Raw genomic sequence first — 288,358 nt, forward strand, 5'->3', positions numbered from 1 at the left:
GGACACAAGAGCCTGGGAGTAGCAGTGCCCTTCAGAGCACTAGTCCTATTTCCAGTGCATCCCCTACTACCATCACTAGGGAAACAAATCCTGTGCAGATGTAGCCATACAATTGTTCCTGCAGGTGCTACAGTCACATCTATTGAAGACAAAGAAAGAAAGTCCCTGACACCGAAGTCCTTGGCATTGTCAAAGGCTTCAACATCAGAAACTAGTATGATTTTTATCAGGGAAAACAACTAAATCAAAACAAGTTTGTTTAGTCCACCCCTGGACTAGATCAAAGAGAGGCATCTCCATTTAAGGACTTGCAGAGAAAACCTTCCATGTGTGCTGTCTCCCACACTAGAATGTGAGCTCCTTGAGAGGAAGAACTGTCTTACTTTGTTATTTGTAACCCCAGAACTTAGCACAGTGATTTGCACACAGTAAAGACTTAATAAATGCTTCATTTATTCATTCATTCTTCCTTCTATTCCCTTATTCACAACATTCCCTTACCTAGAATGACCTTTCTAGTACTGCTTACTTAGCTAAAGACTAGCTTTCCTTCAAGGATAAGCTTGCCTATGTGATTTTTTTTAACCACTCCAGCCCACAGTGAGTTCTCTGTCCTCTGAGATGCTATAGCACTAAGAATAAATCTGTTGCTGTTCAGTAGTTTCAGTCATGCCTGACTCTTCATGACCCCATTTGGGGTTTTCTTGGCAGAGATACTGGAGTGGTTTGCCATTTCCTTTTCCAACTCATTTTGCAGATGAGGAAACTGAGGCAAACAGGGCGAAGTGACTTGCCCAAGGTCATATAGCTAATAATTGTCTGGGGCTGGATTTGAACTTAGGTCCTCCTGACTCCAGGACCAACACTCTATCCACTGTGTCACCTAGCTGCCCCCAAGAATAAACAACATGCATCATAGCATGTGAGAGCTAGAAGAAACCTTAAAGATCATTTAGTCCAAATCCTCTTATGCCACAGATGAGGAAATTGAAGCCCCGAGAAATGAAATAACCTAAGATCATCGGAAAAAAAAGTCCTAATAGGTTAAAAAATGAGGGCTGGAAGAGACTGTAGACAAATCTAGACAAACCCCCTCAGGTGAGGGTAACTCCTTATCTGTCCTAGTTAACCACTGGGGAACTGAGGGTTCAGGTAAACGAATGCTTTATTAAGCAGAGCTACAAGTGAATGAGTGCTGTCTTCCTTGCCCTTCTTTCTGTTAGTTACCCCCAGACAAAAGGAGCCGCTGTGGAACTTCTGTTGGGTCTAAGAATTCCCAAGCCCAGTACTAGGGCTTATCCAGAAGAGCCTAACCTGGGTTTCAAGTCAATGCCACTGGAGGTAGTTAACTGAAGCTTCCCTGAGTCTAAGTCACAGCAGCCTGGAATGTACCCTCTTCTCCCACACCACTCCTATACCACTACAGATGAAGGAAATGAGGCCCAGAGAGGGCAGACTTACCCAAGGTTGCACAGGTAGTGAGGAATAGAAATGTTATTTGGATACAGGTTCCCAAAACCCAAATCCAACACACAGTAATAACTATCACTTACACGGAACTTGAAGGTTTGTGCTTTACATGTAATCTCATTTGATCCTCCTGTGAAGTAGGTATTATTATTATTTCTATTTTTCAGATGAGGAAACTGAGGCAAAGAGAGGTCAAGTGACTTACCCAGGGATATACCTATTAATTGCCTCAGCAGGATTTGAACAAATGTTTTCTTGACTTTAACTCCAACTCTAGTCACTGCACTGCAAAGCTGAACCATGAAGTGGAAAAGTCAGAACTTGAAATCAATTCTCCTCACTGCCATTTATTTACGATATATTCTCTTTCACTGTTCCAGTTGCTTCGTATGTGTTCATCGCATTCATCCAGCTAAGCTGTGAATGCCTCAAATACAGGAACAATAGCCTTTCCTTCTCTTATGTTCACATGGTGGAGAGCCAACAAGTTCTTGTCAATCAATGAGTTCATTCTCTACCAGGTACCATCTGGACTATCAATAGAGAATCTGCAGACCCTCGACAGGCACTCCATCCCCTACCATTTCTAGATCCAGGAGATTGATGCTATATTTCCAGTGGCCAAACCCGATCCTCCTCCTCACCTTTGTCCAGAAAGTGCCAGGCTGCTACAATGGATGAGGCAGATACTTTTCAGGTGCTACTTTATTGACTTTAAATACATCAATATCTATTTTATGTCTTTTGTTATGGTTATGATGGTTGTTAATAACAATAACTCCTCATTTCTGTTCACCTTTGAGTTTTACAAAGAATTTTCCCCACAACAATTCTGTGGGGTAGGGAGCATAAATGTTTTTGTTCCCCATTTGACAGAGGAGGAAAAAGAGGTCTACAGAAGGGAAGTGAATTGTTCAAGGTCACACAGCTAATAGGCATCCTCCTTTCATTCTAAATGCTTCCCTCCAAAATATACAATGTTGTGTTTGTAGTATTTTGCTCATGGAAGGAACTTTTCCCCAGTCAAATAAAACTAATTAGACAGCTGGAATTGTGATAATCATCCTTATACTATCCCCCTAGTTAAGTGATTGATCCCAAGCCAAATGGCTAGACCATAGAGAGCTTTCAATATATTTGAGATTGATACCTGTGACTTGAGGCAGATCACAGGTCTTAGAGCTGGAAGGGTCCCTAGAGCATCCCTGGGGCAAATTCCACTCATCTGGAAAGTGAGAAAACAGGCCTGGAAAGTGTATGCAGCTAGGTGGAGAAGTGGGTAGAATGCTGGGCCTGGCTGTCAGGAAGAGCTGAGTTCATTTCATTAGCTGTGTGACTCTAGGCAAGCCATTTAAGCCCTGTCCACCTCAGCTTCTTCATTATAAATCAGAGCCACCTGCCTTCCAGGGTTGTTGTGAAATTCAGATCAGAAAATATTTTGAGTCACTTGGCAGTATGCCTGGCACTACTATAGTGCTTCCTTGATAAATATGTTTCCTTCCTTCCTATGTGGCAGAACTGAGATACAAACCCAGGTCCTCTGACTCTAAATCCAGTGTTCTTTTCGTAACACCATGATACCTTTTTGTCTCCCTTATAATTTGAGTAACAATAATTTGAGGTGGCTCCTATAAGCTCCCACCTTCCCTGAATTGCAGTATGTTTTCCTCTACAACTAAGTGGCATCAAGACTGATGTCACCCTCTGATCTCATCAGGAAACATAAAGGCAGGCCTAAAACCTAGATGTCCACTGGGTCATTGAAAGCTATCCATCCCAGATGGAGTGTTCTGGGTTACTAATATGCAAATAGGAAAGGAAATCACACTTTTCAAGAAATGTTTGGAACTAAATTCCTCTGGCCATGCCTAAATCTGGCTTGAACTCTGCAACCTAACTTTCTTGAGCAAGATTTCCATTTTTTTTTTTACCAAGGGGAGGAAGGGGAAATTATTTGGTTCCAAAGTTTCCATGTATTAGATGTAGCCATTGCTCTTGTTGGGAACTGTACTAAACTTAGCATGAAACACAACCATGTTTATCTGTCATAAACTAGGTGCCACTTTCAAACACCTTGACCACCTCTTCATCACAATCTGTAGGCATCTGTCAAAATGTACTATATCTTATAAATATGTATAACACCAGTTCTCATATTTTGTGCTAGGAGAGAGTATCAATGCTACAATTAATTAGTCTAATTTGCATTACAGACTATACATAATTAATTTGTTCATTAAAAGCTTTCAACATTTCTTTGCAGAAAGTGCAAAAGATCATTGATGAGGTTTGAAGAAGCAATTAGTAATAAAATATGTCAATGCAAGAACTGTAAAATGGTAGCCCAACTTCCTGGTACAGCTCTAAGCAAGGAGGAACATAGCACTGGGGGGACTTTTGTTTTTCTCCTACCTTTTCCAAATTGGTCTTTTAATTTCAAGAAATTTCTTTTTCTTTTCTTCTTAGTCTGAATCTATAGGAACAGTATCAATATTTGCATAGTGGAAATACTAGTAGATTTGGAGTCCTAAGATGTGGCTCTGAATCCTGACTGTTCCGCTAACTGGTTGTATGACCTTGGCCAAGTCACACCCCTGTGGGCTTCAGTTTCCTCAATTGTAAAATGAGAGTTGTAGACTAGACGTTCTTTGAGATTCTTTCTAGCCATATGACCTCAAGACTACTTGTTCTATGACCTGAGATAAGTCATTTCTCTGGAACTTGATTTCTTCCTCTGCCAACTGGGGGCTTAGACTTGGATGATCTCTGAGGTCTCTTCCAGCTCTGGATCCTATCATCCTCTAAATTGCTTATGGAAGGGCTTTGACTGATCAGAACTTCTGGTCAATCTCACCAACCAAGGTAGGTCAACATGGCTTCCTTGTAGGAAGAGCCCCAGTGGAAGAGGCTCGTCACCACATTGATGAACCAGTCCAGATGAAATTCATAATGGGAATTTTAAAATGGAAGGCTACATCTACATGTTGGTGGTACTGCTGCTACAGAAGGCTCCACATTTGTCCAGAAACCTCCCGTCTTCCATTTGGTAGATTGCTCTTTTAGGGGAATTTGACTTGATCTTCGAAAGAAGAGCCATTTCACTAAGAATATGCCTTAACTTCCTTGCCCTTACTGCCTGATTCTCTCTTCCCCTTGCCCTGGTTTAATCTGAAGTTAGAAACCAGAGCAATGGCATGGAGCAATGGCAGTAAATGTTTGTTGAATGGAATTGAAAACTGCCTACTTTATATATGACTCTATGCAAGATCCCAGGGGGAAATGCAAATAATTATTTTAGCTCATACAATTTAGAAGTTGGGTTCTAAATTTTTCCCTGGTGGATGGGCACCACACTGAACAATTTATCATATATAAAGGGTGAGTACTATCATAGTGCCATAAGAAATTATGAAAGGGACAGAGGGAAACTTGTATGAAATGATGCAGAGTGCAAAATCAGAAGAGAAATTTATAGAATTACAACACTGTAAAGACATAGAATTCTGACCAATGCAATGACCAACCAAAATTCCAGAGGACAGATGGTGAATCCTGCTACTTACCTCCTGACAGAGAGGTGATAGACTTAGGGGGGCAGAAAAAGAAATATATCTATATATCTATATCTATATATATATATATACATATATATATGTATATATATATCTATATATCTATATCTATATTAGGACAGAGCCAATGTGGGTATTTGCTTTGCTTGATTACATATATTTGTTACAAGTGTTTTGTTTTCAATAGGTAGGGGAGGTTTAAGGAAGAGAAAATAGATTTTTCTTAATTAAAAAAAGACATTTTAAAAAGAAAGTTAGTCTTATTTTCTCATTTTACAGATAAAGAAACATAGATCCAAAGAGGTTGACCAAATTTTCATAAGTGGCAGTGTCAGGATTTTAATGCAGGACCTCTGACTTGAAAACCATGACTTTTTCCACTGTGCTATACTGATTCTTGCATAGAAGATCTGCTAAGTGGTATAATACATAGATTGCTGGTCCTGGAATCAGGAAGACTCATCTCCCTGAATTCTAATATGACCTCAGACACATACTAGGCTGTGGGAGTCTGGCCAAGTCATTTAACCCAGTTTGCCTGAGTTTTCTCATCTGTAAAATGAGCTGGAGAAGGAAATGGCAAACCACTCAAGTATCTTTGCCCAGAAAACCCCAAATGGGGTCACAAAGAGTCAGACATGACTAAACAACAACAAAAAGTTTACAAAACAATTTCCTCACAATAATCCTGCAAGGTAGGTTGTTCAGGTGGTATCTTCCCCCATTTTACAGACTATGAAACTGAGGCTTAGAAGGATTAAACAATTTCTCTACAGTCACACAGCTAAGAAATATTAGAGCTGGAACTCAAACCTGGGCATCAAATAGTGGGGAGAAAATACCCGTTCAATGATAAGGAAGATACAATCCTTGCCCTTAGGAAACTTGCACTCTAGCAGGCAGAAAAAGCATGTGTACAAAGACTGAAAATAACTCCAAAAGACTCATGATGGAAAAAAATGATTCACATCCAGAGAAAGATTTATGGAGTCTGAATGCAAATCAAAGCAAACTATTGGCTCTCTTTTTGTTTGTTTGTTTGTTTTTGTTTTCTGTTTTATTTCTTCTTTCTTGTGGTTCATTCCATTGGTTATAGTTCTTCTTTATAACTTGACTATTGTGAAAATATGATTAGTGTGAAGGTATATGTAGAATCTATATTGGATTACATGCCATCTTGGGGGAGGGAGGGAAGGAGAAGGAGGGGTAGAAAATTTGAAACTCAAAAACTTGAGGATCTGAACGTTGTAAACTAAAACTAAATTAATTAATTTAAAAAAAAAGAAAAAAGAAAATAAAGTCATGCATGATGACCAGAAAAAAAAGACTGAATATAAAAAATGCAAAGAAGAGTCTAAAGTGCAATGAGAAATAGGAGAAAAAGATTATATGCTGCCCAGTACATCAGTGAAGGCTTCACAGAGAAGGTGGTATCTGACCTTTCTTCATTGACTAAAACAGTGTGGAGGGAAATACAGTGGAATACTGCTGGTAAGATAGGTTGTAGCCAGATCCATGGAAGTATTAAAAAATCAATACTTTATCCAGTAGGAAAAGGTGAGTCACTGAAGGTTTTTGAGAAGAGGAGGGGCACAATCCACAGGGAATATTAAAAAGATGAGAGAACAGTGGTGCTAAGGGAATGACCAAAAGCAAGGAGACCAGTTAAGAGGCTATTATGAAGGACAGTTCAAGGTGACAGAGATCTGTGCTAGGCAGGTGGAAGTTTGAGGGATGATGAGGGGGAAGATGCAAGACATATTTTGGAGCTAGAATTGATAAGATTTGCCAATTGACTCTTTTCTCCTCCTTGACCTTGTATTCCCCACACTGAAAGATGACTAAGGTTTTAAGCATGGGTGTTTTGGTGCCATCAACAGATAGAGGGAAGTTTGAGGGAAGATCAGCTTTAGGAATGAAGATGAGCTCATTCTCTATTTGACATGATGAAAGGACATTTCATGTGAAGGTATCAGGCAGGCTGTTGAAAATTCAGGACTAGACCTAAGGGGAGAGACTGGAGGTAGAGATATGGATTTGGGAATCATCTACATAGGGGTGATAATTAAAGATATGGGAAGGGATGACCTATTTCTCCTTTTCTCTTCTCTCCCTCCCCTTCCCACCTCTTTTCATCCCTTCCCCCCTCCTTTCCTCTTCTTTCTTCTCTGCTTCTCCACTTTTCCCCTTGTGGATCCCTGGAGAATACTTATATTTAAGGGAAGTCAACAAAAAAGTAAGAGGAGTGGTCAGAGAAGTGGAAAGAAGAATATGAAAGCCTTATGTAACAGAGGGTCAAGAAGAAGAAAGTTAACAGTATCAAATGCTGCAGCAAAAAGATAAAAATGGAGTGGTTGAAGATGCACTGATTGAAGGAATAATCTCACAGAAGAAATAGAAGGGGTGGGATTATTATAGGTTCTTTTCACAGAAGAACAGAGGGAAGGATGAGAGAATAAATAGAAACATAAATTTCAAAGAATGGTAAGAGGGGAGCAGAAGTAACTAATAATGGATCTTCTCAGGAAAAAAAGGAAGTGGGATGATCTAATGAGAGTATCACTAGTATGGAGAGGGAGAAGGGATTAAACCTGGCAGTTTGAGGAAAAAGTAGAGGGTTTAAAATAGCCACTAAGGGAATATGATAGGGATACAATCATAGATCAATAAAAGAATTGCTATACAGCCATGAGAGCCCAATTGAGGTTACATATCATAAATCTATAGTTGAGCTAATCATCAGTTTGACCACTTAGGAGTAAGAGCAGAGAAGGTGGACATTGGGACCTGCCAAGTGTTAAGAGTTTTCATGGGCAGGAATGGCAGAAGATCAAGTGAAAAGAGATTCATGGATGAAGGGAAAAGTGATATTGAAATACCTAACTTAGTCATCATTGGGTAGGAAAAGAAGTGAGTCCAAAACTTGGGGAAACATCTGATAAGAATAGAAAAGAATATAGGGACTGAAGGTCACAATGAGAGGAAAAAACCAGGTTTGGGAAGAATGAGGAGATGGAAGAACTTGGACAGGGAACTGGGACGGTTGTATCTTAGCCCTACTCTCTTTTAAAAAAAAATTACTCCAAATCTGGCCTCAGACACTTGACACATTTACTAGCTGTGTGACCTTGGGCAAGTCACTTAACCCCAATTGCCCTGCCTTCCCCCCTCCAAAAAAAATTACTCCAGCTCTAAAATCTAAATTCTGAAACTCTTCAAAGTATGAGAGGGGAGAAGTTTGAGAGGAATGAAGATGGAAGTCATAGGAGTGAAGATTTTAAAAAACAGAAGAGTCAAATTCTTTCAAGGTATGTCTGGAGAGATTATAATGCCAAAGTCATTAGGATTGGGAGAGTACAATATATGTCTTTGGATAACAGCGATAAGGACTAGCACAGAATGGTATAACAGTGTTAAAGGGGGGATATGATGATTGGGATTGTTCACTCACTCCTATTTGCCTTTCACCCTACTACTGAGATTTTTGCCCAGATGTCCGCTTTGTAAATGCTCCTTCTCTACCCTTGGATGTATCATGCAAGCATCTGCAATTCTCTTTATCTTTCTGTTAGCTATAAATCCCCAGCCAGAGTTAGTGCTTCGGCAAAACACTTTAGTGTTAGAACATTCTATACTTCATTAAAAATATTTTTCCTGAATTGCTTCCTTTCAACTGTATTCTCAATATAGCACATCCTAACAAGCAAAATGCTAGTGATTACTACTATTTATAAGGACAAAGTAAACATTTCAAGCAAAGAAAGCAAACTTCATCTCCTACTTGTATGCAGAGGGAAATTCTTCATTCTTCCATGAAGGAGCTCGGGTGGAAGAGTAGGAGGAGATTACAACAATTACAACAACAATCTGTAGTAAGGGGGGCAGGGGAGTTGGGGAGCAGAGAGTCCACAGTATAGCATTTGTTCCAATACATCTCATGCCCAATCAACCCAAACAGACTTGCTCCCAGGGCTCTAGCCTATTTCTCTATGGTGGGCATCTCTTCCTATGCTTCCAATCTTTCAGCCGTTCATGGCTTTCCCCCCATTCATCCAACTTCATGCTTCTCTGCTCAGCTGGACAAGAAGACCCGAGTTCCTCTTTAAGTTTCCCCAACTCAATGAACTGAGTAGTAAAAAGTCACCTCCAGTTATGGACTACTATTCTTTATCTTCTTGTTTTCTTTTTGATTCATTCAAAGGACCAATTTGTACCTCATAAAGAGATCACCTGCATCTTTTGCACCATTTGCCATTAATTTAACACAATGTGGTTAGCCCTTTTTCTGGGATTAGGTCTTGAGTGGATCAATCGCGCAACCAACAAGGAGATAAGATTTTTTAAATGTGTAAACACAATTGGCTATACCCTGTGATCCCCTTTTCAGGAGTGAACTGCCTTTTTAATTGGGTGAAGAAGAAAACAGTATGATTGGCTAACCAAACAAGCTAACCATGTACCTGGGGCTCTAAAGAGAAAGAGAACTTTTAGAAGTTGCTTGGTTAAGCAGTGGACCAATCCAGTAGCCAAGGACCAGGTTTGGCCCCTGAAAGTGAAAGGCTCTTAGAGGAACCTGGGGAGCAGTAGAGAGGAGGCAATTGGAGATGTGGAACTGGAACCTTATGGAGAGATTAGGGTTGTGGATTTGGAAGTTATCTACACAGAAGGGATAAGTGAAACCAGAGGACTAAATGAGCTTAGCTCTTAAAGGAATGAAGAGAGAGAAGAAAAAGTTAGAGGACAGAATCTTAGGGGACATCTTCACTTACTGGGTGGGAAGGGGATAATATACTAACAGAATAGCCTGACAAGAGGTCAGATAGGTCAGAGAACCAAGAAAATGTGATTTCATGAAATTCAAGGGAAGGAAAAACTTTTGAGAGAAGGAGGCAGTCACGAATATCAAATGTTGCAGGATCATGGAGGATGAGGCCTAAGCAAAGCCATTTTGCTTTTATATTCCTACCACATAGCACAGGGCCAGGAACAGAGTAGCTACAATACTCATTTACTTAAAAATCTGAGTTACATTGAACAGAATGAAAATCCTACTCCTAAACAGACCCTGTGAAGATTTCCAACTAAGTTTTCACAGTTCAAGACACGGTCTAGTCATAAGGGCCTCATGTTTGTCTCTCAGAAACTTCAGTCACCAGCTCTGATGCAGACGGTGGTGAGACAGCAAGAACTTTTCTGATGATGCACTTTTATGTCCAAAGGAAACCCATGAGAGTGAGAGAGGGGGCAGAAGAGGAGGCTAACCACTCATCAACTTCTCCAGAGTCCCTTTCAAAGTAAGAATAAAGTTACGTTCAGAACAAATGGAATGAGGGAGATAACAGAGACCAGGATTTCATAAATCGGTGGGGTGGGGGGTGGTTGTGACCCTTGAGAAAGGTCTTTGGGAATCCCATAGGTCTGGATTATCCCACATGAAAGAGTTGCTTTCTGATGTGGTAGAGGACAGGTGTGTATATACAGTATTGGGGTCACACCTTTCACCAAAAAACGTTAATGTTTGACTGACAGCTTTAGTAGAAACCTTTCATTTTCCTTGTAACTAATAATGATGAGATTAAAGCCCCACTGTTCAAAGGAGAGAAAACTTCCACGGTGAGACTGTATATGTGACTGGCATTCCATCCAGCTTTAAAAACTCTTCTTAAATAGCTGGTTTGAAAACGGTTAGCCAGAGATATCACCTGAGCATCCAGTGCACATCAGCTGTCCTCCATGAAAGTCAGAATGATGGGTTCTCCACAATAACCTATCTCTTGCTTCCATACCTTTAGCCAAATAGTCCCCCTATCTGGAAGGTATTATTTGTTCATTTCCACCTCTCAAAATACTTCCCTGAAGGATCAGCAGAGATGCCACCTCCTCCAGGAAGCCTTTCCTGATTCCCTGCCCTTTCCCCACCGCCAGTTATTAGAGCCCTCTCCTATAATTAATGACTTTGTACTGACTTATCTGTGTATTTGTTGCATCATACAACCCTCCAACCCCAATACTTAATCTCTTTCAGCCTCTGTTTCCTCAACTATAAAATGGGTGTAATAGAAGCATCTTCCTCAGAGGATTATAGTGAAGATCAAATGAACCGAACGATACAAAATGCTTTGCAAAGCTTCAAATGTTTTATAAATACTACTTATTAAACTAAAACAAATTTAATAGAGATCCAATCAGACGTCAATGACCCTTTCTCCTCTGGATCTTATTTTATCATAGGATCATTGATTTAAAGCCAAAAAGGATTTTAGAGGCAATTGAGTCCAACCCTCTTCTTTTACAGTTGAGGAAACTGAGGCACAGAGACAGTAAGTGACTTGCCCAAGATTACACAGCTGGGGATCTGAACCCAGGTCTTCCTGCCTCTAAGTTAGATGCTAGCTATTAATCCACATAAGGAGATCCCCTTCCTATAGAACTTCCACTCCTACCCAGCATATAGAACAACCTAAAAAAAAAAAATCATGGAATCATAGGATCCTAGAGCTGAAAGGCACCTTAAACATATATTAGTTTAACCCTGTCATTTACAAATGGGAAATATGAGGCCTGAGAAGTCATAGGATCATAGATTAGGGCTGGATGGGACTTTACAAGTCAAGTCCAACCTCCCATTTCACTGATGAGAAAACCGAGGGACAAGGCAGTTGGTTGCTTTGTCTGGGGTCACCCAGCTAGTGTCAGGTGAGATATGGTCCAAGTCTTCCTGACTCCATGACCAATACTCTGTGCATCCCTCTGAGTTTCCTCAGAGGGGAAAAGACTTGCCTAAGGTCACACAAAGAGTTAGTTTACCAAAAGTATTAGTCAGTGACCTATCCACAGAAATGTAGTCTGAACTTTTATGTGCTGTATATCCGCATATCATTCACTAATCCCCAGATCTGTGATTTATTTTGCAGCTTGAAATTTTTTACGTCTGAGTCAATGGTCTTGATAAGATGTTATGGTCAAAGAGACTAATCACCTTAAAGCCAGCCCTTCTGTTATTCCTATCTGAGCTTAGCTAGGTTGAATTCACATATAACATAGTCTTTGGGAGCCCAGGTATACTTCCACACCACAATGAGGCACCAGAAGACTTTAGCAATGAGTTTTGTTTTGTTTTTGGAAGCAATGAGGGTTAAGTGACTTCCCAAGATCAAGTGTCTGAGGTGGTATTTGAACTCAGGTCCTCCTGATTTCAGGGCCAGTGCTCTATCCACTGCACCACCTAGCTGCCCCTTAGTAATGAGCAAGCCTATTTTTAATGCAAGCTAATAAATAGAAGTTAGAAAAGAGATCCATACGTTTGATATGTAGATGGTCCACACAACAACACTAAAGTTCAAAACAGCCAAATAGGGTGAGGGAGTGAAGGTTGGAGCATGTTGTAATTATCTGTGTTTGTGTCTTGGACCCTACTAGACTACAGACTACATGAAGTCAGAGCCTATCTCATCTCACCTATACATCCTCCAGAATTTAGTGTAGTACTCTGCACACAGTAGGCACTTACTAAATATTCAGTGAGTGAATGAATAAAAGGTGTACGTAAGTACTTCAAGTGTTAAAGTTGTTTTTCACTCTCACAATGATATAAACCCACCTATAGAGTCATAGACAATGAAATAATTTTGTTTCTGTGTAAAAGAGTAAGGATTTGGAAAGTGGTTGGAGAAAGGGAGATGCAGAAGGACTGGGAGATTTCCAAATCTTTATCTATCTATCTATCTATCTATCTATCTATCTATCTATCTATCTATCTGTCTGTCTGTCCATCCATCCATCCATTCATCCATCCATCCATCTAGCTAGCTACCTGGCTATCTAGCTATCTGTCTCTGTCTATCTATCTATCTATCTATCCATCCATCCATCCATCCATCCATCTAGCTAGCTACCTGGCTCCTGGCTATCTAATTTTCTGTCTGTCTGTGTCTATCTTTCTATGTATCTATCTGTCTGTCTGTCTGTCTCTGTCTAGCTATCTGCCTGTCTATCTAGCCATCTGTCTGTTTATCTGTCTATCTATCTATCTATCTATCTATTGAAGAGAAGCTTCCCAGCAGCACAAAGCAGGCTAAACAAACCAGGCTAAACAACTTATAGGAAAACAAACCAAAACACCACAATGAAAGGCAGAGAAAGTGGGGATGAGGGGGAGCCTGGGTCTGGCCAAAGTCTATAGCTCACATGAAAACTGAAACCATTTTCACCCACTTCCCAACAATCCCTAAATATAACAACCAGTGACAAACCACATCAGATTCCACAGTCCTGCAGTTTCATTGAGAAAAAAGAATGCCTCAGACATTTATTATTTGGCATGAAAAGCCCTACAGAGACCCATGAGTAGACATACCCTTTATCTGTCTGAAGCTTTATTGTTCCATCTTCACAATGAAGCAGCCAGAAAAACCACCTTTGTCTGTCTTTGTGTGATGAAAGCAAAGATCTCCCCAAATACAAGGTCTTTTTTGGACTAAATAGAATTGAGCAAGTGAGTCAGCTTAGAGTTTGGGGTGGCTCTTGGAAGGAGAGCTCAAGAAATATTTTCACTCTTGGTAACCTACTACAGACTTTCAAGAAAGAAACATTCCTGGGATATAAAAGGGTGGGATTGAATGAAATCAGGGATTCTTAATCATTTTTTGTGTCATAGGCCCCTTTGGTCATCTAGTGAAACCTATGGACCTCTTTTCAGAATAATGTTTTGTTTTATTGATAATTGAAGGAAATGCTAAGTTTCCGCTAAAGAATAATAAAAATAAAAATGTATGTTTTTCACACCCAATTTCATGAACCCAAGTTAAGAACCTCTAGACCAAATTATTTCTAAAGTCCCTTAATAATCATAACAATAGCTAGCATTTATATAGCACCTACTCACTGTGCTAAGAGCTGTACAATTATTTTCTCATTTTGTCCTCACAACAACTCTAGAAAGGAGATACAATTATTTCTCCCTTCATATAGCTGAGGAAATTGAGGCAAATGGAAGTTAAATGACCTGCCCAAGGCCACACAGATATCAGTATCCAAAGCCAGATTTTAGCTCAGTTCTTTCTGACTCTATGTCCAGCACTCTAATTAGTGTGCCACCTAGCTCCCTTCTACCTCTGACATTCTAGTAGTCAGCTCATTTCAACAAATATGTATTAGCAGATACTAAATCCTAGAATTTCTTCATAAGCTTTGGAAAACCTAGTTAAATGAAACCACAACTGTTTGTTCTTCTTTCAATTTAAGAAAAAAAATCACTGTGTCTAAAGAAAAGCAATTGGGAGAATTAATCTATCAGCACACACACACACACACACACACACACACACACACACACACACACACACACACACCCCACAGCCCAAGTTTATATAAATACTACCAAAACCCTCATTACAGAAAGATAGTTTCAAATAGGTGGAGAGATATGAAAGAGAATATAAAAAGCTCATGGTTGGGCCATGTCAACATAATAAAAATGCAATATTACCCAAATTAATTAATTTACAAATTTAATGCTATGCTCATGAAAACAAGGGACTAATTTATAGAACTATATAAAGTTCATTTGGAAGAAAAAGTATGAAAAAGAGGACATAGCATTTTAAGAAAGGCATCAAAACTATTTGCAATTGGTTAAGAATCAAAAAAGTAGATCACTGGATGTATTAGATAAGAAAGAAATAGGAAATATAAGAATGGTAGCCTGATATTTCATAAACCTAAGCACATAAATCACCGGGAGAAGAATTCCTATTTTAATAAGAATTGCTGGGAAAATTGGAATGCAGTTTGACAAAAATTAAGTTTAGAATAACATCTTGCACCATATATTGCAATAAACTCAAGGTGTATTTGCAAGCTAAACAAAAAGGTCATTTCATTTTTTAAATGAAAGAATAAAAGAAGCGACTTTCACAAAATATGGCTAGGGAGAATTCTTAGCCAAACAAGAGAGAGAGGAAATCATAAAAGACAATATAAATGATTCCACTTCCATAAAATGTAAAAGGTTTTGAACAAGTTAAAAAAATGAAGGCAGAATAAAAAGAAATTATAGGGTGAGAAAAATATTTACATCAAATACTACTGGTAAAAGTTGGACATATAAGTTATATGCAAAATTGACAGAATATAGATAAGTGGTCAAAAGATATGAGCAACTTCCAAAAGAATTTCATGGAACATATTTTCTAAATCAAAAAGAGTAAGAAGAAATGCAAATTAAAACAATGCTGATGCTTTGCCTCATACTGAACAAACTAGAAAAGATGGAAAAATGGGAGTAGTCAGTGTTGGAGGAGCTTTGGGAAGGAAGGCACAATAATACGCTGTTCGCGGAATTGTGAAAGTATTGACAATTCTGGATAACAATTTTGAATTATGCCAGAAAAGCGACTAAATTGTCCATACTCTTTGACCCCAGGATCCACTTTTGGGCACATACCCTAAGGATATCAAAGATAAAAAAAGTCCCATACGTACTAAAATATTTTTGACTGCACTCTTTATGGCAACAAAGAACTAGAAAGAAAGTGAGTTTCCACTGATTAGAGCAGTGCTTCTTCAGCTGTGGGTCTGGACCCCATAGGGGGTCACAAAAAATTTGGCAACAATAAAAGATTTCTGAACATGCAACGACCAAAACTTACTTCAAAATCAAAGGCATAGTGAATCCCGGGGTGTTTCTGGCAGTGCTGGCCTGTGTTCATCGGGCAGCTTCACTGTAGCCTTGATTCTGAACACAAAGCATGGACACTTTGCACACAGCGCCAAAGAAAGCTGCTGAAACGGGAAAAGGAGTCGCTTGTGGGAAAAAGTTTAACAAGTCCTGGACTAGGAAATGGCCAAAAAAGTAAAATTATGATATTTGAGTGTGATAGAATATAGTGTGCAGTAAGAAATGATGAATATGAGGAATTTGATGATTCATGGGAAGATTTATAGCCACTGATACAGAGTGAAATAAATGAAATAACAAGAATATTCTATACAACGAGTATAAAAATGTGAATTCAAAGATTGTTAAAGGGAAGCCAAACTCTGAGTAACTGAAAAATCAATGGATGTCCCAGGGAATAGGGAAAAGAATATATGTTCTCAGGCCTTGCCAGCTTTGACATTTTATGTTCTAAGAAACATTTCATGGGTTTTTTTTTAATATTCTCTTTCAGCTCTAATATTCTGTGCTCTAAATTTCAAGATAATTTTCAACTCTAGAATTCTCCATAATCTGAACCCCTTCCAGCCCAAAACTTCATGTCCGAAGGTCCCCATCAGCTCTGCTGTTGTGTGTTTTGTGATAGATAACCCTCTCAGAAATAGCAGGTGGGGCTCCTTCCACATACTGCAACTCCACAGTGAACAGTATTAAATATGAACAAAGTCCCCACTTTTATCTCTAGGTTTTTCTTCTCTCTTTCTTGTACCTGCTTCCTGGAACAAGGTATAAATGTTGAAGTTCTCCAAAAAGTCAGAAGTAGTCCACTTCTGGACTTGTCACTTAATGAGTCTGGACAAGAGGGACAGAGAGAAACGTCTTCATTCAGCAGCCTGTGTTGTCCCAAGTGCACGAGTTTCTGGCTAAAGCCCGTGTTCGTACAGAACTGTGCCAGTCTCAGGACATTCCACTTAACGACAAATTTTTTCTCCTCTCCAGGCTTCAATATAACCACCTGGAAAATGTGGGGGCTGGATTAGATCATCCCTGACATTCCCCTTCAGCAATAGATGCTATAAACCTATGTTCTACAACATAGAACTACAGATAGTGGAATACTGTAAAAACAGTTAGCCTCTAAGCTTAGCGATCATCAGTAAGGGAGAAGGTGACAGACACAAAATCAAAGGACCTGACTTCTGTAGTCTGGGCTCTGCCTCCAGTTCTCCCTGTAACTTTGAATGAGTCTTGGAGCCTCAGTTACCTTATCTGTAAAAAGAGGAGGTAGGAGTAAATTTCAATGGCGCTTACCAGCTCTCTAATTCTCCCCATTTCCTGGTGCTCAGATTCCCAGCTAGGGGAACTTCAGGATGGGAGCAGTGGGGGAGAGAGAAAGATGATTTCTTTGATTATTCCTTCCCAATGTCATGTTTGAAATAATGAAATATTTTTAATCTTGTCCTGTGTACCACCAGACTTCTTTCTTAATAGGTTCCAATTAAAATCCTTTTTAAATTACATTGATGTTAAAGACTTCTCCATCTTCAGATGATTTTTCCCCCTCTCAGCTCCGACCCTCTCAAAATTGCTTTGCAGTCCCCTTTCCTATTAAAAAATGGAAAATTGCACAATTCATTTAATTAGTCAAATTTGAATTGTATGTGACTACCACAGCCCAATGGTTGAATTTCACACACCATTTGAAAAGATATGGCAGAATGTCCTCATTGATTTGCTCCAACACTTGGATAGTACTATTCAATTACAAAAGGGATTATTGGGCTTTCTGTGGGAAGAGTTTCTTCCAGGATGCTATTAATGTTTATTGATTTTTGCTTAAATGTATTCAAGATGTGTACATTTTTGTAAACCTAATGTGCTGGTGTTTAAACAGAAATATTTCATTAAATGGTATCTCTTTTTAAATGAAATTTGCAAAATGGTTATTAATGGTGGGAAAAGCATTTGGACTAGTTTTTATATGAAGGGGTCTATGGACCGTGCCCTTACTGAATAAAGAAGCCAGCTCGTGAGCGAGAATCCTGCAGTCCAACTCGACAAGTATTTCATAGGCTTTAAGGACGGAAGATTCAGTCCTAGCAAAAGAACCCCTCATTTTACAGTTAGGGAAACTGAGGCTTAAGAGGTTAAGTGACTTTCTAAAGTCACAGAAGGAGCAAGCAATAGCTAGGATTTGAACTCAGGATTTACTTGTGGTTCCTTATAAGGACATTCTACCTCCCTCCTCTTTGCCTTTGCATAGGCTGACCCTCAGGCCTGGAAACTTTTCCCTCCCCATCTCTGCTTCTAGGAGCTCCTGTCTCCCTTCAAGGCTCAGCTCAAGCACCATGTCTTACCAGGAGCCTTTCCTGATTTCCCCAGGTGTTAGTACCACATCGCACCCTAAATTACATGGTATTTGTTTAAGAGAAACTGGCACCTGTGCAGAGAGCCTCTGACAGCTCCTCTCCCACTGTGTGTGTACCAGTCCCCGTTACACTACCACTCTTCATTATATTGATTTTACTTATATTTTGTATTCACTGATCTGGGGATATACTTTTTTCCCTTAGTCAATATTTATTAAGCACTTACTTTGTTTGAGGAACTGTGCTAAGTGCTGGGAACAAATACAAATAAAAAGAAGACAGTCCCTATCCTCATGGAGCTTATAGCTAACTGCGAAGACAAGACACAGAAGAAATTGAAAAGGGGTTGGGGGAGAGGAGGAAGAAGGCACTGAGGGACATGATGGAAAAGTCCAGAGGGGTGAAGCCTGGTGAGAAATAAGAGATGGCTGGCCTGGGCACCCTCCTTAAATGGGGGTTTCTGGAAGGACTCCTCCACCCTCCCAATTGGAGGAAAGGTCCCCAAGGGCAGAGAGGGTACTTCCCAGGTATGAATTTGTGAGTTCCAGAGCCTAAGAGATCTTCCAAGATGAAGAGGTTCCTGGGGCACGATGGCGAAGTCCGGAGTGCAGCCTGGTCACACAGCTAACGTCTGAGGCAGAATTTGAACTCAGTACTTCCTGACCTCACTTAGGTCCTGCATTCTATCAAACGTATAACCTAGGTAAGGTCCCTTCCAGGTCCAAATTTTACGATCCTTTGATCCAACTTGGATTTGTTAGATACAAGATTAGAAATATAGGCAATATACTTTATTTTCTTTATCCTTCACCTCTCTGCAGCATTTGTTAATGGAGACCACTTCACTCAGAGATACTTCTTCCTCTCTAGGTTTTCATGACAATGTTCTCTCTTGGTTCTTTTCCTACCTGTCTCTCCTCTCCTTCTGAATCTCCTTTGCTCCTTTATCATCCACGTCCTGTCCCCTAACAGTAGGAGTTTACCAAGTTCTATCCTGGATCCTCTTCTCCTACCACATTCTTCCTTGAAGACTTCATTGACTTCCACTGGTTTGTTGTTATCTCTCTATAGATGATGAATCACAGATCTAGTTTTTCAGCCCTGCTCTCACTCCTGAGCTCCAATACCACATTATCAACTGCTTATTGGACATTTCAATTTGAACGTACTGGAGACAACTCAAATACAATTATTTCCAACCAGAATGCATTATCATTCCCCTTTATTCTTGTTGAGGACACCACCATTTTTCTGGTCTCCTTTCATAACCTCATCATTATCTTTCACTCTTCACTCTCCCTCATCCGACACCCAATCAATTACTGTATCTTGCCATTTCTACCTTCTCTCTACTTCCACAGTGCCTGCTTTAGTTCTGACCCAATAACCTCTCATGTGGACTACTGCTCTGGCTTCCTACATGGTCTCCCAGCCTCAGATCTCTCCCCGCTCCAATCCATCCTCTACAAAACTTCCAGAGAATTTCTGTAAAGGCAGATCTCACCATAGCATTCCCCTACTTAGTAAACTCCAGTGGTTCTCCAGTGTCCCACTGATAAAATATAACTACCTCCATTTGGCTCTTAAAACCCTTCACAACCTGGCCTCAATCTATCTTTCTAACTGTGTTATACTTGTTTCACTTTCTCATACTCTAAGGTTTTTCTATTTCTACAAATAACAATAATTGTTAGCATTTGTACAGCACTTTAAGGTTTTCAAAGGACTTTAAATGTCATTTTCTGTAATTCTCCCAACAATGCTGTGAGGTGGATGCTATTATTATCCCATGTTACTGGTGAGGAAACTGAGGCAAACAGAAATTTGCCTAAGATGACCCAGCCAGGGAGTGTTTTCAAACATACTACTTTATCTCTCACCTCTTTGCCTTTGCACTGGTCACACCCTATACCTGGGACACATCCTTTCCTCACCTTTGCTCTCAGAATACATAATTTCCCTCATGATGCCTTTATTGATCCTGCTACCCTCCCTAACCCTGCCTTTAATTCATTTTGTGAGAGGCATCCTCACAGCTAGGAAGATGGGTTCTAATCTTGTCTCTGTAACTTTGGGCAAGTCACTTAAACTCTCAGTACTCTAGGTAACTCTCTAAGACTCCAAGTTCCAGAAAAAATGTCAACATCAATTGGTAGAGGGAGTTTCCACAGGTTTCTACCCCTGTTTTTATTCTTTCTATCGTTTTGTAGCACTGTCTTGCCCACTCCTACTGCAGGAATCGACAAAGAGATCAGAATGCTGAAGGTACATACGCCTGCTGGTTCATGAACAAATTATCCAGTATTCTCCTCCTAGACCCCTCTTCTCTCTGGAGAGTTTTGCCCTAATCTTGGGACTGGTGACTTTGACTTTGATTCTCAAAAGCTCAGCCTTCCCTCCCATTCTTTGGACTTGTGGAAGGGAGAAAGGGAAAAGGCAAGAGAGCTGGAAAAGGTGCCATCACCATTGAGAGGCCAGCCCTAGGACCCCTAATGCTAAGGCAGAGTGAACAAATCGAGTGTAAATAGATCCTACACTGCTGATAACCCTTCTAGCTGCAGACCAAGGTCAGTGAGCCTTCCATTCCCCACCTCCCCATTCCCTTTCTCCAGAGGGCAAGTTTTTTCTTCAGGACCTAATGTTTTCCTGGGGTGTGAGAAGCATTATTTGCTGTCTTAAAATCTAGTTACACTTCGTTAAAAATGTTACTTTGTTTCCTTAAATTCTCAAATGTGATGAAGCTGTTGATCAGCAAATTGCTAAATTATGTGTGCTGTTGTGTGCGTGCAGCTCTGAGTGGGAATTGTCCAGGAATGGAGAGAAATAGATTAAAACTGCTGCATTTCTGAGGGAGATTTCTGGCTGGGGGCTCAGAGCTGAAAATAGTTAGTGATTCATTTTTATAATTTTGCAAGGGAGAGTGAAGGCATTCATTAGTACTTCTCTGAACAAATGAGTAAGTAGCACTGACCGGATGGCTACTGGCTGGACTCTCATTAAGGCAGGGTTTGGTTTGAAAGGAAAACCACCATTAAAGAGGGAAGACATCTGAGGGAGAGGCTAGAGGGAAAATCATTCCCTTATGACAGGAATAGCCAAGGCCTCATAAAGGTGAGGAAGAAAAAAGAATGAGTGACAAGTGCCCTGCCTGCCTATTCAGCAGTTCAACAGAGAGCCATCCACACTGCCATATTTATATATTTACATAGATTCTCCCCTCCAATAGAATGTAAATTCCTTGAGAGCAGGATTTGTTTCATTGCTTAAGGTTTGTATGTCCAGCACCTAGCACAGTGCCTGGCAGATGGTAAACACACAATAAATGCTTATTGAGTAATTAATCAATTGATTGATAAAGCATTAGAGGTATTCAGAGGAGATCCTTGTGGCTGAAGTAGTGTATGAAATCTTCATGGAAAAGTTGTTGTTTGAAAGATGGGTAGGATTTGGAGAGAAAAGGGCTTGACCATATCCTTGATGTGCCTATAGAAGTGACTTGCTCATGTTCCATGGTCTCATTCTTCTTCCTTTTCCTTACTGTTCCCCAGGGCAACCACTTGTTTTGGTCTCTCCCTCTGATCTTTTTTTTTGGCAAGGCAATTGGGGTTAAGTAACTTGCCCAAGGTCACACAGCTAGTACACATGTCAAGTGTCTGAGACTGAATTTGTAACATAGTTTTTATTATATCATAAGCTCCATGAGTCCAGAAAAGGAATGCATCTTACTAAACCTTGTGTCCTCAGCATTTCTCAGAGAGCTCTACACAGAGTTAATAGACATTTACAAATCAATGAACATAGCCTTAGAGAGAAGCCTCTCGAACTCTCAGTACCCATATCCTCTGCTTCTCTTCAGCCTATGACTAGGTCACTTGAAAATTCCTAAATCGTCTTCTTCCTTAGTAGTTGCCATCCCCACTTACCACTGTCTTTCCAAAGAATTTCTCAAGCTCATCTCCTAGTATCCTGTCAAACTCTCCATGGCAAGTGGAGTAGCAAAAGCTATGAATCCTGGAGCATGCCAAATGAGAAACATGATCACTTCCCTCACTGAACCATACTCCAAAATGGAAGTACGTCTTAGAATAGTTCAGACTCCCTCCATCTCTTTTTTTATACGAATCTGATCTATTTCTTTGTTAAAATGCTCTGACATCATTCTGTAGGTCCTTTCAACTAAACAAAAGACCCTGCTCTCAAGCAATTTGATCTATATTTTGGTCAGTTTGAGAAAATGCACTTCAAAAAACAGAATTTTGAAACAAACTGTTGAAAGGCCTTTTGGGTATCCCAGACTCTGCACATGAATTTAGAATCTAATTTTGTTAGGAACCCAAAGACAAGAGATTCTCACAGAATCTATGAGTTTGGAAGGGACCTCAGAGGCTGTCTAATCCAACTTATAAGTGAACTAGGATGCTATCTGTAATATTCCCTACAAGTGGTTGTCTAATAATCTTCACTCAGAAAAACTCTAGAAAAAATAAATAACTCTACTGAGTTGGCATTGTCTCCTGAAACAATCTATTCCACTTTTAGCCAGCTCTAATTGTTAGAAAGTCATTATTTTTATCAAACCTAAGCCTTCTTCTTTATAAGTTTTGTCCATAACTCCTAATTCTGCCCTCTGGAGCCAAGAAGAAACTGTCTGACTCCTCTTCCATATTACAACATTTCAAATACTTGAAGGGGATTTCATTTTACCACTGGGTCTTCTTTTCTCCAAATTAAACAGCTCTGGTTCCTTCAAATGATCTTTATACAGCATAAACAGATGCTTTACCACCCTACTTGCCATACTCTGGATGCTTTCCAATTTGTAGACATCCTTCTTGTACGGGAAGTTGCTTGAAAGAGCCCCTGATGAGTTTTTCCAATAAACTTGATGAGATTCAAGAAGTTATTCTTTATTTTCAAGCATTTGAGCTGCATCTCCCCGTGGAGTGTGGGCATGCCCAGTACTACTTTGCAAAGAGAAGAAAGAGCACTACCAAATGGTTTTTAGGGACTGGGGCTGTTTCAAAGACAGGGACACAGAAGAAGAGATTCTTATTGGAGGAGCTGCTCCTCTTCACGGTCTATTAAAACAAGTTGATAGGTCAGCTCTCCCTTCCTCTCCTCTCCTCTCCCCTCCCATCCCTCTTTCTTTTCCTCCCCCCTCCTTTCCCCTCCCCTCTCCTTCCCTCTCCTCTCCTCCCTCCTCTCTCTCTCTCTCTCTCTCTCTCTCTCTCTCTCTCTCTCTCTCTCTCCTCTCTCTCTGTCTCTTTCTCTCTGTCTCTCTTTCTGTCTCTCCTTTTGCCCTCCCCCTATCATTCACACACACTCTCTTTGTGTCTTCCTGATTCTTACTTTACATTTTCCTTTGTACTTTTCTTCTTTTTTTAATAATTTTTTTAGTTTTAGTTTTAGTTTACAACATTCAGCTCCTCAAGTTTTTGAGTTTCAAATTTTCTCACCCTCCCTTTCCTCCCTCCTCCCCCGCTCAAGACAGCATGCAATCTGACATAGGTTCTACATATACTTTCACACTAAACATATTTTTATAATAGGTTGTAAAGAAGATTTATAACCAATGGAATGAACTACAAGAAAGAAGAAACAAAACAGAAACGAAAACAAAACAAAAAAAAAAGGAGCAAATAGTTTGCTTCAATCTGCATTCAGACTCCATAATTCTTTCTCTGGATGTGCATAGCTTTTTCCATTGTGAGTCTTCCAGAATTGTCTTTGAATCTCACATTGCTGAGAAGAGCCAAGTCTATCAAAGTTAGTCATAGCACAATGTGACTGTAACTGTGTACAGTGTTCTCTTGGTTCTGCTCCCCTCACTCAACATCAGTCCTCATAGGTTTTTCCAGGTTTTTCTGAAGTCTGCCTGTTCATTATTTCTTACAGCACAATGGTATTCCATGACATTCATGCACCACAACTTGTTCAGTGATTCCCCAATTGATGGGCATCCCCTCAATTTCCAATTCTTTGCCACCAGAAAAAAAAAGCTGCTGTAAACATTTTTATACATGTGTGTCCTTTCCCCAGTTTTACTATCTCTTTGGGATACAGTCCTAGAAGTGGTATTGCTGGGTCAAAGGGTATGTACATTTTTATAGCCCTTTGGGCATAGCTCTAAATTGCTCCCCAGAATGGCTGGATCAGTTCACAACTCTACCAACAGTGTAACAGTGTTCCAATTTTCCCACATCCTCTCCAGCATTTGTCATTTTCCTGTTTTGCCATGTTAGCCAATCTGACAGGAGAGACGTGGTACCTAAGAGTTGTTTTGATTTGCATTTCTCTAATCAATAGTGATTTAGAGCATTTTTTCATATGACTATAGATATCTTTAATTTCTTCCTCTGACAACTGCCTGTCATATCCTTTGACCATTTCTCAATTGGAGAATAACATATTCCTATAAATTTGGCTCAGTTCACTGTATATTTTAGATGTGAGGCCTTTATCAGACACACTGGTTGTAAAGATTTTCTCCCAATTTTCTGCTTCCCTCTTAATCTTGATTGCATTGGTTTTGTTTTTACAGAAACTTTTCAATTTAATGTAAATCAAAATTATCCATTTTGCATTTCATAATACTCTCTATCTCTTGTTTGGTCATAAATTCTTCCCTTCCCCATAAATCTGACAAGTAAACTATTCCTTGCTCTCTCAGATTGTTTATAGTATCAGCCTTTATATCTAAATTGTGGATCCATTTTGACTTTATTTTGGTATATGGTGTGAGATATTGGTCTATGCCCAGTTTCTGACATACTATTTTCCAGTTTTCCTGGAAAACTGTTTTGTTTTGTCAAACAATGAGTTTTTATCTCAGAAGCTGGAGTCTTTTGATTCATCAAACAAATGGTGTCTTGTGTACCTAACCTATTCCACTGACCTACCACTCTATTTCTTAGCCATGTACTTTTCTTCTTGAATGAAGCAAATTGAAGTAGGGTTGTAGATCTTTCTCTATCATCATCTTTCCCCCACCCATCCAAAGGAGCAGAAATACAAGATAAGCTGAGTCACATGTACCCAAGCCCATGTAACCTGAAAAGAAAGTTCTTAGATTTTTTTAGTGTCTGACTAACCATCTCTGCCTCATTCCTAGATATGAGATGATAACAGATCAGGAGGTAATAGCAGACCAGCAACAAGTATTATGTAGAAGCACATGATAGAGGCAGATATGTGCCCCTATTTATCTCTGGCATCAATTCCCCGTCAATCATTTCTCTTTTTCCTTTCTAGTCTGAAGATCATTCTCCTTGCCAGAGAAATCAAGCATGATATAACACTGGAACAACTCTGCTTTCTCTGTGCTATACATTATCATACCATCCAGTACAAGCTGTAATCTTCCTCTTTTTTCATATATAGAAAGATATACTATCTTAGTATTCCATAGTAGCCTTCTAAGGCACCTTACAGGCCTGTGCCACATTTTGGCACTTTCTCTCCTTTATCAGCCCTTGCTTTCATTTTTTGTACATGACTTTTAGAAACCAAAGCTGGTTAAAGAGTTCTCTGTGTATCCACACCGTTAGACCATTCCTCCTCTTCTTCCTGATCAAAATTGTTTTTCTTTCTGTCTTGAGAATTTCATTGTTGAGAAGCTCCCATGCCACCTGGACTGCCTTTCTCTGCAAAATTTTAATTCATGCGACCCTATCTAACTTTTCAGTCAGTCTTTTGAATTCTGCTCTCCAAAATTTAAAGTACACGCCAACTTTCCTCTTCTTACCCCCATCAAAGACAAACTGTGCCTCCATCAACCAACTGGGCATGTTGTGGTTGATGGCCAAAACAAAAGACTATAAAGATCATAGCAGGCATTCATGAGTCCTACAATTTGCAAAAGGATGAAATTAAGATAAACCAGAAAAAGGCAGGAATGTTGGGATAAAAAATCTCTTTGCTCGGTAAGTCAGCCAGAGCCTATCACGCTTTGGATTCAATCCAGTATGATGCAAGTCAAAAAATAATTATTAAGGGCCTACTGTATAGTAGATGCTGGGACTGTGGGAGAAAATTTCCGTGTAGACGGGACTGATTAAACCAAAAAGGATCTATCTTATAGTTGGGCGTTTTTTGTTTTAAGAGGAATTGAGGGAGGTTTCTTGGCACAGATCTTCCCCCCTCTACCAGCATCTTTTTTACATTACTCCAGCACAAAATCTGAACCGAGTGGCTTCTTTTCTCAGGCTATTAAGAATGTATTCTTAAAGTTAGTCTGGTTCCAAAACCAATTCTCTTATTTAGTAAGTTCATGAGAAAAGACTTGGAGTCTATCACTCAAGTTTCTCAGACTGTCTGCAGGCTGTGCATACCAACACGAGGCAGGTATATCCTTAGTCCCATCAGGAGATCTTGCCCCCAGCAGATGTACAGTTGTGAAGTACCTGCCTACCTTCTTAGTGGTTTCACATTTCTTAATAATAAAGCGTCATAACTCGTCTTTTTATAGAGCTTTAGAGTTCACAAAGTGAGGAAGAAAAGACTTACTCCCTATGCAACCATGGGCAAGTTATTTCTCTCTTTCTCTCTCTCTCGGATTATTTCCTTGCCTGTAAAATGAAGTAAAATTACATATTTTTGCTTCAGTTTGTTTTTAAAATGTAAATTGACATCTTCTGTTTTTATGTCACTTTAATTTCCAAATATATTTCTCCCCTCTCCTCAGAAAGCCATTCTTTGGGGTGGGGTGAGGTGAGGAACATAAGCATCTGCTATATGGTAAAGACTCTGCCAAGCACTTTACAAGTATCATCTCATTTGGTTTTCACAGCAATCCTTTGAGGTAGGGGCTGTTGTTATCCCCATTTTACAGTTGAGGAAATTGAGGCAGTTGACTTGCCCGGGGTCACACAGCTAGTAAGAATCTGAAGTCACATTTGAACTCAGATCTTCCTGACTCTAGGACCAGTGTTTTATGTACTGCACCCCATATAACACAAAACAAACAAACAAATAATAATAAAGAAAGAGGGTTAAAAGTAGTTCAGCAAAACTAACCAACAGATCAGTCTGACAGTATATGTAATGTTTCACAGCCATAGTCCCCCACCTCTGCCAAAAAAAGAGGGTGATACATTTCTCATCTCTTCTATTATATTCTATAATATATTAACATATATTCTATATATTGTAACTGTGAAGCATTCAGTTTTGAACTTTTTCTTTCCCTTTAAATTATTGTCATCCCTGTATGTGGTGCCTTGTGGGTATGTTTATTTCATTCTGCATCAATTCATCTAAGTCTTCTCATACTTCTCTGAGTACTTCATGTTGATTGTCTCTATTCCGTTTGATTGATGCATCGCAATTTGTGTAGCTATCCTCCAATTAATAGGCTTATACTTTATTTAAGAGCTAGATTACTTCTACAATCCCTTTCAAATCTATAATCATAAGATCCTAAAACCTTAAGTATCATTATTCTCATTTTACCAATGAGAAGACTGAGGCTGAAAGTGGTGACTCATTTTGCCCAAAGTCATACAGCTTCTGAAGTGTGAGAATCAGAACACAAACCTAGTCCTCTCATTGCAAGTTCAGGGTTTTCTATACAAAACCATTTATGTTATTGTTTTTGTTTGTTTGTTTCAGTAGCTTTAAATCAAATTTTGACTCAAGAAACATTAATTAACAGCAACCCTTCTGTTAAGGTAGCATCTAACAAGATAAGACTGAGATATCCACTGATTTATAGCTAATAAGGTATAGAAGGTTTTTTTCCAAATACGATTAACTCTTAATTATTGTTATTAATGGAAGGGAGCATTTGCATGGATAATTGAGAACAAAAAAAATCCAGAAGTATTTTCTATTTGTCTTTGTTTGGCAAAATATATATATAATGTAAGTATCCCCATTTACATTCCTAATCGTGCTTGTCTTTGGCTCATGTTTAAATTAGTTAGTATTACCTAGGAGCAGCTAGGTGGTACAGTGGATAGAGTGCCAGGCCTGAAGTCAGGAAGACTTATCTTCCAGAGTTCAAATCTGGCCTTAGATACTTACTAGCTGTGCGACTGTGTGCAAGCCACTTAACCCTGTTTGCCTCAGTTTCCTTATCTATAAAATGAGATGGAGAAGAAAATAGCAAAACATTCCAGTGTCTTTGCTCAGAAAACCCCAAATGGGGTCACATGAAGAGTTGGATACGACTAAATGACTCAACAGCAACAAAACCTCAGAAAAACTGATACTGGGTAAGGAGGGCAATTCCTGAGTGAATCAAAGTGAAACAAAACAAAAATAACTCTATTAAATAGAGGTTGGTGTGGAGAGAAAAAGGAGCTCTAACTTTTCTCAGGAATGTGGCCAAAAGGATTTATTCACAGTATGAGAAATATTCCTTGTCTCTTCATGCCCACCATGGTTTCTCCTGTTATGCCAGGGGATTCTTTGGGCTCTTCCTGCCCAGTCACTCAGATAAGAGGTTTGAAAGGAGCTGAGAAGGGAAGCTTTCTGGTCAAAGATTGGGGGGAAGCAGGGGCCAGTGCTTTACTGAACAGGGTGAGAATGGAATGTGGATGGTCAAACATTGAAAGAGCATAGAATTAAGAGCTGGAAGGGCCCTTAGAGATGTTCTGGTCCAACTCTGCCACTTTGCAGCTGAGGAAACAGTCCCAGAGACAGGAGCTGATTTTCCATTACCCCTTACACCTTTTAGAATGTAAGCTCTTTGGAGCCTTGTTCCATACAATTTTTGTTTATGCATCCCTAGTTTCTAATACAGTCCCTCAAATAGAGTAAGCACTTTTAATAAATGCTTGTGGGTTGACTCAGTGATCCAAGAAGACTGATGACACAGAAGTGTCCTTGAATGGAGCTGAGAAAACAATTGTGCAAACTTGGGGTCAGATGCATGAGGAGAATTTTAGAAAAGGGCCAGGCAGGTTGTGGTATGAATTAGAAAGAGCACCCAGAATTATAGTCTTTGCCCTGGTGGCTAGTCTCCCCCAGATGTGGATGTTCTCTAGCTCAAGAAAGCAGTGGGCTTTTCTTTTATTCTCAAAGAGGCAGTTGGGGCCTCATAGATGATCCAGGAGTCAGGAAACTTCAGTGTGTATCGCAGTTCTAAACCTTGTAAAGCAGATGACCATGGGGCAAATGACTTCACTTCTCTGATCTTGTCCCTTTATCTGTAAAATTGTAAGAATGCTTGTGCTGTCTGTTTGGTAGGATTGTTGGGAAGAAGGCACTGCAGACAAGTGGGCAGAGTGCAAGACTTGGTGTCAAGAAGGCCTCAGACGCTTGCTAGCTGTGTGAACCTGGCCAAGTCACTTAATCTCTGTCAGCCTCAGTTTCCTCATCCGGAAAAAATGAGGATAATAATAGCCCCTACCTCACGGGAGTTGTTGTGAGGATCAAATGAGATATTTGTGAAGTTCTTCACAAACTTTAAAGCATGAAACAAATGCTGGCTACAATTACTGTTGTGCTTCTTCTTATTAATTTTGTTATGTATAATAAACCTGGAACCAAAATCTTCTGCGCTTGGTACAATCAGCATTGTATTAAGCTCCTAAAAGCACACACTTACTCAGCGCACTAAAGCCAATCTTCTGTGAATTGCTGTTCTACTTTTTAAGCTGCCTAGAGCTAAGGAGTTTGTTGTTGTTGTTTTAGTTTGTCAAGGAGAATCACTAAGACAACCCCAAACTCAACATCTGTCTGACCCTCTCCATGCCTTAGAGGTACTTGTAATACGGAGGCAGTGGGCAGTCAGTCAGTCACATGCGGAATTTCTTCAGTGGCCAGTGGCCACCAGACATGATCCCCAGTGACAGCACAGCCTGGAGGTAGTTTATTGCTATTTTAACTATGAACTAAATGAGCCGCTTGTGGTTAGAGCCAGTGTAAAATATTCATCTTTCCTAAGAGTCTGTCTCATCTTAAAGTTTAGGTTGGGGTAAGGGCAAGGAAGCAGCGAGGTTATTGGTCACCCATGGAGAGCCCAGTAATGCAGGTATACCCCATTCAACAAATCCTCTACACGTAAAGTTTTTTTTTTTTTGGAGTCCCCTTTTGATGTGACAAGAAGAGAAAAGAGGAAGGACCAGAAAAGATAAAACTAAAGTCCAAAGGGAAGCTGCTGCTTCATTGCTACGACTAGAAATTCTGGGTCCCCTTACTTTTGTTACTCTCTGTTTACCTTAACAATTAAAAAAAAAACCAGGGATATGCATAATGGGCATTGGTTGTGGCATGTTACCAATAAATGCTTTTGTGGGAGAAGGAGCACAAAAGAAATCAACCAAGACATGTAAGCCTGGAAAAGATGGGCTTCTCCCACAGTAAAAGTGAGAGAGAGCAGATGCTGCCCCTGCACCCTCAAATGTAGTAGAAACAGAGGGAGGCTTCCAGCCCATTGTGTGGAGCCTTTAGGAAGGATTTGTACAAAGACAGTGGAGAAAATCACTGAGGACGATGACACAGTGCAGACAGTTACAATTTGCAGGGGTAGCAGGAGCTCCACCGATGATGCACTAAGGACCCTAGAAGGAGGACAAAGCTGATAGATTGCATTTGCCCACAAAGTGTTTTACTCCCATTACCCGACTAGGGTATGTGGCCTTAGGGCAGCTCCTTTCAGCTCCGTGGTCCTCAGTTTCTTCATCTGTAAAAGTGAGATGGTTGGACCAAATAACCCTTGAGGTCCTTTCCAGCTCTATCGATTGACTTTTTGTTGGAAAGAACGAGGATCACCATTTGACAGAGGAGGAAATTGAGTCTCAGAAAAGTTCAATGATTTGCTCCAGATCAAAAGACAAGCAAAGGGCTGGACCTTCTCATTCCAAGACTAGGTTCCCTTTTCCCAAAATGCCATGCTGCCTCTTATGAGCACTCATCCTTGGGGGTGTTATTTAAATCTCTCCATTTAAAAATTTTTGTTTTCAAAATTGATGCAGATTATGAGTCTCTAGCAAATATCTTGGCTTGAATTAGCAGAACCTCTCTATAGGGAAAAACTACCCTTCCAGACCTGCTTTTGGGTGAGTCCATGAAGATCTTGTTATCTTCTGGCTCCCCCCTCCCCAACCCTTATGCCACTTCTCCACCCCCACCCCACCCCCATCTCCCAAAGGCTGTTTGGGAACCTACGAACTGCCTGCATCTTTTTAGCAGGCTCCTCTACGGCAGGGATAGCAAATCCCCGGCACTCTGCATCTGAGGCTTCCAAGGTAAATGATCTTACTTTGTGAAAGGAGTGATCTCTCAGAGAGGTCCAGGGAATTATCTAACAGTGTAAGTGATCTGAAGAGTATCTTTAACTCACTCTGAGTTAGTCCACGGGGGTTTAGAGAAATGGCTAAGAGACAGGAGAATAGCAGTCAGAGACCAGTGGCTGCTTTTAATCACAAGGGCCCCTTGCTAAGATGGTCCCAGCAGGTACACATGCTTCCTGCTGCTGCCCAATTAGAGCTCCACAATGTCCCAGGGAGGGGCCTGAGACACTGGCTCAGCACGGGCTTGTTAGAATACTTAGTCCTGCCCTCTCTCTCTTTCTCTGTCTCTCTCTCTCTGGTCATTCAGAGCACAAGCCCTTTCTTAAGACTAATCCAGCCCACTGCAGAGGGCATTGGAGAGAATTCTAGCTGAATGAGGGAAAGTGGGGGAAGCCTGGATCTGACGGAATAGAGATGGATGCTAAGGCCGGGAACAAAATAGGTCACCCGGAAGATTCACATGTGTCCTGAACAACTGGTCTCAAAGTAGCCAGGAAATAAGTTGTTAGGTGCAAGAAAGTGTCAGGCCCCCAAGGCAGATGTTGTCTAGTTCAGAGTGCAAAGGTCCCCTTTTCTTTAAGGGGAGGCAGCAAGGGACAGAGGAAACAGTCCCTGGGTTCAAATCCCTCCTCGGATGCTTATGACCTTTGTGAGTTTAGGCAAGTCACTGAGAGCTTAAAAGGACAGCATGGTTCTTCTGAACATCTGGGCCTTAGACACCTCTATTGTAAAATGAAGGAATTAAACTAGATGGCCTGTGAGGTTCCTTCCATATCCACACGTATGATTCATCATTTAACTTCGTAAGATTCTAGAGCTGGAGGGAACCTCAGAGACTCTGATCCAAAGCTCCCTCAATTGAAAGGCAGTGTGGTGTGCTGGAAAAAGCACTGACTTTGGAGTCAGGAGACCTGGTTCAAATTTGACTTCTGTCCCTCTCACTCTGTGTGACCTTGAACAAGTCACTTCTCTGGGCCTCGGTTTCCTCATCTGTACAATGAGGCACTCACCACTCTGGCCTATTTGCCTGCTCTGGCACTTTTCCTCTTCTTTCAGCCCCCAACTCCAGTCACAAGCAGTGATAACTCATTTTCCCCCCTAAACATTTGTCCCACTGTTAGAAGCATTTCTGTCCACCTTGAACCCAGGATACCAAAGTGTTTCCAGGGCAGCTGATGATCCCGATGCAAAAGCTAAGTAGGTTAGGGAGTCCAGGGGAATAATAGGAGAGCCTGACAATATGAGTGGCAGAGTTCTGAAGCATTACATTAACAATGTGTTTTGCCAAAATACTCATAAGATGGGAACAATAGAGGGCCTAAATAAAGGGGGGAAGAGGGAGACAGAATTCACAAGCAACAAGGAGTAGAAAAAAACTTCTTAATAATCCAAAAATTGTATTTTGGATTTTAACAAAGAATTGTGTTTGCATTTAGTTACCCACGTCCCAATGGGAGAACTTTTCTTTGCCTCTGATTCAAGTGTCATCTGAATTGGCTTTGTATAGAGACTAAGAGCCAGGCAATCCAGATGTTTAACATCAGGAAGACAAAATAGCTCAATGGATTAATTTTTTTGCTATTTGACCAGTTAATTTTCCCTGGCAAGGCAGGCAGTCAACTGACAATTTCATTTGACATAAAATCTTGCAAAATATTTGACAAAATATCTCACATTTAGATAGTACTTTAAGGCTAACAAAACATTTTTCTCGTAACAAACCGTGAGGTGGGTAGTGTGAGTATCATTATGCCCATCTTACACGTGAGAAAACTGAGGTTCTCCAAGTTTAAGTGATTTTTACATGATCACACAGCTTGTGTCTGAGGGTAGGTTTGTACCAGTGTCTTTTGACTTCAAATTCTATATTCTATCCAACCATTCCATATTGTATCACACCCTGATTTTTCATTAGCTTGAGTCACCTGGATGTTTTTTGGCTTTTGGAGACCTCACCAATGATGCTTTTAAATTGTAGATTCTATAACTACAAGCCGTAAGAACCATTGCCTGAGAAGCAGTGTGAAGTAGTGGATAGTATGTTGGACATAGGGTCCAGGGAACACATTTTCTTCTTCTTATACTCATGACATCTTAGTGATCCTGAACCCCTGGCGGCCAATATACAAAGTTCTTTCTCCATCTTCATCTTGCCTCTCCCTCAGACATATCCATCCCAACCTTAACTCTATTATCATGAATATCCCCCCCAATATCCTAAAACAGTCTGCCTCTTCTACTGTGCCCTCTAAAATGCCTGCTCCATAATTAGCAAACTTCCTTTTATCTTAAACATTTTCTTCTCAGCCCTTATTGCAACATGGTGCTCTCTGGATAATAGCCAGGCATACCCCAATTATTCATCACTTACTACGTGCCAAGCATGGTGCTAAGTACCTGAAACATAAACACAAGTAAAAAGAAAGTCTCTGCATACAAGGAGCTTACATTCTAAAGGAGGAAGACAACACATAAAAGGACGCTGAAGGTGGGGAAGGGAAGAGACAAAAGTAGCTTGGAGAGGGGAGGCCTGGTGGAGGATGTCTGGAGCTGGCCTGGATGTCCTCCTTAGATGGAGGTTCTGGGAGGAACTGTTCAACCCGAAGGAGAGGCCCGATGGCATAAGGGACTCCCAGTGTGTGAACTCCAGAGCTAGAGCTAGGCAATTTCCCTCAATACCCTTTCTAGTACTGACTACATTTTCTCTCATTTCTCCTGCTCACTGGTTATGGTGAGGGAGTGGGAATACTCTTTGCCATTTTCAGACTCTTCTTTGGCCACCTTCACTGAGCAATTTTTCCTCTTTTGATGATGTCACTATCCAAACTTATCATAAAATCCAGACCCAGGGCGTTTTATCTATTGATTCCTAGGACATTCTCCTTCCTTTCTCAATACGTTCAGTGCCTAGCTTACAGTCTTTCTCTTCTCCCCATGTCTAGCCCTCATTCTAGGGAACTTCAGCATATTTACTGATACCTTTTCAAATACCTTAACTTTTCAGTTCCTCTGTCTATTCAGTTGCCATGATCTATTCTTCTTCTCCACCTCGGTTACACACAGAGATGGGCATGCCCTTGATCCTACCATTAACCATATGTATTCTCCTTCTATGTTCACCCTGAAATTCCTTTATTTGGTCCAAATTCCATCATTTCCTCTGCCTTACACCCCCTAATTCTATTTTTCACTTTCACCCTTTACCATGACCAAATTCCTCTATTCCTTAGTTCTTTCCTAGGTACTGGTCACACCTTCCTCCCTTCACTATCTCAACACTTCGGTGAAACAATTCAACTGCACATTATATTCTCTAGGCCCTTTTCTTATTGATCATCATGTTGACAAGACCAAACTTGGATTACCCACACCATCCACCTCCTTCATGCCTATTAATGTGCTACTGTGGAACTGAGCTGGAGGAAATCATGAAACTACAATGACTGGATCCACTATAAATTTATGTTATCAAATCTCAACTGGGCCCTTGCTGCCGCTAGCTAAATATTTTATTCCTCCAGAATTGATTCACCATCACACTCTCCATAATAGCTCTTCTAAACCTTCTCTTCTCTCTTCAAGCCTCCCATGACACCTCTTTCTCCCATCCTGTCAGCTGAAGACCCCACCTTAAAATTAACTGAAAACAATTGAGACTGCCAGGAGCTCCCCCTTCCCTTCTCTTCCTCACTTTATACCATTCAAACGTCATCCTTCACTATCTCCCCCTTTACTCCAGGTCTCAGATGAAGAGGCGACCTTTCTCTTGACCAAGGCCAACTCCTCTTACGTACATCCTTGATCCCATCTTCTCCTGACTTCTCAAGCAAACTGTCTCCACTATCATTCCCCACTTTCTCTCTTATCTTTCATCTGTCCCTATTTACTAGTTCCTTCCCTGTTTCCTACACACCTGTCCATATCTCCCCTTTAAAAAAAACCTTTTACAAGAAGTCTTTCCCCTCTTTTCTCTGAGACTGTGCCCAATTTGTCCAGTCTATATTTTGTTTGCACGTAGTTGTACATGGTCTACCTCATTACACTATGAAGCCCTTGATAGTAGCGACTGTTTTTTGTTTCTCTGTAACCAGTGCTTAGCACAATGCCTGATAAATGACTAACTGACTGACTGACTCCCTTGATCTGATGACCATCCCTGCTACCTGTTGTCCTACATTTCTCCTCCCCTTCTCAGCTCAGTTCTTTGAGAAAGCCAAATATAATTGGTACCTTCACTTTATTTTCTCTCACTTCTAAACCCTCTGCCACCTGGCTTCCAACATCATCATTTAAATGAAACTGCTTTCTTCAAAGTTACCAGTGATCTCTTAATTGCTAAATGTAAAGGCCTTTTCTCAATGCTGATTTTCTTTGGCCTCTTTTCAGCATCCGCACCATCAATTGACCTCCTTTTGGATATTCTCTAGTCTCTAAGTTTTGTGTCCAACTCTTTCCTCATTCTCTACGGATCTGATTGATCTCTCATTCTTAGCTTTCTTTGCTAGTTCTTTATCCATGTCTTGTCTTCTAATTGTGGGTGACCCTCATAGCTGTCCTGGGTCCTCTTATCATTTCTCTTCATTTTATCTCACTTTGTGATCTCCACCTGCCATGGATTCAAATATCATCTTCACACAGATGACTCCCAGATTGATATAGCCAATCCTAGCTTCTCTCCTGAGTATAACCACCCATCTTCCACTGCCTCTTATATATCTCCAACTAGATGAGACATAGGTATGGCTAACTCAACACATCCCAAGCAGAATTCATCATATTCCTCCCTTCTAAACTTCCCTATTACTGTTAAGGGTACCACCATCTTCCAAATCACCCAGGCTAACAACCACAGACTCAGTGACTCCTTACTCTTAACTCACTCATACATCTAATCCTTTAACAAATCTTGTCATTTCTACTTTTACCTCATATCTTGTACACATCCCCCTTTCACAACTCATATAGGCACAACCCTAGTTCAAGTCCATGTCACCTCTTACCTAGATTATTTCAATACCCTTCTCTCAAAAAAATGTTTTATTGCTATCTTTGCTTTTATCTGACCTAAATTTTCCCATGTCTCCCTCCCCCTTCCTCCTTGCAAAGAGCCATCCCTATAACAAAGATTTTTTTTCAATATCTTTCTTCTAATCCATCTTCTGTTAGAATATTAGAAAGCATTAGAAAAATGCTTTGTTTCCTTTCCCTCCATATGACCATGCCACTGCTCAATGAGCTTTGATGTCTCATTATCTCCAGGACCAAATATAAAGTCCTCTCTTTGGCATTTAAAGCTCTTCATAATCTGGCATTTTCCTGCCTTTCCCTCATTCTTAAAAAAAAGTATCGATGTCATTTTTTCACCATAATTTCCCCCAGTATTCCTCCCTTCCCCTCCCAAAGGGCCATCCCATGTAGCAAATGATAGTTTTATATGACAAAAATGAGAGGAGGGGGGAAAATCGGCAAAATCAATCTTTACTTGAAAAAGTTTGAAAATATGTACAATGTACCACCAACCTCTACAAAGGGGTGAGGTGGGGGTATCTTCACATATGTTTTCTTTGGAGCCATGGCTCTTCTTTATAATTTTGCAAATTCACTGTTGAATGTTTTTGGTGGTTATGCTTTTTGTCTTCATTGTTGTAGTTACTGTATTTATTGTTTTCTTGGCTCTGCTTACTTCACTGTGCATCACTTCATGTTGCTCTTTCTATGCTTCCCTGGATTCATCACACACGTCATTTCTTACAGCACAGCAATATTCCATCCCATGCATGCCTGCAATTGGTCTATCACAAAAACTGCTGCTATCAAAATTTTGTTATATTAAGGGACTTTCTTTTCAATTACTCCCTTGGACTATAAGTCTAGTAGTGGAATCTTTGGCTCAAAGGATATGGACTGTTTTTGTCCCTTTATTTGCACAATTCCAAATTGCCTTCCAAAATGATTATACCAATTTACAATTCCACCAACGATGCACCAGTGTACCTATCTTTCCACAATCTCTCCAACATTAACTATTCTTACCTTTCGTCATCTTTGTCAGTTTATGGGATGGAAGATAAAACCTCTAGGTTTTGTTGATTTGCATTTCTTTTTATTATTAGTGATTTGGAGCATTTTCATAGAATTGTTAATAGCTTGCAATTCTTCTTTTGAGAACTGTTTTTTTTCATATTTTTTTAGCACTTCCCTACTTGAGAATATAATTTTTATATCTCATTCCCACTTATACACTCTATGATCCAGGTGCACTGACTTACCAACAGTTCCTTAAACACACTGCTTTATCTCCTATCTGCCTGCCTTTGCACTGGCTGACCCTCATACTTGGGATGAGCTACATAATCGCTTCCACTTCTTAGATTCCCTGTCTTCTTCGTCCAGATCTTGTCTTCTGCAGTATGCCTTTCTTGACTCCCTTCCCCCAGTAACTAATGCCTTCTGCGTTCAGATTACCTCTGTACATACCTTCAATGTACCTAGCTATTTACATGGTGCATTCTCTATTACAATAAATCCTCCTTGAGAACAGGGATGTGTAGTTGTTGGGGGTTTTTTACTTTTCATTATATTCCCAGTGTTTATCACAACACCTGGCATGTAGTAAGCCCTTAATAAATACTTGCTGACTGATTGATAGAGTGCTGCTATAAAGACAAAACCCATCCTCAAGGAGTTATCTTCTACTAGGACAAATCTTCAAACCAGGCTTGACTCTTATGAAAGAGGTTTGTGGTCAAATTAGAGTTTATCCATTCTGAAAGAGTCTTGCAATCCAAAAGTGTTTTATCAAATTCCTCAAACCTTCTATGCTGAGAAACTCCAGGAAAAGCTGGGCAGGAAAAGATAGAGCAGCCAGAGATCTGTGAAACATATTTGGGGTGTCCAAGGTGTTCCTAGAGAAAAGAAGTCATGACATGTTGGAAAAATCTGCTTCTACCCTAAGTGAATCACACCATAGACTGATCTTAGAAACATTAGTCTCTGGAGCGTTTCCACCAATGAAACCAACTTGGAAACACCCCTGGTACTGTGGCCTGCTAGGGACTGAACTTTCTCAGATCCAGGTAGAGCTTATGCCTTGCTTGTGCTTCTGGGAGCCTTCCCTTTGCACCACAGGCATAAGGGAGCTTAAGCAATAGGATTTGCCTTGGACTATCCATTTCCTTCCAGATAAAACACGGGGATTAACTAATGTGCTCTCTAGGAGAAAGTGCCAATGGAAATCTGAGGGGGCGTCATCTCTCTAGGGAAGAAGTATTGGTGCGATAAGTGGAAAAAAAGGCGTTTCCTCCTCCATCCTTTTGATGGCAGAAGCAGTATAATGGCTGTAGTTGGCAATGTTAAGGGATCTTGCCAACCTTCCCCCGCAACACACACACACACACACACACACACACACACACACACACACACACACCCTGTTGATAGGGAGAGAGGAGGGAGGGCAAAGCAGCTGGGACAGCAGCCAAGAAGCCTCAGAGGGACAAGGATTGCAGCCATATAGTAAGTAGGTTGTTTCCCACTTTTCTTTGCCTCCTTGGTAATCCCCTTTACCTACAGCATAGCTTTTTAAAGGTCTAAATTGAGCAAGCCAAGCATCACTTTCCTCAGTTTCCCTTTCTATAAAATGGGGGTGGGTGAGAGGGAGGATTGGACTCCATCAGTGGTTCTTCATCGGTACTCTATGAACTTTTTTTTTTTACATTTTGATAACTGTATTTCAATATAATTTGTTTCTTTTGTAAGCCTCTGTATTTCATTTTATGAATTTAAAAGCATTATTCTGAGAAGGGGTCCTTAGGGTTAGCCAGATGCCCAAAGAAATCCAAGACAGGGAAAAAAAAGCACTTTTGAGCCCCTGGTACAGATGATCTCTAAAGCTCTTTTGAGTTCTGGGTCTAAGATACTTGAGAATCATCATTTGCATATCATTCATATGATAATTGATGCTCATTCTTATCTTTTCATTAAAGCAGATCTGCTAAGAGTCTATTGAGTTGAATTGAGTTTACCAGGCAACACTTTGTTCACCATTGTTACTGTTTGTACTTGAAGGTAATAAAGCTACATTTAAAAATCTATATCGTTAATGATTCAGACTTGTCCCTAAGAAGCCTGGCCGTCCCCTACAATTAGTCCAAATTAGGGAGGTCTGGCTGTACCTATACACCAATATTCTTTATACAAACCCTTTTGTATCCTTTACTTAGCATTCCCATCCACCTCCACCCTGCCAGTGACCAGCCATACTTCTTTGTGTCCCAATTAAATCAGCCTTCAATGAGCTCCCATGTAGAATCAGATAGATATTTTCTTGTAGGAAAAAAAAACAAAACAAAATGAAATGAGTAGGCCTGAGAAGGAAGAAAATACTTTGAAAAGGAAATGTGATGTTAGCTTAGGTCTCCAAGGGTTTGGACACTTCCTGGTCTTCATCTATACCAATTATTCACATTTTCTGCCTTATAATCAATCTTTAATCCAATCTGAAATGTAAATTTGGCCTACATTTGAAAATATACAAGTTGTGGGGTTCCCCCCAAGATATCTCCATTTCTCTTAGAGCCTCACCTCTCCTGTTCCAGTGATAATCCCCAGGGTTCCTTTAAAAAGCTAATCCATTCACTTTAATTACATTTTCAGCTCAAGCTATTGTCCTTCTATAGCTCCTAAGAATGTTTCCAGCCATAAAAAACCATTATCTGCCACAATTATAGATAACCACAGCATGGCCTGGGGGCATACGTGTGAGGCAAAGGATGGCACCACAATTCAGGCCAGGATTTATTACTTTGGGATAGAAGGCTGGGGAGAGAGATTGTCAACCTGATCACAAGGTCTCCCACAGGGTCCCACACAACCAATTCAGACACACCAGCCCATACAGTTACTCTTTTGGAAAGTAGGGTTTGTTATAAGTTATTTATTTAGCTAAAAGTGAAAAGAGAGCCATAATCAACGAGGAAGCTACTCTTAACCAGCTTTGGAATTCCTACCATTTAAGTCACTAGTACTTGCTTCTCTATTGGGAAATAAATAATAGCCCTGCTCCAGACACCATGTTCAACCCTGAGCTGTATCTTCTTTCTCCTGTTTCCTTGGTTCTATGTCCACAGTCCAATGACTCAGCCAGAAATGTTGCTGAATCCTCTTTAAGTCAGGGTCCCAGTGGATACTCTTCACCTACTTTTGGTGTTCCAACCAACCAATCAATCAATCCACAATCCTTGCCTGCGAGGAATTTAATTTCTATCAGCATAGATGATTTAGTCAAAGGGTTGCACTTGAGGACCTAGAGGGCCACATGTGACCTCAAAGCTGCAGGTTCCACACCTCTGGCATAGACAATAATGTATATATGTAAGCAGCAAGTACTATTATGGAGACAAGATTTGACTGGTCACTTAGTCTTTTTGTATTCCCTCTTTTTCTTTCAAGACTATCAGGCTTTTTTCCTGAGTGGTCCAACAATAAATATCACCTCTTCTGCCCCTTGTTCAGAAGCAGTAGATTATTTTAAGGGACCTTAAGTCTAAGATTCAAAGATTCCTGACTCTAGCTACAGCAATAGCTTTTTCTTTAACCTAAGGGACAATTAGTCCCAATATCTGCCTTTCTCATATTCTCTCTCTCTCTCTCTCTCTCTCTCTCTCTCTCTCTCTCTCTCTCTCTCTCTCTCTCTCTCTCTCCCCTAGTTTAGGAACTTATAAATAAAAGTTATTAATTAATAAAAACCATCACTAAAAGATCATCTCATCACCTGACTTACGGAGTCTCTTGATACATTATGGTTTTGGATGGAGATGTAAATCTCAGACTTAATTAAATTCTGTACATTTTCAGGTAGTCACTGGTATATTCCATTTTCTATTTGACCTTCCCCAGTCCGAAATAAATATACAGATATACAGCAAGTAGTTATAATCAATCAGACTTTTTATGAAAAAGTTGGGAAATAGAAATGGAAGGAAGGAAGGAAGGAAGGAAGGAAGGAAGGAAGGAAGAAATGAAGGAAGGAAGGAAACAAGCATTTATTAAGTGCCTATTATGTGCCAGGCCCTGTGCTAAGCATTTTGTAAATATTAGAAATAGCAAAAATGAGCAAATACACACCAAATCATATAGAAGCTCTTGCTATCTTCAGGAACTGAGGAAAAGACAGTTGGGAAAGTAAGAAATATTATAGCTGTTTTTCAGCTCTTAAAGGGGAGAAATACAACCTTAGGCAGCTTTGGCCCAAATTCTTTATTCCATTTTCTGGAAGCTTGGTCCCTGAAATGGGCTTCCTGCACTTAGTCCCTAGGCCTGGACTTACACTGCAACAAACTTATAGGGAACCAGTGATCATCGAGCTACTGTTGGGCCCACTCTAAGATGCCTCTGCTTCTTTCTCTCTTCTCCAGCATACTGGTTAAAAACTCTCTCTATGAGTGAAGTCCTTTCCCCTCCTTCTCCCCCCACTAACCCCTTTCCCAAAATTCCAGAGAGTCTCCATTTTTCTCAGGGCAGGTAGAATACTGTCTTTCTAGGGCTATAAATCCCAGCATTTTCAACTAGATTTCTCTTTTCCTTTATCCATGGGGAGAGAGTCCCAAATACAATTATGTAGGTATATACTAAATAAATATAAAGTGATTTTGTCAGGAAGAAGACTAAAAGCTGGATGAATGAGGAGAGGCTTCATATAGCAGGCAATACTTGAACTCAGTTTTAAAGAAAACCAGAAATTCTAAGAGATGAAGGTGAAGAGAAAAGGTGTATTTTTCAAGCGTGGGTGCTACCCAGTGCAATGACAGGCAGTGGGAAGCCACTGGATGTTATTGAGTGAAAGTCAGACCTACAATTTAGGGCAATCACTTTGGTCAAGGCGATGAGGCTTGAACTACAGTTCCTACACTCATAGACTCTACCGTATGAGTAGAGAGAAGTGGAAGGATACGGAAATTGCTATGGAGGCAGAAATAACAAGATTTGGTAACTGAATTTATACGTAAGGTGAAGGAGAACAAGGAATTAAAGATAACATCAAGGTTTAAAGATGTGGTACCTTCACCAGGATAATACAACTTCCAACACTTGGAGGTGACCTTGGTTTCTCAAAGGCTATGCCGGTTGAGCTCAAGCTCTTGTAGCTTTTGCCATGTTGGAAAGGCTTCAAGTGTGTCTCAGAAGTGCTCTGAAGAAGACTATGTTCTCAGGACCAACCCAGCTAATCATGGAGAGACATATCACCAGCAGGTTGGCCAACTAGTGACAAGGTTTTTTGGCCACGACAACACATGGAATAAGAAAAATGAAACAAAATATGGTCTTTGGGCCTCTGAGATGTCTTTCTACTTCTGCAGTGACAGTGGCAGAGTGGCAGATAAGTGGGGAGAGGGTGCTAAGAATTACATGGTGTTTAGACCTTAATACATTTTCCATTTGACTATTGCTGCTCTAATTGTGAGATCCTTGTCCAGCTGCCAATGACTGGACTTATTGCTGGAGGAACTGAATCAGATAAGTATTGATATTTTTGCTGTAAATGAAACCAGAAGACGGAAGATGTGTAGCAATTTAAGAGGCTGGCTCATAAATATTCCTTGAATAGTCAAATAAAGGAGTCTTCAGACTGCATTTTATCATATATCTAAGATGGGGGGTCCCTGGATCTCCCAAGGAGTCCGTGGATAGATTTTAGGGGGTCTGTAAACTTGGATGGGAAAAAAGACATTTATTTTCACTGATTACTACCTGAAATTTAACATTTCATTCAATTACCTAAAAAACATTATCATGAGGAAAACATAGGCTTCAAAAAGGGATCCACAACACAAGAAAGTTAACTTTTTGTCTAAAGGCACCAACAAAGATTATTTCAATAAATATTTGGTCCTCATGTATGGCAGTATTATTGATAGGGACAGGGGTAGGGACTAGGGCTGTGATGTCAATGGTATAGGGAATGCTCAGGTGAGGAAACTATCTCCTTTAATGATAAATATTTGTAAAAAGACTAACATGATACGAACTGGCAGTTTTCAGAGGGAGAAATCAAAGTTATCAATAACTATATAAAAATTGTTCTAAATCACTAGTAATTAGAGAAATTCAAATTAATACAAGCCTGAGGCACCATTTCACAACCATCATATTGTCTAAGATGACATAAAAGGAAAATGAGAAATACTGGAAAAGATGTGGGAAAATAGGCTTACACTATGATGGAGCTGTGAACTACTCCAATCATTCTGGGAAGCAATTTGAAACTATGCTCAAAGAGCTATAACCTATAAAAACTATATCCTTTGACCCAGCAAAATAGCTACCAGGTCTATATCCCCAAAGAAATAAAAGAGGAAAGGGACTCATATGTACAGAAATATTGATAGTAGCTCTTTTTGTGGTGGCAAAGAATTGGAAACTGAAGGAGCATCCATCAATGGCTGAATATGTTATATAGCATATGAATGTGATGAAATATAGGAAATGATGAACTTGATGGCTTCGGAAAAACTTGGAAGACCTATATAAACTGACGCAAAGTGAAATGAGTGAACTAAAAGAACAATTTATACAATAACAACAATATTGTAAAGAGAATCAACTTTGAAAGAATTCTGAACAGCATAGTGACCCACCACAGTTCCAAAAGACTCAAGATGAAACATGCTGACCTCCTCCAGGTAGAGAACTAATGGACTTAGAGTAGAAATGGAGACATATTTTTGTTTCTTTCTTTTTCTTTTTGAACACAACTAATACAGAAATTTATTTTGTGTGAGTTTTCATATTTCATAGGTTTATTTTTCTTGCCTTCTCAATGGATGGGAGAGGGAGAAGGAAAGAATTTAGAACTAAAAAAAAAAAAGAATAAAAGAATCTCTGTGCTTTAAAAAAAAAGGATCAACATGAAAATAGTTATAGCTTACATACCAACATTGGTTGCTAAGTATAAAGTGATAGAGAAATTTTATAACGAACTTGTTATGACCCTGAAAATTAAATCAACACACACTTTGATCTTTGGTGATTTCAAGGCCAAGAAGGGAAAAGGTAAATGTGGGAAGAAATCTGTCAGAAAATATAGTTCAAGAGAAAGAAATAAGAGCCCAAAGATGTGTTGATTGTGCAGATGCCTCATGCCTCAATATCATGTGCACTTCCTTCAGGAAAAGAAATGGTAAGTGCTGGTCATGGGGAGCACCAAATAACATCCATTTCATTCCAAGAATGAAACTAAAAACGATAGTGGAACGTATAGGGAAAAGACTCATAATTCATGCAGGAATTATCCCTGAGTCAGCTGTTTGTGCACAGTCAGATCACTGACTCATCAGAACAGAGATAACACTATGTAAAAACATAAAGAATAACAATGAGAAAAAGATATGGCATGCGATGGAGGATTTTTATTGAATATTCATATTTCATATAAGGAGAGAATTTTTTAATTGAAAAAGATGTGGCATACAATTAAAATAATTTAATCTTGAATTATTTAAATTTTGTTGAAAGTCAAAATGGGAAATAGACAATGAAAATGGAAACACTCACTGTGATAATTTCATTCACAAGTTTAACCAACTTAGATTAGGTATAATTATATGTGAGTGCCTTTCCTCTGTTGATTATTTCCAATTTATCCTTTGTGTGTATGTATGAAATATGTGAATATTGTATAATATAATATAAATCTTGTTTGTCCACAGTTGACTAAATGTTGTCTCCTCCCATTAGCCTGAACTCCCTTGGAGCAGAGATTTACTTTTCCTTTCTTTGCATTTCAGTGCTTAGCACAATCCTTGACACATAGAATATGTGTAATAAATATTTATTGACTGACTGACCAACTGCCATGACAAGGAAATTAAAATAGCCCCCCAAAATGTCTTCTGTCTTTTATTCAGCAAGCAAACATCTAACTTATTCACCAAACAGATATGGCTACAAAGGCAATATTGGGATAGAATATAAACTTATCTGTAAAAATCTTATGAAGAAGGGTGATTATGAGGAGTGTCATCGCACAAAGCAGAGAGAAGAATGGAAGCCAAAACCAGGTTAAAGAAAGTTTTGCAAGATAGCCAACTAAGCAAAAGCCATCCCAAGGGCATTAAAGGATGATCGTGGAAAGAGGAAGAAAAATGTTTGCAGAAATCATTTCAAGAACCCCACCACCACCACCCAGCCCCATCAAAGAGAATGGAACTATCACACTTGACCTCTAATGCCAGAGTTCCTGAGTTGCTTCCAGAAAAGGTGGAATCAACACTAAAGTGAACAAAGATGGGAAAAAACAGCTAGACTGAATCAAGCATGTAGAGTGGAAATCCATGCCAGAAATGAAACAAGGAGGGACCAATAGACAGGGTCTCTGAAGAAGGGGGAAATGTCACAGATGTGGAAAAAGTCTTGGATCTTTTTTAATCACCACCCCCCCTCCATGATGGAAAATGCTATCTACATCCAGAGAAAGAATTATGGAGTCTGAAAGCAGATAGAAGTATACTATTTGCTCTCTTTTTTTTGTTTTTCTTTGTTTCTTTTTTCTTGTAGTCCATTCCATTGGTTATAATTCTTCTTTGCAACATGACTAATGTGAAAATATGTTTACTGTGAATGCATATGTAAAGCTTATATCAGATTGCATCAAACTCCAAAGCTCGTGGAACTGAATATTGTAAATTAAAAATAAATTAATTAATTTTAAAAGAAACCAAGCACACACACACACACACACACACACACATCACACATCACACATACACTCCCAACAAGGTGTCTGAGAGAATGTAATAACTACCAAAAAATAAGGCTACTTTTCTATACAAAATCTTTATGAGAGCCTACACATGAATTGAAAAAATCTTCAATGAGGGTGTTAGTAGTGAACTAGCAGGTTTTTTCTAGCTATGTTAAACAATGAACCACATCTTTACAATCTCATAATTAATTGGAAGATGTAGAAAATACAAGATCCTATTATACTTATTGTCTTGATTATGAAAAGGCCTTTGAACAAAAGTCTTGCAGGTTTTTTTATGGCAAAATGCATCCTCTCCATATATCAAGATTCTTTGGAAGATATAACAACAGAAATAAACAGTTCAATGATCATGTGTTGATAAACACCAGGCAAAGCATAAAAACAAGGAGACACCAAAGATATTCACCATTGTGTTGGAGGAGATCCAGCACAGAGTCCAGGTTAAGGAGGGATTCCCTCTGGATGGTGAAGTCCTTCAGATACACCTATTTGCTGATAATATGGTACGATCACATCAAGCCCAAATATATTGTAGACCCTTGTGTATCAGATCTGTAATCACTCATGGTTTGGACTGTCCATCCACACAGAAAAGACCAACTGGCTGAAGAATGTGTGTTGTCCAGATTTCACCATGTGTTTGGATGGACACTATACTGAGCATGTCTAACATTATGTATGTATAGGACAGATGATACAAATGGATAATGAGCTGGGCCCAGAGTTGAAAAGGAAGAGAGTGAACTGCATTGCTTTCAAGAAATCCTATCATTCTTTTGCTGACCTCAAACACCCATGAAAGCAAAAACTCCTATTTTCAATACTAACATTTCATCAGTATTGTTACAAGGCAATGAGATGTGGAACACCACCACCTCCATCAAATAAAAGATGATTATCACAGAAGGGGCGATGAAGGGGGAAGTGTGGCAGGGTGCATGGCGAGTGTGAACAGGCTGCAGCATATAACCAATGAGGAGCTCTGAAGAACAGAAATAAAGGATGTCATTAAGAAATTGTATGACAGGGAAGAGAAGATGGGCTGGTAATGTGACAAGAGTGAGGGACGACAGATGGATGATAGCCAGACTACTCCAGCATTATTCTCACAAAGTTGGGGGAAAGTGAGCAAGGCCTCCAGCACATTGGGTGGAATTCTATGACAGACTTTTAGGAGGACACAGACTTAAGTGTTACACAGGAAAAGGAAGGAATTAATGGGCCAAAATCACTTGAAGGAACTCCTGAATTGAGATCATAGATCCATTTAAGTATATTTTATGTGTTCTTATATCTGTACATGGCTTCTGCTAATAGACTACAAGCTCCTTAAGGGTAGAGAATGCTTTGTTTTTGTCTAATTCTTCAGCATCTAACATAGTACCTGGCCCATAGGAGATGCTTCATCAATGCATATCGACTGATGATACGTGATTGATTTATGATTGAACACAAGCTGGGCAAATTCCAGAGACCAAGAAAATAGGATGTTTCCAGAGAAAATGGGTCATTATTGGTTTATAACTATTCATGAACCACTCCCTTTCTCCCCTCCAACCCACCAAAAGCATAGAGGAAACATTGTGAAAAAGTTTTATTTCCTTTTATGGTAGTTTTTGTTGCTCAGATAGATCCAACTCTATATGAGCCCATGGACTTTGTCCATGGGGTTTTCCTGGTAGAGATACTAGAGTAGTTTATTATTTTCTTCTCCAACATGTCCCCATTTTTCAGATGAGAAATTGGGGTTAAGTGACTTGCCCAGGGTCATACTAGTAAGTTGTAAGGCCCAATTTGAACTCAGATCTTCCTAACTCCAAATCCAGTGCTCTAGCCACTGGTATCAGCTAGCTGCTGTGCTTTAAAGTATTACTACCCTAAATAAAGTCAATCAAATCTATAAGCATTTATTAAGCTGCTCTTCCTTTTACTTATTGCTAGGCGTTAAAGACAGACATAACAAAGGCACTGCTCTGGAAGTTGCTTATAATTAAATGAAGGGAAGAAAATGTATACAAATAGTGTAAGGGAGAATGAGATAAGTGCAAACAATAGGTCCAGGGAAAATGATATGTAAAATTTGCAGAGAGAGGCATCACTTTTGAAAAGTGGATTTGAGGTGGGTAGTTGAAGGGCAGATGTGGGAAGGAGGCCCTTTTCTTGAAGGGTGACTGTGAGCGGTGAATTATTTTCTTGTGAAAAAAAGATTGAAATGCAATAAAAACTGGGCTTTGAAATGCAATAGGAAATGGTGCTCTGATTTGGAGTCAGATGGCCTGGCTTTGAATCCCCACTTCCTCACTTTACTACTTTTGGGACCCTGGCTTGGGTCAGCTGATTAACCTTTCTGAGCTTCAGGTTTCTCATCTATAAAATGAGGGTATATTGGACCAGATAAGCTGGTGGGTGTCTTCTAGTTGTAAATCTATTACCCTATGATGTAGAATATTTGATATTTACCAGGACCCAAGATGGTCTGCTTAGAAAAGAGGATAAGCTATAAAGAGAAATAATCCTTAAGGAACCCAAATTTAGGGCTGAGACCACTACCACTGATGGTCTTATCAAAGAGAAAAGAATGCTGACTTTTCCATGATGCAAACACTGGAAAACAGCCAGTCTCTTCAACTATTAGCTTGTTGTGGGCAGAGACTGCCTTGAGAAAATTGTATTTGTGACCTCAGAACCTCACACAGCGCCTGGCACACAGTAGGCACTTAATATGTATTTGTTGATTGATTAATTCCCTCACTCCCACCACCCCAGCCTGTCTCACATGGGTGGGGTTTTGGAAGGGAATCTTATTTTGTAGGAACTTGTCATAGAAGTTGAAGGAGGGGAGGGGGGGCCAGTAATAACTTGCCTTGCTTTGAAAAGTGAGCTATTCAGTCTCTCTTAGTCATGGCTCCTGGTATGAAAAGACTACAGCTTCTAGGAGGAGAAGGGAATCCTGGGAGAGATATTGCCTTCCAAACTGGCCTTTGGGCTTTGCTTCTCTTCTCTGTTCATCCATAGATATTACATACAAACTTTGTACTGGCGGAGAACGTGAAGGAGCAACGAGGTTTGAGGGGGAAATGTTTCAAACTTTTGTGTAGCCCTATAGAACCTACAGGTCCAAGGTATCATAAAGACTACACACTGTTCTTTCCTTTGTCTCTATTTATTGGCATGATTCCATCTCCATTTTTGTCCTCCAAACGCACTCTCTATTTGCTATCAAATGAAGGAAGGTTGATTGGGGGCCAGAGGATCATCCATTAACCACCTTAAACTGCTGAAGATATTTGAATCCCAGTCCCCATACACATACTCTCCCTACCCTCACTTTGCTCATGTCATCCCTCAGGTATTAGCCAGTGACCCAGGTACCCAAAACAAAAACAAGGAAAATGAGTATTACGTATGTAACTGAATAATTGGAAGGTATAAACACTTCTAGCGAAGTTTTTTGCTTTTGCCCTCCTTGGGGCAGAGGAAGCAAAATCATTGTTAATTGAACTCTTTAGGAGCTCTGCTTAGACCAAGGGCTCTTAATCTTTTATGTGTAATAGACCCTTTTTGGCAGTCTGGGGAAACCTATGGATCCCTTTTCAGAACAACATTTTAAATGTATAAATAAAATATGTAGGATTACAAAGAAGACAAATTATATTGAAATAAAGATTTTATTTTTCTCCATCCAACTCAGAGAACTCCCTGACATCTGTGCAAATCTGTCACTCCAAGTTTGACACCCTGTAATTTCATTAAGTGAACTGGGAAGATTCAATTGACCAGGAGTCAGCTGATCACTCATATACACACATACACTTCCCCTAGTTAGATATTTGCTGACCCAGTGAATGAAACTGGAGTGCTACTTTGAGTACATTTGTTCACATTCGCAATTCTGGAAAATTCTCAGATGACTTGGAGAGGTTCAGTCATCACCCTTTGAAGGGCCTCCCCAAGGCCATGTAATGAGGAATCTCAACAAAGTCCATGTGATTGATTCTTAAACAATCAAAAGTTAACAGTCTTTGCTGAAGGACCAAAGCTATGGTAGCTGGGGGCCAGGAGATGACTCACCCCAAATATGTAGTTACACCAATGGAGTTAGGCATCTCACAAAATGACTTCAGGTTACTTACCTCCTGCCTGCCTTTCCCAGCTACATACAGGAGAGGAAACTGAGGCTCAAAGATGACAGACACCTTGCTCAGGGTCACAAAAGTTAGTGACCTTAAAAATCATATTGTCCAACCACCCTGTTTTACAAACTAGGTGAGCCTAAGTTCTCTTTCAGTTTTAAATTTTAGGATACTATACTATCCTACTATTAGTTGACATTTTCGTAGCACCTAAAAGTTTTTCAAAGTTCTTTACATTCATCATTTCATATGAATACCATGATAACCCTATTTGGTAGATACTACAAAATCTACCTTTTATAGAAATTTAAAGTGATCTCCCCAGAATTAGCCACATAACTAGTAATATTAATAATAGCTAATGTTAATATAGTGCTTACTGTACACCAGGCACTGTGCTAAGTACTTTATAATTATTATCTCACATGATCCTCACAACAATCCTGGGAAGTAGGTGCTTTTATTATCCTTATTTTACAGATGAGAAATGGAGGCAGACAGAGGTTAAGTGACTTGCCCAGGGTCACGTGGCTAATAAGTGTCTGAGGCCAAATTTGAACTCAGGTATTCCTGACTCCTGGCTCAGAGCTCTATCCACTACATTGTCTAGCTATCCCTGAGAGTAGTAGGATTTGAATCTAGGTCCCCTGGTCCAGCATTCTATCTATAGAAACCAAGGGAAATATTTAAATATTAAAAACCAACAGGTGTATAAGGGAGGTACTTGCCTTTAAGGAAGTTAGGAAATTTAGACTTTAGTTTCTATGCTGGGGAAGGTAATATCATATCCATCTATCATTTGTACATATTCCTTTGTATGGATCTCCATACACAAATAGAGATATAAATATTTCTAAAGAAAGTGATTCTGTCTTTGTTTTGTATACTCCATCCATCGGAAGAATAGATGGGTTGGCCATGGGCTTCCACCCAGGTACTGCAGACGGGTGGTGTAACAACTTCAGCAACCTAATATGATATAAGTAGGGATTGTTTCATTCATTATATTTGTTCCCCAAGAGACTAGTACAATGTCTGGCATGTAGAAGGCCCTCAAAAAATACTCGTTGATTGATGTACCAATTAATCAATTCATCTATTCATTCATTTACTCATTATCCTCCCCTGTAGCCAAGACCTCTGCTTTTCCTTTCCAGACACTGCATGTAGCTGTTGCCCTTCTCTACTTCTGAGTCAATAGCTGATGCCCCTGCCCCTGGAACAGCCTGTTTTGTACAGTGAGCAAGAGAAACGAGGGAGACATCCTTTCCTCATTTAAAAAAAACAAACACCAAATTTTCTTCATTTTTAAAAAATCAAACACCTAACACCAATTAGGAACTGATCCTGGACTGTGTATTTTATTTAGTTTAAGAAAGAAAATGAGAGAGAGAGATCCAAAGAATTCAATCCTGGAAGAAAGAGGGGAGAGCCAGCTCAATGTTAGCAACTTTATGATTAGGACTAAGAATAATTGCTGATATTGTGCTGAATTCCCCAAATCATGAAATGAATACTACAGGCCATCTTTGGTGAGTTCCATGGTCACTCAAAGAAACTGGCTTAACAATTTACATAGGAAAAACCAAGTGTGTGACAAATGCTTCTGCCAATTACAAAACACAGTTGGGTGGTTAGCTTATTTGGATGGTGCATACTGGATAAGCACTAAAGATGAACAATAGGTTGGGTCCAGAACTCAATAGGAGATTCAACTTGTTTGAATTTGTAAAAGCTTACAGTACTTTGAAAGATTCAAAGCCTGCTGTTGCAAAAGCTCATCCTTTTAGTAACTTTCACCAAATCTTCTACTAGGAGTGCCATATGACTGCCAATTATAGAACACCACAGCCTCAGAAGACACAAAATTGCTGGTGGATGATAAAGTGGATGGCAAGAAAATTTTTAATATATAACTACTTTAAAGTGCTGCAGATTTTGTATATGAGAAATTTGATTTTTAGAAAAGTGAAGAAAAAGAGCTTTCATGTAAAAAGAAATTAGGTCAACTTGTATAATGTGTGTATTTTCCGTTTAGTGTGCGAATATTTTGATTGAAAAGGGAGAAGAAACTTTGTGCATTAAAAACATTGATTAAATTTAAGTGTGAAGAAGCAGTTTTTATGTAGGGTATAAGAAGAAACAAACTTCTAGGAGGACTTACTAGAGAACTGAGAAGGTCTGTTTGAGGACGGAGAAATAACTGAGCTTGCAGGGCATTGTGGACCCTCAGCCCATTTGCATGTGATTATTTTTAACATTTGAGAGCTTAAAAATCACGAAGCAATAAAACAAAAAAAATTGTCTGGAGACTTATAGAATATAGATAAGTAAGGATTGTTGTTTAATAGCCAATATAAAAGTAGATTTATTGAGTTTTATCTCACAATTGAAAGATGAGCAATAGACACCAGGAGACTCTGATTTGAGTCATTGAACATATTAAAGAGGATAGAGTGATGGGCCTGGAGTCAGGAAGACTCATCTTCATGAGTTCAAATCCAGCATCATACACTTACTAGCTGTGTGACACTGGGCAAGTCACTTAACCCTGTTTGTTTCAGTTTCCTCATCTGTAAAATGAACTGGAGAAGTAAATGGCAAACTACTCCAATATCTCTGCCAAGAAAATCCCAAATGGAATCACGAAGAGTCCGACATGATTGAAATTGACTGAACAAAAGCAGAATAGTGGAAGAACCCATTTGAGAGAGTTGGGAAGACAGCAGGTTAAAATTACAACAGGAGACTCATCTGATAGAATGGCTTTAGCTGATAGATTAGTAGTTGCTGATCAATAGGACAACAGTTGAAGCTCATTGGAAGAGAACTGAAGAGAGCATTATTGTATCTATAGGTTGAGAGAAGTTCTATCTCTCAGACATGCTTGCTGCTCTCTACTGCCACCTCTGAAATGATGAGGAGAAATATAAAGGCACAAGATAGGCTCTATATCTGCTTTCTGTCATTAGAGCCTTTAAGGTGATTAGACAATGTAGCATCTAATTGAGTGAAGATTTTGTTAGGTTTCTCTGCATTGCCCAGAGAGCCAACCTAAGGAGTTCTGCTGTCAGATTTTTTAAAAAAAAAAATTTATTTTATTTTTCATTTCTGAAATAAAACAAGCATTTCCATAACGCAATGTAATAAAAAAGATGATTGCATATAAAATTGCAAATGATGTAAAATGTTATGTACAATTTGCTATTCCTTTTAACAACGCAATAAAGTTATCCTGTAAATTTCTTTTTTTTTCTTTTTTCCCTCTCCCCACCCCACCCTAGAGATGGCTACCATTAGACACAAATAAGTATGTCTATATAAAATTATTCTATACCTACTTCTATTTATCATTTTTTTTCTAAGTGCAGACAGGGTCTTGTTGAGTAGGAAGCTAGCTGGGTTTGTCTGTATTGTCCAGAGAGTCAATCTGAGGAGCCTTATAATTCTCTGGTTTAAGGGAACTGCTTGTCATTACAACCGTATAACATTTTCTCTCTCTCTCTCTCTCTCTCTCTCTCTCTCTCTCTCTCTCTCTCTCTCTCTCTCTCTCTCACACACACACACACACACACACACACACACACACTATATATATATATACATATATATCTTACATAGTAAAGCTTTATCTTGGATTTATTGGGGTATTCTTTATTCTCTACAGGGATGCACTGGAAACATTCTTCATCTGGAATTTATCAAGTACTCTAATGTCACAAGGATCCCTAGAGGAAATAAAAAATAATTTTTAAAAGTTTTCCATTATGTTTTCCTTTTAAGTCAGTGCATTTTCTATTATATAATTTTGATTATTTGAATATTGATGTATTGGTATCAATCAATTTAGCATATATATTATTGAGTACAGAGACAAATATGAGTAAATAAGTTGTAATATGTCTAGGGTAAGGGTATTTAGCAATGTAATTAGAGACACAGAGAGGACTGAATTAAGGAAATACCACCTGACTTAAAAAAAGATATTGAGAATATTTCAAAATATTCTGTTAAAATATAGGACATTTTGAAATATTAACTAAGAGATGTGATCTGTTTTCTATAAATGAGTAAAGTACTGTAGACCCTTTCAGAATTCCATGAGAAGTGTCAGTTTCAGTGAGAGATTAGAGTTTGATTACCAGATTTTTCATAGAGGGTGAGAGGATACTAATTAGCATTAAAATGATGTTAGTAGGGTATCTGGAGATAAATATTACAATTGACTTAGGAGAATAAACCATTTGAAACACTAAAATCAGCTACAGATATTAAAGGGCTTCCCTACATCATAGAGTACAGTATGTCACACTGCAATGGAACTATAAATATAGGCTTCTCAGGGAAGGGCCATGTCCCCCTGGAGAGGTGGGAGTGGGGAACATGGGATGTTTGGGTTAGAAACACGACTTAAACTTTACAGCAGTGCCAGATAACTGAAATGGAAGGAAAAAAAGGGAGCAGGGCAGATTGTTAGAAAGTCTTAAAGATACAGCATTTGAAATCAAGCAAAATATAAATCCAACTGCTCAGATCACCAGCAAGAATGCTTTGCAGAGATGAGAGGGAAAATTTGATGTTAGTCAGACACCTGGGCAAATATATGTTAATTTCATTCAACGTACTATCCAGCAAAAAGGTGAAAGACTCCTTGAACAGATAACTCATACAGACTGCCAAATTCCAATACATAAAACCTGAAGATACAGATACAATCAGATTGGAGCAAGTGTATCAAAACATAGTATACCTCCAAGAGCTAAAGATATATCCAGTTTACAATTTATAAATTTATAATATAATTAATTATAAAGAAAAACTGAACATTTTGATGTATTGTTCAAAAAATAGTAAATATAAGTAGTAAAAATGTTGATGGTAAATCTATGTATTTTCCCCAACCTCAAACAAAAAGTGACTAAACTTGTGAAAAGTCAATTCATTCTAACTTTCAACCCATGTGTATTATGGAAATGAAAGAGTTGCATGAGTAGAATGCTGTTAGGACTTCAAAGATGGAGGGAAAAGTCCCATATATATTTACAGCAGCACTTCTTGTAGTAGCAGGGAACTAGAAAGAAAGTACATGCCCATTAACTGGGGAATGATTGAAGAAACTGTGATGTAGGAATATAAGCAGATTATTGTGCCCCAAGAAATGATGAATATGCTTGATTATTAGATGGCTTTTTAGGAAGGAGAAAGTAGGGTAGGAATATATGTAGAAATGAAGGTGATGTAAAAACAAATACATATATTCAAATTTTCTTAAACGATGAATAGGAAGAATTCAGGGACACTTGGGAAGACTTGTATGAATTGATACAGAGTGAAATAAGTAGAAACAGGAGACTATTTATATGATGATTACAATACTATAAAAGAAAACAATAATGGGAGACTTCAGAACTCCAATGAACAAAGTGACTGATCTTGTGACTTCGCAGAACTAATAGTCACAGATACCTCCTGCCTCTCAGCAGAGAGGTGATGGATCATAGATGTGGAATGAGGCATACATTTTCAGATATGGTCAATATGTTAACTGATTTTACTTGACTCTATTTATTTTTTATGGGGGTGGACTCTGTTGATAGGGGAGTGAGGGGGAAGAGACCTCACTGGGATATAGTAATGATGAAGGAAGGAAGGAAGGAAGGAAGGAAGGAAGGAAGGAAGGAAGGAAGGAAGGAAGGAAGGAAGGAAAGGAACAGTAATAAGAAAAAGACTTTAAAATTTTATGAGTGGGGGTAAAAGGCATTATCAAGGATTTGTATGACTATGAAAGGAGAGGGGCCAGTCATGGAGCAGGAGTGAGAGGTAACAGATGGACAACTAAGGTACTTCATCTGTACCCATGAGATATTAAAAGAACCAGAGGAAAACCTCCCACATATTATGTAGCTAGCTCCACTATAAAGGACTTACGAAAAGCTATGGACAAGAATCACCCATTATAAGAAGGTTTGGACAGGCTTCTCTCTGCACTGTTGAGGGGAGCACTCACATCAGCAAGATGTCAGAATCCCAGAAGCATTAAAATAGTCCTAGTAGTACCTTTTGTTTGTATAGAATTACAAAATCTCAGATCATAAATGCAATCTTAGAGCTCATCTGGATCAATATTCCACTCCATGTGTGTTTGAACGCTTTCAGGAACAGGGAGCTCACTTCCTCACAAGGCTGCTTAGTCCATCTTTGTGCAACTCAAAAAATTAGAAAAAAAAATCTCTTCTTATTTTAAATATGAGTCTGTTTCCCAAGCATCCACTGATTCTAGCTCTGCTTTGCAGACTGGCATTTGGAAAAGTGTTGAGAACTGTTTAATGACAGTAATTATTGTCTTCGAATATCTGAAGGGCTAAATCTTCTCTTTATAGACTAATCATCCCCATATCTTTCAGCTGCTCCTCATATAACATGGTTTTCAGACCTGCCTCACCATCCTGCTTACTAGTGGAAAGAGCACTGGCTCTAGAGTCAAAGGATCTAAATTCAAATCTTTCCTATATTTCCTCTCTCTGTAACCTTGCATAAGTCACTTAGCTCCCTGTGGGTGTTTTGTTTCCTCAATAATAGAAGGATGGGGTAGGACTGGATGGCTTTTGAAGTCCTTTTCACATCTAGGTTGATGATCCTATACAATGTTATTCTGGACACACTCCTGTTTTTCCCATTATGCTCTAAGAAGGTTAAGCCATATGTGAAGTCTTATGTTCCAGAGGACATGTATTAAAGAAACATTCAATCATTTAGCAGATGTTAAATGCCTATTATATGCCAAGCACTACACCAGGAATTGGGGATATAAAGACAGAAATGAAACAATGTCAACCCTCAAGGAGCTTCTGTTCAATTAGGGGACACAATACGTAGACATGTGAGTATATACAAGGTTAATTTTAGAGGGATGCTCAGCTGGGACTGAAGGTGGGAGAGAGAGGGGATCAAGGGGATAGCACTCCTTCCTCATCTTTACCTCATACAATTACTCTCTTCCTACAAAGAGAAGCACAAGCACTACTTTCCACATGGAGCCTTTCCTGATCCTCTTAACCACTAGTGCCCTCCCAAACTACATTATATTTCATCTCTTTGTATTTATTCTTTATATACTTATTTATGGACTTGTCTTCCTCCTCAGAATTGAAGTTCCTCATGAGTAGAGATTATTTCATCCTTTGCCTTTATATCCCCAATATTGCCTGGCATATAGTTGGCACTGGTGAATGATTGTTTGATTGATATGGGGTGATGTTGGCTAGGATATGGACAGTAGTGAGTACAGAGTCCAGCTACAGGCTCTAGAATTCACAAGCCTGGCCCAGGGGGTCAACTTTGAATTAAATACCATTCCTGTAAAGACATTACTTTGTAAATCTACACTCATTCTTTTTTCTGCCCCTTCATTCTCTTGGTTGGAAAACAACCGGTTATTCGGGAAATGCACTTTGCCTGTAGGAGCCGGTCTAGATGTCCTGGCATTCCCATAATCCTTAACATTGGGACTTCCCTGTGGTAGGAGGAAATTGGAAGAAATCTACTTATTTTCCTGCTTATATTAGCCCCTGGGGGATGTTGACATGTTGAAAAAAAGTGTTTTCCATTATGAAAGTGTCCTTTTAACCATTGCCACATTCCCAAGCAACATCCAGTCAACTTTTCCGTGTTACTGGTTGGCAGCTCACAATAGCTTGTTGCCGGTAACCAAGAATAAATAGCTTAAGTGCACACACACACACACACACACACACACATACACACACACAAACTTGTCTTAAACAGCCTCCAAAAATGTACGGGATTTTCAAACAACCCATGGGAAGATGAGTATTGTTTTATGATTCTCTTTAAACAAAGCTCATAAATCAATTTTATCTGAGAGCATTAAGAAAAGGCAAAGCTTAATTGGACCTGGCACCCTCCCTACTAAGCAGTACTCATCACAATTTAGATCAGAGAGCTTGTCTGGGTGGGTCCAAGGCACCCACTTCTTTTTAGTTGCTAAATCCATTTTTACAACTCAGTGTGTCTCTCAATCTGGGAAGCAGGGCAGGAGTTGGCTGAGCTTGTACAAACTTCAGACCAGGAGCAAAAAGAAGGGTGGGGAAAACAAAACAGCTATTAGAGAAACTTCTACGCCCCCAAACTTCTACACCTCCAAAACCAGCACTCCCCAAAAGGAGGTATGTGATTTTTAAGGTACAAGAAATCTACGAAACCTTTATTTTCTTCTTTAAAATTATGTCCATATCATCATCTTTCTCCTTTTCAGAGGCATTAAGTTCTAAAAACCCCTAAACTGTAGCTTTTCAAGAAAATAAACTAGCTAGATAATTCAGCTAAGGAATTTATGAAAAAAGTTTTATTTGATCAGTGAGATGAAATGTCTTTGAATACCGAGATTTTTGGAGACAAGTTCAAGTGATGAAAACTTTCACAGTTCTTCAAAAATAGCCAGTGTTTCCTTGCTGTAAATACAATTTTACCTGTATGAAGTGAGTTACTATCATTTCTGAATTGCCAGAGGATTAACCCAAATTTCAGTATTTTATCACAGCTTAAGGTTTCAGTTGGTTGTTCCCCCCCCCCCGGGGATTTATTATCTATTTATTAAATATATTAGTTTGCTTAAAGTTTTAGTTGGTAGACTCCCCTTCTCTCTTCCAAAACTATCTGCTGCTTATTCATTGTATTGGCATTAATATTTTCGTGATTGGCAATGTCATTGTATTGTAGTCAGTTTAACATATTTTTTAAGAAATTAAGGATGTAGGTTTTTAGAGAGTGTTCTAGCTAAGTGAATTGTATTAATTCCAGTCTTAAAATCAGTGCTTTTCATATATATATGTGCAAGTAAACATACAGGCTATATATCTAATTTGAAATACGAATTACTGTTAACTTTTTAAAACCAGGAAATGTTATGCTATAAGATAGATTCTAACAGAAAATAATGTTTTTGATAATCATGTTGTTGAGAGGTTTACAGATCTCTTAAAAGGTGGTTCCTCATTTATGAAAATTACAACTTTAGAAAAACAAAAACTTAAGGTGAAGAAAAATCTTTGACTTAATTGTCCCTTTGTTGGAAATATAGAATGACAGAGGTTGTCAAAAAGAAAAATCAATCCAAAAATTTTCATAGCAGCACTATCTGTAATTTCTTTTTAAATAGCAACAACCTAATATCTAACAAGAATGGACTGGTTAAATAAGTTGTAGCACATTAATCAGCGAGACATTATAATACTGTTGAGACTGACAAGTATGAGGAATACAGAGAAATTTGGGGGAAAATTTTTATGAAATAATACACAGTGAAAAAAAAACCCAGAACCAGGAAAATGGAGCCCATCCTAAATATGATTCTGTGTAAAAGAAAAAAAAAAGAATACAAATAAAATATAAGTGAAGAAACTCGGTGAGGTTTTAAGGTAGGTGTTCTTAACCTAGACTCTATGCACCCTAAAAATTTTTTTATAACCATTTCAATATAATTGGTTTCCTTTTTAATGCTTCATATTTTATTTTTGTATATTTAAAAACATTGTTCTGAGAATGGGTCAATAGGCTTCACCAGATTGCCACAGGGATTCATGACTCAAAAAAGGTTAAAAACCCCCTATTTAGAGGGAGTGATTAGAAAATCATTATGATATTTTATGGGTTAAAATTAATCAATTTAAATATAAGTAGTCCCTAAGTAAGTTAAGTTGGTTGTACTGGTGATCTATGTTAAGCTTTTAATAAAGGGTTTCATTTTTTAAAAGGGAGAAAAACATTGAAATATTTGAAACTTAGACATCATTTTGGAAAGCTGGGTAAGTGAATGTTTTTGCTCTTCTTTCTCAAGTAAACCTGAAATCTCTTCCATAGGACTCTGAGTTAAGATACAGTGCTTTGGTGTGTTCATGGGACCTGATTTTAGCAAAACTAAATCAGATTTTTAAATTTACTCAAGTTTCTGTTCAGGAAAAAAAAAATTTTGCTCTTTACAACTCCTTTCTAAAATAGCAAAACCAGCAAATGTTGAGTGGGGATATTTCAAAAGTCTTCTGGAAACACCATAGTCAAGCATTTACCATATTTCTGCTGAACTGAAAATTCACCTCCAACTCTCAAATGCAGAGGTTCTTTAACCTACTGTCTGAAAACCTTTTTAAAAATTTTTAATAACTGTATTTCGATAAAATTGGTTTACTTTGTAATCCTATGCACTTTATTTTATGGATTTAAAAGCATTATTCTGAGAAGGGCTCCATAGGCTGCACCAGATTGTTAAAGGGGTCCATAACACAGTGATCAGAAACTCTTTTCCATAAAAAATATTGTACTTCAGTCTTGATTTGCATTTGAGACTTGGAAAAACACCCACCCCAGACCTGATAGTCTTTTTCATTTATGTCAGAATGGCTACTAGGCTTGTCTCAAGGCTCTGAATTATTGTTTGTAAGTAAACCTGGGGAAGGGATAAAGCGATAAGGGGTCAGCTGCAGATCATCCCAAGAGAGGTCAGCTAGGTCAGAGTTTTGACAGTTTCAGGTTTCACCATGAGGGGGCAGATCCTTGTTAACATCATGGTTTCTTGCCATTTTATTGTGGCCCCATGTAGAACATGACTTAGGGCCTTATGGATCTCCTTGTGTGTGAGGATGCTTCCTACAAGATTCAAGATTTATTTATAATAATTATCTTAACTTGGTTTTGAGCGATCATTCCATCTCCACTTTCCTCCTAATATTTTATGAACAAGGTAGGGCTGTTCTTATCAAGACTGTGACCCACCAAACTGTGCTTTTGTACAGGAGTATTTAACCTTTCCTGCATCATGGATCCCTCTGGCAGTCTGGTGAAACCTATATAGTCCTTATCAGAATGTTTTAAAATGTAACTGGGTAGCACAATGGATATGGCACTGGATCTGGAGTCAGGAAGACCTGAATTCAAAAATGGCCTCAGACACTTATCAGCTATATGACCCTGTGTGACTCAGTTTCTTAACTGTAAAGTGGGAGCAATAATATCACCATTCCTCCTTAGGGTTGTTATGAAGACCAAATAAGCCAATAATTGTAAAGTAGTATGCAAATGCTAGCTATTACTATTAAATGAATAAAATAAAATACCTAGGATTGCAAAGGAAACAAATTATGTTGAGACTTTTTCTTCTAAACAAAATTCACAGATCCCAGGTTAAAAAAAAAATCCCTATTTTAGGGCAGGGTAGCTGGGATAGGGAATGCCTGGGAGGAAAGGTTGTTGTTCAACTCCACATCACAGGACACTCTGAAAATAAACAAATGCAACCCTTTTCTCTCAGAGAGAAAAAACAAATCCCATGGAGTCATTTAGCGGGAGGGTGGTTGGGTAATTTAAGTCCTATTAAATAATGAATCTGGGTCAGTGGTAATTTATAGATTATATTCATTAACTGGATAAAAATAATCACCAATTCAACAATGAGTCATCACCACAGTAACAAGGTACAGCTTAGCAAAGGTTGGGGTGTCAGGGCACATCTCATTTAGAAATTGGCAAAAAAAATATAGAAATAAAAATGTATTTTGCCCCAATCAAAATTATTCACCCCCCCTTAAGTTTTGAGTCATTAAGGAGAAATTTAATCCATATGTTTCTGATTCATTTATATTTAAACCATCAAAACATTGTTTAGTAAGAAGTATTTGATGGAGGAGGAGGAGGAAGAGAAGGAGAAGGAGAAGAAGAAGAAGAAGAAGAAGAAGAAGAAGAAGAAGAAGAAGAAGAAGAAGAAGAAGAAGAAGAAGAAGAAGAAGAAGAAGAAGAAGATGAAGAAGAAGAAGAAGAAGAAGAAGAAGAAGAAGAAGAAGAAGAGAAAGAAAGAAAGAAAGAAAGAAAGAAAGAAGAGAAGAGAAGAGAAGAGAAGAGAAGAGAAGAGAAGAGAAGAGAAGAGAAGAAGAAGGAAGAGGAAGAGGAGAAAAAGGAAGAAGGGGGAGGAGAGAGAGAGAGAGAGAGAGAGAGAGAGAGAGAGAGAGAGAGGGAGGGAGGGAGGGAGGGAGGGAGAGAGAGGCTTTTTTCTTTGAACGAGGAAGTGCTGCCTTTTGCCAGAGTGCAGAGTGAAATGTATCTGGGAGCCAGAATGGCTCCAGTTACAGTGAATGATCCTGTCAGTCATTGGTGGCCTCCTACTGCCTTCGCTTTGCTCTCTTTCAGGTAGCAACAGTTCCAGCACCTTCTCTCAGATCTCAGGTGACATATGCCTCCAAATCCTGAGACCTATGTGCTTAGCATATTATTCCACAGCACAAAATTATGCCCCCATTCCACAGAGATTTGACTAGAGCATCGTACTGCCTCAACAACCATCCCAGGCTGAGCTTTGGACTGTAACCATCTCCCTAGGGATCCCTCTCAAATCTTCGATCAATCTGTCAAGTTCATTACTGAACATCTGAGTGGGCAGAGCAAAGAGGAAACTGACCCTACCATCAAGGAGCTTACAATCAAATGTGCTATTGAGGGAGGCAGAGACTGGGAAAAGACCTAAGAAAGCTATTGTAGAAATACAGAAAACAGATTCACAAATGATTCTGAATGAATAAGGGAAGGTTTATTGAATAATGGGAGTTTAGAAAACTCAGCTGCCTGGGTTTCTGGGCATTTGGAAAGAGTTTTTACAACTGGAAAGATTTTCTTTTGATATAAAGGATGGGAAAATCTATTTAAGTCTGAATGGATAGGGGCTTTAAGTTTTAGAAGTGAGAATTAAGGTCTCAGGGCCCCTCAAATTTAGCAACTGGTAAGAGCAAAGGTCAATGTTGCCCTGTAGATATTGGCTGGAACCCTGGCAGAAACTTCAATTACCCGATCTGAGGATAGCCTTCCCAACTCCAAGGAGCCGCACTCACCAGTGACTTTGCCATGACAATTCATTGTTCTGACAGTATCATGGAAAACCAGTTGACAGTCTCATGTAACCAAAGGGACACTTTGCTCTGCTGACGAGAACAGAGTTTGCGTTTTTGACCCAAATCCAGGTCATCTTGATATAAGCTAGAGAATAGAAACAAAACCAACCCCAGAAGCAGCTGGTGAGTAAGATACAGGGTAGCTTCTTCCTTTGTCAATCTCTGCCTCATGGACAGGAATTATTTTCAGGTTTCTTGCGGTGGTATAGTTCATTGCACATCCGTGTTTGTTAAAATTAGATCATATCAACAGCCATATTCCTAAGGACTTTGCCATCCTAGGACTGAAGTGACACAGAGTGAAAAAAAAGTAGATCCAAGAGAACAGGACAGTATACACAGCGACTTCAGTGATCTTAACACAAAAAAGCCATTGAACCACGATGAACTGTAGTCTTGAATCATCAATAAAGAAATACAGCTCTTTCTCTTGAGGCAGCTAGGTGGCGCAGTGGATAGAGAGCTGAAGTTAGAGTGAGGAAGACTTGAGTTCAAATTTGACCTTAGACACTCACTGTGTGACCCTGGGACAAGTCCCTTAATAGCTGCCTGCCTCAGTTTCCTCATATGTAAAATGGAGATAATAATTGCACTGATTTCCCAGGATTGTTGTGAGGATCAAATGTTTGGGAGGGGCAAAAAGAAACCTAAAAGTGCTATAAAGAGGGGGGGCAACTATTGATTTCTGATGTAACATACATTGCTAGAAGCAGTTGCTGTTAGTTTGCTTAAATTATTTTGGTTGTTTGTACAAGAAACGTTTGCTTATTTGGGGGAGGGGGTCTTAGAAATAATTTGGAGGGGAGGTCTTAGAAATGATTCTAGAGCCAAGATGGACCTTTGGAATAATCAAGTTCCTCCCTGTCATTCTCCAAGGGAGGAGGCAGCATAGCATGGCTTGAATCAGAAGACCCAGACTCAGTCCTCACTTCCAACACTTCCTGCCTGTGTGACCTTGGGTAAGTTATTTAACCTCCCTGGACCTCAGTTTCCTCATCTGCAAAATGAAAGGGTTGGATGAGGTAGTCTATAAGGTTTCCACCAATTCTAAATCTAAAATCCTGAGGTTGAAGGAGGGAAAGTGATTAAGTCAAGTCCACACCCATGGTTATTAAAAAAAGTTGGGACCAAAAGCCAAGTGTCCTGAACTCCTAAGTTAGGCCTTTCTACTTAGGCTGCACTGAGTCTCTTAGTCTCAGAACAGAAAGTAATGCAGCCTTAGGGAACATCATTTTCCTTCTTATTTTGAGATCAAGGTAATTTGGGAAGGGAAATTAATTAACATCAAAGAGGAACTGTATACTCTCCTACCTACAACAAGTGTGATGGCAACTTAGTTATGGTAGGCAGGGAAAAAAATGGCCCCAGTTGTAAAATATTAATATTTGTGCTATAGTTCCATATTAGATAGGTAAAGGTCTCAACCATCATCATCTTTCCAACTCTCTACTCCCTGTTTCTTCCACAGATTTGATAATGGCCTGGCTGTGGCACTTGTTGAGCACTTCTTCTTTCAAACTCCTTCAGCTCTAGAAGCATAATCAAATCAACTCTGCCATTGTTCCTGGATGGACTGTGTCAATCTACACATTCCATTCAGAATCCCAGTAACTTTCAGGACCAAAATGCCCCTCCCTGGTAACCATTCTCCAATTGATGTTGTCTGCCCCATTAAAATGTAAGGTCTTTGAGGATAGAGACTGTCTTTTTTATTTGTATCCTCATCTTTTAGGAGAGTGCCCTGCAAATAATGAGGAATTAAAAAAATCCTTTTTCATTCAATTGACACACGGAAATCATTAAATGTGGTTTTATCTCAGTCAACTCAACTAAAATTACACAGGAGGGTATCAGAAAGTTCTTGAGAATGTCAGCAGTGGTCTACCAGACAGTAAGTTATCCTTGGACCCAAGAAGGACTGAGTTTACATCCTCTCTCTGACCCTTACTAGGTATGTGAATCTGAGCAAGTCATTTAACCTCTTTGAGTTTCAGTTTCTTTGTCTATAGAGTAGGGGTAATCATAATCAGATCTGTAGTACCTATGGGTTATTGTGAGGTTTATATAAAATTATTTAAATAAAATAACTTATGCAAAGCTCTGCTTTTGCAACCTATAAAATGAAACATAAATGTCCGTTATTATGTTTACCTTTAACCTTAACACTTCTCTAAGTACTAACCTATAGTGACTTCTTCCTACCAACTTTGAGAAGCTTTTATTATCTTTATTTGGCACTTACTTTACAGTATCTCTGCCATTATTGCTTTGTATCAATATGAAATCTTTCTGTGAATTAATCTCATCTCCTCTACTGGACTATAAGCTTCTTGACTTGCAGGGACTGCATTTCTTATTTATCATTGTATACCCCAGAGAACCTTAGCATACAGCCTTATACATAGTAAAAAAAAATTTGCATCAGATAAATTAATCCTATTCAATAAACATTTATTAAGCTCCTGCAGTATGCAGGACCCTTTGTTAGCCTCCCTGGGACAGATTCAAAGAGTAGCAAGATACTGTTTTTGTCTGCCCCTCATTTTGCAGTTAAGGAAACTGAGGCCCAGAGAAATAAAATGTCTTGTCCAAGGTCATATAAGTAGTAACAAGTAGAATTTGAACCCAAGTCCTTTGATTCTGCATATCTTGGCTCTCATTAGATTTCTTTTTTGTTTCTGTTTTATTCAAACACCAAACAAAATTAGCATATATATGAAGCAGAATGGAAAAAAATGATTGCACATGAAACTGCAAATCTCTATTACATATAGCTTGCTTTTCCTTTTAAATATAAAATAAATTCAACATGTAACTTTCAAAACTGTGTGTTTTTCTGTGCTTCCTTCTGTTCTTTTCTGTGCATTTTAAGAAATGTTTCAATGCCCCCCTTTTCTTTCTCTTTCTTTCTGTAGATGTATCATTTTGGCTCTGGGAAAGTAAGCCCAGAGCTACTTGCTACATTTATAATACATAAAGTGTAGTCAAGTTTAGAAAAATCCACATCGGCTTTACGTAGGTCTCATTCTACACCTTGGAACTATTATCTCTTTGTCAGGGGTCAAGGATTATGCTTCCTCATCCAACCTTCTGGAGTCATTGGTCATTACATTTAACACATTTCTTAAGACTTTCAAAGTTGCTTTTCTTTACAATGTTGTCATTCCTGTATAAGTTGTTCTCCTGGTTCTGCTTATTTCATTCTGTATCAGTTCATACAAGTCTTCCCAGGTTTCTCTGAAGCTATCCCTTTTGTCATTTCTTATGGTGCAATAGTATTCCATCATATTCACATATCAAAATTTGCTTAGTTATTCCCCACTTTGGCTTCCAGTTCTTTTCCGTAACAAAAAGAGCTTTTGTAAATATTCTTGTTCTTATAGATCTTTCTCCTCTCTCTTAAATCTCTTTTGCATAGAGGCCTAGTAGTAACAATTTTGGGTCAAAAAGGAGGGGCAATTTAATGACTTTGGGTACATAGTTACAAAGTGCTTTCCAGAACAACTAGACCAATTCAAGACTCCTGCATGAACAAGTGCATTAGTGTGCCTCTTTACCTGTAGCCCCTCCAGCATTTTTCATTTTCCTTTTTTGTTGTCTTTGCCAATTCACTGGTTGTGAGGTGGAACCTAAAATTTCCTTAGATTGTGCCTAATTATTAGTAATCCTTCATTAGATTTTAAATTCCTTATAGGAAGGTTTATGTCTAGAATGTCTTTGTATCCCCAGTACCAAATGCAAGGACTTGTAGGTAACAGGTTCTTAATTATTTTCATTTCTAGGGGCCCAGACCAGTCATACTTTGGTGGGGGGAGAAAAAGGTCATTTGGCCCTGGAACCTATATGATCACTGACCCATGTTTCTAGCTATCTTCTCACATCTAGGCACTCAGAAAATAGTATTTCGACAGTGTATCTCTGCAGAGGAGCTGTTCTCCAGGCTTGCAAATCAGCATTGGGGAGCAAAAAAGGAACATGCTCCCTTCAGGGTCCCCCACTGAACACTGGAAGAGTATCTTCCTATAGGGATACTCCCTCTGTTATATATGTATTTCACAGGAAGGATAAATCATCTCTTCCAACATAATTTCTATGCCCACTCAGATATGAAAGTGCTGGACCCAGAAGCTATAACCAGGCTTTCAGCCCTCTGGAAATAGGTCATAGCTAATTTTCCAAGTCACTTGATTTTGAGCTCTTCGTCCAATGCCAAAGAGAGCTATCCATGCATGGGTGCACGCACATGCACGCACGCACACACACACACACACACACACACACACACACACACAGGCAAGGGTCATTGAGTTCACTGATGTAGTATACACCTTGCAGTGTGGCTCCGCTCTTTGAAAGTATGCATTTCCCCCCATCAGTGGCTATTTTCATGTCATGCTGGATTGATGAATGTGAGTATAGTGCCCTAAAAACATATGCTCCAAAGTTTATTATGGCCCTAACTATGGGCTGGGTATCTGGACTGTTTAAGTGTCAAATGGCAACAACATGTTCTCTATACAACACAGACTTCAAGGGAGGCTGGGGGCAGCTAGTGCGTTGTGTTGGTGTATACATCTGTGAGAAGGGACCACCCATCATGCAGGGTGAGCTTGAGACCTACAGTAACAGGGCACTGCATTCTGTAGCTACACACTGGGCCAATTTGTCTCCAAATCACATTACTCGCAAGCTAATAAAAGGATATATAAAGCATTGCCATAAAGCTGCGGTACCTTCTTACAGGAAGGCTACAGCACCCTCCCAACGTAGCTGAGATGGTGGAGGCTGGTTCTTTCTGAATTAGCCTCCACTGGGAAATACACGTTTCATTTTTCAGTACTCTTTCTTGGGGTTATCGAATAATTTTTCAGCTTAGTTTTTTAATAATGAAGAACTAACAATACCATGTGAAGGGGTGTGAAATATATATCTCTGTGATCTTAAGCAAGCTGCACACCCCCTTCCTGGGCCTCAGTTTTCTCATCTGTAAGATGAGTCTGTTATTCTACATTATCTCTAATATCTCTTCCATCTCTAAGTCCTATGATCCCAAATACCTGGGAATTGATCAACAAACATTTATTAAGTGTCTACTAAATGCTAGGCACTCTGCTAAGAGCTAGAGATACAGACAAAAGTAAATTAACCCCTAGCCCCGAGAAGATCACAGTCTAACGGGGAAAACATACATTTAAACTTTTATATGAGAACTTACTAAACTTTTTCTGGACCAGATGTATGATTTCATCAGTGTGAGGAACGCCTAATGAGGATTTTCCCTGACCAGTGAAAATCAGCACCATGCATGAATTAAAAGGAGCTCTGTTCCCAAGGGAACAAAATTTTACCCTATCATGCTACACACTCATACTCCTAGACTTCCTTTTGATTTTCTCCATCTTCAAAAGAACCTCTGACAAAATTTTGCTATTGTTGCTCAGTCTTATCTGACTCTTTGTGACTCTGTTTGAGGTTTTCTTAGCAAAGATACTAGAGTGGTTTACCATTTCCTTCTCCAGCTCATTTTACAGACGAGAAAACTGAGGCAAACAGGGTTAAGTGACCTGCCTAGGGTCACACAACTAGTAAATGTTTGAGGCTGGATTTGAACTGAAGACTTCCTGACTCCAGGCCTGGCACTCTATCCACTGTACCACCTAGCTTCCAAAACTACATTTTAATAAGTGATTTAGTCCAGCTTATAGTTACAGAATGAAGGGCATAATTTGATTCAACTCGGTGAACATTTGTTAAGCACCTACTATGTGCAGAGTGGCTCATAGAGCACATAGAGCAGTGTTCTGGGCCCAAGAGAGATAGGATCCCTGACCCTATGGAAGCCATGATCTACTGATAGGGAGAAAACACACAGACAACTATAAAAGGCAACATTAATGATAAAAGCATCAGAAAGGTATGACTAAAGGGCTATGGGAAGGCCATTACTATACCATAGGGTGAGGGAAGACCCCATGGAAGAGATGTCTTTTTAGCTGGACTTTCAAGGATTAGCAGGAAAGCAGACAGGCCAAGAGAGAGAAAGAGGGAATTCAAGATTTAGGAAATAGCAATGAAGCAGAGGCATAGAATGAATGAAAAATGAATAAAATAAAATAATTTATTAAACTCAGAGGATGGCAACTAAAGAGCTTTAAAGGACCTCAGAGATCATCACATTCAATCTCTTCCTTTTACTGATGAGGAAACCAAGGCTAAAAAATTTCCAGGACTTGCCCAGGGTCACACAGCTAGTTAGTACCTGAGACAGGATTAGTGACTAGGTGTCCCTGATGCCACGTCCAGGGCTCTATCCACTGTGCTGCACTCCCTGTATTAGGGTTCTAAGTCGTGCTCATTACGTGCCCAGGGCTTGTTTATAACCGGGGATATAAATACAAAAGATGAGACCTTCATTTCTAGAAGATGTTTGGCATCATTAAAGAAACTTTGCAGTTTCTCAAGACAATGAAGACCACTTTCCGTCCCATTCTGGCCCTACTGTCCATTTGTATGTCTATCTGTCTTTCTCTGTCTCTGTCTCTCTGTTTTTTCCTCTCTTTGTCTTTCTGTCTCTATCTCTTTCACTGATGGACAAGCTCTGTAGATTGTCCACTGAATAGCACTTCAGATCTGGAGAATAGACTATCTTTATCCACTTGGGTTTTCTTCTGTGGATGGTCAGACTAAAATTCATATGAGTGCTTTCAGCTTCCTCCAAGGGGATTCTCCACGATTTCAGGGATTAATGCAACTAGTATGATGTCATCCATAAACAAGAACATCTGGAGAACCTCAGCCTCCTAGGGAATCGCTCTTCAATTTGGATTCTGTGCTGGATCTTGTCTAGTGTTTCCCAATTCCTGACAGAAATTAATCTTCAGGGTTTAGGAATGACAAGCCTCAACTTTCAAAATTGTTATTCTGTATTTTTATGATGTTTTACACATTTTAAATGAATTATCATAAAAATGAAGTTAATTTTTCTGTAATAGTTATATTAAAAGTTTCAGACATTTTTCTGTAGAAAAAGAAATAATAAACGCATGGTTTATTATTATTATGAACCAGTATATTCTGACAATTATTTAAAATACCTGGCAGTAAGCTGAATGATTTCTTTTATCTTTTATAACTATATCCACTATTGTTCGTACTCTTTACTTATTATTATGGATATTTAAGCATTTTGTTTAATAAATAAGAAATGTTTAGTGGTATTTACAAAGAGCCATAGCCTAGAGTAAATATTCAAACACTAGAAAATTCCAGTGAATATTATTGGGCATTATTCAAATAACATAACATTCACATTTCCTTTCAATGTTAATAGGACTACACAGAATCACCTTTTGAAATTGCAGATTTAAGGACTTATTTTGCTTGCAAAATTTGCTATTTCTTGGAACACCACTTGTAGGATTTGTGCGAAGTGTACTATGCATACAATAAATCAGCAGCCTTGGGGGTCTTGTCCTGGCCCCCCCTCCACTCCCCCCACTCCTGTCGTAATCCTAGTGGTTGGAGATGGATCTTACTTATTTCTTCATTCTAAATTACCTATGAAGCCTTCTTCATCGACTGATTATTGTGTCTCGTTCCCCAGTGCTAGTCCAGGCATCAAAAGAGGAGATGTTTCTAAAGAGACTAGGCACTTATTAACACCTTCACTAGTGACCCCTGCCCTCCGGATTACTGTAATGGGAGCCGCACATCTCCCAAGAAAGTGATAAACCCTAAGCAGTTAGTAAAAGGATCTCTGCCTGCTCTGCAGGGCAAGTTTCACGACAAATAAGGAGAGTATTTACCAAACATGCTTGAGAAATTTATAGAGTGACAGAAAATACAGTGAAAATTGTTCGGTTGCTGCATAGGAAATTTATAGGGTGTCCTGAGGTGGAGAAGGGTTAGTAATCATGAGAGAAGACACATTGCAAACATAAGCTTTTAGAAAATAATTACATTGCTGTCTTTATCAACATTGTTGCCAGCATATCAGGCAACATACTGTAAAACTGATTGTAATTCATTATCCTGATTGAGAAAAATGCCTCCTTCTTTTTCTCTGATCATTTATTTCTCTCTTTTTTTGGAGGGAGGAAGGCAGAGCAATTGGGGTTAAGTGACTTGCCCAAGGTCACACAACTAAGAAGTGTGTCAAGTGTCAGAGGTTGAATTTGAACTCAAGTCCTCCTGACTCCAGGGCCAGTGCTCTACTCACTGCACCACCTAGCTGCCCATGATCATTTATTTCTTACAAGAGCAGTGTAATGGAGTTGGTATCAGCAGTCCTGGGTTCTAGTCTCCATTCTGTCACTTACTGGGTGGGGCCCTGGACAAGTCATAGGATGCAGAGCTGGAAAGGAGCTTAAAGGTTAAATTAGATAATCTCACACTTTCATTTTGCAGAAAGAGGAAAGGAGGCCCTAAAAGGTATGGTAATTTGCTCAAAGCCACATAATAAGTAGAAGTCCTGAGATTATGATGCAGGAGAGGCAGGTCCTCTGATTCCAAATCAGATGTTCTTTCTACTGTGCTGGGCTGCTTCTTGTGAAAACTTTCTGAGTCTCAGTTTCTTCATTTGTAAAACTGGGGTAATATTTTTCCTGTCTTTGTTATAGAGTTGTTGTGAGGAAGGGGCTTTGTAAACCTTGAAGCGTTATAAAAATGGTGCTTATCACCAGCCTCTTCTCCTCCTCCTCATTATTAATGAAATAGATATATTGCTGTGAGGAATGAGAAACGTAAAACTTCAGTGTATTTGAAAGCTCTTATCTTAGTTTTCTTGGTTTTAAAAGACCTCAGTCTAACCAAACAACTAGAGCCTAAAGATAGTGATTTGCTTTCACAATATTGCAAGGAAAGGTAGTAAATCCTTGTAATTAATATAGGATTATATTCATTAGGATTATATAAATCTATTACGTTAATCATCTCCTCATTCTTCTTCATCCCACATAGCCAATCAGTTGCCAAACATATCGTCTCTCATATCTATCCCCTTCTATCTTCCCACGCAGCCACCACCCTAGCACAGCCTCTCATCACTTCTTCCCACCTATAGTTGCTTCCTTATTGGCCTCTCATTCTCTTCTCTCTCCAGTCTATATTCCAGAGTTGCTTGCAGAGTCTTCCTAAAGACACTGGTCTCACTCCCATGCTCAAAAAGATTCATACTTCTTCTAGGATAAAATATAGACCCCTAGTTTTTGGCATATAAAGTCCTTCCTAATCTGGCCTTCCTTTTCAGATTCATTCACATTATTCCACTTCGCGCACTTCGTGTTGAAGTGAAACTGTCCTGTTTGCTGCTCACCAAGCTTGGAAATTCATCTCCTGCATCCAGGCCTTTACATAGGTCACCCACCTACTCCACCCCCATCTCCTCACCTTTGCCTTTTATAATCCCTGGTTCCTTCAAAGTTCTCTTTCTGTACTGCCCCAGAAGAAAACGATTTCTGTTCCTCTTTGTCATTTCTCTCCCTCCTCAATTTACGATGCATTTACATACATGTTTAGGAGTTGTCCTGCGCCCTGCCCCCCCAAAAAGAACATAAAACCCAAGGACTATTTTTTTTAAATATTCAGAAGCTCTTTAGCAGAATGCCTTGTACATAGTAGGCTCTTTACAAATACTTGGTGAATTGAATTGGATTATAGGCTTTATAACTGAAAGGCACCTTAACTCTCATCTCCTCTACCTCCTTCAAAACTGAGGCCCAGAGACTTGCTTGAGGTCACACATTTTGTAGGTAGGTAAGCCCAGGATCTGAACTCAGGCTGACTGAAAAATCATCACTTTCTTCTATACCATGCTGATTCCTGTGCCCCACCCACCCAAGTCCAAACTTGACTAGAAAATATTTTCCTTTCAAAAGAACAGAGAAGAAAGACAACAGGACTGGACAGCCTGCTATACAGTGTAATGATCATTGAAGTCTCAGTTGGGAAACCTGGTTTCCAGTCCGGGTTCTCCTGGTAACTTGCTGTGTGAAGTCGAACAAGCTACATCCTCCTCTCTAGGGTTCAGTTACCTTTCTATAAAATTCTAGCTTTGGCTTCTGTGACTAGATAATCTCCATGGGCCCCTCCAGCTCTAAATCCTATGATGTAGGCAGAACAAGTTGGTTGCAGCTGCGTAATAAATATTAAATCATTACAGCTAATCTTCCATAATTCAGCACCTGTGGTGAAATTATTTTAGTGTATCACCTGGGCTGTTTGTTGTTTGATTTATGACCTAGAATTTGAAATATACGTCCTGTTCTAGAGACAATCTTTTTATTATTGCTGTTATTATTTGGCTATTGGCTCCTTGGTATTAAGAAGGATTCTCTATAAAGGGTGTTTGAACTGTTTCTCTTGGCGGTGGCTTATCCACCACAATGAGTGCTCTCCTGATTTGGGGCATGTGAGGGAAGCAGTTTATGAAGCAGCCTTGCTCACTCTTACAAGGCCTTATCAATCCCTTGAAGAAAAGTAGCAAAGAAACTCGAATGTACCACTGAAGTTGACTGGGAGATATGAGCCACAAAAGAAAATGTGTCTAGCTCCTCATTGCCACTGAACAGACTCCTCAGTCCCTATGCAACCTTGCGATGTTTCTCTTCTGCATGTCAACATGGCTTAATCCATAATATAGAGGCATATAATTATGTAGTTCAGATTTTTAGTCTTTGTCCAAGCAAGAATATTTTTCTGTTGAGAATCCTCTCTGTAGTTTTGGCCCCAGCAAATGGCTCCCTTTCTGCCTCCCTTTTTATTTCTCAGCTGCCTGAGCAGAGGAAAGGAACACCTGCAGTCCTAATTACAGCTGAGAGCATTAAGGTAGGACACTGTCTAGTTCCTGGAGCCGCTTTCCTCCCCTTCTCCCCCCTCCCTCCACAATCAACTTTCATAGTAGCAGAAGGAAAGGCAGCTCTCCTGCCAGCCATCCGGTACATCCATAAATTATCAGGAATAGGAGTAAAAATGCCTGGATGTCATTTTGTTGAGAGCTTAACTCCCCACACCCACGCCCCCATCTCAACCCATCCCAAGAGGTGGAACTGGGCTTTGTAGTATACCCTTCATCCGAATGCCAAATGGTTACAAAGGTGGTTTCTCAACAGAAACTCCAAACCAGGAGAACTTGTGCCTTTGTTTTCTCTTTCCTCAAGACGTTTCCTTCTAAACCTATTACAGTCAGGACTCATTTCCAATGAAATGTCTCTGAAGGAAATTACAGGCCAAGTCACTCCAAAGCATTCCCCTACAAAGGCTTTATTGAATTCTAATTAAAGCATCCCTTTTTCCACATGTTCTCCACCTTTCTGGGGGGGTATTTCAACTCATAGACTCATAGAACACTAAACTGGAAAGACTCAGACTGTCAGAGGATTTTGGAACCAAAAGGGAACTCAGCAGTCCATTGGCCACCATTTTACAGATGACAAAGCTGAGGTCCAGAGAAAGGAAATAGCCCAACAGGGCCTCACAGGTAGTAAGTTTGTACAGCTCCAGAGAACCTGGCTGGCATAGGTGAGCCTATGAGACTTGTTTTTGAAAAACTGCCCCTGTTTTGCACTTTGGGATTATGCTTATTTCTTGCCTACCTCATATTCCTGGAATTATTTCTTCCTGTTTTTACACAACTCAAGAATTCCCCCCTCCCACCTCCCCATTCAGTCTTAATTAGGTAGAACCAGATTTCCCTGATGCAATTGGGTAGGCCTTGAAGCTTGCCAATTATTGGTCACATGGCAGCACTTGAACCCCATCAGGCCATTTTCCCTTCACAGGCAGGACTAACATGGAATCTTTCATTTGGAAGGCAAATAGATTACTGCAGTGAAGGGGTAGCCAAGGTCATAGTGTTGGAGTACTTCAGAGGAAGGAAGAAGGGTGATCTTTCGAATGAAGGAGCAGACGTGTAATAAAATTAAATTTTAAGTATGAAAATCTGCTTGTCCTCAAGCTGCTATCTTGCTTCCATCACACTGCAGCCTCAGCCTTGAAGTACTTCCACTATTTGGTGCCTTCACTTCTACTCATGTGCTGCTGAACAAAGCTGGAGAAAAATGACAAATCATGCTGAGTGGATCCACTACAAATTCATGTTACATAATCTCAACTGGGCCCTCACTGCTGCAAGGGAATCTTTTTACACCTCTCTAATTAACTCACTATCCCACTCACCACAGTGACTTTTCCAAACTTTTTCATTCCCCCTCAAATCTCCAACGGCTCCCTCTAGCCCACCCTCTTCGCTGAGAATCTTACCTTATATTTCATTGAAAAAAAAATGAGGCCATCCTCAAAGAGCTCCTTCTTCTCTGCTTCTCCTCTCATATCATCCAGATGCTTTCTGCCACTATCTCTTCCATCATCCCTCTCTCACATGAAGATGCGAGGTGGCCTCTCTCCTTGTCAAGGCAAACCCCTCTACATTCACAAGTGATTGCATTCCCACCTTCTCCAGCACATTGTCCCTTCTATCACTCCCACCTTCTCACTTATCTTCAACTTCTCTTTGTCTACTGGCTACTTTCCTACTGCCTACAAAATTGCCCATGTCTTGCCATCCTCAAAAACCCTCTCTGGCTTGATGCATCCATCCCTACCAGTTATTGTCCCATATATTTGCTCCTTTTTGTGGCTAAACTCCTTGAGAAGGCTGTCTATAATTGATACCTCCACTTCTTTTCATTCTCTTTTTAACCTTCTGCTGTCTTACTTCTGATCTTATCATTCAACCCAAACTGGTGTTTTACAATGATATTTTACTTGCCAAATCTAATGGATTTTTTTCAATCCTCAACCTTCTTGAATTGTCTGTAACCTTAAACACTGAAACCCTTCTCTTAAAACCCTTTTTTTCCAAGTCTCCATGACAATCTTCTTTCCTAGTTCTCCTTCTACTTATCTGACTGCTCCTCCCCAGTCTCTTTTGCTGGATCTCCATCCTAATCATGCCCACTAATGGTAGATATCCCCTAGGACTTGGTCCTAGGCTCTTTTCTCATCTCCCTTTATACTATGTCACTTTGTGATCTCATCAGCTCCCATGGATTCAATCATCATCTCTATTCTGATACTTCTTAGATCTACTCTAACCTCTAAACTCACATCTCCAACTACCTATTAGACATCTCAGACTGGATGTCCCATAGACATCTTAAACTTGGCACATCCAAAACTGAATTCATTTCCCCACAAATCCTCCCCCATTCTGAACTTCCTTCTTGCTGTCAAGAATACCATCCATCCTCCCAGTCACCCAGGCTTGAAAGGTCGGTGTCATCCTCAGTCTCTCTCACCTCCCATAGCTAATCTGTTGCCAAGGCTTGTCAATTTTACCTTAGCGACATCTCTCAAATCTCCTCTCCTCTGGCATCGTCACCATCCCAGTGCAGACCCTTATCATTTGAGACTTGAGGTTGGAAATGCATGGAAAATCCCACTTCTTCTTTCTCTGAAGTATTTCATAATGAGTACTTTTTTTCACTGTTCTTCATTTTTACTTGTCTTGCATTGTCCTGTATTTATCACAGTTTCTGTTGAACAGTTTTTTAAAAATTATTTGGGAACACCATGACCTCTGCCATCCCCTCACTATGATAATTTGTTTGCCTTCCAAATAAAAGGTTTCATGTTAGTTCTTTCTTTGTATCTTCAGCTTGGCCCATGGTAGGACACTTAATAAATGCTTATTGAATAAGTGACCGGAATTATGAAGTAAAAACCTTCTTTCTTTCTCCTTCCTTCAATGAATGGGAAATATTCAACAAACACGGTTCTTGACAACAAGGTGAAAGACACTACTGGAAACGGGGAATTCAGCACAAGCTTATTTTGGGGAGATGTCCCAGAAATTTCCCTTGTCCCACAGACTGATCTATATCCTTAGAGAGAATGTCAGGATGAAACTTCCCAAACAAGACATGGAGCTGAAAAGGAAGGAGTTGAAGAAGATTGTCCTCACAGGAGACATTAACTGAACTGTGACATCCCAGTCAGCAGGAAGTATGCCAAGCAGACTTCAAGACACTCCAGGCTTTGCCCATAGTGCTCATAGTGCTCCTCTTTGGGGAATAACAAAATCACCCATGCTGGTATATCTTCACCAGAGTCTACACTCTCTACACCAGCCCAGACCCAACAATAACTCAAATAGTGATACACATACACACATTGCTACCATTGGGCCTTTTCTTAGTAGGATCTGATTGGTAGAAAATTTGTGTTTAATCAAATTGTTTAACGAACTTTTTGGCTCATTTCAGGCAGGGTTGTCAGTTCAGAGTGGTTCCAAGTCATCTCCTAACTGCAAAATGCTCAAATGACATCTGTGCTTCAATGGGATCTGGAGACCCAGGGATGACTGCTTGGCTCATATAGTACTTCCTCTACAATATATTTTGCCTAATAAACTGCTTGAACTCTTAGTAGCGAGTATGACTCAACTCTCATACCACAGCATCAGATAGACTAGTTCAAAGTGGCAAAACCAGGAATTGAACCTAGATCTTCCAACTCCAGATCAACAGTGCCCTTTCCACCATGTTACAGGATCATTTGAGGTCACTCAACCTAAACTCCTCATCGTAGACATTAGGAGACTGATTCCCACAGAGTTACTTGCCTCATGTCACAATAGTGACAAAGTCATCCTAAAACCCAGACTCCATAATTCTAATTCAGTGTTCTTCCCAAGACAACACCTCTCCCTTCAGGGCTGCTAGGTTCCTAGCAGAATCAGTTTCTTTGGCCAGCGAGTTTCCTTTCTTGTTATCTTGGTCCAAAATGCTCATCATTTATAATTATCAAAATATAAACTTATCCACTACTCTGTGAAATTCTATGATTCACATTTAATTTTAATTTAATATGACTCATATTTTCCATGGAATTTTCCTTGGTAGGAGCCAACAGTGGTGCCTCTTTCCCCTGAATTCCTATAGCATTTCTGTCCACACATGAGTATTGGATGAGGGGTGACTAATTTTGACTCCCAGTTTTGTTACTTCCTTCCTGTGTGACCTTGGTCAAATCACTTTATCTCTCTCATCCTCAGTTTCCTCATTTGTAAAATGAGGGTATTGCTCTAAGCTTTCTCTGAACTCAGAGAATCTATGTTCTAGGGTCCCAGGACCCAAGTCTAACATCCTGGGATTCTAGTATTCATTTATCATGTGTGAGTCCCAGTGCTTAGCATAGTACCTGGTACTTAGTCGGTGCTTAGTAAATGTTTATTGACTATTATTATTGTTTGACCACTGTAGATGCCTATTTCTTGTCTCCTCATATCAATTATAATCTCTCTGAAAGCAAGCAGCATCTCATATATTCCCTCTGTATCCCCTTTAGTGCCTAGAACAGTGCTATTTTGAAAGGCAATCTGGAGGATGGCCAGAAAACACTGGAATTGGAGTCAGATGATTTCCTGTGTCACCTAGCTCTGATGATCCTTTGTTGTATCACCTCGGACAGATCACATCACCTTTTGTGTGAAAAATGTCTCTAATGATACCTGTATTACCTACTTAATGGGGTTATTATGAGGAATACTCCAGTATGCTCATGGATCTGTAATCTCACTGTTGGGGGTACTCCCTTCAGTGCTGCAAGTCAGAACACATCCATCAATGCCTGCCCATCCCCTGAGAATCTCATCCAGCTCTCATAAGCTTGCCACAGAGTTACCTAGCTCTTTACATGCTGGGTGCCTTCTGACACCACCTGGACACTAATGGAACATATTGGGAGAAAGGTGCTTCTAAATTTGAACTATACATGAAATAAACAACAGACAGTAGGTTAGTTGCTTATTGACTGAATTAATGAAGCAATGAATGAATTACTGAGGAATTTTACAAGGGGCATGAAAGTCATCTTCATATGGGGTCGTGTCAGTGGGTTGAAGGCATCTTATAGTTTAGAACATGTTGTTGCTTCTACTGTTGCTGCTGCTGCTACCACCATTACCACCATCACCATCACCATCACCATCACCATCACCATCACCATCACCATCACCATCACCATTACCACTACTACTATAACAACTTCTTCTTCTTCTCCTTCTTCTTCTTCTTCTTCTTCTTCTTCTTCTTCTTCTTCTTCTTCTTCTTCTTCTTCTTCTTCTTCTTCTTCTTCTTCTTCTTCTTCTTCTTCTTCTTCTTCTCCTTCCTCTTCTCCTTCCTCTTCTTCTTTTCCTTCCTCTTCTTCTTTTCCTTCCTCTTCTTCTTGTTCTTCTTCTTCTTCTCCTCCTCCTCCTCCTTCTCTTCCTCCTCCTCCTTCTCCTTCTTCCTCTTCTCCTTCCTCTTCTTCTTGTTCTTGTTCTTCCTCTTCTTCCCCTCCTCCTCCTCCTCCTCCTCTTCTTCTCCTTCTCCTCCTCTTCCTCCTCCTCCTCCTTCTTCTTCCTCTTCTCCTCCTCCTTCTCCTCCTCCTCCTCTTCCTCCTCCTTCTTCTTCTCTTCCTCCTCCTGCTCTTCCTCCTCCTCCTCTTCCTCCTCCTCCTACTTCTATTACTATTACTACTACTACTACTACTTACCACTTACTACGAACTGCTACTCCTAGCTAACATTTCTATAGTGCCTACTTTAGATCAGGCACTGTGCTGAGTGCTTTGTACCAACATTGCATTGGATCATCCCAACAAGCCTACGGGGTAGATGCTATTATTATTCCCATTTCACAGTTGAAGAAACTGAAAGCAAATAAAGGTTAAGTGACTTGTCCAGGGTCTCATAGCTAGTAAGTGTCTGAGACCAGATTCGAATTCAGATCTTCCTGACTCCAGGCCCAGTGCTCTATTCATTGGGCCACCTAGCTGTCTAAACCATAGGTTTAAGTGGTAAAAGTGCTCCTTCGCTTCACCACCTTAGGCTAAGAAATGTCTCCACATGCAGAAGGAGGGACGGTTCCGTGGAAGATTGTATGTACGCTGCCCAAGCTACAATAAATGTCTCCTTTTCAATTTTATCAGCCTTCAGACCTCTAAGGTGACAGCCTCTATTGTCCTTTCTTGTCCACCTAGTCACTAATACCTGCCCAAGCTTTCCCCTATGGTCCCACTGGGGCCAAAGAACAAAATTCCTCTTCAGAACTAAGGAATTCTCTTATCTGAAAATATCTTACCCTTGACCTCTAAAGGAAGCAAGGACCTCACTTTCTATTAACATAGGTTTATTTGGCTTCTTCATGCAGGGACCTTCATGCAGGTCCCTAATAATAGTGAAGTCATTTATAGAGCTTTATGGTCTACAAAGGGCCTTTGCACACCACGCTTTGCATGCTGTGCCTTTGTACCTGCTGTACCACTGTGCCTGGAATGCACTTGCTCTTCATTGCCTCCTCCTGGAATCCTTAGCTTCCTTCAAGGCTCAGCACAAGTGGAGCATCCTGCCTAATAGGACCTTCCTGGTCCCTCTTAGTCGCTAGTGTTCTTACTTAAAAAAAAAACCCAGACAAATAACAACAACCAATTTGAATTTACTTCCTATACATTTTATTTATTTATTTTTGTAGCCTTACCTCAGTAAAATGTAAGTTTCCTTTGTATTATGACCCTAGAACAGCAGCTGGCCCATAGTAGGTAACTAATAAATGCTTGTTGAATGAATGAATGATTGGATTTGATTCTTGTTATAATCCTGTGAAATCAGTATTGCCATATTATTTGTCTGCTACCTATAAAGTCACTTAACTGCCAACTGCCTCAGTTTCCTCAACTGCAAAATGAGGATAATAATGACATCTACCTTTCAGAGTTGTTGTATTAATATTTGTAAGGTGCTTAGCACACTGCCTAGCACAAAGTAGGCACTTAATGAATGTTGTTTCTTTCCTTTCTTCCTATGAAGTGGGGGCATTTTACAGATGAGAAAACCAAGACACAGAGCGGCTAAATGATTTTGACCAAGGTCACACAGCAAGTAAGCATCAGAGCCAGGATTTGAACCCGTGTCATTTGCCTTTAGATCCATGACTCTTCCCGTTACACATCGAATTGCCTCATAAGTGTCAGGATGCTGGTTGCATACAGGGCAGGAATCAGTACTGCAATTCTCTTGCCAAGGCCCTCAGGATGGAACTGAATCCAATGAAGCAGTTCAAAGTATTCGTTCTTGAATCGTGATGAACAGAATCCTAATATCCCAGATTTGGAAGGCACTTCATTTGATCATTTAATCTACCTCGTGCTTGATAAAGACCTGCTTCCTCATTGTTAACCTCATGCCTTCCTGCTTCAAGTTCAGCCCATTTCATGTGTTGAGTAGGTTGGCTTTTTTGGCGGAGGGGGGGGGGGGGGGAGTGGGGCTCCATTTTGTTTATATCATGTAAATCAATGCTGGTGATTGACCAAGCATGATTGAAGGACAGTGAATAACTTCACCTAATCTATTTCAACCTACAACTGAGCAATCTGCCCTTCCTTTAAATCCATTCAATTTCATCAAATGATATCTAATTTATAAATTTAATAATTAAATTCAATTTTTAAGTAATATGCAAAGCACCATATCAAGCCTTGAAGATAAAAAGATGCACTCAAAGAGCTTATTACAGCTTACAAGAGGTGAAGAATCGTGACAAAATGTACAAAGGTAAATATTATTAAAAACCTGTTTCATCTCATATACCTCACATTTTTATAGCACATCACAGTTCTAAAGTGATTTATAATACTGTAAGGGTGGGGAATAATTGATTTAATCAATCACACAATAATCCCTCACCATTTATAGCAATTAACAAAGATGCTATGCTGACACCTAAACCAGATAAAACCACTTTTACTGAATCAGTCAGGCAATAACACTAGATGTTAAAAGTCTTTGATGAATTTAGAAGACCTTGAAAGCCATTGGATTGCACAGGAAATACATTTTGATTAGCAGGAGACACTAGGCAGGGGTGTGCTGTTAAATGTTTAACAACCACTTTTAGGGGGCAAATGTGGGCACGGCATATTTTTCAGTTTAATCTGCACTATTCACATTTTCTCCATCACTTTCTTAAGTCAAGACAATCAACAAAACCATAAATCAAGCCCTGATTTGTAGTGTTTGCTGATTTCTGAGGTGTAAATGCTCAGACTTAAAATTTAACAATTGGCCAGGGCAGGAGCTGGCTCCAATCTCAACCTGTGGGGTCTGTATAAAACTAGCAAGCTGGTTCGTCACTGGGAATTTGAGTATCTAAAAGCAAAGAAGAGAGAACTGGCCCAGCCAAACCTCTGAAAGGAAATTACTTGGGAGGGAGGAAATTAATGTCCTTCCCCTACCTTGAGCAGAGGAAGACCTTGTAAACTTTGGAGGGTCAAAGGATTTTAGAATTCCCATTAGCAGCAGGTTAGGTACACAAGACGCAGTAGTCACCAACTATAGCAATCTTCTCTTTGATAAACCCAAAGAATCCAGCTTCTGGGCTAAGAATTCACTATCTCACAAAAACTGCTGGTAAAATTGGGAAATGGTATGGCAGAAATTGGGCATAGACCAATATCTTACACCATATACCAAAATAAAGTCAAAATTTCATGATTTAGGAATAAAGGCTGATACTATAAGTAGTCTGGGAGAGCAAGGAATAGTCAGATTTATGGGGAAGGGAAGAATTTATGACCAAACAAGAGATACAGAGTGTTATGAAATGCAAAATGGATAATTTTGATTATGTTAAATTGAAAAGTTTTTGTATAAACAAAGCCAATGCGACCAAGATTAGGAGGGAAGCAGAAAATTGAGAGAAAATCTTTACAACCAGTGTCTCTGATAAAGGCCTCATATCTAAAATATACAGGGAACTGAGCCAAATTTATAGGAATACAAGTCATTCTCCAATTGAGAAATGGTCAAAGGATATGACAGGCAGTTTTCAGAGGAAGAAATTAAAGATATCTATAGTCATATGAAAAAATGCTCTAAATCACTATTGATTAGAGAAATATAAATCAAAACAACTCTTAAGGTACCATATCTCTTCTGTCAGATTGGCTAAAATGACAAAACAGGAAAATGGTAAATGCTGGAGAGGATGTGGGAAAATTGGAACACTGTTACATTGTTGGTGGAGTTGTGAACTGATCTAGCCATTCTGGAGAACAATTTAGAACTATGCCCAAAGGGCTATAAAAATGTGGATAAGTGTGCAAAAAATGTCCCTTTGACCCAGCAAGACCACTTCTAGGGCTATATCCCAAAGAGATTATACAAGTGGGAAAGGACAAAAATATTTATAGCAGCTGTTCTGTGGTTGCAAAGAATTGGAAATCAAGGGGATGCCCATCAATCGGGGAATGGCTAAACAAATTGTGGTATATGAATGTAATGGAATACTATTGTGCTATAAGAAATGAGGAGCAGACAGACTTCATTATAACCCGGAATGACATATACGAACTGATGCTGAGTGAGGGGAGCAGAACCAGGAGATCATTACACATGATTGCAGACACACAGTATCTGTAATGGCTAACTTTGATAGACTTGACTTCTCTCATCAACACAAGGTTCAAAGACAGCTCCAAAAGACTCATGATGGAAAAAGCTGTGCACCTCCAGAGAAAGAATTACAGAATCTGAATGCAGATTGAGGCAAACTATTTGCCCTCTTTTTTTTTCCTTCTTTTTTGGTTTTGTTTCTCCTTTCTCGTGATTCATTCCATTGATTATAATTCTTCTTTGCAACTGGACTATTATGTAAACAAGTTCAATGTGAAGGTATGTGTAGAACCTATATTGGATTACACGCTGTCTTGGGGGGCTGGGAGAGGAGTGGGAAGGAGAGAATATTTGGAACCCAAAAACTTGTGGAACTGAGTGTTGTAAACTAAAAATAAAAAATAAAGTTATTAAAATAAAAAAATTAATTGGCAGCAGTGTCTATATCAGGACAAACTATGGACACTGAGGAAAGTCAGTTTGTGATTCTGTAAGGAGCCCAGGCAGAAAAACCACGACTTACCTAAAGGGAAATTCATGAATATCCCTTGAAGGAGAGAAAAGGACTTCCAGGGGGAGAAAAAGGGCAGTTTAGTGACACAGTAGTGCTGGGTCTGGAGTCAGGAAGACTCATCATCCTGAGTTCAAACCTGGCCTCAGATATTCAGCAGCTGTGTGACCCTGAGCAAATCACTTAATCCTGTTTGCCTCAGTTTCCTCATCTGTAAAATGAGCTGGAGAAGGAAATGGCAAACCATTGCAGGATCTTTGCCAAGAAAACTCCAGATGGGGTCATGAAGAGTCAGAACTTAAATGACAGTACCCTATAAGAGAAATAATACTAGTATTTCACAAACACTTCAACAATTCAAAAAAATATTTATTAAGCACTTACTACTTATATAAAGCACAAGAATCACTACCCTATTTTATGATTGAGAAAGCTAAGGCTCAGTGAAGCCTTGACCAAAGTGGCATGGCTAGTAAGTGGCAGAGCTGAGACTTGAACCCAGGTCTCCTGGTGAGAAATTCAGGTTTCTAGGATGATTGTGTTTCCCAAATCCAGAGAGAAGAGAAGATATGATAATGCTCTTTCTGGTATAGGCTTCTAGGTTCCAGGAGACAGCTACAGATTGTCACTGGAGATTTGTACATGTTTCCCTTCAACTTTGAGCTACTCAGGATAATCATTCAATCCAATTAAATGATTCAACAAGGGGCAGCTAGGTGGCACAGTGAGTAGAGCACTGGCCCTGGAGTCAGGAGGACCTGAGTTCAAATCCAGCCTCAGACACTTGACACACTAGCTGTGTGACCTTGGGCAAGTCACTTAACCCCAATTGCCCATCCTTCCCCCCTGCAAAAAAAAACAAAAAACAAAAAATGATTCAACAAATAAGTGCTTATTTTGCCTCCTAAATGCATGACGTGGTGTTATGGGATGATAAACAATAACAATTCCTGCCCTTAAGAAGTTTATATTCTACTAGATGGGGGAGGGAGTTAATATATTATACAGATAAGCAGTGGATGAGGAATGATGGGTGCAATGGAAAGACCTAAGACTCTAAATATATTTATTAAGAGTTATCTACTACCACCACGACTGCTTCTGCTGCTGCTGCTGCTGCTTCCACTTAACATTTTTATAGCACTTTGCAAATTTGCAAAGCACTTTACAAATATTATTGCACTTTGTTTTCACAACAATCCTGGACGACAGGTGTTATCATGACCCCCATTTTGCAGATGAGGAAACTGAGGCACATAGAAGCTATGTGATTTGTCCAGGGTCACGCAGCTAGTTAATGTCTGAGGCTCGATTTGAACTCGGGTCTTTCTGACTCAAGGTACAGTGCTCTAACCACCGAGCCACCTAGCCTTCTACATGAAAAGCACCATGCTAGGCAATGTAGAGACAAAAATGAAATCTGTACGTTTCTTGAGGGCAGGCTCTCTGTCTTATAATGCCTACATTTTATATGAAATGTGTAAATGTTTTTGTTCCAGAATGCTCTTACATCTACGATCTCATTGAAGCCTCATAACAACCTAGGGCTGTAGGCAAAACAGCTGTTTCTTACCCTCAGCACTTTGATAGATGTGTGAGCTTATGACTGCCAGGTGGTCCCTCCTTGATAAGGTTCATCACCCCTCCTGTCCTCATCCCATGTGATTTGTGCCCACAGTTTCCCATTAAATCCTCCATAGACTACCTTCCCAATGCTGGAGGTCTCCTACCTGTTGTTTTAGCATTTGGAAGAACCAGCATACTGCCCGAGCTGCCCATCTGTTAACTCTCATTGTTACTACATGGCCAGATGTTGCTACCCTTGTCTTTAGACAAAGAAACAGCCCCAAAGAGGTTAAATAAGTTATGAAAGACCAAAGAACTAAATGCTAGTTTCTAGTTCTGTCTTAACCACTGCCTCCCAGTCTCATGTTTCTTCTGTTAGACAGTGACTTCCCTCAGGTCTGGCGGAAACCATTGCTAGAAAGATTGTGTTACCGTGGAAAGGCCTCAGATTTGGTGCCCAATGATTGTTCAGATCTCTGCCTGCTGACTTTAGGAAAGTCACACTCTCTTTTGGCTTTGGTTCCCTCTCCTGTAAAATGAAAGGTTTGAACGACACGGTCTCTGAGGTCTCTCCTAGCTCTAAATGCTGTCATGTTTGTGAGTGCATGGAGCAGCTGGTTAGCCCAAGGAATGAAGCATCAGTGATATGAGCCTTTTTTCTTTTCCCTCCACTCATCATTACAAGAAAAAAAAATCTGTATACTATCCTGTTAACTCTGAAGACCCTTCCCTCCAAAAGCCACATAACTGATGTCTCAGGGTCTATGAGGTCCTCAGGGAGGACTAGCACCTCTGGTGGGAGGGCTTGCCCAGCCCTTTTCAGTGCTGCTCATCCACCTTGGGTGTCCACCTGCCATTCAGCTCTCACCTGGGGCTCCAAGAAGCTGTAGCATACACAGTGGCCACGCCCTGGTAAAACTGTCTTGGCAGACAGGCTAAACCAGGTTAAGGGTAACCTGCAAGCCTCAAATCTGTAGGTGAATTAGGGGGATGTCCAGCATGTGAAGCATATGAAGACTCCCCCCAGCAGAATGGGCAGATGAGAACAATTTGTTCCAAGGGCCATGAAAGAGGCTGAAGAAGGGGCTATGGAATGCTTAGAACTTGGTCAGACATCAAAGATGCCCAAGTCATCCACTGCAATCTGGGCCATCGCCAGTTCTCTTGACTTTTGTCCTGCCATTGGACTTCAATGACTCAGGTAGAGAGAGTAAGGCTTATGACCTTGCACAACTCTGCCTCACTTAAATCCAATTCAAAGGCAAGTTGAGACATCACCCCATAATGTCACTGGTCCTCTTTAAGAATGAAGGAGGAACGACAGCAACAACTGATGTCGCTGAGCTGCGCCAAACAATATTGTATTACAATGAGACTCCTCCACTTGTGGATGTAATCACTGACATTTATGTAGCTTTAAGGTCTTTAAACCCCTGTGAATTCATAACCTTATTTTCTCCAATTTACAGATGAGGAAATTGAGGCTCAGAAAGGTTATGTGACTTGCTTGTAGCCATACAACTAGTAAGTATCAGGGGTAGGATTTAAACTCTGGGTTTTCCTGGCCCTGAGCCCAGCAATCCATCTACTACCCCCCTCCCATGTTGTCACTAAATAAATAAAATAAAAATGTTTGCAATATTCAAAAGAGGAATGAGATATGTTGACTTATGTGTTTGAGATTCCAGTGAGTTGTCAAATCACGCCTGGATTGGATGTGAGTGGACGTTGGTGTCTGTCTATACGTAGATAAGTAGGAACTGGGACTGTTTAACCCCAAGTAAAGAAGGCTTAGGTATGATTTTTAATAATAGACTTCATACCAATAAAGCGTATGGTAGTGATGATCACCCGTTCTTCCGAGGACAGATTGAGAGAGTGCTCTCTGACAGAATGGGATAGCAAACACTGAAATATGATACTAAGGGAAACTTGGTGATCAATTTTCCTTGAGGACTTTTAAAATCTGGACAGATTGTTCTCTGTCTAGGAAAATAATAGCAGTACTAATAATGGCGCACATTTATACAGTGCTTTGAGGTTGGCAAAGCACTTCGCCTATATTATCTCATGTTGGACATTGGATGAGTCGCTTGTATAGAATGGGTTAAATGACCTCTTGCTGTCCTTCAGCCCAAATAATCTCGCTCTGAATACTAAAACTATGTTGACAGAAATGGAAACTGGGATTTCTCCCCTGCAAATGAGAGAGAGTTTGCAGTCAATGTTAAGGCCCCTTCCAGGCTTATAAGGCCCTTCTGTACTTCTGATGCAATGCTGTAAACCTGCGACAAGGCACTATGACCCTTTACACACAATTGGAGAGATCTCAAGGCAGTTAGATTGAAGGAACTCTCAGGGTAACAGAGTACTTACATATAAACCCCTGGGGCTAATCTCACATCCCAGAGAGCTGACACCTAAGAGTGTTTCACTAGCAGCTAAAGCAGGTGCTCCTTAAGGCAGCAAATAAAAAAACTGGAGGTAATTTACAGAATTATACACTGTGCTCTTTCCCAACTTGTCTTCCCCTTTCTTACAAAACAGCTGGCAAACAAGAGTAGCACCAGCCAAAGTACTGTCTTTAATGCCCAAACTCTCTGCCTCTAACAACCTGCACACAGAGAAAGAGAGAGAAAACATTTGGGAAGGACTTACTGGGCCCCAAGCACCGTGTACAGAGCAGCAAAGGGAGGAGGTACGGGCTGATGGGTCAAGGTGTGGAGTCGCCAGATTTCTGCTGGAGGAAGTCATTCCAGGGAGGAGAAGGCCATGATGCCCAGCTGTGGTGTGGAGCCAAAGGCAGATCCTGTTTCTGATGTAGGAAGGCTCCAAAACCTCACCTAGCCATTCGGTTTCCTTTAAACACAGTCCTGGCTCCTTGCTGTCTTTTGTCTGCCAAGTTTCTTTGGTTTAGAAAGGGAGAGGGGCTCTGGGAAACAGTTAAGTGCCAAAATTCCCTCTTTCCTTCCCTCCCCACAGTTTGGATTGCACAACGAGCCTGGAGTTCTGTCCCGCAATTGCTCGCCTACCTAAAGGGTCACCTTGAGAATAGTCTCTCCCAGTTTCTACTCACTTCATCTTGTTTCCCTGCTGTATCCCCAAAGTCTCTGATATAGCCTTAATTTCACTTCTCAGTTTAGGGCTGGGGTGAGGAGTGCTACAATCAAAGCAGAGGCCAGTATGATATAGTGAAAAGTACACTAGCTCTGGGTTTGAATCTTGCTTCTGACTCTCCTAGTATGATTTGGGGCAAGTCACAGTTTTCCTGGGTTTCAGTTTCCTCATTTGGAAAATGAGGGTGTTGGACAAATGGCTGTTGATGTTCCTTCTATTTCTATATCTATGATTCTATGACCTCAGAAATAATCAGAGGTGAGGTATATATAATATGTATATGTACCCCATATAATATATATATATACCTAATAATATAATACAATAAAGTGAGGTATCATGTTCATGTCACTTGTTCCCATCACAACCTGGCTTTCTACTGCTACTTCATGGAATCCAATCTCCTCTAGCTATTTTCAAGGCCTAAATTCTGCCAACAATTCCAGCTTTTTAGATCACTTTTCCCTAATATGCATTCTTTAATTATGATCGGTTCTTCTCCTCATGTCAGCATATTTTTAAGCCCACCTCCATGCATTTGCTCTTACTCTCTTCCACACAAGGAATCCCCTTCTCATGCCTTCCCACATATCTGTATCCTAAACATCCCTCAGGTCTAGTCTGAGGATACCAAGCTACAGGGTAGTGTAGCATGTAGGTAATACTGAAGAATTTGAAGGTAGAAAGAACCTAGGTCCAAATCCTGGTGCTTCCCATCTGTAAAATGGGGATTGTACTAGTACCTACCTCCCAGGGCTGTTACAAGTATAAAATCACATGAATATTTGTAAAGTACTTAGTGAACCTTAAAGCACTATGTATGCTAGTTATCATTATATTATCTGTGTTACTTCAGGGTCTGAAAACATTAATCACTATTTCAAAAGCTAAATCCCTTTCCACATATTATTTAGTTCTTACAGCGGCCTTGTGAGGTAGGTACAATTATTACCCCTGTTTTACGGAAGGTGAAGTAGGGTCATAGATGAAGAGCCAGAAGGGACCTCAGAAGACCATAAGACCAGAAGACCTCCATAAGGAAACTGAGGCCCAAAAAGTTAAGTGACTTGCTCAAGGTCACAAAGGTAGTAATCATCAAAGGCAGAATTTAACTCAGCCCTTCTTAATGCCAAGTCCAGTACTCTAGCCACTATACTTCAGAGCTTCTTAGGCAAATCAGTCTCATTAGGCTTCGTCTGTGATATGAAGGAATGGAACTAGATGATCTCAAAAAACCTTTCCAGCTCTGATTTTTATTATCCCAAAGGGCTAGGCATAGAGTTGTCACTCAACACATACAATTGATGGGTGGTCCCCTAGGATACCGAATTGTATGTTTTAAGTGGGTGTTATTAGTGAGAATTCAGTTCATCCAAGAAGAATCAGTCAAATGTATAGGTAATAACCCAATGAATTCTTCCTTACCTGGAAGAGAGGGTGAGAAAAAGTTTCAAATAAATATTTGCCCTGAATTACCACAAGCTAGAGTTGCTGTTACAAATCTTCCCTTGCCCTTGGCTTGGCTCATCTTAGCTGGGCTCACTACCCTCTTTATTTATTATTTTGTGGCTGCTGGAGCCAGTAGTGGATTCATTTCTTGCCTCCCCCATACCCAAATGATCAATACAGATAAAACTCAAACAAGTTGCCTAACAGATAAACACCCCCCCCAACCTATAATCATGCCTCTAACAATCATTCTGCCATCTTTTTGGCTGGTTGGCACAGTCTCCTTGGCAAGCCTGCTGCTACACTGTGGGAGATGGTATCTTGGCATCTGGTACTTATTCTCCAGTCTTACCTGATCCTGTTCAGATGCTTTTCTTATTTACGTATTTTCTCCTGGCTCCTGAACACACTGAATCATGGCCCTATTGCACAGACCTTGGAAATGGGCTACCTGTAGGAACAAGGCAAAAGTTGCATTGGGAAGGAACCCTGGCAAAGAACTGGACCATCATTTTTGAATCAGGAAAGGGTAACCCCTGTCTCTCATTGCTTCTCAGCTTCTTGGAACCAACCCAAAGCAAAGAAGGTCATATATCTTCACATGGTAGGGCTGGAGCCACCTACGTGGAACTCAGCTCCATCAGCCCTTGGATTAATAATTCATACTCTGGTCAGCATAATGACCAACCATAATTCCAGAGGATTAAAGATAAAATGAGGCAGCTAGGTGGTACAGTGGGTAGAGGGCCAGTCCTAGAGTCAGGAAGACTCTTCTTCCTGAGTTCAAATCTGGCCTCAGTCACTTACTGTGCCCATGTGACCATGGGCAAGTTACTTAATTCTGTTTGCTTCAGTTTCCTTATCTGTAAAATGAGCTAGAGAAGGAAATGGCAAACTGCTCTAGTATCTTTGCTAAGAAAACCCCAAATGGGGTCATGAAGAGTCAGGCATGACTGAACAATAACATCTGTCATCTATTTCATTTTGTTCCCTATAAGGCAATGACACTCTGACTTATGACACTCTGACTTCTTTTGGGGTACCACGTACTTTGCTGCACAAAGTCTTATCCAAGTTGGCAGTGTTGAAGATACAAACTCTTGGGTACCATTTGCTCCTGTTCAAGCCCGTGATGCTTCACTGTTGCCACCCACAAGAGCCTTCAGCTGTTTCTTGCTGCTACTGGCCATGGTGCTCCCTAAGGAGATAATGACACCAACATGAGATGCTTAACATTGATTAACCAGAGGGGCGACTCAGAGCTTCATAGATGGACAGTTTGAAAGAAATATTAGAGCTCCTCTCGTCCAATCCTTTCATTTAACAGGTGAGGAACCTGAGAGCCATAAAGATAAATGGCTCAGCCAGCATCAACAGGAAGCAAGTAAAAGAGCTGAGAAGAACTGCTTTGTCACTCATTAGCCTCCTGAATGACCTTGGGTACATCACCTGATCTCTCAGAGGCTGCAATACCTCCTACACCCAAGCTTGTCTCTGAAGCCCTTTCCTATGCCCAAGCCTTCCTTACTCCCCGAGCCCAAACTGACTTCCCCCAGCATGTCTTTGATCTTTCTACAGCATTGATGATAAACTTATTAACTACCCGCTGTGTGCAGAGGATTGTGGTAGGCCAGGGAAGAGAGCCAATTGAAATGCATTCAATAAACATTCCAAAAGTGCTCACTTTTCTTTCCCAGGATCTAGGCTAGGTGCAGAGGGTACAGCTACAAGAAGAACAGTCCCTCCCCTCAAGAAGCTTACATTCTTTTGGGGGAGGTGGTGTGTGGAGATAAAATATAGGAGCAGATGAGTCTATGCATGATGATTTAAGAAAGAGGGAACAAGCACCAACAATTGGGATGGGAGGGGAAGAATCAGGAAAATTCCTGGAGAAAATGGCCCATTATCTCCAGGGAACTAGAGATTCTCAGAGGCAGCAGTGAGTTGGATGGACACTTTTGGTGTGTAAGGGCACAGGGGTGGAAGATGGAATAAAGTGTTTGTAGAACTCCAGTTGGATCCTTAGGGCTAGAGCAGAGAATGTGTAAATGGGCAATGAGCCTGGAGAGGCAGGCTGCAGTCAGATTTGGAAAGGCCTTCAATGTCAGGTTCAGGGCTTTTTATTTTATCCTAATAGCAATAGAGAATTATTGAAGTTTCCAAAGCAGGGGAATAACATGATACAAACTATGGTTCCTTTTTCTCATAGTGATCACAGTCTAGAAGGCAGCCAATCAATAAATATCAAATATTTTCTACGTGCCATTCACTGTGTTAAGCATTGAGGATACAAAGAAAAAAAAAAGGGAAAGATCATCTCTGCCCTTGAGGAGCTCACAATTTTAATCAGGAGACAATATGCAAGCAACTATGTATAAACATTCTGGTTAAATTAGAAATAATCAACAGAGGGGAGGCATAGAACAGGGGTGAGGAATCTGCAGCTGCACTTGAAGACCTAGAAGGTCACGTGTGGCTTCAAGGCCAAAGATCCCCATCCCCTGCACTAGAATTCAGCAGGATTGGGAAAGCTTCCTATAAAAGGCAATACTTAAAGGGAGCCAGGGAAGCCAGGGGACAGAGACATTCCAGTGAAAATATCCAGAGCAGGGAGATGTCCAGTTTGAGGAACCACAAAGAATCCATTGTCAGTAGATCACAGAGCTAGAGGAAGGGCTTTGAACATCAGAGGATTTTACATTTCATCCCAGAAGTGATAGGGAGCCACTGGAGTACAGAAAGGGAAGAAGATACAACTACAAATAACCATAATGAACAATATGATGTGAAAAGTGCATTGGAGAGGTTCAGAATATGTAGGAGAACAATAAAAGACCATGTAGAATGAAGTCCCAGGCTATGGTACTAGATCAGAAGCCTCAGGAGGCAGGGTCACACATCTCATCTAAACTTTGGATCTCTCCCAGTGTTCTGCACACAGAAGCAGCTAAATAAAAGTTTGTTGATTGACTAGGGGACTGTGGCACAGGAGAAAGGGCATTAGATTGGAGTAAGAGATCCTAGGTTCTAATTCGGGCTCTCCTACCTCTCTGTGAGACCTTGGACAAGTAACTTAACTACTCTGGACCTTAGCTGCCTCACTTACAAAATAATGGGGCTGGACTTTCTGACCTCTCTTCCAGCTCAAAATCTGTGATCCTATGTGATAATCCTGTGAGTGACTGATATAGACTGTCTACATTCTCTAATTAGCCTCTAAGATCCTTGAGGGCAGAGACCATCATGCCTCCCATCTCTAGTGCCCACTCATGGTATAGCTTAGCACAGAACTGGGTGGAGATTAATGATCAGTAGGATATTAGTTCATTGAGGCAGGCACTTTCTCCATGACTGTTTCTTTTGTTTTTGTATCCCCCCTAAGGAATAGTTTAATCTGTCAGATTTACGGAGGAGGGAAGAATTTATGACCAAACAAGAGATAGAGAGCATTACGAAATGTTTTTGTATCCCCAGCCACAAGGCATAATGGACAGGAGGTTGGAAGAATCAGGAAGACCTGGATTCAAATTCTGCCTCTAACACATCCTGGCTGGTCAGTCAGGTCACTTAACCCCTCAGTGATCCAAAGAACTCTAAAACAAAAAATTGGAGGATAGGTGTTAATCCATACTTGGTAGATGGAAATTCCATACTGGGGACTCCCTATACTAATGAAATCCCTCAACTCATTAAAAAAAATCCCCAATACCTCCAAATTGGGCAGCTGGGTGGCACAGTGGATAGAGTGTTGGCCCTGGAGTCAGGAAGACCTGAGTTCAAATCCAGCCTCAGACACTTATAAGCTGTGTGACCCTGGACAAGTCACTTAACCCCGTTTGCTTCAGTTTCTTCAACTGTAAAATAACCTAGAGAAGGAAATGGTGAACCACTCCAGTATCTTTGCCCAGAAAATCCCAAATGGGGTCATGTAGAGCTGGACATGGCTTAACAACAATACCCTTAGAAGGATGGGTTCTTAATGAATGCTTGCTGGGTTCAGCTGAATTCAGTAAATACTTACAGATTAATTGATTGACAAGAAGATTACACATGGAGTCCTTATACACGTATGACAGGAATCAGGGAATACTAGAACTGAAAGAAACCTTAGTGATCAATTAATCCATCCCCCTCGTTTTACAGATGAAGAAACTGAGGCCCAGAAAAGGACCTTCCTAAAATACTGAGAGTAATTACCATCAGTACAAAGATCACTCAGACATTCTCCAGGTTACTAGCATGTAAAAAGTCAACAAGTCAAGAGGCATTTATTAAGCTCTTAATATGTGCCAGGCAGTGTGTTAAATGCTGGTATAATGCTCAATCACACGTGATAAACACACACACACATCAGAAGGCTTCTTACACTGCAAAAAATCCAAGCAGATGAGTAGTCTCAGCATTGTAACAGCATGTGAATAATGATCAGGCTGCAGAAAGACAGTCCCCCTCTCTGCTTCCCCTCCCTGCATGATCCCTACTTCCACCCCACTCCCATCCCTGCACTCTTGCCTACTAGGGAAAGTAACACTACCAAGTCAGGCTCCTTTGCAATCAGTAACAGGGAACATCTTATTAATATGATCCTAAGGAGTGACCTTTTTTTTTTTTTTTAAAGAAAGAATGGGATAATTGAGACCTAAGAAGAAAATGGGCCCCTAGCACCATCTGGGCTGGATTCTGACTTAGAATCTCTATTCCTAGACTTCCAGTCCACATTTTCCATTTGTCTAAAAGGGACTGACTTTCCTCCAGGAGAGAAAGGCCAGCATCTTAGAGACTGGGGTCACAGCCTTGGGAGAAGAATCCTCTTAGGGGGCATCTAGGTGGTACGGTGGATAGAACACCAGCCCTGGAGTCAGGGGGACCTGTTACACTTACTAGCTGTGTGACTCCGGGCAAGTCACTTAACCCTGATTGCCTCCCACAAACAAACAAACAAAAAAATCCTCTTCATTTAGCCAAAGAGCCTTAAAGCTGAATAGAAAGCTCAGAATATGTGAACTAGTGACAAAAAAGTAGGTTGCCAATCACCCTTTTTCTAACAAAGTACTTTTCTGTGATCCTCAATGCTACATCAACAAATACATACCGACATATATCATAACAGCTAACATTTGTATAGTGCTTTAAGGCTATCTCATTTGATCATCATAACAAACCTAACAACCCTGGGAACTAGGTGCTATTATTATCCCATGTTACAGATCAGAAAACTGAGGCAACTCGAAGTGAAGTGACTTATTTAGCATCTATTTAGTGTCTGAAGCAGGATTCAAACTCAGTTCTTCCTGACTCCAAGTCTATTCACTACGCTGGCTTGTTGCCTCTATACATACACAAACCCACATGTATTTGTGCATATGCATACATATGTAAATATTTAGAGAGAAAGAGTAAGAGAGACAAAGAACAAGAAAGAGGAAGAGACAGAGTGAGAGAAAAGGAGAGACAAACAGCAATCTTTCATGTACACACAGGTCTGAGTATTTCCTTTGTATGTGCATGGTCCACAGTCTAGCATCCTAAAGTCAGTTCTTTGGATAGAAGATACTATGTGGTCCAGTGGATCAAAGGTCAGCCTTTGACCAGGCAATTCTCAAATATTGTCTTAGTTGCAAGCTTATAACCACAGAAAAGGTAATATGTATTTACTTCCCAGGCCTTAATAGACAAAAATAATGACCAAAAAATGCCATAGACTTTTGATCCTCTTTCTTCCATGTTTTTAAGGTAGGTATACCAGAGGTTTCACAAGCAAATTGCATTTACCTTTTAAGAAAACCTAACATCAAATCTGACTTGCAATGTCTCACCTTCGATTCTAGGGCCCTTTCATTGGGATTAGACTATGAGTTTGTTTAATTCCCATTAAAACGATAAATCCTCTTTGGAAACCATTTCTAATTCTGTTGCTTAGGTTTGTTCTAATTAGCACCGAATAACAAAAGTATAACAGTAGCACCTATTCTCCCAACTTCTCTAACAGCCTGTCAGAGAAAGCACAGTGTGAATAACAGCTCAGTTTATAAGAGGCTTTGTCATTTTTCCATTTAGAATGAAACACACACAGGCTGATACAAGGCCCTGTTGATGTGACTCCAGGAGAATGGGCTACGGCCCAACGCACTGAAGGGAACAAATGGCGAGGCCACTGCTTCTGGATCCCTGCTCCACAGTTTGGCCATGTAAACAAGCCCTGGCCGGCCCAGGGGACCAGAGTGCTCTGTCTGCCACTGACATGGCTTTGGATGTATATAAAAGATGCAAAATCTCTTCAAACTCTAAATCCTCACTGAGCACCTGAGTCATTCTACAAAGGCAGGGAGGTACCCTGCTTGGCTCTTCCACAAGTCAAGGGCAGCCTTCCTTAAAGACTAGAAGGGCAACCTGCAGTTTTCATCACTTGATCCCAATTTTGGAACTGTACCCCAGACTAGCTTTTCCTGTTTATTCTTAATTAATTGATAGAATGAAATAAAGCCGGTATTGGATGGAACCTCAGAATGTAAAATGCTAGAGCCAGACAGAACTCTGTATAATACTGAATGCCAAAGTTGGAAGAGCCCTAGGAAATAGAATATTGGAACTGGAAGGAGTTTTAGAATAGAGAACACACAATGTCAGACCTGGAAAGAATTTTAGACCACAGAATGTCAAAGCTGAAAGGAATCATAGAACCTAGAATGTTAAAGCTAAACAGGACCTTAGGATATATCCTCAATCAATCAGTCAACATTTATTAAGCAACTACTGTATGCCAGGCACTTAAGCACTGGGGATAGAAAAAGAGGCAAAAGACGGTTCCTGCCCTCAAGAAGCTTAGAGGGAGACAACATGCAAACAAATGTATACCAAGCAAACTACGTGCAGGAAAAATAGGAAATAATTAAAAGAGGGAACACACTGGATTTAATAGGGGTTACAGAAGGTTTCCTATAGAAGACAGGGTTTGGTGGAAAGGGAGAAAGAACAAGAAGAGGGTTGACATAACTTGTCAGAGCTAGAAAGGACCTTAAAACATAGAATGTCAGATTTAGAAAGGACCTTAGGACATAGAGCGTCTGAGCTGGAAGGGACTTAGAAATTCAACCTCCTCTTTTTATAGAGGAAGAAACTGAGAAGAAGAGCAGCTTTACCCTGTTAAGGATCAGAGTCCAGACAAGAGACCATTGTTTTGTTTTTCACTATACCATGTCATTTTGATATATGTATACACACTGTACCTTACAATCTAGTTAGGAAGATAAGAGGGATCCATAAGGGAAACACCAGAGAATATTTTTGAGGCCAATCTACTCCAGCATGGTTTCACCAAAGTCAATGCTTGGATAGATGAATGAATGAATGAGTAACTGTTAGTCACACAGTAGGTGCTAAATAAAATGATAGAACCATTGCCACTGACGAATCAGCCCTTCACTATGCCAACAGAGGAGACCTGTTCCTTCATGTACACATGCGAAACAACCAGAGATCAAGTGGAAGCAAGTGTTCTAGTGATACAGAGGAGCCAGAGTATAGTACTATGCACACCCAGAGTCTGCATTCATTAAAGCTCTTTGAATGAATGAGTCCAGGGCAAAAACTATTAAACACATTATGAATAGGACTTTCATTTTCCTTCCTTTGAATTATTCACATTCCAACTTGAGAATGTTAATAGGAGGTTAATGAGAGCCTTTTAACTGGGCTTTGGTATCCACACCCAATCCAACTGAGATAAAGATGGTTTTAGCTGATATTCTCCCTCCCTGATTATACCTTTAAAAAGAGAGAGAGAGAGAGAGAGAGAGAGAGAGAGAGAGATACAATTTTATATTTGTTGTGAAAATCACCAAGAGACCGACTCAGAAAATGAATCACCCGTTCGTGTCCCAGCCTCTCCCATTCGCCTTCCCTGCAATCCCCCTTGAGCAGAATCAATAGAATGTGTTCCACCTTGTCTAAAGAAGCAGGATGTCATGTTGGCAGGGCAACGGGATGGGCATCCTACCCAACCCACCTCCAAAAAAGAAGCTTAAAGGATAGCTTTGCTGTTCTTAAAAAAAAAAAAAAAAGCCAGGGTCAATGGTTTACTCCCAAGGTCTGGAGAAATATTTATCTTGTCTTCCATCAGTCAGACTGATTTTGCACCCTATTTCACAACGCACAAAAGCTTGGTGTTGCAATTGGGTATGTGACATCATGGATTATGGCTATAATGTTCAAAACATACAGATCTATCCCTGGTATGCTAACAGTACTTTTATTAGATTTTTGTGGGGGGAGAAGAAGAAGAGGAGGGGAGGACACGGATTGGTTTTGTGTGTGCATTGAATAGATGTAGCTTTCGTCTTTGAAGTTTAAGACCAGTTGTAAATTCCTTGAAGTCCGTCCTATTTCCTTTTATATTAGCATGTTAACAAGCTTTGGAAGACTGACAGACGTTACAGGAAGGCACAGCTGGGTGCTCCCCGAGTCTGGGGCCTAATTCAAACCAGAACATGAAGCCTTCCTGAACTCTGCGGCTTGTCTGGTGTTTACAGACTCGGCAGGAAGAGCCCATCGCCACAGTGATGAAGCCATAATGTCCTCATCAAATACGGATGCTTTCTGTCCTACGAAGGCAACAGTTGGGATTAATTAAGAAAGGAAATGCCACAATACTCTAAATTACCTCTCTAGTTGAAACCTTTGCACCAGATGAAGTTCAACAATAAAAATGGGGAACCATATTCATATATATGTATATGAATATATACATGTATATACACACACATGCACTGAGAACACACACATACACACACACACACACACACACACACACACACACACACACACACTGAAAATTAAGGCCTTTCTCAGAGGCAGTCGCTGAAGGTCCTGCCCTTCCATGTAAGTACATTTAACTACTTAGCAGTCAACGGTACTGGCTTCCCATTCCTCGGGTCAGAAATACACTACATTTTAAACCCAACTGACAATAAAAAGTCTTCTAGTATAAGCAAAACTATCCGTCCTAAGCATTAAACAGACCCCCTGTGCAGCCAAATGTAATAGTTGAGTCTAATTCACCTAAGGAAAATTGTGGAATAACATATATTATGTGGAGATTCTATATCTCATAAACCACAGGCTGGGTCTGAGGGAATGAACCCAAACAGTGCTTTTCCCTTTCTTATGGGGTGGTATGTACTGAAGCGCTGTCACTGAAGATGTCTCAACATTCCCTGCACACTCGATTTTCTTATCCCTCTTTACCTATTCATATCCAGCAGAAGATTGGAGGTGGTTGCGATCTTGGTGAAAAGAGGATGGAAAGACAGCTAGTGTTTATTTGGTGGGGGTGGAGAGGCTAGGGATTGGGAATAAATGAAATTGGACCAATGGGAAGGTTAGGTGAAAAAACCTTCCTCTTCCCAAACTCTGCCCCACCTATTCCCAATCAATTCACTGGAGTGTCACCAACTGAAAAGATTGCCATAGAACAAAAATTCCCCTATCAGATCTACTTTACATTCTTAGAGCCTCTGCTGAATGGTGACATAAGCTAATTAGCAAGTCCCCAAGAGAAAACTATGGAATGATAGAATGTCTGAATTAGAAGGACCCTTAGAACATGGAGTATCAGTGTTAAGAGGGACCCCAGATCATAAATATAGGAGCAGTGGGTGGCTCAGTGGCTAGAGCACCTGCCTGGAGTCACGAAGAACTGAGTTCAAATCTAGTCTCAGACACTAGCTGTGTGAACCCGGGCAAATCACTTAACCCTGTTTGCCTCAGTTTCCTTATCTGTAAAATGAGTTGAAGAAGGAAATGGCAAACCACTCCAGTATCTTTGCCAAGAAAATCCCAACTGGGGTCACAAATTGTCAGACATAACTGAAACTACTCAACAACAGCCTTTGATGGGATTTTAGAAGCCATCCAACCTAACCCTCTTATATTACTGATGGAATCCAGAGAAGACCAGCAACCCAAAAGAGACAAAAGGTCATGATAAACCATCATTTAGTGCTTTTTTTGGTGGTTACAATTTCTAGGCAGAGAATTAGCAGCAATATTACAGAAGCTAAAAATTCATTTCTTTGGAAATCACAGTGCCATTCCCACTTAGATTTATTGTCAAGAGAGAGTTAATACAGCTTTTGTGTCTAAAGGAAAGCTGTTTTGAAAAGTCATATTTTAAACCATATTTACCAGCTGACTACGAGTTCATTACTTGGTCTCACGAATTAGCATGAGTCAAACTATATTACTTCAAAGAAGCCTCTGTGTTACATCTAGGGGTTGGATTCCTACCTAACTCCTTCCTTGCCAATGGGGGATATTGATTTTGCCCTCACCGGACAGCCTTGAGCACTAACTCTTCAATCCGACTAACAAATTCAGTTTTGCTCTTTCATAGCCTTTCTGACACTAAGTAACATTTGATGAACATACCACAAATCAGAGAGGACTTTGGGGCAACTGGTTTGGTTTTTATTTTGATGAAATTTCAATAAAAAATAGAATGTAAACACTGATGACTAATGTATACCTTAAAGGCTGTCCAACCTCAGCCAACCATATGTTGGCTTTTCATGCCCACTTAGAATTTGTGATTGTTACCAAGATTCCATGTGCACCTGGTTATGTGACCAAAATATTCTGCCAGAAATGTAAACAATGCCAGTTGGGATTCAACCTCATTTAAACCATATTGTTAAACAGGACCAGTGTATGTTGGTGAAGCTGGTGTATTGAAAGCATCCCAGATGAACAGCTTGCTATTTTTCTGTCCAAAATGCGAGTTCTCTATGCCTAAAGAAGTTCCTGCATTAAAGTGGAAGGAATGTTGACTTTGGACTCATGTTTGAATCCTGCTTGAAACTAGCTGTGTGAATAAGGCCAAGTCATTTCATCTTTTGAGCCTCAGTTTCCTAATCTATGAAATGGGGGTCATATTTACACTATTTGCCACACAGGGTTGTTGTGAAGAAAACGCTTTGTAAACCTCAACAGGCTACAGAAGCATGAGCTTCTACCATCACTATAACAAACAAAGAAGTTAGACCTGATCAGAACTCGAAAGGCTATTAGAATATAGAATGTCATAGCTGAGCACTCTAGAATGCAGAATGTTGGAGCTGGTAGGGAACATGGAACATAGAATAAATGCAGAATGTCAGCATCAGATGAAACCTTAGACCCCATCTAGTCTAATCTACTCTAAATTGTATTGTATTATGTTTCGCATGATATGAATACAGCTTCCACGAAAATGTTTTAATTCTAGTAATATTTTACTTTTTAAAATATTAAGTGTGGAAATTATGTGTGAATTGAAATTACTTGTTTGGGGTTTTTTTGTATCAAAGCAGACTTTATCGCCTCTGTTTCTCTCTAACATTTATCCCTACCTACTCCCAGGCCTTTATAACCACCATTTATGAACCCCCATCAATATGTTTCAAATCCTAAGATTTTCCTGTGGCCAAATTCATCTGAGAAATGCTTGAAGAGATGACTTTTTAGATCTGGAAGAGACCTATGATTCTCACATTTGGGAGTTCTAGTGTTTTAATACTATATGACGGTGTGAGATAATTCCATCAACGATAGTCAGATACGGACGTTGCAGAAATGATGGCATGTTTTTTTTCGTCTCCATAGATTTGGAGAGAACACTGGTTTTTTACAGTGTTACTTAACAAAACTACATACAACACGGGCTTAACAAGGGTATAGTTGGCCAAACTGAGAATAAGACAGGTTTAGCCAAATCTACCGTAAGACAAGGATCTAAATCATCTATTTTAATGTTGTATGTCAACAGATTATTGCTAAAACTCAGGTTGAAGAAGAAAGGGGCAGGATGATGAAGATCTCTTTAGTTGGTGATAGAAATGCTTTAGAACTTTTGACTAAAAGAAGTCATTTGGCTTAAGTCTATCTGGCATTCAAGGCCCTTCATAAACAGACAGCTGTCTCCCTTTCTAATCTTATCTTTTCACTAATTCCCTCTATGTTCATTATTACTCCTCACTGTGATCCAACCAAACTAGACCTTTACTAATCTCCTGGATGATAGACTGCTGTCTCCTACTTCCCTGTCTTTGTACTTGCAAAGTACACGAAAGGCTTAGGGCCTTTGCCTGACCTTCCTTCCCTGCCCTTCGTCCCCTGCTGAATTCTTACCTGAATTTTAAAGCTTAACTCAAGGGCCAGCTCCTGTCTTCCTAGTCAACAACAATCTTTCTCTTTGGACCTCACAAAGCACCTTGCTTTGCTCCTCCCTGACAAATGTACTTTTTAATATGGATCCTAGGCATCTCTGTTTGTGTCTTATTGCTCTACTGGACCATAGGCCACATGAGGGGAGGGATTGTATTTACTATGTGTATGACCTTGGTCAAATTATTTAGTTTCCCTAGGCTTCTGTTTCCTCAAGTACTGAATGAGGGAGCTGGTCCAGATATTCTCTGAGATGTCCTTCTCAATCAACAATCTTATGAGCTCAATTTTGTATTCCCAGCACCTAGTATGGGCGCTCTACGCATGCTTTTGTTGTTTAGTCTTTTCAGTTATGTCCCCCATCATGGCCCCATTTGGGGTTTTCTTGGCAAAGACACTGGACTGGTTTGCCGTTTCCTTCTCCAGCTCATTTTAACAGATGAGGAAACTGAGGCAAACAGCATGAAGTAATTTGTCCAGGGTCATACAGCTAAGTAAGTGTCTCAGGCTGGGTTTGAAACAAGGTCTTCCTGACTCTAGGCCCTGAACACTATCCATTTTGCCATCTAGCTGCGCTTCTACACACAAACAGTAAGCAATAAAAAATGTTTCACGAATGAATGGATGCATCTAAAGTATATATCAAGCTTTCTCCTTTTCTGTAGTAGGAGAGAAAGCAGGACTGGACCTGAGAATTCATTGGTGGAAGGAAATTTTTCATGTGGAAACTCCTCCCAATGAAGGGTAGTACCTAGTCTGTAGCTTAAGAGTCTTGTGTGTGGCACTGGGACATTAAGAGATTTACCTCGAGACACAGAGCCCATATATGTCAGGGTAAAGATTTGAACCCTGGTCTTACCCAGCTCCAAAGCCACTTTGCTATCCCTCATGCCACCCTTCCCCTTCACAAGCTTCTGCTTTTAAAAGGCACTTGCTATGCGTGAGATGGATGATAGTCACATTGACTTTAGTTCCTTCATCCTTATTCACTCACTTTCAGTCAGCTTTGAAACCTCGTCCAGGCCCCAAACATTCAATCTGAGAGGTCTTTCTGACCGCCAAGCTCTAATGAACTGGGCTGACAAGGTCTTCCACGTGCACGGCCAGCATTCATTTTCTAAACTTATACAAAGCACACAGGAAGCAGCCCTTTTCAAAATGAAAGAGTTGACAGTTATTTACATAATGAATATGTGCCAAACTATATCCACTTTTAAATGTTTATATCTGCCAGACAGCTAGCCAACAGCTACAGCATACAACTCCAGAGACGCAGAGACCAAATAACCCTGTGACTCTATTTCTCAATACACATCTTTCCCTTTGAATGGTACCTAGACATGCAGCTGAAAAAATAATTCCACCATTTCTCATTGAAGCTGATTTGCTTCTTACGCTGCTTCCCATTAGTCTCATCTGCCTTGTCCAATTCCAGATACACACTCGTCAGGGACAAGAGCAAGGCACCCACACAGAATGGAGCTGTGTGCCCTTAGTATTTCTATCTTTAGTGACTTCTCCCTGGGGCATTTATCCAGTAGACTTTCCATCCCCAATGAAGACAGAGAACAGACCTAGCATTCCTATCCAAACTGGACTATTTATGATTCCTCAATTTTGCCTTGCCAGTTCTCATCTCTGAGCCTTTGTATATCCCATCCCCCATGCCTGGAATGGTCTCCAACCTCCCTCCCCCAATCTCTGCATTTTCTTAAGAGTTCTAGCTCAGATGCCACCTTCTCCAGACGTCAGCCTTCCCTGACACTCCCCCAGCTAAAAATGACCCTTTCCTCCTTTAACCTGCTATAACAGTCCCTTTTAAATTATCCTGTGCACTTATATTGCAACTTTAATAATAATACATAATAATCACTAGCACTTATAGGTGTGCCAGCTAGGTGATGCACTGGATAGGGCACTGGGCCTGTAGTCAAGAGGACCAAGATTCAAATCCAGCCTCAGACACTTACTAGCTGTGTGACCCTGGGCAAGTCACTTTGCCCTGTTTGCCTCAGTTTCCTCATCTGTAAAATGAGCTGGGGAAGGAAATGGCAAACCACTCTAGTATCTCTGCCAAGAAAACCCCCTTACAGGATCCCAATGAGTCAGACATGACTGAAAGGACTGGACAACAATAACAGCAAAAGCGTTTATATAGCACGCTGAGGTTTAAAGTGCCTGTTACACACATCATCTCATCTGATCCTCATAACAACCTCCATTATTACCTCCATTTTACAGATGAGAAAACTGAGGCTAAAAGAGGTTAAGGGACAGAGCCAGCCAGTGTCTGAAGCAGGATTTGAACTCAGGTCTTCCTGCCTCCAAGCCCACTGCACCATCTAGCTTCCTAGTGATCTGCATATGTGTCCTCATGGATGGACACAGCCAAACGTACTATCCCCTAGAGGCTAAGCTTCTTGTGATGAGCCTCCCTGCCCTTACCTAGACTGGTCCTAGCAGACACATAGACCTGTGTACTCAGCCCGTAACTGAAGTCCTTCCTGCCTGCCATGACCTGTGAGAGTCTGAACTGTGTTGGGGGTGGGCTTTGAGGTCTGTGGACCACGTCCAGGTCTCAAGAGGCCTTGGAAGAGGACTTTTGTGACTCGTATAGGATGAGATGGATAAGAGGGGCTGAAAGCTGATGGACGGAGCGTCTACACTGATGTAATGACAGACCCATCCAAGTTTGCTCGTTTTATCCCACATTCACCCACAGGAAGTGGCCCCCGGCTCTTAAGGAACAGCTGGCCTCAATATAGGAGGCAGGCCTGGCGCTGGGGATCTGAAAATGACCTGCATTAATAATAAATGCATGTGACCTGAATTGTAGATGCTGGAAAGGCCACGACGAGTGTGATGTGGTCCACTCTTATCCACAGGTTCATCAATCTAGAGCTGCAAGGGACCTCAGAGGCCCTCTGGTTCAGCTCCCTCATTTTACAGAGGAGGCAACTGCGGTCCAAAGAGGGTAAGTGACTTTCCCAAGGTCACAAGAGGAGTTGTGAATAGCAGTGGAATCGTACGATTCCTTACAGGTCTAGTGCTAGATAGCACTTTGGAAGTCTTCTAGTTCAACCTCTTATTTTACAGAAAAGGAGACTGAGGCCCAAGGAGGTTAAGTGAACTGAAGTGTGAATTAAACTTATAGTCCAAATCACAGTGTTCTTTTCAATTTCTTCCCTAGTAGGAGACAAAGTGGTTCCATGAAAAGGGCATTGGATCTGGAGTCAAAGGAGCCAGACTCTGATCCCAGCTCTGCCACTTTCCACTGGATGACCTTGGGAAAGTAACTTAACCTCTATGGGCCTTATTTTCTTCATCTCCAAAATGACATGATTAGATTAGATGGCTTCTATGAACCCTTGCATCTCTAAATCTGGGATCCTATAGCTTTCTGTTTTGTTTAATGATAAATATTTCTTCCCACCATGTTTTCTTCCTTCTTTTCTTTCTTCTTTCCTTCCCCCTCTCTTCCTTCCTTCCTTTTTTCTTCTTCCCTTTCTTTCTTCCTTCCTTCCTTCCATTCTTTCTTTCTGTCTTCCTTCCTCCCTCTTCTTTCCTCTTCCTTCCTTTTCTTTCTTTCTTTCTTTCTCTTCCTTCCTTCCTTTTCTTTCTTTCTTCCCTTCTCTTCCTTCCTTCCTTTTTTTTCTTTCTATACTTGTCCAACAAGCTGAAGATACAAATACAAAGGACAGAGCCAATGTTATTTTTTTTCCCACCATACCACACTGACCCTCGGTATAAGGAGGAAGTTGATGATGATAAATACTATTTCCTGACCATTTTGTTAACCCATAGTTTCTTCCACAGAGAGATTCATAAGACTAAACTGGAGCCAAGCATTTTGTGAGTTCTTAGAGAATCAGCATCATGAGCAACACAGGCATCTTACCCAAATGTCTTCCTTCAGTTCCTGAAACAGGCTGTTGTCCTGGGGATGCTGTTGTTGTAGCATGGAGCCAATTGTACTTAGGGGTCATGTTGGCTTTGTGTTTTATGAAGTCATTTATCTGAAGGTAACATTTTATGCCACTCACTTTTAGGAGCCCTGGTTTCAGAGCTTCAAGTGGGGCTCAGGCCTCAGACTGAGGAGTTCCTTACTGGTCTGTTCCCAGTTTCCCTTATCCATGTGCTCTTTTAAAGACAATAACCGGTACAGGAATAACAAATGACCTATGAATAATTTAATGAAAGTAGTCCCTCCAATTCACATTTGCCCCAACTGTCATAACCCATGTTCATAATGCCAGTTCCCTCATTGAGTGGGCTTGTTAATTATGTATAGCATCCTGACATGCAAACACCCAATTTAGCCCTAAGACATCAGCAATTAGTTAATTAATCTCAATACAAATGATCTGAACCCCTCCAAAAGACCCTGTACAGCCACTAGCAAGTGGAAGAGAATTTTTCTACCAAGAAGCTGAATAATCTTGGAACAGAAATGAGGTGTAGCCAGAAAACAAAATGGATACTGTGCAACAAAGATCCCACTGTATTAAGACATGGGCGCTCAGCGGAGGCAATTGGAGATCATTCCATTTGGCCAAAGACTGAATTGAGGTCAAGCTGGCCTAAATAAAACACCTGCTGCCTCTCAGTTGACTGGGACTCAAACAATATGAAAAGGAAAGGGAAGAGAAATCATATGGAGGAGTTAAGTGAGTCATCTGGGCCCTGGGGTTGATTGGTACTAATGGACATTGACCACATTTTACTCTGGACTGTGTAGGAACCATTTGCTTCCATTGCTTGTTGGCCAATGTGCATCAATCTTGAAAAAGCAACGCAACATCCAGTCCTTCTTAGTTTTGTTCTGCTTTTCTTTAGAGTCCAAGAGATCCAAGTGCCAGTCCCACAAGGTTACACCCATCTTGTTTCCTGCCTTTAGGGAGGAAGCATAAATTTAAGAACCTAGTTATTCCAAAAGCCCATCTCCAAGTCCCCTAACCTGACTTGGTAGAATTAAAAGGTCTGGTTTGAAGTCTAATATTAGGCAAAAATTGGACAGATGAGTATAAATAGGATTGATCAACATCAAATTTAACCTACAGATTAGAATATAGGCAGTGTCAGTATTCACTTGGGCTCCTTGTCTGGAGGGTTACACTATATATTACTAAATTCACGTGCTCACTTGTCTGGCAGCCAGAAAAATGTTTTCATCTAAATATGTAACAGTATGATTAGACCACATTTAGGATTATTGGCTAAAAAAGTGTTTTCAGTTTTAAAAAAATTTACAACCATTCCTTGAAAATATCAAAAGTGCCACAATTTGTCCCCAGCTCTCTTCCCAAATTTCAAAATGGGGATTTTTCCCCTAAAGTTTCAGACATGGTCCACTAAGATTTCCAGTTTGCCACAGATATGTTGGACAAGTGATGAGGCTCTGCTGAAGGCTTCTGGAGCTCTCCAAATGTACCAATCATAACTCCTCTTCCATCCCTCCATCTCTCATTTCAAGTCTTCACATCAATTCTAGTGCAGCAGCAAGCAGGAACTGCATTTGGAATCAGAGGACTTGGGTTTGAGCCTAGGCTATGCTATTTGTTGTGTGACTGGGAGACCCTTTTGGTTTCCTCATGCATAAAATGAGAAAGTCAGATTAGAAGATAACTGTGATCCCTTCCAGCTCGAAATTCACAATTTCATTATTGGATTCCAACAGTATAAAACAGAGAAGAGTGTGGGGAGAGAGGTGTTAAGATTGTCATGAAAGACTTCATGGAAGAAGTACTAAGAGACCCTGGATGAGTACTCAGCCACAGTGTCACGTGCTCATTAAACATCACTTAACCTTCTCCATACTGTGTATGACATAGGTCATGTTTCCTGGTTGGATAGATCTTTTTGGGATATTCCAAGGATGCTTTTCCCACAAAAATAACTTCAACCTCAATATCCAGCTTATTAGCATTTTACTGATGGAGCAACTTATCTGTGATCAAAAAGTGCCCACAACAAAAGTCCATGGGCTTGTGCCATGTATACGCTAAAGTACTTTGGGTTATTTCCCCTCCACATAGAGGCCCTAAAGCCTGATAAGCTCAAGGTTTTGGAGCTCATCTACATGTCAAGGTCCAGGTCAGCCAGCAGGCACAGTATTGATCAGCTCTGCCACACACAAAGTACAACCCTCAATGAAATGTGGATTCCAGTTTGAGACAAAGAGTTGTTTCCTTCCTAGATTCAACTCCATTACCGCTAGAGAAGCTACCCAATTCCTGGATGCTTATCTTCTGTCTAAGAAAAATGTGGCTCAGAGAAGAGGTAAAGGACCTTACCTCCTTCCTCCTCTTTAGTAAAGGGCAATTTGCAAAAATTCTCACTGACCTCAGTGGAGACTGTCTCTCCAGCCCTGAAGAGAAACACGTGAAATCATAGACCATTAGAGCTGGAAGGGAACACAAAAATGAAATAATCCAACCCTCTCATTGAAAATTCAGACCCAGAGAAATAAAGTGACTTGTCCACATCCATACAGTAGTACCAGTGGCAAAGTTTGGACTATAACCCGTTCTCTTAACTCCCTATCTACCACTCTTTATGCCCTATCGGACTGTCTCTTTGTACCTCCAATAACAGAGAACACAGTGATGGGCACATAGGATCGTGGATTTAGAGCTGGAAGATGGGCTAGAGGTCATCTGGTTCAGCCTCTACATTTTCCAGAGCCATCAACAGTGGGATGCTGGTAAATGTTTAACAACTAGCTTAGGTGGGTGGTTGGGTTGGGGTTTGGAAGAGCTGTGTCCACACTACACTTTTCAATTTAATTTATGTTATCAACATTTTTGCCATGTCTTAGGCCTAATTAATCAACACAATAATAAATCGAACCCTGATTTGTAATGTTTGCTGATTTCCTAGATGTTAATACCACACTGAACGTTGAGGATCTGCTTGAGGAGGTGGCTCCAGCATACCCTTCATGGCAGAAGGCTAGTGGTTTGCCCAAAGCCACACAGGAAATAAATGACAAAAAAGGAAACTTTAACCAAGGACTTCTGACTCTAAATCTAGGGTGCTTTCCAGTGAACAATGCTATAGGAATGAATATGCTAGATAGCAATAGTTCTTCTAGAAAAGATATAGCCATAGACCTTATAGTCTAACTAAAACAGTTCTTTTATCTTTTATCATTTATTTAACCCCAAACTTGACCCCCAAAGAATCAAGTCAACACACACATCTTCTGCACTTGAGCCCAAATGTCTCATTCTCTCACACCCAAGGCCTGTGAAAACTCAGCTTTCCCTAAGGCATTCTAAATGAAAAGAAAAAAAAAACATCTGCCACCCCATTCCCACACCCCCCCAAACTTACTGCAAGCTTTTTATCCAACAGCCACCAGCAGTCAGAACCCTATGGTCGCTTGCAACATTGGCCACCTCCAAAGTCCTCTGGGAATCTTTGCTCTGGGAACTCCACCCTCCACTGTCTCTGAAGTGGCTTTCCTTCTCTCAGCCCTGCTCACCACTCACACTTGCCTCAGTGGCACAGAAGCAGGCTCCAGGCACAAGGAAACCCTCCCCTAGACACCAGCCTGCCGTCCCTGTCGCAAAACCCATCACTCGAAAGGCCCTGGCACTGGAACACAAAAGCAACAAATCATTTCCAGTCACACAATTTCATGCTCAAAGTTCTTTTGCCACCCTCAGAGTCTCTGGATTCATAAAAGAGGATATTCTCTGGGAAGACAAAACAAAGTTGAGCATTTCTGGTTAGTTCCAGTAAGCACTGTGAAAAGCCCCAGCCCTCATTTTGACAACTAAATTTCCTTTGTGAGCAGCTGCCTTTTCTGTTTCTTTTTTTTTTAAGTGAGTTTCTCTTGCTGGGAGCAGGGAATGAAAACAATAAGGGAAAACGAGGCTTGTGTTGGGGTGGGGAGGAAGGAAGGCAGCTTGACTCCCATGTCCTGTAAGATTCTCTTTGTCTTCTAAGCGGAGATGCTGGAAGAGTGGGTGGGAATGACAAGAGGGGATGTTGAGTTAGAAAACCTAGCCTTAATTAATGGCAGCAGATTAAACCTTTGTGCTTCTAAAGTGTCTGTACCTTGGTCAGTTTTCCATCTGACAGTTGCAGGGCATTGCCTATTTTAAGGAGGAATTCCATTTAAAGGAATTCTGTTGGACTGAGAGATGGGAACTCTGGTTCCCATTTCCATACCTGTCAGTGCTTTTTTCTTCTGGGCTAGATATTTCTGATCAGTCTAGGACCCTGAACAAATCTCTTCTGTACTCCAGGCCTCAATTTCCTAAATTTTCAAATGAGAAAGTTGGGCAAAGTTCCATTCCAATCCATTCCATTCAACAAACATTTATTACATTCTTTCTCTATCACCAGCAAAATGTAAACTCCTCTTGGTCAGAGATGGTCTCAAACTTTGTGGATGTTTGTTTTGGGTCTCTGAATCCCCAATTCCTTAGCACAATGTCTGACATAGAGTAAGTACTTATTAATTTCCTGTTAAATTAAACTGAATCAAAGGTACTGTTATGCACTAAGAATAAAAAGGTGAAAATATGACAGTCTAACTTTTAGTCAAGCAGAAGGACAAGATATACATAAATCACAATTTACTAATTTGCATTATAAGCAACCAGGACGATGAAGGATCTCATGTCCAACCATATGAGGGCCTTTGGTGGAACTGGAGATAATTTAGTTTAAAGGAAGAGATTTGAGGGGAAGAAGAGGGAGAAGGACTATGAAAGTTCTCTTAAGTATTTGTCATCATTTATAATAGGGATCAATTTTGCTTGGCTCCAGAATGCAAAACAAGAAGTAATGGATAGAAGTTGTAAAGAAGGACATTTACGTTGGATATAAGGAAAAAAAATTCTAACCATCAGAACTATGCAAAAGTGGAGGGGTTTGCTTTGGGAGGTAGTAGGTTCCCTTCACAGGAGGTCTTCAAGCAAAGGCTGAATAACCACTAATCTGATATGTTGTAGAGAGAATTCTTTTTCAGGTATGGAATGAACTAGATGGCTATGAGGTTCCTTCCAACTCACTAAGTCTGTGATTCTGTAAAGGACGTCTAAGGAAAGATACAGGACTGAGAAATTTAAAAAGGAAAATATGTACCAGTTCCACCTGCTAAGGGAGTGGGTTGGGAATCAGGGAAGATATCACAAAGAACCTGGGGCAGCTAGGTGGCATAAAGGATAGAGGGCTGGGCCTGGAGTCAGGAGGACCTGAATTCAAATCCAGCCTCAGATACTTACTAGCTACATGGCCCTGGGTAAGTCACTTAACGCTGTTTGCCTCAATTTCCTCATCTGTAAAAGGAGCTGGAGAAGGAAAGGACAAACCACTCTAGCATCTTTGCCAAGAGACTCCAAATGGGGTCACTAAGAGTGTGAAACAACAAAGGAACAAAAATCACAAGGAACTACACCTTGAAAGTATAATCGGGCCTCGAAAAGGATTTCCGTAGTTGGAGATCAGTGGGAAGAGACCAGCCTAAGCCTTGGATCATTGAACACTGAGAGGAAAGATAGGGTAGTTGATAAAGCATTAGATTTGCATCCAGGAGGACCTGAATTCATATACCACCTCAAATACTAGTTGTGTGACTCTGGGCAAGTTATTTAACTATTTCTTACCTACATAATAAGGGAGCTGGGCTCTTTGGTCTTGAAGATCCCTTCCAACTATAAATCTATGATTCCATGTTCCTTTGTGCACAAATACACAGAGGCATGATAAAGCAGGGTAAGATTTGAGAAGAATAATTTAAAATGACTAGAGCATAAAATACAGGAATTATTATAAGAACCAGAAAGGTAGATTGTAGTCAAACTATGAAGGGCAAGGAATTGAATGCTGGACTCAAGAGTATGTATTTTATTTGGGGAGCCATGGCAATGGGGAGCCATAGAATGTTTTTGAGGACAGGAGTGACCTCATCAGAACCATGCATTAGGAAGATTACTCTGACAGTGCTGTGAAGGGTGGATTAAAGGAAGAAAAGACCAGAGGTAGGAAAATCAGTAGGGAGGTTATTTTGTAATAGTACAGGAGAGAAGTACTAAGAGCTATAGCAGTCATGAAGATTTAAGAGGAATGAAATAATTACTGGCCAGCAGTTGGGCTAATCAGTTCCCAGGAGGTGCAACTGAAAGTACACAACTGCAAGTATACAACTGCTCGTTTGCAATTAGGTGTTCCAGTTCACAAATTAGCACCTCTTTGTGAAGGAGCTATAACCAACGGACCTTAATAAAAATACAATAAAACCTCAATTAGCCAAGATCCAACCAACTAAAAATCTCAACTGAAATGGTTTGTATCCTCTTCTTAGTCTGTTTAAAAACAGTGAAGTCTACCATTTACCCCTTTTTCCTTTATACACACACACACACACACACACACACACGCACGCACGCACGCACGCACGCACACACGCACCTAACATGACTGCATAGTCTAGCATCAGTTTTTCATTGTGTGGAACCAAGGGTAGAGAAGGAAGCTATGGGGGCAGTTACAGTGAATATGTACTTTGTTTTAGACAGAATGTTAGATTTGCAGTCAGAAAGAGCCAGGATTAAAACCCTGCCTCCGATACCTTTAGTCATGTGATCATCTGCAAAGTTCTTCAACCTCCCTGACCCTCAAGTCTCCTCATCAAAAAATTAAGGATGGTGATATTGGTGGTGTTCATCTCAGGAGTGTTGTGAGGCTCCAGTGAGATAATGCATGGAAAGCATTTTGAAAACTTTAACACATCAGCAAAATGTCAGTGATCACTTTTACTATGATGATTACTACAGAACAAGGACTCTGAGGACCCTTCCAGGCACAAGGTCACCAGTTGTCAAACTCACTGTACCTACTAAGGCGTTCTGGAATGAATACATTCAACAGCCTGGACTCAAACAAGAAAGGTATCGAGGATTAATCAGAAGCACTAATGACCTAGAACCCCTCCATCTTTGGGCATTCATTCCAGTTAGTTGAAGTTTACTTATAAATGGATTAAGTAATGCACTGATTTTGTGTGGCCTTACACCAACCAGGAGGAACCCAGCGGTCAACACACTATGGTAACAGTCCAGAAGCAAGGCTTGGTTGGGCTGGCCACAAAGACTCCGGGAGTTCTATTTCTTCCCAGCTTGGGAAAAGGAGAAGCTAATGCAAGATCAAGACTGGATGGCAGTGTTTCCCTCTATACAATGGGAGTTTTGAAGATCTCTCCAGAGGAGACAAGAAGAGAAGAACAGAGAGATGGTGGGGCTTGACACGTGGGGTTTCCCACAGTGATGCTGTGGTACTAGGAGCAATGTCATCTGTAGCTCCCTCCTTCTAATCTAAGCCTTCTTGGAAGATGAAGACAAATGATCTGTAAATGGACAAGTGGAGACATATAAGGCTGTGGGGTTTTCTAAATTTGTTTATTTTTGTTTTGTTTTTATCTTCATGCTTGCTCAGGCATCTGGGTTGCTGAGAGAAAAAAAAAGACAAGAGCAACCAGCAGTCTTTTACTTCTGCCTCTTGCCTTACTTCAAATGGGTGGGAGTTTCTAATAATTTCTAGTAGTCTGTTAAAGACTTCATTTGATGGGTCTAATGTTATTTCTTATAAATGTCTGTGGTTGACCCTGTCCTTAAGCTTCCTAGTGTCCCTTTCTTCAAGTCAAGAGGGTGCAGAACAATTCAGAGGACTGACCTTTCATAGCACAGGGATAGGAGGTCAACCTACCCCAGCCCATTGGAAGAGAATTTCTATTCTTTAATTGGGAGCATGATTGAGAATTATTTCATAGCTACACTTTCTTTTTAAATTAAATTTATGCTATTTTTAATTTATGAAATAAAGTAAGCATTTCCATAACATAGTAGAATAAAAAAAAAGATGATTGCACATTAAAGTGAAAATCTATTAAATACAACTTGCTATTCCTTTTAAATATATAATAAAGTTATGTAACTTTTTTTTCTCCCTTCCCCCTTCCCCCACTTTCAAAGGCAGAATCACTACAGACTTGGGCCATTTTTAAAAATCTGCCTCATTACGCATAAGCTTTGTGACTCTTCAGCAAAATCCTTTTTCTCCAGTGTCTCAGTTTCTCATCTGTAAAGTAGGTATAAAAATCCTTGCACTACCTACCGCACAAGAAGAGTTTTGTAAACCTTAAGCATTATATGCATGCGTTGTCATTATTTTATTGTAATTCCCCTCTCTATTTACAGTATACACACTCATATGTCATCTTACATATACATCATATAGAAACCTGTAGAACTGGTTCCAGTTACCACACTCTGCCTTTTTCAGGTGAGGTATTACCCAAATCATACACAAAGTTTTAGATATTCCCAAACTGCTCCTGGCCACAAAAGCCCATCTTTTTAACATAAATATGCTCCTGATAATACTATAGAGATGCAAATCATGGAACACCATAATCTCAAAACTTGCAGGTTAACCCAGACAGTAAGGGAAAGATACAAGGTGATCAAGGCTTCACTGAGAAAGTGAGTCTTAAGCTGGGCCCAAGAAGAATGAGTAGACTTTGGCTTGTTGTAGAAGTGACGGAGGATATTCCAGGTTGAAGTTTGTTATCAACAATGATTAAGTTTAAAGAGAGGGGGTAAAAGACATCACTTAGTACATATATGAGTGGAAAAGGAGATGGGCCCTTAGTACAGTCAGGACAGTTCAAAAGCTGCAGAGTTATTGAGGCAATATTAAAAGAAACAAGAAGGGCCTTCAGCTTGGTGGGTGAGTTCTCTAGGGTTGAGATCTAGGAAAAGTCCTGGATGCTGAGGATGAAAAAGCAAGGAGGGGTTACAATATACGAGGGCAATTGTCCCTATCTCCCAATCGTCTCCCTCTCCCCATATACTGTTGAGACCAGGCTTTCCAAGAAGGTTAAAATGAAGAAGCATGGTGCCCAGGATAGGACTCCTCCCATATTCCACCTGAAGTTGGCCCAGTCTGGCTGGGTGAATAACCTAGCCCAAACAGAGCTGGGCTACACGGGCTGCCGTCACATCTCATTGGCACCCAACACACTTGTCTGCCGGGACCCTGTCATCTCTCATCCTCATCAAACATTTCCCTAGAATAGCCTGCATTTCTGCCCTTCCTACCATGGAGTTTTCTTCTCCCAGGGCTCTCTGGCTTCTTTCTTTCCTCTATCCTTTTGGTCTCCTTATCTTACTGATTTTCTACCTTTCTTCCTTTTACTACCAAGCATCTTGAATCTAGCTTTCCATTTTTATAAGATAATAAATATGATAGATTGTAGATTTAGAGTCAGATGGAATCTCAAAGGCCATACAGTACAATCTCCTCATTTGAAAAATTTGCAATAAATAAATTTGATAATTTTGATATATTTGAAATTGCATCTCAGGGAAATTGAATGACATGGCCAAGGTTACACAGGTAGTGAGTGACAGAGCTAAGATTAAAATCCACATCCTCTGACCTCAGAACTACTCTCTAATGGGGGACACAGGGAGTCTAGCAAATTAGGGAGTTCCCCTGATCAACTCTATTATACTCTCCTCATTAAATATTTGCTGTTCCCAGGAAATCAGCTGGGGTGCTTTGGGCATGTATCTACTTCCCTGATTCTGAATAATCTCCTGGGGGGCCTGAGGAGGCTCAAGCATGGTCCATTTTAATGTTTCCCCCGGTACCTTACACTAAAGAATCCCAAGCAGTCTATTCCACATAGTTCTTAAAGACAAAACCTAAATTAGCAGTCTTTAGGAAGGGCTCAGAAGTACTCTAGCTAGCAGCCTAGAGATTATGATCATATGCAAATACAAAGTTTTACAAATCCAATAAGCAAATAACATTTAACATAAGTCCTCATAGACTACTACCGCTTGGACTTAGAAGAGCTTGTCTTGAGCCTATCCCAACCTAAAACAATTAAGAAAGAATGAAATTTAACAATCAAAATTAAACAAACAGTGGTTAATGAAAAAAAAAAATAAAGAGAGGGAAAGGAACAAATGAGTTTCCACTCTCAGAAGGAAATTCTAGTCTCAAATGAACTACCAAATCATATGAGCTTCTCTCAAATGGGATGGGCAGCCAGGGGTTGACAGATCTCCTCTTCACCATCAGGAGAGAACTACCCTGGATTAAAATTCCTCCAGTGAACCCCTTCAGCACATAAAATAACCCATGACTTTTCCCAGTAGATCCCTTCAAATCCAAATTGGAGCACAGAAAAAACCTCTCTGGGGGTACCTAAAACACATTGGACACTCCATTTCTTACCCAGAAGATTCCTGTAAAAACAGGGTATTCCAAATGAAGATCTGAACTCACCAAATAATAAGACAAGTTGGCTAGCTCAAAAGAAATGGGATTCACTCAGATGAGACCCAAATTACATGACTGCCCAAAAGGCATTAAGCATTTAGAGCTGATTGCAATCGATACTGTCAATTCTAGAAAAGCCCCTACCTTGCCACAATATGGCTGAGGGGCCACCAGTCTTGCCAGATTATAGGAGTTTCCCAGATTGTTTTATATACCTCTTACTCATCTGTAGGTATATATTAAAGACCTACTATGTTTTCACTCCTGTCCAGGCACCCTATAGGGCCACCTACAACTAACTGTAAATGGACTTGCTCCTGGCAGGCCCCATGTGATTCCACCTCATCTTCATCTCTTATCCCTGGCTTCAAGTCTCAGCTAAAATCCCACCTTCTACAAGACCCCTTTCTGGATACCCCTTAATGCTTGTGACTACCCTCTGTTGATTATCCTGCATATACACTTATCCTGTATACATCTTGTCTGTAGACAGGTATTTGTATGTTGTCTCCCCCATTAGAATGAGCTACTTGAGGGCAGGAACTGCCTTTTGTCTTTCTTTGTATTCCTAGTACTTGCTAGTACTTGGTACATAATAATTACTAGTTGACTGACTGACATCATTCCCCATGCCTTTAAAGCACTCTGCCCTGCATTCCCCTTTTCTCCACACCTCTACTTGGTGAAATCTTCTTCCTTCTAAGTCAATGACATTTTCCCTACACTTCCCCTCCTAAAAAACAGATCAACATCTCATGAGAGAACATTTATCCATTGCATTTATTGCATTGGTATTTGCATAATGGCTCCCTCTACACCCCATCATTCTGTAAAGTACTTGAGAGTAGCCTTTGTGTGATATCTATCTTTGTTTCCCCAAACTCAGGTTCTTTCACATAGTAATTTCTTAATAAATGTTTTACTCACAGACTTGAATTTGTTCAAGATCCCTACAAATGAAGAGAAATCCCTCCCCCTCTTGTTCTTCTGTTTTCTATTCTCACTCTAAGACAACTAGACAGCAAAGTAGATTGAGCATTGAGCCTGGAGTCTGGAAGATCTGAGTTCAGATCTAGCCTTAGACACCAGCAATGTGAAAAATGAGAATAAATAGGACAACACTGGCCACCCCCACACCCACCCCCGTTGTTGTAAAGATCAAATGAAACAATATTTTTAAAGCACAGAGCACAGTGCCTGGCACATAGTGGGTGCTTCATTAAATGCTCATTTCCTTCCATCCAAACCCATACCCAAATTCTGCAGCAGCCCCAAAGGAATGAAGAATCAGGAGGCCAATGAAAAAAGAGACAGGAAACAAGAGATCTTTCATCACTTATCAGAATGAGGATTTTCTTGTCCTAGAGGGGTGATAATCCCCAATGGAGATGTGGAGAAACAGAAGGCTTTACCTAGTGCCCAAGGGGCTGTCCAGTACACAGCTGTCCCCAGCAGAGAAGGACTGGGGGCAGAGATCTGCAATGGCACATTGATCTGAATGGCACTCACACTTCAAACCCTGTGATGATATCTACAAGTGGGAACACATCCTGCCTTATTAGTCCAATGTACTTCTTGACTTCAGTCACTGTGCTCCAACAGCCCTCCTCCTCTGACACTTTTCTTTTCAGAGGTGTAGAGAGGGCTAAATGGAGGTGGAGGAGAGGGATGGTACAGAGACACAGTGCTCAATGCTAAGGTGGTAGTGTTATAAGAAGGATTTTTTTTTAATCTTGAGCACACACTAGAGTGACACCTACCAGCAATAAACACCAAACAAGTTATTCCAGAGGCAAGAGTTTGTGAAATGAGAAGATAAGTATCTCCAAGGAACAAACAAATGTTAATCTTACTCATAGGAGAACTTAATTCCCTCCCCCTTTCCTTCTCCAATTGAATGAAGGTGTAGATTCTGAGACAGAGACTCATTCAGGAAACTCCCCACAATATGAAGCCGGGAGTGGGGAGGGTAGAAGTGAGGGAGTAGGAAGGAAGCAGGGAGGGGAGGAGGACAAAAGGAAGTAGAAAGATAGGGGAGAGAGATGATGGGTGGATGGATGAATGGAAAGGGGGGAAGAGGGAAGGACAAAAAGGAGTGGAAATGAGGGACTGGTGGGGAAAGAGAGAGAGAGAGAGAGAGAGAGGAGGAGGAGGAGGAGGAGGAGGAGGAGGAGGAGGAAGAAAAGGGAGAAGACAGACAGGCAGGGAAAGATAAGGGAAAGAGGGAAGGAGGAAAGGAAGGAGAAGAAAAACAGAGAGAGAGGAGTGATGGAAGGGAGAGAGAGAGATGGATGAAGAAAAGAGAGGAGGAAGAGGAGTGGGAAGGGGGAGGGAAGGAAAAAGAGAGGAGGAGGGGAAGGAAAGAAGAGGGGGAGAAAGTAAAAAGAGGAAGTAGTTGTAGGAGAGAATGGTGAAAAAAAGGAAGAGGAGGAGGGAAAACGGTAGCAGAAACGGAGATGAAAGAGAGGAAGAAAACAACTGGAGGGGGAAGAGAGGTAAGGAAAAGAGAAGATATTAACCCTCGATGGCACACATACACTTCCCTCCCCCCAACTCCCCCCTCTTCACACACACACACACACACACACACACACACACACACACACACACACACACACACACACATACTTCACGAAGGGCCAGGACAGAAGCCACAGTCCTAGGTGCTAAAAAACAGCTGGGCCACAGTCCCCTCAGAAATCCACCTGCACACCGCCTCTCTCCCAACGCCCTCCCACCCCAAAAGTGCCAGGAGAAGGCTGGGTTGGGGAATTAGCCTATTTGGGAACAATGAAGGCCCGATTGCAAGGAACTTTGGATAAAACCCTATGGGGCATCACGTGACAAATAGTTTTCACAGTGAAGGTGAATCTCTTGGCGAGTAGCTGAAGACTGATTAAGAAAGCTAAAGCCATCCAACCAGCTAATTCTCTTCAACTTTGACACATATGTGCAGATGCACAGGACTGCTCTCCTTATCAGGCTGGCAGTGACACCGCATTTAATTGAAAGTAACCTCTGTTGGATGACCATATGAAAACCTTTGCTAAATTTCGCCAGAGAGAAAAAAGGTCAATCAAAAAGATGCATCGCTATTAGATTCTCACAGAGAAAGTACACTTAAGACCTGTAAACTAGATACCACCTGCCTGGGCTGGGCTCACAGTGTGTCTGAGTGGACTGCATGTATCCTAGAATCATAGATGCTCGTTCCCATTGCCCTTCTGGCCTCTACTGTTAGACTTCCAATAAGGGAGAACCCATCACTGAAGGCAGTCTAGTCCGGCTCTCTCCACATTAACATTTGGTTTTGTTCGATATGTAACCTGTTCAAATTCTAATTAATGTTTTTTCCCTAAAAAAAAAATGATAAGGAATATCATCTTCAGAGAAGTGAGGTCAATTGAGCAAAGTCACATGGGTAGTAAGTGGTAGAAGAAGGATTTGAACTCAGGCCCTTTGACTCCAAATCCAAGATTCTTTCTTCCGTACCATGTTACCTTGGCTGATGCTCATCCTCAAAATATCCCTTAAATTGTATTAGTTTGTCACAGTTTGTTTCCCCAAAACTGTAATGGAATTTTAGGAACCCACTAAGTCCTGAGCTCCTTAATGGCTAGGACATTTATCATATGATCATAGATCAGAAGTTAGAAGAAACCTTAAAGATGATCAAATACAAGCCCTTCATTTTACAGATGGAGAAACTGAGGCTCAGAAAGATGAAGGGACTTTCCCAGAGAGTAAGTTTGGAGGTAGGATTTGGACTGAGGAAACCTCCCCAAGCTGGCCATCCCAATGTCCATCTTGCCTTTGCTGTTAGACTTCCAGTGAGGGAGAACCCATTACCGCTTGAATCAGCCCATTACAGTTTTGAATAGCTCTATTAAGTAATTCCTCCTTATAGTCTCTCTTACACCTTCCATCATTCCTAGTACTGAAATCCAGGGTCAAACCACACAATTAAGTGTCAGAAGCCAGATTCTAACCCAGGCCTCATTGATTGTCGGTTTGAGGAACAGCTATGACAAATTTTAGACACTCTCTTCCCCATGCACAGATCTAGTTTGCTGATCTCAATATATAATTTCCATGGAATCCAAAAAGTGAAAGTGATGGAATCAGAAATTTAAACTTGGAAAGAACTTTGGAGATTCATCTGCTCCAACCTCTCATTTTACAGATAAGGAAGTGAGTCCTAAGTTGCACAGTTAAGCGACTGAGCTAGAAAATGGATTGCAATCCAGTGACTACAAATTCAGGGCTCTTTAGTGAGTTTCTGTGGTCACAGCAAATAATCTATTACATTTGTCGGACTGCTCTACTTTAGAATGATCTTATTTCATTCTCAAAACAACTGCATGAGGGCAGCAGGTATTCATAGCCATTCTTATTCACATTCTAATCTGTTCATGATGTTTGCCGGTCCATTGGGATACTGTCTGTTAAGAAAGTATTGGTATGATGGGAAGAGAACTGAACTTTGAGTGAGATCATTCATTCAATTCATCCATTCATTTGTTAAGTGTCTAATATATACCAGAGAAGGGGGCAGATAGATGGCACAATGGATAGAGTACTGAGTTTGGAGTCAAGAATACACAGCTTCCTGAATTCAAATCTGCCTCAGACACTTACTAGCTGTGTGACCTTGGGCAAGTGACTTAACCCTGTTTGCATCAGTTTCCTCATCCATAAATGATCTGGAGAAGGAAATGGCAAAGCACTCCAGTATCTTTACCGAGAAAACCCCAAATGGGGTCAGGAAGAGTCAGATACAACTGAATAACATATACCAAATAAGCTGAACTTAGAAGGGACCTAAGGATTCTAGGAGGCAGAGGTAAGGAGGGAGGAAGAAGCAAATTCTAAGTATGAGGGACAGCCTGCGCAAACATATGGTGGTGGGAGATGTATATGGTGGAAAAAGTCAGTAGCTCAGTTTGGCTGGAACATAAGAGTACATGAGAGAAACTGTTAAAGGAATTAACAAAGTAGATTTTCTCAATGGGGAGCAAGTCTAAACAACCTATACTGCACTGCTAGTCAACATCCCCAAGAAAAGGATGGCTTTTCTTATCTTTCATATTCAGATCAAAGTAGAGCAGAGAATCTTTTAACAATTAAAGCCTCCTTTAAGTACAGGGCCACATATGTTTTCTTGTTGCTTTAATCGGAAAAATCACTGAATTACCTTTATAGCTAACAGAACCTTCTGAGAAAATGCTAGTCCCTGGGGATATTTAGTCACCCCAAAACAAGCTAGGAAGTAATTGTTCAGGGCTGAAACCTTGAAATGGGGGAAGGGAGATAGTTCCAGGAAGAGGAATCTTCATTCACAGGCTCAATTCAGGTTATCTAGGGATGGAATATACACTGAGGGATGAAAGATGTAGTCTCTCAAGAATCAGAAATAGAAATTCCTGGGGATGAGGATAAAGAAATAACACCTGCTCCTTTAGTTTGATTCCTGGACTAAATAGTAAAGAGGCAAAACCAGAGAATTGGAAAAAGGGGAAAGGCTGGGTGTCACTCACTCACTGGTAATCCTGCCAAAGGCTACTTGAACCCCATTCATTCTTTTATAAACCTGGAGGAGAGCTGAATTAACCCACAAGCATTTATTAAACCCTTCAGGCACTGTACTAAGCATTAGAAATACAAAAATTAAAACAAAACTAAAAAAAGGGTAAAAAAAAATAGTCCCTGCCTTCAAGAAGCTTACATTCTAGTAGGAGAGACAACATGTACATAAATAAGTATATAAAAGACATATGCAAATAGATGGAAGATAACCTTAGGGGGTACATCATTAGCAACTGAGGGGCACTGGGTAAGACTAACTACTGAAGGAAGCCTGGGATTCTTAAATGCAAAGGTGAGGAGAAGAAGAATTCCAGATTGGTATAAAAACAGCATGACCAGAAAGTAGACCATCATGACACGACCATCAATTGTAGAAGACAGTAATACGTAAGAAGTATGAAAGGTAAGAAGGAGATAAATTGTGACAAGATTCAAATGCCAAACAGGAGTTTACATTTTAAAACCTTTTTAAATTCCTTTGCAATGTGGCCCAACCTATCCTTCCAGCCTCATTGGTCATATTGTCCCTCCTACGTGCTATGATCCAGCCAAACTGACTTTCTCTCTGTTCTTCACCCAGGACACTACATTTCTTGTCTCTGTGCTTTGCAATGGCTGATGTCCATCATACCTGCCATCCATCATGCCTAGAATATACTTCCTTATGTCTATCTCATAGAGTTCCTCCGTTTCATTAAAATACAGCTCAGGCATCATCTTCTACATGAATTCCTTCCTGATTCCTGCCCCCCACCCACAACTACTAGTGCTCTCCTTCCCAAACTACCTTGTGTTTAACTATTTCATGTGTGTGTATATTTGTGCATATTTATTACTTGATATTCACAATGTCAATATTTTTAACAAATACTTGTAGTCTCCCCCATTCGAATGTTAGCCTCTTGCAAGTAGGGTTTTTTTTTCATTCTTTGTGTTTGTATCTCCAGGGCCTAGGACAGTGCCTGGCACACAATAGCCACTTAACACTTGTTGATGGATTGAATGATTGCTTTTCTAGACCTAGAGAATGACCGGAGTTAATGAAGTAGTGACAGTGGTGGTAGAGAGACCGTCTCTCCTTCTATCTTTGTGTGCTTCCATTCAAATCTACAGCAGTTGTATATTAAGTCTCATACGATGTTGTGTTTCAGGTCTGGGAGAGATAGAATGAGTTCTTCTTACCTCCGAGGAGTTTATAGCCTAAGAGGAGAGAGAAGGGATTCATTTATAGAACCTCATATATTTCTGACGTCATATTCCACTTTATTTCTTTTTGAGATCAGATGGGGTAAAAATTGCCTCCACCTAAGAAGTCATAGAGGAAGTGACTTTTGAGCTGTGTCTTGCAGGGTGGGTAAGATATCAGCAGGTGGAAATGGAGGTGGTGGGGTGGTATTTTAGATAAAAAAAAAAGTAAACTTTAGTCTGTTGTTGTTGGGTCATCCAACTCTTTGTGACCATATTTGGGGTTTTCTTGGCAAAGATACTGGAGTAGCTTTCTTCTCCATCTCAATATACAGATGAGGAAATTGAGGCAAAAGGATTAAGTCACTTGCCCAAGGTCACACAGCTGGTAAGGGTCTGAGGTCAGATTTGAACACACCAGGCATTCTGTCCACACTGCACCACTTTAGCTGCCCTGCACACCTTAGTCTATTAAGTCCGAAAGGGTGGAATCCCTATATACATTGTCTGGGGGAGGGCAGTGGTACATGCACTAGAAATGTGAGCTATCATGCTCTAATCTTATCCAGCAAAAGCCTAAAAAGCAAAATAAAGTGTAAAGAGTACTGAATTTGGAGCCTGGGTCCCCGGATTCGAATCAAGTCATTTAACCTCCCCTGGTCTTGGTTTCCTCATTCATAAAATAAGAAAGTTGGACATGGTGTCATGTGACTTTCAAGGACCTTCCCAACTCGAAATTTCCCATTTTATGAGCTGTTTCTTTCACTACCCTCTGCCTGCCACACAGAAGCAGCAAGCCCAGTAAGACATTCAGAAAGGGATTTCTGGCTACCAACCATTTTCCAAAACTCAAAACTTCCCTCACCCCTCACTCAGTAACGAGCTGTACCATTAAACTCCACTTTGAACTTAAATGTTTCCAATGCATACAAATATTCACCTTTCTGCATTTGCTCTGTTCGAATGGGTGTGTGAATGGACCTGTTCTCCCACTGCTACCTGACTGCGGAGTGAAAGGGACAATTGTTACCCCAAAGAGAGGGTAGGAAAACAACCCTTTGTGAGGCAGAGACGTGTAGACCTTCAGGAATTTTAAATTCTAAAGAGGGCTGGGGGTGGGGGTGGGTTTGGCTTTAGCTGCATTCATTTCAAGGGCCCAGTTCAAGTTTTTACATATGGATTTGAATGCTGGTTACCTTGGAGTAGAGTTGAGCTATGCAGAAAGGTGATTCTTTGGGTAGTTGGTTTTTTAATTGTTATTAATTAATTCATCCATATTTAACCATTTGAAATGCCTAGGTAAATGAGTCTTCACTGGAACCTGATAGGAGAGAAATATGGTAAATATGGTATTGTTTAGATTTCCTAAAGAATCCACAAGCTGAGTCCTTTTTCTCTCTCTCTCCCCTCCCTTCTCCCACTTTTTCCTTCTGTTTTTTTTTTTCCCTTATCTGTATATTCAATGATTGCTGGCAATACCTGTTAGGATTTGAAAGTTCAAAAGGACCATGGAAATCATCTGGTCCAACCCCTTTATTTTAACAGAGGAAACAAAGCAGCGTGGCTGTGGCCACAGCAGGAGAGCTGGGATTCAAACCTGGGTCCTCTAACCCCAAATCACTGGTTCTTTCCTTCGCACCTATTTTGCTCCACATAATTAATGGGTGACATTCATATAGCAGTTGACATGCATTAATCCACTTGTTCTTCATAGTAGTGTTGTCATATAGGTGCTGCAAATATTATCCCAGCTTTACAGATGAAGAAACTGAGGCTGACGGAGATTAAATGACTTGCCCAGGGTCATACAACTGGAAAGAAACAATGGGTTTAAATCAGGTTTCTACAAACTCTGAGTTCAGAGTTCTTTCCAGGACTCTTTGCTGCCTCTGCATTACTCCATGATCCCATCAAAGGGATGAACAGACCACATAAGCAGCGCGATATAAGGAAAGAACACTGGATTTGAAGTCAAATGATCTGGGCTTGCAAGCTCTTCTACTTACCCGCTGTGTAAGTTTAACTCATTATTTCTTGGTTCCCTCATTTGAAAAAAAAAAGGTCCTAGAACAAATCACCTGCTAAGGTCCCTTCCAGCTCTAAATCAAACCCATGCCTCTGAGTAAGCAACGGCTTGCCTTGAGAACAAATGACTGAGGTATATGGCCTATCCATCCCCGTTTGATTTGAAGAACCAAACTCTTGAGCAGACCAATGGGAAGGAAATCTAGCAAAGTTTTTGATGAGACGCCAGGTAGAAGTGTATCATAAGTGTATTTCATAAATCTATCAATTTCTGCTGGAAATACAAGCATAGACGTGGTCATTTAAAAAATATTAACCCCAACCTATAGATGCCTAATAAATGTCAGAAGTAGAATTCTAACTTAGGTCTTCCTTACTCTAAGACCACCATTCTTTTCCCTATACCATGAATATGATATTCCTGCCATGCTCCCATGGAATAACAATTGATCAATCAACACATTTTCATTGACACCTACTGTGTGTTCTGTATAAATATTTGTTTCTATTTATTCTAATCATTTATGTATCATACCTACTCACTTGGGGGTGTGTGGAATATTCAGAAAGGACTAGCACCTCTGGTGTGAGGGCTTGCCAAGCCCTTTTCAGGGCTGCTCATCCACCTTTGGTGTCACCTGTCACTCAACAGTCACCTGGGGCTCCAAGAAGCTGTAACATGTGCACACCCTAGTAAAACCATCTCAGCAGATGGGCTAAATCAAGTTGAGGGTAACCAACAGGCCTCAAACCCATTGGTCAGTTGGAGGATGTCTACCCCAAGCATGTGATGACTTCCTCTGGCTGAATAGGCAGATGAGAACAATTTGTTCCAAGGGTCATGAAGGCGGCTAAAGCTTCCATCAAAAAAAAAAAAAGCTGAATAGATAAGAACAATAGCTGACTTTATATAATGTTTAATGTTTGAAAATTACCTTACACACAGTATCTCATTTGAACCTAACAACTCTGTGAGATAGTTACTACAGGAATTTTTTTTTTTGGTCTAGAGATGTGATTTTATTCCCTGACTGTGAAAAAATGTAAATATTTATTTAGTAGCCACTATATTAAAACACTGCCTTGGCCTTGGGGAAGGAGCATAGTTATTGCTCTTATCTATTCATCTCATTCTTACTTGTTTTGATGGAGTTACACATAGAAATGATCCTGTGGAAAACTGTGACACTGCTGTTACTCTTTCATATTCAGTGATCTATAGACCATTGCACAAGTAGATAAAATATAACTCCTTATTGTAACTGAATAAAAGTAATGGGATAGAAACTTATTTTCTGTAAACTCACCAAAATTATCTTTGGGATGATTTTTTTAGCAGACAGAATATGGCATGATATGTATCTGATCCTTCTCCCTCATGATTTTGTTGTTTTTGTTTGTTTGTTTGGGCTTCTGTCTCTAAAGGCTTTATCATCTACAGAAATGACAGGACCAGAATATAAGATACAGCATTAGGCAGAGTTGATCTTGAAAGACTGTCAGAAATTAGTATTCCTTTTTCATAAACAAATCCGCATGAGTCAACCATTTTTCAATGATTCTTCATTGACATATGTATGCATTTTTGTCTGCATGTTGTCTCTTCCAAATTAGACTGTAAGCTCCTTGACCTTTTTGCCTCATTTTATAACCCCAGCACTTGCACAGTGCCTGACACATTGGTGGTATTTAATAAATATTGATTGATTGGCATAGAGTTGGGTGAATTCATGGGATCATTGCCAGTGGGAGCCTTTTTAATTCCTCTCTTGGATGATTTTAGCTTCTTCATGTCATTATCATCGTCTCATTTTTTTCCTAATCATTTTCTCATCCTGTCCCCGAGATTCAGACAGAAATGACGCTAGGACAAGTCTACTATTCTTTTATATGTATTTTTTGCAGACTATCATACAGGTGGATAAAATAATTAATTTTTGTAGCTAAATAAAGGTATCAGGATATAATCTTTTCTTCTATGGGCTTACTACACACATACAACTTCAGAAGCAGAAAGGACAGCAGCTCCAATGTGTATTTCATCCTGTTACTACTACTACTACCTAAAGTATGATAAATATAGACGGTTCAGCCATTTCAGTCTCTTCGTGACCCCCTTTGGGGTTTTCTTAGCAAAGATACTGGAGTGGTTTGCCATTTCCTTCTCCAGTTCATTTTACAGATGAGGAAACAGTGGCAAACAGGATTAAGTGACTTGCCCCAAAGTGTCTGAGGCTGGATTTGGACTCACAAAGAAGAGTATTCCTGGTTCCAGGCCAGGTGCTCTAACCACTGCACCACCAAATTTAGAGTACCTACTCCAAATGGTCACAGGGATTATTTGTACCCGACCTGTGGAAGAGCATTCCTAGCTCATATTGGTCTGATCAGCCATAGTCCAACACATTGAAACTTGACTCTAGCACAGTGATATCATTTTGGTCCTCTTTGAGAACAAAGGACAACAACCAACCAACCAACCGAATATAGATGGATTCCTGAACCAAATTCAACAGCTTTGGGGTTGTCTGTAGGTTGACAGAATGGCGTAGTGGATGGACAAATGAAGTGGCAAACAGAAGATCTAGACGGCTCCACTCACTAGTTGTCTGACCTTAAGCTTAACTGCTCTGATCTTCACTTTCCTCATCTATTCAATGGAGCTAACATACCTATGCTGCCCATCTCAGAGTTGTTGTGGGGCTCAAAGGAAATAATAAAGCAAGTGATTTTCTTTTTTAATCTTAAAGAACTACCACATGTGAATTTCCATTCCCTTCCAAAAATAAGGGTTAAAGAGGCTCACCCAAGTCAATAAATAATCTCTAAGGTCCCTTCTATCTCTGAGATTCTATGACTTATATAACAATGTCTTATATGTGCTTTCTCCTTTGATTTCTTCAGGGTGGGGAATCTAAAAGATGTTCAGGAGAGAATACCGAGTCTCCCTCTCTTAGGGGATATAAGGAGGTGCTGTGGCCAAAAATATTCATCCCCTTAATAGCCAACTTTCTACAGAGAAGCTTCTCAGCTAGACTTTTCTTGAGACAACAGTCATAGCAGGTGTGGGTCTGACCATGTCACCTTCCTACTCAATAAACTCCAATGGCTCCTTATTACCCCCAACACAAAATATAAAATTTTTTGGTTGGCTTTTAAACCCTTCAAAATCTGCTGCCTTCTTATTTTTGCCCATATACTTTGTGATCCTGGGATAGTGGCATAGTTTCTGTTCTTCATACATAACATTCCATATCTCTCTCTGTCTGTCTCTCTCTGTCTCTGTCTTTCTCTGTCTCTGTCTCTCTGTCTCTTCTTTATTTTTTTTCCGGGGGTTGGCAGGGGAGGGGAACAACCGGGATTAAGTGACTTGCCCAAGCTCACATAGCTGGGAAGTGTCTGAGGCTGCTTTTGAACTCAGGTCTTCCTGACTCCAGGGCCGGTGCTCTATCCACAGTGGTACCTACACCACCCCCCTCCCCATCTCTCAATTCCATGGTTTTTTTTCACTGGTTATCTCCCATGTCTAGAATGTTCTCCCTCCTTACCCTTCACTTCCTGACTTACCTGCCTTCCTGTGAAACAGTTCAAATCCCTCCTCTGCAAGAAGCAGTCCTCACCGCTAGGGGGAAACTAGGCAGCACAGTGAGTAAAGTGCTAGGCCCAGAGTCAGGAAGACCTGAGTTCAAATCCAGCCTCAGACGTTTACTAGCTGTGTAACCTTGGGCAAGTCATTTAACCCTGTTTGCCTCAGTTTCCTCAACTATAAAATGGGGATAAAACAGCACCTACCTCTCAAGGTTGTTGTGAGAATCAAATGAGAAAATATTTGTAAAGTGCCTAGCAAAGTGCCTGGCCCATAGGATATATATAAATATACATATATAAATGCTTATTCCCTTTCCCCTACCTGACTGAGAAGGTCTTCCCTCTGAGGGTACTTACCATTTACACTAAATATATCTTGTATATGCAATTTTTTGTATGTTGTCTCCCCTATCATAATGTGAACTGCTTAAAGGCGGGGGCCATATTTTTGCTTTTCTTTGTATCTCCAAGCACTTAGCATCATGCCAGACAAACAGTAAGAACTTAATAAATGTTTTGTTGACTTACAACACCTGTCAATGGATTTATATGACAAGCCATTCCACAGCCTTTGAGAATACAGGATCATCTTCATGCTGTAACGATGAATCAAGGGGAGACTTTTAGTAAAGGAAAAAACCAGATAATAATGGCCTTGGTTTGAAGAGTTTCAATAATTGGGTAGGCCAAAGCTGTAACTAACTAGGACAGAGACATCTAGATGCTAAAATTTAAAGATCATTAATAGCATTCGATCCTAAAGAAAAATTACTTAAGATAGGAACCTAGCATATGCCACCATCTTCCAATCCCCTTGCCCAGACCCTAGGTAAGTGTCTCCTTAAACAATTCACCTGGGGCAGCTAGGTGGTTCAGTGAGTAGAGCATCGGCCCTGGAGTCACTCGAACCTGAGTTCAAATCCAGCCTCAGACACTTTGACACTAGCTGTGTGACCTTGGGCAAGTCACTTAACCCCAATTGCCCTGCCTCCCCCTTTCCCCCCCAAAAAAAATCTAAAAGAGAGAAAAAAACAAGTAAACAATTCATCTTTCCTTTCACCATCCTAGGGTCTCTGACAAAGGAGTCCTGAGGTTTTCCTTCATCCAGTTGAATTTCCTTTAAAAATGATTCGAGGTTGTGTTTCATGATGAATCAGTCACCAAAATTTCTATTTAAGGTTCTAGGCTAAGCTTTGCTAGCTAACTTTCCATCCAGAATTCATTTATCATGACAATCAATTAACATGCAAGTATTAAGCGACTACTATGTCTCAGACACTAAAGATACAAATAAAAAAGTAAAACAGTTCCTGCCCTCAAGAAATTTACATTCTATCGGAGGAAATAATGTATGTACATAGTATATACAAGTATATGGACAAAAGCAAGACATATTCATATGTAATATGTGTATTACTTAAATACACAAAAGGGATACAAGATAATTTGAGGGGATAAGCAAGGAAGGAGATTTAAAAAGGCTTCCTAGATAAGGCAGCACTGGAGTCTTGACAGACACTAGGATGATAAAAGGATGCTTTGATAAACTGTCCTTTTTAGTCTTCCACTAATCCAATTACATAACCTTATCAGACTCCCTTGTGTTCTATTTCTTTTCTATGGTCCAGTTAGTGCCCCCCAAAAAACCAATAGGCTGAATTGTCTCCTTGGGTTAGGCATTCACTCTCTTCTACTGTGCTGGAACACTAACGTGGTTTGAAGGCTGTGACAGTAGAGTTTCTCACTTCACTGAACAGGTAGATGGATAGCTTTTGATTTCTTTTCTCCTTCATTGTCAGATAGGACTTGTCAGTGCTCAACTAGAAAAGCTGCCCAAAAGATCATCAGCTTCGAGTCAGGTGTTGTCAGAGCAAAGGACCAGGTAGTCTAGGCTGAACTCCCAAGCAGGAGTGGGGGGGAGGGAGGTATGACAGGATTCTGTGAATACAAATGGACTGGCAAGTGGACATCAAAGTTAGGAGGCAGGACCAAAGGGTGGCCAGAGGACTAATGGGTGGGAGTTACAAGGAACTGGATTTTATGCTGTAGGAAACTTAGTTTTAAATCTTGGCTCTTCTATTTAGCATTCCTGTGACCTTGGGCCAATCATTCAACCTTTCTAGGTCCTAATTTCCTGATGTGTAAAATGAGGAGGAGGGTCAAACTAGATGCTTTCTAAGGTTCTCCCAAGTTCTAAATCCCATGAAAACAACCTAGTTATCTGAAAACAGCAGTCTCAATAGATAGTGAGCTCTTTATCCCTGGAAGTATTCATGAAAAAGCTAGATTACCATCTTTCAAGGATGTAGTAGTGGGCCTTCCCACATGACATAGGAGGCTGGACTAAATGATTTCTGAGGTCAGTTATCTCTGAACTCTCTCACCCAAATGTATGGTATCATAGAATCTCAATTTGTGAGTAAGATAGGTTACCGCTCAATTAATTCCTCCTTCTCTGTTTGCCACAGAAAAAAGAAAAAAAGACAGAAATCCCAAAGGAGGGTTCATTTCTATTATCTATTTGGGCAGAGCTTCCTCTCTTGTCAAACAAATCCCAGTGTACATTTCAGTCTAAAAATCACATTTAAATGTTTGATTCATTGTCATTACCAAAAGCAGAGGGGAAAAAAACCTTCCTACTGATGGATACTCTGATGTGTTATTCAGAAAATGTCTTCATGCCATTCACCCTGCATTACTATCAAAATTCCTCTCCCCATCTCGTGCACTTTTGGAAGGTAAAACAAATAAAATGCCAGTGAACTAAAAAAAGGACTTGTTCGTAGCTGGGATTATAGAGTCTAGTTAGTTGGGAGAGCTGCTGAATGATTAGTGTTCTTCAGGTTGTCTGTTGATTTTAGCTCCAGATTTTTTTTTTTTAGTAAACATCATTACATGACAATGTACGTTTTCATTTCTTTCCGTAGAAATGAAAGATGGTTGCTGCCAAAAAGGTGAGTGGAGACATTTTTTCCCCTCTTACCAGCAACAGGCTGAGGAACAAACCCCAACTATCACCCAGGGAAGGATGCTTCTGTTCCAATGGTCAGTCATTTGCAGGACAAAATGATCAGGCAATGAAATATGCATGCAGGTATTAGTCACCAGACTACATGATTCAACTCTGAAACTTCCAGCCCTGGGCAAAAGAGATTTCTTTAGGGGCTTTTCCATGGGCCAGTTTTCAGTTCAGTAAACCTTGACAGCCAAACGGAAATTTTCCATGCTTCTCCGTAAAAGGTCAGCAAAACATTTGGCATTATTAAAATTCCACAAAAGGCAGCTGAGCAGAAAATCAGTGAGGAAAGCAAATGTTTGGTTTTTTTTCCTGCATTCACTGTGAGAGGACAGTAAATTAAGACAAAAAAAAAAGGGAAAGATGATATTTTGGCTGGGCAAATTCTGCATATCCCCACCCACTAACCCTGAGAAATGCTGTTGGCCTGAGCAATCAGGACTGGTATGGGTAAGTAGGTTTCTGTAAGAAATTGATTTGGGGGCAGCCAGGTGGTATGGTGAGTAAAGCAACCTGCCCTGGAATCAGGAGGACTTGAGTTCAAATCCAGCCTCAGACACTTGACACACTTCCTAGCTGTGTGACCTTGGGCAAGTCACTTAACCCCAATTGCCCTGCCTTCCCCCCTCCAAAAAAAATTGATTGGGTGTCACCTCTTAACCAGTACCTAGCTCATGCCCTGGACCAGTGTTCAAACCATTTCTGATTGACCAAATAATGTCTCCTCTTTGAATCTCAGTTTCTTATCCACAAAACAAGAATCGAGGACTAGATCAAGTCTGAGGGGCCTGCAAGCTCTAATTCTACGATGTTGTAATCCTAAAATCCTATCAATTGAACCAGAAATGCCAAGCAGAAAAAGGTAGTGAGTCAGACCTGAATTCAAGCGTCAACTCTACTTTACTAGTCTTGGAGATAAGGGCAAATCACTTTACCTCTTTGAGTCTCAACCAACTTGCTTGTCAAATGGGAATAATAGGACCTTCCCTGCCTTTCTCATAGGATTGTTGCAAGGACCCAATGGGGGAATGCGATCACTCTTTGTTGGCGTTTTTTGAAAAAAAAAGAAAGAGTCACAAAATGAAAAGGTGACAGCCTGGCCATGTTTGCTCTGGTTAGATCCGACTTCAGGATTGTATTCAGCTGTGGGAACCACATTTCGGAAGGGATATTGTCAAGGAACAAGTAAGATAACTTGGATAGAGAAGCTACTTGAAACTGCCTTTCAGCTTGGTGCAGCAGAGAGAATTCTAGATTATTAGTCATGGAACCTGGGTTTGAATTCTGTTTCTGGGCTTACTACCACTATGATCTTGAAAAAGCGGTTTAGCCCTATTAGGTCTCAGTTTCCACGTCTTTAGAATGTTGGACTTGCCTACACGATGGCCAAAGTCCTTTCCAACTCTGAGATTCTATGATCCATTTAGCCATTCAGGAAACACTTAACAAGTACCTCCTCTATGTTAGACTATTATGTTAGAATTCCAGTTAGAATACTAAAGAAACAAGAAGGTTAATTTCTTCTATTAAATGAGGGGATTGTTCTAGAATCAGGGGTGTGACTTCAGGGTCCCACAGGTTCCCAGATCAAAGGTGTCAAACATGCTTCCAAAGTGCAGACCTGAGCCAGATTAAAATGTAATTGGGAAAATTTGGCAAAATAAATAAAAATACAATAAAACATAGATTATGTTCATTCGTGGTTTTCTAAATCAGTATGCAGCCAGCTGGGATCTGTTTCTACCTGACCTTGACACCACTAGTTTAGGTGATCTCTGGCTTCCCTTCTAGCTCTGACTTCTATGGTCCTCTTAGAAGCCCATGATCCCAGAGTTTAAGGTGAGTAGGGATAAAGGAAGTTGTATCATTGTAGACCCTCTAAAAGGAAATAGGAAAGCATTCAGTTTTAGAATCTAAGAGAATCCTAAAATTTCAGAAGTGGAAGGGATCTAGAGGTCAGCTAGCCTAATCCCCACATATTATTGAGTCAGAGAGCAAGGCCCCCAAAAAGATTCGCCCAAGGCCACAAGGGTAGTGAGTAGCAAGCTGGGATTCAAGCATCTTGATTCCCTGTATAATGTTCTTTGATGATACCTGGTTGCCCTGATTAGGCAATGGAATCCTCAGTAGCCTCAGGCATCTCCTCTTCTAGTAAAACCCAGTCTTTCTGCATCTTCTTGGGAGGAGGGAAGAGGGAAAGGAGAGGAAAAAGGAATAAGCATTTGTATAGCACCAGGCTCTGTGCTAAGTGCTTTATGAATATCTCATTTTATCTTACCAGACTGGTGTCCCATTCTTCCAGTCCCAGGCTATCAGGTAAATAAAGCCATATTATTAGTGGGTGTCAATGGATTGGTGTGTCTTATTTCTCTTTTTTTTGCACTTAAAAAGTCTTTAAACAGCCCTTTACTCAAAGGAAGGATTATCTAATGGCACAAAGGATGGAAAGGGTGGCTCCTTATGCGTGGCAATTTAACAAGCCCTCATCTTCTGGGGCATCTGAAATATGGACTATCAAAGCTGCGCCAAATGCACAGGTGAATGGGGAGAAGTGTAGGGGAAAAAAAGTTCTTTTAAGATACATGTTTCTATAACACATATATGTGGGTATATACAGGATGTCCCTTAGTGCAGTATGCACTAAGACATTTGAGACATCCTGTATATTTATGTGTGATAGAGTCATCATTTGATAGAGTGCTGGGCATGTGGAGCTTGGAAGACCTGGGTCAAATCCTATCTCTGAGTCTTACTAGCTCTTTGACCTTGAGCAAGTCACTGGGCTTCTCTGTGCCTCAGGAAGCTCCCTCGTGTTTCTCTACTAAGTCATCCTCCAAATTAGCTGGAGGTCTCACCCGGAATCACAGATTGCTTCTCTATTTTGAAAATTCAGTGATAAATTTAGTGATCTTTATATAGGCATTGAAATCAACAAATTGACAATAAAGCCATACATAAAACCATAAACATTAAACAACAAATAGTTTGCTAAAAGCATACATATGTTTTTTATATAAACTTAACTAAATAGTGGCTAGCTTGCTGTTGCAACTAATAGAGTGCCTGGAATCAGAAAGAGTCATCTCTGAGTTCCAATCTGGCCTCAAATACTTACTAGTTGTGTGACCCCGGGCAAGTCACTTAGCCCTATTTGCCTCAGTTTCCTCATCTGTAAAATGAGCTGGAGAAGGAAATGGCAAAACACCTCCAGTGTCTTTGCCAAATAAAACCAAAAAACAAAAACCCAAAGGGTCATAAAGAATCAGAGATAACTGAAAAAAGACTGTATTACATGGATATACCACAATTTTCTCAGCTCTTCCCTAAGTCTTTGGCTATATAAGAGCGGCAGGACACTTTGAGCCTGTGATCCTACCAAGGACCAGGAACAGAACCAGGCACAGGCTTATTTCAAAGGGCGGCATCTTGGACATGACTCTTCATCCCACCTTTCTCCCTTTACAAAGTTAACTACCTATAGGAAAGCAAGTAACTCTCTCATGGCCCAATTCCAGAGAGTTTTGTCTTGCTAGAGGAGCATGCACACCGGATCTGAGCAACTGCTATGGAGAGGCTATTGTCAAGCTATTAAATGCTTGAAAAGGAGAGAATTAAGGAAAGGTTTATGCTTATGTTCCCCATGGTGTTTCTAATCACACTGTAAAAGTCTCTAGCTCGAAGTTTAGTTAGAGTTCCCAAGAAAATATCACAGAACATCTAGATAATTTCATCCTTCAGCCTAAAAGGTCCCATTGCTGGCAAGGATGGGATCTCATTCACGGGACTGAAAATATAAGGAATTGAACAAATGCTGACAGAGAGGCTCCAATGAGAACCTGGGGAAGATTATTGGGCCACTGCCTAAAATTAGAGGAGGGGAGAGAAAAGGTGGAGGCAGCTAGGCAGTGCAGTGGTTAGAGAGATGGACCTGGAGTCAGAAGACTCATCTTCAAATCCGGCCTCAGACATTTACTAGCTGAGTGACCCTAGCAAAGTCACTTAACCTTGTTTGCCTCCATTTTCTCATCTGTAAAATGATCTGGAGAAGAAAATGGCAAACCACTTCAGTATTTCTGCCAAGAAAATCCCTTATGGGGTCATGAAGCGTCTGATACAACTAAAACAATTCAACATTAATAATAACAAAAGAGGAAATCTTGTCTGTCCAAGCCACCTCCTGCTATCCTAGAACTTGCTCTGCATTCTGAATGCTCTTCCTGGTGTTTTCCTATTTGAAAAGGCTGACTTCTTTAGTTGGAACCACATCTCATTCTTTCCTCTCTCCCTGAAAATTTTAATTAGGGGAGCAAGGGGAAGACTTTCAATTTATTTTGTTAATCAATGAATTATTCTGGTTCTGTCAGCAACTACCTATGTGACTGGGCAAGTCCATCCCCTTCTCCTCCCTCTCAATTGCCTCATTTTTAAAGTGAGCAGACTGGGCTAGATGACCTCTTAAGATCCTTCTAGTTCTGTCATTCTATATTTATGTTCTAAATCCCCATAAGTTCTAACATTCTATGTTCTATGGTACCTTTCACTTTGGCCCATGGTCTAAGGCCTCTTCCAGTATTGACATTTGATAATCTATAGTCTATGGTTTGAAGCTCTGACATCCCACAGTCTACATTTTAAGGTCCCTTCTACCTTTAATATTTTGCATACTATGTTCTAAGGTCCTTCCATCTCTCAGAGTCTATAGTTCTGGTTCTATGGTCTGTTTCCACATGTAAGTTTTATGACCCTTAAAAGGATGAATTTGTATCTTTACATCAGGAATGATACCTGACACAGAGTAGAAATACAAAAAAAATAAGTAATTAATTTAGTTTTCCAGGTAGATTCCTCTGCTGGAAAGAATGATTTCCCACTGATAACTGATTATCCAGTTGGCTTCTGAGTAGTATGGTACAATAGAAAGATCCCTGATGCTGGAGTCAAAAGTTCTGTCTTCGAATCTCACTCCTGATACTGCCTGTGTGGCTTTAGACAGGCCACTTAACTTTCTTGGTCCTCAGTTTCCTCATCTGCAAAATGCAGAGGTTGAACTAGACAGCCTCTGAAGTACTTTTCAGCTCTACATCTATGATCCTATCTAGGATCCTCTAGATCCTTTGTCAATCTATGATTAAAAGGAGTTGTGAATGGGCCTGAACAAGAGGTTTGCTAGAGCCAGCCACTGATGAGATCTAATTATTAAATTTTCGGTGTGAATATTTACACCTCCAAAATCAGCAAATGCTACAATCAGGGCATGGTCTTTTTAAAAAAAATTCATCTAGACTTAAGAAAATAATGGAAAAAAATATGAATAGTGCAGCTTAAATTTAAAAGTGGGCAGCTAAGTGGCACAGTAGATAGAGTGCTAGGCCTGAAGTTAGGAGGACCTGAGCTCAAATGCAGCCTCAGACATTTACTAGCTGTATGACCCTGGCCAAGTCATGGAACTCTGTTTGGCTCAATTTCCTCATCTGTAAAATGAGCTGGAGAAGGAAATGGCAAAACTACTCTAGTATCTTTGCCAAGAAAACCTCAAAATGGCATCATGAAGAGTCAGACATGACTAAAAACCATTGACAACAACAAAAAACTTTAAAGTGTATCATGAGGACGTCTCTTTTTTTCTGGTTGTTAAACGTTTACCAACACTGACCTGATAACTTTCTGGATAAAATGCTCATCAAGGTTCAATCAAATTGCTAAGAGCCAAGATACTGTCTCCTTTCATGTTTGATGATAGTCCCATTATGGGCCCTCGAATTGAAAGAGGTCATGATCGTGCTTCCTATTTCATAGGTTTCATCGGATCCAAGCTGGAAAGGAATTTTAGAGATCATCCAATCCAATTCTCTGATTTTATTGATGGACTAAGGTCCAGAGAGAAATAGTTACTTGCCAATTATCCCAAATCTAGTAAGTAGCAGGGCTGGGAATTGATCTCAGATCCTCAAATTCTGAATGCAGAGCTTTTTTTCACCACATCACAATGCCTGGTTATTGGGCAGAGGAAAAGGAAGGACAGAGAGGGCAAGCGTAGAAGGTCGTGCAGAAAATGTATAGTGGGATTCAAACCTGAAACTGTGGAAGACTTGGCACCTTGTATAGTCTGGAGTGGAAGGAGGAGAAAGGGAGGGGAGTTCTACGTCTCATTCTTAACTCACTTTGGTCCTTCAGGGTCCCAGGATAGGTACAGGCAGTGACTAATGGCCCTAAGAATTGTGCCTAGATGTTGGCAACTGCCACTCCAGATCTGTGGAGATACTAGAAAAGAGACAGAATCTCTGCTACTCTTGGATAATTTGAAATTTTTCTAGGTATTTTTTCTTTTTTTTCTTGCAAAAGAAGAACTTGAATTTCAGTATATGATCATTTTGCTTTGTCACCAGCACCTGACAAGCTTCCCCACATTTAGCCTAGGAGTCAGCCTGTTCTACCCATTCAGACCAATGAGCCAAGAATGGAAAAAAAAAAGATGCAGAAAAGGAAAGGCCCAAACCTAGTCAAATAGCGAAAGCAGACTGGGAAGAAGTAATCATATTCTAATTGACTATTCTCTAATGGAATCAATTAATTCGCAGCCACAAAAAGCATCAGCTAATTTGTGGTTAATGGTGTTTAAAAGATAAACAACATATATTAAATCTATTGATTCTAATCCCCCTTTCTATTCTGTCAGTGGTGACTGCTCTGGACTCATATTATGTCCATTTTGTAAAACACCACATGAAAAAGATGAGGCAAGTATACTTCAGATAATTAAAAATATGTTGGTAACAGAAGCAGAGACTTGCATGAGTGAGATTAATGTCCAGGTAAATGAAACATACAATAATCTTAAAGCATCTAATTCAATCCTTACCTAAAACATGAATCCACCTCATGATATCCCTAACAAATAGTCAACTAGATTCTAGTTAAATATCTGTACTATTAGAAAATTCACTAACCTATCTCCAAGCCCAGAAGGAGACTCACTCTATTTTGGGGTGGCTCTAATTGCTAATGTGGCAAATGGATTATCTAGGTAACACACCAACCCAATGGCCCTTGGAGTACTTTGATATATAATCATAACTGACCCTAGCTTGCATGTAATTTTTAAAAATTGTTCTTCATCTTTCTATCTCTAGATTTAAGTACAGGAGTAGGATATATAGCATCAAAGTCAGCTAGCACACTGATGGTAAATTCTTCAACTTGAAAAGGCTACAAGCCAAGACCAAAGTGGAGGGAGTGTTGGTGCATGACTTTCTGTTTGCAGATGATTGTGCATTCAATGCAGACTCTGAAACTGAGATGCAACAAAGTATGAATTGATTCTCTGCTACTTGTGCTAATTTTGGCCTAACAATTAATAGCAAGAAAACACCAGTGCTCACACCCTGCCATACGTGGAACTATTGGTTACAGCAAATGGAGAAGTTTTGGATGCTGTGGATAAGTTTGCTTACCTTGGTGATATTCTTTCTAGGGATGTACACATTGATAATGAGGTTGATATACATATTATGAGAGCTAGTTCAGTGTTTGGGAGGCTCCGAAAGAAAGTGTGGGAGAGAAAAGGTATTAGATTGACTGCCAAACTGAAGGTTTACAGAGCTCTTTGTTGTATGCCTGTGAAATCTGGACAGTCTACTGGCGCCATGATAGGAAACTGAATTACTTCCATTTGAATTGTCTTAGGAAGATTCTGAAAAATAGCTGGCAGGATAAGGTACCAGACACTGAGGTCCTTTCTCTGACTAAACTTCCAAGGATTCAAAGTCTATTGAAGAGAACGCGATTACAGTGGACTGGCCACATTGTTCAAATGCCAAATGTATGCTTGCCTAAAAGACTATTTTATGGAGAACTGCACAGGGCAAGCATTCACATGGTGGTCAGAAGAAGCGATATGAGGACACTCTCAAGGTTTTTCTTAAGAACTTTGGAATTGATTATGTGACCTGGGAGACACTGGCACAGAACTGCCCAGCATGGCATTCCCATATCAGAGAAGATGCTGTGCTCTATGAGCAAAGTAGAATTAAAGTATCTTGAAAGACATGTGAGATGCAGATTTAGAGAATCCACTCCAAATGTTCACCTAGGCTATTTGTGCCCAACTTGTGGTACAGCATTCTGAGCTTCAGATGCATAGTAACTTGTCTCTAACATAGTGACATCATTTTGGTCCTTTTTAAGAACTAAGGATAACAACTACAACCATGGGAGTAGAATATAAAAGACCCCTAACAAATGTTTATTGAATGTGACTTGAATTTAGTTTACTGCCTTAGTCAAACTTTAACTGTACACATTAGGTTCATTATATCTATTCCTTTCCTTGTCCCTCACTCCTGCCCTGAATACTGTGCCCACTCCTCTCTGCCGGTTGAAATCCACCCATCATTTAGGGCTCAATCAATTAACAACCATTTGTCAAGGCTTACTATGTGCTAAGCTCTGGGCTGAGTGCTGGGGATACAATGAAGGAAAAAAATAGTCCCTACCCTCAAAGAGATTGCATTCTAAGGGGAGAGGTAACATGTAAATACATTGGTAAATAAGAAGATACATATTTTTTCTACATATTCATATAGATTATATATATATATATATGTATCTATGTGTATATATACTACATATATTTTGTGTATATATGTACACACACACACACACACAAACACACACACAAGACAGAGCAAGTAAAAGGAAGATGATTTTAGAAGGAAAGGCTCAAGGATTTGGCTGGACCAGGTAAGATCTACAGAATCCAACATTTGAGCTGGGTCAAGAGACAGAGCATTTCAGGCATGGGGAAAGGGTCAATGCAAAGGCAAAGATGGGAGAGGAGGGAGCAGTTATCTTCTTCAAGTAACAGGAAGCAGAGCAGTGTCAGTGGATCATAGGCTGAAGGGAAGTAAAATGGAAGAAGACAGGAAAAGTGGGAGGCGGCCGGCTTGCGAAGAGCTTTAAATCAAACAAAGCACTCTTATCAAAACTTTTAGGAATAACCTATGAGTTCAATGGCTTGCTATGGATCACAGGACTTATATTGAGAAGAGACTTTAGAGATCTTCCAACCCAAAATAATTCCATTCAGTTCAACAAACTCTTAATAAAGGCCTAAGGTGTCTAGGGAGCTTTTCCAGGTGCTAGAAGAAGAAATACATGCACAGATAAAACAACCCAATTCCCTCAAGGAGCTTACACACTATTGAGGATATAGTAAGCATACAAATCAGTAAATACAATATAATTTGATGAGAGAGAGAATATTAATGACTAGAGGGGATCATAGAAGGTTTCTCAGATGAAGTAGCACATGAGTTGAGCACTGCAAAAAGAACAGGGATTCTGAAAAGTGGAGGTGAAGAGGGCATGGGCTCCAGGCACTGGTCACCAATGCCAATTCATGGGGATAGGAAATGGAACAGCAGCTTCCAGGAACTGCTTGCCTGGGCTATAGAACTCATGAAGATGAATAATATAAAATAAGTGTGGAAAGGTAAGTTAGAGTCCAATTTCCACATTCTGCAGATAAGGAAATAGACCCCCAGAGGGGACCCTCCTTGCTTAATAGCCCTCAAGTAGTAGATAGCAGAGCCAGGGTTAGAAGCCAGCGACTCTGATGCTCAAAGCTAGTGTCCTTTCTACTCTATCACGTTGCAGTTTATTCATCTACTTTATTCTTTTTCACATTGAAACTCCCTAAATAGACTATAAGCTTCCTGAAGGCAAACCTGCATCTTATACCTTGTACCCATCACTTGCACAGGATTGTTGTTAGTGCTTAGTCATTTTAGTCTTTCTGATTCTTTGTGACTCTATTTTTGGAGTTTTCATGGCAAAGAGACTGGAATGGTTCACCATTTCCTTCTCTAGGTCATTTTATAGAAGAGGAAACTGAGGCAAACAGGGTTAAGCGACTTTCACAGGACTACTCACATAGTAAACAACTCAGGATAGTGAAAAAGCTCTGCTCTTGCAATGAGTCCTGGGCACAAGTCCTAACCCAGTACTTATTAGCGGTGTAACCCTAAGCAAGTAACAACCTCCCTTAGACTCGGTTTCCTTACTTTTTAAAGGGGGATTATGATACTCTCACTACCTATGCCACAGGGTTATTTTGAGGAAAGCACTTTGTAAACCTTAAAGTACTATATAGAAATGTAAGGTCACAGAGGCATGAAGTAAGAGGGTACCTCAGGGTCATCTTGTCCAGACTTCCTTGAATAGGAATCCCTTCTGCATTGCTTTGGACTGTCTCCCATCTAGGCCTCTTTTCTTCTCAGCAGTAGCTTTGAGATAGCATTAGAAAGTCCCTTTATCAGCAACCTAGGAGTGTAACTCACCTGTGCCTGGAGATTTGAATTCATTTAAAAGTAGTTGTCACTCTTATTTACTATTTAGCTTCTCTCTAAGTGTGATAGAATACGTAGATAACCAGATACCTATATCGTGCCACTCAACAAAAGGATATTGATCTGGTTCTTGAGACCTGGGCTCCCCTCAAAGTCCTTATGCCAACCTTATGCCAAGCATGTCTTTGGGCAACTGATTCAACCTCTTAGCGCCCCAACCTCTCCATCATGGACCCATAATATCACCACATGGGACCAATAATATCACCTTGCCTACATGCTTACTGTGAGGATGAGATGAGAAAGAGGTTAATAATTAAGTGAGAATTCTAGTTAGTTGGTTCTCATTAAATTTTTTGGTTGTGGCTTGAGACCTTTATTTAATAGGCAGGTATCCAAACCCATGGCGCTCTCCTTAGCTCTCCTCAACCTAAGTCACATTCCATTACCTTTTGAATTTATTCAAAATGTTTTTCCCTTTTCCTGTCCATCCCTCTATTCCCATTGCTTTGGCACCAGTATGTTGGCCACAGTGGGTGTTCAATCAATGTTCGTTGGCTGAACTGAATATGAGATGGCTCATTATCAGTAAAGGACTTAATTTACTTCCTTTTATGCAAGGAAGTGTTTGCACACTGAATAGGGTGCCATATCCTTGAAATTAAACAGTCTCCAATGTGATGGGCAGATCTTCCCTGGGGAGAAGGGAAGAGGCGGGTTATCAGAGGGCATGGACCAGAATTGTAAAGGATGAAAAGGCAGCGATGGGTTGAGGGCTCTACTACTGGAAAGAGAATCCATATGGATGAGATAATAAGTTCCATAAAATATTGAAGAACAAGTATGATTAAGTGGCAAGATATCAAAGTGGCCTGTGTACCAAAGGATAGATTTCAGAGACTAAAAACCCTGTTATTATTGCAGTCTTCTTATACCAACCCAGAGGGAAGAAACATCATGTTAACTGAGACAAAAGATGCTAATACATGATTCCCCCACCCCAAGAACTCAACTATATATCATTTTATTTATTTCAATTGCTCTTAGTAAATAATTCTGCCTTAAAGAGTTATTATGTACTCTCTACACCTTGTTTGAGTGAATAATTAAAACACCACATGATGTAGTTAAAGATGCACTGGATTCAAAGTCAAAAGATTTGGATTTCAGTCCTGGCTAGGGACCTAACTTACTGCATAACCTTGGGTAACTTTCTTAACCTCTCTGATTCATAGAGATCATCCAATTTTACTTCCATTTTAGAGATAAGACTGCTAATATTTCTTCCAACTCTAAGATTATACACTTACTGCACAGATATCCCAAAATGCCCTAAGATGTGCTCACCACAATGCTTTTCCTTATTTTTTACTCCCACCAATCACCTCCCAACCCCAGGGGAGGAGATTCCTTGATCTTTCTTGGCAATACATTCCTGTTTCTAAAAACACTCATTTCCAGGAGGTTCTTGATTTCTAATCCTTCAGCTAAAGCTCACTTTGTCTGGAACCCAACTTGGCAAGTACAAAGAAATGCAGCCTGAGGTTTCAGAAAAACCTGGAAAGACCTGCATAAACTGATGCTAAGTGAACTGAGCAGAACCAGGAGAAGACTGTATACAGCCACAGCAACATTGTGCAGTGACTGACTTTGATAAACTTAACTCTTCTCAGCAATGCGAGGATCTCAAGGTCTCTCTGAAGAATTTTGGAATCGATTATGAGACACGGGAGATTCTGACACAGGACTACTCAGCATCAAAGAAAGTGCTGTGCTCTAAGAGCAAAGCATAATTGCAGTAGCTTGAAAGAAACATGAGATGAGCAAATTTAGAGACATCTCCACCCAAATGCTTATATGGACTATTTGTGCCCAATCTGTGGTAGAGTCTACCAAGCTCGTATTGGTCTGATCAGCCACAGGCCAGCACACTATACTTTGACCCCAACATTGGGATGTCATTTTGGTCCTCTTCTAGCACAAAGGACAACAACCAACCAGCTAAGCACAATGCCTGGCCCTTATCCAATCTATTGATGATTTCCGATTTATCCTGTATATAGCTTGTCTGTACATAGTTGTTTGCATGTTGTCTCCCTAATAAGATGTGAGTTCCTTGAGAGCAAGGACTGTCTTTTGTCTTTCTTTGTATCCCCAGTGCTTACCACAATGCCTGGCATGTAGTAGGCACTTAATAAATGTTTATTAACTGTGTTGAGGGTACTATATGAGGTACTGAATATATAAAGACTAAAATGAAAAACAGTCCCTTCCCTCAAAGAACTAACATTATACTAGGAAAAGATAAGATAAATACACAAATAACAACATAAGGCAGAATGTAATAAATATCATAAACTGCATACAAAAATGAGAGGAAACATGGGTACAATGGAAAGAGCATTATTTGTTTTAGAATCAGAAGACTTGGATTTTACCATCATCTGGCAATAACACTGGTTAGCTTTGTGACCTCAGGCAAATCACTTAACTTCCAATTCATTAAACATTTATTAAGTGTCTACTGTGTGCTAGGCACTTTGCTAAGCCCTAGAGATATAATTAATAAATTTTTTTTAAAAAGTCCCTGTCCTCAAGGAGCTTACAATCTAATGGGGGGCAGGGAACAACACACAAAAGGAAGCAATAAAGGAGAGGTGGGACCCCAGTGGAAGCATCTAATTTTGTGGAGTTGAAAAACCAGCCAGGGCAGCAGAGACAGAGAGGAACGAGTCTGAAAGTCCAGTTTTTGCCCCATAACAGAAGGCACTGGAAGGAGTTTGATACTTAATCCCCTAGCCCTCCAATCAGACAAAAGAGAAGGCTAAAGGAGGTGGTATCAGTCAAGACTTGAATTAGCAGCATGGTGATGAAATAAGAGGTAATGAGCTTCACCTGGGAGGGGCATCTTGTTCAGTAGAGTTGAAAAAACAGGAAGGGCAGCAGATGAAGAGTGGAGTAAGCCTCTATCAAGCTTGTTTTTCTTTATTTATAATATGGGGTTAATAATCTTTACCCTGTTTATCTCAAGATGGTTGTAAAAATTAAACGAATCAACTTATGTGGAGCATTTTAATTTTGTCCTTTTTAAATTGGTGTATTTGTTGTGAGTATTTGTTGAATTAATATCACAAGGGCCTAGAGAAAAAGCATTTTTTCATCCAGGTGACCTCATGAGCTACGCTTTACCACAGATTCAGAGCTAGAAAGAGTTAGACATTCAGCTTCCCCAAATTACAGAAGAGAAAGCAAGAAGCTAATTAGCCAAAAAACCAGCCTGCAGCAAATTCAGTTGGGAATCATAGGGAGTGGGGCAAGGAAATGGTACAAAGTACATTTGACCATAGGTATCATTGCTCTAGGAGAGAGGGTGACCAAACTATGGGAGAGACTGGCCCTCAGCCCTGTGAAAGTTTGATGGAAGGTAGGTCCCCAGAAGAGGGTTATCACTGCAATAGCACCTCAGAAGTAGAGGTGGGGAGCTGATACAACATCCACTGCTGGAGGACTAGGAAGGAGGCTAGGTATGGAGATAGTCATCACCATGGGGAAGAGGTAAGTCATACCCAGTGGAAAGACCCATTCACCTCCAGCCAGTCATGGTACTAGAGGAAGCTGAGATCCATAGAAGGTACTATGGTACAGCAGAAAGACCATTAGGTTTGGAGTCAGGGAATCTTGGCTCAAATCTTAGCTGTGCTTTTTAAACATCTGTTGTGATTCACCTCACTGCCTCTGATTTCTCAGAAACTAAAGAGATTGGACTGAATAACATTGAAGGTCCCTTATAACTCTAAAATCTATATTTCTAGAAAAGGGGAAACTACAGAGTCACAAATCATTTGACTCTAATATGCCAAATAGGAAAATGACAATTGTTTGGGAAACTTACAGGAAAATAGGGACGTAAATACACTGCTGGTGGAGTATTGAATTGGTTCTGCAATTCTGGAAAGCAATTTGGAACTTCCTCAAAGTTACCAAACTATCCATATACTTTGACCCAGCAATACCACTACTAAGCTTATATTCAGAAGAGATAGAAATGGAAAGGGTCTCATGTGTGCAAAATATTTGCAGCAGTTTTTTTATAATAGAAAAAAAATGAAAGTAAAGAGATACCTATCAATTAGGAAATGGCTAAACAAGTTGTGGTATATGTGTATAATAATATTAGAGTACTATAAGAAATGGCAAAAGAGATGAGTTCAGAGAAATCTTTGAAGAGTTGTATAAACTGATGCATAGTAAAGTGAGTGGTACCAGGGAAAAATTATACAACGACATTATAAAGGAAGATAACTTTGAAGGACTTAAAACCTCGATCAATGCAATGACCAACCATGATTCTAGGAAATGGATGTTGAAGTATCCTGCCCACCTCCTGAGAAAGAGATGATACACTCAAAGTATAGGATGAGACATGTTTTTGGACACAGACAGTGTGGGAATATATTTTGTTTGACTCTGCATATGTTATAATTTTTTTAACTTTTGTTTTTGAGGGAGAAAGCAGGGCAATTGGGGTTAAGTGACTTGCCTAAGAACACACAGCTAGTAAGTGTGTCAAGTGTCTGAGGTTGGATTTGAACTCAGGTCCAGTTTGACTCACTGTGCCACCTAGCTGCCCCTGTTATAATTTATTTAATGGGGGAGGGAAGTGGGAAGGAGAAGAGAGATTTGAGATAGGTTGCCCCACCAAAAAAAAAAAAGAAGAAAAAAAGATGGATGTTGTAGCATTTTTTAATTCATAGAAAAGAACAAAGTGAAGGCTAGAAAGAAACAAAAAGTAGGACAATTTTGAAACTTATATGTCAAATTTATCATATATTTAAAAGAAAAAAGCTTCATATAATAGAAATTCACAGGTTCACATGCTCTTTTTTTCTATTCAACTCTGAATGTGAAAATGCTTATTTTATTTGGTGTTGGAATTCATAATAAAAAATTTAAAACAAACAAAAAAGCCTAAATCATGCTGATCTCAAGTCCAACATGAGTCAAATGTTTCTGTAGAGCTTCCAGAATATATTTTTACCAGCTTATCTGCTCCTCCTATTTCCATCATCCATTCACCTTGATTACCCAATTGGCATGAACAGGCAAAGCCCAGTAGAAATCATCCTAATTCTGGTAATTGCCTGAGTGGTTTGTTTGGAGTGTTCGGGGAGGACTGGAACCTCTGGTGGAAGGGCTTGCTCATCCACCTTTGGTGTCCACCTTTCATCCAATTCTCACTTGTGGCTCCAGGAAGCTGTAGCATGTGCAGCAACCACCACTCCCCCACCCTCCCACCCCCAAGGAGGCAGATGGACTAAACCAGGTTGAAGGTAACTGACAAACCTCAAACCCATTGGTGAGTTAGGGGGATGCCTACCCTAAGCATGTGAAGACTTCCCCTGGTGAAATGGGTGGATAAGAACAATTTTTTCCAATGGCTGTGAAAGCAGTTGAAATAGGCATTGTAGAGAGATTAGAACTTCCTTAAACATGTAAGATACCAAGTTCATCCCAGGCTATTGCCAGCCATCCCAGCTTTTGTCTTGCCACTGGACTTTGATGACTGAGGAAAAGAGAGTGAGGCTGACAATTTTGTGCAACTCTGCCTCATTTAAATCCAGTTCATGCACAAGTCAAGACACGTCATTGGTCCTTGTCAACTGTACCGGAACGAGCCTCTAACCTGGGGTTGGCCAGAGCTAAACAGAGCAGTCCAGAAGCAGGTGTGTCCAGGGATTAAACAGAAATTTAATTCCAGAGTGAGGAAACTGCATTCGAGCAGAAGCCCACCCCTCCTGAGAAGGAGGGCTTAACATGCTGGGGCAAAGGCAGGTCTTATAGACCTAAAAACCACAAGTGGGCTAGACCATGACACAATCATTCTTCGCAGTTCCCATGGCAGGCTCATGCGTGGACAATGCAGGTGCTCCTGGGTCCTATGGGAATAGTTCTTAAGTTGATTGTCTTAAGAGTTGTTGAGTCTTGTGATTATTTAGCAGGGTACAGAACCAGAGTTAGCATGGCAGAAACAAGAGTGCAGCTCCCGGTTTGGTTCACTTAGCAGTTATAAGAAACAGGGATTGTAAGCATGTCAAGAGATGTGATGGATGGCTTTAGGCTGCAAAATCATAAATCTCTCAGTGAACACCTGGTGCTGGTCAAAGCAATATACTTTGCCAGTGGGTGAGATCATCCAGAGTGCAAAGGATTGTTGTTATGCCAAGCTCAGGGCACAGCCTGCTTGCTGGGCCTTAGCCTTGGGAAACAAGGTATCTCCAAAATATATTCACATCCCCTCTGAAGGAAGAACAGCAGTTGCCTGAGTCACCTTGCCAATGTGTCAGGTAATGAGGAGGAAAGCACGTCCTAAATTTGCTTTAAGAAAGCATCCAAAATGAAAGTCATATTCAAAGACATGGATGGGCCATAATCAAAGAGATCTGGAAGTTATAAAATCACCTAGGGACAGGAAATCCAGGGAGGTGATGTTACAAGGGCCCCAACACAGTTTCCAGGTGCAGGATAATAGCCAATTGATCAGCTAATCAAGAAGCCTTTAGAAAATAGAATCACAGACCTTCAGTGTTTGGAGAGACCTTAGATGTCATCTAGTATAATCGTCTCATTTTGCAGATGAGAAAGTTGAGGCACAGTGCCCAGCTCAAGAATCTTCAATGGCTTTGCATTTAAAGACCTTCTCAGAGTGGGTCTGGCTTGTCTTCTCAGATCTGTGTCACGTTACTGCCTTTCTTACCTTTCACACTCTAGCTAAAGTGGCCTGCTTGCCAATACATATCCAATCCCAGCATTCCATATCTTCCTGCCTCCATGCCTTGAAGACCAGTTCAAGGAGGGAGGAACCTACTACCTCTTGAAGTAGCCCATTCCACTTTTAGACAGGTCTACTTGTTAAGAAAATTTTCTTGACATCAAGGCTCTTTGCAATTTCCACCCATTGCTTCTGGTTCTACTCTCTAGGGTCAAACAAAACAAATCTAATCCTATCTCTGCATGACAGTCCATCAAATGCTTGAAGACAGCCATCATCTTCCCATCTTCCCCTGATAGTTTTCTCTTCTCTAGGCTAAACCTGCCAACTTCCTTCAACTGATGCTTACATGACACGGACTCGAGGTTTCTTGGATTCACATTACCCTGATTTCTTTCCTCTGGACGTTTGCCAACTCATCAGTCTCCTTCTTAAACCATGGTATCCAGAACTGAACACAATACAACACATGAGGTCTGATGAGGACAGAGTACAGTGATTCTACAACCACCCTATTCCTAGAAATGATGCCTTTCGTAATGAAATCCAAAATTATGTTAGCTTTTTTGACTGCCACATCACTGCTGACTCATAATGAGCTAGCAATCCACTAAAACTCCTCAATCTTTCCTAGAAAAGCTGCTGTCTAATCATGTCTTCCCCTTGTTGTACTTATAAAGTTGATTTTTATGGTACTCAATTGCAAGACTTTAGATTTATCTCTATTGATTTTCATCTCATTAGATCCAGCCCAAAGCTCCATCTCAGGGGTCAGCAAACTCCAGTCTACCTATTTTTGTATGGCCCATGAAATAATAAAATATTATTTTAAAATATTAAAACCATTTTTAGTCTGTAGACTGTATTTAAAAAAGGGGGTTGGGGATCAGGCAGTATTTGGCATCAGGACTTAAATTCTGGACCCTTTTCAGCCTATCAAGATTCTTTTGGATCCTAACTCTATCCTATACACTGTGTTATGGGATACTCTCTCCCATCTTTGTGTCAGCTACAAATTTAATTAGCATGCCAACTATGCCTTGATCTAAGTAATTGATAAAAATGTTAAGTAAGCACTGGGCTAAGTCCAGATCCCTGGGGTACTTCACTGCTACTAAAAACCACTCTTTGAATCTAGCCATCCAATCAATTTGGAGTCCCTCTAATTGTATTATCATCTAGTCTGTATTTCTCTAGCTTCTCCATAAAAATGGTATAATAGATAGATAGATAGATAGATAGATAGATAGATAGATAGATAGATAAAATAGTCAAAGAATATGAAGTTTTCAAAAGAAGACTTCTGAATGATAAATGACCATATGAAAACATGCTTCAAATCACTAAGAGGATTGCCAAGTAAAATAATTTTGTGGTTTCAGCTCATAATCAACAAATCAACTTGGAATCACATAAAAAAAGTTACTCAACTATCCATACCCAGAAATCCTGGGCATATAACCCCAGGAAGCCAAAGAAAAAAATAAGTGTCTAATATATGTATACTAAAGTATTTATAACATCACTTTTTGGGGTAGCAAAGAACTGGAAACAAGGTGGGTGCCCATCAATTAAGAACTTTTTTTTAAAAAACTATGATATATAAATGTAACAGAATATTATCAAGCAGTGAAAAATAATTAACATGAGGAATTCAGAAAAAAGATGAGAAGACATTATGAACTAATATAGCATGAGTGAATGGGAACCAACGGAATACCATACAAAGTGTCAACAATATAAATGAAAAGATCACTAAAAGGAAGATGAACTCAAAGTAATAGAAAAACCAAGGAAGTCCTTAGACAATAGATAATTAAATATATGTCTCCATTCTTTTAAAAAATTTTAGATTTTTTATTTTTAGTTTATAACACTCAATTCCACAAGTTTTTGAGTTCCAGGTTTTCTTCCCCTCCCTCCCCCCAAGATGGCATGGAATCCGATATATGTTCTACATATACCTTCTCATTAAACTTATTTACTCAATAGTCAAGTTATAAAGAAGAATTAGAATTATGGCCAATGGAATGAATCATGAGAAAGAAGAAACAAGACCAAAAAAGAAGAGAAAAAAAAAGAGAGAGCAAATAGTTTGCCTCAGTCTTCATTCAGACTCCGTAATTCTTTCTCTGGATGTAGATAGCACTTTCCATCATGAGTCCTTTGGAGCTGTCTTTGAATCTTGTATTCTGAGAAGAGCCAAGTCTATCAAAGTTAATCATCACAGAAGCAATATGTCTGTGGTTGTGTACAATGTTCTCCTGATTCTGCTCCCCCCACTCAGCATCATATCGTGTAGGTCTTTCCAGGTTATTATGAAGTCTATATGTTCCCCATTTCTTATAATTCAATAGTATTCCCTTACATTCATATACCACAACTTGTTTAGCCATTCCCCAATTGATGGGCATCCCCTTGATTTCCAATTCTTTGCAACCCACAAAAAGAGCTGCTATAAATATTTTTGTACATATGGGTTCCTTTCCCACTTGTGTGATCTCTTTGGGATACAGCCCTAGAAGTGGTATTGCTGGGTCAAAGGTCATGCACATTTTTATAGCCCTTTGGGCATAGTTCCAAATTGCTCTCCAGAATGACTGGATCAGTTCACAACTCCACCAACCATGTAACAGTGTTCCAATTTTCCCACATCCTCTCCAGCATCTATCATTTTCCTGTTTTGTCGTGTTAGCCAATCTGACAGGAGAGATGTAGTAACTGAGAGTTGTTTTGATTTGCATTTCTCTAATCAATAGCGATTTAGAGCATTTTTTCATATGCCTATAGATATCTTCAGTTTCTTCCTCTGAAAACTGACTGTTCATATCCTTTGACCATTTCCCAATTGCGGAATGAGATGTCCCCATTCTTGGCAGAGTTAGGGAAAGATTAGGACAGAACACTCTTTTTACCATCTAATGTATTCACTGAATCGGTTGTTTCTGCTTAGTTTTTCTTTGTTGTGTCTAATTCAGAAGGGGTGTCTAGAAAATGACTGTGATTTTTTTTAAAAGATATCAATACAACTTTTTTTAAAAAAAGAATTCTCTCAAGATGTTAGAATCCAAAGTAACATAATTAGCTAGCTTCATTTTTCCTCTTACTGAACTATTTAAGGAATCGAGATCGAGAATATCAGTGGAATCCATTCTGGCCATCTTTTTGGCCTCTCTAGAACAAAAGCACTGTTTCTTAATTCTGCAACTCTTTGCAAAACTGGATACTCTCTGGAAGCCACCTAAGTTCCCCCCCACTTTTTTTAACTAACACACCAATAGGGGAATAATAGGATTCTATATTAGTCAAATAATTATCCAGGAGAGAGGCAGCATTCTACTTGGGGCGGTGGAGGGCAGGGGGAGGGGAACCCAACAAACCGTTGACCTTGGAGTTAGAAGACTTGATTTCAAATCCTGCTACTTACCAGTTGTGTGATCATGGGCAAGCCACTTAACCTTTATAGGCCTTCATTTAGAGATGGCCATCTCTAATGAATTGGATTTGAACCGGTTATCTCTGGGCTCTAAATGCTATAATCCTGGGTCAACACAAAATCTGAAGTAGTGACTTTCTTTCTAGAAGATTCCTTTCCAGGTGGTCTCGAAGGTCCCTTCCAGTTCTAAATCTATGGTGCTATCCTTTTCAAACTGAAGATCGACTAGTCTATTTTTTTTTAAATATGGGGAAACTGAATCCCAGAGAGATTAAAGTGACTAACCAAAGTTCGCCGGACAGCTAGGTGGTGCAAGAGACAGAGTGCCGGGCCTGGAGTCAGGAAGACTCATCTTCCCAGGTACAAATCTGGCTTCAGAAACATACTAACTGTGTGACCCTGGGCAAATCACTTAATCTCTGTTTGCCTTAGTTTCCTCAACTGTAAAATCAGGATAATAATAGCTCCCGCCTCGTAGGGTTATTGTGAGGATCAAATGTGATAATATTTGTAAAAAGCACAGTGCCTGGCACATAGTAAGTACTATATAAATGCTTGTTTTCTTACCCCCATCCCCCTTTATATTACAGAATTTTCTCGCCCTCATCCCCAAATTGAAAGTGCATGTGTGACCAAAAAAAAAAAAAAGCAAAAAACAGCAGCGAATACAGTGCATACATTTGACACTGCATAGGATATACTCTTTCCTGATAGTCCCCAGTCTCTCTGCAAAGAGGGAGGATGAATGTCATCTGTTCTCTGGAACCGTGATTACCTTTTCAGTTATTCAGAGCTCAATTGCCTTTTACCGATCTTTTCATTTACACTGTAGAAGTGACTGTGTCTACTCTTCTCTTGGTTCTGCTTATTTCAGTGAAGTTATTCATAAAAACTTTCCAATTTTCTCTGAATTTCCCATATTCATCACTTCCTCTGACACAGTAATAATATTCCATTACTTTCCTAAACCATATTTTTTTCAGCTCTCCCTCAAATCAATGGATACTCATTTAGTTCCATTGTTTTTTTGCTACGACCAAGAGTGATGCTACTAATATTTTGTTCTATCTTGAATTTTTGTTTCCATTTTGACTACCTTGAAGAATAAGCTCAGTAGAACAGTGGCTAGATCAAAGGGTATAGCCATTTAATAATTTTTTCCTGGCATAATTCCAAATTGATATGCAGAATGCCTGGTTATCCAACTCACTGCTCCACCAATAGTGCATCTCTATGCCTACCTTCCTGTAGTACTTCCAATATTAACTATTCCAATTTTTTTGGTCATCTTTGACAATTTGTTGGGTATGAGGTGAAACCTTGTAATTTCATTCTCTGAACGATTTGGAGCATGTGGTCGTTTATGTGAGGATATGGTCATTTATGGGAGGCAATTCTTCTGAGAACTGCTTATATGCTTTGTTATCAGGGAATGGATTTTTGTGCTATAGATTTGTGTCAACTCCTCACATATTTTGGATATCAAATTTTTATTGGTGATATTTGATGTGAATACTTTCCCTACCCTACCATTTCTATTCTATCTTTACTGGTTGATTTTACTGGACAAAAAGCTTTTTAACCTTATGTAGTCAAAAATTGCCAATTTGCCTTTTATGATCTTTCCTTTGCTTAAGAATTCTCCCCTCTTAGCCATAGTTATGTAAAGCAACTGATCTCATAACCTTCAAATTTTTGTATGACATGATCCCCATTTCTTTCTGAAACTGACACAGATAGAAATGCCTCACAATTCTCCCTAAGTGAACTTCAACTGTCTCTATCAAACTCAATGGCAGAAACAAATGATGGGATTTCAATGACATTTGATCATGGTTCAAGAAACTAGCTCCCCTTGCAGGCTGAACAAAATCCCCTCTTCTCTGTTGGGGCAGGAGTGTGTTTTCTCCTTCAGGTTCTGACTAAGCATCAGTGACTGCAGAAGGACAGAAATCCCCTAACTAGCCCAGACAATTAGCGGTGAAGAAATCCAGGACTACAGTGCCTAACCAGTTCAAAGGGGAAGAGCGCATGCTCTGGAGTCCTACGCTTCTGTTTAAGCCTTCAAAAGTCCAGTCTCTCAACCTAGAATGTCAGTTGCAGAATAAAACAGATTTTCTTAGGGGCTGTCAAAGTCTTGACTGAAAAAAAAATGACACCATCGGGTGCTTTTTCATCAGACCTGCTTCAGCCCAAATGACAGGAGAGTAAGTGTTGGCAAATAAAGGGAGTAGCGCTGACTGTGAAAAGGGAAGACAGAAGTTGAAATTAGATTTTAGAAGAAGTGCTTGTCAGAACGTTGAGAGAGGCTATGGGGAGTAGTGGGCAGGGTGTTAGACTTGGAGTTGGGAAGACACAGGTTCGAATGCTGCCTCAGACACTTACAAGCTGTATCTCTTCAAGTAAGTCGCTTCACCTCTGGGTGCCTCAGTTTCCTTATTTGTAGATAGAGGGTTTGGACTCGATGGACTCTAAGGTCCATTCGAGCTCCAAATATATGATACTATAACCAGTCAGATACTTGGTAAACAATTATTAAATGACTACCTTGTACCAGGCACTATGTCTGCTAAGTGCTGGAGAAACAAATAAAGGCAAGACACTCGCTGCCCTCTAGGAGCTCACAACTATATTCAAACAAGCTACATGGAGGATAAATAGGAAGTCTTCAATTGGGGGTGTTACCCTTGAAAGGGTTTGGGAAAGTCTTCCTGTCAAAGGTGGAATTTTAGCTGGCACTTGAAGGAAGCCTGGGAAGCCAGGAGACGTCCATTGTACCTTTGGGGGACTGAGTTTTGTTAAGAGGATACCGGATCCCCCAATGCAATAAGACTGGGGAGATTCCATTCCCCTGAAAAATAATAAAAATGAAGTCTGACTCTGTAGCAAGAGAAGTCCCCAGGGAGAGCAGAGCAGGAGCCCTGGCAAATAAGACCTGAGCCATAATAATAACTGACATTTGTACAGATCTTTATTGTTGGCAAAGTGCTTTGTCCTTTGATCCTTACAACCACTCTTTGATGCGGGTGCTTTGGTCTTTAATGCCCTGTTAAAGAGAAGCCAATTGAGGCTCAGAGAGGGTGTTTTGCCCTCCAGTCACATGAGGGGTAAGCATCAGAGATGAGATTTGAACTCAGCTCCCTTCAGTTTGTAACTGCTTCACACGTCCCCCTGTGCCGTGGTGCCTCTAAGAGTCACTATGAGAGGTTTGGACTAGAAAATCTCTAAGGTCCCTCTCCAGCTCTGACATTATAGGAGTCTAGTAGCCCAGACTGGTGAAAGTTAACCTAGCCTAGGGAGTTAGCACGATGTAAAGGAAACAATCCAGAATTAGGAGTCCAGTTGCACCAGATCTAGATTTGTTTCTGTTATATAGTGTGGACCGTAGAGCCAGTCATTTATCCTCTGGAGTCTTGATTCTTCATCCCTAAAATGTGGACAAAAGTACCTGCTCTGTCTACTTCGTGGCACTGCTGTAACCACCCAATGAGGGATGATTATCAGAATGTGTCCTGGGAATTATAAAGCACTGTATTAGCATAAAGGTTTCTTCAGAGAGCTGAAATGGGCAGGGAAGATCATAAAATTTATTTAATTCATTTTTTATTTTTAGTTTACAACACTCAGTTCCACAAGTTTTTGAGTTCCAAATTTTCTCTCTTGCCCTCTCCTCCCCTCTCCCCCCACCAGGACGGCATGTAATCTGATATAAATTCTACATATACCTTCGCATTAAACTTATTTTCACAATAGTCAAGTTGTAAAAAAAGAATTACAACCAATGGAATAAACCATGAGAAAGAAGAAACAAAACCAAAAAAAAAAAGAGAGAGAGAGAGCAAATATTTTGCTTCAGTCTGTATTCATACTCCATAATTCCTTCTCTGGATGTGGATAGTTTTTTCCATCATGAAGATCATAGATTTAGAGTTGAAAGGCATTGTAGAGGCCATTTAATTCAAATCCGATATTTTACATATGATAAAACTAAGACCCAGAGATATGCAATGAAATCACACAGGTAGTAAGTATAGAGGTGGTTTTAGAAGCCAGGTCTTCTGACTCTAGATCTAGGACCCTTTTTTAGCACACCATGTTGCCTCCTAGTCCAATCTTTCTTGTTGTTATTCAGTAGTCTCAGTTGTGTTTACCTCCTCACCACCCCATTTGGGGTTTTCATGGCAAAGATACTGGAGTGCTTTGCCATTTCCTTCTCCAGCTCATCTTACAGCTGAGGACACTGAGGCTAGCAAGATTAAGTGACTTGCCCAGGGTCACACAGCTAGTAAGTGTCTAAGGTTAGATTTGAACTCAGGTCTTCCTGATTCCAGGCCTGGTGCTCTATCCCCGAGCAACCTAGTTGCCTCTAACTTTTCTCTTTACAGATGTGGAAACTGAGGCCCAGGGAGGGGGAATACCATATCCAAGGAACCTCCATTTAAGGATGATGCTCAGGCCAGTCATGTCTTCATTTCCCACTAGGCTGAACTTCTCCAGACTTCTCCATCATACCCTTGTCCCTCCCAAACTCCCATTTTTTAACTTCCTTTTATGCGTGGCCTTCACCATTAGAATGTAGGCTTCTTGAGGGCAGGACTGTCTTTCTGCTTATTTTTGTATTCCCAATACTTAGCGCAGTGCCTGGTACATAGCAAATTCTTACTAAATGCTTGTCGACTGACCCTGTGAGCTAGTGATAGAGATCCCATTATAACTTGGGTATCCTGATTGCATGTTACTTTTTTTCTGTCTCTCAGGAAGTGGGAGGTGGTGGGGAGGGGAGGGAGAGAAAAGTAATCATCTAAATACCTGAAGGCTAAAAAAAGGATATTAGAGGTAATCAAGTCCAAACAGCAGTTTTATAGTGAAAATGAGAGGGAAAGTAACTTGCCCAAGATCAAACGGCTGATTGCTATCAAAGCTAGAACAAAAACTCAGTTCTCCAGAAACATGGTCCAAAGCTCTTTTCTCTGGTTGCCTCTGAACCATGGCAAAATTTATTAGCAGCCAAATTTCTTGGCCACCTGACCCATGATTTTTTTTTTTTAAATATGGTTTACTGATGCTTTGCATTTTTAAATCACAGTCATTTCTAGATATGCCCCTGTCCCCAGCCCTGAACCTTCCTACTTTGTAACAAAGAAAAATAGTGACCAGAGCTGATGGTGTATGTAAATGTTCCACACATGCAACCTCCCAGCTCTATGTGGAGAAGAGGGAGGTCTGTTTCATGATCTCTTCTCTGTGAACAAGATCGGATGTGATGATTATTCAGAATGGTCTGCCTTTTAGCATTCTTTTAATTTAAATTATTGTATTCATTGTTTATATTGTTCTCCTGGTTCTGCTTACTTTTTGCAAGTCATTTCTTTTTTCCCCACAATTTCTCATATTTGTAATTTCTCACTGTACAATAATATTCCATTCACATTCCACAACTTGTTCAGCCTTCCCCATTTAAAGGGCATACATCCACTCTGTTTCCAGTCCTTTACTACAATCCAAAGTACTGTACGAATTTCTAAATATATATGAGCCCTTTCTTTGACTTCCTTTGGGTCTATCTAGTCCATATTAATGGGCCACTATTGTATTCTATCTTAAATTTTCTGGCAACCTTGCCAGACTCATAGTAATTTTACAGGTGAAAAAAAAAAGACCACATAGGAAATAAGTAGCAAACTAGCAAAGGGTGTAAGAGCTGTACTATATCAATTTAACAAGCATTTATTAAATGCCTACTGTATACAAGACACTGTGCTGGACACTGGGGATAAAAAGACAAGAATGAAAAAATTCCTTCCCCTAAGGAGTCTCCATGTAAACTGATAAGTAAATACTAGGTACTGTGGGTAGGGAAAGAACATTACTAGCTAAGGAAATCAAGAAACTATCTTCTCAAAAGAGGTGGTGCCTGAGCAGATCCTTAAAGGAAGTGAAATATTATTTGTTTGTTTTAATAAATTTTTATTGATGTCTTCTGTTTCTTATACCATCACAGTTCTATCCCCTCCCCAAGAGCCATCCCTTATAACAAATAGCATTTTTTTTAAACAGGAAAAAAAAATCCCAGCACAATTGTAGTCCAAAAACTTGTGCAATATGTGAAACCTATGGACTGCACTTCTCTATGAAGCAGTAGTTTGGGGCTATCTTCTCATATCTCTTCATCTAAATCATAGGAAGCTAAGCATCCCAAGAGGTAAAAGTGAGAAGGGAGGGAACTCCATTTTCCATCAGCAGGTCCCCTGGGCTTGACTCCTGGAACACCCTTCCCCCACCCTCCCTCAATTAACTGATCAATCAATCTCATCATCATGCTGATTGACAAGTTTTCATACTCAGCACCTTCTCAACTCACTCTCCATTGCTTCTCCCCTCTGATTGGAGGGCAGAGCTTTCAAACTCCTCCCAAAGCCTTCCTTTATGGAGGGCTCACAACCTCCCACTTAATTCCATTTTCCATTAGCAGCTCTTCTTGAGGTCAACTTCTCCTACACCATGTCTCTCATGATAAAACCCTTTGATGGCCATCCCCCCTCCCCTCCCACCTTTTCAGCTTTCCTTTGTGTGTTGTCTTCCCCCATTTGATTTTAAGCTCTTTAAAGGCGGGAAGACTCTCATTTTCTTGTTTGTATCCCTAGCATTTTACCAGGGAATGTGGTGATTAATAAGTGCTTATGGGATTGAATTCCAAATATGAGGAACAGCTATAGAAAGGCACAGAGATGGGGGATGGAATGCAAAGTAGGCCGGGTTGGCTTGGAAGGTAAAGTGTGTGAAACGGAATAACATGAAATAAGTCTGGTAAGTAGATGGGAACCAAATTATTATGAACTTTGAATGCCAAGGTAAACAGTTTATGTTTCATCCCAGAGACAATAGGGAGCTGCTGAAGATTCCATTGAAGGAGAGTGACAAGGTCAGACCTATGCTTTAGGAAGATTACTTTGCAAGTTGCTTGAAGGATAGATTAAAACACCGTGAGAGAAGAAGATTACACTGTGCCAGCATAAAGGGAGAAGTAGCCAAGCCATGGGATGGGAAAGGGCAGCCCTTGCCTCAGAATGGTTGGAGTCTGCATGGCTTTTGTAACAATCACCAGGGAAAGACTAAGGCCCTAGCAGCCAGCCCACGGAGTTTATTCATAAAGCCTAGAAACATATCTGAATGCGTGAATGCCCTGTGCAACATGTCCTGGAGCCCAGCTAGCTTTTTGTGAGCTTTCACAATTCAACTCATTCCAGAGCTTTGATTCCCCCACCCCCACCCAGCTTACAGCTTAGTCAGCACCTAGGACCAGGAAGCTGCTTTCACCACCATCAAGATGACCATCCTTGAGGGAGCTTCTTGGTAGAGAAAGGGGCGGTATACATTTCCATTTCTCCAAGGGAACAAGCTAAGCTGCTTCCTTAAATAAGAGTGTGACTACAGGGAGGCTGTAGCTGAGGAAATGGAGAACACCTGGAATCTTATCAAAGTCACTGATAAAAGTGTGGAATACAATCTTTACAAAAGTAAAGGAAAAATTAGACCAGGATTCAAGAGACTTGAGTTTTAATTGGAGCTCTGTCATGAACTCATCATGTTACCTTGGGTAAGACATTCTACCCCTCTTGGCCTCAATTTCCTTATTTTTAAGATGATGGAGTTAGATTAAATGATTTCTCAGGCCCCTCCTATGGGGTCTTCTCTAATTCTAGCACTGTTCTCATTCTAGGTCCTAAGTTCCCTTCCAGCTCTTCAGATCAAGGCCAGACTCATCTATAGGCAGGATGATGTGGTAGAAAGTGCTCTGGATTTTGAAGCAGAGGACCTGAGTTTGAAGTTCATTTCTCTTATTTACCAGTTGTGTGAGCTTGGCCAAGTTGCTTGATTTCTCTGGACCTTAGCTTCCTCATTAATAAAACAGAGGAATGAACTGGGAGATTTCTAAAGTTCCCATATAACTCTAAATCAATAAGCCTCAGGAGACTGAGAAGAAATCAGGAAATTGTCCATTTTAAAAGGTAGAAGTGGATGAGGAAGACCAGTGGCCAAAAACCCTGGATGCTTGACCTATGTATGGGCTAGACTTTCAGATAAGCATGCCATTTCCTTTGAGCGCACAGTCATCCTCTTCAACCAGTAGGTCCTCTCATCATTCGGAGGTGCATTGGGCACATGTATGGAATTGTATAGTGCTGGGGTTCTGGAGCTCTTAAGAACAAGTAAGCCCAACAAATGGAAAGAAGAGTTATTCCTGACCTTTCACCCTCAAAGCCCTCTCTGGAAAGAGAGGATCCAAATATGTAGCATCTTTACTAGAACAATCTCTTCCTCTCACCATCTTCCCCTAATCACTGCATTTTTGAAATAGGAAAAAATAAAAATCCTAGGATTAGCCAAACCTCCTGAGCAGCAAGTAAGGAAGGCACTGCATGTACAGTTACCCTGCCAAGCCTGGATCTTTATTTACTTGTAGGAAGCAAGAAAAATGCCTCATATTTTGTCCATTTCATGACTTTCCTTTTGACCCTTCCCCTTTAAGATGCTCCCAGTCCTGGGCAGCTGTGAGACCATAATGCCAAAAGTCAGAGCATGCCCTCGCCCCCACCTAATTTGTCATGACTGCCAGCCCAGACATCTGGGGGCATGGCCGGCTGCCTGCTTGGCATAAACTCAGGGCTTTTCATCTGCCTTCCCTGCTGGCTCATGGTCTGTAGCTAGGCCATGGTTTTGCTGGGTCCATAGCCAGCAGGCTGCCCTTGGCCCTCCTCCTCCCCTGACCCTTCTTGTTTGCAAGCACAGTTCCTGTTAATTGGTGTATGTGAGGTGAGCTATAGACCCTCTATGAGATTTAGAATCGAACAACCTCTTTGACTCCTGGGAAAATCTGTTTTCTTGGGTCAGCCCATCTTTGTGTAGTGGCCATGTCTCAGATGTCAAGCTTTACATCATCTGGGTTAAAATAACTGGCACAAGAGACACCCCAGCAGGGTTTCTCCCCCAAAACTAGACTGTTAGAGCTGGAAGAGACTTTAGCAGGCATCTGGCCCAACACCTTCATTTTGTAGATTTCTCCCAGCAAGTTTCCTGGGCATCTCTTTTGCATTCCTCTCTCTGTCTCTGTCTCTGTCTCTGTCTCTGTCTCTCTCTCTCTCTCTCTGTTGTGCCATAGATATTTGTTCCTATGCCTTTCCACCATTAGGTTGGAAGGTCTGTGTAATATCTATCTACCTTTGTATTCCCAGCACACTGTGGCTTATATATAGTAGGTGCTGAATAAATGTTCCTTAAATAAATGAATGAGACCACCCTCCCGGTATTCTTTGGCCAACTTTCATTCTACTCCGTTAGATTGTGAGGTCCTTGAGGTCAGGGACTGTCTTTTTGCCTCTTTTGTATCCCCAGTACTTAGCACAGTGCCTGACACACTTAAGACACTTAATAAATGCTTATTGATGAGGGAAGCAGAGGGATGGGAGGGAGAGTCAGATTTGGGAGAGAGGGAAAGAAAAGGGATGGGAGGGAGAGACAGAAGATTTGACTCCCTGTGATCTCTGGCTAATCGTTTTACCTCTTTAGGCCTCAGTTTACACATTAGGAAAAGGAAGAGGTTACCCTAGTTGATCTCTAGAAAACTCATCTAGTTCTAAATTATATGATCCTAGCAATAAATTTAATTAAACAAATATATTTGAAGCGCCCACTAGATGCTCACATTTACAAAGGGAAGTACTTTACATGACCTCATTCCAGTCTCATTATGTCTGTATTATTACCCCCACTTTTGATGAGGAAACTGAGTTAACTGAGACTTAGGTTAATTGACTTTCCCAGGTTCACACAGCCAGTCAATAAAAACCTGTGTCACATAGCTAACGTCTGAGGCAGGATCCAAACTCTGGTCCTTCAGATACCAAGTCCAACAGCACTTTATCTGCAGCACACAGGGTGCGTGGGGTGTTCAGGGAGGACTAGCACCTCTGGTGGGAGGGCTTGCTGAGCCCTTTTCAGGTCTGCTTATCCACCTTTGGAGTCTCACCAGTCCACCCAACTCTCACCTGTGGCTCCAAGAAGCTGTAGTATGCACAGCAGTCACGCCCAGGTAAAACCTTCTCAGCCTACACACTAACCCAGGTTGAGGGTAACCAACAGACCTCAAACCTGCTACGAGTTTAGAGGATATCTACCCCAAATATGTGAAGACTTCCCCCTTTGGAATGGATAGATGAGAACAATTTGTTCCAAGGGCCACTGAAGGAGCCTGAAGCAAGCACTGTGGAACACTTAAAACTTGGTCAGATATCAAAGATATCTACTGCATCCTGGCCATTGACAGTCATCTTGACTTTTATCTTGTCACTAGACTTGTATAACTCTGGAAGAGAGAGGCTGATGACTGTGCAACTCTGTCTCACTTAAATCCAACTCACCCGAGAGTCAAGACGTCACCCAGTGATATAATTGGTCCTCTTCAAAAACAAACGACAAACAATAACAATGTGCCTTGTCAGAATTCTCAAGGATTCAGTCCTTTTCTCCTCATTTCTAACTTTGTACTCAATTCCAAATCTCTCTCAGTTCAGAGTGTATCTGTGCAAGTCTCTCCTGGTAAAAGACAGTATCCTGAAGTCTTCCTGCAATGAAGGATGTGGGGGATGGGGGGTGTTTAAAGGCAGAGTCACACTGTCTCTAGACACTTCAAAGGGTGAGAGGCAAGTGCCTGAAATTCCTTTTTTTTTCCTTTTTTTAGTATCTAGACCCTATATTTGCTTGCTTCTCGGAGAGACAAGGTCGCTGTTTTCTTCCCTGCCCTTCCCCCAACCCCAAACCTGTCCCTTATTATAAATGTTTTCAGCGTCTGCAAATTTTGTCACCTGAAACTCTGTTATTTTAATTGGTAGCTATTCCTGTGGGCTCTTGCTTCCAGAACAAACAGTTGCTAAGAAATCAAGGGCTGGAGGCAACTTTTCTTAGACAGAGAGATGGCGATAGATGGCAACACCTTTCCTTGTCAGTGTGCTTCATGACGATTGGAGTTAAAAGGCTGTCATTCATTCAGCCCTCCCTGTTTCCCTGGGCCTTCTGGCCTCACCTCCCTAGGGCAGTCTCCAGGTGGTGTTTAGGGCTGGACCAAGGAAGATCTACTTCAGACAGAGCCAATCTTACGTATAGGCAAGAAAGATAGGGTGGGTAACAAGATCTGAGGACCCATGATAGATCCTGAGCTCAAATCATAATATCACCATTAGCAGTTCATTTGAGTAGCATTACTATCTCCAAATTGTTCTTCAAAATGCAAGTACTCCTGGGAGCTATATCACAGAAACTAAGGCCTTAATAGAAGCCTGTTCAAAATAATAATAATAACCCTTTAAAACCTCACATCTTTATCTCAACAGATCCTCTTAATTCTGTGGGGTAAACAGAGCAAGAACTGGGATAAAAATCCCTATTTCCTGACTTTAAGGTCAACGTTCTTTTCATTATGCACAGGTTCCCCAGAATCTTATTTTCTTTTTTAAGCGATGCCCTTTAAAAAATCATATTCATTTCTGAATATATCCCTCTCCTTCCTCTGCCATCATTGGTAACAGGAAGCCATCACTGGTAACAAAGATTAAAGAAAAAAAATAGTCCAGTCATCCACCTTTGTAATAAAGGGGAAAAGGTTCATTTTTTCAATTCTCCCCTGGATCAAATTTGCTTGTTTCCCCTAGCATTTAGTCTTAGTGTTCCTTCCATTTACACTGTGGTAGTAATGATATATATTCTTATCTTGGTTCTGTTTCATTCACTTTTTATCAGTTCATATTAAGTTTCCTCGTGTTTCTCTGAATTGTTCATTTTCATTGTTTCTAACTACAAAGATTACTTTCAGGTAGTGCAATTTGTTTAGCTATTCCCCAACTAATGAGCATCTAATTTGTTTCCAATTCATTACTACTATAAGAAGTGATGCTATAAATATTTGGGCACTCATGGGGCCTTTCTCTCTGTCTTTGACCTTCCCTTCCCACAAAGGAGGACATGTGTCTAGCCATAAAATTTGAGCAGTCTCAAAGGATTTGGACATTTGTCGCCCTTTAAAAAAAAAAAAGCATTAAGTGCAAATGACTTTCCAGAATGGTTAGATTAATTGACTACTCTACCACCAGCATTCCTGTCTCCACAGCCCCTCTAACACTGACTTTTTCCAGCTTTTGTCACCTTTACCATTTTTCTGATGTGAGATGAAGCCTCAGAATTGTCTTGATTTGCATTTCTGTTATTATTAGTGACTTTATATGACTGTTAGATGCTTGCAGTTCTTATTTTGAAAACTTCTTCATATCCTTCAATTACCCTGTAATCTTAGATGATGTATATGGATACCAGAAGGGCAAAAGGGGCTGTAATAGCAGTCTTCCCATGAAAGCACTTTTCATTTTTATCCTTGGCATTACAACCAGATAAGCTGACCAGTTATTAACAGAAGCAACTTGACAAGAGGACAAATCTCAAATGAAAAGGATTGTTTGTATAGACACTCATATTATCCCAATGCAGGATCTCCTTCTGGAGCTGATTTATAAATGTCCCGGCTGGGTGCAGCAGGATGGACAATTTGACCTCTGAATTGTTCCCTCCTGAGAAATGAAAAAGCAGTTAGGGGGCAAGCTTCCTGGGCAGCAAAGCAGAGCTTGCACATGATGAGTCAGACTTTGCTTTGGAAAGATTCCTCCACAAGGCAGGGGTGAAAATTACAAGTTAAAAAATCTACCATAAGGGGTCATCATACATGTCAGACCTGTCCTGGCAGGTCTGTGCTCCCTTAAACACTGGCCTTTTCAGGCAGTGAATAGGATTTCTTTATACAGGTCTCTTAAAGGAAGACACACCCTTTTCCTCCTGGCTCTGCCCTTATTTGGATTAAGTCCCTCTTGCCAGTTTCAGAAATGAAAAAAAGCATAGAACTGTCACCGGACCAATACTGGCTCTTTTTTTTTTTCTTTAAACCATTCCACTCAAGAGAGGTAAGCACAACAATTCTGTGGGCTCTGGACGCAAATCCTTAAACTTATTAGTAATACCTGACATGTATATAACACTTTACATTTTACAAAGCACATTATCCCATCTGATCTTCACAACAACCTTGTGAGTTAGGCAGAACCTGACTTATTTGATCAAGGAATGTCAGAGCTTCTAGAGATCTCTGTGTGTAAATCAAAGTATCGTAGAGTGTCAGAGCTTGGAGGCACCTTTGAGATCGAAGGATAACAGATTCAGAGCTAGAAGGAAACTTAGAGGTCATCGAGTCCAAAACCCTCATTTTACAGGTGAGGAAACTAAGGCCCTGACAGGCTGCACCTTGTCCAAGGCCATATAGAAAGTAGCAAAGCCAAGATTTGAACCCACATCTTCTGGCTCCAAATCTAACAGTCTTCCTGAGCCTAGGTAACAGAAGTTAGAAAGAAATTTATAACATAGTTTGTCTATATCTCATAGTCTAACATGTTAGACCTGAAAGAGACCTTAGAAATCATCAAATTCAGCACCTTCATTCTACAGATGAGAAAACTAAGGTCTGGAGAAGGAAAAGTGACCGACTAGCTTAAACCTGTGCCCCCTCTGAGTCTAAGACTCTTTATATTGTGCCACTCAGACTCCCATCACTAGCTTACACAGGGCTGGTGTAAACCCAGGAAAGCAAGCTCAGAGTCACTGTTGCCCCTTCCATAATACATCATCTTCTTAGAATTTTGTGGTTGTTCAATTGTTTCAGTCAGGTCCTACCCTTGGTGACCCCATTTGGGATTTTCTTGGCAGAGGTACTGGAGCAGTTTGCCATTTCCTTATCCAGCTCATTTTATAGATGAGGATACTGAGGCAAACAGGGTTAAGTGACTTGCCCAGGGTCACACAGCTGGTAGGTGTCCGAGGCTGGATTTGAACTCATATTTTCCTGACCCCAGGTCTGACACTATCTACTGCACTACTAGGCCCAAAAGGCTTAATGAAATCCTGCCATAATCTTGCTTTCTAAAGCAGCCAGTCATTTTATTATGTGGTGTAGTGGAAAGAAGGATGGCTTGAAGAGTCAGAGGGCCTGAGTATGAATGCCAGCTCTGCTTCTTATTACTATCTAAATGACCTTGGGTAAATCACATAACCTCTCTGGGCCTCTGTTTCTTCATCTGGAAAATGAAGAAGCTGGACTAGATGACATCTAAAGTCCTTTCCAGCTCTGTCTAGGATGCTGTTAAAATACTTTAACAACAGACAAACTGGGCCCTAGTTCTTTTCAGTCAACTAAGGATTTGAATATTACATGTATCCCTTGTCTTCAGAAAGAATGACAAGTCTTCACATTTTTTTCAGCTTCAATGATAAGAACATCATTGGCTTTCGCCCGAACCATCCCGGTGTGTCCTTGTCCCCCATGCCTGGCACCCACTAGGAAAAGAGAGAAATTCAGAGAGGCCACTCTGGCATTCCTCATTCATTCAGATGAGCACAGCAGCTTTCACTGCCTGTCACCCAACATCTACAAGAAGACAAAGAAAGGTAACTTCTGTGGTTGCTCTTGACATGATCCATCCCCATTTTTACTCCCTCCCTCTCTCCTCCACCCTCCCAACCAAAACACACACACACACACACACACACACACACACACACACACACACACACACATGCATGCACACTCACACACATTCATGGTCTCTCTCCCAACAGGCACCTTCTGTATACAGCCTGTTTTCTTTCAGGAATAACCTCATATTGTACTGTATCCCATTCTTAGTGAGGAAACATTAGAACATCTAGACTAAATATAGAAGCCCCGAGGTGTGCATATCATCCATCCATTGGAGGTGGTGGGCAGAGCAAAAGAGAAGAGAGTTCTCTTTGCTGGAGGCCCTACAATTTAGATCTGAAAGGGATCTTAGATGTCTTTTAATCCAATCCTCCCATTTTACAGATGAGGAAACCGAGGCTCCGTAGTGCGGTGAATTGTCTGATATCATACAAGTTGGACATAGAATCGGGATTTGAATCCAGGGCCTCTGCTTCCAATTCCAGTGCTCCTTCCATTACCCTCTACTGCCTCTTATTATGCAATTAACAAAATGGGAGGGAAAGGCCCTTCCTGACTTGGTGTGAAAACCCCAAATTGAAATCAATACCACTAGGTGGAAGGAATCCTCTCTTACCACTAGCTTTCCTCAGCATACACAGACAGACATAGACATATTTTGCCTCCGGGTGGCAATAATATCAGAACTAGGTCTGCTTCTGGACTGATAATCGAACTCCTATATGACCTTGGACAAGTCACTACCTTCCTTCTATAAAACAAGGGAGTTAGGAAGCATGATCTCTAAGGTCCCTCTTGCCAGGGCAGACATTCTTTGAGTCTCTGTGAAGATCCCTCCACACAGAAGCAGTCTTCTTCCTACCTCCATCCCCACCCCCAGCCCGTGGGCTATTTCTTTGTGCAAGCCTGTATTTGTCTAAACATTGCCAGAACTGCAAGAAAACGGTCTTAACTCTGTCCACATGCTGGTACTTGCCTTTGTTGGAAGTCTCTGATTTTCTTTCCTTTCTTTAAGAACACACACACACACACACACACACACACACACACACACACACACACGCACACATCATAGATCTGCAGTAAACTAACTTTCTATGTGCTCTGTGAATTCCTGACTTTGCTTTTTCCTCATGACCAAGACCTGCCTGGGTCTTCTCCCCAGCCCTTCCTCCCACAGAAACCTCCAGGGTCATCTAAGCCACCTGCAGAAGCTGGTCTAAATCTTTCTCTCTTCTCGCCTGCCCCCTCCCCATGTGAATGTGACTACTTTGTGAGTCACCAGCTTTCATATGTTCAAGTATGTGTCACCATTTCAATAGCCCTAAACCTAGCACACCTGGGTGCCAGCTTCCAGGTAAGAGAGCCCATGGAGAAGCATGAACACCAGGAAGAGTCATATGGGATTTTAGGCATCTCAGCATAGAGGGGAAGCCACAGACTACCCAAGATGAGAAAACTCCATAACAATTGTTGTTATCGGTCAATCCTTTCAGTCAGGTCCCACTCCTTTGACCCCATTTGGGGTTTTCTTGGTAAAGATATTGGAGTGATTCACCATTTTTCTTCTCCAGCTCATTCTACAGATGAGGAAACTGAGGCAAGCAAGACTTTATCCACTGTGGCACCTGGCTGCTGCAGGAGAAACTACACAGAGAAGGTGATGCTTGAGCTGAATTTTGAAGAAAAACCAGGGATTCTGATATACTGAGGAAGGAGTACACTGTAGGCTGCATAGGCACAAAGAGAGGAAATGGAGGTAAGGACAGCAAAGTCAGATTGGCTAGCCCAGAGAGCGTAAGAGTGGGAATAATTCTGATAAAGCTGGAAAAGTTGACTGGAGCCAGGTCATGAAGAGCTTTAAGTTCCAAACCAAGGAGTTTGCCAAACAAGCGGATGACCAAGCTGGAAGAGACTTTGCAGGTGGGATTCCATAAATATCAGGCATCACCTCTGAGGTCCTTCCAGCTCTAAGATTCTACCATTCTATGCTGCAGTGTTACACAAAATGATGACAGGGAATGAATGCCTCGGAAAAACCTGGGAAGACTTATATGATAAGTGAGCAGAATCAGGAAAACACTGTACACAGTAATAGTAATTTTGTAATGATAACTGGCTGTGAAAGACTTAGCCACTCGGATCGATAAAATGATCCCTAGCAATTCAAAGGATTCATGATGAAAAATGTTCTCCACCTCCAGAGAGAGTAATGACGGACTCTGAGAGCAGAATGAAGCACGATCTTTTCTTACTTTATTTTTGCTAATATAAAAATATGTTTTGCATGGCTTCACATGTATCATATTTCTTGTCTTCTCAGTGGGTGGGTAGGTAGAGGAAGGAAGAGATTTTGAAATTGAAGGCAATTTTTTTTAAAAAGATACATTTCACCTACTCTCCTTTCATCATTTCTCCTGGACTATGATTGAGGATCTGAGTATTAATTCAGAACATCATCAATGTGTTGATTTCAATATTACTGAAATAAAAGTTATCGGACCATTATAAAAAAATTTTTTCCTACCATTCCAAGAAGGCAGGTAGCTTTGAGAACAAAAATAAGTGAGTAGTAAAACAAGTGCAGGAAATGGAGTCAACTGGAAGGTTTAAGTCATATCTCTCACTTCCCAGCTATGGGACTTTAGTCAATTCACTTCACCTATATTGGAGCTTCAGTTTTACCATCTGTAAAACAAAGATATCATTACCTCCCCTATCTGCTTTGCAGGATTGTTATGAGGAGTAAATAAGATTATGTAAGTACCTTGTAAAAATATAAAGCACCATACCAGTATATCCTGTATTAGGTTATCCTGTTCAAAGTCCCCAAATTGCTTATTGATATCATCAAACATCATTACAATAGAATGTAAATTCCCTGAGAACAGAGATTATTCCATTTCCCTGGCCTTTATGTCCCCAGCATATAGTAAGCATTTAATATTTGTTGCATTAAATTGAATTATAGCCAAACCCCACCTTAAAGCCCTAACATTCCACTATAATATAATACGACCATTGATCCACTTACATTTTATAGCATTGTTCCAGAATCACCAACTGTCCCATGTAACGTCATGTCCACTAATGATGTGTTTTCATCAGCCTGATTAACAACATTCAATAGGGTGTAGTCTAAATAACTGTGAGATATTGTTATTATAAGCTTAACCTTTTGGGGAAAGTGGATAGGGAGAGGCAGTGGCCTGAGCCCTGGAAACTCTCTAGTCACCTGGCCTCATGAGAATCTTCCTAGTCTGCAGAGGGGGTTTGTTTCATCCTCCATTGGGAACTGAACCAAAATAACCAATACTCTCTACAACAGTCCACAATTTTTAGCAGGCCTTTAGTCAATGTGTCATTCATTCCCTGCCACAGACACTCAATGAGGAAGTATTAAATGATCCCAGGCACACTTTTTTTTTAAATAAATGAAACAACAAAGTCAGGAATCGAACAGTTGTCCAAGAAGCCCCTCCAAATCGTGTTTTTCAGAGCTTAGGCTTGGAGAGTGACATAGTAGATAGAACAAAAGCCTTGAAGTCAAGTAGGAGTCACGGCCCCACCATTTGCTAGCCAGATGACTAAGAGCAGGTCACTGAGCCTCAGTTCCCACACCTGTAAAAGAGGGAGAAGAGCACTATCTGCCTCATAGGGCTACGGTGAGGAGCTGTTATTTTATACCTCTGAAGTTGTAATAATATAGAGTATAGAATAGCTTAGTATAGGCCCTTCCTGGCCAAGATTAGAAAAAAGTCAATAACTGTTTCTGGAAAAGAAGTAATCCAGGCTGGTTGGGCATAAGCAAGTGACTTAAGCCATTACCCACCTTCCGATTATACTTTCACCCACTCTACAAAAGTTTCTGGTTCCTCAGTATGCCCAGGGAAGCTGTTATCTCCCTAACCTCTGTGGAAGGAGTGTGGGACTGTTCTCTGCTGAGTGTCGGGGTGAAAGTGAGTCTTCCGTTGAGTGGCTCACGAAGGAGGTTTCTGGTATGTAGTCAGGCTGTGGGACCTGGCACGAGATGCAAACCAATTGAAGTGATACATAAATCCTCAGCAAACCCATCGTACACACCCAATTGAAAAATGTAAGTCAACAATAAATCCTGCCCCTTTATACCCCTATGGCTTCAAGCTCAAGCCTGCCTTAATCCTGCATTTTATTTGGTCTCATTTACCTTATCCAACACGTATAAAGGGATATTGCCCTCCGCCCCCTCCTGCCCCTCTACTCCTCATTAGGCTGCATTAAACATTCTATGAAAGTAACTTGAAGGAGTGGGACAATATTTGTAGAGCAGTTAATACCTAAACAAGGGAGCTCTCTCTTAGGTAACCAGAATACTAAGCAGAAAAGTCACAAGCAAGCACCTTTAAATGGGAGGGCTATTGTCAGGTTAGAGACGCAGAGTCTGCTTCCCCACCAGAGTTTATGGACAGAGAATTTATTGGCTTAAAGTCTCTAAATAGATTTAAAGTGCATTTCTATTCAACTCTCCTTCAATGCACCTAATCAGATGTGTGCAGTTTCTATACATAGATCACAGGATTTAGAGCTGGAAGGGAGCTTAGATACCACCTTGTCCAATCATTTTGCTTTGCAGAGGAGGAGACTGAGGCTCAAAGTGGCCGATCCATCCAGCTTCGCTCTACCCACCATGATCCACCCACGATCCTCCACACCTTGGCCAGTAGGACTATCTCCCTACCAATAGTGACATTTGTCCTCTCTAACCCACAGTGCTTACAAAAATGCCGAATGAACCCACAACCCACCTGTGCAATGAAAACACAACTGATTTCACATATAATATGCCTTTTTCTTTGATTCTATTCCTTTTTAAAATTTTTGCTTCTGAGGAAGCCTGGTGTATGTTCTTGGACAAATCCCTTCCCTTCTCCAAACTTCAGTTTCTTCTTCCTAACTTGATCTAAAGGATCTCTGGTAGATCTTCCTCCAGCTTTCTAGATGCCTGAACATAAGCTGCACATAATAAAACCTTCAAATGGTGGAGAGAAAAAAAAGCCTCCACTTGCTATTTCTTAGTGAGTAATCAGGCGTAAACAGTCACTGAGCTATGGGCCTGGAAGGAATCTCCATTAAAGGTCATTGGGTACAATCCCCTGTCCCTAAACTTTAATATGCTCCAGACCATGGCTGCTTTTGGGCCTTGATGATGTCGTGTATGGTCACTTCATTCCAATTCTTTTAAAAAATATATATATTTACTTAAAGTTTCACCACAAGAGGTTTTAAAGACCAAAGAAACTGTTTTCGTACAGAAATCAGTCTTCCATTGTACAAAGAGAATGTATTGGATGGTCCATTAGCCATGTCCAAATCCAATGCCCCATAAACTCTACAGGTCATCCTACCTTTCTACTCTAGCCTCCCCCTTCAGCAAATTCCTTTGACCACTCTAACTGCCTCCTGGTTGATCTTCCTGTCTTCAGTTTCTCCCTTCTGCCTTGATTCCTTCACAGGGCTACACAAGTTATCGCCCTGATGCAACAGAAAGTCCAGATAATACCTCTGCACAAAAACCTTCAGTGATTCTTTATTGTTGTTCTTGAGCCATTTCAGTTGTATCTGACTCTCCATGACCCCATTTGGGGTTTTCTTGGCAAAGATACTGGAGTGGTTTGCCATTTACTTCTCCAGTTCATTTTACAGATGAGGAAACTGAGACAAACAGGATTTGTCCAAGGTTGCACAGCCAGTAAGTGTCTTGGGCCAAATTTGAACTCAAGAAAATGAGGCTTCTTGACTTCAGGCTCAACATTCTAACCACTATACCAGCCAACTGCCCATCGGTGATTCCTCACTGGATCTCAAATCAAGTGCCAACTCCTTATCCTAGTTTTTACAAGGCCCTTCACAATTTGACTCCAACATACTTTTCCAGCCTTTGTCTCACCTAAGTCTTCATATATGGATCTCTGGTCTTAGAGGCAGGAAGACTTTGGTTCAAATGCAGGCTTAGACACTTAGTAGCTGTGGTGACTTTGGACAAGTCATATAATCTCTCTCAGCCTTAGAGACCACGGCATTTCCTTGTTCAAAAGCCTCTGATGACTTTCCATGATAAAATATAAAATCCCTAAGGGTGGTGGTATTTTAACCACTGCCACCCCCCAAACTGCCTCCTGCCTCCTTTCCCAAACTCAGTGAACATTTCTCCTCTTCACGCACTCTCCTTCACAAGCTGACTTACCAGCTGTTCCTCTTTCTTAATATCCCATCTCTCATCCCCATGCCTTTGCTCAGGCAAAATGTCCAGAATGCATTTGCCTTGTTTCTGAGAATCTCCAGCTTTCTCCAGGGACTGCTTTGCAGGGGAAGCCTTTCTTGATCCCTCTCATTATTATTACTTCCACCTCAAATTATCTTAAATTTACTTGTGTTGGATACAGTGCTAGACTTGAAGGCAGGAAGAACAGAGTTCGAATCCCACCTCAGACACTTACTAACCATGTGGCCCTATGCAAATCACTTAACCTCTCTGGGTTCCAGTTTCCTCATCTGTAAAACAAGGGCATTGGACTCAATGACCTCTAAGATCTCTTCCAACTTTAAAATCCATGAGTCTCTGCTATATTACTGTATTAGAATGTAGTTAGCTTCTTGAAGGCAGAGACTGTTTTTCCTGCTTTGTCTTTGTACTCCCAGTGCCAAGCATATAGTAGGTGCTCAGTAAACCTGGAATTGAATTGAATCTACACTGGAGTGGAAGGAAGAAGAGTCGACAACAGACTTGAAGTTGGTGGGATCTGTGTTTGAATCCTAGATATGCTATGTGATCTTGGATAGGTAACTTAGGTTCTCTGGGCCTCTGTTTCCCCTTCTGTTAATTGAGAAAATTAGACTCCATGATCTTTAATCTCTTCCAAGTCTATAATTCCAAATTCTGTAATTATGTTATACTGGAATCTTCCATATTAGTGTGTAAACCCCTTTGGAGGAGGGGGGATGGAAGGAATAGGATTTATTCTTCTTTGAATGTCCCAAGCACAGAGGTCAATGTATACCTGTTGAGTTTGCTATTGGACAGCATCATCTTTCAGGCCTCCTGCTTCCCCCATCCTGGACAGTGAGATTAGTAATAGAAAATCACCTTCCAAAATAAAAACCCTTGTCCTTGCCTCCCAGCTCCTATTTGTTCTTCCTGGCATCAGAAAAATGTCTTGTTTGGGCATGAATCATAGAAGTAAATCAGAGGAGAAAATACAAAGAGAGGGATTTCACAGATGGAGGAGACCTTGAATGACAGATCTAGGCATTCTGTGTGTGTAGCTTGGACAAAAGTTTTGGCACCAGATGGGACCTCCTTGAGGGCAAGATCTTGGTTTTCTCACAGTGTCCAGCACCATTCTGCGTATGTAGTAGCTGCTTACTGAATGACAGATTGGGACAAGGGGGCTTTATGTCACCCTTCCTTTCAGAGAGAAATACAGTCTCTCTCTAGCAGCTGGAATGTAGTGGAAGGAACATTGGCTTTGGTCCCAAAAGGCCTGGGTTTGAATCTTGGATCTTCCACTTACCAGTTATGAGCTCTTGGGAGAATCATTTGACCTCTCTCAACCTCAGTTTTCTCATCTATAAAATGGAGGTAATGATACTTGCATTTACCTACCTCATAAGTTTGTTATGAAACTCAAATTAACCCAGTCTTTATAAAGTGCTTTCAACAATTCAATAAAACTTAATTTCAATTGCCATTATGGGGTGATGGTCATCTTTCCATGGTTTCACTACCACGATGACTGTGCTTTTAATTATTTTATTTTATTATTTTGGTCTTGCAATGGCATATTCAAAAAATACATTGACTATTAACTAATGGACAACAGGCCTGTTGCTATGGCCAAAGAATTCATCACAAAGAGGAAGTCTCTCCATAATCAGCTGCACTGGTTCTAGTTAAGCAGACATTGTCTGTTGCTGGGACCATGCTGGAAGCTGTTCCAGCATAATCCAGTCCCTGTATTGAGTGGGCATACCCTGCTAGAACTCAGGGCCACCTCAGAGAGAACAGCTCAGTTGGGAGGGTGTTAGATCAGTGATCCCAGTATTACATGATTCAAGCTAGTGGGGACCTTAGAAGTGATCTAATCTGACTCCCTCTTTTTAGAGGTTAGGAAACTGAGGCCCACAGAGCTGAAGTCATTTAGATATTGAGTAACAGAGCTGGGATCGGAACTCGTATCTGACTCCAAGTCCCCTCCCCATGCCATTTCCTTTAAAGAGCCAAGATGCCTTAGTTCTGTCCTGGTTTCATCAGCTTTGGTGATATGACTAATTTTTAGAAAGGTGGTAGACTACGTAGGGAAGAACATTGGACTCGAGTCAGAAGACCTAGGCTTGAATAAACTCAGTATTTTCATAGCATATTGAGGTTTTTGACAAAGCATTTTACACAGATGACCTCATTTGACCCTCACAACAACCCTGTGGGGCAGGTGCTATTATTATCCCCATTTGACAGAGGAGGAAACAGGCTCACAGAGGTTAAAGGTCATGTTGCTAGTAAGTATCAGAAATAGGAAGGATTTGAACCCAAGTCTTCTTGACTATAGTCCAGAGCACCAATAGAGATCCAGTAAAAACAGATTCTGGAAGCTACCACTTTGCCTGGACCCTAAATTATTGAGTTTCACCAGTTATTAAACATCCAGGAAACTGTATTTTCTTATTTGCTAGCCTGGAGCAGCACTAAAGCAAAGATCAACAGACTACAGATAGAACTAATATCAATTTTCATTCTTGGATAACAACTTGACGTTGCCTCCAGGACAAAGGCGGGTCCTTTTGCTCTGGACTGGAAAAAAAAAGCACTTTATAATCGAGAGCTTACTCTTCCCCAGGCAAAACACGTGGGGCCTCTCTTTCCAAAGTGCTCAACGACTTTACAGGTTGCATGATTCCGACTATCTTTTCATTTTTCAGGTTGCTAATACTGAGTGTGAAGAGAGCTTGTGAAAATGAGGACAGCAGCTGCCGGGCCAAGTTTACAGGCAGCTTCCTTTCCAGGCCCAGGTGACACCCACAGACACACCTGTCTGATCCTTCACTCGTTTGCAGCCTCATCTCATCTTGTTCCGGAGGCTACTGTAGGAAGGTTCTCTGAGCCTCAGCTACGGATGAGGCTTGGCTAGTAAGGGCCCCCAGGGGCCAAAGCCATCAAGGAAGCACAGGGCAGAGCCGGGAGATGCCTTAGAGAACAGCTCCTGCTCCCTTCCCCTTTCCCCCTCTACCTTAGGGAAATCAGAGCCCAGAGAGGGAAGTGTGACTTGCCCAACTCAGTGGTAGATCCAGGAAGACCTGGATTCACCTCCAACACATACTGGCTATTGTGACATTAACCTTTCAATGATTCAGTCAGTTCCTGAGATAGGAATTCTTAACCTTAGTTAGAGGGTTAGGATTGGGAGTCACAGGGTTCCTATGGAGAGATTTCAGGGAGTTTGTGAACTTGGATGGGAAAAAAATTACATCTTTATTTCCACTCACTTTTGGTTTCCTTTGCAAGCCAATGCATTTTATTTTATGCATTTAAAAACATTACTCTGAGGAGGTGCCCATAGGCTTCGCTAGACTACCAGGGGGGTCTATGACACAAAGAAGGTTAGGAATCCCTGGTCTACAATGATAAATAGCAGGGAAGGTGTCAGTTTCCTCATTCAGGCATTCCTTATATCAATGAAATCATAGTCTGGGTCCCTATCCATATCCAGTAAAGCTATCTATCCAATTGAAATCAACAACAACAACAAAAAAACCTAAGAACCTACTGTGTACAGAACACTAGGGAGATTCGAAGTTTAAATAAGCTTTAGTCCCTGCTTTCTTGGAGCATGCCTTTTGGATAAGTGATAAGATATAAACACAGATAGCTATAATGTAAAATAAGGCTAATAGGTGGGTGAGACCTCCAGTCTAAGTATCATGTGATGTCCAGGGGTGGAAGGTCTCTATGGAAGACTTCATGGAGTAGAAGCATCTGACTTGGGGTTTAAGGATGGCACTTATATACGTATCTGTGCAGGGCCTTTCACATAGTGAGCAATAAATGTACGTTGAATTGAACAGTCAAGAATTCAACAAACTGAGGGGGAAGGAGTTCTGGGGGTGTGAGAGGAAAACATTAGGAAGGAGCAAGGGAGAAAGAGTAGAAAGCACAGGGCATATGCTTTCATCAGCATCAGGGGTCTGCTGACAAGGAGGAATGGAGAATGGAGACAGTTGTTCAAATGACTCAGGCCCCCACTCTGCCTCTGTCACAATTGGCCTGTTGAGCCAAATAAAGGTGTAGGTTCCCCACCCCATATATGAACTCTGTCCTTTCCCTTTCCCTTCCTACCTCAAAATGCAGCACAATCAGGGAGGTCTTTATCAGTACTAATGAGGACAAGTTTAAGTTCTTTAAGTTCTTGCAAAGATCATTAAATGTTACACCAGGGGTGGGGAACCTGCAGCCTTAAGCCCACGTGCGGCCTCTAGGTCCTCCAGTGCAGCCCTTCGACTGAATCCAAACTTCTCAGAACAAATCCTTTTATCAAGGCCTCAGGTTCCCCACCCCTGAAGACTATTGGAAATTATTTGGTCTGAACTTTTCATTTTATAAAGAAAGAGACTAAGGCCAAGAGATGGGAAGCAAATTGCTCAGTCACTCAGGTAGTTAGGACCAGAGCAGGGATTCCAACCCAGGTCTTCTGACTCCAAGTCTAGCTTTCCTTCCACTAATCTATACTGCCACCTTGTTACTGGCCCATCTCCTGAAATCTAGCCTATTGGAATCATGACTCTCTGGTTTGTCTGGCTCTTGTCTGCTAAGTAGGAATTTGGGGGTCCAAATGAGACTTCCTTTAGAGATGGTTAAAAGGTGATGGATTCTTCATGATTCAACTAATAAGCCTAATTTCCCTGTCCTCTCCTTCCCCCTTTTCTCCCCCAGACAGAGGCAGGAAAGATAAATGGCCAGCTATCTAGCCTTGTGCATTCGATGAACCTAACCCAAGAGCCAAGGAAACACAGAAGCAAAGAGGAAAGACTGTCTCTGGCCTGAGATGCAAAGCCATTCAGAGGAGACATTTGTTTTCAACCTGTTCAGAGAGTCTTGCTTTGTTTAAATATTCTCTTAAACCCCTGGAGCCTGAGATTCCTGTTCCTAGCAGCTTAAACGTTCTTCCCCTTGGGTACTTCTTCCTTTCCCTTCTAAATGTGTGTCTATTTTAAGAGAAACTTAATACATGTGCTTCCGATTGACTTATACTTAACTCATCAAAATCTTGTTTAGTAAAAGGCATTTGAAGTCCAAGAAACCGTTGGAACTTTTTTCTTTCTTTTAATAAGCCCTTTTCTTTTCTTAGAAAAGGGAATTCATGTTTTGCCAAGAATAAACCCACTCAGCTCCAAACTACTGTACTTGGGGCCGTTCCTCCCAGCCCATGAGAGCTGAGTGGGTTCAGAATTTGGCAAAATTCAAGCTTCCCTCCCTACTGAGGCCATCAGTCTGCCTCGGGAAACTGGGGATGGAAAAAGAACATGGCAAATTGGGTAAGCTTCCCCCTGGGGAATACCACTTCTGGTCAGTAGCTTCCACAGGTCAGTTTCTGATGCTGAAAGGGAAAAGCATAGTCCCTGGCCTCTGAAAGCTTATAGTCTAATCACAGTCGTGAATATTATAGAACGTCAAGGCTGGGAGGGATCTTAGAAGAGAGAACAGAGAATGTTAGAGCTGCAACAGACCTTAGAAATCATCTTTTTCAATTCCCCTCATTTTATAGAGAGGGAAAGTGATGATCAAAGAAGTGAGGGGACTTAGCCAAGGTCACACAGCTAGCATTTGTCAGAGGCAAAATAGAATCCACATCCAATTTCACTATGATCTTGGAGTAAAATGAAGGATGGGCTTCAGGTTAAGGGGTTCATACTCTTCAAACAGGAAGATAAGACTATTCAACATGATTCCTTTCCTGTCAGCTAGGTGATCTGAGATCCTTTTTTGCTATTCTCAGAATTCTCGAGAGCCCTTGGACAAGGAGTTGACTTCTTTGGAATTAAGCCCTGTCAGCCAGTGGTCTGCTTCCCAAACTCCAGGCCCTCAGGCTACCCAAGGCCTCAGTTTCTCCACCCAGTATATGCAGGCTTATTCCAAAAGGGAGTTGAGGAGGAGGGAGGCTTCCTGGAGGAAAATTAATTAAAGCATGTGGAGAGCTCCAGATGAAAGGTGCTTGGATAGCTTCTTAATAATCCTAATAAAGTGTTTCCCCTTCAATTACAGGATAATTTTCATCTCACAACATTAGCAGGCAGCTTGGAGGCCTGGCACTCTAATTTCTTGCAGGCTGCGGGGCTGGCCTGAATGTCTGTACCAGTTTTTCTGGAACCACTGCATTTTTTGGGGTAGGGGGTGGGGTAAAGAGAAGGAGGGGGCCTGAAGTCTACATTTTGTAAGTAAACAGTTTATGAGATTGGAGAGGGTCCTGTGAGGCTTGGACTCAAAGAAAGGGGCTGTCACAGCAAATGGTCTCTAAATTTGGGGGTGGGGTAGTAGGAAAGGGACATTGTTCCAGCCTTCTTTCCATAATGAGGCATAGTAAAAGTGCAAAATTTCCCTGAGCTCCCTTCCTAAGGCTCATTCTCTTACATTCACCCAATTGAAATGACAGAATGTCAGTTTGCTCTCCCTATAAAAAGTGGGGCCTGAACTAACCAATCTCCATAGAAGCACAGAATTTTAGGGCTGGGAGGTACCTCAGAGTTTATCTAGTGCAACTGCCTCATTTTATAGGGGAGAAAACCTGAGGCAATGGGAGGTACAGTAACTTGCCTCACAAGGTAGAAGGTGGCAGAGCTGGAATAATTAATAATCATCATAATAAGCAACTAGTATTTATATAGTGCCCACTCTATGCCAGGCACTCTACTATCTGACTCCATGTCCACAGTCTTTCAGAAGGCCTCTTCTAGCTCTGACGCTCAGAGAAATGTAATGATTTGCCCCAAGGTTACACAGTGAGTTAATGGTCAAGCCAAAATCAGAATCCACTTCTCTTTGCTCTCCTTCATTTGCTCTCCCCACTATACCACACTTTTTTTTAAATTTCGGGGCCCTTTGAGTCTATCATTTCCAATATAGATACCCCCTGAGAGTTTAGCAAAGGGAGATACAGACTAAAAAGTCCACAAGTCCTCCAGGATCTTTCAGCAAAAAAAAGGAAGCCATAGCTCTGAATTAGAAACCCAGCCTTCAAATCCAGCGGAAGAAATTTCTGCTATCTCACTACACAAGCCTGGGTAGCTAAATTTTCTGTGTGTTATCTTACCAATACTTAGGACTGGATATACTACAGAAGACAACTGGAAATTTCTTCAGTACCCTTTGGGGCAACGTCTTTTTTTCTCTTCTCTAGCATGGTTCCCCCAAATGACTTCTTCAGCTCACTAATTGGTACCTAAAATTAATTACATCAGAGCTTAATCATAATCATAAAATGCTAGAAGCAGAAAGAATCTTAGAACATACAATGTTAGACCATACAACATAGAATGTTAGAACCAAACAGTGGTCCAACATGTTGCTTTGACCACTCTATCCTGGACACCATCAGGCAGGGTTTTCTGAAGATGCAGTGGGGTTAGAAAGAAGTCCAGGATCTTAGAGAGATCTTAGAGTCAAGGAGGCTAGGCGCGAGGACAGATTGAAAAGATGAGCTATCTATAATTCTCAACAATGCAGATCACAGGTGAGGGTGGGGGGAGGACATGACTCTCTAAAATAATGAAGGAGATGGCCAGAAGAAAACAAGCTTCCTCATCAAATGCCAGGTTAATAAGCTAAGGAATGCCCTATTGAAATGGTCAAAAAGCCATATTTTTGACACAGAAAAGGAATTATTAATTAAACGTCCATTAAAATCTTCCTTTGACCTTCTTGGTCAAAGTGAAAATTTTTACATACACCAAAATAACCATAGAAGCATTTTTCATGTGTGATAGCAAAGAATTGGAAACAAAATCAATGCTCATTAACTGAGGAATGGCTAAACCAGAAATAATCAAACCTTTTGATTTCAGGACCCCTTTATACTCTTAAAAATTACTAAAGAATTCTCCCCCACCCAAAGAACTTTTGTTTGTATGGGTTATATTTATTGATAGTTACTATATTAGAAACTAAAACATCTTGCTATGTTGTGAAAATAGTTTTGACCTTGTGGACCCCATGATAAAGGTCTCAGGACCACACTTAGAGAACCTCTGGGCTAACCAAATTGTGTCACATGAATGTAATAGACTGTCATTGCACCGTAAGAAATGACCAATGTGGAGAATTCAGAGAAACACAGGAAGACTTATATGAACTAAAATAGAGTAAAGCAAGCAGAACCAGGAGAACTAGTATAGACAATGGTTACACCAATGTAAGTGGAAATCTCCTAATATGCCACTGAATGCTGTGCAATTATAAGAACCAAGCTTGGTCCCAGAAAGAGTAGATAAAATGCACCTCCCTCCATTTTTTGCAGAAGTGGGAGACTATGGGTGTGGAACATGGAATATACAGTCTGACTTGTTAGTTTTGTTGAATTGTATGTTTCTCTTTTTCTTTTAATACTTTTTTAACCAAAAAAATGTTCCTAGAGTAGGAGAGGAGGGAGGGATATATTCAGAAATAAAAGTGATGCATAAAAGTGATACATTTTTTCAAAAAGTCTTTTGACTTTTTGATTTGTTAAAGAGATTAATAATAGTTCACATTTATATGATACGGAAATAAGTATGCCAGAGGACCACAAAGATACAGAATAGACATTTTCCCCAGTCCCCACTAACTCAAAACTAACTCAAAGGCTATACCATGAGAGCACAAATTCTAATAGGTCTTGCAAAACTAGAAAGGCTGTGAATATAGACCTGGGGATGAGCCAACAGTCAAAATGTCTGTCATCCAATGACTAGATAAGTTGGGAGAAAATAATCATCAGAGAGTGATATGTTTTCTGATCACAATGACTTGCAAAGATTGCTCGTTAAGATCACCATGAAGTGACTTTTATTAATCAATCGATAAGTATTAAGTGCCTAGTCAGTGTAATGCATTGTGCTAGGTTCTGCAGATACAAATATAAAGAATGAAATAATTCCAATTTGCAATGAATTTACATTTCTAATGGGAGAGACAACATATTTATATTGTAACTATGCATAAAATGAACATAAAGAGAATACATTCGAGGAAGATTGAGAGGAAGAATGCTAAGAACTAAGTAGATCAGTATGCTTGAGTTATGACTAAAGGACAGCAGGACTCTATGAGGAAAGGTAAGGAAGGCATATATTCTAGGCATATGGGACAGCTAGTAAAAAAGCATGGATGTGGGAGGTGAAGTGCTGTGTGTGAGGAACAGAGACCGCTAATTTGGGTATATTGCAGAGTGTGAAAGGGTAGTAATGTCCAACAGGCTGGGAAAATTAGTTGGGGTAAGATTGCGAAGAGCTTTAAAAGCTAAACAGTGGCATTCAAATTTGATTCTAAAGGTAATTGGAAGCCACTGGAATTTACTGAGTAGGGGATGGGGCAGGATCTCCCTCTTAAGATTGTTTTGACAATGCTGCGTAGGAATGACTGAAGTGGAGAGAGCCAAGGTAGGAAGACCAAGTAGAGGACTGTTTCTTAACAGGTTTTGGGGTGATGAGGACCTGAACTACAGTGGTAGCTGTGAGTAGACAGAAGGAGTCAAATGCAAGAGTTATTGCAGACATAGAAAGGGCAAGATTTAGCAACTGATTGTATGTGTGGGCTGAGGATGAGTGAGGTTTTAAGGATAGCACCAAGGTTATAAACCCAAGAAAGTGGAAGAACAAGAGTGCCTTCAACAGAAACAGAAAAGTTTAGAGAGGGATGGGTTTTTGCCCATTTGAGAGCGCAAAAAATAATGTTATGTATTGTATGTAATGAGTTTGAGATGTTTCAGAGACATCTAGTTTGAAGTGTTTGATATGGAAATTGGCGATACAGGGACTGAAGCTCAGGGAGGAGGGTGGTAGGAAAGGGGGCAAGGGATTGGATAGCAGAAGACAGCATAGGTATAAATTGGTTAATTAAAGGGTCAAGACTGGAGAAGGAAGAAAATTAAGTCAGAGCAAGGGTAATGGCCCCAGAAAAATATGGAGGAGTAGAGGGATTGGAGGTCTCAATGAGGGCAAAGGATGTGTTCAGGAAACATTGCGGAAAGGGGAAAATGGAATGATAGGAACCCACAGTCAGAGAAATTCTGCAATTTTTAATTAGGGAAATGGAATATTTCTGGATAATGATGAGATCCAATATATGACCATCTCTATGAGTAACCAAGGTGGACTGAAGGAGTATGTCATAGAATGTAAGGAGACTGAGAAATTGAAAGGTTAAGAAGATGGAGCTCTATATCTTACCTTAGACCTTATTAGTTGTATGACTGGGCAAGTAATTTCAGCTCTCTGAAATTCAATTTCTACATTTTCTCATCTATAAAATGGGGGTGATAATTAAGCACCTACCTCACAGGGTTATTGTAAAGACCAAATGAGTCAAGATGGAAATCATTATATAAATGTGAACTATTATTAATCTCTTTAACAAATGGGGAAAACGAGGCTCAGGGAAAGTCAATGACACAGCTAACAAGTGTCAGAGGTAGGATTTGGTCATAAGATAATTTAGGGCCAGAAGGGACCTTAGAGGCCACTGAGCCCAACGCTACCTCCTTCCACTTTTATTTTGCAGATGAGGAATCTGAGGCACAGAGAAGTTGCCCCAGGTTGCAAAAATAATTATCACCTGAGCTACAATTTGAGCAATCCTCCCAACTCCAAATTCAGAGCTCTATACACTACACCATGATGCTTCTATACTGAAGTGTTCTTAATTTCAAGTCAGTCACTCAAACCATTATACCACCTACTACGGACTTCACAGGGCTTACTGTGAGAAAGGGGAAGGGAGGAGAATAAGTATCCATTAAGAACCTACCACGAGGCAGCTAGGTGGCACAGCGGACAGCATGCTGGACCTGAACTCAGGAAGACTCATCTTCCTGAGTTCAAATCTGGCCTCAGACACTTACTAACTGTGTGACCCCAGGCATTCTTCTTTAAGGGAAAAATGAGCTGGAATAGGAAATGACAAACCACCCTAGTATCTTTGCCAAGAAAACCCAAATGGGGTCTCAGAGAGTTGGACATGACTGAAAAATGACTGAATGACCACGAGAAGCACTTTACAAATATTATCTCAATTGATAATATTAAGGCTTATTAAACCAGTAAGTGTCTTGGAAATCAGAGTTGTTGTTATCATTAATATTAGTATTAATAGTCATAATATTTTCTTTCCCCATAATGGAGGTGGAAGCAGAGAGAGCCACTCAGATTTACCATTTGTTGAACTCCCATCTAAGAGTCAGACCCTTTAAAACAATACACAAGCTAAGAAGGTATGTAAAAGCGTAGCAGAGACAGGCAGAGTTAGAGTAGTTTATGCCACTTGTTAGGCGATCTCTGATGTTTCTTGTAAAGAAAAGGGCTTTGAAGTTTGCTTACAAGTTAGTGCATTAACCCCAAACATACCACCAGGAGCAGTCCCAGCTAAAGAGCAGGGCATTCACGAATATTCCCAGCAAATTGTGTTTTTACATGATATTGGGAGAGAAGCATAAACATCCAGAGAAGACACTGGTAGTCATAGGCAGACTTGTTTTGATCTTTACAAGGGTTTAAGCCAAAGTATCTCTTACCCAGTTCTTATTAAATTTATGTGCTTCTCTTGCTTTCCAGTATCCTTCTTTAAACCATAGACCCAATTGTTCACTTTGGAGATTTGGCTGGCTCAGGGATGATCTCCCCAGAAAAGTGTTTCCCAGTACTCCATCTCTGGCTTGCCTATATGACCATGTTGGGACGCCAACATGAGGTTTTGCTGTGGAAATCTGACTGTTTCAGAATTCTTAAAGCACTTTGGAGTTAGGAAAACTCTTAGACATTTTTTAGTTCTATTCCATTGTTTTGTAGGAGGCCCAGAGAGAAGCAACATGACCAAGTGACACAGATGGCAAGTAGAGGAGCTGGGATTTGAATCAGGTCCTCTCACTCCAAATCTAAGGTTCTCTGCCTTCTGGGGGATTTTTTTTTCCTCAAGTGATTTTGTTGAACAATTGTAAATGCCTTCTGGAAACAATCAACAAAAATTTATGAAATATCCATTATATTCCAAGAAAAAAGAACAATAAAAAGAGGAGGAAGAGGAGGAGGAGGAGGAGGAGGAAAAGAGGTGGTGATGATAGTGGCAATGATAAGGGAAATGATCCTGGGTAAATCTCTATGGATCTCAGTTTTCTCATCTGTAATATGAGAGAGTTAGATCTGATAATCTCTAAAGTCCCTTCCAGTCTTTGACAAAAACTGATCACAAAGGAAAGTGGACTGGTTGTGGTATCCAGAGAAGACGACAGATTGACAACTGAAGAACTATACTTGTGGCAAGGTGTAGTGCAATGGCCTTAGAGGCAGGAAAGAAGCAGATTCAAATTCCAGCCATAACACTTACTAGATAGGTGAACACAGGCAAGGCACAGCACTCAGTTTCCACTTCTGTAAAATGGGAATAATATTACTCACATTTATCTCCTTATAGGGTGGATCTGAGGATAAAGTAAAAGGATATATGCAAAAGGATTTTAAAGTCACAAAGTATATACACATATATATGTATATACATATATATTGTTTATATACATATGTGTATATATAAATTATTAAATATGCATTTGTTATATAAATATGACACAAATAAACTAATTTGTTTTTCTATAGAGAAATATATAAAATAAATACCATTATTTTATTAAAATAAATACCATTATTTTATTTAAAATAAACACCATCATTTCATTTAAAATAAATATTATATACCTATACAATTTTTTTTTATTAGCTCGAAGGATCTATGATTTTATCTCTGACTGCAACCTCTCCACACTTTCTCATCCCAGGCAGTTCTCTTTCATTTCTTTCTGCAGTTTCTCCACAGAAGACACTCTCCATGTGTTGGAGACCTTCCTATGATTCTCTTCATATAGGAGAAGGTGAAGAACAACAGTCACACATCTGTTCACATTTGTATGGCACTTTAGGGTGTTTAAATCACTTTCTCCACAAGCTAAGATCATAGGATTAATAAGCAGCAGGTGCTAAACCAAGGCTCCCACCCAGCTCTATCCCCTTCACCACCCGGCCCTTCCGATACAGCCTACCAGTGGGATATTGAAATCAGTCCCATCTTGTTTTAGAGATAGATTACAAAAAATTACGATCGCTAGAGTCGAGCTTTGCAGTGATCACCTGATCCACAGGGATAGATCAAACTTCAGCACCAAGATACTTCAGAGCAATGAGACAAGACAAAACAAGAGGACCTTGGGGTGTTACTAAGTCCAATGTGGAAATAATAATTTCTTAGAAAAATGACAAATCAACTATTTAAAGAGGCTTCCTGCTGTCTAATTTAAGGTCTGGTTTGGCTGGAATTGCTTACTTCAAAAGGAACCAAAAATGCACAATTCACAAAGTAACTCTCCGGTCTCTACCAAAGGCCCTCTTCCCAGATACACACAGACACAGACACAGACACAGACACACAGACACACAGACACACACACACACAGACACACACACACACACACACGATCTAGATTTCGAGAAACATAAAATATAAATTATAAAGAATTATACAGCAGCTCAGTACTGGCAAAGCTTCAGGTTTTTTTGTTTTTTGGTTTGTTTTTTTTTTTTTGCATAAAAGGATTCCGAGCACTGTGTTTTGTTTTGCGCTGTTTTTTTTTTGAGGTGGGGGGGGACCCCTTTACCCACAATGAGTCATGATTGTGTTCGGTGAATGAGAAAGAGGGCAGATGCATTCGCTTTCTTCCCCGGGGAAGAAAGCCTCGGAATCAGTAGAGTACACCGGTTGATTTGGGCCATTTACTCACTAGGTTGCTAAACCTGCTTTGAGAATAAATTGACAGGATGTAAATAGACCGTAGGGAGAATGTTTAGAATGACACAAAATAAAATTCCTAAACAGAGCCCACCTTGGGCAACATCCTGTGAAGTGATTCCAGGGAACTGGTAATATTTCTTACTCAGAAAAGTTCCTCCCCTGCCTGTTAGCTGATGCCTGAATTTCCTTTGAGGAGAGGAGGCAGCCCCTATAAAAGAACCTCACAATTAGAAATTAGGCTTGAAATTCAATTATTACTTGGAGATGGAAGAGTAATTTACATTCTCAATAAAGCATAAAGAACTGAAGGCCCTTGTAGTGTAAAGGAAAGAAAGAACTCTGGACTAAGAAATCAGGAGGCCAGAATCACTAATTCCTTGTGTAACGTGAAGTAAGTTCTTTCCCCTTTCTCAGTCTCGGTTTTCTAATCTGTAAAATGGAGATCGTCAGTGTAGTATATAGGATTTGGGATAAGAGGACTTGGGTTACTTCCTGACTTTGCATCTTCCTATCTGTGTAACTTTGAAGAAGTTTTCTCATCAGTAAAATGAGACAATTAAACTCAATCTTATCTAAAAGGACTTCCCAGCTCTAAATCCAGTTCCTTCCCCACAGTGGTCCCCTGGTTTGTGGTCCTCCACCAACTCTGCACAGGGCTGCCATCTTTGCTCCCTTGCCAGGTCCTGGGCCACTGCCCACAGGGTCCCTTTCCTGAAGTCAGCCTTCTCCTACTACATCCCCCAACACCTGTTACCTCTGAATAACCTCTAACCTGGGTGGGGAAGGGGAGGAGTTGGGTCATGGGTTAGACATTGGCCATGCTGTTTAGTTGCAGCAAGACTCTCTGGGAAATAAGCCTGGGAAACCATGACATACCTTTCAGTAGAGATACTTGTGACATTCCTCCTATTCACAGAAAGGAAGCCTGTAGTCCCTGCCCCTCCCCCCACCAGGATCAGTGTCCTGGGATCTCTCCCCTTAACATTTCTAGAGTCGCTTGATCTCCTCCCACCTCCAGCTGAATTTGCCCTGGGCACCAGAATTCCTACCTAAAACTTTGATTTTCTTCTAGCTCTTTGAACTTTCATGTATTTCACCTGCCACTCCCCCAATCTGGGTGCCTAGTGCTACCTCTCAGGTGGCCCCAGCATTCTTATCTTCTTCATTATGCAGAAAGAAAAAATATCTGATTTCATCTGAAAGGATATTCCCTCCACAGATACCAATCCTAAATCCTCCTTGTCTTTGTAGAGAATTCCTCATTCAAATCCACATTCAAGAAGCATTTGTTAAGTGCCTACTTTGTGACTGGCAGTTGGTCAATCAATTAAGTAACAGTTATTAAGCACCTACTGTGTGCCAGGCTCTGTGTTAAGCACTAGGGATACAGAAAAAGACAAAAGGCTCTGAAGGAGCTCACAGTCTAATTGGAGAGACAACATGCAAACAGCTATACACAAACAAGATGCAACGACATAAGTTGGAGATCTCAAATGGAAGGCAAGAAATTTAAGGGGGACTGGGAAAGACTCTTTGCAGAAAGTAGAACTTTAGCTGAGGCTTGAAGGAAGTTGAGGTAACCAGGAGGCAGAGACGAAGGGAAAGAGTTCTAGGCATAAAGGGACAGCCAGTGAAAATGTCTGGTGTCAAGAGAGGGAGCATTTTGTGGAAGGAGCAGCAAGGAGACCAACGTCACTAGAGTCCAGGACACGTGATGTTAGTGGAGGGGGCCAACGTAAGGGCTAAGAGGACTGGAAAGGGTGGAAGGGTCATGGAGGCTTAAGAAGCCACACAGGCTTTTATGTTTGATCCAGAAGGCAATAGGGAGCCACTAGAATTGATTAAATAGAGAAGCAACATGATCAGGCATGCTTTATTAGGAAGATCAATTTGACATCTGGATAGAGAATGAATTGTACTGGGAAGAAACGCTTGGTAGGTACAAGAGATGAGAAAGAAAGTAGTCCATGCCCTCAAAGCACTTATATTATACTGGGGGGTAAGGCATGGTGAGGGGAAGGATGACAGACGTGTTTCTAGATAAGCAAATTCAAAATATATGAAAACGAAATTCATAGTAATTTGGCGATAGTGGTAGAGAGCTAAACACTGGGAAATCAGCAAAGGCTTCACCTAAGATGACACTGAAACTCCAATTTCAAAGGATTTAGAGGTTCCAAAGAGTCAGAGGTGAGAATGGGGAGCACTCCAGGCATAGGGGCCAGCGTTATGGAAAGGTATAGAGATACCGCAAACAAAACTAACTTCTCTTATTGAATGGACTTTTTACATATGTTAATAGCGCCCAAAAGATCCTAGTATAACAGGGGTGTCCCGTACCCTTCAACTTCAATTAATGTAACTAACAAGATATTCTGCTCTGGTACCTTAACCAAGGGGGAACATTTTTTTTCCTTTATTAATCAACAAGCATTTATTCTCTCTCCCTCCTAGCCCCCCAAACAACCAAAACAAAAGGGGAAGAAAACTTCTGGCTATCAGTCTGCATAGTCAGAGCAAATTCTCTTATCGCCCATGTCCAAAAATGCATGTCAAATTCTGCCTTTTAAATCCATCATCTCACTGGCAGGAAGTAGAAAGCAGGCTCCATTTTTGGAATAGTAACTATATGTTATTGCTTGGAATAGAATTATAAAATCCTTCAAAATTGTTTTTCCCTGTGTTGTCATTGTATGAATTGTCTTCATGGTTCTGGTCACTTCTCTCTGCTTCACTTCATATAGGGCTTCCAATTTTCTCTGAAATGTCCATTCTCTCGCGTCTTATGGCTCAATAATATTCCATTACATTCACCTATGATCATTTGCTTAACCAGTCTCCAATAGGGAGGCATTCTCTTTGTTGGGGACAAAAGTTTTTTGCTACGATGAAAAGGGATGCTTTAAATATGTCCTTTTCTTCTTTCTTTGACCTCTGGGAGATAGGCCTTCAAGTGTTAACACGGACTGGTTCAAATGGTATGGACAGTCTAGTGACTTTAGGGGCATAGTTCAAATTGCTTTCCAGAATGGCCATGCCAGTTTGCAGCTACAACAAAAATGCAATAGTGTGCCTGTTTTCCTGAAACTTCTTGAACGTTTCTCATGATCCTTTTTTTAAAATCACCTTTACCAATCTCAAGGGTATGAGGTGAAATCTGGGCTCCTTTAATTAGCATGTCTCTAATTAATAGTGATTTGGAGAACTTTCCTTAGATTTCTTCTTTTGAAAACTGCCTGTCTATATTCTTTGACCATCTATCTATTGGGGCTCTTTTTCATGTAAATTTTAATCCATGGCAGTTAAGATATCACTGGTAACTTTGAAGAGAATAATTTCAATTGAATGATAATGATAGAAGCTAGATTGCAGAGTTTCTTTTTATCATTGAACTCCTTAGACCCAACCGTGGGGTGTCTGGGTCAAAAGGTATGGATGTTTTATTCATTTTCTTTTCATAATTTCAAATTCCTTTTCCAGAGGGTTATTACAGTTCCTACCTCTATCAATAATAGTACATTTTCACTTAGGTTTGTTGACATTTCCATAACTAAGGGTCCTCTGTGTGCCTTTTAGATGCATTGTTAATGACCAGTATTCTAAACATGTAATATATAGATTAATCTTGTTTACTTCCCCATTTAAACACAAATGCAATAAACTAGATGTTAATACTTTAAAATTTTTTCATCCATTCTTTATATATCTTGAATATAAGACCTTTATTAAAGAAACCTGCTGCAGTTTTTTAATAGTTGTTTCCCTTCTAACTTTACATTGCTTTTGTTTGTGTAAAAATAAAAATATGTAATCAAAAGTGTCCATTTTATCTTCTGTGATCCTCTCTATTCTTTTTTTTGTTTGTTTGTTTTTGGCATGGCAATTGGGGTTAAGTGACTTACCCAAGGTCACACAGCTAGTACATGGGCCAAGTGTCTGAGGCCAGATTTGAACTCAGGTCCTCCTGCTCTATTCACTACCCCACCTAGCTGCCCCTCTATTCTTTATTTAATCATGTACTATTTCTCTTTCCAGAGATCTGAAAGGTATTTTCTTTCTTGCTCTTTTAATTTGTTTATGATATCACTTTTTATGCGTAAGTCCTATATCCCTTTGGAGGAGAACTTTTTGATTGAAAGATAAGATTAATCAATTAAAAGGGAAAACCAGGAGTGAACAATTCCTAGACATCTCTATTGAATCTACCAGTTGAGGAAAGGTAGCAACTAGGTACAAATTGAACAAAAGCAGATGACACAACCCAGAAAATTTCTTATGATTGACTGATAAGCATTAGTCACCTGTGGGAATGGATAAAACAGCAAGCAAATTCAGAATCTAACATTCCATTCGAAGTCCAGGTGTTAGCCAAATAGGGGAAGATTTGAGAGTTGGGTGAGAAGTCTCTATCTCCCTGGCCCAACCCCCCTTGATTAGAAGATGACCTTATGAACTATGAAAGATCTGAAGACTTGGACTTCTAATTGGCATTGATAGCAATATCCTTTGAACAAGCAGTGACTGATAGTAATACCTGTATCCATAGTTGAGAACAAACTAGATGCACTGAAGAAAATCAGTGTCATCATTCTGCAAAGACATCAACACTTAGATTCCAGCTGAGAGCTGCAGATATGAAAGGGTGACCACATAAATACTCTACAAAAAGAGAAAAAGATTTCTATTCACCAGGAGCTGTACCCTTGCCACATATGCCCTCTTAACTTGAGCCCACTTTCTCACAGACTGTATGTTCTTAAAGGAGAATATTCTCAGACTTCTATAGTGATGTTTTTGTGCCAACTGCTCCTATTATACCACATAAATAAATACTTTCTTCTGCAAGTTACTTGTCTAGGTGGCTGATAATCAATGGGGAACACACTAGGTAAGGGCTTTTGAGCCATAATGTCATAAAACTCTTCCCACCTCCACCCCTCAGTTATCTCTAAAATCCTAATGGAAGAAGTAGTCATTGTCTTCTGAGCCTCCAACATGTCACCAATTTGAGTGGAAATTGAGAGAGTGAATCCAGAGGACATATGACTATACTATAGGATCATAGATTTAAAGCTTAAAGTGACTTTAAAGATCCCCTAGTTAAAACCCTTTAATTTACAAATGAAGGAACTGAAACCAGAGGTTGAGCGACAGGCTGAGGGTCATACAATCTAGTAAGTGTCTGAGATGAAATTAGAAATTAAGTCTTCCTGAGTCCAAGATTGGTGATCCATTCACTCTGTAGGGATAAGGACCTGGCCAAAAACCGTCTGTTTCATATCTTTATTTCCCTCCCAGTAACTTGGTGAGAAGCAATTTTGTCAGAAAAGGTGAGTTAGAACAACAAAGACACTCAGTCTTTGAAGGCATGCAAACAGAACAGAGTGGGGCAAATGATACAAAAAGGGAAGGCTGAAAACTCTATGCTCTCCAACTATCTATTCTGTAAGAGCCACTCCCAAGGTGCCATCAATCAACCTTTTAAAACACTGGAGTGATCTTATCCTCTGCACAAATAAACAGATAGATACACAACTGCTTGGCCAACTTGTATTTTCTTCTCCTAATCCACCTCTACTCTGTACCTGTCTTAAGCATGATGCTGAAGAGTTGTTTTCCTCCTCATCTTTTATCCGGGACACGAAAGAACACTCAGATCTCACAAAGGGCTAGGTTGTGAAACTTATTACACAGCATGACAGGAGTTAAAAAGAAGCAGTATCTCTATGGCAGTGTGGTGGGTGGCAATGGGGAGTTAAAATCTTTTGGGAAGGGTAGCTTTTGTACAAAGCATAAGTTCTAAGAAAGACACATAAAGGACGGTTGGAAGGTCTAATCTGGTACTGCTGCATTTATTCACTGCCTGGTGCCTCTCCAAACTTAAAACTCACACATTTCTTAGGGTGTAAGGAAGGCTTTCAATATGTTGCTGTTGTATAAAAGCCCCATGTGGGAAGGGAGGGTGGGAAGAAAATATTATGGAAACATTGTACTTCATTAAAAGTTAACCTGGACATCTGAGATGCCTGGAAATGAGGGGCAAGAGAGGAGGTCTAAACTAGGGAAAGGGGAGAACAGGAAAGGAGAGAATAAGATGAGGGTGAGGGGTATAGCACCTCCCTAGGCCTTCAGCCTTGTAGAGTGGGAAAAGTAGTGATTATGGAGTCTGGAAATAAGACTTAAATTTGGTTCTGCTGCTACCTGTTGCTCGCCCTTCATTTCTGAAGAGGACTAGAGATACTCCGTTGATCATGGGTCTTCTTTATGATTTGACTATTGTGTAAATATGTTTAACGTGAAGGTATATGTAGAAACATATATCAGATTCCATGCTGTCTTGGAGGGAGGGGAAAAAATTTTGGAACTCAGAAACCTGCGAAAGTGAGTGTTGTAAACTAAAAATTAAAAAATCTAAAAAAAAAAAAGTACTAGTGCCATCATGGGTAATGTCTTGACTCATTAGTGAATTTGATTTAAGTGAGGCAGAGATACACAAAGTTGTTGGCCTCACTTTCTCTACTTCAGAGTCATCCCAGTCCAGCGGCAAAACAAAAATCAAGACGACCAGCAATGGCCCAGGATGCAGTGGATGACTGTGGCTTCTTTGATGTCTGACCAAGCTCTAAGCACTTCACAGCACATGCTTCAGCCGCCCTCATGGTCATTTGAACAAATTGTTCTCATCCACCCATTCCAAAGGAGGAAGTCTTCACATATTTGGGGTAGACATCCCCCAACTCACCGATGGGTTTGAGGCTTGTCAGTTACCCTCAACCTGGTTTGGCTCATCTGCCAAGATGTTTCCTATGTGGCCAAGTCACTTAACCTCTCCAGGATTCAATTTTCTGCATTTAACTCAAGGGGTTGGATGAAATGATCTCTAAGTTCCTTTCTAACTCTAAATCTCATGACACCCCCAAAAAGACAGTCATAGATGCATAAAATGGTAAAACTAGTCAGAGCTTTAGAATATTGCAATTGGCTTTGGAATTAGAGGACCTGGCTTCAAATCCTGTCTTTGCCAGGACTACCTGTACAACCTTGGGAAATCCCTTAATCTGCCTTAGCCTCATTTGCAAAAGGAAGTGGTTGGACTATCAGATGGCCTTTGAGAGTCCCTCCATCTCTAGTTCTGTGATTCTCGTTTGGAGTTTTCCAAATTATGGGTCAATGAAACAATGGCAGAAATTACAGAATTTGGGGTTGGTTTGTTTTTTGTTACAACTCCCTATTCACAAAGGTCAAGTCAAAGTTAACAAACACAGCACTAACACAATGAGTTTACTCCAATGAAAACTGAATGGAGCACGCTGATCATTTAAAATGCTATGAAAAAAAGGTCATATTCACCTGTTGCTAACAATAGATGAAAGGTAGTAGAAAAGCATCGAATCAAGAGTTAGAAAGTCTAGGGTTTATTCTAAAACCTATCACACGCTTGCTGTGCGACCTTTGGCAGAGCACTTTGCTTCCTGGGCCTCAATTTTCTTTTCGATGAAATTAGGGAGTTGAGTTAAATCAGTCACTTCCAAACTCTAAGTAGGAACACTCCACTTCCTACATACTTTTCATAAAAAAATGTATGCAAATAATTTATTTTATAGTGAAAATACAAAATTTAAGAGATATTTAGATTTCATTTTGAATCGTTTCAATTGATTATATGCAACAGTTTTTGAGGTTTTTTTTAAATTTCATGTTGTTTTGGAAGGCAGCTTGATATAGTGCTCTTATCAAAATGAATGATGTTGAGACATACAGCAGATTATTTTATTCTTTTCTCCTGCACAAAGATTCCCTCCCTTTGAGTTTATTTATACCTTCTGTGTCTAAATGCAAATTTCTATGAAATGAGGGGGTTGATTTAGATCAGTCACTTCCAAACTCTAAGTAGGAACACTCCACTTTTTATACACTTTTCATAAAACAATTTATGAAAATAATTTATATTATAGTGAAAATACAAAATTTGAGTTATATTTTGATTTAATTTTGAAATATTTCAATTGATTGCCTGCAACAATTTTTGAGTTTTTTTTTTTAATTTCATGTTGTTTTGGAAGGCAACTTGATATGGTGTTCTTTTCCTTTTTTTGCTTTTTTTTCTCCGCAGGGCAATTGAGGTTAAGTGACTTGCCCAAGGTCACACAGCTGATACATGTGTCAAGTGTCTGAGGCCAGATTTGAACTCAGATCCTCCTGGCTCCAGGGCTGGTGCTCTACTCACTGGACATAGTGTTCTTATCAAAATGAATGATGTTGAGACATATAGCAGATTATTATAGCTCTTTTCTTCTATGCAGAAGTTCTCACCCTTTGAGTTTATACCTTTTGTGTTTAAATGCAGTGAGCATGGCTATCACAAGACTTAACTGTAATGTAAACATGTGCTGGTTAATGGGAATAGTGGCAGATTCTGTCTGCATTGCCTTGAGACTCAAAAAGCACAGAGAACATAGTGTTGGGCCTGGAGTCAGGAGGACCTGATTCAAATCCACTTACTAGCTCTGTGACCCTAGACAAGTCACTTCTCCCCTGTCTGCCTCAGTTTCCTCAACTGTCAAATGGAGATAGTAATAGCACCTACCTTCCAGGGTTGTTGTAAGGATCAAATGAGATCATATTTGTGAAGTGCTTAGTACAGTTCCCGGCACATAGTAGGTACTTCATAAATGCTTGTTCTGTTCTCTTCCTTTCCCTTCCCCGAAAGGTTCTTCCCCAAACAATCATAGGCTCATAGTTATAGATCCTAATTTTACAGATGAAGAAACTGAGGTCCACTAAGATTTAGTGACTTGCCCAAGGTCACCTACATAGTATCAGAAATAGGATGTGAACCTTGACTGTGGTGTAGCAGAAAGGGCACTGGACCAGGAGTCAAGAGAATCTGGTTTGAGACCCAGGTCTGACACTAACTTCAGCCTGAGCCATAACTAGGATTGGGAAACTAGGACTTTGCTCTGGGGTGTCAAAATTTACAGTGCACTGACAGTACCCATGATCTTCGAGGACCATTGAAACAATTGAGTTTGGCGTTGTTAGCAAGTTTGTTTGTTTTTGTATTTTTAGCATTGTTAGCAAGGAAAATTAGTTAAAATAAGGAGATTATTACTTCTTTCCTGCCTCCCCGTTCACCAGTAGCCACCAGTAGATGAATTACTTCGAAGCTTGGTCCTGATCTAGACACCTGAAATATCTTCAGAGGCCTCACTGTACCCTAGCGCCCCTGCTGTCCCCAGTCCTCAACTGAATTGAAACTGAATTTTGACCTACTTGCCTTAGATTGTCGTGGGTATAAAAATTGCTACTTACAGCACTATATCGAGCTAGGTAACCTTGGGCAAGTACCTTGGTTTCTCTGGCCCTCAGTTGAGGAGTTCATAAAGTGATCACTAAGGCCCTAATGTCCATGAGTCTATGATCTCTCATAGCGTTCTCTCCTAGCATACAATATGGCTCTTGGTCATAAATGGCCTTGGACTCTTCTCTGTTTCATTTCCGACAATCATAGATTTAGAACTGGAAGGGACCTTAGTAATAATTTAGTGCAGTGATTCTAAAAATATGTTCTGTGGATCCAAAACCATTTCAGAGAAGCCAACGAGTCAAAACTATTTTCGTAATAGTGCTAAGATGGTATTTGCTTATTCTTCCTGCCTTTCCCGCTACATCTCTGTGTGGGCCCAGATTTTCTTCATGTACTTTAACCGCAACAACGTATCACGACAGATTGAATGAAGCAGCAGATATGAGAATACAGCTGTCTTCTATGAAGACAGACATTGAAGAATGGCAAAAAAAGAAAAAAAGAAAAACAATGCCGTTCTTCTCACTAGATTTTTTTTTGTTTTGGAAAAATATAGTTACTTTCACAAAATGATAACTTGTTAACAACGAATGAATTTATTATTATTTAGATGAATTAATTAATGTTTTAAAATTCTATCCGTTTTAATTTCTACCCACATAAACAAAGGCTCTTGCAAGTCCTCAATAATTTTTAATAGTGTAAAGGGATCCTAAGACAAAATTTGAGCACCACTGATCTAGTGTAACTCTTTCATTTTTTAACATGTTGGGAAACTGAGGCCCAGAGAGATGAAGCGTCTTGTTCACTTAGGGAAGGCCACACAAGGAAAGGGCATAGCTGAGATCTGACCCTCCTTATGTGCCTTTCTTATCTCTCCCACTAAAAGGTAAGTTTCTAGAGAGCCAGAATTGTGTCCCAGATTTATTTTGTCTCTCCCTCTTCTCCCCTTATTACCTTAATTCCTAGCATGGGGGCTGGGCATATAGTAGATACTTATTAAATTGTTAAATTGAATTGCATTAGACAAGGCAGGAATTAGGGGATAGTTAGTGTTTTTTAAGTACCTTGTGTAGACCATTCATTCATTCCAGAACCAAAGGAAGGACATTGCCGTGTTATAAAAACTAACACTGTGAGAAAGCGTCCTGGAAATTACACTTTGAGAATGCCTCTCTCTAATAGAAAGGGCTCTGGATAGAAAAGTCAGGAGCTCCGAGTTTCTAAAAAGGGGTCTTGTCCATTTGAGTTCAACGAACAATATTAAGTACCACTTGCAAGGTGCTATGCAGAATTTAAAACATAAGATACCTGACATCAAGGAGTTTGCATTCTGCTGAGGGATTATCATATGTAGTAGGCCCCCAAGGCTCTTGCCTCTAAAGCCAGGGTTCTAGCCCCTATACCACAGACGCGAACAGAGCAAAGCAGAGGCAACAGACAAGGCATTCTAGAAGAGTGGCTGGCACGACTTCGGTGGGGGGAGTAAGGGAGGTCCTCATGAATGAAGGTGCACCTGAGCTGGGCTTGAAGGAAGAAAAGAATTTTAACAAGAGGTGATGAAAAGACAGTGTATTCCAAGCATGGAAGAGAAATAAATGAGGGCAGAACAAGATATAGAAGCAGCGACAGAGCTGAGATGGACATAATGGGTTTAGAATCAGAGCATCCAGGTTCAAATCTTGGTTCTGAGATATGCCACCTTTGTGAACTTAACTTCTTCTGGTCTCAGATTCGTCTTCTATAAAATGATGGGAATAAATTAAGTGATCTGTAAGTTCACTTAAAGCTCTAACAGTTTCTGACTCTGGGATTTCAGTTTGGCTGGAATGTAGGGTTTATAAGCAGGAGGGGATAATTTGAAATAATGCTAGAAAGGTAAGCTGGAGTCAGTCTCTGGGAAACCTTAAATGCAGACCTAAGGGGCTTGTATTTTCTTCTGAGGGAAATAGGGAGCTATTGAAGGGTTTTGATGGGGAGAAAAAAAGAGAGAGAAAGATGGTTAGATTTGTGCACTAGAAAGATTTTTTTAAGACTAGAAAAAACACATCATTCTGTAGCTGAAGGGAAAAAAATCAAGAGAAGGAATCATGATCTCAGACAAAGCAACAGCAAAAATAGACTTGGTTTAAAAAGAAAAATAAGGAAACTGTATTTTTTCAATTCTGTAGGGTATAAGTTTTTTAATTTTATTTTTTCTAATTAAATGCAAAAACATTTTAACATTCATTTTTTAAAAAATTTTAGTACAAATTTTCTCCCTCCCTTTTATACCCCCTCCTTAAGAAGGTAAGCAACTGGGGACAGCTAGGTAGTGCAGTGAGTAGAGCACCTGCCCTGGAGTCAGGAGGACCTGAGTTCAAATCTGGCCTCAGACACTTGACCTGCTTACTAGCTGCGTAACATCGGGCAAGTCACTCAATCCTAATTGCCCTGCCCTTCCCCTCCAAAACAACAACAAAAAAAAAGGCAAGCAATTTAATTTAGGTTATTCGTGTTCAGTCATATAAAACATTTCCATATTAGGCATGTTGTGAAAGAAAACACAAAGAAAAACCAAGTTTTTTTAAAGTATGCTTTGATCTGCATTCAGACTCCATAGTTCTTTCTCTGGCAGTGGAGAGCATTTCTCATCATGAGTCCTTCAGAATTGTCTTGGATCATTGTATTGCTGAGAATGGCTAAGTCATTCTCAGTTGATCATTGTACAACATTGCAGTTTCTGTATACAATGTTTTCTTGGTTCTACTCACTTCATTTTCCATCAGTTCATGAAAGTTTTTCCAGGTTTTTCTGAAACCACCCTGCTCATCATTTCTTATAGAACAATAGTATTCCATCACAACCATATGCCACACCTTGTTCAGCCATTCCCCAATTGATGGACATCCCCTCGATTTCTAATTCTTTACCACCACAAGAAGAGCTACTGTAAATATTTCTGTACATATAAGTCCTTTTCTTTTTTCCTTTGGTCTTTTTGGGATACGCATCTAGTAATGGCATTGCTGGGTCAAAGGCTATGCATGACTTTATAGCTCTTTGGGCATAGTTCCAAATTGCTCTCCAGAGTAATTGGATCAGTTTACAACTCCACTAACAATGCATTTGTGTCCCTACTTTTCCACGTTCCCTCCAATATTTGTCATGTTCCTTTTCTGTCATATTAGCCAACCTGACAGGTGTGAGGTGGTACCTCAGAATTGTTTTACTTTGCATTTCTCTAATCATAGTGATTTAGAGCACTTTTTCATATGACTATAGATAGTTTCGATTTCTTCTAGAAAGATCATTTTGGAAGCTCTAAAAAGGATGGATTATAGAGAGAAGAGGAAGAAAGAAGGGTGATTAGTGAGGAGGCAATTATAACATTCTAACTGAAAGATAATGAGGGCCTGAACTACAGTTGTGGTCATGTGAGTAGAGAGAAGGGGACAGATTGATCTAAGAGATATTTGGGAACTAGAATTGACAAGTCTTTGCAATTGATTAGACAAATGGGGTGAAGGAGATAGAGACAAAGATGACTACAGGGTTTCGAGTTTTGGTGACAAGGAGGACAGTAATACTGGTCACCAAAAAAAATGGAAAATTGGGGAAAGGGTCAATTTTATAGAGAATGATAAATTCAGCACTGGACATATTGAGTTGGAGTTGCCAACTGGACTATCAGATAGGCATTTCCAGAATGTATTTGGAAATGTATGACTGGAACTCAGAAAGAGACTGGGGCTGGATAGATTTTGGACTCATCAGCAGAGAGGTAGTAAGTGAAGTCATGAGAATGAGCTCAAAGGAAGAGAATCAAGAAAGAAGAAAAAAGAGTTGAGAATAGAGCCTTGGGATGATTCATGCTTGGTGGATGGGAGAAAGTGCATGAATTAGGAGACTAAGAAAGAACAGACAGATAGGAGAAATGAGAAAGGAAACCAAGGGAAAAGAGAACATTTAGAAGGAAAGTGTCACAGAAAGAGTAAAGAAAATGACAACTGAGGAAAACCTATTGGATTTTGTAAGTAATTGTTGAAAGGCAGCAATGGTGTAATGGACACAGAGCTGGTCTTAGAGTTTGGAAGATGAAGGTTAAAGTCTTATCTCTAAAACATGTTAGCTGTGTGACTTGAGCAAAGAGCTTAACTTCTCAGGCTCCAGGCAGCTTTCTATGACATACAGCTAGGATCCAATTAGTACAAATAATGAGTGCTGCATGTATTCAAATTCACATTATTTAAGCTATAATAATGTAAAATATGGCAAACGGTTCTAGCCCAATGGAAGTGTCCAGTAATGCCCAGTGTTGATTTGAACAATGTAACCGCTTCATGGTCGTCATTTTGGGGATTGTTGTCATTTAGTCGTTTTTCATCCATGTCTAACTCTTTATGACTCTATTTGGGGTTTTCTTGGCAAAGGTACTAGAGTGGTTTGCCATTTCCATCTCCAGCTCATTTTATAGATGGGGAACCTAAGGCAAACAGGATTAAGTGACTTGCCTAGGATCACATGGCTAGTGTCTGAGGCTAGATTTGAACTCAGGAAGAGGAGTCTTCCTGACTTCGGACCCAGCACTCTATGTTCTTTCTGTACCATCTAGCTGTCCTATTAACTGAAGACCTAGCTGTAAGTTGTAATTGTACAGTTCACAAGAGAAAACAGCTTCCTCCATCAGAGTTCCCTATTCAAGTGAAATCTCAGGTCCAATCCAAAAACAATAAAAAGGAGATCATTGGTGACCTTGGGGAGAGTTATTTTGGTTTAGTGTAGTCAGGGAACTTGGGTCTGAGTCTCCCATTCTTATGCTTATTATCTATGTGATCTTGATTCACTTTATTCTCAGTCCTTTCTCAGTGACAATGACACCTTCTCATTGTTTCATTCCTCCATCTCCTGACTCGTTGCCTTTTCGCTGGCTGTTCACCATGTCTAGAATGGCCTCCTTCCTCATTTCTGACTCTGGGTTTCCCTGGCCTCCTTTGAGACTCAGCTCAAATCCTACTTTCTTCCAAGAAGTCTTTCACAGTCCCTTCCCCACTAATACCTTCCCAATGCTCATGCCTTCCCTCTGAGATTAACTCCAAATTATTCTGTATATATCTCATTTGTACATAGTCATTTGCATGTCATCTATCCCTACTAGAATGTGAGTGCCTTACAACTATGACTGTTTTTGCCTCTGTTTGCATCTCTAGTGCTTTGCACACAGTAAGTGCTTAATAAGCATTTGATACACTAGTGAACAGACGAAGGTCCTCAAAATATCCATGTTTATAAAATAGCAGTAATTACACTTGTGTAACGGGGGTCTGGTGCATGTGTACAGTGAGTCAGCTTGTTCAGCCAGTGCAAGGTTCTCACGTGGAGACGCTGAAGAGCCTGCGTAGGTGTTGATATGCAATGGAAGCGACTTGGAGAGACCATGAAGCATTTCGAGAAATTCTGAAACTGGGCCCCATCTGCTAACGAGGTTGTTTGGAGGAGCCTTTTTGGATTGACTGCTGGAAGCAGGGGCAGATGTAGCAGGCCTGGCTCTGCACAGAGTGGGTCAGAGCTTACTCACCACCCTCAAACTATCTACCTTGAAGGGAACTGTGAGGAAAGAACATTATAAACTGTGAAGTGCTCATAAAAGTGAGTTATAAACAACATTTAATAAAAATTTCTTCTAGTCTCTGCTTTTTTTTTAACCGCGTAACCTCTAGCAATTAATTCACTCAAGTCTGTCTTAGCCTTAGTTATCTCCTCCATAAAATGGGAATAATAAAGCCTGCCCTACCTACCTCATAGGGCTGTTGTAAGGACTAAGTAAAACAAGAGATACGAAAGAGCTTAAGAAAGATATTGCAAAGTAAGAGCTCCTTTTGAATGTTCCCTTTAACTCAGCTTGTGCGCCAGAGGCTGACTAGATTTTCTCTAGAAGATTCTTTGAACAAATGTAGCAGGTTTTGTAGATTGGCTAAGAAACCTGATCTTAAAATGGTCACTGGCAGGGGAAAAGCCTACAATTGGGTCTTAAAACCTTGCAGCGAGATTAGGAGAAGTATCCTGACAAACTAAAATCCCGTTTCTCACCAACCCTTACTTGAAGCTTTCCAATAAGCACTAGATAGGCTAGAGTTGGAGTGAGAGGACCCAAGTTCAAATCCTGATTCTGTCGCTTACTGCCTGTGTGACTTTGAACTAGATATGTCTTCTGTCTGGGTCTCAATTTCCTCATCTGTAAAAGGAGAGGATTGGCCCAAGTGATCTCTTAAGGTTACCTCTAGTTCCAAATCCTGTGATTCTGGAATCACCTCCTTCACTCTCTCACCTTTCATATTACCTATGAGAAAAGAAAGATTTAAATCTCTGCTGATGGCTTAAAGGATGATGGTGGAAACTGCGATTGTGTAAAGAGGGAATGACACAATGACCATTGCTTGTCTATCAATAAGGGCATGTCACAGACTCCAGCTGTATCAACGATGATTCACTCGGCCAAACTCTGGTGAGAAAACATGCAACAGGCGTTCTTTCCAAGTTTATAACTTAGCCCAATGGTTGCAATGGAGATGCAGACTGAATTTGAAGCTAGTGGGAGCTCATTTTCCCTTGGCTAAAAGCAACTTCCTGCTTTGGAAAGTCTGAATCCGAAGCTTCGTTGAGGAGGAGTCTCACAAGGATTTTTAGAAATCATGCGGCTCTGATGGCTCTTACAAAACAAGACTTTGTTTATAAATATATATATATATATATATATATATATATATATATACATATAGATGTATGTATGTATAAATGAATAAAAATCCCATAGATTCAATTTTTCTTGTAAAACACATGGCTTGATGGTGAAGCCTAGGGCTGGACAAAGGCTCACAGAATTTATTGAAAGCAGGATATTAGGTGAATCATTCCAAGATATTTGACAAGGCCCCAATACAACCAATTTTACCGATTTCTGCTGGGCTATTTCACTGGGAGAGTGAATTCTTTTGAACATCTCTTGTTCAAAAAACATTTCCTAGCTGTGAAGATTTAGAAGAAAAAAAATCTACCTAATTCTCTAGGTTGTTTTGGAGGTTGGAAATATGACAGCTTTCTGTAGAAGGTTCTGCATCCCGAATTTCCATCTAGCTGTGTTACCTGGTCAAGTCATTAAACTTCTGGGGGTCTCGGTTTCCTCATCCATAAAATGAGGGCATTAGATGGGATAGCCTCTGATACCCTTCTCACTCTAAATCTATGATCCTATGATCTTTGTTGTTGTTATTCAGTCATTTCAGTCACGTCCAACTCTTTGTGACTCATATGGAGTTTTCTTGGCAAAGATACTGAAGTGATTTGCCATTTCCTCCTCCAGATCATTTTATAGTTGAGGAAATTGAGGCAAATAGGGTTAAATGACTTGCCCAGGGTCACACAGCTAGTAAATGTCTGAGGCCAGATTTGAACTCAGGAAGACAAGTTTTCCTGATTTCAGGCCCAGCACTGTGTCACCCAGTTGCCCATGATCTAGTTTATCCCAAAATTCAAGACTATGGAAATCTGGTTTTGGGCTTTTTGTTTTTTGCGTTTTTTTTTAAAAGAGTATGTCTTCCTATTTCTCCTGTACTGGTAGCGCAGCAACCACTCCAGGCCAATCACACTAACTGATTGGCAGGAGAGCTTTAACATGCCCCATTTCTGACCTGGGCCAGCTTGCCCCTCTTTAGACAAATTGGTGGCCATCTACTCCCAGGGGGCTCGTTATATTGGTGCTGGTCTTAGTGTAGAAACACAATTGACTCAGCCCTGCTGAAGCTCAGAAAACCAAAGCTCAAGCAATTCACCATCCTCAGCCTCTCCAGTAGCAGGGATTACAGGTGCATGCTACCATGCCCAGATAAAATTATGGCGCTCTTACAAAGAAGTTTCTTAAAATAATTTCTAGTTCAGTGACCATGCCCAGGAAAGCAAAGTAGGCCTCAATCCCAGGATGTTGCCATGAACCTCTCCAAACTTCAAATAATTCTTGATCCATACCAATAGACCCAAAGTTTCATAAATTGGTGATTATATGTTTCAGCTCCCCAAGATTGAGGCACTGTCTAAGAATAGCCAAGTTTCCACTAGCAAAAGAGTATCACGAAAAACAGACCTATTTATCCGAATGGTCCAGGCCAAAGCTCTGCTTTGCCCAGATCCCTCAGACAGATCATGATGAATTACATGGAAAATTTAGGCCAAAATAGGTATTTGACTTCAATTCTCCCATCTGCTTGGATTATGGAGACTGATGTGTGTAATTCCTGCCCCATGGTAATAGACCCCCAAACCACAAGTATTGTGATTTAAACAAGCCACCTCACACAGCCTAAAATCTAGGTGCTTGTTTCCTGTATGAAACTGCCATTTGATTATGTCAAGGGTTTCATGTTCTTGCTAATACTTGACTATGTACAAAATGGCACTCTTACACATGCAAGAGAACACACATATTCTCATCAGGACTCTACCCAGGCGATACCTTGATTCCCACAGGCAAAAAATGTTCTGTGCCTCCTCAAATTTTTCCAAAACATTTTATCTGGATCTTTCCTTCTCTTTACCTCCATTATTTGATTTTTATTATACTTAATCTGTATATGTCACTATCCCTTTGGCACCCAAATAGAGTATAAGCTCCTTGAGGTCAGGATCCGTGTTACTGCAGGCACTCGAATGCTTGTTGAATGAATCTAAAGGCAGAGCTTTCAACCTTGAATTTTCATAAGGCTATCAATCATCCAACAAAAATATTTTGAGCACCTCCAAAGTGCAATGCACTGCACCAGGTGCTGTGGGGAATATGAAAATGCACCAATGTGATCCTTACTTGCAAGGAAGTTACAACCAAGTTGGAGAGTTAAGATATGCACACATAATGGGAACACTAATGATACAAGGCAGGTTATGACAAATGAGTGCTGAGAGTTGTAAATAAAGCTACAGGAATTTGGAGGAGGGAAAAATCATTGTGGGCTGGAGTGGAAAGGACAATCAGCACAGAGAAGGTGGGACATCTCTATCAGAACCTATGAACACTGTCTTGGAATAAAAATATTTAATACCCAAACATAATGCTATGGCCTCAAGCAGGGGTAGGGTGCCTGCCGCCTTGAGGCCCCATGTGGCCTTCTAGATCCTTAAGTGTGGACCTTTTGACTGAATCCAAATCTTACAGAACAGAAAAAAATCAAAATTTGGACTCAGTCAAAAGGATGCAGTAGAAGGCTACATGGGGCCTCAAGGTGGCAGGTTCTCCACCCCTGGCCTGGAGGGCTGTAGAGGCGAATGAACACCTAGCAGGTGTCAGTAGTCTTGAGTTCTCAGACCAACACCACCCTTTACTATCCATTCGATCCCTTCTGGGCCCAGCTTCCCACCCATAAAATGAAAGAGTCTTGGAGTAAGAGACATCTGAGGTCCTTTCTAGTCTAAAACACAATGATTACACAGGGTGTTCCAAAAGTCTTAGTGTAGTTTTAAGCTTTAAATAACAGAAAACCACACTAAGACTTCTGGGACACCCTGGATTATAAAATAAATGGCATTTAGAAATCTTTCCTTTTCAATGCCACCAACAGTAGGAATCTTCATAGAAGTACTGACCCATTTATCTCCCCAGGTTCAATTAAATATCTATTGCTTGCCACAATACACAGGGTAGAGGGAGGGACTGGCCTGGCTTCTAAAAGGAGACATTTTGATATTTGGGGCCCGTTGGTTATTAGTGTGATATTCTGATCTCAGTGCCTGGGAAATTCACTAAGATTATAAATTACAAAGTACTGAGGATTTTCTGCCAAATTTCCACTCTAGGATCTCTGATCTCCTCATTGCAATGATATTTATTACAGATCTAAATCTCTCTGTCTCCCTCTGACCTGGTCTCTGTGTGTCTCTGCATCTGTGTCTCACTGTCTTTCTGTCTGGCTCTGTGTCTCTGTCTCTCAGACTGTCTCCCTATCTTTGTCTCTTTGACTCTGTTTCTCTCTCGGTGTGTCTCTCTCTATCTCTTTTTCTTTTTCTTTTGCTGTCTCTCATTATATTTCTGTGTATTTCTGTCTTTGTCTCCCTGTCTTTGTGTATCTCTGACTATATCTCTGACTCTCTCTCTCTCTCTCTCTCTCTCTCTCTCTCTCTCTCTCTCTCTCTGTGTGTGTGTGTGTGTGTGTGTGTGTGTGTGTGTGTGTGTGTCCATCTCCTCTCTCTTGGTCTCTCCCAGTCACTCTCTTTCTTGGTCTTTCTGTCTTTGTCTCTTTCTGTTCATCTCTGTCTCTCTAATTCTCTCTGGTTCTCTGTCTCTCTATGCTTCTCTCTGACTTTTTGTGTCACTGTCCTGGTATCTCTGACTGTATCTCTGTCTCACTATCTCCACCTGTCTCTATCTCTCTGCTTCTATCTCTCTCTGTCTCTGTCTCTATCTCTATCTCTCTTTGTCTCTCTGACTCTATTTCTCTCTCTGTCTCTGTCTTTCTCTAACTGCATCTCTGTGTGACTGTCTTTCTGTCTGATTCTCTGTCTCTGTCTGTGTGTGGGTATATCTGTCTGTCACTGTCTCTGTCTTTGATTCTGACTGACTTTCTGTCTCTTTCTCTGTCTTGCTATCTCTCTGTCTCTCTCTGTTTCCATCTCTGTCTCTCTCAGTCTATCTCTCTCTGTCTCTCAGTCTGTCCCTCTGCCTCTGTTTCTGACTCTCTCCATTTCTCTACCTGTGTTTCTCTGTCTTTGTCTCTCTCTGACTATATCTCTGCGTCTGTCTGTCTTTCTCCCTATGTCTTTGACTCTGTATCTCTAACTCTGTGTCTTTGTCTCTGTCCCTCTGTTTCTCTCTCTACCTTTCTGTCTCTGGCTCTGTTTCTCTGTCTCTCTATGTCTATGTCTCTCTGTGTGTGTCCCTGTCTCTGTGTGTCTCTGACTCTGTCTTTGTCTTGCATTTGTCTCTGCATATCTCTTGTTTGATCTCTCTGTCTCTTTCCCCGCCTCCTCTTCTTCCTCCTCCTCCCTCCCTCCCTCCTTTCTCTCTCTGTCTGTCTGTCTCTCTGAGTATCTCTCTATCTAGCTCTCCTTTTTTTCTCTGTCTCCGTCGGTCTTCTTTCAGCAAGAACAACATCAAAGTATCTTCTGGTGACTCTGTCACTCTCTAAAACCTTAGCCAAGTTGCTTCCTTTTATCAAATCTTCAGTTTTCTCACATGTCCAAGGACCACCAATCTAAAGGCAGCTAGTTGTCATAGAGACTAGTACAGAACTTGGAAATGGAAGACCTGAGTTCGAATCCTGCCTCAGTAATTTTTTTTTTAACCATGCAACCTTGGGCAAGTCACTTAACCACTCTTAGTCTATCTCCTCATCTGTAAAATGTGAATAATGATAGCACCTACCACACAGGGTGGTTGTGAAGATCCAATGAGATAACGGACTTAAAGCCCTTTGCAACTTTGCTCTATAAATGCTAGCTATTGTCTATTGTCTAAAGCTGGGAGGGATCTCAGGGGCAGCTGTCTCTTCCAGCCCCCCTCATTTATATTATTATAGATGACATGCTCTTTAAAAGCCTTTCTAGTTCTATAACTGGGTCAGGCCCAAGACTGACAACAGCCTGTGGTTGTAGTGAGGCACCAATATATTTCATGCACCTGTATGTGGCCCTTGGAAAAGTTCGTCAGAGACCACCAAGTTAAATCTCTTCTGTGAGCATTAAGACTTGTCTTAGATCCTTGGCCAATTTGGGGGGATTTGGCTAAAAAGCATAAATGAATGAGAGTCAGAAATCTTCCCTAAGGGTTTGAATTTATTAGTCACTCAAAAAATGACAGGTCACTGAACCAAGAAATCAAAAGCCAGGGAAGAGAGAGTTAGAAACATATACCTCTCAAAAAAAAAAAAAACTCAGCCCATCCCATTTTCTCTGCCCCAGCCTCAAGAAATAGACCTTCCCAAGGCTCATGTGCTTTGAGCATCATTCCCACATGCCCTTTAGAGAGCATCCAGCAATGTTTCCTGCCCATTGATATGAATACCACTCAGACCATAATGCATCTGGGCACTCACTCTCTCAGGTCTGTTCACCCCACAGCAATGCTAACATTTTCCTGGTGAATCTGAGCATTCCATAATAGCATGGTGATGATTTAGGCCAAATAGACATGTAGACACAGCTGCCTAACTATTTATTTCTTGTCTAAACCCAACTATGAATAACTTAAGCACCTTAAGAAAAGTGGAATAATAAATACGCAGACCAAATATAGGCAGAAATCCAACCCAACCATCACAGCTCTTTACAAAAAAAAAGAAAAAAGGAAAAAAAGAAAGAAAAAAGAAAAAGAAATCCATCTTTCAACAGAGCTGACTCTAGCAGCTCTTCCTATCGCCTAACATGATTTAACAAAAACACACACACACACACACACACACACATACACACACACACAACACACTAAGCTCAAAGAGCACAGTTATTCAATTATAGTTTTCCCTAATAGATGGCCTGTTTTCTTTACCAAGCCTATTGGAGATTGGCAAAAACAACTCTTCTCCCCTAAACCCTTCTACCCCATAAATGCTTCTCAGAATAATGTTTTTAAGTACACAAAATAAAATACATAGGATTACAAAGGAAATCAATTATATTGGAATAAAGATGTAATTTATTTTCCTATCCGAGTTCACAAACCACCCTGAAATCTACTCACACACTCCTCAGGGAGTCTATGGGCCTCATGTTAAGAACCCCTGCTCTAGATTATAGGCTTAAAGGCGATATAGGTCAGGTAATTTGCTCTGGTCCACAGCCCCAGCTTTGGCCAGCCAGGATTTCAGAAAGGCTTTCTGTGGACACAAAAAGGAGTGGATGAGGGAATATGGATGGTTCAGCGTAAGCTCATGCCCCATACCTTTGAGTCACATGACCATGGGTCAAGTACATCATATTCCTACACAAGGGAAAATACATGACGCTTAGACTAAAAGGCCAAACTTGAACATCCTGCCCATGATGTTCTCCTAGAAGGAGAACCTGAGGCAAAAACTGTTCACTCCAGCCAATGGAAGGGGTCATATGCCACCCTTCAGCCCCTCCTAGTAGAATGTAAGCTCCTTGAGAAAAGGACCTGTGTCATAGCGATCTTTATAGTCCATGTACCTAGAACACAGTAAGTCTTTGATAAATGTTCGCAGCATGAATGAATGAATGAATGAATGAATGAATGAATGAATGAATGAGGCACCCCAAGAAAGAAATCAACACTATCTAGTGCAAATAGACAGGATTCGTGGCTATTGAAGGGGGCACAGGGATTGGTGGTAGGCCCGGGAATTGATTTCCTAGTTCACCAGCTAGCTCCTTGCCTTCCCTCTGTCTCCGACAGTGCCCCTTTTGTATCTCATTTGAAGTTTCCTTTGGTTTTTGCCTCCTACAGACAGTTTTTGACTTCAACTCTTTCACTCACAGCCCCATTCCAAACCCCTGAGCTTGGCATCACCTGCAAATTCGAAGTTTGCCAAAGTCTGTTTATCAGATCCAAGACAGGCATTTATGGGCTGATAGTCTGACAGAAGCTCTATTTTCTAACAGTCGAGGGAAGTCCAACTGTTATATAAGGCAGCAACAAGTCCCATTCATTCCTCCAGCAATAAAGTATGGTAGTGGTTCCAAGGTGATTGGCACAAGGAGCCATTGTAGAGTGAATGTGTTTTTAAAAGAATGAAAGTTATTTCTATGATGATAAATTGTCCCCTTCTCCCCAAAGATCAGCTTGTATGCACACAAAGGATTGCCTTTTAGATGAGTTTTGGAGGGATTGACTTTTTCTATGAATCAGAGGAAGGGATTTGGTGTGAAAAGGCTACACATGCAAGGTGTTTCTGGCTGGAGTCCATGGTATTCCCCTATCTTGAGAGGCACTGTGGTTTACTGGAAATAACACTGAATTTAAAATCAGAAAAGCTGGGTTCAAGTCCTGGCTCCAGTACTTACTAGCTGTGAGCCATGGGCAAGTCACTTAACCTCTCTCAGCCTTAGTTTCTTCATCTGTAAAATAGGGATGATAGTATTTATGTTTCTACCCAGACCCATGTAGACGCACATAACCTATGTGGACAAAACATCCCCTATACTTATGCTGCTTACCTCACGGGGTCTTTTATAAAAATTAAATAAGGCAGTGTGTAAAGCATTATGTAACTCTGAAACACTATATAAATGTAACTGCAGAGGAAATGTGGTCACTCTGCAATCCAGTCCAAATTGATGCAAAGAAAGTATCAATCACTTTGCCCATTTTCCTCTTCTACTGGCTAGGGAACATAGCCAAAGCCTCACATTAGCTCTTAAAAAACAAAACAAAACAATAGCTGTAAGCGGTGTTGATTGGAGGGGCCTTTGGTCAACATGATGAATTCCCCAATCAACTTGAAGACATTACAAGACGTAGACCTTTGAAGACATCTCCAGTGGAGGTAGACACTACTCTGGCACCTTGCTGGGAGAACATAGGGAACTCCCCTAGGTCCCAGTGACTGTAGCTATTTCCAAGATGAATATGGTACAGTGTGTTGAGAGAAGGGGAAAAGTCAGGATCTTGTCAGAAGAATCTCTCATGTCCTGGGTCTGGTCTTCCAGACCAGAGTGTGGCAAGCAAGCAATGTGGGCTGCAGGGAGATTTCCTTTTCCTATCCTTCCTCTTTCTCCATCTCTTCTGCCCTCTCCTCTTACACACCACATCCACACCACCCCAGAGGAAAAATATAAACCCAATCCTTCTTCTTCCCTTTAATCTACTTTATTCCCAGAGCCATGGGAGGGGAGAAGGAGATGGAAAGAGGAGGGGAATGGAAGGGTATGACCAAGCTTTGCTCCAGGACAACAGAACTTGAAGGTCACAAAAATTAAACACACACACACTCTCCTTCAGGGAAAAAAATGAGTTTGGTACCTTGGATAATTAATTTAAATAGGAAACTTGCAGATCCCTATGTTGTTAATAACACCTACTTGTAGGTCACTTTAGTAACAGATTCCTTTTCTGACCCAATTGAATTTGCCTTAATTACTTCTTGTATTATTTTCACATCATGAATTACAGCTTATCTGGAGTCGTCGTTCTGTTGTTTGGCCCAGATGCCAGAATACTTCATGATTAAATTTTGTTCCTACTCAAGAATTGAGAGTTCCCTCTTTTCAATGGCTCCCCTAATATGACCTGCCTTGGTAGCCAGCCATGTGCATCATTTCTGTCATACCCCATGTGTTAATCTGACGGTGCTCTGTGTTTAAGTGTTAAGACCTGACGAGGCGTGTTTTATGGATTCATTGCAACATACTTCTGGTGGGTCATGAGGCAGGAGGTTGAAGATTAAGGACTGTCAGCTGCCTGAGGTAAATAGTAATGGCCTCATTAAAAACTCCCTAGAGTATTCCAATGTGATTTCAACATGACTTGTCCCCTTTATCATTTCTTCCTCCCAATTTATGTAGGTAAAAAAAAAAATCCACACCTTCCTCTACTGTGTGAGCTTTATTTTGTTCATTCTCCAGGAAGGCATCAACGTAAGAAGAAATCACCTCATTACAGTTTTCAGGGCAATAATAACAAAGTTCAACATCATACTGTCTCCAGTTTCTTAGGAAGAGCTGAGTCACATGTAGGATCCAAAAACCTTGCTTCAAATGGCTGTTTCACCTGCATGATTGTGGTTTTCAATTTGCAGCCTCCTTTATTGGTTCTGTAAAAGGAGAAGAGGAAGAAGAATACCTGCCTGCTCTGCCACACAGGGCTGTTGTGATCATTGAGTTAGACACTGAGGGAAAGAAAGAAGTCGTTTGGGTTGAATGTCACCCCTGATCTCAGAGAACTTAAAGTCTAGGGTAGAGGTTGTGACACAAACCCAGAGAACTGGCAGACACTGTGACACGTGACAGATGCACTGGGGCTACTTGCACCCACACTCACAGGTTGGATCCCAAGGGGTGGGAGGGTGGGAAGGTGAGACTTCTTCTCAGGATTCCAAGGGCAACTCTGTAAGAGACTACTTCTACCACTGTAGTTCACGATCCCATGTGGGTATGCTTCCCACCAACAATCAGACAGTAGATTTAATGAGCTTTCAGCAAAGGCATTTACAAAGGTGATATAATAATAAAACAAAAAACAGGTGGTACAAAGCATTCTGTTCATTAAGTATGGCACCCATTTTCTCATGAATATACAGTGTCAATGGGAAAAGTGGATTCAAACTTAGTGTGCCATGGCAGCGAGGTAGATGTGGAGAGAACCAGTGTGACAAAGACAGAACTCCCAACTCCTGGAACTCAAAGTTCTTTCTGCTTTTGTGGAGCCTTCATGAAGTTCTCTGTAGCTCTCTGCCGGGCAATGGAGATCTGTGCTTTTTTGTAGTCCATATCTGGCACTTGGTCATGAGGGGTCACACTCCCTAAGGCTGCCTTTCCTAAGAACTCTTGGTACTGAAAGTCCTTTCTGTCTTGTAGAGTCCTCATATAGCTACCCTGGAGTGATTACTTGTCTGAGTCTCACTTTCCTGATCTGTAAAATGAAAAGGCTGGATTAGGTGACCTCTAAGGTCCCTTCCAGTTCCAAAATCCTATGATCCAACTTCATGAAATCAATGGGGAAAATTGTGAAAGAACCAAGTTACTACACAAAGCCGGAATATTTTTCAAACAGAAGGATTTAAATTTGGTGAAAGATGTTTATGGCTGAAAAAAAAATGAGTGGCAAAGCCCACTTATTTATTGGGTATATTTTTGTTTCTAAATAAATTAACTTTGAGTCTCCAAGGCACTATGACTACTGTCTTCAATTTGTATAATAAAATTGACACACTAAAGAAAAATTAACTTGAAGATCACAGGAGAATAATTGCAAAATGTTCCCTTTGTTTCTGAAATTCTCAAGTTTTTCACACTTAATTCTATGACATGGAAAACAACACAAACATCATTTATAACTTTTTGGAAGCACTTCCTCAAACTCCGATAACTTACTAACCACTCCTAAGGAGTTTCAGAATCCTAGAATTCTAGAGTTTTAAGGGACTGAAATCTTTCGATTATCTAAGCCAATCCCACCACCCAACCAGGGGAGTGCTGGTGAATATATAATAATTGGGTTCTCAAAAAAAAATTACAAAAGGACATACTTTGAAGTTTAATCTGCATTAGAAACATTTTCTGCATCACTTTCTTAAGTCCAATCAATACAACAATAATTCAAGCCCATGTTTATAGCTTATGCTGATTTCTAAGGTGCAAATGCTTACACTAAAAATTTCACAGTGGATTCTCAGGAACAAATTAAGAACTCCTTTGACCTTACCTGAACAGGAATCCCTTCTACTCAGCATTCAGCCTCTTCTTGAAGACTAGAAGTGTTAGGGAACTCACTATCTCCTGAGACAGTCCATGCAATTCTTAGACAACCCCTAGACTGTTAATCCTTCTATTAAGCCTGATGTCGTGCAGCCTAAGAGTTGCAATGATGCCTATACTGTCCTATGCTGTCCTGTCCTGTCCAGGTGCCTGGTAACTATTCCCACCATCAGATCCAATGGCACTAAGACTCTAGAAGAGCTGTAGATGATGTGATCTCCAGGACTGTGCTTCAGGACCTTTAGGAAAGAAAGGCTTTTTCTCAGACATTTAAAAAACTCTCTAGGGGCAGCTAGGTGGCGCAGGGAGTAGAGCACTGGCCCTGGAGTCAGGAGGACCTGAGTTCAAATTTGAGCTCAGATACTTGACACATGTACTAGCTGTGTGACCTTGGGCAAGTCACTTAACCCCAATTGCCCTGCCAAAAAGCAAAAAAATAAAAAATAAAGTTCGCCCTTGTTTAAAAAAAAACACTCTAGGCCTTAATTTCCTTCTTTGTAAAATGGGGAATTGGACTGAATAAGTTTTCAGGTTCCCTTCCATACCCGTATTCTACAGTTCTATAAATTCATATTTCAGACATTCATTTTACTACATTTTCAAAAAAGAAACCTTCTGTTGGTGTTCTAAAAATCTCATAAAACTTTTCTAATGCTCTGAAACATCTTGAAAGATTTCTGGGTCTAGTAAGATGTTTTAGATGCAGTATTCTGCAATCTTATTACCCATGCTAGGGGCTACCATATTTATGATTTATTGTAATGGTGATGCACGAAGAAATTTTACATTTGGGAAATGTGTAGATTATGGATCTAATTATAAAACATCAAAAAAAATCTCATAGACATCAAGCAATCAAATGGGTGTTTAAAAAATGCCTACTAAGTTTTGTGCTAAGTGCTGGGGATATAAATATACAGAATGAAACCATACAAGAAGCTTAACTATCTTAAGAAGCTTACATTCAATCAGGGAGACTACAACGATATATATAACTATGTACAAATATGAATATATGTGCACATACATATATATCCACGCATGTATATGGTATCAACATAAAGATAATATAGGTATATATAAAGTAGTTAAGTATTGAGTGATTCAGAAAAAGGGAGAATAAGTAGAAAGGTTTACAGTATTGTCTTTGGATTTAGAGCTATAATCAACATAACTTGATTTGGTATTAAAAACAAAATAGGTGATGCCAGTTCTATTGGAAAATGTCAATTTTTCAGTTTTCACTAGATGTAGGATCTTACTGATTTGGTCATTCTTTCTAACAGTGCAGGTTACAACCCATTTATGTCGATCTATCCTGAATGACTTTTGTCCATGTTCTGCTAAAAGTTTTCTGAAAGGCATCCATCCAACATTCAGGAGGTCTTCCTCTAGACCTCGACATTATACGCAGCAAAAACAGTATCATCCCTTACTCTTGTTACATGGCTGCCTGACCTTCTCTTTAATTGTAGCTTTTCCCCTGATCTATGTGCACAATCTACCTTCATAATATGCTGCAGTCTGTTTTTACTCACTCTATGTCTCTTCATGCCCTTTGCATTACCTGTAATGTTGATTTCTCAGAGATTGTAATATTCATGCATTTGCAGCAAAACAATGTCACTAGAAGAATACTAATGTTTAGATATATCATATATACATATATATATATATACACATTGAGTGTTTGTGTGTGTGTGTGTGTATGTGTGTGTGTGTGTGTGATTTTGTTTCATAGAGAAGTTTGGAGTCATTGAAAATAAAATCATTTCCCAAAAGCAATCGGACATCTCTTCTAATCTTTTTTAAAGATGCCTAGCCCTCAATTCAGATTTTTTTTTCTTCTATTATACCATGCTACTTGCCCTCTTTTATTCTGGCCTCTTCTATTCTGGCCTCATCCCATTATTCATCTGTAGCATCTATCTAATTGTTGTTGTTTGTCCTTCATTCTAGAAGAGGACCAATGACAACATAAGGGTTATGTCTTAACTTGCAAGTGAATTGAAGTGAGGAAGAGCTGTGCAAAGTCATCAGCCTTATTATCTCCTCCAGAGTCACTGGAGTCCAGCGGCAAGACATAGGTCAAAACAACTGGCGATGGCCCCTGTATGTATGGATGGATCAATCAGCTCTGTGGGCTGTCTATCCAAATATGAATTGGTGTATTGGCTTGGGCCAATCTTCATCCACTTAGTTTTTGGATTAGGATAGGGTTAGAGAATGGACTTGTGATTTCAGTGGTATCCCGGGTGAAGGAATTCATTCCACTGAACGCATAAGCATCTTTTCTTTAATTTCTAGCCTTAGAGAGTTGCCTAGAGCTGTTGTTCATCCTTCATTTTTAAAGAGGAGCAATGACGTCATGGGTAATATCTTGATTCATGCATGAAATGGATTTAAGTGAGACAGAGTTGCACAAATCTCTTCCAAAGTCATGAAAGTCCAATGGCAGGACAAAGGTTAAGATGGCTGGTGATGGCCCAGGATGCAGTGGATGATGTTGGCATCTTCAGTGTCTGACCAAGCTCTAAGCAGTCCACATCCCCTGCTTCAGCTGCCTTCCTGGATGTTGGAACAAATTCTTCTCATCTGTCCATTCCAAAGGGGGAAGTCTTTACATGCTTAGGGTAGACTGGCTTGCTTACAGTCATGCGGGATGTGAACTCAGTTCTTCCTGGTCAGCTTTTTAACTACAACACCCAGTCTTCATGCCTACGTTTCCTCAGATATAAAATGAAAGGGTTGGACTAGATCAGGGCATCCCAACCCAAACTACATTGCAGAGTGTTATATTATATCAACTGTAATAACATAAAATATCTCTATTATGGACCATTAAAATACCTTAATTCTCTCTTGTGCTTTGCTAGTTAGGTGTCATGGATCTCACTTAAGAGACTCTGCCGCATTACAGAGCTTGAACCAGCCTTTTCAGTGCCATCCACAAAGAGGAGCACCAGGAGGACTTCACCATCTGTTAGGGATTCCTCTCCCCACTAACTGTAGAACAATGAGCATCCCTTCGTGGGAGGAGGAGCTCAGATTGGATCACTTTTGACAATCATGTAGCACATTTGATGATCCCAAGCTGCTCACCACTGTGAAAGCCCATATGTTTAACATCAACAGTCTCCTGATGAGACTGATGCTACGTAGCAGAGAACAACATGACCACAGAGCAATCAAGACTCCAAGTGACCCGAAGGACAACTTAAGTAATATACTTACATGAAACAGTATTTTTGGCTTTGACAATAATGGAAGTAAAGTGAACAAACTATCAGAGTACAAATTGGCTCTATGTCTTATGGTCACTTTAACTCCAAGGATAGAAAAACTATTGAGTAAGAAAGAACTATTCTCACACTAATTTTTTTGTTTTTATAATTTTTTATTATTCTACATATTTCAAGTAACATTTATGAATTGAATCTATTAATGGATGAATCTATTAATATAGATATGAATTTTATCTCCATGGTAAAAGAACCAAAGAAAAGTTTATTTTAAAAAGTTAGACTTGATCGACTAATTGAATCACTATATATTCTATGCAGGCAACTCTAAGACTATAAATTACAAGAAAGTACCAACCTGAATTGTAAAGAGAGTTTCTTTGCTGGGCATTTCTTACACCAATAAATGAAATCACAGATCGAGAACTATCCAAAAATATATTCTATACAAAATACATATCACACAGCAACATCATTTTAGTGTGTATGGCAGAGAATTGAGATATTTTAGTGGCCCATAAAAAAGTTTAGATACTTTATATGATTATCATTGAGATATTTTACAACTCTACAATATAGTTTGATTTGAGAAACTCTGATCTAGTCCTTCTCCCTTGTTGTACATATGAGAAAACTTCAATCCAGAGAAGCTACGTGTTGACCAAGGTCAGACATCTAGCTATTGGCAGATCATAGACTAGCATCTAGGCCTCTCAACATTTGTGATTTTATTATTCTGTGAACTGGAAGGAATCTTAGAGGCCATGTAGACCAACCATTGATTCCATGCTGCAATTCTTTCTAAAATATCCCTGAATGATGGTCAACCAACTTGTGCTTGGTCATGTCTAGTGATAAGAAACTCACTGCCTTCCAAAGAGTTCTATTTTATTATTAGACAGCTTCAATTGTTGGAGAGAACTTCTTTATATTGAGCCAAAATCTATCTTCCTTATAACTTTTATCATATTGGATCTAATTCTACTCTCTAGAACTATACATTCTTCTCCCAGGTGACATCTCTTCTAATCTTTTTTAAAGATGCCTAGCCCTCAATTCAGATTTTTTTTTCTTCTATTATACCATGCTACTTGCCCTCTTTTACAATAGCTCCCTCTATCTAGGTAGTAATGTAACAGAGGTCAGAAGATGGGATGCTATAGTTCCTAAGGAGCACTAAACCTATACATGAATCAGTCACTACCTTCCTATGGACTTGGATTCAAAGGGGATGATATATCCCAAATATCTTATGCCTTCATTCCAATGTGAAATGGAGTGCTTCTAAAATCTTTTATGTCATGTATAAAAATATTTATAGCAGTTCTTTTTGTGGTGGCAAAGAATTGGAAATTGAGGGGACAGCCATCAATTGGGGAATGGCTGAACAAGTTGTGGTATATGAATGTGATGGAATACTATTGTGCTATAAGAAATGGTGATCGGGCATTCAGAAAAACCTGGAAAGACTGACATGAACCAATGCTGAGTGAAGTGAGCAGAACCAAGAGAACATTGTACACAGCAACACTGTGTGATGACCAGCTTGGTTAGACTTAGCTCTTCTCAGCAATGCAATGATCTAAGACAATTCCAAAAGACTCATGATGGAAAATGCCATCCACATCCAGAGAAAGAGCTATGCAGTCTGAATGCAGATGAAAACATACTATTTTCTCTTTTTTTGTCTTTTTTTCTTTCTCATGGTTTTTCCCTTTTGTTCTGACCCTTCTTTCACAGCATGATTAATGTGGAAATTTGTTTAATGTGATTGTACATGTATAGCCTATATCAGATTGCATGCTGTCTTGGGGAGGGAGGGAATTTAGAACTCAAAATCTTATAAAAGTGAATGTTGAAAACTAAAAATATTTTTTTAAAAAAATAAAGTCTTGCATGTTCAATTGGTTTTCAGTCATGTCTAACTCTCTGTGACCCCATTTGGGGCTTTCTTGGCAAAGAAACTGGAGTGGTTTGCCATTTCCTTCTCCAGCTCATTTAACAGATAAGGAAACTGAGGCAAACAGGGTTAAGTGATTTGCCCAGGGTTACCCAGCTAGTAAGTGGCTGAGGCCAAATTTGGGCTCAGGAAAACGAGTCTTCCTGACTTCATGCCCACCGCTTTAATCCACTGCACCACCTAGCTGCCTCTAAATTCAGCTCAGGTACAAATCCTCAGTTCTCACTATACTAACAGAAACTTTGGCAAGCAACAGCATAAGGTCAGCAAAAAGCATTTAATTAAAACAGAAAAGGAACACCCCTTTCCCCAATAGAAATGCAGGTCTCCCTCCCACATAGCAACTTTCCCCATCTCAGTTTCAATATATTGTGGGTCGACATAAGATATTAAATGGGAATTTGGGGGAAATTTTGTGGAAGCCACAGGTGACATGTGAAGGCTAGCAGAAAACGTTTAGAAATTCAGAAATACATTAAATGTATGTATAGCATTGTAACATCAACATATTTTATCTTTTAATACCCTAAAAATAATTCAGACTTCTCTGGTATAAAGGGAGGGCCAAAAATTTTTACAGGGATTTTGTAGATTGCTGGGACACCGAGCCCGTAACCTTAGTAAATGTTGATAGGATAACTGTATTCTCAGCATCCATTGCCCAAATGAAAATCTTTCTGTGTTCCTCCTCCCCAGAATAGACTAGAAAAGGAGCTTCTCCCATTTTGCTCCCCTGAAGCCTGGAAATGGAGGAAAATAGTACATCTTGGTGGTCATGATCCCCCTCACTTATGGCGATGATAGATCTAACTGGGGGTGGGAAGCCTGTGGCCTCAAGGCCACATGTGGCCTTCTAGATCCTCAAGTGTGGCCTTTGACTAAACCCAAACTTCAAGGCCAAAAGCTCCCCCATCCTGAATTCTAAGCTATTATTCTGTCCTAGTTACATCTGTAGCAGTGTCTAGAGTTCCATCACTTCACCTCTTCATGGCCAGCACCTTTGGCTCTCCACCTTCAGCAGTTCACCTTGTATCTTATTCAATTCATCAGTCTTCGCTTTCAGTTCTGTCCATTAACATTAATTGGGCCCTAGCTCTGTCTGTCTCTGCTTGGCTTCTCCCTCCTCTGCCTTCCACTATCTTTTGATCATTATGGCACTCCCATATTGCTGGTGTAGCATCCTGGGGGAGTTTGAAATCTTGGCTCTTTGCCAACAGGTCCACTCCTGGGTCTGGGGACTCACCAGAAATTTAGTTACTGGTAGGATAAACATGTGTTTGTTGCACCACTACTGGGAAGGTGTGGGCCTCCCCTCATTTGACCCCTGTTATGACAAAGCAGGAAAATCATAAATGCTAGAGATGATGTGGGAAAATTGGAACATTAATGCATCGTTGGTGGAGTTGTGAACTGATCCAACCATTCTGGAGAGCAATTTGGAACTTTGCCTAAAGGGCTATAAAAATGTGCACACCCTTTGACCGAGCAATACAACTTCTAGGACTGTATCCCAAAGAGATCATACAAGTGGGAAAAGGACCCATACGTTCAAAAATATTTATAGCAGCTCTTTTTCTGGTGGCAAAGAATTGGAAATCAAGGGGATGCCCATCAATTGGGGAATGGCTAAACAAGTTGTGGTATATGAATGTAATGGAATATTATTGTGCTATAAGAAATGAGGAGCAGACAGACTTCATTATAACCTGGAGAGACTTATATGATCCAATGCTGAGTAAGGGGAGCAGAACCAGGAGAATATTATATATGATCACAGACACGTATCTCTGAGGACTAACTTTGATAGAGTTGGCTCTTCTCAGCAATGCAAGGTTCTAAGACAACTCCAAAAGACTCATGATGGAAAAAGCTAAGCACATCCAAAGAAGGAATTACGGAGTCTGAATGCAGATTGAAGCAAACTATTTGCTCTCTTTTTGTTTGTCTGTTTTTGTTTCTATTTTGTTTCTTCTTTCTCATGGTTCATTCCATTGGTTATAGTTCCTCTTTACAACTTGACTATCGTGAAAATATGTTTAGTGTGAAGGTATATGTAGAACCTGTATTGGATTGCATGCCATCTTGGGTGGGGAGAGGGGAGGAGAAGGAGAGGGAGAAAATTTGAAACTCAAAAACTTGGGGAACTGAATGTTGTGAACTAAAACTTTAAATTAATTAATTAATTATTATTTTTTGTTTTTTAGATGAGGAGGCTAACCCTTCCTGGGCAGCTAGGTGGCAGAGTGGATAGAGCGCTGAGCCTGGAGTCAGGAAGATTCATCTTTCTGAGTTCAAATCTGGCCTCAGACACTTGCTAGCTGTGTGACCCCAAACAAGACACATAACCCTGTTTGCCTCAGTTTCTCATCTATAAAAAGAGCTGGAGAAGAAAATGGTAAACTACTCTAGTATCTCTGCCAAGAAAACACCAATTGGGGTCACAAAGAGTCAGACAGGACTGAAGACAACTGAACAACAACCCTTTCCACTTTACCAAGCCACTCCACACTTAAGTGGCCTGAGGAAAAGTAAGCTAAGATACAGGAAGTGCTAAGTGGCTTCTATCTAGTCAAGATTTGTTATTATTTTACTGAGGCATGGAGAGATTAAGCAGTTTGCCTGGGGTCACAAAGCAAGTCAATGAGGAAGTTAAAAATTGAATGGAAGTCTCCAGATTCAACATTTGGTCCACTGATAACTAAGTTTCTGTTGCTTCTGGTTAGAGAACTTTTAGGAAAAATTGGAGAGAGAGTTTGAAGTGGGAAGGGGAGATTCAAGGAAGGTTCTCCAAAACTGAAACAATCTCTCTTTCTACTTTCACCCCAATACCATTGCTGAACATCATCTGATGGAGACATCAACCCCCCCCCATCACCTTATTACCTTTCATCTACTAAACCTTGTTAAGAAACAGCATCATCAAGTGGCAAGATTATAAGATTTTAAGTCAAAACACCTGGATCCAAGTCCTAGCCCTGCCCCCTACTAGCTGTGTGGTTTTAGACAACTCTGAGCCTCAGTTTCCCCATCTTTAGAATGAGAATAGTATTATCTGTACTACCTACTCCACAGAATTGTAAGAGGAAACCCTTTGTAAGCCTTAAGGTGCCATAGAAAAGTCAGCCCCCAAAACAGTGGAACCCAGATGGAGCCAAGGATTTCCACAACTTGCTGCTCCTCGCCAGGGAATTTCAGCTGTGTTTAAAACTATTGGGAAATATAGGGTGTGGCCTTTGTTTCTGCCTCTGCAGAAGGCTGAAGATCAAGACTCAGATCTCACAACAATCTAGGCCTGGGAGCCAGATTGGTGACACTTAGTACTACCAAAGTAGTGTCTTCACACACAGTAAAGTGAAGAAGTGAGAGAACTATCCAGATAAACTAGAACAACCTCTCCTCTCCCCCCACAAAAATCCCACTTTGTCCATAGATTATTCAGACTCTATCTTACTTCTGCCTTAATTACGATTAAGATCACGACCCATAATTGTGGATGATTGTTTCATATTTCTATTTTGCCCTCTTAAGCTGGAACGGACCCTGGAATGTCAGAGCTAGAAGGGAACTTTCAGGTTAGACGTTTTTCAGTCATATCTGACATTTTGTGACATCATTTGAGGTTTTCTTGGCAGAGATATCACAGCAGTTTGCCATTTCCTTCTCCAGCTCATTTAACAGATGAGGAAACTGAGGCAAACAGGGATTAAGTGACTTGCCCAGCATCACACAGCTTATAAGTGCCTGAAGCTAAATTTGACCTCAGGTCCTTCTGACTCCAGGGCCAGCATTCTATAGACTGCACCACCCAGCTGCCCAGAAGGGAGCTTAGAAATCATGTGATCCAATTGACTAATTTGACAGCCAAGGAAACTGAAATTCAATGATTTGCCCAAATTCAAATAGCCTGTAAGGCACGGTGACACTCGGGCCAATGCTCTTTGCAGCACATCCATGTGTCCCCGTGCCCTTAACATCACCCTCCTGGGCCTCAGTTTCTCAATGATAACATTAAACTATTGGACTAGATCTCTAAGGCGTCACAATTCTGAATGCCCAGCACAAGACTCTGCATAAGTTCTTAAAATAGGTTTGTTGAATTGAAAGGAACAACCCCTGCCCTGATGATGCTATCCATCTTCATAGCACCTCTGGGCCTCTCCTAACTATGAAACACCAACAATAACACTGGAGTATTCAACCATCCCTTCCTGGGGTGGGTCTGGTGAATCCTTAAGGAGCCTGACTGTACTGCTCGTAGAACACACCCAATGAGGAGGGGCTAGAAGCCTGAACACCTCCTAATATGGCTTAGGTAGCATATGACACATCATCGGGGTGAGCTGTCCATATCTTGGCACTTTGCTCATGATGAAGAGAGCTTACTCAGCAAGCACCAGATACTCGGAAATGCTTTGTACATATCTGGGGACAAGGTGAGAATAGACTCACAGGATTTAAAGATGAAAAAGGCCTTAGAGATCAAAGACCTACAGGTGAAAGGAAACTCACAGGACCTCTAGTCCAAGTCCTTTCATGTTATAGATGAGGGAACTGAGGTAGGTGTCCTGGCGACTTGCCCAAAGTCACACAGGGAGTAAACAAAAGAAGTGGGGTCTGAAACAATATCCACTGACTTCACCATTTAAACCACTATTCTGCCTCTCATGCAAACCAGCCCCCCCTTTCACAGAGGAGAAAGAGGTTAAAGAAACCTGCCCAAAGGCTCACAGGTTGTCCAAAACAAGGCTTTGATTTGAATTCAGCTATTCTTACTCTACATCCAATTTTCTTTCCTCTCTCTTCCTACCTTCATTAATTCACTACCAAATTAAGGGGAAAAGTGCTAGATTTGGAGTCAGAGGATTTGATTCCTCGCTGTGTAAATTTCTTTACCTTTCTGAAGCTCAGTAAGCAAATCTGTAAAATAGTCCTTGGAGGGAGGGGGAGAAGAAGAAATGAGGAGGAGGAAAAGCAGGGAAGGCATCCACGCAGTAGAAAGAGTAAGGTCTCTCGAGTCAAAGGACCTAGACTGAAATCTTGCCGCTTATGCTTCTTATCTATGTGACCTTGGACAAGTCACTTAAACCTACTTCTAGGTTTCCTCTCCTGCAAAATGAGAGAGTTATACTAAATGATTCTGAAGTCTCCTCCAATTCTAAATCTATATAGGAGGTAGTACAGTATAATTAAAAGTGTGCTGGATTTAGTTAAAAGACCTGGGTTCAAATCCTGGCTCCACTACTTAGTACTTCTATGACCTTGGGCAGATCAGCCTCTGTGGGTCACAGGTCTAGGCCTATAAAATGAAGGGATTGAAATAAATGGCCTCAAAAGTCTCTTCCAGCTCTAAGTCTGTGATCCTGTGATCACTAAAATCCCTTCAAGTTCTAAATCCTATGACCCTATGCTGCTAAGCCTTCAAGGATGTACTGTGGTGACTCAATTATTTCATTTCTCTGAGGATCTTCCCTCCTCCAGCTTTCTAATTCCTGATAAGCCTTTCTTAGCACATTTCAGAACTTAAAACATCTGTGCATCTGATTACTCACAATGACAGAGTTGAAAAGCTCTTATAACTGAATTAATTACGCACACTTACACGTATCTCTCACACACACATATACACATATCACATACACACACATGCACACACACACACACACACACACACACCCCAGGAGCAAGAACTGGTTTGCTTTGGGCAAAAGACTGGATGCTGAGCTTCACACAGCTCCTGGAGACAAGACAAGTGTAGTCAGAAATCCTTTTGCCAGGACTGGTTACTCGATGATACATTTAGGAGTTGGTAACAGGGAGTTCCTGCAGGGAGAGACAACCCTCCCGCTGAGGTTTGGCCCCAGCCTTCAACAGACTTTGTTCTGCATGTATTATTTGAGCTCAGTGGGCCGTGTGTCAGAGTTCCCCGACAATAGAGGTCATCTAGCCAAGGAAGGCTGTACGAATATTTGTCAGAGCCCTGTCTTCTGGAAGGGATTCTTGCTTCAGGTAGAGGCTGACTAGATAACACAGTCCATTCTGACTCTGAGAATTTAGGATTCATAGTCTCCCTGGTGCAAGCATATCATCATGTAGTGGTCACTGGTCATAATAGTGCTGAATATGTTGTCACCAGGCATGGGCAACACTTTGCCACTGTTTAAACCAAGATGACAGACCACCACTGAGAAACCTCTAGATTATTCAAGAAGTATGGCCAAGCAATGAGTTAAAGTCCCAGCCACGTGATTTGGGTAATCCGCTTAAAGTCTCCATAAGCCTCGGCTTTCCCATCTATAAATGAATATAACAGTGCTTATGCTAGCTGCCTTCCAGGGTTGTAGTAAAGAAAGCATTTAAACACTGAGCAGGTAACCAGCATGGCCACCCTCTTCTCTTAGACCTCAATATTATCCTGTTACTGAGTTTAACGTCAGTTATTTTCTGCTCCAGGAACTGACTTCAAGAAGCAAAGGAAGAAAGGTTAAATATGATGAATGTGTATTATTCAGAAAATCGTATGGACAACCTATGGAGCTCATCTACCAGGAGAGACAGACAGACAGATGGGATTGGGAGAGGGGAGAAATAAGCATTTATTAAGCAACTGCTGTGCTAAACACTTTACAAATATCTCATATTTGTAAATACGGAGACAGAGAGACAGATCTTGGACTGACAGTGAAAACAGACAAAGAGCTGGGTCCAGATTTGAAGAGGAGAGTGGATTGCCTTAGGAAATTGCAAGGATATTTTAATGAAGTGAACTTCTTCCTGAAAAAAAAAATGTCCATCTTATCACCAATATTTTTTCTGGTGATGTTATATGACTGAGTCATGAAACATCAGAGTCTCAAGTTAGAAATTAGGTTGAGGCTCATTCAAATGGTAGTGGAGAGGTGTATGGTGGGCACAAGCCAGCTGTGACACATTACAAGGGAGCAATTGTGCAGGAGAAGCAGAGTTGTGGATGTCACCAAAGAAAAGTGTACCAGAGTCATGGAGAACGCTCAGATTTGCCCTTGCTGGTAGATTGCACAAAGCATGCTTAGGTATTCTTTACCTGCTTCCAGCTGACCTTAAGGGAGCTTTAGGTTCTTATGTCCAGCTGTGTGTGACTCAGGGAGAGGACAAAAACTCCCAATTGGTTTCTGAGCCGGAAGAAGTGATGACTCAGATAATTTACAAAAAGAGTGACGGCACCCCCACCCCCACCCCATCTCTCTATTCATTTCCAGCTGTAAGGCACATAGACTGTTTCCATATGTGTCCTGAGAGTTGGCTAAAGGAAAAATTTCTTTGCCTCCCACCTGGTCTACATGTGACTGTGAGCAAATGGTCACCTCTATCTCTTTTGGGTCTTTTCTTACCTGATCTTAGGTGAACAAGTATTCCATTTTGGATGTGTCCAGGACTTTAAAAGGTCCAAAGGTCCTGGGAGATCTATAACTTTAGAAATGTGTCCCCAGAACAGCAGTAGCTGAGGAGACAACCACAATGGAAGAGAATGGCCGTGAATAAAGGACTTGACCCAGGCCTGGTCACAGTGATAAATGAATGTATAGAGAAAAAGAAGATGGGCCAGTCACAGAGTCAGAATGAGGGATCATTAGTAGTCAATCAATAAACGTATTAAATGCCTACTATGTGCCAAGCCCTGTATTAAGGACTGAGAAGGCAAAGACACTCCCTGCCCTCAAGGAGTTTACTATCTAATGAGGAAGATAACATGCAAAAAATATATATAAAGACAAAGTGTATATGGGATAAATAGGAAATAATTAACAGAGGGAAAGCACTAGAATTAAGAGGGTTTGGGGAAGGTTTTCAGTAAAAGATGAGATTTTAACTGGGAGTTAAAGGAAGCCAATAAGTGAAGATGAGGAGAGCATTCCAAGCATGGGGGACAGCCAAAGAAAATGCCCAGATCCAAGAGATGGAAGGTCTCATTATAGAACACCCTAAAGGCCAGTGTTACTACATGGAAGAGTACATGCTGAGGAGTAAGAGGTAAGAAGATGGAAAGGTAGAATGTGGCTAGGTTATGAAGGTCTTTGAATGCAAAACACAGCATTTTGTATTTGCTCCTGTAGGCAATAGAGAGTCACTGGAGTTCATTTGGGGTGATGTGTGATGTGGGGTGTGTGTGTGTGTGTGTGTGTGTGTGTGTGTGTGTGACATGATTAGACCTTTGGGAAAAATCACTTTGGTGGCTGAAGGGAGGATGAATTGGAGGGGGAGAGACTTGATACACTCACTGGAAGACTATCCAATCATGAGGTGATCAGAGCCTGAATTAGAGTGGTGGCAGTGTCAGAGGAAAGAAGGGAGTATATTTGAGAGATAGTGAAAAGGTGAAATCAATAGGCCTTGGTGAGAGATTGAGGGGTCCAGGATGACTCCTAGGTTGCAAGGCTGACAGACTGGGAGGACAGTGTTGCCCTCTATGGTAATAGGGAGGGGAAGAGCAGGGGAAGGTTTAGGGGGTGGAAATATTGACTTCCATTTTGGACATACTGATTTAAGATATCTACTAGATATCCAGTTCAAGATGTCTGAAAGATGGGTGAAGATGCAAGTTTAGAGATCAGTAGAGAGTTTGGAGCAAAATAAGTTGATTTGAAAATCATCAGCAAAGAGATGTAATTAAATCCATAGGAGCTGATGATATCACCAAGTGAGAGAGAAGAGAGTAGGTCCAGGACAGAACCTCGAAGGACTCCCACAGTTAAAGGGTGTGATCTGGAGGATCCACCAAAGCAGTCAGAGAAGTAATGATCAGATAGGTAGGAGAAGAACCAGGAGAGAGAGATGCCCCAAAAACTTAGAGAGAAGAGAATAGTAAGGAGGAGAGCATGATATACAGTATCAAAGGCTGCAGAGAGGTCAAGGAGATGGAGAAAAGACCATTGAATTTGGCTACTAAGAAATCATTGGCTACTTTGAAGAGAGTGATTTTGGTGGAATAAAAAGATTGGAAGCCAGATTGGAAGGGATTAAGGAAAGAGTGAGAAAGGAAATAAAGGCCAAACTCTTCAAGGGCACTCGGTTGAGGAAGTGCTAAGAGCCCATCCTGATTGCCTATACGGCACTTTACAAATATTCTCATTTGATGCTCACTACAACCCTGTGAAGATGTTATTATAATCATCCCCATTTTACAGCTCAGGAAACTGAATCAAACAGAGGTTAAGGGACTTCCCCAGAATCACATAGCTAGTAAATGTCAGGGGTCAAATTTGAACTCAGGTTTTCCTGACTCCAGCCCCAGTACTTTATCCATTGCACCAACAAGCTGATTTGAAATGGAAGCCAAGGGTAAGAACCAAAGAAGACATTTGGCACTGAGTATTTATCAAATCCACCCTTTCAATGATTCCATAATGTCCAGATCAAATGGTAGAAACACCATGCTACTCCCTGTGCTCAGGCTATCAATCTCCATTCCCTAGTGCCCAAACTCTTCATCTTAACATAGTAAGCCCTCTTTAGTCCTGCACCAAACAAACTCTCCTACCCTAACCTCACGATACCTCCTTATATATAAACTCATTGCTTCAGCCACACTGATCTGCTCTTGGCTCCTTAAATGTTCCTCACCAAATAAGGTGAATCTGCTCAGAGTACTGCTCCCATCAGAAAAGCCCATCCCTCTTTTGCTGTTATAATTAAATTTTCTCCTTTATTATGAACTTAGCAATCATCCACAAAAACGAACATTTCAATATTGAAAGAAGAACAAGAAAGAAGACTGGATAAGAAACTGTGAATTAGGGCTTTTTTTAAAAAAAGAAATGTACATATGCATATATATGTGTATATATATATACATATATAATGAGAAACTAGCCATTGCTATTAGTTTACTTTTAAGGAAGTATATGTAGACATATACAATAAGCATATACATTGATGAATATGCCTATACATATCCAGTCCCTACCCAGAACTGCCATATCGTGAGGACCCCCCACCATTCTGCTCACTCCATTTCCAGCTCACTTTCCTTTTGTTCCACCTTCATGCCAGCTGCCTGGCTGCCCCCCACTTCTCACCTCCTACCCCCCATCCCAACCTACTGCCCTACCCCCAGTTTCTAGGTGCCTTTTATGTTTTGTCTTCCCTTATTAGGGATGTAAGCACCTTGAGAGTAGGGACTGTCTTGTCCTTATCCCCAATATGTAGTACATATTGGGCACATAGAAAGTGCTAAATAAATGATGAATCTATCTACCTGCCTGTCTTTACCTAGTTATCTATCCATGTATACATATAAGATGGATAATAAACTGCAATTATCTATTCTGTAGTTTATCCTTAAGGAAGTATATATATAATATATACATAGATTTATTGAAGTTACATGAATCCATAAAACGGGAAGCTAGGTGCCATAGTGGATAGACTGCCAGCCCTGGAGTCAAGAAGAGCTGAGCTCAAATCTGAGCTCAGACATTTACTAGCTGTATGACCCTGGGCAAGTCACTTAACCCTGTTTGCCTCAGTTTCCTCATTTGTAAAATGAGCTGGAGAAGGAAATAGCAGACCACTCCAGTATCTTTGCCAAGAAAACCCCAAATAGGGTCACAACAAGTCAGACACTACTGAAATGACTGGACAACTATATCAACAAATATATAAAATATATTTTACAATGTAGTTCTGCTGGTCTATATATATGTATGTATACATAGGGAGCAGGTCCAGATAAAAATCTACTTCCTCTAAGAATAAATTAATGAATGAAAGCATTAATTAAGCACTTACTATATGCAAACCAAAAGATTTTGCTGACCATGCCAATCTGTACATGTCTTTTCTTCCTCTGCTCACATATACATAACAACTAATAATAAAAGAGAGTAAATTACAACTATCCAGTGAGTGTTGTCTCTAGCTTATGACCTCTATTAGACTATAAATTCCCTAAAAGTAGAACTTGATCCCCTTCAAATGCTATATATTCTAACCCAACTGGACATCTCTGGATTGGCATCCCTTTCTTGTCTTGCTCTCTCCCTCTTATGTCTTTGCTTCGTCTATTGAAATCCTTCCCATCCTGCAAGGCCCAAATTTTCTTGAAATCCTCTCCCTTACCTGAACAGGATCCCTCCTACTTCAGATTTCCCATAGCCCTTTCCCAAAACCTGTTCTTTAAACTTCCCAAACTCTCTCACTCACCATAGCCATTTCTCGAAGTGTTACACACTCTCCAACCCACTAGGCCATTTATACCCATTCCCTCCCCATCATAGCATGAGTTTCTTGAGAACAGAGCTTGCATCAGATCTCTCTTTTTATCCCTGGAAGCTAATATACAGCACCCTGCACACAGTAGGAAAATAATAAATGTTTACTGAATATAATGGAATCTCTTACATTTTTCCAAACCCCATAGAGCCCAAGGCAGGATTTTGCCGTCAGCAGGTTTCCAATAAATGCTGTTGTTGTTCAGTCATTTTCAGTCATGTCTGACTCCTTCATGACCCCATTTGTGATTTTCATGGCAAAGATACTGGAGTGGTTTGTTACCTTCTGCAGCTCATTTTAAAGATGAGGAAACCGAGGCAAACAAGGTTAAGTGACTTGTCCAAGATCACACAGCTAGTAAGTGTCTGAGGCCAGATAGGACGTCAGTAAGATGAATCATCCTGACTCCAGGCCTGGCACTCTTTCCACTATACCACCTGCCTGCCCTTCCAATAAATAACTACTGTTTATTGACAGAGACTAAAAGGATGGTGATGGGCTATTAAAATGACCACTGTCCAAGCAATCCCTGGGCATTGCAGATGCAGGGATTCTGCAGTTAACAAAGAACAAGAGAACCTTTGGGGACATTTTGGCTCAAGGGCCCAGATTAAACCTCAGCCAGCCCAGGACTAGGGTAGGAGCTCCAAAACAAGAGCCTATCCCCGATGTCACAGGAAGGTGCACCTCAGTCACGTAGCCTGCAATTCCCCTCAGCCCTAATCTGGGTGTGCTGAGCTAAGAGAAGGGGAGCAATTTTTAAATGAGCTAATTTGGGTGGGTATTTAAGCTATCCACATGCGATCAGCAGATTCCATCCTGGGGCCAACTTACCTTGCTAAGGCTGGAAGTTTTGAAGCATCTTTTTTAAACCTTAAGAACTAAGAGGAGATGAGCTACATGTTCATGCTCAGTGCGCCCAAAAGCTGAAACTTTCTTTTCTTCCAAAAATGCATTCAATACAATGGATGCTCCAAGGGCAATCTCATGGAGTTTTATCTGCAGATTCCCTCATTCTCTCACTCACTCACTCACTCATTCATTCAATAGACATTGATAGGTAATGGAAAGAACACAAGATCTGGAACCAGAAGACCTGGGTTGGAATCTCAGCATTGCTGCTTTGTGACCATGGGCAAGTCATTTATCATTGAACGTCAATTTCCTCATCTTTAAATGAGGTGGTTGAAACAAATGATTTCTAGCTGCAAATCCTATGGTCCTATTTATTAAACAACTTTGAATATTGTTTTCATGTTGAGTGTGAGTTCCTTGAATAGGTATACCTTCTGGTCCTGTGTCTTCATCATCTTGTGTTTATCCCATAATAAACACTTAATAATCAAGTAAGCTCTTAATGAAGATGTCGATTGTCTATCATATGCAGGTCCCCATGCGTGCTAGGTAATAGGAACACAAGCATGACCTAATGCATTGTATTTTCCCCAAAAGGAGATTATAGTACAGCATTCCAAGAGGAGTGTGACTGCAAAGGAAAGGGACAAAGTGCAATGGAGGCTTAAAAGAGAAGGATCACTTCTGACTGAGGGGACTTCAGTTAGTTCTACACGCATTTATCAGACACCCCCTGGGTGCAGAGTAAGTCGTTGAGTCTGGATTCGATCCCAGGTCCTCTGACTGGAAAATGAGAGGTTTGGATGAGAATGAGAGACAAAAAAGAGGCCAGTTTGGCTGGAAAGTGGATGGGAACAAACACATGAAATGAAGCATTCAAATAGCCTAAGAAAAGTCTGTTTTTACCAGTTTGCCTTGAAGTCCAGGGTAAGAGATCTGGGCTTTATTCAGCAGGGTGGCAGAGAAAAGCGAGGATATTCAGAAAGGATTGGCTGCTAAATAATTAGAGGCAGTGATATATGAGAAAAAATCCCTAACCTTGGAGGCAGGAAACTAGTTCCAGCTCCATCTTAACTTATGTGTCCTTGGGCAAGTCATAGTGCTCATTTCCTCATCTGTAAAATGTATATAATACCTGTCCTGCTCACCTTCAAGGAGCAGGGCAGGTGCAGTGGCTAAAGCACCTGCCCTGGAATAAGGAGGACCTCAGTTCAAATCTGGCCTCAGACACTTACTTGCTGTGCGACCCTGGGTTTAACTTAACCCTGTGTGCCTCAGTTTCCTCATCTGTAAAATGAACTGGAGAAGGAAATGGCAATCCACTCCAGTATCTTTGCCAAGAGAATCCCAAATGGGGTCACAAAAAGTCAGACTCGACTGAAATGACACAACAACAACCTTCAAGAAGTGTTTTATCGGGTGTATCTCACTTAGCGTAGTACTTTGAGAAAGCACTGAATCCCCTTCTTCAGAAAAGAGTCTTATTTCCTGAGTAGTTGAGGAGGCAGGGAGAGAGAAGAGGAACAGATCAAGACAGAGAAATCACCATGGTACCACTGTTGCTTCAGTGTTGTGTTCAGCCTTCTAAACAATGGAAATCATAGGATTTGGAGCTGAAAAAAACTTTAAAAATCACCTGGTCTGATACTTTTATCTTAGAGACTGAGAAGACCATGGCCCAGAAAAGTGGGTATGACTAGATCCAGGCCATACAGAAAATGAGCTAAAGTAAGCTAGGGTCCAAGAGTTCTGGCTACCCCTCTAGTGACTTTTTATTTAATCATATCACCTTCTTTAGGGTAGCTGAAGGTGATCTGTGGCCATCTAACCATTGGGAGAAGCTATAAAAGGTGGTTTAGAGAAAGGAACAGATGTAGACCTCAGCAAGGGTGAGCAGCTGGGCCTGGAATGTTGCCTACAGGTCTGGGCACTTCCATACCAGAATGATGAGGACAGATTGGAGGGAGGCCAGGGAAGAGCAGTTGAAGTGATGAAGGGAAGAGAGGGACTGATTTATGGGGCACAATTAAAGGGGCCAGACCTTCATAGCTTGGCTACATGCTGGTGAAGGAATGAGAGAATGCGGGTGTGGGAGCAGAGGGACAAGACATTCCGCAAATACTTGCAAGGTGTAAATGGAAGGGGTGGGTGGGGCAGGGAGAAACAAGGGACAGGTAAGGAAAGGGGAGTTTATGGTCACCCCAGAAGTGTGAGGTTGTAAGGTCTCACAGACCAGCATGGCAGGCTTAGTCACACCCTCCTTGGCAAGGACTGGATGGCCAATTTGGTCTGGTTTGCAAGGAAGCTTGGTATAATGGAAAGCAAACTAGACAAAGTCCAGAATCAACTCCAGACCATGTGATTCCTTCACTTACAAATTGTAGGACACTGGATAGCTTGACCCTCAGTTCCCTCATTTGTAAAATCAAGACAATCATACAATATTAATCTTAAAGACTCAGTTTCTTGAGTTCACATCTGGCCTCAGACACTTACTAGCTGTGTGACTCTGGCCAAGTCACTCAACAATGTCTGCCTCAGTTTTCTCATCTGTGAAATGAGCTAGAGAAGGAAATGGCAAATCATTCCAGCATCTTTGCCCAGAAAACTCCAAATGGGGTTACAGAGTTGGATATGACTGCAAAATGACTGAACTACACACCCTAAAATAAGGCATACTCCCCAGTGACAAAAATTCTGATATGGATATGTCAAATTTTTATGGGCAATATGGTGAAATAGACTCCAAGTTAGAAGTCCTAAAGTCAAAACACTTTCTTTGAGTCCCCACACGCTTACTAACTGTTGGACTTTGATCAAACCATTGTTATCTCTGAAAGTCAGGTCCTGGAAAGCCTGTGGGTGCTGAAGGTGTGGTATCCCCCATGGAACAGCAGCTAAAGGGAAGGAAAGCATCCACATTGGAGAGGATGGCCACCAAAAAGAGACTTGACCCCAGCCTAGGCCCTGCTACAAATAAACATATGAAATAGAAGATGATCCAGTCATAGGGTGAGAGTGGGGGACCATCAGTGGACAACTCAACTTGGTATCCTTGTGTCTTTAAGAGGATTCAAAGAAGGCCCTCAGCAAAATGTGGAGAATACTCAGGAGGAAATGGACAAGAATGGAACAGCATGGGCAGGCCTGGATGGGTTGGGATCTGAGATTATTAAAGGGAACATCCACACTGATAAGATCACAGATGCATCATAGTATTAGAGAATTGAAATGAAGACCAAGGAAGGGCAAGGATTAGAAGATGAATGAGCTCTGAGTATTTACCAAGCTCAATCTCCAATTAATCCCAGTTTCTTGATCAAATGCAGAAACATCATATTGCTTCTTGTACTGTTTTTTTATTGGATACCGATACATTTTTTTCTCCTTTTGAAAACATTTCATCTTGGAGGTATGGACTACAGTTTCAAAAGTAGGGCACCTGACTCACCTTACCAGGAAATTGTAAGAAAAGTTACTTGCAAGTAGGGGTATGCTGGTAAATTGTTATCAACCATCAATCTGTGAAAGAAAAATGTGCCTAAAATATCTTTTTAAATTTAATCTGCATTGTTAACATTTTCTCCATCACTTTCTCAAGATAAACACTAAATCAAGCCCTGATTTGTAGCATTTGCCAATTTCTCAGGCATAAATACTCAAACTAAAAATTTAACAATTGGCTCTCATGAGTCCATGCGAGCTGGATCCAACATATTCCTGCTTGTAAACTACAACATACACTAAATATGTAAATAAGTTTTGTTACGTGGAATTTGAACTAAAAACTGCTGACCACTGGTTCCAGATTGAGAAGAAGCTTAATTGGGGGGAAGGAGGAGGAACAGGTGGAAGAGAAGGAGGAAGAAGAAGAGGAAAAGAGGAGGTGAGTTTGAGAACTAGAGCTGAGCAAACCTGCTCAGCTCAATGAAGGGAGTCGTTGACTCAGCTCCTTCCAGAGAGATGGAAGACCACCAAAATTTACCATCTGCCCTGACCCTATACTCTGCAAAACCCTAACATTGTCATTTGATCTACTGATGTGACACATGGACTCCTGGGCCTTGCCACCCCAATGATGCTGAACCTGTACAATTCCTGGACCTTTCTATCTGTCCTATAACTTAATTTTCTTTTATGTGTTGTCTCTCCCAAATAGAGTGAGGGCTCCTTGAAAAAAGCAACTGTCTTATTTTTTTTCCTATTTTCTCGTTCTATTTTTTAATTTTTTTTCTATTTTCTATTTCAATTCTTTCTATTTTTCCAATGTTCTCTTCTCCTAGAAACCACATAACGTAGTGCTTGGCATGTGGTTCAATCCATTCATTCATTCACTGGCATTCCAATGGCAGAGGTAGAATTCCCAATTTTTCATAGGTCTGGATCCCAGCTGAAGCTACGAGTGAAAGCCTTTATAACTTCTTCATCTCCTGGTTATTTTCATCATCCCTGAGAATCCAATTCAGCATCTTAACTATGTCAGTAACTGATGGCAAAATTGTCTGAAAAGTACACTTGAAGTTGTGCTTTATTTTAAAATAACAACAACTTCAGGAGTGTTTCTATTTGGGTTTCAGATGCTGGAGTTGGGCAGGAGGCACCATTCATATACCAGAGTGTACTTTGTCATAGTGTTTCCCATCCCTGCAGGTGTCCGAGCGCATAGAGGCTGTACAGCCACTTCCTCGGAAGGTTATAGAGGGAATTTCTGTCTTTGGTAGGCCCTGGGCTAGATGCCTTCTAACCCTAGGTCAATGGTTCTATAATTCAGCTTTAATTTGGCATTTTAACAACCAAACTCAGCTTTTTCAAATCATCCCTTTGTTTTCCAACTTTGTGAAAGGCGCTTTGCAGCGTCCCCTGGTTGTTACTGTGGCAATGAGCGTTTAATATGACTTAGACCCGGCCTTCCACAGATAGTTGGCGGGTTTTTTTTTGTTTGTTTGTTTGTTTTTGGCTAGGGCTTGGGAGGGCTAGTCTTAGACAGTGAGAGACATTTCAATACTGTCTAAAGGCTTGGGAAAGTAAAGATGAATTGCTGCCATCATGTCTCGCCTCTGACTAATGGGAGTACAAGAAGTAAAATTGGTTAACTTTTTTCAAGTAAGATTTATTGTTGTCTTTTGTTCTTACATCACCATCCTCTCTAGATACACCTCAACCCAACCCAACCCGGAAATGAACCTTCCCTTATAACAAAGGAATACAATTAAGCAAAAACAACCAATGCAGCAGCTTGGCCACGTGTCAATATAGACAACTTTCTGCCCTGTAGGCCCCAGTCTCTCCTGGCTCTGTGGATCAAGTGCTAGGCTTGGAGTTAGAAAGACACGGACTTAAATCCTACCCCTAATACTCAATATCTGTGTGATCCTGGGCTTCGGGATCCTTTGGGAACCTCTCTGAGCCCAAGTTTTCTCTTTTGCAAAATAAGTGGCTTAGACGAGATGGCCTTTAAAATCCCTTCTAGTTCTGAACCTATGATCCTATATTCTCAGAGGTCAAGATTTCATCATTAGCTATTATAACTACCCAGAATTAGGCTTCCCTTCAGTATTTTTAATTATATAATGTATGCATTGTTCATCTGGTTCCTGTTCTTCATTCTGTATCAGTTTATACAAATCTTCTTTAGTCAACTTCTTAGTGGTGAGGCAAAACAGCCTTTAGTTGGAGAATCTAGACACTGATCTGAATAAAGCGTAGGAGCTCTAAGAAAGGAGAAGGAGGGGGCAGCTAGGTGGCACAGTGAGTAGAGCACCAGCTCTGGAGTCAGGAGGACCTGAGTTGAAATCTGACCTCAGACACTTGACACGTGTACTAGCTGTGGGACCTTGGGCAAGTCCCTTAACCCCAATTGCCCTGCCCCCCCCCAAAAAAACACAACAAGAAAGGAGAAGGAACTTTTTACCTTAATACCTTTCTGGAAAATGGAAGGGTCCCACAAAGAAGAAGAGTAGAAAACGTATACCTCTCTCCTCTCTTTACAGAGACAGGACACTATAGGCGTGGGATATTGGAGATACTTTCAGACTTTGGTTGATACATTGGTTGGTTTTGCTGAACTCTCTTTTTAAAAAAAATTATTATTTGATGCAAGAGATGAGTGAATGACTTCTGACTGAATGAGTGAATAAATTATGACTAGAAGAGGGGGAAAGAGGCATATTAAAAAATAATATGATATCAAAACAAAACAATGTTAATTTTTTTAAAGGAAGTTCTAGACTGTAAGTTTCATACAGCTGGAAGATATTATAGAGATATTCTAGCTCAACCCCTTCCCTGATACAAGCTAGGGAAACTGAGGTGGAGAGAAGTTCTGTGACCTGTCCAGGGTCACAATGGCCAAACCACAGTATCAAAGGATTTTAGACCTGGAGAGAATTTTAGAGATTTGCCTTGAGAGACTAGTTCATTTAGTCTATCCTCTTCATTTTTGTGGCTGTTCAGTCATTTCAGTCGTGTCTTATTCTTTATGATCCCACGTGGGGTTTTCTTGGCAAAGATACTGGAGTGGTTTGCCATTTCCTTCTCCAGATCATTTTACAGATGAAGAAACTGAGGCAAACAGGGTAAACTAACTTGCCCAGGGTCATATAGGTAGTAAGAGTCTGAGGCCAGATTGATTTGAACTCAGGCCCTCCTGACTCCAGGCCTGCCACTCTATTCACTCTGCCACCTCACTGCCTCTTCATTTTACAGATGCGAAAATTAAGACCCAGAAAGGGAAAGGAATTTGCCCAAAGTCACATAGTTAGTCAGTAGCAAAGCTAAGTCTCTAACCCAATTCTCCTGACTCTAACTGCCAATGTTTTTTCCATTCCAGTGCCTTTGTCTGTGGCAGCTGGGTGACATAGTGGATTGAGTATTGGGCCCAGAATCAGGAAGACTCATCTTCCTGGGTTCAAATCTGGCCTCAGACACTTACTAGCTGTATGACCCTGGGCAAGTCACATAACCCTGTTTGCCTCATTTCCTCATCTTTAAAATGAACTGGAGAAGGAAATGGCAAACTACTCCACTATCTTTGCCAAGAAAACCCCACATGGAGTCACAAAGAGTCAGACAAGACTGAAATAAGTCGACAACAACAACAAAATCTTTGTGTGCCTTAACAGAACCAAACAAACACTGGCTAGCGTTCATGAGACAACCTCCTACCAAAATTGATTCTCGATATTCCCAAGCTATAGTCCTGGTTACTCCCAGAAATGTTTTGACATTGTTACTCCCTGGGTCCACACTTCATTTCTCAGTCTTCTGGGCTGAAAGGGAGAAAAGGGATGTCTATGGTAAAGCAAGATGGCTTTGTCTTCTGTGGTCAGACACACCGATGTAGGAAATCCAAGTACCCCTCCTTCAATGGATATAATTAAAGATGATGCCCTACACCCACTCCTACACCCACACCATCCTTGAGTATTAACAGCTTCTCCAAGTAAGAGAAGATTCCTAATTGCAATGAAGGCTTATTTTAAGGGAGCCAGACAAAGGAAAGCAATCCAGAATATTTTGAATGAACTGGAAAGAGACAACCCTCCCATGCAGTGGCATCACCCCAGGGCCCCTGATTTGAGATTCTCTGACTACAATCTCCTCTGCCATAGGAATTTACACCTACAATGGGACCTATTCAAAGGAAACAACAGATGTGTTGAAAGCTGAGGCCTTTCCTGTTATAGTTAGCCAAGGGGATGTGGTAAGCAGGGCCCTTCTCCATATCCTGATGTTTCAGAAATGCTTCTGAAGTGATTGCACCACTTGGGAGGGGGGGGGGGCGCCTTTACTCCTACAGGAGAACCCAGAGGAGCTGGTCTTCAGCCTCTGAAATACCTAGCCAGAGCACTGCCCCACCCTCTGCCATGGGGCCGTGTGTCCCAACTCTGAAAGGAATGCCAACTGGCCCCAGATCTCCTCTGGTACGGTTGGCTCCATTGCTACAACCAAGATAATTAGATTTAAAACTGAAAGAGACCTTAGAGATAATCTAGCCCAACTCTCATTTTTCTAACAGGGAAAATGAGGACCAGAGAAGTGATTTGCCCAAGGTCACACAGATCAGATTATATAACAATGGGGTTTTAGAGTTGTCTGCAATTCTAGAGGGCATCAAGCCCATCATTTTAGAAGTGAAAGGACAGAGACACAGAGAGGTTAGTTGACTTACTCAAAGTCACACGGATTTATAGGATCATAGGATTTTAGATTTGGTTGGAACTTTAGACATCAAAAAGGAGCCAATTACTCCTAATTCTGTTTATGGGGAAAACAAGGCCCAATTTAGGCCTTGAGACTTGGCCGAAGTCAAGCAGGTTTTAAGTAATAAAGCCAGTATTCAAATCCAGTGCTGCTAAGTACTTTACCTCCGTACACAGACCTGGCCACTCAATAGGCCTTGATGGACAGGACGAAAAAATGTTGATGCACTGAACATGTTATTATTACTATCATTATTACATTTCATCTGAATGGGTTTGCTTTGCAGATATTTGTTTAATTGGCTTATTTGATTTGGTGCAGATTAAAGGGACTTTTGCTTTCATAAACAAAGGGCTTTATTTTCACAGATATTCATAAAAAAGTGGTTTCCATTGTTCAGGGAAAGTATCTACCCCCTAGAAAAGGAAAAGGTCTTGCTGAGTAGGTTAGTATAGCCCAGCTCTGGGTATCTCTGCTCCTAAAATCTCAGCAAGGCGTGAGCCCATCCTCACCTGCTGCTGTAACCAGGATGTTTACAAACCCCCTTCCACATATTCTGGGTGGTTAACAAGGGCCCTCACATCCAGGGAGCAAGTGTTTTCAAAGACCTCAGTCTTACTCCATATTGTTCACACACAAAGTCCCCACCAGTGTTATCCAGATCTCTTGAGCCTCCTCCCACTTCCCTAACTCCTTTTTTTCTTCCTTCTTTCTTTTGCTGTCACTCTGTTTGCTGTTGCCTTAGCAGGGAAGAGCACCCTCCTAGGAATCACAGGGTCATGGGTTCAAACCCTGCATGGGCCAATGGACCTTGCTCTACTCCATACGTAAATGCTCCAACAATCCTAAATGCTGCCAGCTGGCCCCCTCAAAAATGTATGTCCTTGATTGCAAAGGTGGCTGGGCAGCAAGAATTTGGATGGTTCAGCAGTCCCTTATTGGAAAAAACAAACCAAAGTACATCCCCTATTGAGTGCATTGAGAAGGAAGGGGTTGGCAGATTGGGAAGAAATAGGGAAATGCAACTCAAATCAGCACATTTGGTTCTTTGGTAGTCCCTTTGATGGTAACGGATTACAACAAAATTGAAATCATCTACCTGCTCAAACAAGGTCGGTCCCTCATTAACCTGGATCATTCTCATTCAGTATTAGAATCCCAGACCACCAGCCAAAATGTTCATGACCCCTCCTACCTAGGGATCCAATAAAAGCAAAGCATTCAGAGTCTTGCCTTGAGGCACCAACATTCAGGGAATACAGTTCATCAATGAGCTGGTCCTGACACCCCTCCTTTTACAGAAAAGAAAAGTGCAGCCCAGAGAAGTTAAGGCCTTGACCACAGTTGTGTAGACAGAAGTGTTAGAGCTACGATTTGAATCTGGTTCCTCTTTCTCCAAAGTCACATTTCTGTCTATTGCAATAGTGGCCGTAGTAGTAGCAGCAGTGATGGTGGTGGTGATAGTAGTAGTATTAGGAGGATCAGGAGTAAGAGTAGGAGTAGCATTAGTAGAAGCAGAAAATTTGAACTCCTCTTCCTGAGTTCAAATCTGGCCTCAGACACTTGCTAGCTGTGTGACCCTGGGCAAGTCACTTAACCCTGTTTTCCTCAGTTTCTTCATCTGGAAAGTGGCAAATCACTCTAATATCTTTGCCAAGAAAACCTCAATGGGGTCATGAAGAGTCAGACATGACTCAAATGACTAACCAACAACTGTAGTAATAGTAGTAGTAGTACCAGCAGTAGTAGTAGTTGTTGTAGCTGGTATTTAGATAGTGGCCTACTGTGTGCCAGGCACTGTGCTAAGCACTTTACAGCTATTACCCATACTGTCTCTGTTGGCTAGCTACCCTGCCCCATGTTGTCCTTCTGAAGTTGACTTTTAAACTCAAACGTAGAGCTTTATACATTTAATACTTTTAAATTTCATCTGATTAGAGATACTCTGTTTTTCCAGCTAGATGAGATCCTGTTGGTTCCTGCTCATGTCATCTCACTACAGTTATCCCTCCCAACGTGGTGTCATCTGCCTATTGGACAAGAATATCATTTACACCTCCATCCGAGTCAGTGATTTAACACTGAGCTTACAGACACTGGGTCCAATCTTGGAAGCAGCCCCAAGAATTCACTTTCACTCTGACTCATTCCTGTACTCAGAATTTCTCTTGGAAATTTCAGAATATGGGACATATACAGGTCTCTATGAATGTAGATAAAAGGTTCCTGAGAATTATCTACAAGCATGCTAGTTAATGATGCAAATATTGGGTACAGATTAGCCTTTATTCCACCCTACAGAAAATGCAAAAAGTGAAAATGACTCACAGTAACCCACAGTCAATACTATTCCCCTCCCTCTCTGGTGAGGTTCATTTTCCACAAGGTCTTAAAGTCCTCCGCATTCACAGCACCACCCTATTATTTTGGACTCACCTAAGGAACATACTTGGGGTCACTAGACAAGCAACCCTAAACATTCCACCCCACAGAGAAATGCTGAGGGCATGGACTAACCCACAAAAGAAACACACTTAGAGATGCTAGATAAGCACATCCCTCTCCCATTAGACCTGCACTGTACAATACCTCATGATAATAGTGGAGTATAGTGCACAGGTCTTTTCTCTACCAGACCATTGCTAGTCTTTTGGCCCTGTTCTCCCCATCATAAGGAGACAACATACATGATCTTCTTCTTTCTAAAAGGTATACTCTTTAGGAAATTTCCCTTCTCTTGATAGAATGCTAGATCATCAAATTTTCAAGCATGGGATTGGCTGTGAGGTAACCCCCAAGGCTAGTGCTGACAAGAAAATGCATCTTCTCTCAAAAGAAGTCTGGGTAACAAAACTAGAACTTAGGTAGCCATAAGATAGTCCCTCCCCCACCCCCTTCTTAAATCCTCCATCAAGTTGGAGCTACCTGGGAAATCCCCTTCTCTTAATAGGAGGACATAAAATCCAAACTTCTGAAATTGGGGTCACCCACAAGGTACTTCCTGAGCTACCCAGGAAATGTCTCTTTCTAAAAAGTGGGCTGAATCCTTGAATTCTTAGACTTGGTGTTATCCATGAGTCAACCCCTAAAGCTAATACTGCCTAAGAAATCCCCCTTTTCTCAATAGAATACTAGATTTCAAGATCCCCACTGCCCAGGAAATTTTCATTCCTCTAACTTGGAACCTATGGTTCAGGAACCACTTTAACCAGTTACCTCCCTGCTCCTCTATGTCAGGGTTAGAAAGAATCAAATGCCTCTAGAAAACTGAGTTTCAGAAATGTTCAGATCCTGCAGTTCCCTTCTCCATGGTTGTCAAGTCATTGAAAGATTACATCACTTCCTCTCCAAGACTGGATCCAGGAACTTTCTTCTCAGGTGACATAGGTGAGACCATGTCTGCTCTGCCATATGCTACTGTCACAAGTCAGCCATTGATAATTCCCAGGAGGTGAGAGTTTCTCTGACTTTAACTTCACTGTGTTCTCGGGATTTCTCAAAGGAAGGAAAAGGAATAAAAGTGTTCAGGGAAGAAACGCTTTCGTAAGCCAGCAAAAATGGTGCCTTCTCCCAATGGGTTATCCCACAGCACTGGGAGCAAACCACTTCAACCAGCAGGAATAGATCTCATCATCTAAGATGTACCAGGACGCATGTTCATATCTTCCATAAAAAGACACAAGCAACGCCCCAAACAAAAGCTTAGCAACCTATAGCTCTTCAAGTTGATGGGAAAATTCTCATGATCAACCCCACTCCAGTGACAAAAATACTGAACTTCACAAGGTCACAGGGTCAGTGATAAATCCATAGGTCAGTCTATTAGACACCTCCATCTTAAGTTTACATCAATTTATTAGTTGGATCCAACTGTTTGGATCCAGTCATTCAACCAGTGCTGAATACCCATTAGTGTATTATCCTCTAGCCTACATCTCCCCATGCTGTCTATAAGAATAGTATAAGAAGCCTTGCCAAATACTTAGCTAAAATGTGGGTATACTTCATTTATAGCACTTCCTTAACCTCTGGTTACTGTATTAATAAAGAAAAGGAGGTAAATTGGGAATGGCCTCTGAAGCCATGCTAGCTGTCAGTGTTCACCATTTCCCTTTGTAAACGTTCACACACCATCCATTTGATATGCCAGTATGCTAGTGCCTGACACAATGTTGGGATTTAATAAATGCTTATTGTTTGTTAATTGACTAATGTATACATGAATCTTACTGGGGATAGAAGGCAAGTCCACTAACCCGTAATTTTGGCAAGTTCACTTACCTATAATTTCCAGGTTTCATCTTCTTCCCTTTTTTGAAAATATGAACAAGATTTACACCTTTCCTCTGACAATGTTTTTCTCAGTTTTCAAAGATCCCTGACAAGGGTTCAGCAGCCACATCCACCTAGGTTATAGTCTATTCAGGTTTAGTGACTTCAACATCTTCTCTTTAAGACAACACTACTCATCTAACTACTACCAGGTGACTTCTCATCTGATGACTCCACCTACACAGGACACCTAGGTACTCATATACTATCTTTTGACTTTTATCTTCAGCTTTAGCTGCTCATTTGTTCTCAATTCTTCCAAGTCCAAATTTCATTTTGCTTAGAAAAGAAAACTAAGAGTTGAACATTGAACCTTCTCTTCATCATCTCCTCTTACCCGACAAACGATCCTAAGCCTTTGTTGATTTGGCTCTTGCCCCCAAAACAACAAAGAAATGATTCTCTTTGTTACCTTATCATTCATAGTTAACTTGATTTTATTTTGAACTTCAGACTCTTATTTTTTTTTATAGATCCATGCTGCTCTTTTGTCTTTGTCCTCATTTAAGTGCCCATGCTTTCATCTTCCATTTATGGTTTTTGAAAACCCAAGTTGGTTGATGAGGTTCCTGTGTAGCCACATTGGTCTTTTCCTCCTCATCAAAATAATTTCTCCTAGTGCTTTCAGAATTTCATTCTTAAGTGCTTCTTATTTCACTCAGTCCAATTTCCCCTTTAAAATATTTGTCCATTAAACCCTATGTACCTTTTTTCTACACCCTTTGAAATTTATTCTCTTCAAGTTTATGATTTGTATCAGATTCTGCCCAGATTTCCTCTCTTCTATCACATAGCCCTTTAATGGAGAGGTCAATGATCCACAGAGTTTTTGTCGTTTCTGCTTCAACAACCCATTATTCCAAGCAAGACAGCTTTGAAGATAAATTTGTTGTATACTTGCAGGGAAAAACAAGCTTCTTGAAATTACACGTTCAATTATAATCTTCTTTTTATCTATTCTTTGTATTCAAAAATGCACATCTTAATGTTTGCCAAAAAAAAAAAAAAAAAGAAAACCTAACTAGTTATTTGTTGGCAAAAATCTAATTCAGAATATCAGCTCTCCTTGTTGCTTTTGAAGGACTAAGTCACAAATTTATCAATTGCTTTAGTGTTGACAGAGAGAGCACTCCAGCAATGTACATAATTGACATACAGTTGAATATATAGAATATAGTTGAAGTTCCCTATCACTACAATATCATGCCTCTCTGCTCAATTTTATAGTCTATTGCAAAGGGATAGTTCTCCCTGCAAGATTCTATGCTAAGTATAGATTGAGACATATTTTAGGGGGACGTGGCCAATGTGGGAATTTGTTTTGCTTGACTATACATATTTGTAATGTTTGTATCTGAGTCTTCTGTTTTTCTTGCTTCCTCATGGAAGAGGGCAGGAGGAAAGGAGAGAAGACAAATCTTCATTTGAAAAAATTAAAATTAGACTCCTGCTTTAGCTACACAGCAAAAGAATAGCCTCTCTTCTAACTATGCTGTTCAGGCAGCACCCAGGCCTCACACCTCTCAGAGGGGTCCACTGGGTGCAAGCTATCCCCTAGGCTCTATGCACCAAGGCTCTCCTTAAGGAGGAATTTTCCAATCCTGTCTCCCCCTTATCAGTATGCTCCCTGGGAATATTTGGATACAGAGGCAGCCTGGCTCAATATGGCTCTTGCCCAGTCTGAGCTGAGTATTGATGGTATCCTACCACACTGAACCTGTAAGTCATGCATTCATGGGAACAAAGTTGCTGGGAACCCTTACCCAATCTGCTGGGACCAGAAGCTCCATGTGGACTTCAGACAGGTGAGGATCATCAATTGGGGAATGGCTGAACAAGTTGTGGTATGTGACTGTAATGGAATATTACTATGCTATAAGAAAGGATGGGCTTGATCTTAGAAAAAAACATGGATACACTTGCACAAAATAATGAAAAGTGAAATGAGCAGAATCAAGAGAATGTCACATACAGTAACAGCAATATTGTTTTAAGAATAACTTTGAGCAAATAAGTCATTTTTACTATTATAAATACCCAAATTAACTACAAAGGACCTATGGAGGAAGATGCTATCTGTATCTAGAGAAAGAACTGATAAATAGAAGTATGCATGGAATGATTTTGCACACACACACACATATATACATATATATATATATATATATATATATATATATATATAGAGAGAGAGAGAGAGAGAGAGAGAGAGAGAGAAAGACAGAGAGAGAGTGTGTGTGTAACATAGCCATCTCTAGGGCAGAGGGAGAGAGGAGGGACGGAAAAAAAAAGAAATTTACCTGACAACTTTATTACATATTTAAAAGGAATTACAAGTTGTCCATAATAGATTTGCAGTTTCATGTGTAATTGTCTTTTTTAATTATACTAAGTTATGTAAATGCTTGCTTTATTCCATATGTTAAAAATAAAATAAATAAAAATGTTTAAAAAAAAAGAAATGTGAGGCTCTTGGAGCAGCTTGTCTGCACTCACATAGGTGTCACCTTCCGTGCCCCATACACAGGTGTCCATGTGAAAATGTGACAAAGGCCATTCTGAAGACTAGAGACCATGGGTTTTTTTTCCTGTTACCACATCCTATTGGTGAAACCACAGGATACTGATTTCAGCAACTTCTATGGGGCTGTTGGCTCTACCCCAATGGCTCCTGTCCTTGAAGCAAATACTTCCTAGTATCTGTGGTACACTTGGCAGCAGTCACCTGAAAGACAACTGAGCCACCTTCAACATCTGTATCAGGGCCGCCTTAGAGAGGAGAGTGATCTTTCGCCAGACATAATTTCTTGGGGAAAATAATAGACCCTACCTCACAGTGTAGTGAGGATCAAATATGTGTAAAAAGCACTTCACAAAATTTAAAGCCCTATATAAATGCAATCTATTGGTAAATCACCTTAGTTCAGCCTCAGAAACTGAGACCCAATCAGAGTTTGCCCTTTGTCCTATTAACACATTTCCAATAAGAGTCCTTCCTCTTTTGTGGGAAGTGCTTATCCAAAGTTCCAAAGTAAGGATCCCTGCCTTGCAGACTCATCAAGTTGAACTCATCTGGGGCACCACTCCCTTTCACATTTCCTTTTTTCTCTCTTTCCTCCAACTTCCTAAGACGGTGGGATTCCCCTTTGCTCTCCACATCCTTTTTTTTCCCTTTGTTTTCTCCTTGGATCACTTCCAGTCTTTCAAGGAATGCTTCATTCTCCCTGATTACCAGGGAGTTGAAAACCATTTGTCTCATCTTTCCACCTTCACCTCTAAGATGTCATAGATCATAGTGCTTATGTAGGTGTTGCTTAGTTCTGGTAGAAACACAAACATAGCCCACTCTCTGCCCTTCACTATGTAATTCTCCTCACCCTCTGCATTTATTTAGAGTCAAACTGTCTGTTCTCTTTTTGTTAGCTCTTGGCAGACCCTGGTGGCTAAATGTTAGGTCCAACTCCTTCTATTGCTGTTGGTTGGGAAGGGATTTAAGTACCCTTTCAGCTCTGATATTTCATGATTCTAGAAGGAAGAAAAAGGCCCAAAGTCACAAGGTCTCTTACTTCGAGTCTTGATAGTTACTATAGAAATTCTGAGCTCCACAAAATGTGGAAGGAAGGAAGAGGAAACCCAGGACACAGCCAGGAATCTAAAGTGTAATGGGGAAATCCCCGAAGCAAAGAGCATGAAAAACATATTCTTTGCCCAGCTTCATTCCTCCCAGTGTTGATTCGGAAGAATGCCATTGTCCCTCACATTGGCACCACATGGGTGCCAAAATCACTGTGCACAAAGACATTACAATTGAAAAGTGGAGAATTCTGCCCAGGAAGAGGGGAAAACCCCATATGCAAACTCTAGAGGTTCATAAATAACATCACTTCTGTCCAAACAGATGACACAGAGTTTTCAAACGACACTATGTTCTCATTAAAAAATGGGGCAACATCACTTGGACTGATTTCTGGAGTGATTTCTAAGTGGCAGACATCTGGGACCCAATATCCTGGCTTACTCACAATACTTCTGACACAATTAGTTGATGTTGCTAAATATGTAACATTTTTCAAAGAGGAATTAATAATATAATGAATGCAGTTCATTCTAAGATAATGAAGATGACTTGGTGGCACCTCAGATCCAGTGCTATACTTAGAGGCAAGAGGATTTGAGTTCAAATCCAGCCTCAGATAATTACTAGCTATATTGACCTGAGGCAAATCACTTAGCCTTCCTCAGCCTCAGTTTCCTCATCTATAAAATGAGAGGCTGCATTCAAGAGTCTCTTAAGTCCCTTCTAGCTTTAAATCTATGATATTATTATTCTATGATTCTGTCGTAGACTATCTTTATAAGGAGTTTTGGTACAAAGGGGAGAAGAAATATAGGACAATAGCAGGGATAGAAGGATCCAGTGAGAGGTTTGGGGTTGTTTTTCTGGATAGGGAAATTTGGGCATGTTTGTAGGCAGTAGGGAATGAGCCAATAGACAGGGAGGCACTGAAGATAATGAAAGAGTGGTGATAATAGAAGGAAGAATCTGTTCCGGGGAAAGGAGATAGAATAGGATCATTTGAACTGGTAGAGGTGTTAGCCTTGGTAACGAGCAACGCCATTTCATCACATGAGAGGGGTGAAGGAGAAGATAGTGGCAGAAGGCATCTGAGTGATGTAATATAAGGAAGAGGAGAGAAGATAGAGTTCACAGCAAGTGACCTCAATTTTTTTTCTGTAAAATGTGAGGCAAGGTTCTCAGCTGAAAGAATGAGGGCGGGGAGCCATGGGAGGTTTGAAGAGGGATAGAAAGATTTGGAAGAACCACCTTTTTCTACCTTTCTCAGATCCATCTTTCATTGGAGGGCCAGGAAAGGGAAAAAGAAAGGGAACAAGCATTTATTACCACTATGTGGCAGGCACTGTGCTGAGTGCTTTATAAATATCATCTCATTTGATCCACCAATCTGGGGAGTTCAATTTCAATTCAATGCAATCAAAATTCATTTAGCACCTACTGTGTATGGAATAGTGTAAGGCATAGTCCCTGCCAAAGAATTAGAAATTGAGGGGATGTCCCCAATTGGGGAATGGCTGAACAAGTTGTGGTATATGATTGTAATGGAATATTACTGTGCTATAAGAAATAATGAGGAGGTGAATTTCAGAAAAATCTGGAAAGACTTATATGAACTGATGCAAAGTGAAGTGAGAAGAACCAGGAGAACACTGCACACCGTAACAGCAACATTGTACAATGATCAACTATGATAGATTTAGCTCTTCTCAGCCATACAATGATCCAAGACAATTCCAAAAGACTCATGATGAAAAATGCTATCCACCTCCAGAGAAAAGAACTGATGGAATCTGAATGCAGATCAAAGCATACTATTTTTTATTTACTGTATTTTCTCATGTTTTATTTTCCTTTGGGTCTGTGTCTTCTTTCACAACATGACTAATATGGTAATATGTTTTGCATGATTGAACACATGTAACCTGTATCAAATTACTTACTGTCTCAGGGAGGAGGGAGTAAAGGGAGGAAGAGAGAAAATCTGGAATTCAAAAAACATTATTTTAAATGAAAGTTAAAAACTGTCTTTACATGTAACTAGGGAAAAAGTAAAATATTATTTAAAAAAAGACATAGTCCCTGCCCTTCATGGAGTCTAGAAAGCGGATACAACATATATACAGATAACTCTTCCAACAATAATATAAGGCCATAACATTAAAGAGATACAAAGTAAAATTCTAAAACTGGTCTAAGAGGTAAAGTCATTTAAAAGGAGAGCATCAAGGAAGATTTCAAGCTTTATTTGGGCTTTAAAAAGACAGGTAGGAATTGAACAGGATGAGAATATTATGGGCAGAGGGGGTAGTATAAGCAGATCCATAAAAGCAGGAATGCTTTGGAACAAGGACTGTTCAAGGGACAGGCAGCAGTCCAGCTTAGCTAGAACGGAGAGTGTGTGGAAGGAAGTAACATGAGACTATAGTGGAAATTTGGTGGTAAAATGGAGCCAAATTGTGGAAAACCTTGTAGGACTGACTAACAACTCTGTATTTGATTCTGTGGGCAACAGGGAGTCACTGAAGACTTTTGAACACAGGTCAGATTAGTCATCGAATGGTATTTGAATTCACACCTCCTCAGCATCTGCTTTATCACTCCCTCTCCCCATCTTCTGATTGGAAAGTGCAGAGGTTCAGCACTGGAGGACTCCTCCCTAATCCTCTGCCATTTAAAGAGGATACACAGGGAATTTGGCTCATCATCTCCTACCTGGATGACCGGGATTGAATGATCTCCAGAAACTCATCACTCTGCAAGATGAAATCGACTCTGAAACTTGTACCTCCTTAAATTATTTCCCATCCTCGCTGCTCCTGATGTCCTCCACCCTTGCTAGACAACCTCCTCTTCCCCCCTTCAGCTTCTTTATATGTCTTGTCTTCCCCAAATAGACCATCAGGTGCTTTAGACAGGAGCTGTCTTAGGGGTTTTTTTTTTTTTAAATCTTTAGCACTTAGCAAAGTGCCTTGGAAAAGAGTAGGTACTTAATAAATGTTTATTGACTATTGAGATAGAGCATCTCACAAGATAATTATAAATGTAATGTGATATTTCTATGCCATTAGAAATTACAAATGTCAATAATAAAAGCAAACATTTATATAGCACTTACAGTGTACTGGGAACTGTATAATTATCATCTCACAACAACCTTGGGAGGTAAATGCTATTATGATTCCCATTTGACAGATGAAGAAACTGAGGCAAACAAGAATTAAATGACTCGTCCAGCATAACATAACTAGTAAGTGTCTAAGGCAAGATTTGAACTCAGGTCTTACTGACTCCAGGCCCAGCACTCTATCTATTGTCTTGCCTACCCGCTCTATGAAGAATTCAGAGAAACTTTGGAAGACATATGAGCTAATCAAAACATCAACAAGCATTTATTAAGTATCTACTATATGCCAGGGACTATGATAGGCACTGGAGATACAAATAGAATGAATGGAACAATCCCTACTTTCAGAGGAGCTTATAATGTAATGGTAGAAATGGCAGATGTATATCTGTATTCGTAGATATAAATAAATATGAATATATTATTGTGTATAGCATAAATATAAAGTGAATAAACACAAATCAATCTAAGGTAGTTAAACAAAATAGTTAGCTAGGTAGAGCATTAGCATTTAGGGGATTGGGAAAGATTTCCTGTAGAAGTTGGTACATGAGCTGTATCTTGAGGGGAGAAGATGGAGTCTGTGGGGCAAGGTGAGGAGGATCTCCATTCTAGGCATGGGTTACATTCAGCCAATGCAAAGACACAGAGGTGAGAGATGGAATGTCCTGTGTGAGGAATAGAGAGGTCAGTTGGCTAGATGATAGGTTCAAGGAGAGAAATATTCAACGAGACTGGATAGGTTGGGGGAAAGTTCAGAAGGCCTTTAAAAGCTAAATAAAAGAAGCTCTATTTTATCCTAGAGGCAATAGGAACTATTGGAGTTTATTGAATAAGAGAGTGACATAGTTTGATCTGCATTTAAGGAAAATCACTTTGGCTTCTGTGGAGTCTGGGCTAGAGGAGAGAGAACCTTGAGGTGGGACAACAAATAAAAGGCCATTTTAATCCACTGTCTTATAAAAGGTGATGACTGCCTGAACTAAGAGAGTGACTGCATGAACAGAGAAAAAGGATTGCATGTGAAAGATGTTTGGGAGGTTGAAAAAGCAAGATTCAGCTACTGACTGGATATGTGGGGGTGAAGGTGAATAGGGAGCCGAGTGTAACACAGAAGTTACTAACCCGGAAGACAGGTTGTGAGATTAATCTGTTGATACCTTCAACCATAAACAAAGAAGTTTGAAGGAAGATGAATTTGGGGGGAAAGATAAATAGTTCAATAATATGTTCAGTTTTAGAAATGTTGAGTTTAAGTTGTCCCCAGGACATCCAATTTGAAATGTTTAATAGGCATTTGGAAATATGAGACTGGAGCTCATGGGAGCAGGTCTGGATATATACATCTGTGAGTTATCAGCATGGGAATGATAATTAAACCTATAGAAGCTGTTGAAGTCATCAAGAGAGAAAAGTATAGAAGAAGAAGAGAAGAGATCCTAGTATAGAACCTTGGGGAATGTCCCTGGGTAGGGATGAATTTGAATGATGATGTAGCAAAGTAACCTGAAAAGAAGTAGTCCCACTGGTAAGAGGAGAACCAGGAGAGACTAATGTCCCAATCACCCAGAGAGAAGAAAAGTATCCAGGAAAGAGTAGTCAAATAATAGGTCAACAAATAGGTCAAGGAGGATGAGGATGGATAAAAGACCTTCAGAAACATGCAATATGTCTCCCTTCATTCACCACAAGGAAAGGCACACTTTGGCTGAATAATTCCTTTAGTGTGCATACACAGTTCAGGTTCAGTAGTCAATCAAAAGGCTTTTCTTTACAATTCAGTAAGTAGAGAGGAAACAAAGAATGCCTGTGCACGTTCTGAAGAGGACGATTGGGCCCCTCCATTCCATGCCATCACAGATTTCCAGAATCTGGTTTCCCAAGGTTCCGCATGGACTGGCAACAGGAAGACTCTCCTGCAAATGATCTGAGAATTAGACCCCACTGGACTAATTGGTCAGAGCCCCATTACATAAAGAGTGAATTCCCTTACAATCTTGTTCTTGAATGAGCCTGTTAATTGATCCCCATCAGATACTTTGCTGGGGCAAATAGAGTAAATATGGGAAGGGAAGATGGAGTACACTTAGAAGGAAATGCAGGCGCATGGAAGAGGCACTAGACTGAGAATCAGCAGCCCTGAGTAATGGTCCTGACTTTGACACTAATTAGCTATGTAACCTTGAGTCAATCAGAGAGTAGTAAAAATTAATTATAATCTAAAATTATAATCGGATTATAATCAGAGTATTTCAAATTGTGGTTTTGTCCCTTATTGGCCAGTGACCTTAGCAAGTTGTCACTTAAACTTGGGTCTCAGAGATGGACTAGAGAGCTTCTAAGGTCTATTACAGTTTTATATCTCTATGAATTAATGAACTTCATCTTTTCAGTTCATCCTTGATTCCCTCATTTGTAAAAAGAGAGGTGGTCTCAATCCCCAAGGGCCCTCTTAATGATTATAAAAAAGATTCTTTGAAATACTCAGAATACAAAGAAAAGCTACTGACTACCTTGGTACACTGTGGGGTTACAAAGAAATACAATGGGCTTTGCTGTCAGCAAGCTTATATGTGAGTTAATAAGAGCTCACATTTCTTTAAGCTTTAAGATGTACCAAGCATTTTTAAATTTAATTCCAGTATGGTTAAGGGCCACATGGGTGCTAAGGGACAATAAGGGCTCTATTTCATAACAACGGGCTTGGAGAGACCATCCAAATGCTTTGCCTGGACTGGCCCTTGGTTCTATGGAAACTGTTTGAAATAAGTGGCCCATCCGCTGGAGCTGGAAAAACTGTCTTTTCCTATAAAGAATTCTGTTGCAATGGGATTTTTTGTCAGAGGATTTGACCCATAATAGGGACTCTGTGGTAAGCCTGGCATACGTTCAATTCCTGTTGAGGCTGAGCATTAGGAAATGGACCCAGGATCCAGTAAGAGGGAGAGTAAAAGCTTCCACTTGCTTTTGACAGAAGGGTCCAGGCCCTGGTTCACGTTGGAAAGCAGGCTTCTCCCCAGCAATAACATCTGCCACAGGCTGTGTGAATGGAGCAACTGCTAAATCAGATCTGTGGGGAATGAGTACCTGATGTCTGATTTACAATCCTGGGATCTCCTTATTTTCAATCTCATCTCTAGAGAGGGAGACAGACGGTGGCATTCCCAAGGAATGACTCAGATGGACTCAGATCAGCACAGTCTCTGAAATCTGACCCGTTTACATCCTGTAATATAATTTGGAGTAATTTTTACCATGCTTTCTTGCCAGCATTGTTACAGAGTTGCATTCTCCTCAATCTTGTAGAAAGTTTTCTCAAACCTTCAATCCTACCACTGGAAAGAGGAGCACTTGAAATGGCAAACGGCAGAGGCCTCTTTCATGTTTCTACCGGGAGAAATGAAGAATAAAAATACCAAAACTTGCCTGGGAAAAGAAGAAGGAATTTCCACAGGTAAGGTGCTCCACTGCTAGAGTGATTGATCCTGAAGGACAGATCTGTAACTTTTATCTGGTTTGGATATCTCTCACAGTGTCCAATGTAGCAGTGGTAAGGGCACAAGACATCCTAGACTCAGTCCTTCCCTTCATTGTTTAAGGTCATGATACTTGTGCACATACTCAAAGTCCTTCTTTTTTTCTTTTTTGCTTCTCCTCCTCCCCCTGCCCCATATCCCATCACTGCTACCCATGTAGATGATACCATGAAGTTTACTCCTTGCTACACAAAGCAGAAGAGGCAACTGGGATATAGTGACTAGAGAGGTGCCTTTGGCATCTGGGGGACCTGAATTCAAGCCCTACCTTGAGCAGGAAAGCAGTGTAGTGAAAAGAGACCTAGATCTGGAGTCAGGGGAGTTTGAGTTCAAATCCTCTCTCTGCCTTAATCCCTTGCAGTCTTGGGCAAATCATTTGGCCTCTCTGGGCTTCAGGTTCCTCATCTGTAAAATGAAGAAATTGGACTAGATGACCTCTAAAGTCAGGTCTAAATCTAAAGCTTCCAGTTCTAAATCTACAATCCTATGAGCCTCTGACATCCTAACCATGTGACCTCCAGCAAGTCACTAAACGTCTCAGTGTCCCTGATAACACACTGAGACTATAGGTAACTTTGGACTCTGATACCCTGCCTTACAGGTATCTAGGTGATGCAGCGTATAGAGTGCCAGGCCTGGAGTTAGGAAGACTCATCTTCCTCAATTCAAATCCGGCCTCAGACACTTATAAGCTGGGTGACCTTGGGAAAGCGATTTAACCCTGTTTGCCTCGGTTCCTCATACACAAAATGAGCTGGAGAAAGAAATGGTAAGCCACTCCAGTATCTTTGCCAAAATCCTAAATAGGGTCATGAAGAGTCAAACACACTAAACAACAACAAAACCCTCCCTTATAGCGCTCCTTACACACACACACACACACACACACACACACACACACAAATTAAAGGAGTCTTTTTTTTGGGGGGGGGGGTGCCAAAATTGACTTCTCTCAAATTTCAAGAGTTATCACTTTATCTCAGTGTTGCTAGATTCAGAAAAATAGGTCCCTGTCTATCTTTCCTATCTACTTCAAGATACTAGGCTGTTCCCTAGAATGGAAGATTTTGATCTCAAGTCCACACAAAGGGATTAAAAAGAAAAGACTAAGAGAGAATACCAGTGGGTTCTTTACCTGGTTTTTGTTAGCTGGGTGTGGTGTTGGTGATTAAAGAGCCCTTATCCTGCCCTCATCAGGCAGAGGTTCTAGTCACTACACTTATAGAAGATGTAATCAGCATATCCCCCTCTCCAATTCTTCATTTTTGCCTATATACTCAAATAAATCTGTGGCCTTATCCATTGGGAAGAGCTCTCAATGATACCAATCACATTTCATCAATGCCTGCTCATCTTAAGGGCAACTCTTCAACTTGTCCTTTCTTATGTTTACTATGTCCTCTCTTATGTTTACACACCGTGCTGGAAGCCTTCCTCATCCATGGTTTGGTTACATAAATTTGGGGGGCAAGAACAAGCCAGAAAAGGAAAATTGCTTTTAGTGTGTTCACTGGGCCCCAAATCACCAGCCTATCTCTGCAGGGATAAGGATGGATACTGGTTCTTTGGTTTTGTTGATAGAAAAAAATGTCCAGATGAGGAAACTCATTGTACCCATGCAGGTCTACACTTTCCCTGCTAACTACAGTCTTCTCAAGTTGCCTATAACATGGATCAACATGAGGTCCACAAGCTAAAGAATGGTTTTTACATGTTTAAAAAGGTTAAAAAAAAACCAAAAGAAGAATAACATTTCATGACCTGAAAATCATATGAAATTCACATTTCAATGTTCATAAACAAAGTTTTATTGGAACACAGCCATGTTCATTTGTTTATATATTGCCTATGGCTGATTTCACTCTACAAGGCAGTGCCAGAGTTAAGTAGTGACGCTGATGGAGACTTTAAGTGACACTCTCATCACTTGGCATTGCTACTTAGCACACTACAAATCACAGTAACAGTTATAACTCAACGGCATTTTGAAGTGACTTTTTATTACTAGTATGTACTCATGCCAAAACAAGAAGAGGGGAAAGGAAGGGAGGGGAAGGGAAGAGAGGGGAAGGGAAGGGAAGGGAAGGGAAGGAAGAAGGGAAGGGAAGGAAGAAGGGAAGGGAAGGGAAAGGAAGGGAAGGGAAGGGAAGGGAAGGAAGAAGGGAAGGAAAAAGAAGACTTTGGATGCTGTGATTTTAAGAAGGAGGAGTATTTTATTACCAAATTAGATTGCAAACATAGTGTTTATTAGGTAATGACATTATAGCTGTGCTAAAAGAATATAATGTATGTTGACATTATCTGACTAAGCACTTATCACAATAGTCCCAACTCACAGGAAAGAAATAACTAGGAAAATTAGAAAATTTAAAATGGAATATCTCATCACAGCAGGATTTCTTGACAAAAATTTAAAATGAAAATGAGATTTCAACCAAAGAAAGTTTTTGAGTGCAGATCAAAGCATACTATCTTCTCTTTCTTTTTCATTTTTGTTTTTTTCTCCTGGCTTTTCCTTTTGGTCTGATTCTTCTTTCACAATATGACAAGTATGGAGAGATGTTTAATATGATTGTACATGTATGGCCTATATTGGATTGCTTGTCATCTTGGGGAATGGGGAGGGGAGAGAGGGAGGGAGAAATAAAAAGGTTTGGAATTCAGGATCTTATGGAAGTGACTGTTGAGAACTATCTTTACAAGTGGTTGGAAAAAATAAAATACTATTAAGTAAAAAAAAACTAAGACAAATGTACATAGAGTAAAAAAAAAAGAATGCTTGAAAGTCCTCTATTTCATTGATTATCCATTTTTTCCTTGAAGGATTATATTCAGTTTTGCTGGGTAGGTAATTTTTGGTTGTAATCCTAGCTCCTTTGCCCTCCAGAATATCATATTCTAAGCCCTGCAGTCCTTTAATGTAAAAGCTACTAAATCTTGTGTTATCCTGACTGTGGTTCCACAATACTTGAATTGTTTCTTTCTGGCTACTTGCAATATTCTCTCCTTGACCTGGGAGCTCTAGAATTCAGCTATAATATTCCTGGGAGTTTTCATTTTAGGTTGTCTCAGGAAGTGATTGGTGGACTCTTTCAATTTCTATTTTACCCTCTGGTTCTAGACTATCAGGGGGGTTTCCTTGATAACTTCTTGAAAGATGATGTCTAGGCTCTTTTTTTGATCATAGCTCTTAGGTAGTCCAGTAATTTTAAAATTATCTCTCCTCTTTGGTCAGCTGTTTTTTTCAAATGAGCTATTTCACATTGTCTCCTATTTGTTCATTCTTTTGGTTTTGTTTTATTGTTTCTTGATTTCTCATAAAGTCATTAGCTTCCATTTGGTCCATTCTAATTTTAAAGGAATTACTCCTTTTCAGTGAGCTTTTGCATCTCCTTTTCCATTTGGTCAATTCTACTTTTTAAGGAGTTTTTTTTTTTCTTCAGTGAATTTTTGTGCCTCTTTTTCCATTTGGCCAATTCTGCTTTTCAAAAAAAAAAAAAATTCTTCTCCTCATTGGCTTTTTTCACCACTTTTGCCATTTGGCCTATCCTGTTTTTTAAGGTGTTATTTTCTTCAGTATTTTCGCAAATCTGTTGATTCTTCTTTCATTATTTTCTTGCATATTCTAATTTCTCTTCCTAATTTTTCTTCTACCTAGCTTACTTGATTTTCAAAATTGTTTTTAAGATCTTCCATCGCCTGAGACCAATTTATATTTTTCTTGGAGGCTTTAGATGTTGGAGCTTTGACTTTGTTGTCTTCTGAGTTTGTGTTTTGATCTTCCTAATCACCATAGTAACTTTCTATGGTCAGCCTTTTTTTCTGTTGTTTGCTCATTTTTTCCAGTCTATTTCCTGACTTTAACTCTTTGTTAAAGTGGTGCTCTACTTCCAGGGTGAAGGAAACACTGTCCCAAGCTTCAAGAGTTTTATACAGCTGTTTTCAGAGATACTTTTAAGGATCTGTAAGTTTTCAGTTCTTCTAAAGTGGGATGATCTAAGGTGAGGTGTGTTTACTATTTTCCTGGCCTGTGCTCCGGTCTGTGAATTATGCACTCTTTTCTGCCCTGGAACTATGATAAGGATCCCTGTTCAACTATGGCCACAAAGTCTGGTGTGCTAATGCTTCTCCTTACCCTAGGATTGCCACCCAGGATGGCAACCCAGATCTGAGTATGGGCAAAGCAACAGAGTCCTGCCCCCAGTGCTAACAAAGAGACTCCTGCAATCTCCTTCTGATCAGTTATTCAACAACCTTATCATATGTGGGCTGAGAGCTCCAGAATCGGCCAATGCTGTTCCTAATTCCATGGCTCACAAGGCCTGCTTCTGGTTTTCTGGGGCCTGGTCTCCACTGGCATGGCCTGCACTAGATTATGCTCCTCTCTCAGCCTGGTGTGACAGACCTTTCCTGTCAACTTTCTAAGTTGTCTTTGGCTGGAAAATTATTTCACCCCATCTTTTTATAGGTTCTGCTGCTCCAGGAGTTATTTTATGGCATTATGTAAAGGTTTTTGGAGGATCTGGGGGGAGAGCTCAGGTGAGTCACTGCCTTTTTTCCACCATCTTGGCTCTGCCCACAATAGATTTTGAACATAGGGAAAACTAACTTTGAATTCAATTAAGTGAAATGCTGTGTTTTAAAAGAAAAGAATTCTATTCTTCTCATTAGTAGGCTTGTATTATTTTTTAACGTACTCTATTATTATTGTGGTAGTTGTTTTTTTTTTAATTTCCTCAATAAAAATTTGGAGACATGTTTTCTCTCTTGTTAGATAAATATCTACATAATATCCTCAATTTTACATCTTGGCCCACAAAGTCCAAAATCTTTACTATCTGTCCCTTTACAGAAAAGGTTTGCCAACCCCTGGCCTAGAACACAGAGGTCAAGGGAGCTGCCCAAGATCACAAAGCCAATATATGTCAGAGAGGGAACTTGAACCCTGGGCTCCCTCACTCCAAGGGCAGCTCTCCAGCCACCAATCCACACCTCCTTTCAGCTACTGAAGAGGGCAAAAATGTAACATGAATTAACTAGCTAGCAGAGCCAAATGAAAGATTCTCAAGGGAATATGTTCCCCTAGGCCAAAGAAAGAAAACCCCTTAGAGATTGCCCCAGGCCTTAGGACCAAGCATCTGATGAAACCTCTATATCTGCCAAGCCCTGTGCCATGAAGGATCTGGGAAACAATACTTCCATCTTTCCAACAAAACCATGAGGGCTGGTTCCTGTTGAGCCTCACCCCTCGCAGTCACAAATTGTTTAGACATCTTATTTTTCCCTCTCCAATGATATGAAGATGACATAGGCAATCAAGGCTGACTCTTGGAATTATTCTGGATATTAAACAGGTTGAAAACCACCCCTTGGGTCAATTAGGATTCCTCTTTAATCCTGCCCGCTTTGTAAAGTACACTGTATTAAGACCACATTTTCTTCAGTCATACAATGCCACCAAAGGAGGGGCTCAGGCTTCTCCAAGCAAGAATTTTTCTTTTAAGCGCTGAAGGCCCTGTCCCCAGACTTCTTTCTTACATTTGCTGAGCAGGAAATATTGGTGCCAAGGCTAAGCATAGCCTCTACCCGGTACCCTGGGCCAAACTAAATATGGCAGAGTGTTGAGAGCCCCGATCTGGGAGTCAGAGGGCCACTGTTCAAATCTTGGCTTTGCTCCTTCTCTTTTTCACTTTAAATTCATTATCTCTCATTTGAGCTTTACAACAGTCTTGTAAGAGCAGCCCTAGAGGTATTATTATCATCATTCCCATTTTATAGCTGAGGAAAGTGAAGCTTAGAATTGCGTGTGCTATCTCAGCTACTAAATACGAAGGTGGGATCCCGACTGGGCTCAGCGCTTCGTCCGTCATTCATCGAAGCTTGGGTAAGTCACTTCCTTCCCCTGGGCCTCAGTCTCTACCACTGTAAAATGAAGGAGTTGGAACAGATGAGTTCTAAATTTTATGCCCCTATAGTTCCATGACTCCAGTGGTCCAGTCAAAAGTTTCTTAAAAGAGGAAAAGTTAAGGGAGGGGATGGGCTTCTAGGAACTGAGGACCTTATGTGTAAGGGGGAAATGCTGGTGTTAGGAGATAGAAGTCAAGTTGTGAAAAAAACAAACCCAATTTGATTATATATTTAATATTCACCATGAGTCCAGTCTTATTAGGCACTGTGAAGAATAGAATGTGAAATGGTCCTAGTTTACAAGTAGCTTATACTGTTTTATTTTTGCAGAGAGATGGGGGTTTTTGCTACCTAAAATACATCACCAGAACAATGAGCCTTTGCTACATAATAAAGACAGGAACATGGGCTAAGTTAGTAGAAAGTCATGACCTTGCCTCCTTAGCTTGTATTTTGCTCTGATTCAAATTCATGAATGCTAAGCTAGAGAGGATCTTGGGAGAATCTATCCCTGTTAGATAGTTATATGTAACAGAGGACTTTGATCTTCTGCCCAGAAATAGGAGTTGAAAAGACCAAATCTTAACCGGTGGATAATCTGCTTGGCTTTTGTCAGCTGGGTGTGGTAGCTATGACTAAAGAGCTGGTATCCTGTACATAACAGAGAGATATTATTAGTCACTATGCCTTGGAAGACTGGAGTAGAAATGACTTGGGTGGCCTTGAAGTGAGGAGCCCAGAAGACAGTAGTAGCAAGAAGCAATCTACAGCAGAGACTATGAATCCAGTAGTTATAAAAACAATACTCAGCTTAGACTAGTAGGGGAGTATGTTCTTTGAGCCACATGATCACATCACCAGAAAGCATCAGTGGACCTCCAGCACTGGAGATATGAGTTGCTCCTCTCTATATATATATATTCCCCATGTGTGTGCCATTCATACATGATCCCTATATATTCTCACTCTCCTCACTGAGGGTACATTTTGTGTCCTAAGTTTATGGGGGGAAAATGTCTTATTTCAAGTTAATGAGCACTTATTTATTAAGAGCTTACCATGTGCCAGTACAGGAGACACAAATATAAGCAAAATAATAACAGTCCCTGACCTCAAGCAGCTTACATTTTAATGGGAGAAGACAACACATAAAAGGGGATCTGAAAAGAGGTGAGGGGAAGCATGGTGTTAGGAGGCAGATGAGGCATGGTGTCTAAATTTGGAGCATCAGGGATGGCTAGTCTAGAGATAGAGGGTCTGGAAAGAAGTCATCAGTGGGAGAAGGGGTCCATAGTAGCAAAGTCAAGAAGCAGCTGAGGCATGGTAGCTAAGTCAGGAGAATCAGGGATGGCCAGTCTGAGGTCCTTTTCCCAAAATTTTTAAATTAGTTAATATGCTACTTTAGTAAATGTCCTTGATTTAAACTAGTTGTGCCCTTTAGCAAAGTAATGGAAATACATCTGTAGGGGCTCATGAGCCCCTACAAAATGATCAGATCATTTTGAGAAAATGTACTGAGCACTTCAAACCTAGTGTAGCTATTTTAGAGTCCCCACACATGAAGGAAGGCTCCCAGGTACCACAAATATTGTTGCTTGTCTTACCTATATTTGTCTTGCCTTGCCAAGAAGATTATATGATTTAATGTCTAAATATATAAGAAGTAGCATGGAAAGAACTCTGGGCTAAGAGTCAGGAAATATGCTTTAGCAGCCCATCCTGCATCCTTACTTGCTATGTAACTTTGGGCAATTGACTTCCCTCTCAGAACCTCCCTTTCATCATCTGTGAAATGGAAATAATGATGCTCATACTATCAACCACAGCAGGTTGTGGTAAGCATTAGAGGAAATGTAAGTTTTTGCTAGTATATGGACAATAACTGCTCTAGCTCAGCAGAAGGAGAGATTATTATGGATTGGAATAGTCAAGGACATCTCTATGAAGCTGGTGAGACCAGAAGTGCTTTTTAAGGATTTGATTAGACAGTTAAAGATAGGAAGGGCATGACAATGAAGGGGGAGCCAGCGTGAGTGAAGACAGAAAGACAAGGAAAAGCATGAACTATCTAGAGGACAGCCTGTCCGGAGCAAAGGTATATATTAAGTGGATGATAATCTTTGGGGAGATAGGAAGTCGGCTCGGCAATAAAGCATGAAATCTCAAAATTGGATCTTAAAGGTCATTAAGAATTGGGCAGTAAAAATCATTAGTGTGGTGCAGTAAAAAAAAAAAAAGTCAGTCAATAAACATTTATTAAGCACCTACTAAGTGCCAGGCATTGTGCTAAGCACAAGGGACATAAATATGAAAGGGATAGTTCCCGCCCTCAAAGGGATTATTATCTAATGGTGTAAGACAACACACAAAAAGACTCTGAAAAGAGAGGGGGAAGGTAGTCACATCAGAGAAGTCCAAAAGAGTGCAGCCAGGTGGAAAATGAAGAGATAGCTGGGCTAGGTGCCCTCCTTACATAGAAGTTCTGAGAAGAGCTGCTAGAGGCAGAGGATACTGAAGGGGTGTCAGTTCCAGGGCCAATGTGATCTTGCAAGATAAGGCGGCTCCTGGGGCATGGTGGAGTAATCAGAGGTCTACAGCCAGTTGGGAAATGAAGAAAATGCAGGATTTAAAGTCAAGGGATTAATCCTAGCATTACCATTTACTACCTACTTTGGGGAAAGTCACTTAAGCTACCTGAGCCTTGCCTTCCTCCCTTATAAAATTAAGGGATTGGTTCTTAACCTCACAGAAGAGATGAAGATGTGCATAACTCTCCTTTATTTGGAGAAGAGAAAAACTAGAAGATGAATAGCCTCTGCTATCAGATGATGTCATTTGGTTGGTTGGTTTGGCTTACTGTGTTTCTTTGTTACAAAGGAAGGCTCAATTAAGGAGGGAAAAGATAGTGGCATACCCAGAAATGACTAAGATGTTTAAAAGGGGGGGGGCATCAATTTCATGTTTTAAAATAACTCAATGAAAGGAGGGGGCTGGCCTGGCCCTACATGATCTTTAAGGTCCCTTCTAATTCCAGGTTTATAGCTTCGGCAACCCTGAGTCAAAAGATGAACTTGCTTTGTGATATCCCCAAATGGTTCCCCAACATCTGCTCAATCCCTTTAGAGGAAAATTAGAAGTCTATTTATCACAATAATTTGGGAAAGAAAGACTAGATGGTGGTAATGGAAACAGAATAGAACTGAAATTGTTGATTGGTTTATAATCTTCCCTGAAAACACAAATTTACACACACACACACACACACACACACACACGCGCGCGCGCGCACACATACACATACACACCAGCTCTTTCCCTTTGCCTAGTTAGGTAACCACTCCTAATTAATTGTTTGCTTTTTATATAGAGCAAAAAAGGAGGGTTGGAGAAGAAAGGTAGGGTGGTGATAGAAAGGACAGGCTATGTTGGGGACAGGGAACTTGGAGAATGGGAAGAAGGAGCATCATTACAGAAAAGAGCTTAAACATAGATGCAAGTTGTAACTTGAAAAGAAACCAATCAATCCTCCAGAAAGTTTGGAGCAAAAGACCATGATACAAGGTTTGGGTTCTTCACTCACCACAGGAAGAAAATGTGTCCCCCTGGATGTCAGTGCCCTAGGACAAAGCCCCAGTTGCCCCATTCTAGTTCTGGTTCTACTGTGGCTACAGCAAAAGAAGACTTAGCACAAGGCTACCCCACAAATGAGCAGGGCTTTACTCCGCAAAGACCAGAATGAGCACAATTCAACCTTTTTGAAAAGAAGTCCACCAGACGCAGTGATGGGAACCCAGCTTTCCAGCTCCTTAAGGATAGGGGAAAGGGGAGAGTTTTGGTGACAATTTCAACTGAAGCATCTAAGTGCAAATGAGGATAAAGAAAAATGCCTTGATAGCTCACTCAGAGCTTCCTCCATCTGATGGGTGTTTGATTTGCTAAATAGGCCACAGTAATCCCTGCATGTGTGTGCATAAGCATGTGTGAGCATGCATGTGCTGAGGGACTGTCATCCAAAGAGGTTATATGGGAACCAAACAATCTGTCACGGAATCCAGATGGAGAGCTGTGCCCATATCTGCCGCTTGTTCTTCTTCAGAAAGGGTGAGAGAGGTCCTGGTGATGAAAATAATAGCAGAAATATCAGCCAGTGTGAGTTTTTGTGCCTTTCAAAGTTTTCAAGTCTACTATCTCATTTAGTAAATACTAGCTGGCATTTATATAGCATTCTAAGGTTTGGGAAGGATTTTTCCCACATTGACTCATCAGAGCCAAACAACAATCCTGTGAGATGGGTAACGTTATCTACAACCCCATTTCATAGGTGAGAAAAATGAAGTTTATCACAGCTGAGTGACATGCCCAAAGTGACACAGATAATAAATAACAGAGGCAGGATGGGAATAAAGATTATTCCTGCCCCTGAGTCCGGTGCCTTTACCCACTATACCTTGTCACCTCTCTGGAACAGGCTTTGACCTTCACATCTCTGTGGGGCAGAAGGAAAGGTGTCTTTTTGACAGACAGAGAAAAGAGGCCAAGATTGTCTATGGTTACACAAGTGGTTTGTGATAAAATCTTAATTTTATCTTAGGTACTATGTTTTCCATTAAAAAAGACAATCTTTTCTTTTCTCAGAGTAAATATGTTCTTGGGGGGAAAAAAGGCAAAAAAGAGTGGTCTTGGGAGACTCTATAGTAGAGAGGATAGGGGTCATGGATCACAGGGACCACATATGTTGTCATTGTTAGTCTTTTATTCTCAAAGAAGACCATGGCCTCAAGAAGGTGATGCCACAACTTGCAAGTGAATTGGATTTAAGTGAGGGAGGGTTATGCAAAGTCACTAGCCTCACTCTCTCCTCCAGAGCCATCTGGGTCCAGTGGCAAGATATAGATCAAGATGACTGGAGATGGTCCAGGATGCAGGGGGTGGACCTTGACTTTTTTAAGTTAAGATCTTTCCCAGACATTGCCAGAGATGGAGCTGCTCCTTTGGCAGGATCCTAAGAACTTCCACTCTGAACAACAATTCTCCATCTTTGTTTCCATTACCCACAGTGTCTATTATGAGGAAACTTCTCTGATATTTTGTCAGAAACTTCTCTGAAAACTGTCAGCATGAAATTAAAATGATTTCACTATAAATAAAACTCAATTAGATTTAAAGGGAAAATTGACTTCATGATGCTCTCCTATATCTCTCAGAGACCTGAGAAATAGTCTCAAAGTCATGGAATCATAGGTCCCCAAGTGTAGACTCCAGGACAATGGCCATCCCCAATACCCGACCCTAGGGAAAACCAATGGGATTTTTGAAATTAGCACATTCAATTCCAGGCACGTAATAATAGCTAATGTTTATATAGCACATTAAGATGTTCAAAGCACTTTACATATGGTATCTCATTTCACCTCACAACAACCTTGTGAAGTGGTATTAGCCTCATTTTACAGAAATGGAAATTGAGGCTGAAAGCAGTTGATTGATTTGTCCAAAGTCACACAGTAAATGTCTGAGGCAATTCAGTCAGTCAATAAACACTTGTTTATTGCCTACTATGCTCCAGGCTCTGTGTTAAGCTTGAGATTCAAACTCAAGTCTTCTCAACACCAAGTCTAACATTCTATATGCTGTATTCCCTGGCCTCCTCAACTCAAGTTAGTTGGGCTTCCAGTTAATTAAGAATTTCCTGTGTTGATTGGTCAATTCCGTAATGTCCCAGGAGCTCGTGGATGTCTTCTTCTATGTTGATCTGGGTCAACATGTTCTGCTCAGCTAATTTTGTGAAACATTCTCTATAGCTCAAGTGTCCCAAATGTGTTTTTGTGATGAGAAGGTTGGAGATAATGTAAAGGAACATGAATTCTCTCCAAGTCAGTGAAACAAATAGAAAACAGGACTAAGTGACCACCGTACCACTCAGAGACAATTGGCTGAGCCCAGAGTCAGCCCAGAGTTCAGTCAGAACATAGGCCAGGGTGTAAGATGAAGCCACTTGGAAAGGGATCTTGGGCTCTGGGGCATCAGGAGGTGGCTGATGCCAAGGTCATAGGTCATTTGGCAGAAGGCTCTGGGGTCAGTGCCGGCTGTGGAGCTGAGCAGCCTGACAAATGGAGTGGCCAACCTCCTGAAAAACGAAAAACCAGGTGAACAGGCAGAGTTTGCACTATATGTGGGAGCTGGTCAACAAGCATTAAATGAAGAGCCCATTGACTGAATGTAAAGAAAACCACCCTCAAACATTTACTAGCAGTGTGACCCTAAGCAAATTATTTAACCTCAGTCTGCCTCAGTTTTCTCAATTGTAAGAAAATAACAGCATCTATCCCCCAGAGTTGTTGTGAGCACTTAGCACAGTGCCTGGCACATAGTAGGTGCTTAATAAATATTTATTCCATCCCTCCTCCCCCACCTTTCCCCACATGATGCTAGGGAGGGGAATACAAAGGAAGCCTCAATTGCCCTTCCCACTCCCTAGACCAAATTATACATCTTCCTACTCCTAATCTAAATCTTATTTTATCTTAGAAACCTTCTTTGAATGCACTGTCCTATACTCCAGACATTAGAGTCTCAGAAATTCCAAGTGGGGAGGTTCATCTTTATATTGGTAATTAAGGTGAGACTTCTTTTTTTACTGTTTTAGAATGCTAAATTAATTAAATGTCTTTGATTGAGACTTACTAGGTGCAAGCCCCAGGCCCACACCCTTTTGCTAACTAGGTACTAAGCTCTAAGCACACACCCTTTTGCTCAGTAGGTGTGAATGCTTTGAGCCTTGAACAAAGTATAAAAACCCAAAGGTTGGCATTCTGTCTGGGGCTCTCAGCCACTGGAAAAGTGGCATGGGACTCTGGGCAGCTGCCCGAAGAGCCCCCTGGCTTGTAAACCCAGATGTTGATGCTTTCCTGGTAACTATGAATTGTGATTTGGTCTGTTTATATTGTGTATGTTTGTAATTTGTTTGTATTTGCTCTGAAATTCAGGGTGCTGGCTTATCCTCCCAAACTAAGTGAATGATATTTGTGTATTGGATTAAAGTAAGATTGTTAACCCCTTAACATTACTTTCCTTAGTAAAGCAGATCAAAAGAACCTGTGCTGACAGCTCTCGTTGCTAGTGTCTTACACCCTACAACAGCTGCTACTACAATCTTCCAGGCATAAGACATTAGTTAACAACTAAGTGTTAAAATGTATAATACTGAATATAACATCCTTGATGGCAGCAACATTTCTTAAATGGTTCTTGTATTTTCCACAGTAGAAGAAATAAGTAGCCACCAGTATACCAGAAGGCCCCCATACCAGTGAGAAAGCATAAAAGGAACCATGAGGCATTATGTGAAGAGAAGTCCAGGGTGGGACCCCAACTTCCACTCAACTTAAGAAGGATGTAGGGAAGCAGCTAGGCGGTGCAGGGAGTAGAGCACTGGCCCTGGAGTCAGGAGGACCTGAGTTCAAATCCGGCCTCAGACGCTTGACACACTTACTAGCTGTGTGACCTTGGGCAGGTCACTTAACCCCAATTGCCCTGCCCTCCTCCCTGCAAAAAAAAAAAAAAAAAAAGATAATCTATGGGAAAGTCTTAGTAAACTTTTAAATGTTTCATATGAGTAATAAAAATTCTTTAAAAAAAAAAAAGAAGGATGTAAGGAAGAAATTTGGGGGTCTGGACATACTATATCACTGAGCCTAAAATTGGGGGTTGATTATTTGATGGAAGACCAAGTTCACATGTTTTTATGAAAATAGACCTTATTTTCAGATGTAAAGGGCATGTCTAATAAGAAAGTACTCATTCTCCCATAACACTATGGACCCTAGATGAAGGGGCTAATAGGGAACTGAGAGGAAAGGACTCCCTTTCCCATAAAGCCGTGGTGCCATGGTACAGGTACGAAATAGAAGAGATCAGGAGCTGCTGGGAGAATAGAGGCAAACCATGAAGATGGTAAAGGGTATTCAGAAGTCAAAGCACCCATCAAAAAGAGGATAGCCACAGAAGCAACGGACAGAGCACTGACTATGAGACCAATGCTAAAAATTTTCTGAGTGAAACAAAACATTGGCATGTTAGGACAGCCTATCTAGGTGGTGCTAAGCTGCATTGTAGACGTATATAAGGTTTAGGGGCCTGGAACTGAGGCAGATTATCTAAATCCCGATTTTGATCATACTCTAAGCCTCTATTTGTATTGTTATTTTGTTTATTGAGAGACAGAGACTAACTCTTCCAGGAAGAGAGGAGGGAAATAACCCTGTTTTATAGTTAACTAGGGCTTAAAGGAAAGCCCTATTTCTGTCCATATAGACATTGCAATAAATGCACTTTATGTTTGTGTTTATTGGGAGCATTAGTTTCTAGCCAGTGAACTAAATATCTTGAAAAGGAAATGAATTTAGGTGATCCCAGAGACAGAGATTTCTGAATTGGGGCAAATGTGTGTTTATATTTAATACAGAAAAGCTCCTTAAGATTGAACCAAGTACAACTACTGAAAGAAAAGGGATCTGGGAGCCCCACTTGACTCTCAAGTTACAAATCCACTTCCATATTGAATACATATGGGATTATTCTAAATATAGTTGAGATAAACTGCCAAGGGATTAATTTTCTAAAAAAAAAAAAATCCTATCTCATTCCTTTTCTCCTCCATGTGGGTCCTACATGGTCCCCAGAACTAGATCCATGTTGAAGAAATCTTAAGCCTGTGCAAGAGAGGAAACCTTAATAATTCCCAAATCCGTCCACCATTTACACCACTAATCCCTCAGAGTATATGGACTATGGACATACGCTTTTGATTTCTACCTCCGAATTTCCTTCTCGGACCTTTAACAAAGGAATTTCTGCCTTTTTTCTCTTTCTCCCCCAAGGTACCTCACAGACTAATAGGTTCCAGTTAGTCATAAAACCTGAAATGAGGCATTTTCAACATTAGGTTGGGTTTACTGTCATCATTTCCATGCATTACATGGGAATCTGATGATCAGAATTCCCTGAAAACCAATGCAGTGAGGTGAGAGACTATGAGAACAGAATGTTGTATACCTTATCTGAGGCAATCATTTTATCAATTGTTTCTACTTAGCTGTTTTTCTTTTATACAAGAGTATGTTCATTTCTGTAGAGAAGGGAAAGTATGTCGAAAAATAGGCATGATATATAAACAAAAGGTAGCAATAAAACTTGGCATTTTTTTTAAAAAACCAACTTGCTGAGTGTGTCCTATCTACCCAGCACTGTGCTGGGGCCTGTGTAGGATACAGAAGAAGTATATGTGTGTGTGTGCACATGTGTGTATGTATTTATATGTATAAACATACATATATATATGGAGAAAGAGTATAAAGTCTAGGGCATAGAGCCCCTAGTCCCTCCCATTTTGGGTCAAAGTGATAAAGAGATTCATATAAACTCACAGAGATAGCAAGTAACAGTGGAAATTGGAACCTAAATCTTCCAAACCCAGTGTTCTTCACGGATGCTGTAGGGAGACTCAGTTGCTTTTGAACGGTGTCACAGGGCTAAGTGCTAACCCAGACAGCTTTGACTTAATGTACAATAGGAACTCTGAGAAGGGAGAGTTGAGTATAGACTGGAATAGACACAGAAGGCTTCATGGAGAAGGGAGGGACTTGAAATGAGACCTCAAGCTCTATCAACAGTCCAGCTCAGGAATCTAGGCTAACACCTTTGCTCAATGAGCCTGATCCAATCCTACAGACTTTACCTACAGAACCAGGTTTCTTCTCAGGGTCACAACTTTCCCCACTGAGGATAAGGGGCAACAGATTTTTCTGAAAGGGCACAGAAGCATCTGTTATTGAATTGTTATCGAATTGGGTGGGCAGGGGAGAAGTAAAGGTATTCCAGGACAGGAGAACAGCCTAAGCAAAGAAGCAGGCAGAAATGAGGCCTTGCAGGAATAGGTAAAAAGGCCGAAGCTGGAATGAAGGGTACATTTAGGGGAGTAGTGAGGAATAAGACAGGACAGGGAGATTGAGTCCAGACTGAGTACAACCTGGAAACTAGCCCAAGGAGTTTGGCACCCGTATCCTTTTAAAAGTGAGTTTGGGGTGAGTTTCTCCCGTCCTTGCTCCAGGTTTTGCTCCTGGAAGAGGTGGCCTTGGAAGCAAGACCAGTTGCCTAGATTTTTTTTTGATTGACAGAGAAAGTCACTTTGTCCGGGTTCTGGTTTCAATCTCAATGTGCAAGTGTTTGTAGTGCTTATGAAAGCTCAGAACAGGTCTTTTACAGTCAAAAAATTTAAACTCTGGGATTTAGAGAGGCAAAGCAGTGGTTAAAGAGGAAATGTCAGTGGGCAAGGAGGAAATGTCTTATTAGTAACAGTATCCTCTGTCTCTGCCTTTGTAGGGAATTTTCTAAGAGCTTTTCAAGAGTTACCATATTCATTTCAGTCTGTACACTCAGTTGGCAGCGTGCCTCCCAGGATGGAGTAGCTGAGAGCCTCCTCATAGTGATTTTTAAGCTGTGTAAGCCAATTAAAAATGGAGTTGTACCATCTAAACCAATTCACGTTTCAAATAGACTAAGCAAACCTTTTAGGTTTCTGACGTAAAGGCCCAGAAAAAGAAGGAGCTTGTGCATTTCGTATTTAAACAGTTTAGCATTCTCCTACATTAATGAATCCTGCAGAACAGGACCAAGTGCCCATCTGTGAAGTCATGTTAGGTCCTCCCTATGGCATGGACCTTAGGTCCATGGCAGAATACCACCATGAAGGGGAAACTTCCTTCTACTTTCATAGATATATGTTATTTATTCATAGCTATCCAAAGGATTTGAACTAAAATGGAGGACATTCAGTCTAACCTCCTTATTTTAGAGAGAAGAAAATTGAAGCTCAGAAAAGGGGAATAACTTGCCCAAAGTTACACGGAAGATCTGGGTTTTGAACCCAGGTTGTCTAACTTCAGATCAAGTGCATAATTCACTATGTTGTTGTTGAGTCATGTCAGTAGTATCTGACTCTTCTTTGGTGTTTTCTTGGCAGAGATACTGGAGTGGCTTGCCATTTCCTTCTCCAGCTCATTTTACAGATGAGGAAGCTAAGGCAAGCAGGGTTAAGTGGCTTGTCCCGGGTCACACAGCTAGTAAATGTCTGAGGTCAGATTTGAACTCAGGAAGGTGAATCTTCCTGATTTCAATCCCACCACTCTATCCACTGTTCCACCTACCTGCCCCATATTCCACTATACTCCATATTATGTCTTGTCTTAGACTGTTTCTGGGGAATATATGAGGGAAAGGACTGTGACAAAACTTTGTCAAAATTTTGCATATCCCCTAGAGTCTAGCATGCTGTTCTGCCCACCATCAACCAATAAACACTTCTTAAACTTCTGATATGTGTAATGCATTGTTCTAAGCACCAGATGTGCAAAAACAAAAATGAAACAGTTCTCTGCCCTCCAAGAGCTTATACTTTATTGGAAGAAACTTCACATCTGCATATAAATATATGCAAAAACAAATAAATAATAAAAATAAAATAAATAAAAAGGTTCAGAATAAATGTGTGTCAAGTAACTGAATAAATGAAGTATTTGGGGCATTTTGATAACTGAATCCCTTCAGTAGAACCTAAGATGCCGCAACTTTAGGATAAATTCTACTGTAGTATTTATCATAAGAAAGTGGAGTTTCCAGGACAATTATGGTTTGGCATGTCTAGCATATAACTCTCCTACCAAGCCAGTTTACAGCACTCTTTTCCATTTTAACAAGACCCAAAAGTCTATATTTGGGGAATATTAAACCCCAGGGGCATCAGGAACATCACCATTCTTAGACTTTTGTGTTTCTAGTGCCTTAGCATAGTTCCTGGCACATGGTAGGTACCAAGGGAATAGATTACCAAGGGAATGGTAACATTTTGAAGAGACTGAATACCCCATGGCTTGTTAGTTACACAGATAGGACCAACATAGGATCAGTCCTTTAAAAGTTCTATGATTTCATCAACATGGTTCCTCACTTCAATGCTGAGTACAGACCATTTCATGGGCTACTGATGTCCAAAAATAATTAAACACCTGTTAGCCAGCCTTCTGGTAATGAGTCTCTCTCCTCACCTAGCTAAGCTAGTAGAGAACTCATGAGAGCAAGATCTTGGCTACCCCATCCTGGGAGGCATACTGCCAGTGAATGTGCAGTCTGAGATGAATATAAGAACTCTTTTTTTTTAACTATGATAACTCTTGAAAAGCTCTTAGGAATCCCTATAAAGGCAGAGACAGAGGATACTGTTACTAGTAAGATATTTCCTTCTTGCCCAAGGACAACAGATGTTGTCTGATAACAGATACAATCCATCCTTGACCCATACTGAAAGTCTTTCCAACTTTAAGGAACCTACCAATTGTTTGTACTCCAATACCATATGTTCCAATAGTCTTCTGGAACTTAGGGTCACTTCTATTATGTAGTGCAGTGGAAAGAGCACTAACTTAGGTATCAAAGGAGCTTTGTTCATATCCTACCTGATTCTTAACACCTGTGTGACCTTGGGCAAGTCACTTAACCTTCTTGGTATTCCGTTTCCTCATCTGTAAATCAAGGTTGAAGCATAGATGATCTCGAGGGTCTTCCCACGGCCAGGCAAGCTGGCCTAGCTGAAGCAATAGGGTACCCTGAGGGAGAAAAAGGAGGTAACATGTGCCAGGGAAGTCAAACTACTACCACCACCTTGACTATCATAAACCTTTGTGGAGATGCAACTTGACACCTGCTTCCTCAGCAGCCATAGTTACTGAAGACCTGGAGAGGAAAGTTCTTACCACTAAAGTGTTGGGCTCTGTTAAATGATCCAATATCATAAATGGACATCATTTTATCTGTAGAAGTAAGATTAAAGAATATCCATTACCATCTATTTTGCCACATCACCATTAGCACCATGGGACCTTTCCATCTGACTTGCAGCTAATATCTCCTATATGCTTTGTCTCCTCCCTATTAGAATGTGAGCTCCTTGAGAGCAAGAACTGTCTTACCTTTCTATTTGTATATCCAGCACTTGGCACAGTTCTTCGCACATAGTAAGCACTTCATAAATGTTTTTTCTTTCTTTCATTCACTCATTCAATCTAGCTCTAGAGCCATGATCCATGAGATTAAGATTTGAACAGCAAGCTGATTTTACTTTATACTATTCCCCTCCATGAACTTTACATACAGATGCCCTGTCACCCAGATGTACCCTACACTTTTCTACCTCCATACTAGTTGCTCAGTGTTCCCTGTGTTTCAAACATCCTCTCTACCCCTCTGCATATCAGATTGCCACCAGTCCTTTAAGTGAAACTTCCATGTCCCCTCCTCCAGGAAACCCTTCCTGACTCATACACACATTCACATACATGCCAATCTTCCCTCCTCCTTGGAGCTCAAGCAAATTCACTTATGTGTATTATAGTTAAATTTCTACTTTATTCTATTTATGCATTTTCATAGAATATTCTATTTCAATAACAGCAGGGATCTTGTTTATTCTAGACTTTAAATCTCCTTCAGTACATATGTTGTGCATATGGTAGGCACTAATGTTTGTTGAATGAATATATGGATATTTAATAAATTGAATTGAATAAAATTGGTCCTTGTTAAAGTCACTTGTCTTTGACCCTTAGTTAGTTACTTCACAGGATAAAATGAAAAAAGATTAGCCTCAATGCCTAGAGGTCTTTTCCCACTCAAAATCAAAGAATCAGAAAATGTCAAGGTTCAGGGTCATACTCACCCACAAGGTTTTTCCACAAACAATTCCCAGATCTCAATCTGAATTTTATAAACATCAACCCAGTGATACACCAAATACCATTCTCAGTCACAGTGAGAGACCAGCATTTTTTTTTTGCCAAATCACCAAGTAGCTTAGTATGTTAGAGAAGGTGGTAGCATAAGAAAAAGTAAAAATGCCAAAGTAATGAGTCAGAGTAGACTTACAGCTGAACTTGGGTTGAAGCAGTGAGGTAAAGAAAATAAATTTCTCCCACGACAAACGGGACAGAAACTCGCATGTGAAAACAAAGGACACTTCAGCCTCTGCCTTCTGACTTCACTTATCTGGACAAAAAACACTTTTATGCCTTGTCCAGTGTTTGAGCTGAAACAGATCTTTGAGATTCTATAGTCCAATCCCCTCATTTTACAGATTAGGAAGCTGAGCCCAGAGGGGAAGTGACTTATCCAAGGTCACACAGGTAGCAAATACAGTAACAGACTGAAACTAGACTGCCCCACCTTTCCAGTCTTCTGTCAAATTGTCTCTAGGTAACAAAATTTGAAAACAAGGCTCCTTGTATCACATTTCATTTGGGGTTAGAGTAAGGAAAAAATCTATTTTCAAAAGCAAATACATCATTCTATGGGCATTCTTAAGGCCCACCCCAACTGTATATCCCCATTGGTCACCTGCTAGGTCTGAGCCACTTGAAAATCTATATTCTTGTTACCTCATCCTCACTGTCAAGTAACAGAATAACCTCACAATATTGTTGTGGGAAATGTTCCCTTAATTATTCACTTCACTTCTCCCAGTTCCATCTCCCTAATGGCTATTGGAGAAATTTGCTAATGACAAATTAGGAACTGATAAAAGAGCTTGGTTTCTGTGGCAAACATCCCCATGATGGTCCAGGGCTCCATAAACATAACAATAATTTATATGGCTTTTTATTTTTGCAAACTACTTTACAGATATTACTTTTATACTCTCAACAACCCTGGGCTGTAAGTGCTATCATTATCTCCATTTGCAGATGAAGAAACTGAGGCACACTGAGGTTAAGTGACTTGCCCAAGCTCATACTGAGATAGTAAATGTCAGAGGTCACATTTGAATTCAAGTATTCCTGATTTCATGTCTAGCACTTCATCACTCTGCTGCCTAAAGGCAGAAGCTTTATAAATAACAAATAATAATAATAATAATAGCTTATATTTATGTAGTCATTGTAAGCTCTGGAACATCTCTATCCTAATCCCTACTCCTACCTTTGAGTAGGGTCCCCAGAGCTTGGCTACATCTAGGGGTGCCCCAGGGGACAAGGACAGTTCTGTAACACCATTGTCTTGAGCCCCCACCAATGTACTTCCCCCAAAGACTACCAGTTGAGAATAATTTGAACTAAAATTATTACACTGTCCGTACCTTTTGACAAGTGATACTCCTACTAGTTCTAAACCCCCAAAGAGATTAAAGAAAGAAGAAAAGAACCCATCTGTATAAAAATATCTATAGAGTTCTTTTTTGTAGTAGCAAAGAATTAGAAACTAAGGGGGTGTCCATCTATTGAAGAATGGTAGAACAAGCAACGGTATATGCATGTGATAATGTGACAATGCACTGTAAGAAATGATCAAAGGCACATTTTCAAAGTAATTCAGGAAAACTTGTGTGAACTTATGCAGAGTAAACTAAGCAGAGCTGGGAGAACAACTTTTTAAGATTCAATTTTATTATATTTTCGAGTCCCAATTATCTCCCTCCTACTCCTTCCCACCCCCCCCCCTCCATTAAGAAAGCAAGGAAATCAAAACCTATTATTAAGTAAAACAAACTCCCATATTGGTAATGTTCCTACACACACACACACACACATACACACACACGTCCATCATCTCTTTATCTGGAGGTAAGTAGCATGTTCCGTCATAAGTAGAACAATTAATACAATAACAACAATGTCATAAAGACAAACAACTTTGAAAGAGCTGGGAACTCTGATCGATGCAACGGCCAACCATGATTCCAAAGGAATTATGTGGAGACTACCTCCTGCTTCCAACCTCCTAATAGTGCGACAATAGACTCAGCAGGGACATGGAGGCTTTTTAAAAATATGGCCAATGGGGGAATTTATTTTGCTTGATAATACGTGTTTGCATCAGGGGCCTTCTTTCTTAATCAACTGGAGATGGTAGGAGGAAGAGAAGGCAAATTTTCATTGATTAAAAAAATTAATCTAAAAGACTCCAACCAAAAAAAAAATGAGAAACATTTCCTAAGATAGCACAATAAGAACAATTGGTACAATATATCCCCTCAAAATTCTGTGACACATTCCTCTTCAAGTATGCACAGAGTCCCAGGGAAAGTGGGCTCAAACTTAGAGAGTACACACTTGTGACAAAGGAGTAACTAACTCACAGCTTCTGGTTGCTATAAATCCTTTTCTCCTATTTGTGGGGTGCTCAGGAGGTTCCACTTAAGCATGGTGAATCTGCATCCATCTATCCTTGGATCACAATGAAGATACGTCCACTAGTTGATTTGATAACACTACTTGGTAACTGATGGGAAGGTGGGAGTCACTACTTATTCAAGTGGTATGAGGCTAGAAGGGTGATGGGAAGATGCAGAGGTCCAAAATCCTCTGGATGCTTCAAAGCTAGCAAGATTCTTCTCTTTATAGATTAGGAGAGGAAACTTGGCAGAGGCTGAGGCTAAAGCTGAGCCTTATCCTTCCCCAACTCTATTCCTCCAGACTTTCTTCTCAGAGAGTTCATCTAGAACTTCTTGCTTCTGTCAATTTCTCAAATTCAATCCCTTCTCAACTTGGAAAAAGAGGCTGGATTCAGATTATGAAAGTCTTTAAATGGTACTTACAGTGGTTATGATGAGAGAAAAGAATAGGTGAGGAAGATGTTGCAGAGATGGAATCAGTAGTATTAGGCAACTTATTAGATGGAGGGGGCAGTGTAAATGAGTGTGAAGAGTTAAGAATGGCACCTAGTTTGTTATCCAGGTCCAGCACTACTGGAAAAACCATAGAACTTCAGAGGAGGGGTAGGCTTAGGGGAAAAGACAGCGAGTTTGGCTTGGGATTTGTCCAATTGAGAGTCATCTGCATAGAGATGATAATTAAAGCCATGGGAACTGATGAAATCATAAGAGAATTTGAAAGAGAAGAGTGTACAGGACAGAACCCTTGGCCAATATGCCAGCGCACAAGGAATTGAACAACAATTCACCTGAAAACAATGCTGGGAGGAGGGAAGAGAACCATGATGAAGCTATGTCATGAAAACTCAGGAAGTTCCAAGTGTCCAGAAGGGACTGGTCAGCAATAACAACAAAAAAGGCTACAAAGGTTCATGAAGGATTCAGATTGAAAAAAATCCACTGGACTTAACAATAAGGAGCTCCTTGGTGACCTTGGAGCAACCACTTTCAGATGAGAGAGGATGTGGGAAAATTGGAACACTGTTACATCGCTGGTGGAGTTGTGAACTGATCCAGCCGTTCTGGAGAGCAATTTGAAACTATGCCCAGAAGGCTATAAAAATGTGCATACCCTTTGACCCAGCAATATCACTTCTAGGGCTATATCCCAAAGAGATCATAAAAATGGAAAAAAGGACCCATATGTACACAAATATTTATAGCAGCTCTTTTTTTGGTGACCAAGAACTAGAAATTGAGGGGATGCCCATCAATTGGGGAATGGCTGAACTAAGTTGTGGTATATGAATGTAATGGAATACTATTGTGCTATAAGAAATGATGAATAGGCAGACTTCAGAAAAACCTGGAAAGACTTGTATGAACTGATGCTGAGTGAAGTGAGCAGAACTAGCAAAACATTGTACACAGTAACAGCCACATTGTGAGAAGACTCACTGATAGACTTAGCTCTTCTCAGCAATGCAAGGACCTAAAACAATTCCTAAAGACTCATAATGGAAAATGCCATCCACATCCAGAAAAAGAAATATGGGGACCGAATGCCAATCCAGGCAGACTATTTTCTTTTTCTGTTTTGTTTTGTCTTATGTTTTTCTTTCTCATGGTGACTCCCATTCATTCTAATTCTTCTATACATTTAATGTGAAAATATGAAGAAAAAATACATTACAACAAAGTACTATCTACAAAAGTATTTGTATTGGGTGAGATACAAGAGAGAATTTGTGATAAAGCATTCATTCCTCCATAGTAGAAAGGGGGGGAGGGGAAAGGGGAATTTCCAAGGGCAAGCTCTGGAAAGAGTCTGGAGAGGATGAGATCAAGGGCAAAAAGAGAGGGGTAAGTGTTGTCTAAGGAGGAGAGCCATCTCTTCCTTTGAGAGTGGAGCAAAGGATGGGAGAGGGAGGGTTGATACTGATGTGTTTTGAAGAATAGAAAGAAGTTTAAAGTATTCAAAGTTTCTTGCCCATCATCATACCAGTAGTGAGCATCTGAGGCTGGATTTGAACTCGTGTCTTAGGTTTGTCCTGACTCAAGGGCTAACACACAATCCTTTTTCTTAAATGCTCAGCCTGCACAAGTTCTCATCTGATGTCTTACACAGTGGTGAGGAGTACATTCCTTGACTTGTTTAAGAGACTAAAGTTTAGAATCCTTTGCCTGGTCTTCAAAGCCTTCCATGATCTGGCACCAGTCCACCACTCTTACATTTTTAGTCCTTTCTCAAGTGATCTCTGCTCTTCACTCATGAACCCTCCATGGGGCTCCAGCCACACAGGACTGCTCTCTGTCACCCAAACACCCCCTTTGCTTTTCTGCCTTATTACCCTCCCTCAAGCTATTTTCTGTGCCTAGAAGGTCCCTCCACTCCATCTCTGCCTATTGAATTTGTCCTTATCTTCTGACACCCAGTTTCAGTATTGCCTTTCTATCGTTCTATGATCCTCTATGAAGTCTTCTGTAATGACTTCTCCCTGAACATCACCCCTTGGTTAGCATACCTTCAATACATTTGTCACAAGTTATATTATGTATTATAGTAATCTGTGAGGTTTTTTTATTGTTCCAGAAACACTCTATGAAAGCAGGGAGTGTGAGACATCAAAACAAATAGCCCTTATGCTCTTATAATGTTTCATTTCACGTGCTTAGTGGATATTATGGATATTATGAGCTAGAATATTTCCCATCAAAGGCACTTTTCCATCTGACTTCCTTTCTTTCATCTCTCATATCTCTCCCGCCCCTGGGACCCTAGGCTCTGATAAGTGACTTTTTACCTTATTTTGCCTGGAGCCAGGACACAATAGCACTTCCTAGTCATCTCCAAAACATGCCACAAGCTTAGTACCCTCAGCCTTCCCTCCCAGATTTTCTCCCCTAGATTTTCACTCTAGCTCCCCTACATATATATTGTCTTTCTTTATTATAATAGAAGCTCTTTGAAGGCAGGAATTGTCTCCATTTTTTATTTGTGTCCCTAATGCTTGGCTCACATAAAGTGCTTAATTAATTTTTCTTCATGCATTTGTTAATTCATTCAATGAGTTAGGTCTGCCAGTGGGTGGCCCCCCTTGGCCATCTTCAAGGTTGCTCACTTCAGTACTGATATTTATGCACACAAGGAGCTGTCCACTAAGCTCATTCTTTCACCAGGAAGGCTCAGGTCCTGCACAAACATGTGCAAAGATTCGAAGAAGCTTCAGGGAGCAGAAACTGGTCCTAGAGTTGGACAAAAGTAATTGCAGTCAGGATTAGTTCTGTGTAACAGAAAACCTAAAGCAAACCACACCCTCTATTATATAATAGGCACCACTCTATCCTCTAGTTAGGTATTTGTGTGACTAATAATAATTCATAGAGCTCTTTAAGGCTTAAAAGACACTTTCTTCTCAACAACCTGTGAGGTAAGTAGTACAAAGATTATTTCATTCAATACAACAAGTTTGTTTATTATTTTTTTTATTTCTCCTGCATAAGGGCACTGTGCTAGGAGCTAGAAATACTAAGACAAATCCAAGAGTCCTTACCCTCCAAGAGCTTATATTCTTGGGGGTGGGGGTTGGAAACAATATGTACATTCAACATATATCCAAAGTAAATACAAAGTTGTTTCAGAAGGCTGGAGAAAGTAAACACTAACAAGAGGTGGGGAATGATCATCACCTCCATTTCACAGGTAAGGAAACTGAGGCTCAGGGAATTTTTAATGACTTGCTCAAGGCCATACAAATGCAAAAGTCAGAACCTAGATTCAGTGCCAGATCTATACCACCCTATATGTCAGGGTAGGAAAGTCATTCCCTGGGTGTGACAACCTCCCTAAGCCATCCAAGGCAAATTCCCAGGATGCTTGGCCAAGCAGAAGAATGTCCAGGAGATCAAGACACAATCTCCTCCCAGGAAAATGGGAAAAAACAGGTTAGTACAGGCACCACCAGGTTAATACCAATTTACTGTCTGGTGTGAGGTCTGACTTGGCCAATAAATGAATCAAATGTATTTCCCAAAAGCCTCTATGCCAACCCTTATAATATAGTATATAAACTTCTTAAATTTCATTTTTGTTTTTGTATCCTTGTATCCCATCAACCATGACAATGCCTGACATACGGGCCCCTAAGAAGTACATACAGGGGCAGCTAGGTGGTACAGTCAATGGAACACTGGCCCTGAAGTCAGGAGGACCTGAATTCAAATTCATATTTAGATACTTACTAGCTGTGTGATCCTAGGAAAGTCACTTAACCCAGATTGCCTCCAAAAAAGAAGAAGGAGGAGGAGTAGGAGGAGGGGGAGGAAAAGGAAGAGGAAGAAGAAGAGGAAGAGGAAAAGGAAGAGGAGGAGGAGGAAAAGAAGGAGGAGAAGGAGAAGGAGGAGAAGGAGGAGAAGGAGGAGAAGGAGAAGGAGAAGGAGAAGGAGAAGGAGAAGGAGAAGGAGAAGGAGAAGGAGAAGGAGAAGGAGAAGGAGAAGGAGACGGAGAAGGAGAAGGAGGAGAATCTATAAAGTAAAATGAGGTGGGAGAGGGGAACAGCAGAGCAGCGTGCCGATACACAAAGATCTAGCAGCATTTTCTTTACCCTGCTAAGGCAAAAGTCTGACTAAGTAGCTCTATCTAATCATGTTCCTTACCACTATACACAATGTACCACTAATACTGACCTTTCAGAATAAGTTCTACAGTCATGGGACAGCCATGTTCATAGTTACCAGTCTTAGGGTGGTTTGCAGTGTGAGAAATCCTAAGACTTCACAGTGAGTAAGTTGATGAGAACTTGCCTGGAGATGGAATATGTTTCTAGCAGGTAGGCACAGGAGAAAGCAAGATCAACTGTAACATTTAAATTGCCTTTTATCCTCCAGCACACATTTCAGCGGCATCTAGGTGGCACAGTGGGTAAAGAACTAGACCTGGAGTCAGGAAGACCTGAGTTCAGTCCAGCCTCAGACACTTCCTAATTGTGTGACCCTGGGCAAGTTACTTAACCCTGTTTGTCTCAGTTTCTCCATCTGTAAAATGAGCTGGAGAAGGAAATGGCAAATCACTCCAGTATCTCTGCCCCAAAAACCCCAAAAATGGGGTCATGAAGAGTAGGACAAAACTGAAATGACTGAACAACAGTACACATTTCAAGAGGTCAGAGACAGGTTCAGGAAATGACTGAAGTCCAAAGGGTTTATTTGCTTATGAATATAGTCTCTGGACTATAACAACATAGTCCTTTAGTAAATACCTGTGTATCAGGCACCATAGTAGATTCTCAAAAAATGAAGAGCTCCTGCCCTCAAGTAGCTTACATTCTACTGGGCAAAAATAATAATGGAAGCAGATAATTGAATACAAAATAGGAAAAAAATCAATACAAAGTATTTTCAGGAGAAGGAAGCTAATAACTAGAGGAATCAGGAAAGGTCTCTTCTGAGAGGTGGCATTTGAGCTCAGCCTTGAAGAGAGGTAGGGGACCCTAGAGATGAAAAGAGAGAGAGCATTCCATGCATAAGAGGACAGCCTGCACGAAGGTACAGATATCAGAGGTGCAAGGGTGCATGGGGAACAGCGTGTGGGCCAATTTGGTTCAAATGTAGCATGTGTGAGGAGGGTAATATGAAATAAAATGAGGAAGGTAGGTTAAAGCCAGTTCGGGGAAGAGTTCTAAATATCAAACAGAGGGCAAAAACTTGAAGTGGGCAGCCTTCTCCCATGAGAGCACAGAGACCTCTGTTTCAATGCTGGATCAGTTATTGCAAAAGGGAGTTGGTTTGGGGACAATTGCTACTAATTTGAATTGGTGATTATATCTTGAGAGTCCTCTGATTCTGATAATATGAGAGATTCTTCTTCTGGTACAAGTTGCAACCCCTCCACATTTAACCATCCTGTGCAATTCTTATCCATGCTTTTCTCTAAATCTACCATAAAGTGTATACGTAAATCATTGAGATCCTCCCCTTGTTTTTGTAATATCTAGAGGGAGAACAGTATATTCCTTGAGCTGTTCATCTATTATTGCCTCTCGTTCTCAATACATGGGCTGGCCCATAGCTTGTTCCAGCCTATGGGTACCTGACCATGGCTTTCATGATACATTGCAATTAAATCATCATTGGATAATCACAATTGGATCACAAGATCATGAGATCATAAATTTAGATTTGCTGGGGTAGCCTGCTTCTGTCTACCATAACTCTTTCCATCATCCTCTGTTACAGATAATTTTGAATCTTCTAAAATCATGGGGTTCTAAGATAATGCCCATTTAACATGTAGCAAATAATACCCTCAGGGGAACACTAAAGTCAGTTAGATGGACTTTTGCAGCAACTCTTGAGAATTTGAGATCTTCTCCAAAAATAATGCATGGCCTAGAACTCCATGCCCCTCTGAATTCACTTCTATCAGGTCCAATTTGGAGGGTTGGCCCAAGTTATTATTCTCTTTGACTCAATATGTCCCTACCAGAGCTTACTCTGGGGAATTTTTGAAAATTCTCATGTCTGGATTTCCACAAATGTGGGTAATAGGTTCCCTAGGTCTCTTACAAGCACACAAGGTAGCAAACTAATATAGAGTATAGCAGCCTCCATTTTACCCTACAAAAAATTCACATCAGATAATCCATGAGCATTTATTAAATATCTAATATGTGCCAACCTTTTTTTTTAATCATAGACCCCTTTGACAATCCAGTGAAATTTGTGGACCCTTTGTCAGAATAATATTTGTTGCCTACAGGCATAATTGAAGGAAATTATCAATTTAAGTTAGATGTTAGTGAAAATAAAGTTCCTTTTTTTTCCCATCAAAGTTCACAGGCTTCCTGAAATCTATCTATGTATACCTTAGGTGTCCATAGACCGCCCCACCCAAGTTAAGGACCACTGCCATAAATAGATAAGGAAAGCACTCATAGTAGTTCATAAGCTCCTTTCATAAGAGAACTGAACTTGGGGTTACCAGTACTATAGAACCACATTTCAATGCAACCGCTGTCTCCCAAAGGGTCCTATATAATCCTTTCCTGACTTGCAAGTTTCCTGATCGTTTGGCCCAGAAAAAAAAAAAACAAATCAAATCAAGTCAATTGCATTTATAAACTGCCTACTATGTGCTAGGAACTGTGCTAAGTATTGGAGTCACAAAGAAAGCCCCAAAAAAAAAAAACCCCAACAACCCTTGCTTTCAAGGAGCTTGCAGTCTAATAATGGGGGTGAAGGAATACAACATGCAAACAACTTTGTACAAACTACATACCAGATAAATTGAAGATAATCAACAGAGAGAAGGCATTAAAATTAAGGAAGACTCTGAAAGGCTTACGGAAGGGGAGAATTTAGCTGAAACTAGGGATGAGGTAGGAGAAAGTTTCAGGTAAGGAAGATAGCCAGTGAAAATGCCAGAAGTCAGAAGGAGAAATGTTGTATGTGTGGAAAAACAAGGAGGCCAGGGTCACTAGATTACAGAGTGTGTAGAGTAAGAAAACTGGAAAAGGAGGAAGAAATCAGGTTATGAAAGACTTTAGAAACCAACTAGAGGATTTTATATTTGATCCTGGAGGTAATATTGAGCCAGCAGAGTTTATTGAAGAAGGGGCTGACATAGTCAGACCTGGGCTTTCAGAAGATTAATTTGACAGCAGAGTAGAGGATGGACTTTGAGGCTAATGGACAGACAGTCCATTTCCCATCAGAGTGGCAGTGTCTAAACCACTCACAGTAAGAGCGGGAAGCAAAGGTGAGTCTGCTTCATCCTGTAGTTTTAGTCCTTTACTAAATTATTTGAATTTACCAACTCAAGGACTACATGGGCAATATTCATTTGCCAAAAAGCATGCTGCTCAGTTATGTCCATTTCTAAAAGGACCAGTCCCCAGACTCTTGAACTTGGGGTTACATCCAAGGCAACCCCCAAGGCTGGTACCACTACCCGCAAAATCTTTCCTCTCTGGCTAAAATGCTAGATTATGAGATCACATTGCCCAGAAAATTAAAAAAAAAACTCCCCATATTCTTTACAGGAGTTTAGGAGTTAAAATATTTCCCATGAACCAGGCCATGTGAAGGACAAATTCATCAATACTTAAAGAAATTAATTCACGCTATTCACTGGAAAGTCAAATACTTTGGCCACATAATGAGAAGATAGGACTCCTTGGAGAAGACCTTGAGGTTGGGAAACATTGAAGGCAAAAGGAAAAGGAGACAGCAGAGATTAAGATGGATAGATAGTATCATGGAAACAACAAACACAAACTTGGACAGACTTCCAGATAGTGGAAGATAGATAAAACGGCTTGGCATGCTATAATCCATGGGATCACAAAGAGCTGGACATTACTGAACTACTGAATCACAAAAACAAGGCCATGTGGGTAAGCATATCTGCTTCAGCCATGTGTTTTTGCAGGAATCCTAATATAATCTACTATCTGTTTCTATCTGTTTCTGTCTCTCGGCCCAGGCAGGGATGGTCCGTATGTCAGTCCCTAGTGTTGAGGATCTCACCGTTGTTCTCAAGTCAGAGGGGTGACGTGGACTCAAGCATTCGCATGTGCTTCTGCTCCAAGGTACTATTAACTGATCCTAAGTGTGGGACAGGGGAGAAGGAAGAAAAATTCCTTCAGTGCCTCTACTGCAATCCAAAAAGAAAAACTCAAGAGAAAAAGCAAAGAAAGGCAAAGGTCGAAAGTATTCTGTGGCTCACCCTCATAAGCCACTGCAAAGGGCTCTTCCTATCAGGGTTCATCCTCCCCAGAGTCCTAGCCAACCAAGTCATCTTGGGAACAGTCAAGTTACTCCAACCCATTTTCTAAGTGGTGTCAAAGGCAAGCTCTAAATTAGAAAATTCATCTCGGAACAGGCCCTTCACTGAGCCATGATCAAAGATTGCCTTTTGCTCCTTTTTATAGGCATCAATGAGCCTATATCTATAGGAAAAAAGGTAAATTCATCAAGCTAATTGAGCTTGGAGAATATAACAACAAGCACCCTTAGCATACCCAAGATGGCCTGCTAGCACACATTCCTTCATCTACTTTTAATGGGAAGAAACTTAAAAGGGGTCAACAATCTTCTTTAATTATGTTCACTAGTTCAGGGGAGAAGTCAGCCTCCTGAACAGCAGAGAAACTAGACCAATAGGCAGAGCTCTGACTGCCTGAATCAAAGCAATATTGCTATATACTTTACGTATACCACGGGATCGAAAGAACCTTTACATCTGAGCTGTCAGGGGGTCTAAACATATGGCTACTCAGAGTCTTGACCAGGGAATCAAAAGGCCCCTCTCATAAGCAAGCCCCCAAAGCAAATTTCCAACTCAGAGTATAAATACACTTCTCAGAGCCAGAAGGTATCACACCCTTGAATCAGTGCCTAATTAGAAATTAGCAAAAGGTATGAAAGACTTCCTACAAGCAAGCCTCCCTTAAGCAAGCTACTGCTTAATGGGCTCCACTTGAGGGCTATTAATGGGCTGGGAAGATCTTCCTAACCCATTAACATTACGGGGAGATAAAGCTTACCTGACCAAAGCCCCTTACAAAAATAGTAACTCCAAGCCCCAGGCAGGTCAATTCAATTTGACAAGCATTTTTACGTGATATTCAAAGCATAGGGTTAGGTGTTAGAGACACAAACATAAAAACAAAATAATCCCTCGCTTCAGATAGCTTACATTACTAGTGAAAGAACACTTCTCCAAGACTCAGTTTGCTCACATAAAACGGAGAATAATACCACAAACCAGAAGGGATTTAGAGATTACTGAGTCATAGGATCATAGATTTTAAGTTGAAAGGGATCTCACCAGCCAGCTAGTCCAAACCTTCATTTTACAGATGAGGAAACTGAGTCCAAGCGAGATCAAGGAAATTGCCTGTGAGAATATAGCGGTGGAACCAGACATTGAGCTCAGCTCTTCTGATCCACAGCTCAGTGCTCTTTCCACTTAAACTCAGAGATCATGTGGGGCTGGGGATGGGGTGGGGAGCGGCGGGAAGAGGGGAGGGTGTGCTTTATGAAGGGCTATTATTTTATCTGATGTTTATATGGTTTTAAAAATCACTTTGTAAACTCTCCCCTGCAAAATTTCAGAGATACTGGGGAACTTAAAAAGTATCAATCACAGTTATGAAATACTGGAAAGCAAGTTATGTTTTATACATTATGGAAACTAAGAGCCAAGTGGCGGTAGAAATCTGGTCAAGTTCTATTTTTGTTTTATAAACTCAGTATTTCATTCTAATTGGGAGGCAGACACATAATTAGGGGCTTTTTCATTCTCTTAGGCCTCTATCCTGAAAGGCACAATTAATGTAAATGCCTGGCTCTCTTAAGTAATTTCCTTTCATCAGTAAACACACATCATCCAACAAGCTAACCACAAATCACAAAGCCAATAAGCCCACAATTGTGTTCTAAGCCCAATGTGATTATGTCCTTTGGGGAGCCCACACTCGATCAGGTAATGGAGGCTTCAGTGGAAAGCACAGAGGGGATCAGCCCTGAATTTCTACTGGAAGAAAAAATATTATATTCCCTTTTACTCCAGGCTGGGCCCTCCTGTTGGACTGGTAATACATTAGTGGTAAAATCCCAACATGTCATTGGCAGAGATTAGCAAAACCCCTTAACTTGCCCAGAAATGTTTGTTTTTAAAAAATAGTCATTGAACTTTCATTCTGAGTGTCCCTTAAGAAGCTGAAAACCATGGGAACCTCATAAAACCCTTTACATATTACAAGGAAAATGTCCCTCTTAATCATAAGGATGCTGCCCTTCCCACCAGTTTGCCAGCTCCTTTTCCCTTGACTTGAATTCAAACGTAACCAGTCCACAGTGGTTGATGTGGGTTATTTGATGGGAAGTTGTATACAACCACTAAATTCAGTGGGGCTACTCATGTTATAGAAAAAGCATTGGATTTGAACCTGGTTTCTCTAACCTCACCACTTATCAACAGAGCAAATACAACAAAATTTATTTGTCCCCGATTTTAAAATAAGGAAACTGAGGTCCATGGAGACTCATTAATTTTAGATGGCCTTCCTTGCAGGAATGTTGCTCAGATCAAATGAGTATATATATGGAAAGGATCTTGTAACCATAAATATACTTAAATGCTTGAAGTGATCTGTGATCTAATCAATTAATGTAGGTCCTCCTTCCAGTTTTAAACATGTCTTCCTATGAATTCTTCAGGGTTTACTTATGGCTCAGGTAAAGAGTAACCACATAATGAACTGGGGATTTTTTTCTAAGTCTCTTAACTTAATGATAAATCTACCTCTTAATTAACGGTGAACCATTCATACCTTCTCAACAACTGGGCATACATTCTAAGGAGGCTAAAGACAAAAAAAGGTCCTATAGATTCCAAAATATTGTTAACAGCACTTATTGTTGTAACAAAAAACTGGGCTAAATAAATATAAATATAATTGAATATGGTGTAACAAGAAATGATAAATGTCAGATATTCAGAGAAATTTGGAATGAGGAAAAGAATGCCTTGAAAGGCAGAATTAGCCAAATGGAAAAGGAGGTCTAAAAGACCACTGAAGAAAATACTACCTTAAAAATTAGATTGGAGCAAGTGGAAGCTAGTGACTTTATGAGAAATCAAGATACTATAAAACAGAACCAAAGGAATGAAAAAGTGGAAGACAATGTGAAATATCTCATTGGAAAAACCACTGACCTGGAAAATAGATCCAGGAGAGATAATTTAAAAATTATTGGACTACCTGAAAGTCATGATCAAAAAAAGAGCTTAGACATCATCTTTCATGAAATTATCAAGGAGAACTGCCCTGATATTCTAGAGCTAGAGGGTAAAATAGAAATTGAAAAAAATCCACCAATTGACTCTTGAAAAAGATCCCCAAAAGAAAACTCTTAAGAATATTGTCACCAAATTCCAGAGTTCCCAGGTCAAGTAGAAAATACTGCAAGCAGCCAGAAAGAAACAATTTGAGTATTGTGGAAACACAATCAGGATAAGACAAGATCTAGCAGCTTATACACTAAGGGATCAAAGGGCTTGGAATATGATATTGCAGAAGTCAAAGGAGTTAGGATTAAAACCAAGAATCACCTACCCAGCAAAACTGAGTATCATGCTGCAAGGCAAAATATGGATTTTCAATAAAATAGAAGACTTTCAAGC

General features: G+C 40.5%; 1 pseudogene; it reads left to right on the forward strand.

Moving 5' to 3' along the window:
• Positions 1-233,375: 233,375 nt before the first annotated feature.
• Positions 233,376-246,649, forward strand: LOC118842341 (annotated as a pseudogene).
• Positions 246,650-288,358: the final 41,709 nt, after the last annotated feature.

The sequence above is a fragment of the Trichosurus vulpecula genome, chromosome 3, assembly GCF_011100635.1.
Source record: "Trichosurus vulpecula isolate mTriVul1 chromosome 3, mTriVul1.pri, whole genome shotgun sequence".
Lineage (NCBI taxonomy): Eukaryota > Metazoa > Chordata > Mammalia > Diprotodontia > Phalangeridae > Trichosurus > Trichosurus vulpecula.